This window comes from Euleptes europaea, chromosome 8 (genome assembly GCF_029931775.1).
Source record: "Euleptes europaea isolate rEulEur1 chromosome 8, rEulEur1.hap1, whole genome shotgun sequence".
NCBI lineage: Eukaryota > Metazoa > Chordata > Lepidosauria > Squamata > Sphaerodactylidae > Euleptes > Euleptes europaea.
The window spans coordinates 11371160-11659517 of NC_079319.1; the positions used below are offsets into that span (position 1 = coordinate 11371160).

General features: G+C 44.6%; 2 protein-coding genes across 8 annotated transcripts; both read left to right on the forward strand.

Moving 5' to 3' along the window:
- Window positions 1–2274: 2274 nt before the first annotated feature.
- On the forward strand, window positions 2275–150069 carry ASAP1 (ArfGAP with SH3 domain, ankyrin repeat and PH domain 1). 6 transcript variants are annotated; one of them, XM_056854157.1, is made up of 30 exons: window positions 2275–2332; window positions 30756–30885; window positions 61949–62021; window positions 70121–70266; window positions 74676–74750; window positions 76422–76471; window positions 79173–79302; window positions 81566–81651; window positions 83318–83393; window positions 85024–85110; window positions 98732–98832; window positions 101199–101268; window positions 110351–110395; window positions 113649–113736; window positions 115847–115895; window positions 121522–121685; window positions 122122–122255; window positions 122595–122686; window positions 124914–125100; window positions 125385–125470; window positions 126841–126956; window positions 128061–128128; window positions 130228–130335; window positions 132724–132955; window positions 139310–139480; window positions 142364–142430; window positions 145143–145201; window positions 146656–147158; window positions 149659–149781; window positions 149916–150069. In XM_056854157.1, exons 2-30 carry the CDS (start codon window positions 30760–30762, stop codon window positions 149988–149990), a joined length of 3387 nt encoding a protein of 1128 aa, XP_056710135.1. In that variant the 5' UTR covers window positions 2275–2332; window positions 30756–30759; the 3' UTR covers window positions 149991–150069. The 6 variants fall into 6 exon arrangements, with proteins under 6 accessions (XP_056710135.1, XP_056710134.1, XP_056710138.1 ...); XM_056854156.1 differs by lacking the exon at window positions 2275–2332 and adding an exon at window positions 28658–28712; XM_056854160.1 differs by lacking the exon at window positions 2275–2332 and adding an exon at window positions 28658–28712 and having other exon boundaries at window positions 146656–147014.
- Window positions 150070–188393: 38324 nt separating this feature from the next.
- Window positions 188394–281202, forward strand: CYRIB (CYFIP related Rac1 interactor B). Of its 2 annotated transcripts, XM_056854508.1 has the most exons (12): window positions 188394–188432; window positions 236442–236518; window positions 257506–257588; window positions 264464–264585; window positions 266437–266542; window positions 275092–275228; window positions 275587–275664; window positions 275769–275885; window positions 277471–277550; window positions 278919–279045; window positions 279678–279748; window positions 280983–281202. In XM_056854508.1, the coding sequence occupies exons 3-12, from the start codon at window positions 257516–257518 to the stop codon at window positions 281044–281046; spliced, it is 975 nt and encodes a 324-aa protein (XP_056710486.1). In that variant the 5' UTR covers window positions 188394–188432; window positions 236442–236518; window positions 257506–257515; the 3' UTR covers window positions 281047–281202. The 2 variants fall into 2 exon arrangements, with proteins under 2 accessions (XP_056710486.1, XP_056710485.1); XM_056854507.1 differs by lacking the exons at window positions 188394–188432; window positions 236442–236518 and adding an exon at window positions 245038–245063.
- The last annotated feature ends 7156 nt before the right edge of the window (window positions 281203–288358 follow it).

A 288358-nucleotide genomic window follows, 5' to 3' on the forward strand; every position in this document is an offset into this window, starting at 1 on the left:
GTTAAGAGCGGTGGACGCTAATCTGGTGAACCGGGTTGGTTTCCCCACTCCTGCACATGAAGCCAGCTGGGTGACCTTGGGCTAGTCACAGTTCTCTCTGAACTCTCTCAGCCCCACATACCTCACAGGGTATCTGTTGTGGGGAGGGGAAGGTGATTGTAAGCTGGTTTGATTCTCCCTTAAGTGGTAGAGAAAGTCAGCATATAAAAGCCATCTTCTTCTTCTTCTAAAGGCCATTCAATGAGTTTTATGACTAAGCTGGGATTTGAACTCGGGCTTTAGTGATACAAGTCCAACAAGCTGACAAAACAAGATGAGCTGTATTATGGTCATATTTCTCCAGCAGATCTATATTGGTTTTGAACCTTGCTTAAGCCTCAAAGAATTCTGGAAATTGTAGTTCAGTGAGGGCTGTGCATTCTCTCCTAATTCAGATGTCATGAAAATCAACCTGCCAATCCTCTGTGGTTTGGATTTTGCCCTCCTCTTTTCCTCCCCTCTACTTCTCCCTTGTTTCCTGGCTTGCTCAAGCCATAGTTTGCCGTAACATCCAAACTGGCAAGCTGTGGTTAGCCTCTGTACCATGAGTTGCAACCATTACAAGCTGAGGTTTCAAATCACAGTTTGCAGGTTAATTGCTAGCCACAGTCTGTCAATTCAGAAAACACATCAGACTAGAGTCAGAGATGTCAGCCTTTGTCAGAAATGCCAGCCAGTGCCAGGCCTGATACAACCATACCCACTAGCCGACTGGTGACGATGGCCATAGAAGCCAGTCTGGAGCTTCCACCCAGCCTGGTGACATATCAATCATCTGAGGTGGCAGCAGACTCCAGATACACCTTCTCTCAGCCCCACAACTCCGATCATGCCACAGAGCCACTGGCCAGTCTAGGGTTGCCAGCACCAGGTTGGACAATATCTGGATATTTTGGGGGGCAAATGGCCAAAGCAGCCATTTTCTCCAGGGGAACTGATCTCTGTTGCCTGGAGATCAGTTGTAATAGTGGGAGATCTCCAGCAACCACCTGGAGGTTGGCAACCCTAGGCCAGTCCTGGCAGTCTAAGCTGCTCAATCACCTGGACCAAGTGGAGAATATCTAGCCCCCAGCCTAGAGTTGCCAACTGCCAGGTAGTAGCAGGAGATCTGCTAATACAACTGATCTCCAGCCAATAGAGATCAGATCACCTGGAGAAAAATGGCAGCTTTGGCAATTGAACTCCCTCCCCTCCCCAAACCCCGCCCTCCTCAGGCTCCGCCCCAAAAATCTCCCGCCGGTGGCAAAGAGGCACCTGGTAACCCTACCCCAGCCTCAGTCTCCTGCCCTTGAGAAACTGGGGTGCAGGAGAAAAAAATGACCTCCACAGAGAAGCTCTAAGGATTTCCTTAGTCTCTATGGCCTTTACCACAGCAGTTATAGGACATTCCTAGAACATTACCCAGAAGTGACATCATATCCTCCACAAACTCCACCCATCCTGGACGCCACCTAAGCTCCTGGTATTTGCTGACGCAGTGTTGTGAACCCTAAGGCAGCTCCCTCCACCCTCCATGACTAGGGATGCTAGGTCCCTCTTTGCCACCGGTGGGAGGTTTTTGGGGCAGAGCCTGAGGAGGACAGGGGTTGGGGAGGGGAAGGACTTCAATGCCATAGAGTCCAATTGCCAAAGTCGCCTGGAGATCAGTTGTAATAGCGGGAGATCTCCAGCTAGTACCTGGAGGTTGGCAACCCTAGCTGTCATATAGAGGACGGTGCAGAGCTGTTTTCAGTTGCCCCATAAGGTTGGACAGTTTCAGACAGGGTTGCCAGGTCCCTCTTTGCCACCGGTGGGAGGGTTTGGGGGCAGAGCCCGAGGAGGGTGGGGTTTGGGGAGGGGAGGGACTTCAAGGCCATAGAGTCCAGTTGCCAAAGTGACAATGTGAACTGATCTCGAACGGCTGGAGATCAGCTGTAATAGCAGGAGATATCCAGCTAGTACCTGGAGGTTGGCAATCCTCGCTGCCACACCGTGCTGCGTCTTGCTGGATCAAAACCAGCAGAAGTTCAGCTGTTTACTTCGGAGTAACTTCTGGGACAAATGACCTGGCAGTCATTTCTCATTCCCTTGTATTCCTGTGCCTCGGACACTGTTCCTGCTTGTTCCCTTACGAAATGCGCAAGTTTGCAGCGTTGGGTTTGAATGTGCGCGTTCTTCCCGTTCTCTGCACTCTTTTAAGGAATCTGTTTTCTCTCTTTTCATGCAGGTAACTTTCTTGTGGTGACAGATGAGACATGAGATCGTCGGCTTCCAGGCTCTCCAGCTTCTCCTCAAGGGATTCATTATGGACCCGGTAAGGAAGTAATAAGACGGTATATAGGTCAGGGCTTTGTCGAGTCTTCAGGATTTCTAATTGCATGGTGCTTTGCAGTCCTTACAAACAGCCTGGCATCTAGGGCTGCCAGCCTCCAGGTGGCGGCTGGAGATTTCCTGCTGTAACAACTGATCTCCAGGTGCCAGAGATGAGTTCACCTGGAGAAAATGGCAGTTTTGGAAGGTACACGCTATGGCATTATACCCCATGGAAGTTCCGCTAGGAGAGGGACTGTGGCTCAGCGGTAGAGCATCTGCTTGGCATGCAGAAGGTCCCAGGTTCAATCCCCGGGCATCTTCAGTTAAAGGGACTAGGCAAGTAGGTAGGGTTGCCAGCCTCCAGGTACTAGCTGGAGATCTCCTGCTATTACAACTGATCTCCAGCCAACAGAGATCAGTTCACTTGGAGAAAATGGCCAGTTTGACAATTGGACTCTATGGCACTGGGGGACTCTGCCCCCCAAACCTCCCACCGGTGGTAAAGAGTGACCTGGCAACCCTACAAGTAGGTGATATGAAAGACCTCTGCCTGAGACCGTGGAGAACTGCTGCCAGTCTGAGTAGACAATACTGACTTTAATGGACCGAGGGTCTGATTCAGTATAAGGCAGATTCATGTGTTCATGTGTCACTTCCAGGTTTACCCCGGAAGCAACGGGGATGCTCTAGCACATTTCTTTGAAAATTCTGTGGAAACCATAGAGATTTTGGAGGAGTGTGCTAGAGCATCCATTCTTAGATTTAATCCCTGGGATTGCTGCTAATAATAACAAACTAACATCATGAGTAATAATATAGCTTTTAAGTAACACATTGCAGCGCTCGAAGTACTTTTTATATATTATTTCAGTAATCTTTACAACAACCTGGGATGGTAGGCTGTTATTATTTTCTTAATGTGGGCGAGGGCGGAGGAGGGATAAAAATGGATACTAGTCATGATGCATCCCTATTCTCTCCAGGATCAGAGGAGCAGGCCTATTATATTAGGTGCTGTGGAACACAGGCAGGATGGTGCTGCTGCGGTCGTCTTGTTTGGGGGCTTCCTAGAGGCTACTGATTGGTCACTGTGTGAACAGACTGCTGGACTTGATGGACGTTGGTCTGATCCAGCATGGCTTTTCTTATGTTCTTATGGCTGTAGCAAGAGTCAGGAGAGGGTTCCTTCTTCCCTTCTTTCTTTTCCATGCAACTGTACTCCCTTCGGTCTTCTCCACTCTTCCAGTGGTAGGGTTGCCAACCTCCAGTTACTAGCTGGAGATCTCCTGCTATTACAATGGATCTCCAGCCGACAGAGATCAGTTCACATGGAGAAAATGCCCCCCTTGGCAATTGGACTCTATGGCATTGAAGTCCCTCACCTCCCCAAACCCCGCCCTCCTCAAGCTCCACCCTAAAAATCTCCTGCCGGTAGCCAACCTGGCAACCTTATGCGGGGGGTATACCATGAGAAAAGGAAGAGGAGAAGAAGAAGAGTTGGTTTTTATACGCCGACTTTCTCTACCACTTAAGGAAGACTCAAACCGGCTTACAGTCTCCTTCCCTTCCCCTCTCCACAACAGACACCCTGGGAGGGAGGTGGGGCTGAGAGAGCTCTTAAGAGAACTGTGACTAGCCCAAGGTCACCCAGTTGGCCTCATGTGTAGGAGTGGGGAAACCAACCCGGTTCACCAGATTAGTGTCCGCCACTCACATAGAGGAGTGGGGAATCAAACCCGGTTCTCCAGATCAGAGTCCACCATGCCAAACCACCGCTTTTAACCACTACACCACCCGGTCCCGAAGATATGAGGGTTCCAGTCCATGGAAAAGAACACACCACACTGGGTTCTGATCCCTCCGGGAGATAAGACAGATGGACCATTGGTGTGATCAGGGCCGGTGCTACCATTAGGCGAACTAGGCGCAGAACTGGCCTGAGGGGCACAGTTTTAAACAGATTTGTTTCTTGGGGGGGAAATGCAACTGAGAATTTTTAAAAAAATATTTAAGATAAGTACCACAACAGTGCTATGGAATATAATTAATTATAATGTCCTAAAAAGTTTTGTGCTTTTATTTTTCTATGAGACATCTGTTTTTGGAAATTGGTTAGCAATGGGGGGGGCCACAAGCAGTTAGCCTTGCCTAGGGCACGAAAATGACTGGCACCGGCCCTGGGTGTGATCGAGTAGAGTTGCTGTATCTTACACATCGCCTCTGGCTGAAAACGAGAACCAGATTTCACTCTCTGGTATCAGAATGCGCTGTCGTAAGTGTTCATTCAAACTGTGAAAGAGATACACATCCCTTATCACAATGCGAGTCGTGTGAGACATCGCCGGGAATGTTGCGAGCCTGGAAGGGGGAAGCGGGGGGGGGGGCGGTGGTTTGCAGAGCACATTTTTCGTCCCAGGCAATCATGCAGAATGCGGAACAGCCCACGGTTGCCTCCGTAAACTTTCTGTTTGCTCATCCGGCGAACGGCGGCTGCCCGAGTGCTATTTTAGAGCATGTAGTGTACTTTAGAAAACCACAAAAAGCCACAACTGAGATAACATGGAAATCCTGAGCTGACCTGACCGCAGCTGAAGAACTAAGGGATTGTAGACAGCTAAATCCAAGCGCAAAGTTGAAGATGTAAGGTTATGACCGCTTCAAAAGCCCACCTGCAAAGAAAGGCATAATTCTCTCCTTTGGGGCAAACACAGAAACCTTAAAGAGCCAGTGTGGTGTAGTGGTTAAGAGCGGTGGACTCTAATCTGTATAACCGGGTTCTTCCACATGAGCGGCAGACTCTGATCTGGAGAATAGGGTTCGATTCCTCACTCCTCCACATGAAGCCAGCTGGGTGACCTTGGGCTAGTCACAGTTTTCTCTGGACTCTCTCAGCCTCACCTACTTCACAAGCTGTCTGTTGTGGGGAGGGGAAAGGAAGGCGATTGTAAGCCGGTTTGATTCTCCTTAAAAGGTAGAGAAAATTGGCATATAAAAACCAACTCTTCTTCTTCTTCTAACTCTGTTGCCATATGAAATGGCTAAGGCTTGGTTCAGATGTCATGCAAAACCATGGTTTAGTTCAACAGACAAGTGTGATTGTGTGAATGCAGGCTGTTCTGCTAAGTATGGTTAGCTAGGGACAGGGTTGCCAACTCCGATTTGGGAAATTCCTGGAAGTTTGGGGTGGTGCCTCGGGAAGATGGTGTTTGGGGAAAGGAAGAAGAGCAGGAGGGATGTGATGCCGCTCTAGGACTTTCTCATAGACTCTACTGTATATCACAGAGCCTGCCCTCCGAAGTTGCCTTTTCTTCCAGGGGAACTGATCTCTGTATTCTGGAAATAAGGTATAATTCCAGGAGCGCTCTAGTTTCCACCTGGAGGTTGGCAACTGTAGCTAGGGACCATCAATCCAGGATCCGAAACCATGATTAGAAGCTGGCTTATTAACCGCAGTTAGTCTTATGATTTTGCATGGTGTATACATTTGGACATCCTAGTTTAATCCTAGCTGGTTTCCTGGCATCGGAAAGTAACCCATAGTTAAAATAAACAGTGGTTTTGTGTTATGTCCAACCCAAGCCTAAAGCTGTTTTCAATTCAAATGACACCAACAAGGCTGTTCGTAGCATCTGAATACAGCCTCCGGCTTAAATGAATCTTGTTTATTCCCAGCCTCGCACGCTTCCCCTTCTTCCTCTTGTGCGTGATTGAGGGTTTCCTCATTTGAAAGAAGCCATAGTCTTCATGCGACATCTGAATCCAGTAAGGTTGCGCAATCCCTTAAAGATGCAGTGATGAGGCATTTCTCATCTACACCAGCGTGCTGTAGTGGTTAGGAGCGGTGGACTCTAATCTGGAGAACTGGGTTTGATTCCCCACTCCTCCACACGAGTGGCGAACTCTGATCTGAAGAACCAGGTTCGATGCCCCACCACCACTAAACATGAAGCCTGCTGGGTGAACTTGGGCTAGACCCAGGTCTCGCTGAGCTCTCTCAGCCCCACCTACCTCACAAGGTGTCTGTTATGGGGAAAGGAAGGGAAGGTGATTGTAAACTGGTTTGAGTCTCCTTAAAAGGTAGAGAAAATTGGGGTATAAAAACCAACTCCTTCTTCTCTTAGAGTTCACAAAGTAGTTAAACATTTGGTCTACAATTGACCGTTTCTTGAGACTCTGAGACTCTCTCTTAACCAAATACAGATTGCTTATATTTGGGCTAAACTGAGTTTCCAAACTGCATTCCCGTGTTTCTCAAGGGCAGCTGTCACTTCGATATTCTAGATCAGGGATTGCAAAACTGAGCACCAGAGCAGACCTTGTACTAAAAGGGACGGGAAGATGGGGAAACAAAACAACACCCAATGTCACATCTTTTCTTTCGCAAGGGAAAAGGCAGGGGGAGGGGAAATTTTCCCTGGGAAGGAGAGGGGGGAGAATATCAAGGCAGGGGCCCCTTTCCGTAGGGTTGCCAGCTCCAGGTTGGGAAATACCTGGAGATTTGGGGGGTAGACCCTGAGGAGGGTGGGGTTTGAGGAGGCCAGGGACATCAATGGCGTATAATGTCATAGAGTCCATTTTCCAAAAGGGCCATTTTCTCTATTGTCTGGAGATTACTTGTAATCTCAGGAGCCACCACCTGGAGATTGGCAACTTCAACAGCACAGACTCCCTCCCATCCTCTTCCACCAGAGGTGCAGAGACTGAGGGAGCGTGGTATACCTGGAGGTAATGGGGAATTGCATATGTGTACCTTTCTAAGGGTTCCCCCTGTTTTAATCGGGGAGGGGGGAGACCCCATGCTTCAAATACAACAAGTTTGGGAAATGCAGTTTTAGATTGATAAGAAGATGCCATCTGCTCAGATAGAGCAATGGTCCATCCATACTTAGGGTTACCAACCTCCAGGTAGAGCTCTCTCAGCCCCACCTACCTCACAGGGTGTCTGTTGTGGGGAGGGGAAGGGAAGGTGACTGTAAGCCGGTTTGATTCTTCCTTCAGTGGTAGAGATAGGGCTGCCAACCTCCAGGTAGTTGCAGGAGATCTCCTGCTATTACAACGGATCTCCAGCCGATAGTGACCAGTTCCCCTGGAGAAAATGGCCCGCTTTGGCAACTGGACTCTATGGCATTGAAGCCCCTCCCCAAACCCTGCCCTCCTCAGGTTCCGCCCCAAAAACCTCCCGCCGGTGGTGAAGAGGGACCTGGCAACCCTATCTGTACTGCCTGTTCTCACTGGCAGTGAGAGGACCAGATTAGGGTTCGAAGACCATCTGGGACGCCATGTGAGATTCTTTGCCCTTTTAACTGAAGTGGCACCCCATCAGAGGAGAGAGGACCAGACCAATGTTGGCTCAGATATTGCGCACACAATTGTATTTAAAAACACAGGGCCTACAATACAGGCTTCCTAAAAAGCACAAAGAATAATTGGTCACAAATATTACAAACACATAAACTAGGGTTGCCAACCTCCAGGTACTAGTTGGAGATCTCCAGGTATTACAACTGATCTCCAGCCTATAGAGATCAGTTCCCCTGGAGAAAATGGTTGTTTTGGCAGCTGGACTCTATGGCATTGAAGTCCCTCCCCTCCCCAATCCCCACCCTCAATCTCAAAAACCTCCTGCCCGTGGCAAAGAGGGACCTGGCAATCCTAACATTCACAGTTGATGCTAATACATAACATGAGAAAAATCTGACCAGACACATTTCAGCCTTTTAGAGGCCTTCCTCAGTGGCCATACATACCCAGTTTCACAATACACATCCTGACATATACACAAACATTGTTCAAGATAAGAAAAAATAAAAGCCTTTTATAATGCGTGGCTTTGTGTAAAATATAGTTAGTCCATGTGTCTTATAACATGGCTTTCGGCTCAAACCTTGTACATGATGTCCAGAGTATCAGGATGTATATTACATCAAAATGTTAGTTTTGGATCCAGATGTCACATTAAGACTTTGTCTGGTTTTCTGCAACGTCTGTATCGGATATGGCTGGTTGGTCTCCTGTGGATCAGATATAGCCAGAAGCACCTGGTCGGCCACTGTGAAAAGACCGCTGGAATTGATGGGCCTGGGTCTGAACCACCATGGCTTTCCTTATGTTCTTATGGAGGACATGACTATTGATGGCTACTGGTCAAAATGGATACTAGTCATGATGCATCCCTATTCTCTCTAGTATCAGTGGAGCATGTCTATTATATTAGGTGCTGTGAAACTCAGGCACGATGCTGCTGCAGTCGTCTTGTTTGTGGGCTTCCTAGAAGCACCTGGTTGGCCACTGTGTAAACATGCTGCTGGACTTGATGGGCCTTGGTCTGATCCAGCATGGCTTTTCTTATTTCCTTCTGTCTTCTTTGTGGGCTTCCTAGAGGCACCTGGTTGGCCACTTTTTGAACATGCTGCTGGACTTGATGGGCCTTGGTCTGATCCAGCATGGCTTTTCTTATGTTTTTAAGACTATGGCTTCTAATCTGGTTCTCCAGATTAGAATCCATCGCTCCTAACCACTAAAACCCAGCTGGCTCTTGGTCACCACAGTCTGTAGTTCTGTAGACAGAATTTTTTTAAAAGTCAAACCAAACACACAAACAAACAAGACTGCTAACTGAAGTGCCATAGTTGGTGTGCATCAGTTGGAGATTTTCCTGGATACAGATGGGAGCTTCGGGAGACTGAAAATATTGAAATATTTGCAATATGGCTTGATGAACCATCTCAGTTTTCCTCCCCTGCATAAGCCTCATGCACCAGCTGCCCTTACAGCCTGCCAGTTACTTCAGGATCTTCCACAGTGAACACACACAAACACACACATGAAGCTGCCTTATACTGAATCAGACCCTTGGTCCATCAACATCAGTATTGTCTAAGACTAGCGGCAGCTCTCCAGGGTCTCAGGCAGAGGCCTTTCATGTCACCTAATGACTGGTCAATTTCAACTGAAGATGCTGGGGATAGAACCTGGGACCTTTTGAATGTAGGGTTCCCAGCTCTGGACTGGGAAATACCTGGAGATTTTTGGGGCAGAGCCTGAGGAGGGCAGGATTTGGAGAGGGGAGGGACTTCAATGCCATAGAGTCCAATTGTCAAACTGGCCATTTTCTCCAGGTGAATCTCTATCAGCTAGAGATCAGTTGTAATAGTACCTGGAGGTTGGCAACCCTGTTTGCATGCCAAGAAGATGCTTTACCACTAAGCCATGCCCCCTGCCTATTTAGCTTAGGATGGTGGAACAAGAGGGGGAAAGGCTCCTGCCTTCCCTTCCCCGCATTTTCCCTGAGTCAAAATGCCCCGGGTGGGGACTGATTTGTGTAATGACATAACTTTCCAATCACCTATTGCCTGGTCCATTTTAACTGGCGATGCCGGGGATTGAACCTAGGACATTCTGCATGCCAAGCAAATGCTCCCCCGCTGAGCCACAGCCCTACCCCAGGGTGAACTCCATTTGTGAAGCTGACTAATACTGAGTCAGACTATTGGTCTAAAAAGGTCAGTGTTGTCTACTCAGACTGGCAGCAGCTCTCCAGGGCCTAGAGTTGCCAACTCCAGATCTGGAAAATTCTGGAGATTTGGGAGTGGAGCCTGGGAAGGGAGCTCAGCAGGGGTGTGATGCCATAGAGCCCACCCTCTGAGACAGCCATTTTCTCCAGGGGGACTCATCTCTATACCCTTGAGATCAGTTGTAATTCCAGGAGATCCCCAAGCACCACCTGGAGGTTGGTAACCCTACCAAGGTCTCAGGCAGAAGTCTTTCACATCACCTCCTTCCTGGTCTTTTTCACTGGAGTTTGAGCCTGGGCTGGGACCTTCTGAATGCCTAGCAGAAGGTCTTCCACTAGGGTTGCCAACCTCCAGGTAGTAGCTGGAGATCTCCTGCTATTACAACTGATCTCCAGCTGATAGATATCAGTTCACCTGGAGAAAATGGCCGCTTTGGCCATTGGACTCTATGGCATTGAAGTCCCTCCCCTCCCCAAACCCCGCCCTCCTCAGGCTCCACCCCAAAAACCTCCCACCGGTGGCAAAGAGGGACCTGGCAACCCTATCTTCCACTGCCCCCATAGCTCCTCCCACAATGTCTCGCGTTGCACCGCCAGACAAAACTGTTGCTGTCATTCTTGTAATTAACAAAGGGTGAGCTATCCTGGCTCAAGAGAATGTTAATTAAAATATTCATTAATAAATCTCTCATGTTAACATTGTTGCTACTGGTAGATGTTACTAAATGTTGGTGTTCTTGCATGGATGTGAGGAAAGTGGCCTGGCAACCCCATCTAACACTCTAACCACTACACAACAGTGGCCACACTTCTACACCAAAGTTATCCCCTCCTGAGATTTCCCTTACAACAGGAATGCGGCCATAAGAACATAAGAAAAGCCCTGCTGGATCAGACCAAGGTCCATCAAGTCCAGCAGTCTGTTCACACAGTGGCCAATCAGGTGCCTCTAGGAAGCCCACAAACAAGACGACTGCAGCAGCATCGTCCTACCTGTGTTCCACATAACAGGCATGCTCCTCTGATCCTGGAGAGAATAGGTATGCATCATGGCTAGTATCCATTTTTACTAGTAGCCATGAATAGTCCTCTCTTCCATGAACATGCCCACTCCCCTCTTAAAGCCATACAAGTTGGTAACTATCACCTCCTCCTGGGGCAGGGAGTTCCATAATTTAACTATGTGTTGTGTGAAGAAAGACTTCGTTTTATCTGTTTTGAATCTCTCACCCTCCAGCTTCAGCAGATGACCCCGCGTTATAGTATAGGAGAGAGGGAGAAAAGCTTCTCCCTGCCATAGCATGCATAATTTTATAGACCTCTATCAAGTCTCCCCTGAACCGCCTTCTTTCCAAGCTAAACAGCCCTAAATAGTCCTCTTTATTAGCTACAACTACCCATAGGCCTTTCTCCTCCCACTCTGAGATATTTTCTGCTGTGATTGGAGAACATTCTGAGACAGAACAAGAATAAAATCAAGAGGTTTTTTTAGAGTATCTTTATGGCTACAGTCTAAACAGGTAATAAAACTGGAGCCAGCATGGTGCAGTGGTTAAGAGTGGTGGTTTGGGGTGGTGGACTCTGATCTGGAGAACCGGGTTTGTTTCCCCACTCCTCCACATGAGTGGCAGAGGCTAATTCGGTGAATTGGGTTTGTTTCGAAGCCAGCTGGGTGACCTTGGGCTAGTCACAGCTGCCTTAGAGCTCTCTCATCCCCACCTACCTCACAGGGTATCGGTTGTGGGGAGGGGAAGGGAAGGTGATTACTAGCCGGTTTGATTCTTCCTTAAGTGGTAGAGAAAGTCGGCATATAAAAACCACTTCTTCTCCTCCTCCTCCTTGTCTATTATAAGTTTCTGAACCCTGTTCATAGATCATTTCTCTTTTGCATTGTTCTAACCAAGCAGTTCTATAGAATTCTAAGTTTGGTTGACCTTTCAGAAGAAGCGAATGCACATTGTCATCAATCTGACAGAGGTCTGCCCTGTGTCAAGATATATTCCTTTCCTTCCCCCAAAGTGGACCCTTTTCTCCAAAAATTGAAGATCCCTCCAGAATTTCTTCTTCTGATTGGTCAACAGGCCAGGTGGCTGGGTTGACAGCATCTTCACTTATATAACTGGCTTACGACTTATATCTAACCTACAAAAATCATGTTTACTGCTTAAACGTCTCTTAGCTATAATTCACGCCTCACATACAGGCTGAGGTTTATTGTTTCCAGACCAAATGAATTCATGTTAATTGCATCAACATCCCATAATCCTCTGCAAGGCACCACTGAGCACATAGCAAAGCCAAAATAAATATGCAACTAAAATGTAATGGAATATTATTAAAAACACATTCTCCCATTATTTTTGGCAATCAAGTCAAAGCTGACTTATGCCGACCCCGGGTGGGGTTTTCAAGGCAAGAGAAGTTTGGAGGTGGTTTGCCATCGCCTGCCTCTGCGTTACAACCCTGGTATTCCTTGGAGGTCTTCCACCCAAATACTTGCCAGGGTCGAGGCTGAGAGCAGGTGACCGGCCCAAGGTCACCCAGCAAGTTCCCATGGCAGAATGGGCATTCGAACCCGGGTTTCCCAGATTCTAGTCCAACACCTTAACCACTGCACCATGCTGTCTCTCTCCATATTTATGCCCCCACATTTTTGTGGCTGGGGTTGTTCCTTTGAACTGTTCCTCCTTAGATGCAACATAAAGAAAAAGACAAATATTCAAGAAACCCTTTGCCCTTAGACTCAACCTTCATTATTCCTATCTTTGTAATGTCTTCACCTTAATTTATCCCTTGGGCCTGATCCCTAGACTTTGACTCAGCATTAGGGTTACCAACTCCGGGTTGAGAAATAGCAGGAAATTTGGGGGGTGGAGCTTGAGGAGGGCAGCATTTGGAGAGGGGAGGGACTTCAGTGACATAGAGTCTAATTACCAAAGGAGCCTTTTTCTCCAGATGAACTGGTCTCTGTCGCCTGGAGATCAGTTGTAAGAGCAGGAGATCTCCAGCCACCACCTAGAGGTTGGCAACCCTATCTATAATAAATCCATAAGGTTTCTGGCAATTCCTAGAGGGGCGTGATGCGACTTTTGGGGTTTCCCCCGGAGGTGATGTCAAGTTGTTGTTTCCCTCCACCCCTCCCCCATATTCATGCCCCCTGCCCCCTGGTCACTCGCTGGTTGCCTGGCCCAATGCCACTGGATAGGGTTGTCACGTCCCTCTTCACCACCGGAGGGAGGTTTTTTGGAACAGAGCCTGAGGAGGGTGGGGTTTGGGAAGGGAGGGACTTCAATGCCATAGAGTCCATTTGCCAAAGCAGCCATTTTCTCCATGTGAACTGATCTCTATCGGCTGGAGATTAGTTGTAATAGCAGGAGATCTCCAGCTAGTAACTGGAGGTTGGCAACCCTACCACTGGAAGAGTGGAGAAGACCGAAGGGAGTACAGTTGCATGGAAAAGAAAGAAGGGAAGAAGGAACCCTCTCCTGACTCTTGCTACATCCAGCGTGGTGTGGTGGTTAAGAGCAATGGTTTGGAGTGGTGGACTCTGATCTGGAGAACCGGGTTTGATTCCCCAACTCCTCCACATGAGCGGCGGAGGCTAATTTGGTGAATTGGGTTAGTTTCCCCACTCCTCCACACAAAGCCAGCTGGGTGACCTTGGGCTAGTCACAGTTCTATTAAGAGCTCTCTCAGCCCCACCGACCTCACAGGGTGTCTGTTGTGGGGAGGGGAAGGAGATTGCAAGCCGATTTGAGTCTCCCTTAAGTGGTAGAGCCGGCATATAAAAACCAACTCTTCTTCTTCTTCTACACTTGCGTTCACACAATCTGGTCATAGCAGGGCCACTTTTGCTTTGCATTCTTCAAACTTCCATGGTGGCTGGCACAACATTCCCTTTCCAATCCGTTACCATTTAGAGCAGCTCCCTTCTCCAGCACCCCGTCTCTGCCTCCTGGCCTGGCCCCAGACTCTGATCTGCTGCGCTTTCTCTTTCTTTGCCGGATGCCGGGGTTCCAAAGTCCAGGCCTTATGGCTTATTGTTCTTCCTGCCGGCCGGGAAGGGCAGAATGTGTTTGTCAGCGTGACCGGCTCTCGCATGACAACATCGAAAAACAAAGGCAAAACTGAATCAGCGCATCAGTCAGCTTTATCATGCGCCGCTCGTGCGCGGCTTAGTTGTCCAGGCTGGCTGTTTGTGTGTGTGTGTGTTGCGGCAATTTTTCGAGACAGCTTGTTGTGAGCAGCCCTGGCAACGGGATGACTCTGCTTTTTCAGCAGCCTGCTAGGAACGATGCACTGAGGCTGGAGGTTTTTAAGCCCTTTAAGCAGTACCGCTGAAATCCAGACAATACAGTGCAGTGGATGGGTGACCTTCTAGTATATGGCCACCGTTGGCTGTGGGGGAGGGGGTGTGGCTCAGTGGTAGAGCACCTGCTTGGCATGCAGAAGGTCCAGGTTCAGTCCCCAGCATCTCCAGTTAAAGGGACTGGGCAAGTAGGTGATGTGAAAGACGCCTGCCTGAGACCCTGGAGAGCCGCTGCCGGTCTGAGTGGACAATACTGACTTTGATGGACCAAGGGTCCGATTCAGTAGAAGAAGAAGGAGAAGAAGAGCTGGCTTTTATATGCCAACTTTCTCTACCACTTAAGGCAGAATCAAACCGGCTTACAATCACCATCCCTTCCCCTCCCCACAACAGACACCCTGTGAGGTAGGTGGGGCTGAGAGAGCGTGACTTGTCCAAGGTCACCCAGCTGACTTCGTGGATAGGAGTGGGGAAACAAATCTAGTTCACCAGATTAGCCTCCACCGCTCATGTGGAGTGGGGAATCAAACCCAGCAGCTTTGTGTGTTCATGTGTTTCTCTTTTGACCACAGAGCATGGAACGATAGAAGAAGAAGAGTTGGTTTTTATACCCCGCTTTTCTCTGCTGTGAGGAGTCTCAAAGCAGCATACAATCACCGTCCCCTTCCCTCCCCGCACACACCAGGCACCTTGTGAGGTAGGTGGGGCTGAGAGGGTTCTGAGAGAACTGTGACAGGCCCACGGTCACCCAGAGTGGTGCAGTGGTTAAGAGCGGTGGGCTGGAGAACCGGGTTGGTTTCTCCACTCCAACACAAGCCAGCTGGGTGACATTTGGCTAGTCACAATTATCTTTGAACTCTCTCAGCCCCACCAACCTCACAAGGTGTCTGTTGTGGGGAGGGGAGGGGAAGGGGAGGAAATTGACAGGTAGAAAAAAATCAGCATTAATAAACCAACTCTTCTTCACGTGGAGGAGTGGGGAATCAAACTGAGTTCTCCAGATTAGAGTCTGCCGTTCTTAACCACTATGTCACTCTGGGCCTCACTGAACTGTGACAATGCAGGAAAAGTCTCCAGCCTTGATCTCTTCCTCCTGAGGAAACTTCCTGTATGAACTCAAGTGCTCAACATGCAACAGGGAAATGTCCCATGTCTGTTCCCATGTGTGCATGGGGAGGAAGGAGTCCAGAACACCACCTCTCAAGGCCAGACAACTACTGACAGGCAGATTTCTAAACCCACCCCTCAGTTACACGGGTCATAATGGAATCAGGGAATTACACGGGGTGGCCCGTGTAGCTCCCGTAAAGCTCTGTTGTGGTCCACCCAATGAACTGGTGTGCTCCTTGGAGCACGTGATCCTGCCAAGAAAGGGGTGCTTGACAGTATGAGGGCTTCTGGTACGATCTCTAGGGTTGCCAACCTGCAGGTGCAAGCTGGAGATCTCCCGCGAGTACAACTGATCTCCAGCCGACAGAGATCAGTCCACTTGGAGAAAAATGGCTGCTTAGGCAATTGGACTCTATGGCACTGAAGTTCCTCCCCTCCCCAAACCCCACCCTCCTCAGGCTCCGCCCCAAAAACCTCCGGCCGGTGGCGAAGAGGGACATGGCAACCCTAAAGAAAGGTTATGTTCTCCCTTAGCCCCGAGACATCTGAGCTCTTTGTTAAGCCTATTCCCCCCCTATTCCTTCCTACTGTGGTGTTAAGACGCGTGGGGAGGACACACTAGGTCGGAGACGGAGTTCAAAAAGCAACCGCGTTTATTGTGAACAGGCACAGAACTGGAGAACATAGTGCAAATGGCCCTGCTTATATGCTCCCTTGGCCGCCCGCAGCCACTCCCCCCCGATCCGTGATAGGGGAGAAACAACCCCGGGTTACCAGTGGCGCATGCCGGCTTGGGACCAATGGCGCGTACCAGTTTGGACCAATGGCGCATGCAGGACTTAGGATCCTTCGTCCAGGACTCAAGCTCCTAAGTTTCCCCTGCATATCGCCTAACTATCTACATACATAACATGTGGTTCCTCTTGAGGGTCCCTTCCTATCCCCTGTTGCTATCTAGCAGAGAGACTACCCCCTTCCCCCGTCGGCATTTATAGTGTTAGCATTAGCAAAATGTCATCTATCATAAGGAAACAAGGGTTTCTTTTTCCAACCCTTCACCACCATACTAGTAGGGGGCGGGGTGTTAAATGGCTCTTTTATTCCTGATGCTAGTTTACAACAAACACTCCCAGTTTACCACTGCAGTTTCCGAAACAGTTTGCCCATGTTTCCGCATCTAATTAAGCCCTGAACCCTCCCTGTTTACCCCCTTCCGCCCCCGGTCCCCTTCAGATCTGAGCTGCTGGTTGCTTTAACTCTGAAATCAGCTGGTGGGTGTATCTAAAATAAGCGCACACTGCAAAACAGAAAGACTTACGTTTCTGCAGCACATGGGTTCAGCGAGATGAACTGCAAGCACTTAAATTGTCCTTATTTGACCTATTTCCTTGTCTTGCTCTTGGATAAATCACAGTCCCTGCCTTGGCCTTTCAGAGATAAAAATGTTGTCAATAGGTGGCCAACTCATATTATGGAGAACATGGGATGGGCCTGGGATCCCCACCCTACATAACAAATAGGTGTGAGCTGCAGGTTATCTTCAATTTCTGTGCACACAGTGCCCAGTTTGGATCATGGACGCAGCACACATGGACAAGGGGTTTCAGCTTTCCCCTCGCACAGATTTTCCAACCTGATGTGTCCTGGGGTGCACTTTTTGGCCCATTAGGGAGACCCACATCTATCCCAGTGGTCATGCACGTTTTTCTAGTGAGCCAAACAGTACCCCCTGGACCATTATTTAGCCCCTGTCCCAATGCTCAGCTGAGCATCAAGAAGACAAAAGTAATGACTACAGGAGAACTACACAACTTTAAGGTTGACAATGAGGAAACTGAAATTGTTGAAGATTTTCTATTCCTTGGCTCCATCATCAACCCAAAGGGAGACTGTAGCCAAGAAATCAGAACGAGATTGAGACTGGGAAGGGCAGCCATGAAGGAGCTAGGAAAGATTTTGAAGTGCAAGGATGTGTCACTGGCAACCAAGATCAGGCTAATTCATGCCATCATATTCCCTGTTACTATGTAAGGGTGTGAGAGCTGGACATTGAAGAAAGCTGATAGGAAGAAAGTAGATTCCTTTGAAATGTGGCGTTGGAGGAGAGTGTTACAGATACCCTGGACTGCCAAAAAAAACAAAAAAACAAATCAGTGGGTTATAGATCAATTCAAACATGAACTGACCCTAGAAGCTAAAATGACTAAACTGAAGCTATCGTATTTTGGTCACATTATGAGAAGACAAGAGTCACTAGAAAAGACAGTCATGCTAGGAAAGGTTGAGGGCAGCAGGAAAAGAGGAAGACCCAACAAGAGATGGATTGACTCAATAAAGGAAGCCACAGCCCTCAATTTGAAAGATTTGAGCAAGGCTGTCAAATATAGGAGGACATTGATTCATAGGGTCGCCATGAGTCGAAAGCGACTCGACAGCACTTAACACACACACAATGCTCAAATTTTCTCCCTTATAAATAAAGGGTGCTGCAAATTTCCTGGCAAGCAAATTCAGCGGATGAACTTACTGTGTTCAGCTGTGGTGATCAGACATGAGCCGATCTCCAAATCTACCAGGTTTGTGTTGAGTTTGTGTCGGCGTTTTGCAAAACGGTGCATGCGCAAAAGCACCACCAATCCAAACAGATTGGCTGCTATTAAGGTCACTAAGGACTACTTAGATGAACACCGAATGGTAATTAAACCAACAACAACACACAACAATTCTTTATGACTGAATGATAGGAAGTGTTAACCATTTAAACAACAACCTGCAGAGAAAAGCAGTGGCACAATGGAGGGGGGAGTAGAACTGCATTGGGCTAGGAAACAACTCACCACCCCAAAAAGCCAATTGTTATGTTCTGCACTGATAAGATGGAATGGCAAACAGCCACGAATGGGTTGACAGACAGCAACCATGTATGCAGGGTCAATTTTGATGCTCGCTCAAAGCTCTTTTTAAAAATGCGACCTTTAAAATGCCTATTCACCGTCCCGATGCAAAAGGAGAAATTCCACCCCCACTCTCCTGCTCTTTCGTTCCTTCATTTGCTTAGCCATTAGCAACTGCCATTGGCATAGCTAACTCACGGCTGTGATTTTGCATGCCTCCTTGAGGGGATTCTTCGAGGCGGGGGTGGAGCAAATGCAAAAGGTCATGTTAAAGAGGCTCTTAAGAAATGGGAAGTAGGTATGTGCCGGCTTCGCGGTCACTTCCTGAATGACGGCTCAGCGTGAAAAACTAAAAAAGATATATTTATATGCAGGGCACTTCAGCCTGGAACACGCTGCTAATTACAAAGCATAAATGACCAATGTGCTGCAAAATCAGCTCCCTGAGAAATCAGCTACCCACTGGACACAGACAGACACACTCTCACTGCTACGTCTTAAGTGTTCTGTGCTAGGCAAGGGCATTTTGAATCATGATAGAGGTCTCCTTAGTAATATAGCACTGAGGACAACATCTGAGTCAACAACTGAGTCCACCACTCCAAACCACTGCTCTTAACCACTACACCACGCTAGCACGTTGGTTAACTGGATGTGGCATGAGCTAGAACCCACTTAATCATAAGTAAGAAGAGTGTGTTTGGTTGACGTTATGGGTGTGTGTGCACATAATGGGATCAATGCAAAGCTCAAATGTATTCAAGATCAACACAAGGACTATTCACAACAGCAGCAGACAATGATTGTACCAACTTCCTAGCTTGGCTAAACTAATTTAACCTCATCAGTGAGTGAGAAAACCTTCATCTGGATCCATGTCTAGATGAATGCAATCAAACTTCCTGAGAAATCCTGATCTGGCAATTTTGTAATCTCTCTTTGAAGTTGTTGGCATTGATGATGAATGGTTACAGGTTGGCAGCAGAAGACCAAAAATGTTCTCCCACCTCTTTCCATGTGTGTGTTAAGTGCCGTCAAGTCACTTCCGATTCATGGCGACTATGAATCAATGTCCTCCAAAACGTCCTATCCTTAGCAACCTTGCTCAGGTCTTGTAATTTGAGGGCTGTGGCTTCCTTTATAGAGTCAATCCATCTCTTGTTGGGCCTTCCTCTTTTCCTGCTGCCCTCAACTTTTCCTAGCATGACGGTCTGTTCCATAATGTGACCAAAATACGATAGCTTCAGTTTAGTCATTTGAGCTTCTAGGGTCAGTTCAGGCTTGATTTGATCTATAACCCACTGATTTGGGTTTTTTTTTGGGGGGGGGGGTCAGTCCAGGGTATCCGTAACACTCTCCTCCAACACCACATTTCAAAGGAATCTCTTTCCTTATCATATACATAAAACGAGACTTGTATCCATTTCTTGTTGTGGACAAACGTCGGCAAGCTCGTACATTAAATATTTATCCCCGTCTGACAACAAACCAGTGGTTTTCTCAGCGTCGTTTAAGAATGAAACGTCCCTGATCACTCCTGGGGGAGGAGTAGAAAGAGCAATATATCATACAGAGTGTGAAATATCCTTCTGAGAATGAAAGAGGTTGTGCAACGGCAGCCCTTTTTCTAGGCACTCGTCAGGCTACCAAGATTTCCCACCCACCCCCTTTCAATTGTCGGAGGCTTTATGTGATGAACTTTGAGAAGCTCTGATTTAAGTGATGTGTCTGGATGGAAGAAGCAGGCCATTATCCAGAGTTTGTGTGTTATCTAGTAATGGCAACCTGCGACTGACCTGTGGGGCTATTGACTGGCTCGTATGAGATAAAATGGATGGTCCCAGCTGGGTCCAAATGGACAAACAAATTATAAGACCTTCCCATCTGCCTAGGATTGACATTAATGAATATTACCACCGATTTCTCTGTTTTTTGCTCTCAGCACAGGGTTACCCGACACAATGGGGTCAAAGGGACTTTTCCAGCAGAGACTACTAAATGGATACCTCCCCTCACACACACGCACACACATACACACAACCCCTCAATTGTCTGTTCTATTTCCCTTGCATACTTATATCCTACACAACATCAGCACAACCTGTGAGCAAAAAGAAGACGAGTTGGTTTCTATGCCCGCTTTTCTCTACCTTTAAGGAGTCTCAAAGCAGCTTGCAATCACCTTCCCCTCCCATCCCCACAGCAGTCATCCTGTGAAATAGGTGGGGCTGAGAGGGTTCGGAGAGAACTGTGACAGGCCCACTGTCACCCAGCAGGCTTCACGTGGAGAAGTGGGAAATCGAACCCGGTTCTCCAGATTAGAGTTGCTGCTCATGTGGAGGAGTGGGGAATCAAACTTGGTTCTCCAGATTAGAGTCTGCCACTCTTAACCACTACACCATACTGGTGAAGTAAAGATACATGAACACATGAAGCTGCCTTAAACTGAATCAGACCCTTGGTCCGTCAGTCAGTATCATCTATTCTGACCGGCAGTGGCTCTCCAGGGTCTCAGGCAGAGGTCTTTCACATCACCTACTTGCCTAGTCCCTTTAACTGGAGATGCCGGGGATTAAACCTGGGACCTTCTGCGTGCCAAGCAGATGCTCTACCACTGAGCCACGGCCCCTCCCCAACACAAGATAATCTTCCCATAGCCTTTGTATGGAACTTGCATAGTGTCAGCTGTTAAGAGAATTGTCTGTAGCATGGAAATCCCCCATTCAAGTGTCAGCTCAGCCACAAACTTGCTGGATGGCCACAAATGAAGGGCATTATGGGAGGTGAGAGTGCACTTTGTAATGTGGCTGTAAAACCTGCCATGTACAACTGAATTACCGCCAGCCTTTTCTTCCACATTAACCTCATTCACCTGTGACGTAAACTGCTCAAAGAGCCTCATTAGAAAACACCCTCAGTGTCAATACTGTACACTGGAGTACACGTCCTTGTTGGATCAGACCGGTGCCAAATCAAAGTAGGAGGGAAAGTCCCACTATAGGAACCGAATGGGATCTTGTTGTGAGGTCTTGCTTTACTGGTCCCCTCAAAAGCAACAAGGGAATGCGGCTTCCCTAAGAGGGTGCAGAGATTGCAATTCACACATTACCAAGTCCTCCTCAGGTCCACTGTGGGTCCCACAGATCAAATATACTCACGGGTGTGCTCTCAGAGTCCCATGCTTGGAATTTAAATTCCCAGGCATGTGTAGACTCAGTTTGGATTGGATTGTGGGGCATTGGGGGCAGGGCTGGTGCCAGTCTTTTTTGCACCCTGGGCAAGGCTAACTACTTGTGCCCCCCACATTGCTAACCAAAAACTGTGCCCCTCAGGCCAATTCTATGCCCCTCTGAGGTCTGTGCCCTAGGCGATCGCCTAGTTCGCCTAATGGTAGCACCGACCCTGACTGGGGGGAGGGAGGAGTTCAAGCCTTCCTGCTGTGCTACTTTCCTGACCTGAGAGCCAGCGTAGTGTAGTGGTTAAGAGCGGTGGTTTGGAGCAGTGGACTGTGATCTGGAGAAGCGAGTTTGATTCCCCACTCCTCCACATGAGCGGTGGACTCTAATCTGGCGAACTGGGTTCGTTTTCCCACTCCTACACACGAAGCCAGCTGGGTGACCTTGGGCTAGTCACAGTTCTCTTAGAGCTCTCTCAGCCTCACCTACCTCACAGGGTGTCTGTTGTGGGGAGGGAGAGGGAAACCTCTAAATTACCTCCCACTCCCTTCCTCTCCGACCTCCCAAGGAAGCCTGTTCCACTAAGGAACCGCTCGAACTGTTAGAAAATTCTTTCTGTTTAGCCGGAAACTCTTTTGATTTAATTTCAACCCGTTGGTTCTGGTATCTTTCTATCTAGTACATTCGTATCCTGCGCTTAGTTATTTATTTAGTACCTTTTTACCCTGCCCTGCAGCATGCAAGATTTTCCCTTTTTCATTTCATCCTCACCACAACCCTGTGAGGTAGGTTAAGTGGAGAGTGCCTAGCCCAAGATCACCCAGGAAGCCGAGCAAAAATTTGAACTTGGGTTAACCAGAGATTACTCCAACCATTATACCATGGTGGCCAAGAACAATGTAAACAGAGAGCAGTCCTAAGCAGGTCGACTGAAAAGTAAGCCCCGTTTTATTCAGTGAGGCTTACTCCTAGGAAAATGTTTGTAGGACTGCAGCCAAAAAAAGAGAGGGGTATTTGAATTCACTGGTGTGTAGGGTTGTCAACCTCCAGGTGGTGGCTGGAGATCTCCTGCTATTACAACTGATCTCCAGCCGACAGAGATCAGTTTCACCTGGAGAAAAGGGCTGCTTTGACAATTGGACTTTATGGCATTAAAGTGCCTCCCCTCCCCAATCCCACCAGGCTCTGCCCAAAAAACTTCCTGCCAATGGTGAAGGGGGACCTGGCAACCCTACTGGTGTGAGATTTGTGACTCAGATCTAGACCACAACTTTGAAACAGATAATGTAGCTGCTGCTCATAGTTTCAGATTGAATGGGTAGGGTGTTGTTGTGCTGATTTCTCTCCTCTTGAAGGAAGCGGGTGCCAGATGCAATGGAAATCACTGCACTGTCTTAACCTGGTATCAGCTTTAAATGGCAAGTGTTGCTTTCCATTTCATGATGGAAAGTTCACAAACAGGGCAGTTGTGCCTCGGATTGCCAAACTCCAGGTGGTGGCTGGAGGTCTCCTGGGATTACAACTGATCTCCAGCCAACAGAGATCAGTTCACCTGGAGAAAACTGGGCCAGTCACAGTTTCTCTGAACGCTCTCAGCCCCGCCTACCTCACAAGGTGTCTGTTGTGGGGAGAGGAATGGAAGGAGATTGCAAGCAGGTTTGATTCTCCTTAAAAGGTAGAGGAAGTCAGCATATAAAAGAAGAAGAAGAGGCAGAAGAGCTGGTTTTTATATGCCAACTTTCTCTACCACTTAAGGAAGAATCAAACCGGCTCACAATCACCTTCCCCTCCCCACAACAGACACCCTGTGAGGTAGGTGGGGCTGAAAAAGTGTGACTAGCCCAAGGTCACACAGCTGGCTTCACGGGTAGGAGTGGGGAAACAAATTCAGTTCACCAGATTAACCTCCGCCCATCTTCTTCTTCTTCTTGGCAGGCAATTTTTTTTTTTAAATTAAATTCAAAATTATTATTTTTCCAAAACGCATCTTAAGGGCTTACTGGGGCAATTAAGGCACCAGATTAAAATGAGCAGCTGAGGGTGCCCATAGCCAACCATGCTACATTAGCTCTCAAGAAATTCTTTATGTAACTGCTTTTTTGGCAAATGCATTTGGGTTACAACAGCATCACTGCTATGCAGCCTCTGTTCATTTTAGCAGAGCCTGTTGGGCAATTTCTCATCCTTCCTGACTGACTCCCATCTGGCGAACATCTGTGGCCCTGGCAATGCCCGTGTAATCTCTCTTGTTCTCTGATGGCCAAAACAATGAGTGGTTCCCGGGCTTAAACCTTTACTCCACTGCCAGGAGAGTAACTTTTGTGTTGCGTCGTAAAATAGATAGGCGGCAATCAAAAGGGTGGTGGGTAAATACGTACATTTTAAAATACATATGTTTTGAAACATACGCAAGCAGACTCAGATTAAATAAACAGAGATGCCTTTGGCATGTTAAAGATTGACACGTTTGTTGTGGCATCTCCGTTTGTCAATGGATGCATGGCAGATGTCATGGGATGCATGGCAGATGACGGTTTCAGAGAGTATCTAGGCTGGTCTGCAGTGGAACAACAGGATTCCTTCCTTCGCCAGAGCTTTGACAATTGAAAGTTTATACTCCGAAAATCTTATTGGTCTCTGAGGTGCTACTGTAACAGCCCCGTGGCGCAGAGTGTTAAGCTGCAGTACTGCAGTCCAAGCTCTGCTCACGAAAGTGCTCGATCCCAACAGAAGTCGGTTTCAGGTAGCCGGCTCAAGGTTGACTCATCCTTCCAAGGTCAGTAAAATGAGTACCCAGCTTGCTGGGGGTAAAGTGTAGACGACCGGGGAAGGCAATGGCAAACCGCCCCGGAAACATATTCTGCCTTGTAAACGTCGGGATGTGACGTCACTCCATGGGCCAGTAATGACCCGGTGCTTGCACAAGGGACTACCTTTACCTTTTTAAGGTGCTGCTGGACTCGAATACATGGCAGATGACATACTTCATGCATCTGACAAAGTGAGCTCCAGCTGACAAAAAAAGCTTATTGACAAAAGTTTTTTGCCACAAGGCTCTTCGGTTGGTGCAGACTAACATGGCTTCCATTTTGAAATGGAGTCTGACCGCCAATGCGGTATAATAGTTTGCATTTAGGACTAGGATCTGGGAGACCCAGGTTCAAACCCCCGCTCTGCCATGGAAACTCGCTGTGCCATAGGGTTGCCAGGTCCCTCTTTGTCACCGGCGGGAGGTATTTTGGGCCGAGCCTGAGGAGGGCGGGGTTTGGGGAGGGATTTCAATGCCATAGAGTCCAATTGCCAAAGCGGCCATTTTCTCCAGTGGAACTGATCTCCATTGGCTGGAAATCAGTTGTAGTAGATCTCAAGCTAGTACCTGGAGGTTGGCAACCCTACTGTGCAACCTTGGGCCAGTCACACTCAACTTAACCTACCTGACAGGGCTGTTGTGAAGATAAAATGGAGGAGCAGAGAATGTCAGCCCCTCATTGTCCCCATTGGGGAGAAAAGTGGGGTATAAATAACATAAGTACATAAACTCCTCTTTTCAAACGGGTACCATCCATAGGAAAGTCGTGCTGCACCTAGTTTTATTCCCATACGTTTTCGGTGCAGATTGCATGGGTTGGGGGTGTGGCAATGTAAACAACTTTCAAATCAAGACTGTAAAAAGCTGCTGTAGGCGAAGCTAAGATCGACTTGACTTTTACCCAGATTCTTTAAATCCTGGTAGTTCAGCATGAATAAAGGAAGCCACAGCCCTCAATTTGCAAGACCTGAGCAAGACTGTCAAAGATAGGACATTTTGGAGGACATTGATTCATAGGGTCGCCATGAGTCCGAAGCGACTTGACAGCACTTAACACACACACAGTTCAGCATGAAGAAGCTAGAAAAGATTCTGAAGTGTAAGGATGTGTCACTGGCAACCAAGATCAAGTTAATTCATGCCATCCTGTTCTCTATTACTATGTATGGGTGTGAAAGCTGGACAATGAAGAAAGATGATAGGAAGAAAGTAGAATCCTTTGAAATGCGGTGTTGGAGAAAAGCGTGACGGATACTGTGGACTGCCAAAAAAACAAATCAGTGGGTTATTGATCAGATCAAGCCTGAACTGACCCTAGAAGCTCAAATGACTAAAATGAAGCTGTCGTACTTTGGTCACAGTGGGTAGCCGTGTTAGTCTGTCTGCAGTAGTAGAAAAGAGCAAGAGTCCAGTAGCACCTTAAAGACTAACAAAAATATTTTCTGGCAGGGTATGAGCTTTCTGAAGAAGTGAGCTGTGGCTCACGAAAGCTCATACCCTGCCAGAAAATATTTTTGTTAGTCTTTAAGGTGCTACTGGACTCTTGTACTTTGGTCACATTATGAGAAGACAAGAGTCACTGGAAAAAGATAATCAAAGAGGAAGACCCAACAAGAGATGGATTGACTCCATACAGGAAGCCACAGCCCTCAATTTGCAAGACCTGAGCAAGGCTGTTAAGGATAGGACGTTTTTGGAGGACATTGATTCATAGAGTCGCCACGAGTCGGAAGGGACTTGACGGCACATAACACACACACACACACACACAGCGTAGGGAGGTTGTAGATCTGATTGAATGACTGAGGTTGGTTTGTAAAAACTGTTTTTTGGGGAGGGGGGGTTTACACCCAGTAATTCAACAATAAAGGATAGGGACAAATCTGCAAAGTAAATGTGGGTAAGGTTCCTTTAAAAAAGAAAGAAAGAAAATGTGGCGTGACGGGGGGGGGGGGGAACAGAAAAACAATCTCTTGGTCTTTTTCTTCTGAAAGAATGTACCAGCAGGCTGCCTTCCCTAAGAACTGACCCTGGGCCAATATGTTTTTCTCTCTCACTGGGAGTACGGATGTGGTTCCCTGCCCTCCCCTAGCATGAGCCTTTTTATTAAAAAAAACAAAACGGAACAAAGGGATCTAATTGTTCACAATAAAAAGGGAAAGCCAGTACCTTCTCCTGCTTTCTCCTGGCATTAATGGAAGGATATCTATTGCCTCACTCCCCGGGCAAATTAAACCAAACTCTGACATTTCCACAATGCTTTCCTTTTCCTAATAGCATGAGAGAAGGCAATAATTGTATTCTGGGCCTTGTACTCATGCTAGTCCCAAATCCAGCACAAGAATGACAATATCTCACTTCTACATAGGGTGGCCAACCTCCAGGATGGGCCTGGAGATGTCCCAAAATTACAACTGATCTCCAGACTACAGAGATCACTTCCCTTGGAGGAAATAGCAGCTTTGGAGGGTGGACATGACTCCTCTGTTGTCCCTCCTCTCCCCAGACCCCATCTTTCTAGCAGCTCGGGGGGGGGGGGTCTTTGCTAACACCCATGATCATTTAACTGGAGATGCCAAGCACACCCGGCTCGGTGGTAGAGGATCTGCTTGGCATGCAGAGGGTCCTAGGTCCAATCTCCAGATTGAGTAGTAGAGAGCCGGCTAAGGCTGTCTTAACAGAAAGCCAGCGTGGTGTAGTGGTTAAGAGTGGTGATTTGGAGTGATGGACTCTAATCTGAAAAACCGGGTTTGATTCCCCGCTCCTCTGTGTGAGTGGTGGACACTAATCTGGTGAACCGGGTTGGTTTCCCCCACTCCTACACATGAGGCCCACTGGGTGACCTTGGGCTAGTCACAGCTCTCTTCGAGCTCTCTCAGCCCCACCGACCTCACAGGGTGTCTGTTGTGGGGAGGGGAAGGGGACTGTAAGCCAGTTTGATTCTTCCTTAAGTGGTAGAGAAAGTCGGCATATAAAAACCAACTCTTCTTCTTCATTATTGGCCCCCAGGCAAAGCAGTGCCCTGGGGCCCTTACCTACACAACCACTCACAGGCATAAAAATGTAAATAGTCCATAAAATTAAAGATATATTTATTGGTGCTTCCATAATGAACAAGCCCTTTCTTACATTATACGTCAGTACTGATTCTTAATCCAAACCCAAATTAACATTAATATTGTTCATTATCTTTAGTAAAACACATGCTAAATATACATTTTCCATTACAAATATTTATAGTTTAGTATAGTATTTATTCATTGACAGCAAGTCACAACATAGATTAGGATGGGGCCCCTATGCTTGTGGGGGCCCCCTGAGCATGCCCATGCGCTAAAACGGCCCTGGATCCAGCATGGTGTAGTGGTTAGGAGCAGTGGACTCTAATCTGGAGAACCCAGTTTGATTCCTCCCTTCTCCACGAGTGGCAGACTGTAATATGGAGAACCAGGTTGGTTTCCCCACTCCTACACAAGAAGCCAGCTGGGTGATCTTGGGCCATTCACAGTTCTCTCTGAACACCAGGGTCATCTAGTCCAACCCCCCTGCACAATGCAGGAAATTCGCAACTACCTCCCCCCCCCAACCCGTGACCCCTACTCCATGCCCAGATGTAGCATACTAATGTAAAGTGCATGGCTTTATTCTAAACTATTTCACGGAGTTGTTGTGAGGATAGCAAGTTCACAATAGCCCTAATCCGAAAGCACTGATTTTTTTTTTTTTAAAGTATAAGTAATAAAGACACCATAAAGCTTTCCCACTGGTGTGCATGGATCCTGGAGAGGAAGGGGAGAAAAGATAAAAACCCTGACTGTTAGCTAGCCAATGATAATGCCGGTGACTGGGAAGAAGGGGGGGAAAGAGAGACAGAACCGCTCCTCCTATTGGCTGCGGCCGCCGACCAGACCCCGCGGGGGGGGGGAATGAGGAAAGAGCGGCGCGAGAGGCTCGCGTGGAACCTTCACGGCTGCGGCAGCGACCGCAGCCGGCGCAGGCGCAGTGGGCGCGAAGGGGAAAGCTGGAGGGAGATGCGAAAGAAGGGAAAAAAGGGGGAAGTGTGTACGCGCACAGCGCCTGCGCAGAGCCGCTTCCTTGTTTTCCTCACGTGACACAGCGGGGGGGGGAGAGAGAGAGAGAGGGAGGCGGTGCGTCGGTTTGTGTCGGAGCGAGCGCGTGCCGCCTCGCGCCGGTGGGAAACTGTCAGCGCGCGAAAGGGGGCGCGCGCTCTCTCTCTCTCTCTCTCTCTCTCGCTCTCCCTCCGCCGCGTGCACGCGCCTCGCCCGCCTTGCCTGTGGGTGGCGGAGGAGGAGGAGGCGGCTGCAGGAGGCCGCGCGGGAGCGCGCCGAGCTCGAGCGGAGGGGGGGGGGGTGGAGCGCGCGCGCGTCCCAGCGGGCAGGCAGGCAGGCAGGCAAGAGGAGCGGCGGGGAGACTCTCGCTGTCCCCGGCGCCTGGGATCGCCGCCGCCCGCTTCTCCTCCTCCTTTCTTCCTCCTCCTCCGCCCTCCCTCCGTCCCCCCCTAACTCCGGCTTGGGGGGCGCAGCTGAGGGGGGGGGGCCCGCCTGCGCAAGTTAGTACTACGCCAAGGGGGGCGGGCGGGAGAGGTGGTTTAAAGAAAAAATTGGAGGAGGGAAAGAGTGAGTTGTCTGAGGAGAATTTCGCCTTGGGGGGGGGGGGGTGTCTTTTTTTCCTTTCCAATTTTCACGAGAATTTCCCCTCTCTTTTTTTGCTCTTTTTTGCTTTCCAATTTTCAGGAGAATTTCTCCCCTTTTTTGCTCATTTTTTTGCTTTCCAATTTTCAGGAGAATTTTCCCCTTTTTGCTCATTTTTTTGCTTTCCAATTTTCAGGAGAATTTCTCCTCTTTTTTTGCTCATTTTTTTGCTCTTTTTTTTTGCTTTCCAATTTTCAGGAGAATTTTCCCCTTTTTGCTCATTTTTTTGCTTTCCAATTTTCAGGAGAATTTCTCCCTTTTTTGCTCATTTTTTTGCTCTTTTTTTTTGCTTTCCAATTTTCACGAGAATTTCTCCTCTTTTTTTGCTCTTTTTTGCTTTCCAATTTTCAGGAGAATTTCTCCCCTTTTTTTGCTCTTTTTTTTTGCTCTTTTTTGCTTTCCAATTTTCAGGAGAATTTCTCCTCTTTTTTGCTCTTTTTTGCTTTCCAATTTTCAGGAGAATTTCTCCCTTTTTTGCTCATTTTTTTGCTTTCCAATTTTCAGGAGAATTTTCCCCTTTTTGCTCATTTTTTTGCTCTTTTTTTGCTTTCCAATTTTCAGGAGAATTTTTCCTCTTTTTTTGCTCTTTTTTGCTTTCCAAATTTCAGGAGAATTTCTCCCTTTTTTTGCTCATTTTTTTGCTTTCCAATTTTCGGGAGAATTTTCCCCTTTGCTTATTTTTTTGCTCTTTTTTTGCTTTCCCATTTTCAATAGAATTTCTCCCTTTTTTGTTCATTTTTTTGCTTTCCCATTTTCAGGAGAATTTCCCCCTTTTTTGGCTCTTTTTGGCTCTTTTTTCCTTTCAAGTTTTCAGGGTTTTTTTTGGGGGGGGGTGAGAAAGGGATGACAGGAAGATAAGAAGTGAGGACGGGATCTCCTTTTCTAGCTGTTTCTGGGGGGGGAGATTTCCTGTGGGGGGCTGTGAGGACACTCACCTCTTGCCCCCCACCCCCTTAGCCATGGGGAGGGGTCAGGAAAGTCCAGGTTGGGGGCACCTTTCTGTCCCCCCATCCAGGTGTGTGTGTTTGTTGTCAGCTTGTGTGGGATGGGGGTGAGAGTTGATGGAACCTCCCCCACCTGAGAAATTAATTTTTATTCTTCCCCCACACGCACGTTTTTCGGCCAAGGAGGCGCAAGAACTAATTAGAAATTTGCTTTGGAACGGGGGGAAACCCTGGGAGGGGGCTGGTGGTGGAAAAGCAAGGTATTCCGCAGTTCAGGAGCGGATGGGTTTAAGGTACTGGAGACACACCCTCTTATAAGGGGGTGTTTTTTGGGGGGGATCTGAAGATCGTCCTTAATCTGGTTTGGGGGAAAGAGTGATCTAGATACCCCCCCCCCCAAAAAAAAATTCCTTAACCGAGAAGGAACGTTATCACCCAAGATGATGTATGGCTGGACAATAAGAAGAAAATTATTATTTTCTTGGGGGTGGGGCACCTGGGATGAAGTCTCGGATGGGCAGTGGCGGACCAAGAGGATGTCCTCTTTTATTTAAGGAAGGGGTTCAGGGAGGGGCAAGGACAGAGCCCAGGAGAGACTTTCCTGTCCCCCCTTCAAGGAAAACCAACTCCAGCTCCTAGGCTTTGTGGTGGGGAGGGTCACGCACCCCACACAGCCTTCTGCACAAGGAAGAGCCGGGCAGCCTAGTGCTGGTGGGGGTTGAACCAGCCCAGCAAAGACATCCGCCTGCTCCCTTCCGCAGGAGCTGAAGGGCATCTCCGTTCTCCTTCCATTCCCAGCCAGGGTGCTGGTGCGGTTAGAAGACAAAACTGGGTGCAGAAAGAAGGATTATCTTCTCATGACACTCCTTCCCCTAAAGCGTCTGGGTGTCATGCCTCATATTTAATACTCCGTTTCTCCTCTTCTTTCTCCGCGAACATCTTACCTCCGCTGGGCAGGATCATGCCGGACCAGATCACTGTGTCGGAGTTTATTTCTGAGACCACAGAGGATTACAACTCTCCAACGACGTCCAGCTTTACTACCCGGCTGCAGAACTGCAGGAATACAGTCACGTTGCTAGAAGAGGTAAATAAACACTTATCACCTCTGTTGTTTGTGTGTTGGTGGGGACAATTGATGGAATGGCCCACCATTTTCAGATATGTAGTGTGCGTGCTCTTGGATAATTAGTGTATATAATTCTCACTCTTATGCCTCTGAACTCGTAAGGGGTTTGATTGTTAAGTGTGTGTTTGCCCTTTTACCCATGTTGTCTTTGTGGTGATAGCAGATGCGGTAGAGACACAAGTGTTTGGTGATGTATTTATATAAGGGAAATGGTTATACAGAGTAAACAGCTTGGCACGTTGGATATGATGACGCAATAGAGAATTAAACTGCAAAGCCTTGGAGATCGCTTTCAAATAGTATGCTGTGGTAAAGGAACGGAGCAGTGGCTGGAGGATGTTATTGAGTAAGTGAGGAAGGCGATTTCATGGTGATGCAGTGACACTGGCTATTTCTAGAGCTGATCAAGTTAGCCCAATTACTTTCTTCTTTCTGAATGTTAGCAGCTGTGTCCTTTTTAATCCGAATCAGGAACAAACATACAGTTTCTTAATTCTGTATGTATATGATGTGGAATGGACTGTGATCAAAGAAACTGGTGTGTTCAGCTTTGTATTTATTATGAACGCAAGGCTTGTATAAAGAAGTGATTACAGTGATACTAAAAGAAACTGAAGAATTATGTGTATTGTTACGCATACCATCTCTACATGGATCCTTATATGAAGCTGTATCTCTGGTGTTCATTTTGTAGTCTTTACTTGAAGTTCATAATACATTTGTGTCCTTTGCAGATTATACCAGAGAGGGTATTTTCTGAGAGTTTTTTTTTTATTTTCATGCACAATGAAATTTTAGATGGCCTCTTTTTATATAGGGGAAGCATAAAACGACATTCTAAAAGATTAGTTTAATTATCTTCCCATTAAAGGTTGTTCCTGTATATTGACAACTTTAGTACTTCTGAGTAATTAGATAATAGAATAGGAGGATTAGACCAGTTGTGTGTGGAAAATCTTGTTTGGTTTTGGAGTACCACTAATTCAGACTTTCAATTTGCCGCTCTCCTGAGGCGAAGAGTCTTTGTCCCTACACGAGTGCCCCTGATGTGCAAATGTCTCTGGCTGCACTTGCAGTCAACCCAGCACTGCTGCGAGTTGTCACCTGGCTCAAGAATACAGCCAAGCCCTGCATCCTGCTCTGACTTCCTTTTGCCTGAAGGGCGACTGGCGACTGGCTCTTTAACTCCAGGGCGCTCTTTAAAGAAGTCAGAAGGGCACGTGTGCAACCTGACAGGCCAGCGTCCAGTCTCAGCCATTCTTTCGTCTTTCAGACTTGGTTTTGCCTAAACATCTATTATCTCTTTAAAGAAGAAGGAAATCAGAGCCACCCTTGCAGCCTGATGTGGAAGCAGTTGCTGCTGCCACCACATTTTGATTTTCAGGTCAGGGAGGGAGGGAATCCTGTCCTGTGAAGCTGGAGGACGAGCACACGGAATGACCCGCCCTTGCCACTTCCCCATGGGCTCCAGCAGGCAGTTGGATTACTTAGCACATCAGGGGTCAGACATGTAATGGTGCTTTCATATAGCCCCACGCAGGCTGTCACTTTGTTGGCAATTATATTTTAAGCGTAGTTTTGATGTATTAGTACTGAAGATTCTGAATATAAAATATCTTGGTAAAACGTTTTCAGAAGGTGCTCTGTATTTTTAAAGGGTTTCTTGAATCAGCATTCTACTTTTCAGTAAGACTAAGAAAAAAATTAGAAAAATTTTCATATTTCTTTTTCATGCTCAAAAAAATTGGAGAAAAGTGAATTTCTTGTTTTTATGTCGTAACTAATGCAATGAATTCTTAGCGGGGAAAAGAGGCAATAAACTATAAGGTTTATTGATTATGGTTCCCTTCTCTCTTTTTTCCCCAAGAAGTATGCCAGATTGCCTGATTTCGTACTCAGACATCCTTGTGACTTTATATAATGTTAACTACTGCATCTTACTTTGCTGGAGGAAAGAGACTCCTTGGGATGGCTTTTTAGAGATTGTGTTTAGTGAAAAGGTTATAGTAAATATTTGTAATGAGTGGCTGAAGCAGATAAATTGTCCCCCTGTGGCAAGCTTTTAAAAGAGGTTCTAATAAAGAGTACCAGTATCTTCTTTAGAAAGGAAACATTAGAAACAAGTGAGAGCCTGAAGTGCTCTTAAATTGCAAACTGAAATTGTTCTTGAGAAAATTAAATGCAGTGTTAGTTCTTCTCTCTTTATATGTGATCAAGTAACACAGTCAGATCAGCAAAAGGTCACTTTTTTAATGAATTAAGAACATAAGAAAGGCCCTGCTGGATCAGACCAAGGCCCATCAACTCCAGCAGTCTGTTCACACAGTGGCCCAACCAGGTGCCTCTTAGATCCCCCCCCCCATGTTCCTCTTCCCACTCTATGGAGTACGTTAATTCAGGGCATGACAAATCCCAGGTGCCAGGTCACCGTGGCTCCTAGTATTTTCAGCAGTGATTTTATTATAGTGACTCTCAGCAGTTCTCAGTGGAAGTACAAATGGTTGGATCCAACCAGTTTCTCCCCTACTAAAAATAGGATGAAGGAGTCTGACTTGACAACCAAAACAGCTGTTTGGAATAATGGGATTTGCATGGACAAAAACTGTGTGGAATGGGGGTTGCAACTAGGACGAGCATTAGCCAAGACTCAGCGCAAAAGTTGGCTCAGTCCAACCGGAGGCTTGTTTATCATTTCATATCAGAATGTTTTGTTGTATGACATAAAAAATAAAGTTCTTGTCATTGCTTTTTTATGTGTTAGCTTATCTTCACACCATTCAGCAGTGCTGGATGGATTCATTACTTAACCAGTTTCTTTCTTTACTGGCTCCAATATGCTATTAAATTGAGTTTTTTAAAGCAATAACAGAATTATGAGAAATAGGAGAGAAGTTAGGCTAGAGTTAGAGGTTAGCCTTTTGTTGTGGTGATGGCAACCAGGGTTACCACTGCATTAATTATATGCTACCACGCTTTTGTTATAGTTTGAATAAAATCACAAGAACTATGACTAGGTGTTTTTTGTGGTAGCAATATTTAGAAAATTTGATTACTGACGCACAAAACTGAAGGCTGAACAATAAGATTGGCTTCTGAGTTTTTGCGTCAGCTTCTAAAACCAAAGAAAATGCATCAAGTCCTGTGATAGTTGGTAGGGAAAACTTATGGACATCGTTTAAAGTAAATATGAAAAAATTAAAAGCAGACTTAAACAAGTGCTTCACCAAGGTATCGGGTTTTGTTGGATACTAGATAACAGGGAAAATCCGACAAAACCTGCTTTTTTTTTCATATTTACTTTAAACTGACTATGTCCATAAGCTTTCCCTACCATCTAACACAGGACTTGATGAATGTTCCTTTGTGCATTGATTGTCAGCTGCCTTTTAGAGTTTGCTTTAATGAAGGTAGTAACTCTGAATGGCACAGGAAAATTGCTGAAGTTATGCATTATCCTGAAATAGTTACCATAATGTTTGAACATATAGCCAATCTACCTGTCCTAGGTGGAGGGGCTGTGGCTCAGTGGTAGAGCATCTGTTTGGCTTGCAGAAGGTTCAGTCCCCAGCATTCCAGCATCTCCAATTAAAAGGATCAGGTGATGTGAAAGACCTCTCTGCCTGAGACTCTGGAGAGCTGCTGAATGTTTATGTAGACATTACTGACCTTGATAGACAAATGGTTTAATTCAGTATATGGCAGGGGCCTGATATGAGTATCTGTAGTTCTCAACACATACATTTTTCAAAAGGGAGTTTATGATACCCCAAGTTATATCCTTAATCACATGGCATTATTTGCTATTCAAAAGATTTCTTTGCTTCTATGGATATGTAATGAATTGCCACTCATGATGTACTGAATTGTCTTGCCTAAAGACTGCCACTGATACAGGCTTTCCGAGGTGTTTCTGCTGCAACCTAATTTTTCCTCTTGATAATCAAGCCCAGTGACCTCTGCCCATTTGAATACTGGTGGCTACGTTGGAAGGTTCAGGGAGTACTAGAATATAGATAACAAGAAATCTCTGATGGGGTGTCTACTAAGTTTTGGAGCTTCTGGTGTTTTTGGGACAGAAGTCAGAATCATGTGGAATGAAATGTATGTGTATGTGAGAGAATGTGTGTGATTGTTTTAGAAGTAATAGAAGGAACTACTGTTCTAAAGTTTGATACTCAGAACAGAAACATATTTCATTAAATTGGCAGGAACACCAGTGAAATCTGGATTCTAAGCATTTGACTGAGTTTGTCATGGTAAGGATGGCTTCAAACTGATTTTATAGGGATGACAGTGGAGCATGGGGTCTAAAAGTCAGCCAGTGCAGTTGAGCCAAGATTGGAAAAATACACATCCTATCATTAAATCGAGTCAAGAGGTAAGCACCTATATTCTGCAGTTTCTGAACTGCCTTCGAGGGCTGCCACACAGAGAACTTATTAGAGAAATCTAGTTTGTAGGCTACTTGAGCATGGATAGAATCATAGAGTTGGAAGGGACCACCAGGGTCATCTAGTCCAACCCCCTGCACAATGCAGGAAATTAACAACTACCTCCCTCCCACATCCCCAGTGAACCCAACCCTCCCCCCGCCATGCAGGATCTCACAATCAAAGCACTCCCGACAGATGGCTATCCAGCCTCTGCTTAAAGACCTCCAAAGACGGGGACTCCACCACCCTCCGAGGCAGTGCATTCCACCATCGAACAGCCCTCACCGTCAGGAAGTTCTTCCTAATGTTTAGGTGGAATCACTTTTCTCTTAGAACAGAAACATATTTCATGGTGGCAGCTGTTACTTGAGCATGGATAGAATCATAGAGTTGGAAGGAACCACAAGGGTCATCTAGTCCAACCCCCTGCACAGTGCAGGAAATTAACAACTACCTCCCCCCACATCCCCAGTGACCCCAACCCTCCCCACACCATGCAGGATCCCACAATCAAAGCACTCTCGACAGATGGCCATCCAGACTCTGCTTAAAGACCTCCAAAGACAGGGACTCCACCACCCTCCGAGGCAGTGCATTCCACCATCGAACAGCCCTCACCGTCAGGAAGTTCTTCCTAATGTTTAGGTGGAATCGCTTTTCTCTTAGAACAGAAACATATTTCGTGGTGGCAGCTGTATTCTGGTCATTGAGAAGAGATCCCAAATAGCTTATTGGATGTGCATGGTTATTGTTATTATTTTTTAAAGGCTGTTGCTTTTGCAGCTTCATTTCCAGGGGCAGAAGTAGAATCAAGGAACTGCTCACCTGATCTATGAGGGAGAGTGTAATTCTGTCAGGTATAGATTATTTTGTTCCTCTATCCTTCCATCCCCAAATTGGCCCTTTTTCTTTCTTCCTTTTTGTTCCTGACTGCTGAATAAACCTTCCTTCAATTGATCTGCACCAATGACAACGAAGAGCATTTAAAAAATCCCAAAAACCTTGTATGGTATCCTCAAGAATCTAATGAGTCTTTGGGCTGTGAACACTGTTGAAGGGGAGATGCGTACCGTTTTCATGCAATATTTTCCCTGCTGTGTTCTTAAACTATTATTTTAAAGAAAACGTTGCACAATGATTCTTACAAACTGAAATAACTAGAATGTTTCTGTATTTTGTGCCCTTACTGGTACATTGTAAGATATCTGGCAGAAACTTTGTTGATCCTTTGATGTCCCAACTCATTCTTTTCAACTTAAAATTATTTTGGAACTTGATGTGGGCCTCACTGTTGTGGTGGTCGTATTGGACTGGCAAGTATGGGTGGCATTTCTGAAAGCTTAGAAAATTTTATTTTTAATTGAGTTCTAAATTGACCCTCATTTATTTATTTATTCGTTTTGGGGTATTATTGCACATTGGCTTGGAAACTGGTGGGAGAAGATACCACATTTCCCAGATCAGGGGCTCCCAATCTTTTTGAGCCTGCGGGCACATTTGGAATTTTGAGGGGATGGTGGGCACAACCCCAAAATGGCTTCCGCAGGAGGCAGAGTCGACCCTAAAATAGCTGCCACAGGAGGCGGAGCCGAATGGAATACCCCCTACTAGTGTGGTGTAGTGGTTAAGAGTGGTAGTTTGGAGCAGTGGACTCTAATCTGGAGAACCGGGATTGATTCCCCACTCCTCTACATGAGCGGTGGATGCTAATCTACCTACCTCACAGGTTGTCTGTTGTGGGGAGGGGAAGAGAAGGTGATTCTAAGCCAGTTTGATTCTTCCTTAAGTGGTAGAGAAAGTTGGCATATAAAATCCAACTCATCTTCTTCTTCTTACACCTCCTGGGAAGAAGGAAAACTTGAAGGAGGAATGGAACTATACACTGAGGAAGGATAGCCCAAGTGCTTCCCAGACTCCAGTCCTCCTGATCCTCTGGTGGAAAATGCTTTCATTTGAGCAGGCCCTGCCTAACAATGGCCCCACCCACTTTCTATCTGAACGGGCATGAATTTCTGGCAATGGCGGCAGGGTCCGAGTCCGACGTTATGCAACTCACCCAGGCAGATGAAGCAAAGGGTGTGCTAGTCCATTTGAGGTGTCTTGGTACCACATTGGAGACATTTTGTGAACAAAACCTTTTGACCTCTGTCTAAGGCGGAAAAAAACTCTCAGGAGAAAGAAACAAAGGATCAATAAAATGAGGAGCGAGGCTAGATTGAACTCCTCAGCTCAGCAGCAAGAGAAGAAGTGAGGTGAAAGGGGGCGCCTTCCCTGTAGGCGCACTCCGATTTGACGCTGGGGTGAGGCGCCCCCTCCTATTCCTAGAGGCTAGAAAATTCCATCAGCAGGCCTGTGCATGTGCAGTCCCAATGTGTGCCTGCACAGAAGACAACTTGACAAACAGCAGTGACAGATTAAGTGCAACACTGACATATGTTGCAATCCCAGGCAAAGTTGACTTGGGTGTAGCTTTGCTCAGGTTTGCATTTAGTGAACTTCTGAGTATGTATCAGTACTCGTTGATGGCCTTGGCTACCTGGTCTGATGAATGACAATTGTGCGGACTCTAAAGAGCCACATACATTTGAAATGCATCAATTTTTAAATTTCATATATGGCATTAAGTTGAAGACAAGGGGATCAACTCATAATTTTAAAAAGTATTGCAAGCAGAGAAAATAGAAATTATGGGTCCATTGTTTTCAAGCTTCATGACCTTACTAGATTATATTTACAGTTATTTTAGTTTTGTTAACTTGTTAGTTCCAATGTTTTGCAAGAGAGATGTATACCTGATCTAAAATATAATGGAGAGAGGTTCTCTTGCAAGTTAGTGTTCACTTGTCACTAAATATGCATAGGTACTACTCCCAGAGTTGAGTGAAAGACACCACTGAAATCTCGAAAGTAGACTAATTGAGTTCAAGTGCCTATTCAAGTGTATGATAATTCTTGATACATTTATTCAAACTGATTAGATTTGTGAATAGTTATTCACATAACTTTAAATATATAATGTGTATATGTCAAAGGTGTTATTACCTTTCACAGCTGCCTCAGGCAGATTCTATAGTGGTAGGGATAGAAATATTTAAAATCAATTACATATTAAAGAGAGAGTATTTTTAGTCCTTGGGAATTTACTGAACCAATATTAACACTGGAAATAAAGGGTTAAATATCCCCCCTGTATTGGAGAAAAGGCAGCTATCAACTCAAGAGAGCACAGTGCTGGAGGTCATGAGGCAGATGCTGAAATGAAATCCTAGTGCACCGTTTTCTTCAATACTACAGTTATGTTATTCATAATTACAGGTGAATTTATAAAATACTTTATATCCAAGTTCAAAATACATTTATAACAGTATTCAGCTGTATCAGTGGAGCTTCATATGGAAAAAAAATATATACTTGAGTGGTTTATTTTTCAAATTGCTTTAAAATTATGTTCCTATCAGTGTTACAATGGTAGGCACAATAAAGTTCTTCTGAGGCTGAAATAAATATTTAAAATTGTCACCATGCATTTGACATCACTTTCCAAATATGCTTCATGTTATTCTATTTCCAGTAAATTATTTTCTTTGTTGTTTTAGAGTTTCTCCCTTTGCTAAGTGATACACGCTTAAGGCAGAAAGTTAAACTGCATGTGAGGGGCTCAAATTTATAATGATTTAAAACACTGAATGCCTCATAGCAAAAGGTGCTGAAGGTAGTTTTAAAAATCAAACATGAAACAATAATGCAATACAGTATAGCTAAAACAGAAGACTGAAACAGTTCTATAAATCAGCCATGCATAAAGGGAAGGGGCTCCTTTTTGGCTGATCCCATCTCGGTGGAAGGAGTTTTTACACCTGGGCTCCTGCTGGCTGCCATTGCCACGTGGAGGGCTCCAGGCCTTAACAAAGACTCCAAGCTAATGGGAAGCTTTGAAAACACTGTAACTTCTAAGTTAAAGAGCCTGTCTTAGAATAAGGTCAGCTAGGGCATGTACAGAGTGAGACAAAGGGATTACGTATTTACACTTTTCTTTTGGATCCCTTGCTCAATCAGTGGACTTCTTTCTTTTTAATAGGAATTTTATAATGTTTAAAGCTGGTAGCTGTTTTCTGTACCACACAGATGTCCACTTATTGAAAACTGAACACCAGGCAGGACGGGGAGCAGTCAGTCCATTGGCAATGTGCTATTCCCCCAGTGGCGCGCAAGTGCAGTAAGCTGTCCCTGTGGTAACCAGATGCTGGGTAGAGGGAGGTGTCGGCATGAGGTGGGGCCTTAAAACAGTAACACAGAGGAGGGAGGCTGGGAACCTGGGTCCTCTTAGTGGGTAATTTCTACAAAGGCCAGGTGGTGGCAGTGGATGTACCGAAAGGAGAGGAAAAACCCTCTGAGGGTCAGGAAAGTCGGGAGGGTGGCACATTGCCAGGAAGAGACTTGGTGCTCAGATGCCTCGGAGGGCAAGATGCAGGGTCCGTGGGGCATTTCCGCCACACCATCTATAGGGGATAACTACATGTCTGTCATAAAGTGAGGACAACCCTTATGGAATGATGGTTTTAATGTTGGCTAGTGTGTTGAATGCTAGTCATCAGTGGGAAACAGCAAGGACTGTTGGTTAGTTTTCCAGGATATTGGGTTTTTGTCTTGTCCCTAACCTTACCTTCCTGTGTTTGAAGGTACAGCACAGGATTGTTTTCATCACTTAGATGTGCCTTTTAGTATTACTGAGTATTGACTGTAACTTGTTATATTAAGTTGATGGATTTTTCTGATTTTAACTTTACAAGTTCCTTTTTGGAAGGTCTGTCAGAGGTAAAAGGTTTTGTTTTTTCCCCAGTATGTTTCCTCATGTAAATTATATTTATAATCTCTCCCACACCCCATTTAAAATGCTGACATGCTGTGTCAGTCTGTGAAATGGAGGTTTTGTGTTTTTCTGCAAATTCAAAACAGGACAGGTCTTTTAAAAATATAGTTATCCATCCATAACAGCTTCTGTTTTCAAATGTTTATTCCTATTTTTTCCACTGGCAAACGCAAAGAGATATTTAAGTACCTCAGTGCACAGCAGCTGAAAGTTCTGTCTTTAACATGGTTATCTTTGTAATTACTGTTTTTATGAAACAAAGGCATTTGTACTTTGAAGAATTACATATATACCAAACAGTGTGTGTGGGGCGGGGGGAGGGTCCAACTGCAGCAGGAACAAGGAGTTTTGGATCATGACTTCTTTGGCTACTTTCCTTCTGCAGCAGCCCAGAATGGCCCCTGGAATTGGAGGGGGGGCATTTTGTGCTTTCGCGGAAGCAAAGAGCCAAAAACCTTGTGCTGTGTGGGCAGAGGTCCTTGTGCCCACTGAAATGTGGCCTTAGCATATGATCTTTTGCACGTGAGGGACTGGTGTGGGAAGAAGACAGTTAAACATTTAGTTAAACATTTTCGTTAATAAAAAGAAAAATTAAACCCTCTTTGTCAGCCAGTTCAACACGAGAAACTTAAAATGCTGGCTAATGAAGTTATCTCATAATCCCCTTCACTTTCATGTGTGTTCGTTCATACTCTGGTAAAGAAAAAACTAACTTTCCTGCTTTTTCATGTCCCAAACAATTTTTCAGTTTTTAAGAATGAAGCCCGGAAAAAAATATTCCTTATGCACCAGCAGAAGAATCTACTTCCGTTAAGTGAGATTATCACTTCAACAATCTTTGGACTTCCGGTGCTGACGCTGGGCTGAGTGCCACGTCCTCCCAGGGGCTCCTGGGGGGAATCCAAGTTTGCGTCTAATTTGGGGTGTTTACCGCACCCCAATCCAGCCCTTGCAAGTGGGCTGGGAAGCAGGAATTCCCTGCAGCCATATATGCGGTTTGATCTCCTGAATACTCCGAGGGAGCTTTATTAAGTCCCCCGGAGTTTCAGACGTTTGATCCCGTGGGCACGAAGGGATTGAAATCGCCAGCGCGCAACTTCGGCATTAGACTCTACCCTCCAGCACCTTATAAACACCATAAGGACTACATCAAGATTAAAACCTCACCTCCCAAGTGAGTAGATAAGAATCCTTCGCTTTTCACTGGCGTTATCGAATAACAGGGGGTTGAAGAAAACATTCCTGGTAACCGTTTTCCTCCCTTAATTGAACTGGATGATGTTGCTGCATGAGATCCATCAGACAAAGCAGCAGGAGCCTTATCAAACTGATCAACTTAAACTAAAACAACGAGCTTGAATGATTGACGTAAGATCTGCCAATCCGACGCGTTCTTAAAGGAAGGGGAGGGAGAAACCTTTGAGAATTTGCTCAGGAAAAAAAAGGTCCTCCAGCCACGTTTTACAACAAAGAGGATTTCTTGACCGGAAGACTCTGTGCTTCATTCAATATCCCTCTCTATTGTTCTACAAGCAAATCAACAGGAAGAAGGTCGTAGGACCGGAAATTCGTCTTACTCGTGTTACACCAAAACCATTCCTGAAGGTAACAACCATAGAGAAGAGACGATAGAAGGTCCGCGATGAGGCAACTCCTGGAATACTTCCTGGTTCTGCCGATCTAGAGCGTCTGGTAAAACTCGTTGGTATTTTCAACTTTAAAAAGTTATTTTAAGCCTAAATATTCATTTCTTCAACCCGAAAAAGATATTAAGCTGGTCAATGAAATATTCTCTGTCAACTACATGTAATGGACTCCTGCTAGATGACCATCAATTTCTTAACTAAGTTACATATGTAAATGTCTGGAACCTCTCCCTGATCTGGCTAAATTCATAGCCCTGCCTTTATGAAATTAAAGGAAACTTTACAGAATTTAACCATGGAAAAAAAAGTACAGGACATGCTTGCTAAACATTCTGAAGCGACAATTAAAACAGATATCAACACAGATGGCTCAACTGATTTCAATGATGATGACTCTTGACCAATCATCACAGGTATGTAATCAGAAGTTGGATCTGGTTACAGAAGACATAAAAGTCATGAAAATTCAAATGATGGCCACAAATACAGACATACAAGTAATGGATTCTTCTGTCCAAAAAGTCATGGAAGAATACAAGGATACAAAGAAGAAGACAGAAGTCCAAGAAGGTAACCAGCTGGTGACAAAGAGATCAGACATACAAGAAATTGACTTTTCATCTAAAAAAGTCATGGAAGGACGTGTGGATATAAGGAAGAAGAGAGCAGGTCAAGGAAAACAGATTGAAGCCATGATGGAGATGAAGCCCAGAAAGAATTATTTTTGGATACGCAGCCTGCCTGAGGAAATGAGAGAGAATGAAGAAATCCTGTTCCCATACCTGACTGACTTATTTCAGTTGCAGAAGGAAGTATTAGACCATGGTTAAAGGACTGATTTAAATATGATTGCTGGATTGGAAGGCTTTGACAGTGTGGATGGGTGGCATGGCTATTAACGATGTAGTAGAATTAAGATTTAGACATCATTTTGGGATTATGTAAACAAGTCCTCCTTATATAGACTATCAATGTGATATAAAGGTATACTGGAATTTTATAAGGGGTGGACTTGTGATATGGATTTGGGATATGATTTACAATGAAATAAGATCGATTAAACAGGAAATATCCCTAAAATATTGGAGAGGATGTTGTTTAGTATGATTAAATTTATGTTATAATGGCTGCAAGATTATTTTATGCAGCCAAATGGAAAGGGACAAAGGTTTCAGAATAAAGGGATTAAATCATTTAAATGTTAGAACTGGTGGAGTTGGAGAGATTAGGGAAAAGGGGAGAATTGAAGGAATTATTGTGATAATATATAAGATCTGGGAAAAATGGAAGGTCACTTTTTACTCTGATCCAGAATGTAAAATTTTATATAACATGAAACTTTAGAATGAGATTAATACTAGGATCAGAATATGTTAACGAAGGGTAATAACATTTCATTAAGAGGTAGATGGAGGTGATGGGGAAGTCGATTTATTTTTTTATGTTTAATGGTAATCAAGGCAACAATTAATGTAATTGTGATTTTGATATTATTTTTACATTGTTGTTAAAATTATGAAAAATTTATAGTTTTAAAAAACCAATAAAAATTTATAAAAAAACAAAACAGTCTTTGAAGCCAGTTTCTTAAGTGATGTCCACCAGTTCACTGGTGTGTTTCTTTAACATCACCACAAACATATAGTTCTTGAATGGGTCACCTTTAGTTCTGAAGTCTATTATAGTTGACATTATGGAGGGATGATTGATGAATGGCCATGTCGCAACCAATTCTTCCTCCTTCAGCAATTAAGGTTTGCTTCTGGTACCAAGCTTTGAGAATATTTGCAAGTAAATGAGCTGGAGAAAGTTTTTTGTGCCATTTATTTTTAAAATGCTTGTAATTTAACTCATTGAATATTTCTTTTTTAAAGATCTCTCTCAGTTCCTTCAAAATTTTAGTACCATCAGCAATAAAACAGCCATTACTCTGCATTTTGTTCAAGGCTACAGTAATAGGCTTCATGGATACTCAGCATGTGTCCAGCACTTCACTTAAAAGCAATGTTGACAACTTTCTATGAAGCGGTAACCATCTATTTTTTCTTCTTCTTCATGGTTTTGTTCACAGACAGTCATCAGATTAGGGCAGTTCTTGATACAGTTCTCAGAACATTCCAGTACTGGGCTCCATTGCATGTCTTGTGGGAGACTTGTCTTGATTCCTTGTCCTTTTTTTGCAGAAGCAGCAAAGTCAACAACATTAGTCTTTTATTTTTTGGAACACTGCAGTCTTTGACTAGGAAGCGCATCAAAAAATCAGTGCATCCATATGCTTTGCGCTCTTCTAAATTGCTTCTCATCTTGGATACATTTGCAATATTGTCTGTGACCCAGCTGTGTATTTGAATTTGTTTTCACTGTTGGTTATTGTTATGGATTTAATGCTAATTCTTGTAAGTATTCTGATGAGTGTGCATTTCCTGCTGTATCAATTGTTTCTTTAAGGAAAACATTGCTGCCTTCTGCCTGCCACGCAAGCACACACAAAAGCATCATTGTGGACTTTGCTGTACCCTGTGAGACCCGGGTTAACCATTTTACCATCTAGGCTGTTAGCATATTGCTCAGTTTCTTTTTTATACACTTTAGCCTGCAGTGGTTACAACAGTGTATCCAGCAGGAAGACAAGCAATCCTTTAAAGTATGAAATCGAGATGATAGTTCCAGAACAAACCAAATGTCTCTAACCAGCAGGCTATTGGCCAAGGCTGTAGAGTGTAGAAGCAAGTAGAGATGTTTGTTTTTAGTTCTTCTGCTAACTAAAATATTCTAAGTACTCTTGATTGATTTGTTGCTGAAAGGCATTTCCTTAACTATCTACTCCAAATGAGCCAGTTTGTAGAGGCAAGACTTGGGAGTCTATCCTGTTATTGTAATCCAGATTCCCCACCTTCTCCTTGTACCTTGTGTAGGTCAATCTGGGCTTTTACATACATGCAGAATTTAGTGTAGTGGTTAAAGTGTTGGACTAGGATCTGGGAAACCCAGGTTCAAATCCCCACTTTTTCATGGAAACTTGCTGGATGACCTTGGGCCCGTCACACACTCAGCCTCGACCCTGGCAAATATTTGGATGGATGGAAGTCCTCCAAGGAATACCAGGGGCATGACACAGTGGCAGGCAATGGCAAACCACCTCTGAACGTCTCTTGCCTTGAAAACCTTAGGGGGACACCATAAATCTGTTAAGATTTGATGCCAAAAAAGGCTGATAAAGACGATGTATTGACTATACTTGAAATTAACACCATTAATTACAGAAAGAAAAAATTTATATTAAGTGAGATTGTCTTAAATGCTGGGCTAAAGTGGGGGGGGGAGATGAAATAAATGCAGCCTTATTTCCCTAGGTCTAAAATTTTCCCCTCTTTGACAGTGAATAAAGAGATTGGCGGAATAATCTTAAAGCTGCCCAATCTCATTTTCCTCCTTTTTTGTGCTAGTTTTCTCTGTCACATGCTTGAAACCATCTTTCCTTTTGTTAGGTCACATTTTGGCTTCTGTAAGAATCTCTCTGCAAATTGTTGGAATATTTCACATTCCAAGTCAGGTTTCCCCGCCCACCACCAAAAAGACCCTGTTCCCTCATTTAAGGACCATTAGGCCCACTGCTTGGTGGAAGGCTCTGGTTTCCTCACTCTGGAAGGTTCCTAGGAAATTAATTGCTCTTTTTTTGCCTGTGTTTAGGAGATTCTTTTTGGTTACTCCCATTCTCAGCACCCATCCCTTTGGAAGTTGCACCCCCCTTGTGCTGCAGATGGTTCCTTATTTAAAGGCTGCCCAATGTCAGTTGCATACTTTAAAAAATATATCTATTCTGGAAGGCCTTTTTGTGCCCAGTGTGTGGGAGTTTTGATGGCTGCTATTACCTATTTTTAACAGTGGTGTATGGATTTTATTGTAAGCCATCTTCAGTATTTTTAAATAAAAAGGAAGGACATAAATCTTCTAATAAACAAGTGAATTGTCACCCTCATGACTCAATCTGAAGACTAGATTTTAAAGACGAAAAACCCTTGATCCTACAGTCTTTTCCTTGCCTAAAAAGGCTGTTTTCAGTTAAAATTCCGAACATAAGTTGCATGTATATTTAACTTATCCAAATCTATAGATTTTACATTAGTTTCCTGTTAGGGTGAGCATACTTCATCATAGCACGTTTTAAATATAGATAAATGTGTGTGCTGGTAACACAAAATTCATGAAAAGTGAATATTGTAGTTATGATTCCCCCCCACCCTGTAAATTGTTTTGCCAAATTTAAAAATCTTCAGAAATGCTATAGGGAGTATAGGCCGAACAAAGGAGACTGGTGGTAAAATAGTTTCTAGGAAAGCTACTTAAATGATCTTTCTGTATTCTGAAGTGATGCACTGTTTAAATATTTGTCTTGAATAAAAATAAGTACATGTGGTACACTAGTATGGCCTTTCAGAACTAGAGAAGCCTTTGATATTGAGCAGACTGTGGTTGCTGGGTTGGCATCCTTGGACAGAAGATTATACAGTAATTTGGCGTAAGAGCATTCGAGTCTCTGTATTTATTCAACCACTGATCTGGTTAAAAAAAAAAGATACAGCAAATGCTTTTAAATTAATAAGACGTCTCAAATGTTATTTTGTTCATTAGAGACTTATGCCGTATGAAATGCCACACCCAGTGATAAGCTTCTGCTGCCTTTTTTCTTCATGACTAACTTTATCTTTGAAATAGTCTGCTCTTGTAGTTTGAGTAACTGACAAAGTTAATTCATAGAGTGCCTATTGCACAGAAACTGCCAGTGATGTTTTCTGATGTCCTCTGACAATCTTATAGATGTGCTCAGTGGGTGTTATGACTAGGGCTTCTGCTGCTAAATTATATAGGAGTGGGGAAAAATGCTCTAATTGCTGGCATCTTTATTTGTTAAGCAGAAACTTAATTCAACCACTGAATTATTTACAATTACATATAGTTAAAAAGATCACTATTCTTGTTTGATGAATGTTTTTATTTCAGCGGACACTGGCTGCTCTCCTCTGTTTCCTGCCTGTGCCAGGCAGCCACTTCTTACTGGGGCCTTTTAACCTCCTTTTCCTGGCCACTCCCAATTCCTGGCTCCCTTAACTGACTCTTGAGGAGACCCTATCTCCCAGAGGCTATTTATGCAGGGTGGGCTCAGAGCTATTTTTTAAAATCCGACCTTTAAAATGACTATTCACAGTCCCAATGCAAGAGGAGAAAGTCAAACAAATTCCACCACCCCACACTTGCCTGCTCCTTCGTTTGCATAGCCATTAGCAATCGTCCTGTGATTATTCATGCTTCCTTCAGTAAATGCTTCGATGTGGGGGCGGAGCAAATACAAAGGGGGTTTTAAGAAATGTGAAGCAGATATGACCCGGCTTCGCAGTGATGTCTGGAATGACAGTTCAGTGTGAAGAAATTAAAAAAAAATGTGGGGCACTTCAGCCTGGAATGTGTTGTTAATTACCAAGCATAAACAGCCAAAGGTAGCTCTCCAGCAGAAGTGGCTTTTCCTCCACAGGGAACTAGCCAGGGGCTCTTCTTTAGCTACCACAACGGCCCCTCCTTGTTCTTCCCTCTGCATTGCAGCCGTCCTGCTGCCTCCCTTAAGACTGGATTCCTGCTCTGCCTCTTCTTCCCCTGGGTGTTCTGGGCAGGTAGCAAGGCTTCCTTATACACGACATTGATTATAGTACTATGAGGCACTACACTAATTTCCTTCTGTCTCCTGCTCTTGAGCATCATACTTAATGTTGCCCATGTGCAAAGTAAGGGTTTTGCAAATCAAGACAGATACATCCTTTTATTATTATAGATTTAATTCATTTATACCCTGCCTTTTCCCCCAGTGTAGACCCCAGATGGTGTACATCACTCTCCTGTTCGCCATCTTACCCTCACACCAACAACCCTGTTAGGTAGGTTAGGCTGAGTGGGTGTGACTGGCCCAGGTTCACCCAGCAAAGGATGATCTGGGCCAGGATGTTCCAATACCCTTCATTTTTGGCAGTGCAGCTGCCATGATCATCCTGGAGTTGGTGGCCACTTTTGAGGCTTCTAAAATTGTTTTCTGTTAAATTATGTGTGTCGTGAATGGATATGTTTGGATCTTTTTATTATTATAGATTGATTGTCAAACTTATGCTTTTGTTGTTGTTGTTGTGAAGCTTGCCATTATTATAGATTGATAGTCTTAGCAATGTTTATGAGCTGATGGAGATGTTGCCTGGAACAGTCTCTCACCTGGTGAAGAGTCCTGAACTCTTGGATTTATAGATGAAGTGTCTGAGATATGGGATTCCCACCTGGGAGACACTGTAGAAGATTGATAGTCAAACTTCTGTTTTGTTGTTGTTGTTGTTGTTGTGAAGCTAGACATTTTTGAAGTGGAATGCATAGTTATCAGAACCTACTAGTTAAGCCCTTGCCTGAACGCTCTGTATGTCAGTCAGTCAGTTGTGGGAGGTGACCCCAATGGAACTCACAGAAATCAATAAAGCATAGTGGATGTCATTGATCACAATACCAGCTGAAAGAACACCTAGGAGAAAATTAGGAAAATATAATGTTGTCACCTTCACTGGATGCACTCTTCTCATTTTCCTCAGCCACTGACTCCAGGAAATCACCCTGCATATTGCTATGTAAAAGACCCTTAAAATTAAACTGGGGCAAGGTAAACCTGTTAAGTATTATGTACTGAGGAATACATGGACTATGGCACTGTAGAAGATGAGGGGGCGACAACTTCATAATGTCTCTTGGTCAGTTTGGTTGTACTTTTTGGACTAGTGGATGTGGAGGAGAGGAGCAGAAACATCTGTAGATTTTACAAGTCTAAAATTAGTGGGAGGGGCTGTGGGTCAGTTTGTAGAACATCTGCTTGGCATGCAGAAGGTCCCAGGTTCAACCCCGGCATCTCCTGTTGAAGGGTCTAGGCAAGTAGGTGATGTGGAAGACCTCAACCTGAGACCCTGGAGAGCCGCTGCCGGTCTGAGTAGACAATACTGACGTTGATGGACCAAGGGTCTGATTCAGTATAAGGCAGCTTCATGTGAAGTGGTTTTCAATATAACTTGAGCTGTTCATTACCCTCGCTGTGAGGTCATCTGAAAAGGGTGTTTTGTTTTGTTTTTTTGCGATTTAAAGTAAATCACCTTGAAGCAGAGTTGGCTTCCATGGACATGGGACCCTCCACTGTGCATACAGAAGTCAACATACATTCTTTCAAACTGCATGCTAAACTTTACCAGATGTTGAGGAGAATGTGGTCATTCTTACTTGCCTAAAGACCAGCAGAGCTTTGGATTGTGGCTATCGCTTCTGTGACACTTTAAAAAAAATGTCTGGTTTAAGACTCAGCCTTGGCATTTTGCTTTGTAGTAATGAAGTAAGATCAATATTGATGGTAACAAATCTTGATCAGAAATTATTTTAAATGTTCTTTTCTTCTGCTAATTTCTTAACACTTGGAGTTTAAATCAATGTTGGTGGTTATGATTTCCCAACCCAGTTATTTTTCAGGAATCACAGAGCAGTGGGCCCTCTTGCCAGCTGAATGGATTCAGTGTGTCTGTGCTTTTACTTCTGTGATCCTAATTTAACATGCAGTGCAGTTTTTTATTATGTTTATTATGTAACATCAATGTGAATCATTAACATTTTTTGAGAACTGTTTAAATTCCCAAGCTTTACCCCTTCAGTGCCTCTGGTATTCTTCTGTGGTTGGCTCCCACATTGCATCTGTGATATCTGAGACTATTCCTAGTATGAAGAAGACAAGTTGGTTTTTATATGCCGACTTTCTCTACCACTTAAGGGAGACTCAAACTGGCTTACAATCACCTTCCCCTCCCCACACAGACACCCTGTGAGGTTGGTGGGGCTGAGAGAGTATGACTAGCCCAAGGTTACCCAGCTGGGGTACAGTACCATAGAGTCCACCCTCCAAAGCATCTATTTTTTCCGTTTCATCCATTTTCTCCATCTCTGTCGTCTGGAGATGAGCTGTAATCCTGGGGGATCCCCAGGTCCCATCTGGAGGCTGGCATCCCTACTAGCTATGACAGTGAAAGAGAAGAAGAGTTGGTTTTGATATGCTGACTTTCTCTACCACTTAAGGATGAATCAAACTGGCTTACAATCACCTTCCCTTCCCCTCCCCACAACAGCCACCCTGTGAGGTAGGTAGGGCTGAGAGAGCTGTGAGTAGCCCAAGGTCACCCAGCTGGCTTCATGTATAGGAGTGGGGAAACAAATCCAGTTCACCAGATTAGCCTCCGCGGCTCATGTGGAGGAGTGGGGAATCAAACCCGGTTCTCCAGATCAGAGTCCACTGCTCCAAACCACCACTCTTAACCACTATACCACGCTGGCTTGATACGGAGGTTAGTAACAATAAGTGAACTCATGCCCATGTTGCTAACAGGGCCAAGGGAACCAGCCTCCCTCCCAATAGGAGTGCAATGGGTGTCAAGAAAACACTTTTCCCCTTGCAAGACTGGCACTTGTCTCCACACTTGGATGAAGCAGTACATCCTACTGCTTGCATTACAAATGCAGCGGTTTTGCCCCTTCTCCTTCCTGCTGCAGCCTTCCAGCACATGTGGCTACACAGGTCCTGCAACCCCAGGAATGAGATCCATATTCCAGGAACCTTTGAGCCACAGCTTTTGTCAGGAAACATACTGGTGCTACTCTCTGCCCAAGTGAAATTGACATAACAGTGTTAGCAGAAGTGAAATTGACATGTGTTATGAAAAAGAAAGAGGGTTACAATACTGGGCATTTTAAATAAAAGGGGAAGAAGTGTGGTAAGGAATACATAGAGCTGCACCTCTGTTAGCCTGTCCTGCTTGGGAGTAGATATTCTGGAGATCAGCTATTCTTATGTTCCTCAGTAATCTATACAATCCTTAAAGATAAGGTAAAGGTCCCCTGTGCAAGCACCGGGTCATTCCTGACCCATGGGGTGACGTCACAACCCGATGTTTACTAGGCAGACTTTGTTTACGGGGTGGTTTGCCAGTGCTGGTGACGCTTGTGGTGTTAACTCGCAGACAAGGAATCCAGGTAACTCTTACCTGGATGACATCCTGATCTGTTCCCCTTCCTGGGAAAAAGCCATTAAAAACACCACCTGGACTATACAGATCTTGGAGTTCCACAGCTATCTCCTGAACAGAAGGAAAGAGCAGTTTCAATCCTTCTCAGAGACTAACACACTTGAAGGTCATCAAAGACATACAAACGAACATGTTGTTCCTTCCAGAGGACAAGGTGAACAAGGTATCTTTTATGGCCAAGACAGTAGCCAAGGCCAAATCAACCCAGCTAATGGCGTTGGCAAGTCTCCAGGGCCTGATGATAGCATGCAGTGCATCATTTTCATGGGCAATCAACTATAAAATCAGAAAGTGTATCTGCCAGGCCTACAAAGCCAGCAACACTCTTGATTCCACCAGGCATCACAGCACACTCAGTTTGAAGCACAGCTACCAATGCAGCATTCGACCATCAAGCCTTGGTGGAAGAAATATGTAAGGCGGCCACATGGTCCTCCATATCAACATTTGTCAGGCACTACAAACGAAACTCCTTCTCTTGATGCTGCCTTCAAGTGCAGGGTGCTACAGTAACTGATGCCCACCCAAATTGAGGGACACTGCTATTGGAAGTCCCAGATTCAAGATGCCCTCCTCAGAGCGAGAATGGAACCTTGGATACTCACTGATACCTTCTGATCTGAAGTAAGGAGGGCATCTTGCCCGCTCTATAAAAAAAAATACAACAATCGCAATAACAAAGAACAGATATGACATCAAGCTGACTGCAGGAACAGAGAAAATGCTGAAGCCTTTTCCGGTCAGTAAACAACTTGTGCAATAAAGTGACAAGGGAAGAAAGATGATGTATCTATCTATCCATTCCATAACATATTTTTTCTTCCCTGTTACCTAACACTTTCCTATGTCATAACAGTTTTCCGCCTCTTCTTGTTAATGTTCTATATGTGTTATATTCTTCCTGTCATTGATCTAGCTCGAAAGTACTCAAACTGAGCTCTAGGGTTTCCTGCGCGGGAGACAGGAAATGATGAAGTTAGCCCTGCCTCCCGGAGCAACCGGTGTGAGTAACCTAGATTTGAGATGCTCTCCTTACCTCAGAGCAGAACCCAGAACTCTGCAGGAAGAACAAAATGGTACCTGGCAAAATGCTGCTGGGCTTCGCTGTTCGTGGAGCGTTATCTGTGTTTGGGTTGCATGGAGTTCTTAACAATGCCTGGTAGCTTATGCTTGCATTGTCAAGATTAATGTAGATTCATGTCTGTCTAATTTCATTGAGAAAAACCTACTTATAGATTCTCAAGTTAGTATTTAAAAAGATTAAGAAACACACCGTTGCCACTCTGTAATAGATTATTCCTCTCTTTACGAATAACAGGAAATCCTCCCCCACTTTTCCTTTCCTCTAATGACAATGAAAAAGAATTATTTCATCCCATGATTATTAAAAGATCAAAAATCCATAGGCAACATGGGGCTGGAGGAAGCACTTTCACATATGGGGCAGTCCCAGCAAACACCCCTTATCGTGGTTGTCTTCCATATGTTCCTTCTGGAAACACACACTTTTTTTGTTCTACGTATCTAACAATGAAGCCTGGTTCAGTATACTATACAAGGTATTTTAATATGAAAATTCAACAATTCATAGTAATTCTGAAAGTAAATAATACTATGATTCCTATAATTTTGTCCACAATTGATGTCATAATGTGTATGATTATACACTACAGAGCATTCACATTATAAACTGTATTTTTAAGCTTATTAACCAGAACTGCATCTTTTCCCCAGCCCCATCTTTGTGGTTCAATGCCTTAATAGCTGAAGGATAATTTTGGTATTCATCAGCAGTACAGTATAAAATGCTGAACATGGGAATGAAACGGGTGTGTGATTATATTAAACAAAAATTGTACATCATGCCATGAAGAATTAGCAGTGGGACAGTCTCCAGCTTTTCTGCATTCTGTAATGAAGACGTTCTTTTCACATACCTCTTTTACTAGAACTTGGGTTTAATTGCTCAGGAAAAAAATCACACAAGGAATTGGTAGAGCCAACCCTTTTTCCCATTCATCTTCATCCAGCAGCCTGCTACTTATCCTGAAAATTCTGAGTGAGTGACGGTTGGTACATCAGCTGTGATGCCTCCTGAAAAAGGGTAATCTTGCCACAGTTATCCATGCTTTAGTAAAAAATGTAGGCTAAACTCTTATAATGCATTATCGGCTGGGCTTGCCTAGAATACAGTAGCAGGTTGTAAACAGGGACTCATTTCAGTATGTGTATTCCATTAATAATAATAATTGTGCGATGTCAAGTTGCAACTGACTCATGGTTGACACTGGGACCATTAGAGCTTAAAGATCTTCAGTAGCTTCCAGCTTGTTTCCAGGCACAATTCAAGGTCCTGCTATTGACCTTTACATCAATTTCACCTAGTTCCTAGTTCCATAATCGAGTACCATAGTGTACTTTGTTAATGAGGATTTCCTGGCCCTCAGGATTTTTCCGAACATGAAACAGGCTCCTGGGGAAAAGTGGCACAGCTTCCACAAATCTTTCCCTGATCTTTTCCACTGGATCTAAATGTGCATTGAAATGTGCATTGAAAATTAGAGTATTAATTGGTTTTAAAGCAATTTATTAATCACTCTTTAGTAACTCTTGATCCTGGATCAAGTGGGAGGAGTGGGATCTGTTCCTCTTGCCATGCCTATCTTTCCTTAGTAGCTCTACCCTAGCCTCTATTTTGAATCCATATTGTCTTCTATAAATAACCTAAAGGATGTACACGATACATCTAGGCTAACATGTAACTATTATCCTCTTGTTCTCCACTATACATCACAAGTTACCCATAATTGTGCATTGAAGGCACCGGAGTAATTAGTACAAAATTAGGGTTAAACGTGTATTACAAGGTGACTGATCTGTGTCAGATGAGCATGGGCCTCCTTGCAAGGCATGCAGGCAAGATACTTGGCTTAAGGCAGTTTGCTGAACTGGGAGCATGTTGGTGAGAGGATACAGGCTGTAAAGACAAAGTTACTGAGACTTAGCAATTCAGTATCGACTGTTAATTCTGCCAGACCTTTGACCAGGTTTTGATACCATCAGCAGTAGTAACCTTATGGAATGGCTGGCCAAGTAGGTAGTTGGTTTCATGGTTCTGCCCCTGATTGGCCAACCGTGTCTAGGACTATGGCTCTGCCACTTTCACTACTATGCTCCTCAGGGTCCTATTCTCTTTCCTATCTTGGTTACTATCTATATGAAACCACTGGTAGAGGTTTTAGTTGATGAGATTAGGTGTTGCCGGTATGCTGATATGGTACACAACTCTATTTCTCATTCCCAGCTGGGTGAGAAGAGGCGCTGGATTTTCTGGACCCTAGTTCCAGAATGTGATAATGGGCTGGATGAAATCCAGGAAACTAATACTCAATCCAGACAATATTGGAGGTGCTTATGTGTTGGTGTAGGTAGTGATTGGGGATTGGGACCCCACACACACTGAATTGGGTAGCACGCCCTTTTGAATTAGCAAGTTCACAGCTTTAGGATACAGGTAGATTCAGACTGACTGCTGGAGAGCCACATTTCCACCATAGTCTGTAGCATTGTTTTCCAGCTTCAGGTGATTCTCCAGTTGTGGCTCTCCCTTAAGAAGTGGGATCTAGCCCCAGTAATTCACGCACAAATCACTTCCAGATTAGAGTAGTGTAAAGAACTCTACATGACAGGTTTTGTTTGAAAACTGTTCAGAAGCGTCAACTGATTCAGAACACAGCCGTCTGATTATTTTCTGGGAGATAGCTTTTGTCATCATTATCATTATGTTTTGATGGCCTTTTATATTGATAACTTATTTAAGTTGTAAGCTGCCTGGAGCATGACTCTGATGGGAGGGACCGTGGCTCAGTGGTAGAGCATCTGCTTAGCGTGCAGAATGTCCCAGGTTCAATCCCCGGCATCTCCAGTTAATCCAGGGGTGGGGAACCTTTTTCCTGCCAAGGGCCATTTGCACATTTATAACATTATTCGGGGGCCATAACCAGGTGTAGATCTCCCGGGGGGGGGGGAGACTACGGTTTCCAGGTCTCCAGCCACCACCTGGAGGTTGGCAACCCCAGGGGAGACCACACAGAGAAGGCCTGGAGGGCGCCCCCGCTCCCTCGTCCTCCCCCCCCCCAGACGGGACGGCAACCAGCGGTAGGCCTGAGCAAATGAGGCGCCAGGAGGCAGCCGATCCACAGGGAAGGAAGGGAGGAAGGAAAGAAAACAGAGAAAGAGGAAAAGGGAGGGAGGGGAAAAGAGAGAGAAAGGGAGAAAGAAATGGAGGGAGGGAGAGAAAGAAAGAAAAGGGCGGAGGGAGACAGACAAAGAGACAGAAAAAGAGGGCGAGAGGGAGAGAAAGGAGAGTGACAGAAAAAGAAGAAAAGAAAGAAAAGCCTTTCCCCCCACACACACACCTGTGCACGCCGTCCCCACGCGACCAGGCCCCAACCTCCACGCCTCCCCCCCCCACACCCCCGGCCCCGGAGCTCCCGAGGGCCGCAGAAAATGTCCTCAGGGGCCGCATACGGCCCCCAGGCCTGAGGTTCCCCATCCCTGAGTTAAACAGACTAGGCAAGTAGGTGATGTGAAAGACCTCTGCCTGAGACCCTGGAGAGCCGCAGCAGGACTGAGTAGAAAATGCTGATTTTGATGGACCAAGGGTCTGATTGAGTATAAGGCAGCTTTATGTGTTCACATGAAATAGAAATCTCTTACATAAATTAATCTTTAAAAGATTTAAGTTGGTTACTAGTTTGTTTTCAGCCCCAAATCAAAGTGCTGGTTTTGACTGGCAAAACCCAGCATGGTCTACCACCTGGCTGCCCATATACAGAGATCTGTTGTTGTTGTTGTTTACTTCAACTTACTTCATTTATACTCCACCTTTCTCCTCAATGAGGACTCAGAATGGCTTGCATCATTCTCCTCTCTATCATCATTGCAGGCTGTCCACCGTGTCTTTTTTTACGAGACAGAGATGTAAAGTGTGATTTCCTATGAAAGAATAAACCTTTTCTGCTGATCCCCCCCCCCCGATTTTCTCCCTTTGTCTATCAGTATGTCCTCCTCCCTGGCCTTCTTCATGTTAGTTGAATTTGGGCAATAATTTGGCTAGTATTCTGATTCTCCTTTAAATGTTTATTGCATTAGCTGGTTTATGCTGAACTTTTTTTATTAGGGTTGCCCACAAGCCTGGAGAAAAAAATGTTCTGTCCCTTAACTAGAGGCTTAATGTAAGGAAATAAGCAGGTGACACTTTTTATGGCATGGAAGCAAATAATTCTGGCTGGTAAAAAAGATCCCATTAAGTCTCTACTAAAGGGACAGACATTTGTTTTTCTCCAGGCAGTTGTTAACCCTATTATTAATGGTATTTTTTTCTAAGCTGCCTTGAGCACATTTTTTGAGAGGTGGGTTAAAAATATTTTATATAAATAAATGTACAGCTCCTCAGAGGGAGAGAGAAAATACCTACTTGCATGGCCAACTAGCCAGTTAAAATTAACTACTTTCAGAAGGCAATGTCTAATTTGAATAGAAAATCATAGCAATTTAAGGAAGTTACTTGGATAGGAACTAGGTGTGTTGGGAGACACATGGCAGCCTCTGAAAATAGCAGCTCTGAGTCTCCTCCTCTTCCTTTCTAGTAATGCCTGTTATTAAAGCAAAATACATGAGCTCATTACAGTCCGCATTTCCTTAACACCGCAAGCTGCAATAAAATAAACGAGGTAGAGATAGGAAAACTTGCAGCATGATTAGGTCAAGTTGCATGTATTGGTTTAGCATATGTTACTGTAAAAGAGAGAAGGACACATCTCCACAACAATCAAATTCCAAAGTGTTTGGCTACTTTAGTACATAAGATCATAAGAAGTGCCCTGCTGGATTATTGTTCCCTCATGTTCAAACTCCTGTTTCACATATTGGCTAATCAGTTGCCCTGGATGGCCAGCAAACAGGGCTTTTCCTGAATTTTTCTTCATAGCACTGGTATTCAAAGGTTTACTGCATCTGGATGTGGAAGATCCCTTTAGTCAGCATGGCTAATAACCACAGATGGTTGTAATCCTCCACAAATAGGGTCACTAATCTCCAAAGGGCCTAGAGATCTCCCAGAATTAAACTGTTCTCCAGAGTACAGAGATCAGTTCCCTTGGAGAAAATGGTTAATGTAGAGGCTGAACTCTACGGCATTATACCCTGCTGAGGTCCCTAGACTCCAATCCCAAATCCAGGAATTTCCCAACCCAGAGTTGGCAACCCTATCCATGAATCTTCATGATCATTTTTATCCTATTTATGTCCAAGGTATTATTGTTAATGGCTTGTTTTTATATTATTTTATATTGTTATGCTTTTTAATTGAAAGTTACCTCAAGCCAGACTCTAAAGAGGCAGCATAGAAATATCCTAAATAAATTAACAATCTGATTTACTTTTAACTCCATTTATGCTCATAGCCGTCACTACATCCACTGGTAGTGAATTCCATATTATAATTATTCATGGAGTAAAGAAGTCCTTCCTTTTTTCTGTTTGATTTTGTTGCCCGTTAACTTCATTGGGTGCCCTGAGTTGTTGTATTGTGGGTGTATGTGTGGGGAGTTCTTTCTACTTTCTTTACTGCATGTATAATTTTATAAGCCTGTATTGTCCCTCCCTCCCGCTGTCTTTTTTCTGATCTAGTTTTTCGCAACACGAACATTAAAATACTTTTAAATACAGTGCATAGTTAACATTACAGATGTATTATTTTCGCTTTCAGCATCTTTAACTTCTAGCTGCTTTTTAAAGTGTTGGTTAAAAGCCTTACATACCACTTTTTTGGCAGATTTCTGTTCAAGAGATTTGCTTTTCCCATTTTGCTGAATGAATGGTATGCCATTCTACAGTATGATTGTTTGCTTTTTGAAATTTTGCAGATTTCCAGTAAGGCTTAAGTAGCTTTTGTTTTGGTAGTAAATCCCAGTATTTAATTCAGGATCGGCAATGTATCCACTAGGGAATGATTTTTACTGCCCTACAAAAAACTAGGCCAAATTTAAGGGATTGTCACTTCCAGATTAAAATTTTATATCAGTACATATGACATAGCAATGGATTACAGGTTCTTTTCCCCTGGCAGAAAAGAGAATGACAGAGGAACGTGATTTTATGCATGCACGTTTGATATAATATTTATTTTACAAAATCTGTATCCTGCCTTGCTTGTCCTCTCAGTAGCAACCAAGGCAGCAAACAATTTAAAACATGCATGATAAAATCACATTTTAAAACCATTAAAATCAACCCCTTCTCTTCAAGCTTACTTCTCTTACATTATTACAAGCATTCAATTTCAATATCTTTATTGGCATATACTTATGACAAGATAAACAAGCTGTTAACTAATTCAGAAGGTAATTCTCAATGTCCAGAGGGGTAAGTGGCAATATTATATGATTATTATTATTATGGCCAACCAAACTATCTCAAAACAGTTTGTTTTGGATCCCTCCTCTGTTTCTTTTTTGTACTGAACATTCAGTCTGATGAACAGTTCTGGGGAACTTGCAAGTTTACTTATATTGAAAATTTTTGGTCGATCCTAATTTAAAAAATGGTCAGTTTTTAGGATATTTTTCTGTGGATCAACACTGCAAGTTACTTGCCATTTTTGTCTAGAGGCGGCAAACTCTGGTGGTCGGTTGCTGCAAAAACAGTGAAGAGCCTATGACATTTTACAGACATTTAAAACTGAGGCACTTCTCAAACATTTAATTTAAAATAATTGAACCATCTGACTATAGACTACTACCATATTGCAAAATATTATGGTAATTCTTTTCAGTATATTTCTGGGAAAGAATCACCAAGCATCCCATTCAAAACCTGGGAAAATGCCAGACAGTTTCTAGTGACTGAGGGCATCATAGTATTGCAATTTGTTTGAGCAGTGATGTTTTAGCCTCTGCTGAGCATCCACAAAGAGGCCTCAGTTGAAACGAACTGAAAGTGTTAAAGTCATTTTATCCCTGACACTAGACACCAGACGCCCAACAGATGGTAACATTTGCAAATAGTTGTTGACCTGAACCAGATTAGTTTAGTGACCTAGAGGTGAAAGGCTGTCTGTCCCATTAATATATCCCATAAGATGCCAACTGAACAATCAGTGAGAATCAAAACTGTGTTTGCTTATACTTGGGTTCACATTGTGTGTTCTGTTTGGGGTTTGTATAAATATTTGCAGTTTTGTTTTCTGGCACATGCTGCTAAAACTTCAAAAGTATCAGTTGGAGTTTTTAAAATGTGTATACTTTATAGAGAATTTATTGAAACAATGGTCAGCGTTTATTTACTGCTTAATGAAAGTATGTGTTGACATTGCAGGAATTCATAATATGTTAATTTGGAAAATATATCCAGTTCTTAATTGTCTGTGTCAAGGTTTAAGTGACTTTTGCTCACAGTCTATGTATCGTTGTTTCAAACTAGTGAAATCTATTGTTGCCATAAATTAAGTCTTTAGTAACAGTGCCTTTGCATTTTAAAGATACTGGAATCCGATCAATGTAGCTTAAAACAAAGGACGTCCATTTTTTGAGTTCCTGAAAAATCTGTTCAGAGATGTAGCTTTTCAACTTTTTGATAAAATCAGCCAAAAATTGTGTTATTTATTTAGAAATGATAAGCCAGATTATGCTGAAAGGGAAATGGCCGTTTTAGAAAAAGATAGCTAAATTAAATTCACTTGCCTCACTATATGAGTCCGTGGTCTTATCCAGCAAGGTGATTGCTTTGTAAAAGATCACTCTAGACAAAGCACAGGAATGTTTTATGCATGGTTAGTAAACCCTCCTTGTTAGTGCATTGAGAAATCTCAAGTAATCGATTTCTTGATTTTAGAAGGCTTACCATGAAGGTAACCGGAGACCATTGTTCTGTTATACTGTCTCCAAGTAAAGCATGTATATAGTAAGCAGTCTGTTTTCCCTATTTTTGAAACTTACGTGTTTCTAATTATTGCTAGGTGATCAGCTCTTCAACGTTTCTCATAATTTTGTTAAAGCTATGACAAGAAAGCAGCAAAGAAATCTGAAGGAGACTGGGAAGGGCAGCCATGAAGGAGCTAGAAAAGATTCTGAAGTGTAAGGGTGTGTCACTGGCAACCGAGATCAAGTTAATTCATGCCATTGTATTCCCTATTACTATGTATGGGTGTGAAAGCTGGACATTGAAAAAAGCTGATAGGAAGAAAGTAGATTTCTTTGAAATGTGGTGTTACGGGTACCGGGGAATGCCAAAACAACAAATCAGTGGGTTATAGATCAAATCAAGCCTGAACTGACCCTAGAAGCTAAAATGACTAAACTGAGGCTATCGTATTTTGGTCGCATATGAGAAGACAAGAGTCACTGAAAAAGACAGTCATGCTAGGAAAAGTTGACGACAGCAGGAAAAGAGGAAGATCCAACAAGAGATGGATTGACTCTGTAAAGGAAGCCACAGCCCTCAATTTGCAAGATCTGAGCAAGGCTGTCAAAGATAGGACATTTTGGAGGACATTGATTCATAGGGTCGCCATGAGTTGGAAGTGACTTGACGGCACTTAACACACACACACACACACACACACAAACACACACACACACATGAAAACAGTGTTGTAGTATATAAATATGGGATAGCCCTGATTATCATCACCACAACAAAAGGTTAACCTCTAACCCTAACCCAACTCCTCTCTGATTTATCATAACTTCATTAATGCTTTAATTGATCTGGCTGTGAATGAGTTGATTCTGAGTGTGTTTAAGCTGTATGCCTTGAGTGCTTTTAAATTTGTAACTTGTGTAGTTTAATTTGTTTTAATTTTTCTAATTGGGCTATTATAATTTATGTCCTTGCAACTTCTTGCTGGGGGTAAAGGGGAGATGACTGGGGAAGGCACTGGCAAACCACCCCGCAAACAAAGTCTGCCTTGGAAACGTCGGGATGTGACGTCACCCCATGGGTCAGGAATGACCCGGTGCTTGCACAGGGGACCTTTACCTTTAACCTTTAGTTGAATTGTTTGTTGCTTTGATTCCATGGAGATAAGGCAGGATAGAAATGTTTTAAATAAATGAATTAAGAAAGTAGCTCCTTTTAATTAAAAGTTGGAGCCAATATAGAAAGCAGCACTAAGAAATAAATTCATCTACCCCCATTGAATGGTGTATAGTTAACATACAAAGAAGCAATGACAAGAAGTTCAGGAGAGTGTGTTTATGTGTCATGCAACATAACATATTCTGATTTGAAATGATAAATAAACTTTGTACTTCTACTGATGATCACCAAGAAACAATACAATAAGACCATTGCTGAAAATATTAGGTTCCACAATGATGTCATGCTTGGAGTCTGGGATTTATGAATACCTGTTGTAATGGTTTTCAAACCAACCTTTTTCCTTGGTGGATTTTTTCTGTAGAGGAAAGATGGTCTTTGTAAAGTGGCCCTTATGTCTATATTGCCTTTCCCCTGCTTTTATAGGTCTGTCTTTCTACTAAGTGAATATAAAAACAGTTCTCTCTATTAAAAAAACAACAACATGTCTTGTAAACCAGGTCAGTTTCAGCAAGGATAATGTGAAACTGTTACTAACTTGTATTTATCAGATTTCAAGTTGAACTTAGCACATTCCTCTAGTTCTGTCAAAACCATTTCCCAGCATCTGCCTTGAGAGCTCTTCAGTTCAGAGTTCTTTAATTGATTTGAAGGGGCTGAGTGACTGAAGACCTACCCAGAGGATAATACCCAGAGTGGTTCTTCAGTGCTTTCCACTCCTGAAAGTGTTCGGTATTTGCTTACAAGAGTCTCATATTTGGTGTTCAAGCATTGAATTGAAAATAGAACTTGGCGTGACCTTGACAATTTCTCTCTCCCCCATTTTTTTTTAAACAGGCATTAGATCAGGACAGAACAGCACTACAGAAAGTGAAAAAATCTGTAAAAGCGATATATAATTCTGGGCAAGGTAAGCATTATTTCTCTAAATCACAACAGAGCTATTTATCTGTGTTTGTGTTGGTCTTTGCTGTAGTCAAACATTTAAATAATGTTATTTATTCTGTTTAAAACTTTTATATTCCATACTCTTTACCAAAGGGCTTGAAGTAACTTACCGTAGGAAAATTAATAACAGTATGGCAATTATCATAAAATATGCTAGACTCCAGCATACAGCTCAGACAAGACAGGGCTATAAAACATTACTTATGAACCTACTTGACGACTACAGTCATCTTTGGGGGCCCTTCTTCTGGTGCCCTCACCAGCTGAGATTAGGGAGGTGACAACCTGAGAGAGGGTCTTCTCAGTCATGGCACCTAACCTCTGGAACTCTTTTCCCTGGGAGATTTGTCTATCCCCTTCTGTTGCAATCTTCTGCCAGCAGGTGAAGACTTTTTTGTTTCATCTGGCATTTCCTCAGTGATTACTCCTTCCTGTCCAATGTTCGAATTGTTGTTTTATGTCTTTGTATGTATTTTAGTTCTCAGTTTAGTTGTTTTAATGTTGTTCCTTGCAGTTGGTTTTAAAATGGGTTTTAACTATACATGTCTTGATTTATTAGTAGCCTTGTCCCTTGTGAGGGCAGAAAGGCGGGATATTTTTTTTTTGTTTACAATAAAGATAAAATTAAAAATACCCGGATAAAATCAGATAGGTGGAAGCCTTTGGAGAATCGAAAAAAAAAGGGTTCCTCTGGCATCTAAAAGGTCATAAGTCCAGTCCCAGATGAGCCTTGGGAAGGGAACTCGGAAGTGTGGGCACTGCAATAAAAAGGCCCTGTCCTTGGTGCTAATCTACTGTGCCTTAGGCTGCAGTGGCACACAGAACAGGTTTTCTCATGAGGATCTCAGTTGGAAAGGGGGCTTGAAAGGGAGAAGATTGTCCTTCAGGACCCTGATGCCAGAAGCACGCCAGTAGGCAGTGAAGGTCTCCTAAAAGTGATGGTATGTAGTCCTGGTAACTTAGACCCGCCCGCTGCCTAGCCAGTCACACTCTAGACCAGGGGTGTCAAACATAAGGCCCAAGGGCCAGATCTGGCTCCTTGAGAGCTTTTATCCGGCCCACGAGCCTGGCAAGGCAGCCACCCACCCCCTACGCTCGATCTGGACTGTTGGGGTGTGGCTGGCCCGACCAAGTCACATTTGTGTCATATCCAGCCCTTGCAACAATTTTGTTCGACACCCCTGTTCTAGACAGTTTTCAAAAGTCCCTTTAGTTTTTAACTGTCTGCAAGGAATGAATTCATTTGGAAGGCATTAGGTTGAATCAGTACCCAAAAAAAGGGGAGGGGGACTTAACCCTAAAAAACAGAATTAAGTACCCAAAAGGTCAAGAAAAAAGAAAGAAACTTTCAAGGCCAAAAGTTATACAATTAAAAGTAAAACAATTAAAAAGTTATGTCAGTGCACAATGTCTATATAAGTTTATTACAGCTTGAAATCTAATTACACATATAACACATATATGGCCTTGCAAAAGCCTACGAAATAAATATACTCATATAACACAATTAGACATTGATTGTATGAGTCTATCTCAGACCATACGCGTTTCGGCCATACTGCCTTCTTCAGTGGTCTAAACAATCACCACTCCAGGCCACAAAATATCAAATTACTAAAATTCTTTGTGGCTATATGTGCATTGTGTTTGCAGAATCACAATGAATATATAAAACTGTTAAACCTCTTCCTCTGTTTAAGGCTTCCTTACGAATGAAAATTACAGCCAGAAATAAAACGTCAGCATCTCACAGTCACAATGTAGTCTTAAAGTCTGTAGTAGTTATCCAGTACTTGGGTTGAATCAAGCCAACTTTTCACTCAACCCAGTTTCCACCCCTCTTACTACAGCCCCTGTCCCACATGGCTTTTGTACATGCAAGTTGCTTAATCCCCATTTTAGCCTTTTTCACTAGTTCTTTCTCACCGGCAGAAAAGGTGGTTGGATCCAGCCCACTGAACTAACTAGTCTTCAGTGCTGCTTTTGTCAGTTCACAGCTACTAAATTTCCTTTGTATAGGAGAATCATAATTGAATGGAAAGGTTATGGCAACAACACACAAGGTAAATCTAAATTTTGTGGCAGGTTTCAAAAATTACTTGGCAACTTTCTGGATGGATTCTTTTCCTCCTTCACGGAATGTATAATCAATTGCTAAGAGGACATTTACTTAACAAAATGTTAAATTCATATGCATAAGGCCTAGAGAAGGTAAAATAGTACAATGAGCATTAGTCTGTGGGTATATTCTGTGCTTTAGCTCGGGATCCTGTCTATTAACAATGGCCAGGCAGAACTCTCAGGGAAGTTTATAAACCAGAATATGATGGTGATAATCACCTCCTATAATCTCTCTTGCTGTCAGGGATATGTTGACTCAGAAAATGGAAGTATCGCATCTGGCTGTCAAGAGGGTCAGTATCCCAATAGGGATAAAACCTGGTTTGTCAAAGTGAGCTTAGAAACATGCTTGGTTTCATACTGAGTAACATTCAAGAATATGTATTTTAAACTGTGGTTCCAATGTTGAGTCCAAATCAGACCTTTGAAAAACACTGTATAAAAATATGTATCCATTAGGACTATCCTGTGTTTATTAATGATTTTTGTATATTACTTTTATCCCTTTTGTAATTAATGTTTCCTTTATTTATATACTGGTCATGGACTGTAATAATAAAGAAAAACTTGAAACTATATATATAACTATATATATAATATATATAACTCTATATATAACTCTCTCTCTCTCTCTCTCTCTCTCACTCTCTCTCTCAAACTCTCTCTATATAACTCTCTTTCTCTCTCTCTCTCTCTCTCTATATATATATATATAGAGAGAGAGAGTTCTCTCTCTCTCTCTCTCTCTCTCTCAAACTCTCTCTATATAACTCTCTCTCTTTCTCTCTCTCTCAAACTATATAACTCTCTCGAGAGAGACAGACAGACAGACAGACAAGGAGCCACTGACAGATCTGTTCCCATGGATTTATTTTTGCTAAAAGTTACTTGTGCTACTGCTATGTTCTTATGTGGCAATGAGTTTATGGGTTGATTTTGTATTGTGCGAAGTTCCTTGGGTAGTACTGTTCTTTGTATTTGTCATTTTCAGTGAATGAACATGAGTTTTGCGTTTTGTAAATGACATTTCCTTCCCCCCAGTACATTTTCCTATGCTAAGAAGTGCCTGGATACTATACAAAAATTTATCTATGAAATGTTGTAGTTGCCCTTTTTTATTTGAAAAGAGCATTGTGTGACATCAGACTTTGGACAACAGAGGACATTCCAAGAATTTATTTCATAAAATGTGAATTCCTCCAAAGAAAATAACTGTTTTCTAGTGTGTACTTAAATTAAAGGGGCTCTTTTTAAAAGCTTAGAATAGTTTGTGTCTGAACCATCTTCACATACTTTTGTGGTCTAGTAGTTAAGAGCAGCGAACTCTGATCTCGAGAACCAGGTTTGATTCCCCACTCCTCCATATGAGTGGTGAACCAGGTTTGTTTCCCCAGTCCTACTAATGAAGCCTGCTGGGTGACCTTGGGCTAGTCACAGTTCTCTCCGAACTCTCTCAGCCCCATCTACCTCACAAGGTGTCTGTTGTGGGGAAGGGAAGGCGATTGTAAGCCCCTTTGAGACTTCTTAAAGCAGGGGTGGGGAACCTTTTTTCTGCCAAGGGCCAATTGAATATTTAGAACATCATTTGCGGGCCGCACATTCTGGCCCTGCCCCCTTTAACCCCTCCATTGTCGCCACTTCTGCCCCCAACCACTTGTAGTGCAGAGGAAATACGTTTGTCCACAGCCCAGGTGGGAAAGGGTTAACATAGTTTCTTGGGCGGTCCTAGCAGCTTCATAGCTAATGACTCTTCTGCAAGGGGGAAAGAAGGTTCCTTTTCTCGGCAAAACAAACTCCCATCTGCCTTGAATAGAGGCCGCGGGAGGGGGCGGATCGCCAGTCTTAGATCCTTCTGAGCTAGAGATCTGCCAGGACCCATGAAGGGCCAGACCAAATGATTTTACGGGCCTTATACGGCCCCCGGGCCTGACGTTCCCCACCTTCCTTAAAGGTAGAGAAAAAGCAGGGTATAAAAAACCAACTCTTCTTTCTTTTTCTTCTTTCTGTTTCTTCTGTTTCTTCTTATTTTTTGTCTTCTTTTTTCTTCTTTGAGGAGATGGTGAGAGAGTGAGTAGTAAGACTCTCTAGTTCTCCCCTCAGGGCCACATAAGCAATGCACCCAGAGAGTAGGAGCCCCGTGGCGCAGCGTGGTAAACTGCAGTACTGCAGTCAAATCTCTGCTCACAACCTGAGTTTGATCCCGACGGAAGTTGGTTTCAGGCAGCTGGCTCAAGGTTGATTCAACCTTCCAACCTTTTGAGGTCGGTAAAATGAGTACCCTGCTTGCTGGCAGTAAAGTGTAGATGACTCAGGAAGGCAATGGCAAATCACCTCGTAAACATAGTCTACCGTGGGTCAGTAATGACCCAGTGCTTGCACAGGGCACTATGCCTTTTACAGAAAGTGAAATTGCCAGTAGTATGTGGATATGCTAATTCCATTTACAGAAGACATTGTTCAGTAAATCCAAACTAAATGTTTGTTTTTTTGGCACAAGTTAAATCAGAGGCCATGTGACCATTGCATGCATGTTAAACACAGTGGTTGCTCTGCCCTTGCATTTATTGTTTGGTCTACACATTAAAAAAACGTGTCATTTTGCAGAACTTTTCTCCACTGTTAACAATGAAGAAATCTGATGCTGTGCGAGAAATCTGACCAGTTGTGCAAGAATCTAGCAAGTTTAGCTATCATATAAAGAAAAGGGTTTTTTTTTTTTGTTTCCCATTTTTATTCAGCGCAGTATGATAAGAGATCCTGCTAAACACTAAGTGTTTGATGCAAGGAACTGCAAGAAAAGCACAGAGGTAGAGGATGAAGTAGCTGATGCAGCTATCTCCTGGATGGCCTGTTTCAATGCTGCTTTTATTCCTTTCTGCTAGAAGGTTTTTTTTTTTTTTAAGTTGTCTCACCCATTCATTTTGTTCATGTGTTACAGTGCTGTTAGTTCAATAGCTGCTGGTTGGCACGATGGTTCCAAAGAATAGGTGATACGTAGCAGGTACAATGATACCTGATCCAGCAAAAGATAATTTTACTTCCTTTCTATTTCTTACTCTGCCACTATCGGTTTGTCCTAGTTCTGTTATTTGCTTTCTGGCAGCTAAAATTCCAGCAGCCAGATCTGTGCATTTTTTACTCGGAAATAAATTCCACTGATTGCACCCTTAGTTTGCCAAACATGCCATTAATGAAGGATAGGTCCATCAATTGCTATTAATCATTATAATCCACATGATCAGAGGCAGTGTATCTGACTACTAGCTGCTAGGAGCGGGCAACGGGGGACTTTGACTTCCAAGCTCCGCTTTCTTTGCAAGCATGTGTTGGATTGTGTTTGCTTGTATTCGGTATGAGTTTTCCTCTATTTGTATTCTAGATTTCTACGAATCCATTTCATTGTCCTGAACTCATCCATACACTGAGGGGGCACAGGGGTATAGTAGGAAGCCAGAGGATATCTGGAAGTAATTGTGTCAATCACTTTAATCTTTTCCACAAATTGACCAGTTCATGCTATAGAGCCACATGACCCTGCTTTTCTACTTTAGTCTGTCAGACCCTTTATCTGTCTTCAGTACTCAACTGGGAAGGCTTAAACAGCATGTGTTCCCTCCTCCCTTTTGCTTATGGAAGGCGTCAGTAAGAGTTTAAGATTCCCAGCACTTGTTTCCTGAGTATCAACTGGTGAGATGAGGTGTATTATATTTCCCCCCCTCAGTGCAGTTCAAAAATGGTGCTTGTTAATTCAGGGTTAAAATCAATGAGATGTATCGAGCTCTGAAAAGTAATCTGGCATTTTAATAGTTAACTACTTTAATGGCTTAATAGTTTCTGTGACAAAATTAGCTAGTCCTAAGGTAACCTTCAGCTGCAAAAAGACAAAATTTGCCATGGCAAACTCTGCTGCTCTTCTTCACAAGTTGATTTTTTATTCTATGAGGATGCACAAGCAAATACAGTGTTGTATGAAACGAAAGCAAAAGAAAAAATCAGGTCCATCATTGAGAATTAAAGAACCCAGAAACTTCGAATCATAAAAGGAAAAAGCATTCATTTAGGAAGAGATTCATGTTCAGTTCATTGGTGGTGGAAAGTGCCATCAAGTCACAGCTTATTTCATAGCGACCCAGTAGGGTTTTCAAGGCAAAAGACGAACAGAGACGGTTTGCTATTACCTGCCTCTGTGTACAGACCCTGGACTTCCTTGGTAGTCTCCCATCCGAGTACTAACCAGGGCTGACCCTGCTTTGCTTCCAAGATCTGATGAGAGTGGGCTAGCCTGGATGATCAAGGTGAGGGCTATGTCACATTATCCTGAGATAAAGCTTTAGTTAGTGATTCCAACTTATGGGAGAGCTGACACATGCTCTTAAGGTAGCAGGGAACATACAGTAGATGAATGTGCGAAATTGCCTTGGCTACTATAAATGAATAAAAGGGATCTTGTGCTCATGCAATATCCTTACAGGTCAGTCAAGGCTGGGAAGCATGGTAGTGCTACTGCCAGTTGAATGAATCAGTGAGAGCCAGCATGGTGTAGTGGTTCAGAGCGGTGTTTTGGAGCGGTGGACTCTGATCTGGAGAACCGGGTTTGATTCCCCACTCCTCCACATGAGCGGCGGAAGCTAATCTGGTGAACTGGATTTGTTTCCCCACTCCTTCACATGAAGCCAGCTGGGTGACCTAGGGCTAGTCACTCTCTCTCAGCCCCACCTACCTCACAGGGTGTCTGTTGTGGGGAAGGGAAGGTGATTGTAAGCCGGTTTGATTCTCCCCTTAAGTGGTAGAGAACATCAGCATATAAAAAAAAAAAACTTTTCTTCTTCTTTACTAGGGAACATCATATGTTTGCATGAACTTGTATGTACAAATTGAAATACTATGGTATTTGGCAAATATATGACCAAAAATTTGCAGGAAGTATATTTGTTTCTAAAAGAAAATAAGCACTAACAAGTATCATCTTAAGCGGAGTTACCTCCTTCTAAGCCTTGTCCTCAGTGGACTTACAAGGATGTAACTCTGCTTAGGATTTTTCTGTTAGTTTTCTAAAGTTTAAAGGAAAAAATCAATTCATCATGTCTGCTAGGTTACTTGAGAACTACAGCTTGTTCCATTTGATCATATGAGTTGTAGCATAATTAAGGGCTTTAAAGTGCTGTAGAGAGGGCATGGGGGGGAGTTGAAAGCCAAAAACCACACTTGTGACAGAATGCTTGTGTCAGTTAAGTTACTTCTTACCATGGTAGTCAAAACATGGATGTGGTGTTGGTGACCTTTTTTTTTTTTTTTTTTTTTTGCACTTTGTAGTTTTAAGGACATGCCCTCAGGTGTTCAAACACGCCCAAGGACCTCACTTCTCTTATAGGTAACCACCTGTCGCTACAAATAGAAATTTTTAGCCATTTTCTTATATAAAGCCATTTAGCCAAAGAGGGTTGGATCACATTTGTTCTTGTCACAGCAAAACATGCAGGATTTTCTTAGCATCCTGATTGGATAAATAGGCAGTGACATTTGGTTTGTTTGGATGAAACTACCATATCGTTACAAGAGATTCTTGTGAAGACATGTCACTTTTGCATTACATTCTTATTTGCAAGCCATTGCTCAGATTCCTGCTCTGAAATTAACTTGGTGAATGTCAGTTCTCATTTCCAGGCCAAAAGGCTCTCTGGAACTGTGATAATCTCCAGGATACTTAGAAGAATGTGTGGGTGTGTGAGAAGTGCCATCAAGTCGCAGCCGACTTATGGAGACCCCTTTTCATGGCAAGAGACTAACAGAGGTGGTTACAGAACCCTTAATAACAGTGTTCTTACCTTGAAACACCCAAAGCTCTTTCAAAATATTTGCTCTTTTGGATAAATGCTTCTGTTCATTGTTGTGAATGCTTTCGATCACTGAAACATTTATTTTATACCTCTTCTTCCACAGAGCATGTTCAGAATGAAGAGAACTATGCACAAGTACTAGATAAATTTGGAAGTAATTTCTTAAGTAGGGATAATCCAGATCTGGGAACAGCTTTTGTAAAATTTTCCACTCTAACTAAAGAATTGTCGACGCTGCTGAAAAATCTGGTAAGGAGCTTCTGATGTTCTGTTTCTCAAAATATTTTAAACCGGTACTGTTTTCTTTGATGGGCTATTACAGAAGAATTGATCTGTGAGTTCATATATATTGACCCCCACCTAGAAAAAATATAATCTGAATTTCCAGGAGCCAACATTAAAAGTTTTGATACCAGCTGTGTTCAAGAATGTGGAGAAAATGTCACATTTCTTGAGTAGTAACACCACATTTTGGGGTGCTAGAGATTTTTCCAGTCCTTTGAATCTATATTTGAAAATACTCGAGTTACAACAGTAATTCTCTGCAGTGGCATTTGAACAGGCTATACCTAAGGATGTATATGACTTAAATGAGTGAAAAATGCTAGTGGACACTTGACAGAGGGCTGGCAACAGTACATTTTGAAACTATATGCAGAGGGACGATGGGGCCTTGCTCCCTTCACAGACATTTTTTTCAAATCAGCTTCAAATATTCTCAGTGCTTGAATAATGAGTGTTCTGTGGCATCAGAAAGCAAAGGTAACAAAGCTACATGTTTTCTGTAGTGGTTAAGCTTACATGAACTGCAGGTGGAATGGGCAGTCACAGGTAGTTCAAGCACACGTATTCCAGTTGATAGCTACTATGTGTGGTAAGAATTCTTCACATGTTAAAAAAATCAGCTCAGAATTTGCTGCAGCAGGTAGAAGGTGACTTCTGGGTTGTAAATGAGTAGAGTTGCCAACCTCCAGGTACTAGCTGGAGATCTCCTGCTATTACAACTGATCTCCAGCTGACAAGAGATCAGTTCCCCTGGAGAAAATGGCCACTTTGGCCCTTGGACTCTATGGCATTGAAGTCCCTCCCCTCCCCAAACCCCACCCGCCTCAGGCTCCACCCCATAAACCTGCCGGTGGCGAAGAGGGACCTGGCAACCCTATAAATGAGCATTTTTGAGAATGATAAGACCCTAAGAGGCCCTGCTGGATCTGACTGGTGGTCTGTCTAGCTCAGTGTCCTTTTTCAAAGTAGCCAGCCAGTTGCCCTGGAGGACCAACAAACAAGTCCTAGAGGCCGAGGTCTCCTTGCCCTGATCTCAGTTATCATGTCCTTTTACATATTTTATCTCCTTCATATTTTATGAGTTTTGAATATTCCAGTTGGACTCAACTGACACCATCTTCATGTGTATTTCGATCTTCTGTGTGCTACTCAGAAGGAAGGCCAACTAAGATCATTAGGGTTTATTTCCAAGTAAGTGTGCATCAGTTTGAGGTCTTAGATGCTTCTGATATTAAGTTATAAAACAGAATTCTGAACATGATACATCTTACTGCAGTGGATTTCATTCTGTTCAGTTGTCGCTTATATTTGTAATTTCAATGTTACGTGACTATTTTATGTGGGATAATGAAAGACCAGTTAAATAAATCACTCTTGGTAAATACAGCTGTGTGCTAGTTTTAACCATAATAGTTTTCATTAAAACTGAAGTTGTTTAAAGCCTGACTCTAAAATAGATATGCCAAGTAATGTGGGGGGATGGGACGGGGGAGCCCAGCCTTTCTGTTAACCCCTGAGCCAGCTGCCTGAATTTTTGTCTGGTTGCCAGCACTTATGAGGGAAAGTCAGCACCATCATTTTGAACTTGGCAGGCATGCTTGACCCGTGAAGCCCATGAACTATGAAGTACAGTTGCAGAATTGAGTGCCAGTGCGCCATTTCATGGCATTTGTGGGATGTATGTGTATGTGTGGTTCCTTATGTTGAGCTGAGGGGGTCAGGGTGGGTGGTTAATGCATCTGTTTGGCAATAGCAGCTCTTAACATTTTTCTGTGCAGGTCTTTCACCGTGCACTAAAGCCAAAGCCCACCTATACCCAAAGAACAAGCAGAAAGCTTTTGGCTAAGATCCTAAGCTCCCTTTCTATTCCTGCCAGGAAAATTACAATTGCCAGGTCCCTCCTGGCAACCTGCGGGGGTGGGGGGGGGGGAAGCGGCCTAGGCCTTGTCACTGGCGACGCAGCAGCAACACTTCCAGCATGCACCGGAAGTGACATCAACACGTTGCTGGTGTCACGGTGATGCTGTGGTATTTGGGCAAAAACGGCTTCTACCATAGAGGTTTTTTGCCCAAACACCAAAGTGCCACTGCAATGTGATAATGTCACTGCCTTTCCTTTCCTTTCTCTCGTAGAAGTGCCTTGATCCATTGATCTTGAGCAGTGTAATTTTTTTTAAATCTAATGTTTAAGGGATATAAGAACTGAAATAAATCTTGCCACTGACAATGTAGCCTTGAGATCCCTGTCACTTAATAAAAAAGGCATTATGTCAGACACAGAGGCATTAGATGTAAATATTAAAAGGGAAGATATAACGTGAGCTAATGAATCAATGGAGCCAGAAGAGCAAGGACAGGTCCTTTCTGGGTACAATATGTTCAAAATTCTGTTTTGCATAACCATAGAGGGGTTAGCATTCAGTATAGCTAGACAGAAGGCTCTAGAAAGACGAGGAGTTGTCAAATAATGAGTATAAACGGGCAAACCGTGTGGTGGTGGTATTCTGAAAAACTGAGATGAACAAACGCACACTCCGGAAGTGACATCACTCCTGCTTCCCCTGCCAGTAACTCCCCCTGCTGGTCTGCTGATTGGTGGTGGGAGGGGGCCCACATCAGAACCCCCACGGTTTACCTGCACAGTTTTGGAAGTCCTAGTTGATGGTGGGTGGAGCAGTTGATGCTTCTGCCGTGCACCTTCGCTGAAGCTGCATAGGCTCCAAGCCACTTGTTAGCTGTTCTGCCCTGTTTTGGATCTGTTCCGGACTCCCTCTGTAGGCACACTGTTAGAATTTTTGCAACCAAAATTGACAGCCGTAATATAAGGGAAGTTGCCAACTCCAGTCTGGGGAATTTCTGGAGATTCGGTGCCGGTGCCTGTGGTGGGTGGAGTTTGGGAGGGAGCTCAGTGAGGACGTGATGCCTTGTAGTCTACGCTTCAAAGCTGCCATTTCCTTCAGGGGAACTGATATCTGTAGTGTACATATCATTTGTAATTCAAAGAGAACTCCAGGCCCCACCTGGGGGTTGGTAACCCAAATCATGGAGGTTAGATTAAAGTAGATTGTATTGTAGCTAAATGCATGCACTGTTAGTTGGAAGTGTTTGATTCTCCTTTCCCTTGTTCAACAGAAATGGATTAAATAAGAAATGAATTGTTGAATTAAAGCTTTTTTTTTTTTTTTTTTTTTAAAGACAGATTCTTCTAACTAATTACTGTATACATCTGGGGAAAAGCTGCTTTGTGCCACCAAATAAATACCCTATTCCTTTGAATATTCCTAATCATTTTTAGTAGTGTTGTTATTAATTATAAAAATAGTGGTCAGGATTATACTTTTTGCACTCATGCAGATGTCTGAACTCCTCAATAATACCTCTTACAGATCAATTTATTGCACCCATTTCAACATATGATGAATCCTAGGGTTGCCAGCTCAGGATTGTGAAATTCATGGAGAGTTTGGGGTGGAGTCTGGGATGGAGGGGTTTGGGGAGAGAAGGGAACTCAGAAGGGTATAATGCCCTAAGAGTCTACCCTCCAAAGCAACAATTTTCTCCAGGGGAACTGATCTTGGTTGTCTGGAGATCCGTTGTAATAGCGGGAGATCTCCAGGTGTTACCTGGAGGTTGGCAACCTTAATGAATCCCTTTTTCCTTTCTCTGCCTATCATCGCACTGGGTTACAGTTGGATAAAATACCTCAACAGAAAGAAGAAGAAAATATCAAATTTTTGTTTTGGAGGTTTAGTTTAGTCTTGAAAATCTCCAACTTGTTTCAACCCTTAAAGGTATTTTTTTTCCAAAGCTCTTCTTTTTCAGCACTTTCATCGGGGGACTAGATTTTTTCTTTTTCTATTTGTAAATGAGTAGGAGCAGAAAGCAAGTGAAAAAGGAAAATGTGCTCTCCTTTTAAAAGGTTGAAAATGGAAAAAAAACCTATTCAAAACAAACTGCAAGGCTCAAAATGCTTCAGGCCATTTTAAGAATAAAAATAGCCTTCTACAGCAGTTGGAAAAAAATTATCTCCCTCTCTTTTTTCTTTTGGTCATGAATCTGTGCAGCTTACTTGGTTCTTGACAAAGTACCTGGCTGAGTGTTTGCCTGTGGCCTTCGTTCAAGTTGTTAACCACTTCTGCTGCTGCCAACCCAAGCTTTAATTAAAAAAAAAAAATCGACTAGAATTTCATCTCCCATTTTAGTGCTCTTTTTATTACATTCTAAGCAAAAATTGAAGATAATGAGAAGTATGGTAAGCTGCTAACTGGGGAATTATTTTAATTATTGCTTTCAGTGACGCTGTCTGAGTAGAAACAAAATGCCAATGGATATCTGTAGTACAAATTCATAATTTAGACTTTTTTTCTTCTTAGCTCCAAGGTTTGAGCCACAATGTCATCTTCACGTTAGATTCCCTTTTAAAGGGAGATTTGAAAGGAGTGAAAGGGGTAAGTGTTAAGTTATTAACTACTATAGCATTGTTTAGATCAGTGGTTCCATAAGTGGGCAGTACCACTCCCTGAGGGGCAGTGGGATTACCAAAGGAGCACTAAGAGGCAAGAGGGCAGCCGGGGGGTGTGTGTGCTAGAGGCGGGCCCCTTCAACTGTGTTCTTCACTAATTTACAATAGATCAAGCTATGGCTCCATGCTGGCAAATTTGGTGGAAACTATCAGCATTCAGAATTTTTTTTCAGATTTTGAAGAGCTGATACCACTGGATCAAGTTCAACGGTTTTGTTGAATAAATTTCAACTAAAAAGTTTTAATTTGATTTTGAATAGATGTGCAATTAATTGTCGAAGGCTTTCACGGTCAGAGTTCATTGGTTCTTGTAGGTTATCTGGGCTGTGTAACCGTGGTCTTGGAATTTTCTTTCCTGACGTTTCGCCAGCAACTGTGGCAGCCATCTTCAGAGTAGTAACACTGAAGGACAGTGTCTCTCAGTGTCAAGTGTGTAGGAAGAGTAATATATAGTCAGAAAGGGGTTGGGTTTGAGCTGAGTACTGTCCTGCAAAAGTAATGTGCTAATCATTGTCCTGTAAGTATCAAGATAATTATCAAGATAATCATTGTCCTGTAAGTATCAAGATAATCATTGTCCTGTAAGTATCAAGCAGTGGCTGAACATGGACTGACACAAACAGGACACAGGGTCTTATTCCAAGACACTGAAAGACTGGACAATTCTACCAACTATTTTGTCAGATTGCACAGAGAAGCCATTGAAATTCATAAACATCAGCACAACTTTAACAGAAAAGAGGAGAGTTTAAGAATGAATAAGGCTTGGCTTCCTGTTCTGAAAACCTCCAGACTAACAAAGGCAACAGTCAACAATAGCCATGCAGATTAGCTTTGGATTACACACATTAACAGATCACTTCAGGATACAATGGTTCAATATTAACATACCATACCCTCATTAGCACATTATCTTGATACTTACAGGACAATGATTAGCACATTACTTTTGCAGGACAGTACTCAGCTCAAACCCAACCCCTTTCTGACTATATATTACTCTTCCTACACACTTGACACTGAGAGACACTGTCCTTCAGTGTTACTCCTCTGAAGATGCCTGCCACAGTTGCTGGCGAAACGTCAGGAAAGAAAATTCCAAGACCACGGTTACACAGCCCGGATAACCTACAAGAACCAGTGCAATTAATTGTTACTGTTTTGAAATTTTATTGTTCTTCTTTAGTGAGTCATGCAAACCCCTATTTTGAATAATGCTTTTTATAGACTAGGGTCTGGGGCGCTGGGGTTGAGTTTGTGAAACCAAGGGGGCGGTGGCCCAAAAAAATTTGGGAACCGCTGGTTTAGGTGGACTACAGCTGTTTTCAGTATTCCTGTGGGGGGTACCAGCTTATTTGCATGAGGATTCCATAAAATTTAACCATCGTTGAACATTTTATATGTCATATTCCTTGAAAGCTTGAGATAGGGGCCTTAAGATCCATGGGAAAGAAATACTTAGTTTTTAAAAAGTATGCTTTTCTTTCTTTCTTTTTTTCTTTGAAAAGGTCATAATCTTGGACTGGTATCTTAAGCATATACATTTTAACACAGCATTGTCATAAACCTATTTTAAGCATGTTTTCTCTTCCCTAAGGATCTTAAAAAGCCTTTTGACAAAGCCTGGAAGGATTATGAGACCAAATTGTAAGTATTGTTCATCTTGTTGGGTAAACATTTATGCAGCATTAAAACATGTGACCTTTTGCCTTTCCAGCCTTGAGAATTCAGTTGTCCTGAGGTTGCCTGTGGCTTATTTCATCTTCAGTAGATGATTTGTAATTATTTACCAGGAAAATAATGTGAAATAATAATCTGATAATGTTTTAGGCTCGCTCAGGAATTTATTTGTGTAGATAGATATAAACATTGTTGCTTCTTAAGGCTTGTTCGTCATTTACTGAACATGCATGTGACATAAACAGCTTCTAATAATTGTATCCAAACTGCTACAGATGTATTAGAATGTACTGAAATGTAATCTTACTGCATGAAATGAGAAAGACTGAATTGCTGGTTATGAACTGAGCGTGACCCTAGTTTGGTTAGGATTGATTTCAGTTAGCAAATACATTTTATAGTACAGATGCTAAGTGTAATCTATAAATTTTAGGCTAAGGACACAGTCTTTTGTGGGTAGGTGAAATCTCTGGGCCTGAATGTGTAAATAATTAAGGCATTCTGTTATTTTACATCTTACTGTATAAGTTACATCTTATACATTTACAATTTATGCAAAAACTGTACTACTCTGAAATTTATAGTTTCGAGCAGTGTTTCACAAATCTGCAGAAGTTACATCATTTGCTTTTGCCTTCCTTCAAGTGTAGTATATTAGTATTAAAGGAAGTTTCAAAGCTAGGATTTGTTCAGTCATTGACTAATCATGAAACATTGGTATGAGAAACTAGAGAGTCAAATGGACCAAGACTAAATGATATGTTGAAATTTCTGCTCCATTCTTCATGCTGTCTGTTGCATACTTTGACCTATTCTGTGAGTCACATCTAACAAAATAATGAGGTAAATTAGCATTTATTATGATGCTAAAAAACAGGAAGTAGGGTGTTGTCATGAATTGCAAGGCATATTTCCCCAACGGATTGAGATCACCTTCTCTACATTCAGAATGCCAGTGACTTATACTAAACTGTGTATTGCCTCAAGCAGGTCTCTGGAGAAGAGGCGCACAAAATTTTCCTAAAAAATAATAATTTGGCCCCTCTAAAGTTTGGCATGTTCTTTTAATGAATGGACAATTTATTCCTTACCCTGTCTTTTTTTTTTTTTCTCACTGTTATAATCAAGAATGCCATGAATTTCTTAGCGAACCTGTTTGTCAGAGAGCCAGCATGGTGTAAGTGGTTAAGCTTCTGATCACTGCATTGCAAAAGGGAGAGGAGAAAGAGTTTGTTTCTCTCCTTTTCTTTGAAACCCACACCAATACCTTGGTGCGGTGGTAAAAGAAGGGAAATGACCTGGTTTTCTAAACACATATCCCCCCACCCCCGCTGAATTTGCTGCATCTCAGCAAGAGGCCATAGTCCACATGATCAGCTGGGGGTTGGCTCCTGATCCTCTCCCAGCATGATGTAGTGGTTAAGAGTGGCGGTTTCCAATCTTGAGAACCGGGTTTGATTTCCCACTCCTCCACGTGAGTTGGGGACTCTAATCTGGTAAACTGGATTCAATTCACCACTCCTCGTGAAGCCTGCTGGGTGACCTTGGGCTAGTCACAGTTCTCTCTGAACTCTCTCAGCCCCACCTACCTCACAAAGTGTTTGTGGTGAGGAGGGGAAGGGAAGGCGATTGTAAGCCGCTTTGAGACTCCTTAAAAGGTAGAGAAAAAGCGGGGCATAAAAACCAACCCTTCTTTTTCTTCTCCCAGGTTGGAAGGTACAGAACAAAATGTTCTGAGCAGATCAGAATCTGATTCCCTCCCAGCTGATTTCTCATCAGCTAGGAGTTGGCTTCTGATGGCTGCAAGTAGCTGCCTAGTCACAAACAAATTGTGACTAGCCATCAATTAATTAGCTGCCTGATCATCACTGATGAACGGGAAGTGAGCTGAACTAGCAGCTGTTTGAACATCCCTAGCTATATCACTTGTGACTACAGTAATACAACAATTGGCTGGCTTTCATATACCTTCAAGACAACCAGAGACCCTAAGAGATAGATTAGTTGACACTATTACCCATATCACAGGATGGTTTTTGTGGGGGGTTTTGTTTTTGTTTTCCCAATAGATTACTGCAGGTCACTCCCATGACAGTAAGGATGGCATGGGAATGGGTGTATCCATATATAAATTAAGTTAGGCTGGGGTTGACACATCATTGGCCAACCTTTGACTTATACATAGTCGCATATATATCCTCTGATTTGCTTTTAAATCTCTGAATCAATTTTCAAGATCATTCTAAAAGAGAAACCATGTTTTAACTTGATTTCTCTGTTGCGGAAACATGTGGTAAAATTGGTTCTTGTACGTTATCCGGGCTGTGTGACCGTGGTCTGGGTATTTTCTTTCCTGACGTTTCGCCAGCAGCTGTGGCAGGCATCTTCAGAGGAGTAACACTGAAGGACAGTGTTACTCCTATGAAGATGCCTGCCACAGCTGCTGGCGAAACGTCAGGAAAGAAAATACCAAGACCACGGTCACACAGCCCGGATAACCTACAAGAACCAATGAACTCTGACCGTGAAAGCCTTCGACAATAGTGTGGTAAAATATTTACAGTTTGTGAAACAGGGTCATTCCTCTGTGTTACTAGAATGACTGTTTTCTTAGGCTCATTAAAAAATCACATCCACGTTTCTAGAATGTACGTTCTTTCCATTACAGTACGAAAATTGAAAAGGAAAAAAGAGAACATGCAAAACAGCATGGGATGATTCGAACAGAGATTACGGGGGCAGAGATTGCAGAAGAAATGGAAAAAGAAAGGCGACTATTTCAGCTCCAGATGTGTGAAGTAAGTAATCGCTATCGCTTTTTAGTGGTTTTAACCCTGCTTATAGTGAAGTGCTCCGTCAGTCCTGGTGGAGAAATCTCTTTGGAAGGAAATAGTGTATTGATTGCTAAGCGATATTTGACAATCATTGCTTCTGTTCTGAGTAAAGCTCTAGTTATTTATCTCATTTGGGTCCTATGTTCCTCTTGGGGCTGATGCTCATATGCTGAAAGATATGCTGAATATGCTCATATGCTGAGTTTGGGTGATAAAGTGATTGTGCAATTGCTTTAATGTGTAAGCAAACCTTAATTTTTCCAAGGAGGCTGCTTCTACTGCTGATCCCCTTCTAGCGATCTTATAATGGTGCGCTGAAATGCAACATGTCTGTTTACCCAGGTATAGGCCACATTTGTTCATGCCACCTTTTTGGCCTGCTTTCTGACCCATGCCAGTCGGCACCTGGTCTTTGGTGCCTTCGACTTTGTCCATTGTCTAGCATGTTTCACCCGCCCCCTCCGTCCGAGGAACCCGGTACCTTCCCTCTTACCTTTGCCCTCAAAACAACCTTATGAGGTAGGTTAGGTTGAGTGAGCAGCATGGGACAGTGGCAATGCGATCTGGGGGGGGGGTTCTTCCTAGTCTTTAATAGGGTTGCCAACCTCCAGGTGGAACCTGGAGATCTCCTGCTATTACAATTGATCTCCAGACGATCAAGATGACTTCCCCTGGAGAAAATGGCTGCTGGACTCTATGGCATTGTACCCTGCTGAGGTCCCTCCCCTCCCTAAACCCCACCCTCCCTAGGCTCCACCCCCAAAATCTCCAGGTATTTGCCAACCCAGAGCTGACAAACCTAGACTGTGACCACTACATCATGGAGGGTTTATAAGTTGATAAAATGTTTCTTGAAGATGTCAGTTACTGTTTCAAGTGGGTGGGAGGTAGAAGTGTTAAAAATAATACTAAAATTTACAAAATAAAATTAGGAGGATGGACCAATCCTAAGACTATTGTAGAATGAATTGTATAAATGAAGAAAGCTGATGATTGTAAGATATTTGGGATCAAAGGTAAGATATTCATTTTTCATAGTATTTTATGTATGAAGAGGAAACATTTGAATAAGACCCTTATGTCTGTGGAAATATCAGTCAGTGATTCATCATTGCTGTGCTTCTCATAAATCAGTTCAAAGTAGGGTTGCCAGCTCCAGATTGGGAAATACCTGGAGATTTTGGGGGTGGGGCCTGAGGAGGGAGGGGTTTGGGGAGGGGAGGGACTTCAGTGCGGTATAACTCCATAGAGTCCACCTTCCAAAGCAGCCATTTTCTCCAGGTGAACAGATCTCTCTCGCCTGGAGATCAGTTGTAATAGTGGGAGATCTCCAGCCACCAACTGGAAGTTGGATCAACCCTGTAGCAATGACAAATATGAGTACCCTAATAGGTGATGTCTCATCAGGACCGCAAGAAGTTTGTATGTAGGTCTCCAAAGGACAGAATGAGAATCTGGTAGCTGATGAAGCCATAAGCGAAACGTGGTCCCGATCTAGATGACACGTCCGGTCATCTTCCCTTTGTGGCTTTGCTCCAAATGCATTATATTCAGCCTTCTGGAACCTGAAAACAAAAACTTTGAAATTGCTTAAGACTTCACTTCAAAAATATATATACCTGTGGATTATAAAAATTACTTACCTGCTTATTAGGATCTGAGATATCCTTCCATTGATCGATTTCAGCTGGATTGCATATTGTAAATATTGTATCTTGTTGTACTTCTATTTTGTACTACTCTCGTATATTTTGTATATAACGTTTCTTATCTGTACTTCTTCACTTTTATAAAATTCACTTAGTTTTCGTATTTGTATTTGAATTCATTGTGGTGCTGTTTTGGGTTGATCCAGTTATCCTTACAGCACTGAGCCTATATTGTTGTGGTTTACCAACTGGAAGTTGGCAACCCTAATTCAAAGGATGGGTTATTAATTGTTGTTGGGGGGAAATATAGTTGAAACAATTTAGAGGAAGAACATTCCCTGTTTTCCTTGTTTTAAATACTTCCAAATAAATGCAAGTTTACTGGGAAATGCTTATCTATACTGTACACAAAAAAATTTAATCATTGTATTGGTAGAGTGCTTTAGATGTCAGTTGCAAGCCAACCTCTGAGATAATTGCCGAATTTGTTAAACAGATCTGAAATAGAACCTGTATTTGAACACAGCTGAGCCACCAATATATAATTATCTACTGAGCTTTGCTTTTTCTTTCTACAGTATCTCATTAAGGTTAATGAAATTAAAACAAAAAAAGGGGTGGACCTTCTACAGAACCTTATTAAGTATTATCATGCACAGTGCAAGTAAGTATGATTATTTACTAATTTATTTAAAATATTTGAATGCCACTTTTCCACACAGTCAGGGTCCACGAGGTGGCAAATATAAAAATATTAAAACTTTTAAACAATTACAAATATGGTTAGAATTATGAAATTCGATTAAAGACACTTGAACACACACGTAATTATCAGTGGACTCTGCTCTGGAGAACTGGGTACGATTCGCCACTCCTCCACATGAAGCCAGCTGGGTGACCCTGGCCTAGTCACACTCTCTCAGCCCCACCTACCTCACAGGGTGTCTGTTGTGGGGAGGGGAAGGGAAGGTGATTGCAAGCCGGTTTGATTCTTCCTTAAGTGGGAGAGAAAGTCGGTGTATAAAAACTAACTCTTTATCTTTTGCTATTTAGATAAGATATATAAATTAAAGTGTAACGTTCCTTTTATTCTTTGATGTGATAGTGTCCCCTCCATGTATTGTGGGTTGGATCTTATTATTTTGGTCCATCAGTACCTTTATGTTCCTCTGGTGCACTGTGCCTGCTGGTGAACCAGTTTAATATGAGGCCGTCTTGTGTCAGTGGAAGGCAGTTTGTCTCAGAAGAATACATGAGCTCTGATGGACCAAAATGTTAGGATGTAACTCAGTATGTATGCAAGTTTTAGATATTCAAACTAAAAAGATATCTTTAGTAACCTATCTAATTTTTCCATCGTTCTTTTCTCCTTCTAGTGAATCCTTGCTTAATCTTTCTTTCTTTTACCTCAAAGCAAAGGTAGTGCTCAGTTCTTCATGTTCAAGGACAAGTTTAACTTTTTCCTATGGACTATAGTTTTTAACAAACACACATTAATACATAAAACTGCCTTATACTGAATGAGACCATTGGTCCATCAAGGTCAGTATTTTCTACTCAGACAGGCAGTGGCTCTCCAGTACTTCAGGTAGAGTCTTTCACATTAACTGCTAATTGATCCTCTTAACTGGAGGTGCTGGAGACTGAACCAGGGACATTCTGCATGCCAAGTAGAGCCACAGATTTGGTTTGCAAGAGTACCATCAATATCAGCCGAATTTTTGTACAGGATAATGGGAACCATTCTGCAAAGACAAATAGGGGAGGTGGGAAATGTATCCTGCCGCTGAAGCAGTTTAGATTTTGTCTTATGGTCTCTTGGGGGTTCTCACTTCCTGTTTCAGGAAGTGAGTGAGCATACAAGCTCAATTTAGTACTGATTTTAAAAGTGCAAAAAAGTTGGAGATGATACAAACCAATTCCTCAAGATTGTAGTGTGATATTCTAGGGGATTTATACAGGTATGTGTTTTTACGGGTCACATACATTTGTCATGCTGCTTCTGTGAATACTTCGCACAGTCATAAACACTGAATCAATGTTGAAGGTCAAAATCAGTGCATCTCTGAGCTAAGTACCTGTTAAATAATACTTATGAGGAAAATGTATGAGTGAATAAAGATTAAAATGTAAGCTTAACGTGTCTGAAGTAATGACTGTGATTTGCAAATGATACGCAATTATTTATTGTACCTTGTATATTCATGGGAGAGGGTGGTAATTCTTTAGTTTTTTATTTAGATATTCAGGGTTTTTTTCTGAATTACTGGTGATTTTTAAAAACATGAACTCATATATTGCTGATAAATCACAGGTATTTTCCGTTATAGTTTCTTCCAAGATGGCTTGAAAACAGCTGATAAACTAAAACAGTATATTGAAAAACTGGCTGCTGATTTATACAATGTAAGTGATTTATAATCTGGGTATGTAGCCTATTTTTCTGAGGATTCTTGCTAAAGGGTAAAAGAAATATTTAGCTGCTTAACTCTCAAAAAACTATTTTTGTTGGACAATGCAACCTTCATACCATTTAAACAAAGCAGAACAACCCAGTTGGATTAGTTTGAAGGGAATGGTTTGAAGATTGTGGCTTGGAAGCCCAGTGATTCTGCTTTCTATTATCCTCTTATGAGCTGCATGTGATATTTATTTGGAAAATAAAACATACTCTCTGTGTAGAGATTAGAAAAAGCAGCCTCTTCCAGGGTCTTAATAAGACTTGGCAAATTATGAAAATTACTAACCTTTCTATAAACAAATAGGCAAGGGCAATTCATTGATATGTTTATATGGATTTATATATCTGGGAACAGATCACTGAATTTCATTAACATTTAAAATGAAGTATGGCATCCTAGCCTGTCTATGATTTCTGCTTTTAAAAAGGCCTATTTATGTTTTAGCAATAGGTTTGTTGATATTAGTACTTTGTATTTGTGACTTAACGGCACACTATGAATATTATTATTATTATGGATATTTGTATTCCTAGTTTATGAAAACCTTTTTGTATTTTTACAATAAGAATTAAATGAAGACTTTATATCAAATTAGAAAATAATTTATGATCATTGAGTGCTGTTTTCTTCTCTTAAAAAAGATTTTTCTCATTTCTGATTGTGGGTGCAATAGTAGTAAGCATGTTCAGACAACTTTTTAACACTGGAAATAAGGCCGTCCTTGTATCAGCATCTACCCATGGTTCTTCTGTTTTATGCTTGTTAATCCAGACCAAGAACTCTGCATTAACACTAGCCTCCTGAGGATGTGCATTTCTAACATGAATTTATTTCTCTCCCCCTTCTCCTTCCCACTTTTTGCCCCTATAGCTATATAGTTTCCCAAATTTTCCCAGCACTCATTCAGCTGTGCCCACATGCTTTTTTAGAGCCCCGATACTTACAGCATAACTTAATTCGTGTCCCAGAAGAGGTATTGTTATGAAGGAGAAAGGTTGTTCCCAATGGCAACATGAGCACAAAGCCCAAGTTTCTTCTTTTGTGAACATAATTCGATCCTTCCTCCCCTTTTCCAACCACCTTGAGAGTCCCAGGTGCAGGCCCTGAATTTAGAAGTGGGTGGTTAGGGAATATTTTGTTTCACAGCTTAGGGGATTTTTGTAATGTGTAGCCAAGTGATAGGGTCATCCAGCTTCATGAAGCTGGTATTGATTGGCTGCTCCAGGGAGGGAGCTAAAGGAGAAAAGTTGTCAGGCCAGCCTGCTTTGAGCATGTCCTGAAAAAGGCAAAAAAAAATGCTGTTTTCTCAGAAGACTCTCAGAGGGCCACATTGGAATCTCGTCCCTGGGACAATAAGACAGTTGCTACGGAGTGAACAGGGACTCATCTGTGCCCTGCAGTTCATACTAAATGCTGATGCCAGACATTTGCTGATTGTCTCACCCTCTTCTGGTGGTCTTAAATTCCTGTATCTCAGTGTAGAATAAAAACATACATAACGGTCAACTGATACTGCATTTTAACTTCATGATGGGTTTATGGACTAATAAATAGGTATGGTTTTGCTTCTCTAGATAAAGCAGACACAAGATGAAGAAAAGAAACAGCTCACTGCACTCAGAGACTTGATAAAATCCTCACTACAGCTTGATCAGAAGGAGGTAAGAATCTAAAGCAGAAAGTATATGTGCCACTTTTCACATTTTAAAGGTATACACCTAAAATGTTTTACATGTATGTCAAAGTATGAACATAAGAAAAGCCCTGCTGGATCAGACCAAGGCCCATCAAGTCCAGCAGTTTGTTCACGCAGTGGCCAACGGGGTGCCTCTAGGAAGCCCCCAAACAAGACGACTGCAGCAGCAGCATCCTGCCTGTGTTTCACAGCACCTAAGATAATAGGCATGCTCCTAACCCTGGCAAGTATTTGGATGGGAGACCTCTAAGGAATACCAGGGTCATTGGCATGGAGGCAGTTAATGGCACCCCACCTCTGAACGTCTCTTGCCTTGAAAACCCTACAGGGTTGCCATAGTCAGGTGTGACTTAATGGCCAAAAAATAGTGTTTCATTTTCCGTAGTGCCACTAATGTACATGCTTAAAATTGGACCCTTTTGGTGAAATTATTCAAATTTAGTAGCTAAGGATTTTAAAAGAAAATAATGATAATATAAAATTAAAAAGAAAACAGGACTGTTTCGCCTGGCCTACATATGAGGGCAGCTGCAAGCCTTTCTCCATTTTCATCATTTGCTGGCCTCCTCATCCTCCCCCAAACAGATTTGGGGGTCCACTGTTCTCCAGGCCTGTTTAGGGTCTAGTAGCTGCAAACGAAAGAGAATGCCCTCTTTTTCTATTGTTTTAATGTATAATGAAGAATGATTTTACAGTATGTTTTAATATATGTTTTAACCTATGTTTTATCTTGTTGTGACCCGCTCTGAGCCCAGCTTGCCAGGAATGAGGGTGGGATAGAAATGAAATAAATAAATAATTTGAATTTAGAAGGGCTGTTTCATACACTAGCCCCTGTGACAATGACATTTGCCAACAACCATGTTAGTAAGAAAAGTGTATTGTTGCTTAAGAAAACACTGTTAGAGGTGGTGCTTCTCCTGAGTCCTACCACGGTCTCTCTGCTGACTCTTGATTATTACATCTAGACCTCAAGGGAATATTGCTACAGAATATCCTGGGAGTTCTACCAGACATTTTTATGTGAACTGAGTTTTGGTGGCCAGGGTTAGGTTTAAGTTTCCGAGACTTTATTGGCAATTGGCTTTTCATTTTATCTGGATATGTGTTATAACCTAGTTAATCCCTAAAGATGGGCAAGATAGAAATTGAAATACATTAACTGATTGCAAATGAGGGAAGACAAGTTTGTCATCTCTTGAACTAATGCAGCTGTGTACAGGCAGGCCTGAACATTTGCGTCTCACCAAGCCAAATACAGCTGTCAGCTGCACCAAGGATGCAGCTCACCAGGGACTGAATAAATCTCGTTTTATTGTCTGACACTAAAAACGGGAAGAGGGAGCTGTCGAGAAATTCACAGATTAGCCAGTGGACTGTGTTTAGGGTAAAGACCTAATTCAGGTGTTATGATCATCATATCCTTCTTTTGTGTGTTCTAACCAGTTGCCAACATCATTATATCTAATTCTGAACATGGCCCTAGATGTGAATTGTTAAATCCACACATTAGGGCCATGTACAGAAAGCAAGGATTTGTGAGAGATCCCCCTCTCTGAGTTTGCTTCTCCAAATCAGTTGCTCAGACGTTGATACAGAAACAATAGATTTATTGAAGCCTTCAGGAGATGAGACAGGCACAGGTAGAAAGTTGCAAGTGAGGGGCTATACGGGTTTACAGAATATATTGACTCCAGGGCACTGGGGCACTGGGGTTCACACTTATTGTTATGGGAAGTTACAAGCTTGGCATAATACAAAACATCAGACGGATCCCAGGAAGTCTGGTGCGGCTATCACACTTCCAAGGCCGCACCGGCCTGAGGGAGTACTGGCAGGAAGAACAGCGGGGGGGAAGATACATGGCGCCTGAGACCAGAAGGTGTGAACTGCTTTTACGAGTTCACTGATAACACCGCAGGTGATGGAAAGCAGAGACACAAAGACAGAGACCCTCACATTCTGCCCCCCTTAAGGCCCCCCTCCGAGAGGACGAGGCTTATCGGGATAAGCGAGGTGGAATTCTCGGACCAAGCGAGGAGCTGCCATGTGGGGTGCGGCCACCCATTCGTCATGTGCGGAGCCAAGGTTTTTCCAGCGAACAAAGTAAAACAGTTTCCCTTTCTTCCATTTGGAATCTAAAACCTTGGATATTTCCAAATGGGTATCCCCTCCTACTACGGTAGGAATCTCATGAGCGGGAGGGGGGTGGAACTGGGGAGCTGCTACATAAGGTTTGAGGAGGCTTATATGGAAGACTGGATGAACTCCCTTGAGAGTCTTAGGGAGACTCAGTTCCACGGTAACCTCGTTGATTACTCTGGTAATGGGGAAAGGTCCTACATAACGGTCGCTCAGTTTTTTGCAGGGGCGAAGAGAGCGGAGGTTTTTGGTGGACAGATAGACTTGCTCCCCCACCTTGAGTTCCCATCCCGGAGACCGGTGTTTGTCTGCTTGTTCCTTGTACTTGCTTTTTGCCCTTTCCAGATTTTTGAGCAACCATGGCCAGGTGGATTTAACCACCTGAATCCACTCCTGAAGATCAGGGGTAGACTGGAGCTCTGGCGAGACGGGGGCAGAACCGAAAGGGCCAAAATCCGTCCCGTATATAACTTGGAAGGGACTAAAGCCGGTAGAGGAATGAGGCGCATTGTTGTACGCATATTCGGCAAATGGCAGCAGGTCGACCCAGTCGTCCTGGTGGAAATTTACATAGCAACGCAAATAACATTCTACTACCGCATTTACTCGTTCCGTTTGACCATCCGTTTGGGGGTGATAGGCGGAAGAAAGGCCCTGTTCCTCCACTCCCATTAACTTTAAGAAAGCCCGCCAGAATTTGGCAACAAACTGGACCCCCCGGTCGGAGAGGACCTTCCTCGGGATCGAGTGTAGCCTGAGGACGTGCGTAATGAACAGTTTAGCTAAGCCCTGGGCTGAAGGAAGACCTGCACATGGAACGAAATGAACCTGTTTGGAAAAGAGGTCTGTGATAACCCAGAGAACCGTTTTCCCCCGACTTGGAGGTAGGTCGGTGATAAAATCCATGGCGATGACTTCCCAGGGACGGGAGGGGTTCTCAAGCGGTTTGAGAAGCCCCGGGGGTTTTCCCATCCGTTTCTTGGCTGTGGCGCAGGTGGGGCAGCTGCGCACATACAACTCTACATCGGATCTCATACCGGGCCACCAGAATTGCCTTCGAACCAGGTGAAGCGTTTTTATGAAACCAAAATGACCCGCTAGCCTGGCCCCATGTACAAGTCCCAATACTTCTTTGCGAAGGGAAGATGGGACATATAGTTTTCCCCCTTGCACCCACCAAGTGTTGGTTCGTTCCAAGCCAGTGGGGAGGAGGTGGTGCTCCTCCTCCTGTAAGGAGGCGTCCCGGAGTCGCTGTTGGAATGCTTCCGGGATACCTTTGAGCGTAGGGGGGGTCTCCGGTTGGCGGGCTTGGGATCGGGTGGTGACGGCCAAGCCAGGGACTTCCCCTCGCTGTTCGGGAGTGAACAGGGAGTCGACGGGGCGATCGAAATCGTTGCGATACTGGGGAAGTCGTGACAAAGCATCAGCTAGGGCATTTTCTTTGCCAGGGACATGTTTGAGGGTGAACCGGAATTTTGCAAAAAATTGGGCCCACCGAATTTGTTTGGCATTGAGTTTTCTAGCTCCCTTGAGAGCCTCAAGATTCTTGTGATCTGTGCACACTTCGAACGGCAGCTCGGCCCCCTCCAAGAAGTGTCTCCATATGGTAAGGGCATGTTTGACCGCTGCTGCCTCCTTCTCCCAAATGGCCCAGTTGATTTCGGACTGGGAAAACTTCTTGGAGAAGTAGGCGCATGGTCTCAACCGTCCCCCCTCATCCCTCTGCAATAGGGCCCCGCCCATGGCTACATCCGAGGCATCCACCTGCACCACGAAGGGCTTGGTGCAATCCGGGTGAGCCAAAACGGGTTCGGATGAAAAAAGTAGCTTTAAACTTTCAAAAGCTTGCTGGCACTGGGGAGACCATTGCAGACGGGCTGAGGGGAGTGCGGCGCTAGCCCCCCTGTCCTTGGTACGTAACAGGGCAGTGAGGGGAAGCGCAACTTGGGCAAAATTGGGAATGAAATTCCGGTAAAAGTTGGCAAACCCCAAAAACTGTTGAAGTTGGCGGCGGGTAGTGGGGGTTTCCCAGTCCCGCACCGCCTGGACCTTGGCGGGGTCCATTTCCAACCCTTGGTGGGAAATCACATACCCCAGAAATGTAATAGAAGGTTGGTGGAATTCACACTTGGACACCTTAGCATACAGTTTGTGCTCCCGCAGCCGCTGGAGCACTTCTCGCACTAGGCGCACATGTTCTTCCATGGTCTCAGAGTAAATAAGAATGTCATCGAGAAATACCACCACCCCCCGAAACAGTAAATCATGCAAAACTTCATTAATTAATTGCATAAAGACACTCGGAGCCCCCGAAAGTCCGAACGGCATGACCAGGTACTCAAACATCCCAAAACAACTGGAAAAGGCCGTTTTGGGTTCGTCTCCTTCTTTGATGCGAATGCGGTGGTAGGCTTCTACCAAGTCCAGTTTGGTGAAGATTCGGCCCTCCTTTAATTGTGCTAGAAGGTCAGGAATAAGAGGGAGGGGGTAAGCATTAGACTGGGTGACTGCGTTCAGTCTGCGAAAGTCAATACACAGTCTTAAATCTCCCGTCTTTTTCTTTACAAAGAAAGCTGGGGCTGAATAAGGAGCCTTGGAGGGGCGTATGAAACCCCTCGCCAGATTGACATCCAGATAGTCTCGCAATACAGTCTTTTCACTAGGGCTCATGGGGTAAACCTTTCCCTTAGACAGTTTGCCTTCCCCTACAATCTCGATGGCACAGTCCGTTTCTCTGTGGGGAGGCAGTTCGTCGCACTCTCTAACATCGAAAACATCAGTAAACTGCGAGTACTCAGAGGGTAATTGAGGAGAGACTGGGGTGGGGGACCCTACCAGTGCGGCGGCTGGAGTTCTGAGTACCCGTTCCTTGTCATGCAACCCACAGGGGTTTTCGGGGAAGGAAAGCACCCGTTTAACCCAATCAATGGAGGGATTGTGTCCCCTTAACCAGTTCATCCCTAACACCACAGGGGTTACAATAGGGGCGATGGTGAAATACAACCGTTCCCAATGTTCCCCCACGGACATAATCACGGCTGCAGTTCTGTGGGTCACAGGGCCCCGTTTAAAGTCACTCCCGTCCATTTGGGAAAAACGGAGAGGTCCCGGAAGCCGCTTGCGCCGGACACCCAACTTCTTGGCAGTTTCCTCATTTATCATGGTGCGGGCACACCCCGAGTCGACCAACGCGGGGACCTCTAACGGGGGACCCCCTTTGGGTAGGGACAGATGAACACGCACAAATACATTGTCCTCTTGGGCGCTTACCATCGGTGGAGCTCCTTGCACAACGATAGGGACGGTCTGCTGCGGAGCCCCCTCTACAGCAGACCGACGGCGTTTTTTGCCGGCTGTTCCCACTCTTCCTCCTCGCTGGAAGAGGGGGACGGGGTGGTGGCTTCCGGGGAGCCGTCCGAATCAAAGACGGTATTTGTAATCCGGGACCCCGATGGGACCGTAGAGTCGGATGCCCCATCCTGGGGGCGCGCGTGGAGAGCGGAGGGTGCGCCGGAGCGCCGGCTCAGTGGTCCACTTCTGCGGCGAGGCTGGCTGTCGGCGGCCGGTTTCGTCGGCTCGGCCTGGGTTTGGCGGGGGAGGGTCGGACGGCCTGAGCGAGAGGGGCATTGCGATGCAAAGTGACCCTTTCCCCCGCAGATCAGGCAGACGCCGGCCTCGAACCGCTTGCGGCGTTCCGCGGCCGAGAGACCCCCGCCACCCCCTTGCCGGAGTTCCCGGCCACGGTCACCTCGGGGCCTGGGGTCTCGCCCAAGCCGTTGCTTGGACAAGTTCAGGAGTTGTTTGCGATTCTCGATGTCAGCAGCATGGCGAACCCAACCTTCCACATCCGGGGGGTTCCCTTGCATGAAGGCCCAATGTTGGAGGTCTGGGTTGAGACCCTCCCGGAAACATTGTACCAAGGTAGCTTCACTCCAGTCCAGAATTCGGCTAGCCAGTGACTGGAACTCACTTGCATACTGCGCCACCGACTTAGTCCCTTGGCGCAGTTGCATCAGGGAGGCTTTAGCCCGCTCACCCAGAGTCGGGTCCTCAAAACGGTTTCGGAGTGCTACCATGAACTCGTCCAGGGTTCGCAGCACCGGCGAGCGGAGTTCATACTGCAACACCATCCAGGCAGCCGCCTCCCCTTGCAGTAAGGAAGCCACGTACTGCACCCGGGACTCCTCAGAAACGAAGGTCCGGCCTTGTTCCCGCATAAAAATGTCTACTTGGACCATAAAAAAGGTCAACTGGTCTCCCGACCCGTTATACGTGACTTTCAGGTCCCGACGGGCCGGGGGGGCAGGGGTTGCGGGCGGAACTACCGGCGCCCCGTCTGGGGGAGCACCGGCTGGAGGTTGCAACTTCAGCGCATCTAGGGCCGTGGCCATCTCACCCATTACGCGTTGCATGGTCTCCATCTGCTCCTGCATAGCCCGGCGGTCTTCCTGCCACTGCTTTCGTTCTTCCTCCATGAGGGCCTCTTTGCGGGCCGGGTCCCCTTCGAGTCCCGTGCTGGGGAAGGCCAACCGGCGATCCTTCGCCGCAGTCCGCGAGAGCGACCAGCCCTTGGGAGAGTCCAGCCAATAAGTAAGCCCCCGGGGACGTTCGTCCCGATCTTGGTCGGGGGCGCGACCCTTCGGTTTCTTTGGCTTGGCTCCCTCCTCCTTCGGGTCCGGCTTCTCCGGCTCGTCCGGTTCCTTGGGGGCATCGGGGTTAGGGGTGGTGTCCTCGTCGGCTGACATTCTGTCCAAGGCGGTACAGCTGCAGTCCGAGAGGCAAAGACTTGCAACTTAATGTGAGAGATCCCCCTCTCTGAGTTTGCTTCTCCAAATCAGTTGCTCAGACGTTGATACAGAAACAATAGATTTATTGAAGCCTTCAGGAGATGAGACAGGCACAGGTAGAAAGTTGCAAGTGAGGGGCTATACGGGTTTACAGAATATATTGACTCCAGGGCACTGGGGCACTGGGGTTCACACTTATTGTTATGGGAAGTTACAAGCTTGGCATAATACAAAACATCAGACGGATCCCAGGAAGTCTGGTGCGGCTATCACACTTCCAAGGCCGCACCGGCCTGAGGGAGTACTGGCAGGAAGAACAGCGGGGGGGAAGATACATGGGCCATCAGGCCTGGCGCCTGAGACCAGAAGGTGTGAACTGCTTTTACGAGTTCACTGATAACACCGCAGGTGATGGAAAGCAGAGACACAAAGACAGAGACCCTCACAGGATTTTTCAGGAAACCCCAGGAAACACCCCAGGATTGCAGAGAATTCTAAGGGGGGAAAAAAGGTGGGAAAGATGTAAAAGTTTTTAAAAGACCTGCAACATAACATTTCAAGATCTCAGCCATCATTATTGGGTTGCCTAGCAACCCCAGTGAGAAATGCTACAGTGTGGAAACAGAGAGAGAGACCATGCCAGAGAGAGAGAGAGTGTGGGGGCAAGTAGGGGGACGGAGGGAGAGATGGCCCTGCTGGGAAAAGGGAATGGGTAATAGGTGGGGGGGGGGAGAGATGTACCGTGGCTCCAAGGGGGAGGGAAAAGGCTCTCTGCCCCCATCTCATTGCTTCATGAACATTATCTGCCCCTCATCTCCCAGCCTCTTCATGCACCCAATTGATGGGGTCCCCCTCCATCCCACCCAGAGTGCACAGGATACACTTTCCACTCTGCATCCTTGCATGCCCTCTGCCCCAAGCCTCTGGCTGCTGAGAGAACACCAAAGGAGAAAAAGCTGCAATGGGAAGGTGGGGAACAAGAGGAGAGGATGCAAAAGCTGAAGCAGAGTGGAATGCCCCTCCTCATAAATTCTTGCAGATCTCCATTTTGTTCCTTCATAATCTCATGATTGCTAAGTTCCCCCCCCCCCCGAAAATTCTTGGCCAAGGGCTTTGTTGAAAGCCTTTTTGAAAGTCTTAAGTATACAATATCCGATTGATTGCCCTTCTCTACGTGAAAGATTAGGAGGCAAGGTTTTCTCTTGCTGCTACCATGTCGATTTCTCTCAGGAAGTTCTGTTTCTTTTGCATAATTAATAATTCTAGCCTTAATAATTCTTTCCACCAGTTTACTTGTGGCAGAATTTCATGGGACTGCAATTTTTTTGTTTTCTTCACACCCACCTGCAAGATTCTAAGAACTGCTGCTGCACTGGGTACCTTCCCATTCTGTTAAGGAAGCCTGTTTTAGAGGTGTAGCAGTTTCACATTTAAGTTAATCCTGGTAGAACTCCATCTAGTTCCTAGTACTCTTTTCTAATCTGCCCACTGATTTTTAAAGCCTCATCATTTGTAATTTTTGTTTGCCTGACTACCCCGGCTGCATCCCCCCATTAAGAATAATTTCAGGTCTAGTGTGGGTATTGTTGTGTACTGAAACATCTTGTGTACTGAAAATTGAAGCAAATTATTCAGTTTGGTTTTCTTGCGCATCTCTGGCTTTTACTCCAAATGCCCCCATGCCTCCTAGGCCACTTTCCTGCTTCAGAATGCATTTAATCTTTTTTTAATTGTACGTATATATTGTAAAGAATTTTTCTCAAATCCTTTTTTCCATTGTATTATTTCACTGCCTTAGTCTTTGTGAAGAGGAGAAACAGGTTACATAAGCAAATTTTACTGAATTCTCAACCCTGGTGGCATCCTGCACCCCCTCCCCCTACGCGAGTAAGGGGAGACATGAGAGAGGTCTATAAAATTATGCATGGTGTGGAGAGAGTGGAAAGGGAGAAGCTATTCTCTGTCTCTCATAAAACTAGAATGCAGAGTCATCTTATGAAGTTGAAGGGCGAAATATTCAAAACAGACAAAACAAAGTATTTCTTCACACAATGCATAGTTAAATTGTGGAACTCCCTGCCCCAGGATGTGGTGATGGCTGCCAACTTGGAAGGCTTGAAGAGGGGAGTGGACGTGTTCATGGAGGAGAGAGATATCCATGGCTACTAGTAAAAATGGATAGTAGTCATGATGCATGCCTATTCTCTCCAGTATCAGAGGAGCATGCCTATTATATTAGGTGAATTTGGAACACAGGCAGGATAATGCTATTGCAGTCAGCCTGTTTGCGGGATTCCTAGAAGTACCTGGTTGGCCCCTGTGTGAACAGACTGCTGGATTTGGTGGGCCTTGGTCTGATCCAGCATGGCGTTTCTTATGTTCTGAGGTTGGATGATACTACAAAACAGTATTCCATGTGGCCTAGAGGTCTGTAGCAAGATCTAGGATTGGTCAGGAATTCCAGTCCCTCATTCTGTGTGGGCTTGAGTGTGTAGACTTCCACTAGATCCATCCCAACTGGAAAAATTAATAGTTGCACCAGTGTCAAGAAGTTGAGGTCCCTCAATTTCTTGGATTTCATGATTTTCTTGGTTCAGGCCTAGAGGCCTATGAATTTTGTGCTGTTGGCATTTTAGACCTGCAAAATAGTTGCATTTTGAAAGCTGCTTCTGGGGAGGGAACAAGATAGGCAACCAGCTGCTTCTCTTTAAACCTTTCTCTCCCCTTTTTGGAATGCAAGGCCGTGCATTGCCACGGTAACTAATCGGTCAGCCATCATGATGATGTCCAGGTGCAGGGAGTTCTGCAGGCTTCATCACCTGAACCCATCAATTAGTGAGTCAGCATTCTGACCAAGCAATTAATCAACCATTAACTTACTTTCATTTTCTCATTGACCTCTATGAGCTCATGCCATTGAGAAAACGATTATAAGGACAGATCAGTCCTGAGCAAATCATGCACGCTTTGGGGTACAGCAGGAGAGCTGTGCTGGCGGCATCAGAACCCATTTGATTTTGGCCCTTGAGGGGGAAACTGGTCAAGCTGACCTTTTGGAGAAACCTTTGGACAACCTTTTGAAACTCTTGTATGCTGCAAGAACTCTTGAAACTGGTAACTATTGGAAAATTGCTTTTGAGAAGCCTTGCCAAACCTCTTGAATATTAGAAACTGAAATATTGTATGAGTTAGCTATGCTAAATCATTTTGTTATTTTCTTGCTTAAAACTTCATGACTTTTCTTTTCCTGTAACCAGCATAAATCTTATAAAATAAATCATTAGCCTTTTAAATTGGCTGTATCTATGACTCTGGGATTCCAAGCCTGAATCTGTGCCTTGTGTGTGTGATTGTGAAAACCACCTACCAAAAACCTAAGACAGTTTTGGGAACTGTAAACAGTCCTGGCTAGGTCTTAGCCTGGCTGGAAAAGTGTCACACTGAATTTGAAGCTTGGCAGGGGTTACTCTGGACCCTTGCCTGGAGGCTTAACTTTTGGTCCAGAGTTGGTGGCAGCTACTCATTGAACTTGGGGTGAAAGCCTGGAGTTTAATGTTTTGTCTTTTTGGGAAACCTTTGACCAAACCAAAGCAGTCCAACTGGTGGAGGCTGGTTGGAGCACTTTGACAACCAGAAACCGCAAATCACTGACATTTGGCACAGGGTGCTGAGCGTTTTCTCACATCGTACTGATAAGGATAGGCAGGAGTCATCAGTTGAGGCAAGGTAGAGTGTTGGTATGCATTACACATCAGGTCAGTAATGCTGCCGGTCAGAGAGCCAGCATGGTGTACTGGTTAAGAGCTGTGGTTTGGAGCGGTAGAGTCTGATCTGGAGAACTGGGTTGGTTTCCCCACTGCTACACATGAAGCCAGCTGTGTGACCTTGGGCTAGTCACACTCTCTCAGCCCCACCCACCTCACAGGGTGTCTGTTGTTGAGAGGGGAAAGGGAAGGCGATTGTAAGCCGGTTTGATTCTCCCTTAAGTGGTAGAGAAAGTCGGCATATAAAAACCAACTCTTCTTAGTTTTAGTTGTTTGTCTTCCTTTTAACTAATTTTGAATAAATTCACACTATTTGTCAAAACCCTGGTACATGTGCCACCTCGAGGTATTGAAGGAAGAGTGAAATAGTGGAATCTAACAAGAAAAAGCCACCGTTTTTAGAGAGAAAAGAATGTCACTTTTTAAAAATTACATACTGGAATTTATTTTAGCCTCAAAAATAACTTCATTAATTTGCAGCTCTGCCAGTTTTTAAATGCTTTGATACCTTTTTTGAAATTCTTCTTAGTTGATTGATCTATTCATTAAGCCAGTCAAAGTGTGTAGCTCTTAAAAACAGGTTAGGTCGCCCGATATTATTGGGTACGTTGTTACCTTGTAAGTAATCTGGAAGGAAAATGAAAAAATTGCCTCGGGCGAAGGTATTGATGTAAACTACACTTCAGTTCCAAAATGACATTAACTGAAATGTTAACGTAGAAATTAAGACGACAGGTTAAGTTTTGTGTTTGATTCCAACAAAATAGGTGACATGATTTTTTTTTTCTTTAAAAGGCACCTTTTAGAGGATCTAAAAGGCATATTGCTTAGTTCTGTGAAAAAAATTCTAATTATAGTTGTAGCAGATGGCCTGCTTAGTAAACCATAAAAATTGTACCTTGAAGATAAGCTAGCAAATATCTGTTCCCAGTCTTGCATTAAGGATCATAATTATGTACATTTTGCAGTGGGAAGCTGAAGTTTCCCAAGCCTTTATAATTAGCATAATTAAGATGCATCTTAGCTATGGCATGATATTTTAATACTCTTGGAATAATATTATACTCTTATGTACAGTATAAAGTTTTAATATAATTTTGTCTAAAGTAGCCTGCAATGGCTTCAGTCCGCTGGCGTTTACCCCAGATGGGAGGGGATTTCCGTCTGCAGAGCAGGACTTCACCGCTTCCCCCCTCCCCCCGCTGCAGCTCAAAATGCTATTTCTTAGGGAGAGCCCCCCCCCCCCCCATGAATAGCACAGGGTGGGGATCTGGATGACTGGACCTTACATGTTTAAAAAACACCTGGTGGCGGAATAAGGGCTGGCCATATTCTTTAAAACCATTTTAAAAAACTCAGTATTCCAAAATTGAACATTTTAATAAAACAAGCTTTTTAGTAACAAACACATGTATCAGGATCCAAAGGGCCAGGTAGACTGCTGTATGCACAGTGGAGCTTCTGTGGCTTGAAAATGGTTCTGCACATTTGCTAACCTTCATTGCAGGGTTTTAAATGAAGCTCGAACAAAAAAGAGACAAGTCTGGCGTATTTGCATGCACTTTAGAGAGTATCTGGACCCTGCGCATATAAAATAGCAGAGTAGCTAGACTATCGCTCAGCTAACTTGATATTACGTTTTAAAGAGCCCCTTCCTTTAACTGTCAAATAAGATTCAATCACATTATTTAAATTTATAGATGTGCTTGCTTAGCAACACAGACTGAGAGCAGTTTAGAGACTTACATAAAACCCATCACCACAGAGAGAGAGAGAATTCTGGAAACAAGTGGCATGGGGCGAATCCAGCCATTCGCTTTCTGGGCTGGCAGGCAGGTTCCCTTCTCCGGCACCTTTCCAGATCCTGCTGGGGTCGCCATAAGCCAGTTGCGACTTGACAGCACTTACATAGGTAAGGTGGTAACCAGATGCATGTTTAATTTTGCTAAAACAGACTAACATAGCTGCCCCTCTGGAACAATTTGTATTTATGATCCCTGTTCTAATTAACTTGAGAATATTAAAAAATGGGAAGGAGTATGCAGTATAGGTGTTAGGCATTAGTTGGCGGGAGTGGGGAGGGGGAATCCCAGACTCAGAAGCAATGGCAGTTGTGTCAAAACAATTAATGCTGTCAAATGGTTGTCATTCATTATTTGCCATGACTGGCCCTTCTCCGCCCCCCCCCCCCCGCCGTACCCTTTCCAAAAGGAGAGACATTAAATTCAACCCACTACCCAGCCTGCAGTGACTATGGAATATCAATGCATGCCTATTCCTTGCTGCTATTATTACTTGATGTTGCTACAGTGTAAATGATGTAAATGGAGAGGCTGCAAAATGAGCAAGACTATTCCTCTTTTATCAAATAATGCTGTCTTAAAATGTTCTACTTTTTTCTTCCTATGTTGCCTTTGCCTTTCCTGATCGAAGTCTAGGAGAGTAAGTCAATGCTTTAATAAATCATTGCTTTTATAATGAATTTGCAGACCTTTTAGTTGCTGCATTCTTTCATCAGATGTTACTCTGTGTTTCCATCTATCTGTATATACACATGCGCATGCACATAGGCCTGCATACACATGTATCGGATTTCATTCCATTTTTTAAACCATAAACCAAGCCCAGTAAACCAAAATAAATGAGGTAATTATATACATATCATGCTGCATGTATCGTTTACTTGTTTCTGTTGACTATTTTTGCCAAATTCTGTCATGTTATTTTTACTACAGTATTCCATAATTCTCATTTAAAGCCTTCATCATCTTCTGGAAATATGCATTGATTTTTTTACTGCTCAAAACCATCCATATAATGAGCTGGGAGCTTTATGCATTTGGAAAAAGGAAAAAAAGAAAAGAAAAACATTGGATGTTTGTTTGTTTTCTAGGATTCCCAGAGCAGGCAAGGAGGCTATAGCATGCACCAGCTTCAGGGCAATAAGGAATATGGCAGTGAGAAGAAGGGTTACCTTTTAAAGAAGAGTGATGGGTATGTACTCTAGAAAAAGCATAGTAATAAGCGGGAAGCTGCCTATTACTATTAAACGGGTGATTGGTTGATTTCATGTCACAGATCCATCTATCAATGCATTCTAATTTAGCTCATAAGATATTCCATGATTCAGTTATATTTAAAAACTAGTAAAATATCTGTCCAGCGAAGGCATGTTTTTGGCGACTATTTCAGCATTTGAAGTCAACATCTTTATAAAAATTCAACATGTGCATAAATGTAAAATGGGTTATGATAAACTTGCATTGCTTCTCCAGTGGATTTATACCTTGCTTTGATCTAGGTTTTGTATGAGAGTATTTGTGTGTGTGTGAAGTGCGGTCAAGTCACAGCCGACTAATGGAGATCCCATAGGGTTTTCAAGGCAAGTGATTAAGCAGAGGTGGTTTGCCATTGTCTGCCTCTGCAAAGTCTTCCTTGGTGGTCCCCCATCCACATACTGACCCCTGCTTAGCTTCCATGGTCTGATGGGAATATTTACAACTATATAAAGAGGCTAGCTAAACAAATAAAAAACTTATTATTCTGTGGTTGTTGGATGTTGTACAGCCGTATGCGAGTATAAGAACTGAAGGATAAAAGTCTTAATTTCAGCTTAACTGAACATCTTGATTCAAGTCCAGCAGCACCTTAGAGACCAACAAGATTTTCAGGGGATGAGTGTTCATGAATCAAAGCTCGTTTCGTCAGTTACCGCAGTCCAAGCTCTGCTCACAACCTGAGTTCGATCCCGACAGAAGTTGGTTTCAGGTAGCCGGCTCAAGGTTGACTCAGCCTTCCATCCTTCCAAGGTCGGTAAAATGAGTCCCCAGCTTGCTGGGGGTAAAGGGAAGATGACTGGGGAAGGCACTGGCAAACAACCCCATAAACAAAGTCTGCCTAGTAAACGTCGAGATGTGACATCACCCCATGGGTCAGGAATGACCCGGTGCTTGCACAGGGGACCTTTACCTTTATAGAGTTGTAGTGCATGTTGGGTGGCACTGAAACTTTGAAACAGGGTTGATGGATGATGAAAGAATTGCAATGCCCCTTCCCCACCCACCAGTTTAATAAATAACAACTGAGTAATTTCGTTTCTTTACTGTGTATGGGTGTGAAAGCTGGACATTGAAGAAAGCTGATTGGAAGAAAATAGATTCCTTTGAAATGTGGTGTTGGAGGAGAGTGTTACGGATTCCGTGGACTGTCAAAAAAATCTGTGGGTTATAGATCAAATCAAGCCTGAACTGACCCTAGAAGCTAAAATGACTAAACTGAGGCTGTCGTATTTTGGTCATATTATGAGAAGACAAGAGTCACTGGAAAAGACCGTCATGCTAGGAAAAGTTGAGGGCAGCAGGAAAGAGGAAGACCCAACAAGAGATGGATTGACTCTATAAAGGAAGCCACAGCCCTCAATTTGCAAAATCTGAGTGAGGCTGTCAAAGATAGAACATTTTGGAGGACTTTGATTCATAGGGTAGCCATGAGTCGGAAGCGACTTGACGACACTTAACACACACACTATTTCATAGCTTAACTTTTATTTACAGCCAGTAAGGAGATGTATATACAATTACACAGAAAACATACACAACCAAATTAAAAAAAAAACTACCAAAAGGCAAAACAAAGTTCATATGTAATTGAGGGATGTGTATTTTTAGAATTTGTGTTAAGGATGACCTGATTCCCCCAACTTCGTCATAACTCTGATTTGTGTTCTCTCTGTTCCTGCAGTTTCACCAGCTTCTATCTAATTTTGGGGAAATTAGAGCAGCAGAATCTATGGGTAAAGGGGGCTGCTGCTGCTCCCCATTCCCCATGTGTCTGCAACTATCATGGAAACTTTAAATTTAGAAGGCCTTTGGGGTTGTACTTCAGTGAACCTGAGATTTGGGAATTGTAGGGAAATGTAGAAACAACAACAAAAATAATAGCAGTTTTGTTGAAACACTAAAAAGATTTAAAATGCTGTTTAGCAGGCAACAGGCTAGTTTTAAAAGAGGTTTTTTTCTATATTGCAAAGCACAAACATATGTTTCTAGGATTTCTAAATGTTAGGGTTGCAGAGATGCGTGGATTTTATAGGAGGAATGGGGAAAACCCCAAAAGTATAAACTCCCACAGTTCAAGTGTTTTGAAAACATTCAGGGAGATGTATAGATTTGGACACAAAATCCATCCTGGTAGAAATTCATGATTGTCCCTAATTTATACTAAGAAGCATACATGTGCTATGTTTCTTTAGAATGCACCATAGAGCCAGTGTGTTTAATCTATGCAGAGGAAGTTAATAAACATGATTGGTAAGTATCATTTATGAAGTATGGTTTATTGTCTCTTTATTTAATCTTTAGGCTAAGGAAAGTTTGGCAAAGAAGAAAATGCACTGTCAAAAATGGTATTCTGACAATATCACATGCAACCGTGAGTAGTGTTTAACCCCAAATTGAACTTTGCTCCAGTACATTATGATGAACTGAATATACTGCATTGGCATGTTTCTCTTACTGAAATCGGCATTATTTAAAGTGTTGGCTAGCACTGTGGTAACTTCAGATTATCACCACAAGGTAATTGGGCATTGTGTGAAGAGACAGAATTTTTTATTTACTTCATAGTTTGCCTGGTTGAAATCCCTCTACCCCCCATTCATACAGGTATAAAACATGTAAGCTCTCTCACTCTTGCTTAGAATGATAGGTGGCTTTAGTGCACTTGACTAGAATCTGATTGCTAAATCTGCCAAAGGAACAAACTACTCATATTTGGAGGAAAGGGGACTGGATTTTTTAAAAAATAGCATCAGCTACAGCTATGTCTTGTTCGTTTATCCTGTAGTGCAGAAGTTTAAATTGTGTACTCAGTATAAACCTAATCCTTACAACAGCTCCTGTTCTTCACATTCTTTTACTTTTATCTCAAGTTGAGGAGGGCTTTGTTATCTCTTACTACTCTTTCCATTTTTTCCATATAATCAAATAGGTAGAGAGATGACCCAGCATTTTATTTAAAATATTTACAATCCCACTTTTTTTCCTTAATAGAGGGTCATAAGGTGCATGGCAATGGATTAAAACTATATTTCTACAAAGTAAAGAAGAAAAACAACAACAACCCACCAACATATGTTAAAACTCCAAAATATAATGTCAGTGCTGCAAAACTGTGTCCCCAGAAGAAATCAAGTCTGTCGAGGAATCTCAAATATCCTTGAAACTCTCCGTTTTGCAATCTCATCTGAATGCTAACAGAGGGTTGGTTCTTTATCCTTTGGGGCAAGCTTTTCCAAGGAGAGCAGGCTGCAGATGAAAAAGAATGTGTATGTGGCTCCACTCTTCCCACTATTCTCAGATACTGTTCAGGGGAGTGGAGTTGCCAGTAAGGTTTCTATAGCGAACAGAAGTGGAGAGTGCTTTTCCCACACACTGCATTCCAATAAAGGCACTTTTGAACAATCCTAGCTGTCTCCTGCCATTTACCTTTCCCTCCTCAAATATAGAATATAAACTACTAGTAAGTTTTCATAAAAGTCTGAATATGGAGGCCAACTTTAAGTACCTGCTTATATGCAGTCAGCATGTATCCATAACTACAAGGTATTATAACATCTGCTTAATCTGTATTGTTTTAAAATTTAATTGTAATTAGACACAGTTACACATGTCTTTATCTGTGGCCACTTTGGGTGGCTGTTTAATTAGACATGCTGCATTTACTGGGCTGTTTGGCACAATTTGGTAAAACCGAAAAAAAACTTTACATGGAAACTGTATTGTATGCATCTGCTCATTTTCACGTTTATCGCACTTTTATCCCACCCTTTCTCCATGGAGCTCAGGGGCATATCCATGAGTCTCCTCCTTCCCCATTTTATCCTTAAAACAACCCTAACAGGTTTGCAAGGCTAAATGAATGACTGGCCCAGCAGGTTTAATAGCAGAGTCAGGATTTGAACCCAGGTCTGTTAGATACTCGTCCCACAGTATAACTGCCACACTGCACAGGCACAACACAAGTGGTGCAAGCATTTGTTTCACTGTTTTCTATACGTGATTTTTTGGGGTCGGAATTATGGTGGGTTAGATTTAGATGAAGGCGGAATGAACATTGGTGGGAGGGACATTCACAAGTTGAGATATGCGTCTGACACCCCATTGCTGGCAGAAAATAGTGACGAAACAACAATAGTGAAGAAGGTTAAAGCAGAAAGTGCTAAAGCAGAATTACAGCTGAACATCAAGAAAAGAAAAGTAATGGCTACTTGGGAATTAAGGTTGACCATGAAGAAATGGAAATTGTTCAAGATTTTCTGTTCCTTGGCTCCATCATTAACCCAAAGGGAGACAAGCAACCAGGAAATCAGAAGGAGATCAAGGCTGGGAAGAGCAGCCGTGAAGGAGCTAGAAAAGATTCTTAAGTGTAAGGATGTGTCGCTGGCAACCAAGATCCAGTTAATTCATGCCATAGTATTCCCCATTATTATGTATTGGTGTGAAAGATGGACAATGAAGAAAGCCGACAGGAAGAAAACTGATTCTTTTGATGTGGTTTTGAAGGAGAATTTTACAGATATCATGGACCGCAAAAAGACAAATCAGTGGGGTCTAGGTCAAATCAAGCCTCTCCCTAGAAGCTAAAATGATTGAACTGAGGCTATCGTACTTTGGTCACATTATGAGAAGACAAGTCACTGGAAAAGACAATAATGCTAGGAAAAGTTGAAGGCAACAGGAAAAGAAGAAGACCTCACATGAGATAGATTGACTCAATCAAGGAAGGCACAGCCCTCAGTTTGTAAGACCTGAGCAGGGCTGTTAACAATAAGTTTTGGAGGACATGAATTCATAGGGTCACCATAAGTCGGAAATGACTTGACGGCATTTAACACACACACAATTGTTGTAGGATCATTGCTTTTCCTTCTGGGTAACAATTCTGAGGTGGGATAAGAAGATTTGGATCCATATGTGTTCCTTTGTATTATTTACCCACTTTATTTGGCCTCTGGGAAACAGAGTTCTAGAAATAGGCTGCCTTGGTGCTTCCCTCTGTTCTTCTCCACTAGTAATGATGATTATGATAATTCCCATTTATGGAGCACTTTTAATGTTCAAGGCATTTTTGACACAAATCTTACAACAGCCATGTAAAATAAGGCTTTGTCAAAGATGGTACAAATCATCTTAAACTGTTCAAGGAGAAAAGGGATATGGTTTAAAAGGAACAGCCTCTGGGGACATCAAGAAAACCTAGCGAAGAAGAAGAAGAGTTGATTTTTATATGCTGACTTTCTCTACCACTTAAGGCAGACTTAAACCGGCTTACAATCACCTTCCCTTTCCCTCCCCACAACAGACACCCTGAGAGAGAGATGGGCTGAGAGAGCTCTAACAGAGCTGTAACTTGCCCAAGGTCACCCAGCTGGCTTCGTGTGTAGGAGTGGGGAAACAAATCCAGTTCACCAGATTATCGTCCACCGCTCATGTGGAGGAGTGGGGAATCAAACCCGGTTCTCCAGATCAAAGTTCACCGCTCCAAACCACCGCTCTTAACCACTGCACCACGCTGGCCCTCAAAGAAGAAATGGGAAGATACCATGATTGACAGCAGAGAACAAAGACACTGAATGGACAGAAAACCAGATTGGAGGGTATTTGTATAAATATCCAACCGCTTAGATTCACAGGAAATTGATGCATGTGGAACGGGGAACAAGTACAGTGACTTGTGGTTTCACAGGTCTGGCCCTTCACATTCACCTTAAATGTGCAGAAATAGTACTTCGGTCATGGCAAATAAACTGCTCGTTATATGAAAGAAACTGTCATGTGAAAGGTTGAAAATGCCCGCCATGGGGTTCTTGCTCACATGTAACCTTCAAAAGTATCATTGTTTTATCTCCCAGAATCCTTTGCCTGACTGTGCAGCATTTGTTTTCCAATACAACCTGATTCCCCTACAGAGTAGTTTGTTTCTTTTGCTGTCTCTTAAATGGGTCACTGCACCAAAGACATGTCAGATGCAAACATTTGTTGCTAAAACCTGTTTGTGGTTTTAGAAAAGCAAAACTGTCGTGTTGTTGATAAGAAATTTCTTGGTTCTGAAGATCAAGAGCTTGCAAATTTCATAGACTATGGTTTTGGATAGGCTGGTGAATTTGCCAGACTGAAGGGAAAGTGAGCTATGAATATTTTTGAGTTTCAGTCTGTACTTTCTTGATCAATTAAATTTTTTTTTAGGCATCATGCAACTCCAGTATTAATAAAACACTTCTTAATCTCTTAGCCATGCTTTGGAGATTGGAATTACCCCTCAAGCTTGTGTTCTCCTCGGTTTCCTCTCTCCCACTTGCATTCTTCCTCCTCTCCATCTTGAGCATGAACAATGGCTAGTGTTATATCTATGAATGCTAAATCTGGTTAAATCAGGTTATGAAATCACGGTCAGATGCAGTTTTCAGCCTCTGGCTTACAGCTAACTAATGGTTAATGTTCACCTTGGTGCAGAGGTGTAGCCCTGAAAAGAGAAGCGAGGATCTGGTTGGAAGAAATATGCAAGCCTGAGAGGTGGTCCCAGTTTCTTAACCATCCTAAAGAAATCAGGAAATACGATATCTGCTCCGATCCATGATAATCAGCTGTTAAGGATGAGGCATCGGCTCTTCTCCCAGTGTTATCTTTCAGTCATCTTGTATGCCCTGGCTGTTTGGTCATGGGTTTGGGGCCAAAGATCTGCATGTGGTATGAAACTCATTGAATGAGACTTTTTTATCCCCCTTGCCCAACACTGAACTCCCTGAAATTTTGCCCATGGGCATCAGGGGAACCCTCATGCATGGGGACGAAGTGGAGGTTTGCAGTAGGAGGAAGGAAAGGAGCAGAAATAGCCACCTGGTTCTCCTCCCAGAGAAGTGCCAATCCGCTAATTTAAGCGCCAGAAGTCCAGCAGACAACCTGCTTAAATCCAGTGCTCTGTCTTGAAAAGCATTCATGGAGTTCACACCTTGAATTTCGATGCAGAGAGGTTTCATTCCCAGAGTCATCTGTTTGTCTCCTATGGATGCCATGTAAGAACGGAGATTGATCTCTGGACACTGAGGTTACTGTATGAATTATGATACAATGTGGTCAGAAGCATCATGATAGGTTCTGCTTACTTGCATCTACCTTGAACTTGATCTAGTGTTGCTGGAGATGTGTGGAAGTTCAGGTAATGTAATAATGCCTGCTGCAACATTAGAGGGCTTTTGTAAGCAAGGCCCAAATGACCCATGTTACGCATTGACTTCTAATTGCTAATGCCAAGGAGAGAGACTGGTCATTGTAGGTTTACGTTTGCAATACAAGCCTGTTGAAACCAGAGGCGCTTCTAAGACTTCTGTGGAAAAACACCTTTCTGTTGTGATACCTAACAAGAATGCACATCCAAGGCTGTGTGTTTTGCTGTTAGTATCTGCAACTTTTGTGCAGCATTCAGAAAGTAATCATGGTAGATTTTAACAGATCCCTGAAATGAAGGAGAGCTGGGTTTAGAAGATGGATGAGTGGGCCAGAAAGGTGCCTTGATCCTTTTTCAGTAAATAGTGATACATGATCCTTGCTTCTCTTCTCCTCCTTGCGTGCAAAATGTCACTTAGATGCATACCTTGGCCTACTGTTCTCTGTGCTAGCGGTTTGAATGTTAATATCCCTCCAGTATTATGTAACTACTTGACTTTCATGAGTCAAATTCAAATGTAAAAGAAATGCAAAAAAAGAGATGTTAAATCTGATGAAATCTGGCAGGTGTAAAGGCTGGAAGGAGAATTTTTTAAAAAGAAATTATATCAGGGCAGGCTTTTCAGAGGTGTAAAAATAGCAAATGGTCATTTAAATGTCAAATGTAATTCTTTCACCATGCAGAGGTTTTGTTTTCTTTGCCATTTAAGCATTTTAAACCATACTGCGAATACGCTTCTAAGATTATAAACCAAACAAAGCACAATGCACAGTTACTAGTCATTTTAGCTTCTGTCTCATCTCTGCCACCTTGTTTTTTCCAGCACAGCTGAACATTTTTTGACAAGTTTTTAGTGGTCACTCTTTTCTGGAGTACATGACCAGCCGTTGTGGCATTTGGGCAAGTAGTAAATGTTTATGAAATGAATGATGCTGCTCCAATGATGTGGGGACAAAATTGGTCCTGCCCATGCTGGCTGAATCTCGTTTTCAGTTGATAGGATTCTGTGTTCATTTCTGCTTTGCATGGCACTGCAACATACTTTACCACTGAGTCTTGCAATGTTTCATGCATAGGCCTTGGAAAGCCAGCATGGTGTAGTGGTTAGGAGCGGTGGACTCTAATCTGGAGAACCGGGTTCGATTCCCCACTCCTCCACAGGAGCGGCAGAGTCTAATCTGGTGATCCGGGTTGGTTTCCCCACTCCTACACATGAAGCCTGCTGGGTGACCTTGGGCTAGTCACAGTTCTCTTCGAACTCTCTCAGCCCTGCCTACCTCACAAGGTGTCTGTTGTGGGGAGAGGAAGGGAAGGCGGTTGTAAGCTGGTTTGATTCTTCCTTAAAAGGTAGAGAACATCGGCGTATAAAAACCAACTCTTCTTTTTCTTCATTAAAACAAACACCCTTTCTTTCTGGTTTCCATAGTTTCTCAATTTAATTGTAGGTAACCTCATTGGTCCAGGCAACAAATCCAAAAACAGAAGCATAATAACTTTTATTAGGACACCTTCTGGTCTTAAGTTTAGGAAAGCTATACACATTACACCTTGGGCAATGCTGTTTTATCCTTCCCCTCTGTCCATTCTGATGGAGGGTTCCTCGGGAGCCCAAAAGCTAGCCATTTTTTTTCTTTTTTAAAATCTTGGTTAACCAGTATAGTATAGCGGTTAGAATGTCGGACCAAGGTTTGAATCTGCACTCCGCCATGGAAGCTCCCTAAGTGACCTTGATTCAGTCACACATTCTCAGCCTAACCTACCTCACAGGGTTGTTGTGGGGGTAAAATGAAGGCGGGGAGGACGGTGCAGTCCACTTTGTGTCCCCATTGGGGAGAATGATAAAATCTCCTTACTTAAGCCATTGATTTTCTCGTAAGTAACTCTTGTGCATCTGGTGAAGCGGCCAGTAGAAATCTTATATCACAATGAATTTGTGAAGTGTTAATGTATCACAGGATCCTTTCTTAATCAGTCAAGTTTTATTTCGATACAATATCAGCTCTGAATAAAAATCAAAGTTAAGTTAAAATAATAAAATAAAATAATAAAAGTTGATGATTCTGGGAGGGATGATTTGAAGAAGAGGAGGAAAGATCTTCTATGAGGAAAGGTTTTCAGTCAGCCGTTTGCAAATCCCACTGGACCGGAGGCAAAATTTGGCTACTTGAATGGTTATCTCCCGAGAGGAGTCGGCTAAGAGAAGGGAAACTTTAGCTTCTTCTGATCTCCCAGAAAAGGATGACAATATGGGAAGAATGTACTGCGATCTTATGTCGCTGTAGAAGGGACATTGCAGCAGAACATGTTCTAATGATCCTTTCTCATTTTGGGACACACATCTAGATACTTGTAACAACAGTCATTTTCTAATACAAGTGTACTGTTTTGCTGCTTTAAAAAAAAGGAACATTGGAAGTGGCTTGAGCTTTCTGAATATATGAATATGCACATTTTTTTGCCCACAACCCCTAAATAGAGCCTTTGTGTGATCTTAAGTCTTCAGATGGTTGCAGAGCCACTGTGCTTGTAGTGGTTAGAGGGCGGGATTTAGCTTGCTGGGCCAGTCCCCGACTCTTTGGCTTACTGACTTTGCAGGGTGGTTGTGATGATCAAATGAGGGAGAACAAAGAGATGTACGCTATTCTGAGCTCTACAGAGGAAGCATGGGATAAAATTTTATTAGCTAGAAAATTGTAGAGGCTTCTTATTCTGACACCTTCTGTAGTCACCAGAAAGGTCACTGCTGTTTTTAGAGCTCCTGACTTTTTTTTTTAATGGCCCCAGTGCATCCTTAGTGGAAAGATAAAGGAAAGACTATCACTTGCTTTTGCACGTAATGCAACTTTTCACGGTTCCCCCCCAGTCATTTCTGTGCTGAAGACAAAAGTGTTGCAGCTGTTCAAACATGGACATGTTTTGGCCCTTTCACAAATGGAAGGATATCATTTTGTTTCCGTTTTCTTTTGAAAAAACTAAACTAAAGGCTTTATCAGTTTATTCTTTTGAAATGTAACATTTGCGTTCTGGTTTTAGTTCTCTGATACAGTTAAGACTTCTGTCTTGTAGACGATAATAGCCGTCTAGAGGACTGAAAGCTGAAATACCACCATGTTTGACATGTGTGAGGGCATGGGTGCCTGAAGGACTACCCTTTGAAAATGTCTTTTGTCACCCCCTCGCAGCTCTGAACGCTGCAAAGGGGAAGGGGCAAACAGCTCCCGCCTTGGCTGTTTCTCCTGGCGAAAATGACACCGGAGGGAAGATTGAAGCCTGTTATTCCCCCTAGCAGTGTTTGGAGCTGTGTGGGGTGACGAAGATGCTTTTAAAAGGTTAGTCCCTGCTCTAACGCTTAACTACAATTCGAGTCGGGAGCCCGTTATACTATATTCGCTGCTTTTCTTTTACTTTGAAGCTGTGGCCTGGGGTCGCTAATTTAATCAAGAGAAGCTGTGCTGGGAGATCAGGTGCTTAACTCTTTTCTCTCATGACATTTCCCTGATCTAAATTGTTCCCTCAGCTGCTGTTAGCCCCATGGGTCAAGGGGAATACCTGTACGGCTGTCAAGGGGGTTCCCAGGTGTGCTGGGTAATTGAGTTTGAATTGAATAGATGAGCTACTGAGGAAGGCAGCAGTTCAAACTGCAGTCAGCTGTTGTTGATTTTATGGCTTAATATTGTAGTCGCTACTTTTAGAAAAATTTGATAGCCCGCAAGGAGATTGGCGTATTGCATGTTTTTATCATTTTGTAGTGATGAGATTCCTGACACTTCCTGGTTGATGGCTCAGTCCCTTAGCTTCTAAGTCGCACAAACACACAAATTCTGACTAGTGTTGGTCTTCCCTCTACCAACTCCATCTTAGCAAGAAAGCAGGTGGATGGATGACATAGTCACCTCTGTTAAACGGTTACTGACACTAAGAGAGGGAGTGATTCACACGGAAGTGCTATGTGTCGAATGCAAACCAGCAGTTCCTCTCTTCGTAAGAGCATGTGGATTGCATTCTTCATGGTAATGCAGGTGAAGCAAAAAAGCTCACCTCTGCTGGGGAGAGTGGAAGACGGCCCAAATGCCAGGTGTTCTTTTTGCCCCCACCCCTCTCTCCCCCGCCCCTTTTGGCTCTGCTGTACTGTTCATAGATAAAATGGTGAATTAGAAGCCAGCATAGACTTTGTAAGTACTTGATTATGCCACACTGCTCTGATTTCCTCTTTGGCACGGTTTTATGCAGCATAATGTTGTGATGTCATAAGTCAATTTGACCCAGTCTAACACAACCTTTTCTTTAGCCCCCGGATGTACTGGAGAAAAAAAGATTTGTTAAAATACCTCAGGTTAGTTTCGTATGTGATGTTCTAAGTGTGGAAACTCCAGTGTCCTTACTCTCTTGTCAGTGCGCGTCCATTATTTTCATTTTCTTTGGGCTTGTCCGCTAGTTTCAAATACCTGTAGAGAATGTCTTCTAATAACCATACAAAAGAGCATTGGAACCTAAATTGGCTGCAGTCTGGTGAACTGTGAACAAGCCGCGGGCGGGGGGGAAGCTTGCTGCACTTTATTCATGAGGATGCGCCAGACCGGGCACAAACCGTATTCTCAGCTAGCTAAAGTGGGCACACAGCTTGTTCAAGGAGTTGTGCATCCGTGTGCAGAAGGTGGTCTGCAGATGCAGCTTGATTTCCTTCTTTGTTGACGTGAGTAGCTTGCATAAACAGATTGCACAAGGGAAGTTGTCACTCTGCAGTAGGGTTGCCAACCTCCAGGTACTAGCAGGAGACCTCCTGCTATTACAACTGATCTCCAGATGATAGAGATCAGTTCCCCTGGAGAAAATGGCTGCTTTGACTATTTGACTCTGTGGCAATGAAGTCCCTCCCCTCTCCAAACCTTGCCCTCCTCTGGCTGCGCCAAAAAAACCTCCCGCCAGTTGTGAAGAAGGACCTGGCAATCCTACTCTGCAGGGGAAAATCTGTTTCTGTATACAGAAGCAGAACTTTGTGGGGGGGGGGGTTGCCCATTAAGTCAGTTACAACCAATGGTTATGTGTTAAAAGGACGCTACAGTCGTTACCAAACCTGGGAATCACTATAGACAGAATGTGCGAACGTAGTCACATCTTCATTCTAAGCAGTGTGAAGATACATTGTTGAAGTCTGTGGTTACTTCAAGTGAACATATTCAGGATCCAGGTTTCAGGCAAATCTGGCTCAGGGGAGCCAGATTTCCAAACGTCATTCCTAGATGGAGCGCAAATAAATGCTTCCCTCTGCAGTATTAGATGAAGAAACTAGCAATAGCCCTTTATTTGTCAAGAAATATATATTTCCAACAAGTAAATATTCGTGGTAACAGATTTCTACTTGGAAATAGTTGGGAGTGGACAACCCAACCTATAAGGTGAATTTAAAGATGATTGAATTTCCTGGGAAAACAATATCAAATCCAGTCCGTAAATGTAGTTTATGGAAAACTAGTGGATTTAATTGCCTTTCTGTTATATTAAAGCAAAGGAAGAACTCTGCTCTTCTCACCCCATGCATTTTTAAGGTGATACCCAGAAACATTTTTTTAAGCTCCTAAAAGGAACAATTTTAAAAGGTTTACACGTGTCTGCACTTGTTGAGGTTCTGTATTGATTTGGCCCTGGAGGTCCAAAATTCTGGCCTTGACTTCCTCATATGAGACTGTCAACGGGAGCATCAATTATTTTATGTTGTCTTATCAGTGAGTAATTAAAAATGCTTAAATTGTATGAATTTGGGACCGATGCTGCAGAATTCTTTAGGTAAGATTTGGGAGGGCGGGGGAGATAAGAGTAAAGAGTCAGTTGAGTGAGTTCCTTCAAGGGGAAATAGGAAGTCAAAGAAGATTGATGATGCCTGCAATCTGCCTTTGATCTCTGAGCCCTTAGAAGACACTGCCCCCTTGTGGTCAACCTGTCGTTCTCTCCAGCCATGACCATGTTTAGGTGAAAGCGGATTTTCTTGATATTCTGAAAGTGCCACCAAACTATTCAGGGTCTTGCCTATAAACATAGAGTACTGATAGCTATTCTCTTTCAACCCCCCCCTTTTGAGGAAAAGATGCTTGGAAGGGGGCAATTTGGAGCAGAATAGCAATTGGAGAAGGGGTAGTTAAATCTCTTCTCACCCTCTATTCTAGCCTTTATTCTCTATTCTCACCCTCTGTTCATGCTAGGGAAAGTTGAAGGCAGCAGGAAAAGAGGAAGACCCAACAAGAGATGGATTGACTCTATAAAGAAAGCCACAGCCCTCAGTTTGCAAGATCTGAGCAAGGCTGTCAAAGATAGGACGTTTTGGAGGACATTGATTCATAGGGTCGCCACTAGTCGGAAGTGACTTGACGGCACTTAACACACACATTCTAGCCTTGCTGAAGCAGCTTTTCTCGTTAAAGAGAGGCATCAGTGACAGATTGGGTGATTCTTCCCATTGGAGCAGGAAGCAGCCGCAACTTGTGGCTTCTTGTCTCCATTGCTGGGAGGTATCCTCCTCTTCCTTCAATTCATTTCGTGCCTTGGACAAGAGAGCAGGGCTTGTTAGCGAGATCAGCTGAAACTTCCTTTTGTTTTCACTGGAATGAGCACAGAGGAAAAAGCTGTCAGTGCTCGTTTAAAGGCATCTGTGTGTCATGTAGTTAGGCAATCATGGCAAAAACTCACTGAGATGAATACTGGAATATTTCTAAAGAATAACAATGCTCAAAATAACAACCATTAGGATGCTTAGCGCTTTGAATCAAAATAAGCTTTTCTTTTCAAGAAGCTCACCATTCCAAGCATTTTAAAATTTATTAGTGAACAAAAGTGCAATTGTTCTTCATACTAAGGGGTATACATGCAGGGAGACTGTAAGGAATTGTGGGAGGGGAGAAACACTCCACCCCCAAAATAGCCCTCTTCAAGAATTAGAAGCTCTGAAAGTCTAAAGCAGTAATTCCCAAAGTGTGCAATACCACCTCCTGAGGGGCAGTGGGATTACCTAGGGGGGTACTAAGAGGCAAGGGGGCAGCAGGGGGGTGCTAGAGGTGGGCCCCTTCAACTGTGTTGTTGGATAGGGTAGGGCCTCTGGGGTTGAGTTTGTGGAACCAAGGGGGTGGTGGCCCGAAAAGTTTGGGAACCACTGGTCTAAAGCATGTCTGCCCCCCCCCCCCCAATTTTCCTTTAATTGTTTCCTGTTTTCAACGTTCTGTGTTTCCTGGAACTTATTCAGTCCTCCTGAGTTCATATTTTTGTTTAGATTGATAAACTTATAAATTAATGTTTCTTAGGATTCCAGGGGAGTACCCTGAGTATATAGGGCCCCCTGCCTTATCTGTGGGTCACCAGGTTGTGCTGCTTCTATTATTATTATTATTATTATTATTATTATTATTATTATTATTATTATTATTATTAGGAACTGGTCACCTTACTATTAGGAGTAGTGTTCAGTGGTAATTTCAGCTTGGTAGATAAGTTGTTCCATGTAATGGGAACACAAAAATTAAGATAGTGGAAGAAAATGGACATCTGTGATACATTGTGAATCAAGAGCGCTATAAGTGAAATTAATTTTCCTTTTTTAGTCAAACAGGCAGCCTGCTAAACTGAACCTACTAACTTGCCAGGTGAAGCCAAACACCGAAGACAAGAAATCATTTGACCTGATATCACGTATGTTGCATTGTAAAATTAATTAACGTTGTATGGAATGTGCTCATTGGATGGGTCTTTCAAAGATTATGATGAAGTGGGTGTTATCCTTTCTGCTGGTTCCAGTAGCCTAAGCAGAGGGTTAATGTGGAGAAGAGACTCCTCTCAAAGGTGGAGGCAGCATGGCAGTTGCACCATAGTCCATAGCAAGCCACTAGTCATGGAGCAGTGTGCCAGCAATGCCCTGACCTGGGTGGCCCAGGCTAGCCTGATCTCATCAAATCTCAGAAGCTAAGCTGGCCCAGCCCTGGCTAATATTTAGACGGGAGACCACCAAGGGAGTCCAGGGTCATGACGCAGAGGCAAGCAATGGAGAAGCACCTCTGTGGGTCTCACCTTGAAAACCGTACGGGGTCGCCATAAGTCTGCTGCGACTTGATGGCACTTTCCACCATCCTGCCAGTGATGCCTCTGTAACAGGCAGGGAGAAACAGCAAACCAGGACACACTGACATGGCTACATACCCTGCCATTAAGACCATCCCTATACAGAACGCAACAAAGGGAAACAAACAAAGGTTTGATGCGGCATTGGCAATCTTCAGACACTGAGGTGTTAACAACAGCCATATATATACTCAGTCCAGCAGTAGCTCTCCAAGGTCTCAGGCAGAGGCCTTTCACATCACCTACTTGTCTAGTGCCTTTAACTGGAGATGCCGGGGATTGAACCTAGGACCTTCTGCATGCCAAGCAGATGTTCTACCTTTGAGCCACAGCCCTTCCCCTTACTGCAATGGGGAGGAACGTTCACAGCATACCCACAGTCCCTGTTTCAAGCCCTGCATGTGGTTAAGAAGCCCAGGAAACCATCATAGGCACAGATGAGATTTTGCCCAATCCAACACAAGGGTTTGTTCGCTGCCCTACGTGCCCATCACTTTGACTGGCAATCCCCCACGCGCCATCTCCCTTCTAAACTCAGGGCAGGGGTGGCTCCTTACCACCACCCCCTCCCTTTCATCTCACCAACCTTTGCACTCTGTCCGTGCTCCCCCCCCCCCCCGAAATCACGCATAGCTAATCAGATGCAGCAGTGATCCGGGGACGCAACTTGCAAAGGTGCAGGAGCGAGGACAGGAGAGACACATTGGCAACCCTGTGGCAGTGCTGCTGGAAGCACACGCCACTGCAACCATCGGACAGGCAGTCACTCCTGGCCTCTGCCTCTTCCTCTGTTGGATGGCTGCCTGCAAAGAGCCTAAACAAAGACAAGGACTATTAACAATGATCTGCAGTAGCAGCCAAGATCAAGTGAGCTTCAACCATCTGCACATGGTGCTCTTGCAAGCTCTACCACTCCCCCCCCCCTACCACGCAGGTTCCCTCATGGTAGGATGAATCTGTTGGGGAACACAGTGTAGCCACTGCACCAATACTTAACCGTCCTTTGTAGGGAATTGCAGCAGTTAACAGTTTAAGCCAGGGGCTTCCCTTCTCTTGATTTCCTCAGTGGATTTTATGTACCCCCAGTACAAGGAGTGAGCCTGCCTTGCCATCTTTAGATTCCCCATCTTAAATCTGAATGGAGGAGTATTAGTAATATTCTACAACAGTGTCTGTTCTCCTTGCCTTTGTACAAAGCGTTCCCTTTTATGGGTTTCCTACCACCAAAGTCCCATGTGTGTTTTAACTGTGTGTGACAGGAGGCCAGAGAGAGAGAGAGACCATTCTCAGCCCCACTTACCTCACAGGGTGTCTGTTGTGGGGAGGGGAAGGGAAGGAGATTGTAAGCCGGTTTGAGTCTCCCTTGAGTGGTAGAGAAAGTCGGCATATAAAAACCAACTCTTCTTCTTCAGAGGCTTTAGGGGTTTAGGATGATACACATTTTTTTGTAATCATCCTTGCTGGATATTTTTTTATAAGCACCTTTATTATGGGCCATTCTTAATGAGATTGAAATGTTTCCTACTGAAAGTAGATGTTTTGTGGGTTTGCTGACTCATTTCAGCTTATGCTCTCAGTTACTAAACATGTTTTAATAATCAAAGTTCTGAAATCTTTAAAGCGACTAAATATAAAATCCATCATATGTATTCAGTATTTTGAAAATTGTTTATTTGCGTTGCAGATAACAGGACGTACCACTTTCAAGCAGAGGATGAGCAAGACTACATAGCGTAAGAACATTTTTTAAAATGTTATTAATAAAAATGGACAGTCAACAGTAAATTTATACATAAACTAAAAACAAATAGTCACACAGGTCATTTATGCATGGTAGGTTTTAGCCTCCTTCATTCCCTGTTTCAGCCAAGATCAAGTTTTTGAAAATGGACGTTACCTCATTCTTTTTCGGCTCAACCCCTTAAACGAACTCAGCTTTTCCCATTCCTCCTCTTGCCGGAGTCAAACAGTCTTTCCTAGCTGAAACCATCTCCAAAGTGCGTGCATATACTTGCCTCGCGTTGAGCTTTCGCCACCCCCTTTCCAAACCCCTCTTCTGTTCTGTTGTTGATAGCCATACAGGGGAAGCAGCGAAGATTGGCATCTCTCACAGCCAATCGCGAAGAGGCAGGGATTCAATTGCTTCCTGCTTCCTGGGAGCTCTTTCTGAGAGAAAGGCTTTTTTAAAATAAGGCTTGGATTTCGCCCCCCCCCCCCCTTCTTTCAAATGGCTCCATTTTTTATTTTTTTTGTTCTTAAAATGCTTTTTTATGCGGCAGTTGGGTCTGGGGGGAAGGAAATGTTCTCTCACGAGGTGAGCCAATCACAGATCAATTAAAGGGGTAGGACTTGATTTGAACTTGGGAGACTGCTTTTCTGTATGCATGCCTCCGATTTGCACACAGTTTATTCCCTGATCATTCAAGCCAATGCATACAGTTTTCCCCAACCCAGGTTGCTTTGATCCTGGCTGAAACGGGGAATAAAGAAGGGCACAGTGAGCATGCATAATCGGGCATAGTCACATAAAGTCACATAAAGTACTTTACAAACCTGCATCCATAGCCCCTTTCCTCTTAACCAAAACTATATCTAATTATAAAATTGACATTTCCGTTCTTTGACTGGTTCTTGTCCATAACAGGTCTACACTATTAATATCATTATTATTTTTTTGGTAAGCGGTTAGCTTCACTAAAACATACACCTCTTTTATTTTTGACAACCAATCATGTATCTTAGGGGAGGTATTCTGGTTAGCGTAAGAACATTTTAGTACTTGTGCTGCATGTAGAACTAGTTTTTGCGTAGGGCCGCTTCACTTGTTATTACTAGGGATGCTCAAATTCCCATTGTACACAATGAGCAAGGTGTTTGTCATCCATAATACATGACAGTGTCCTTAGATACAGGTTGTAGGCCTTTATTGTTATAATCATTTCTATGGGGACTGGGGAGGTTCGGTATTTCCTGCTATTGGGGACAAGGATCAGTTTTTCCCCTTGATACAACACGCAAATGAGGACTGATAAGGATTGTTCTGCAGATTTTTTTTCTTTCTCAAATGCCATTTGTTTGATATATATTTAATCAGCGTATGTAGTTCTGGCTGTTGTGGGGCAGCAATCATCTGAGGCCAGCGATCACGATAGATTGGATGACATAATTAATTTGACCCTTTAGAATGTAGCGCTGGCTACTCAGATTTTGAAAGAGAAGTATCCTGCTAATCGTACAGCTGACTGTTGACCAAAAAAAACCCTGTTTCTGAGACATACCAAGTGATTCTCCTTACAATATTCAATTAGCAATATCTTATATAAAACATGAATCATAGAGCTCAAACATATTTGCAGTAGATCATTTTGTTTTTTCTAAAATCATGTTCTTTCTTGGCCTAATGTGAAATGAGTCATGCCTCCTCTTGTGACTTGTAGGCATAATTTGATCAGCAATTCAGTTCTGGGAGGAGAATTTCTGCCCACTTTTCAAGGTTTTATTCATGTATTAATTATGCAAAATTTATATCCTCCCTTTCTGCTGTCACAAGGGATGCAAAGGCGGCTAACAAATTAAAAGTTCACATGATAAAATTGCATTTTAAAACCATTAAAGTTAATCTGACTCAAAAAACACTCATCATTGAAACAATTAAAAACAAAGCTAAAATATGTACAACAAAATGAAAACAGCAATTAAAGCATTGGTCAGGAAGGAGGATTGATCACTGAGGGAATAGCAAACAAAACAAAAAAAGTCTTCACCCTCTGGCAGAAGATGACACAGAAGGGGATAGACGACTCTCCCTGGGGAGAGTTCCAGAGCTTTGGTGCCATGACCGAGAAGGCCCTCTCTTGGATTGCCCCCTGCCTAATCTCAGGAGGCGGGGGCACCCATGGCAGGGCCTCCAAAGATGACTCTAGTAGTCAGGCAGGTTCATAAGGGAGAACAAGAAGAAGAGTTGGTTGTTATATGCTGACTTTCTCTACCACTTAAGGAAGAATCAGACCAGCTTACAATCTCCTTCCCTTCCCCTCCCCACAACAGACACCCTGTGAGGTAGGTGGGACTGAGAGAGCTCTAAGAACTGTGACTAGCCCAAGGTCACCCAACTAGCTTCATGTGTAGGAGTAGGGAAACAAATCCAGTTCACCAGATTAGTGTCCACCGCTCATGTGGAGGAGTGGGGAATCAAACCCTGTTCTCCAGATCAGAGTCCACCGCTCGAAACCACCACTCTTAACCTCAATATACCACGCTGGCTCTCTGGAGTAGGCTGGAGAAGTTCCCAAACAATATCAGGCTTGGAAGGTCAACCCCAGCACCCTGAATTGTTCCCTGAAACAAATTGGAAGCCAGTGTAGTTGGCCTCCCTTGGGCCACAGATATTAGGATCCTCAGGAGCAGGAACCTAGAGAATCAGCTGTGTGTTGAAACACCTGGCTTCTGTTCCTTCCCTTGCCTTTACTCTTCTCTCTCTCAGTTCCTCTCCATAATAGGATATCCAGCTTGGTGGTAGTGGTTAAGAGGAGCCAGTGTGATGTAGTGGTTAAGAGCGGTGGTTTGGAGTGGTGGACTCTGATCTGGAGAACCGGGTTTGATTCTCCACTTCTCCACATGAGCGGCGGACGCTAATCTGGTGAACAGGATTTGTTTCCTCACTCCTACACATGAAGCCAGCTGGGTGACCTTGGGCTAGTCACAGCTCTTTTAGAGCTCTCAGACTCACCTTCCTCACAGGGTGTCTGTTGTGGGGGTAAGGGAGGGAAGGAGATTGTAAGCCGGTTTGATTCTTCCTTAAGTGGTAGAGTCTGCATATATAAACCAACTCTTCATCATCATCATCCAAATGGGGCTTCGCAAGGTGGAATGCTCGGGTGGGTTTCTGTTCTTTGCCACCAAGGCGAAAAAAGTCTTGGAAGGTCAGTTTTTCCCGTTCTAGATTTTTCACTAATCATACAGCAAGAGAAAGAGAGAGAAAGGGTGCAATATTTTAACCTGCCCGCAGTAAACCTGTTCATCCTTTGCTCCCAGGCAGGTTTCTGTGTTAGTGGTTTTGCACATTATGACCATGCTAAACTGAAAGCATTTGCTGCTCTTCTACTTCCCCTTGTTCCAGGATACTGTACAAGCAAGGCGAGATGTGGGATCCAACTGAGCACTTGATGTGTTTCTCACACAGCTAGGGAGCAGCACAGTCTTGTGGTAGAAGGAGGGAAATGGTGGTTCCTCTTCCCATTAGCGACAGCAGAACCCAAGAGAACAAAGGAATGCTCTTTGGCTTCAGTGGCTAGGAAATCTGTTTGCTGCTGAGAGCATTGTTTAATACTGTCGATGCTAAATTGGATTTCTTAAGTCTGCAGATAGAACTGGAATTCCTGCTATGAATTAATGAAAACTAATGATGCTTTTCCCGTCGTAGAAATTTAAGCAAGCATTACACATTGTTGTAGTGCTGTTTGTTCCAATGCCTTTTGTTTCAGAGTAATTACTTATAAATTAATCACTTAGCGTCATGTATCTCTGCGAGACATTTGGTAATTTGGTTTGCGATATACTTGATGTATTGATTGGTGATGAATGGCTGCCTGGCAGTTTTAAGCATGTCAGGATCTGCCTCATAAAGTAAGCTAAAATGTAAAGATTAAAATGAAGCATAAATATGCATGTGTTTGCTAAGTGTCTAGTCAGATTCTTAGTAGTAAATCTTAATCACATTTACAAATGCTATTTTAAGGATTAAGTCTCAGTCCTTGGGGTACTAAATGGAAAAATGCTGGCAAACTCCTATCTCAGTCAGATGTTGCTGTACACAGATTGTAGCAGTCCCTTATATTTAGACTTTCTTGCGTTCTTCTGCTTGGTGCTTTCTTTACATATCTTTCTAAGGATATAGTTTAAAATGAAAATCCAGTTATATGACAGCCCTTTGAGTACTTGAAGATGGTTGTCATATAGAAGATGGTGCTGAGTTGTTTTCTGTTGCCCCAGTAGGTTGGACCAGCACCAACAGGTTGAAATTAAATCAAAAGAGTTTCTGTCTAGACATTAGGAAGAATTTTCTAACAGAGTGGTTCCTCAGTGGAACAGGCTTCCTCGGGAGGTGGTGAGCTCTCCTTCCCTGGAGGTTTTTAAGAAGAGGTTTGATGGCCATCTATCAGCAATGCTGATTCTATGACCTTAGGCACATAGTGACAGGGAGGGCATTTTGGCCATCTTCTGGGCATGGAGTAGGGGTCACTGGGGGTGTGGAGGGCGAGGTAGTGAATTTCCTGCATTGTGCAGGGGGTTGGACTAGATGACCCTGGTGGTCCCTTCCAACTCTATGCTTCTATGATTCTTTTTGAACTCAGCTTCAAAATCATATTTTCCTATGAGAGCTATGTTACACCTGTGAAATCTTGTTTACAAGTTTCCCCTTGAAGACTTTCTCTTTCCTAGCACCTAACAAATGTGACCTTGCTACTCTTCTCGCAGTATTACAGTAATGCGGATAGTTTAACCAACTCTTAGAAGAGTATTAAGTGAGATTTGTTTAGTCTTTCCTAGCAGAAATAAATGTTTTCCCTGCTTTACACCTCTCTTCATTTGCTTTCTATGTTTCTTGCCATTCTTACTCATGTGAGATGGGGAGGGGACGGCCTGTGGCTCAGTGATAGAGCATCCACTTGGCATGCAGAAGGTCCCAGGTTCAGTCCCCGGCATCTCCAATTAAAGGGACTAGGTGATTAGCTGATATGAAAGACCTCTCCCTGAGACCCTGGAGAGCCGCTGCCAGTCTTAGTAGACAATACTGCCTTTGATGGACCAAGGGTCTGATTCAGTGGAAGGCAGCTTCATGTGCTCAAAATGAGAACAACATCCTGACTGTTGGGTACTTTTTTCCCCCTTTGGGCTTGGAAGCATGGCAAACTTTCAACTTCCAGCCTCCATCGGTGGGAGCTCTCCTTCAATTCATGTCCAGCCTTGGAAATAAATGGGGAACATGGAGTGTGAAGAGCACTGTGACGACCCAACTTTTCTTTCAGGAAAATCGGTCTATCGCCTTCCACCCAACCATCAGAGTGAAATAGATTTTCAGAAGCAGATAGCTCCAGGAATGCTTAGCTCAGGCCTACCGTGGCCAAAACCACGCAGAGTTCAGCCTGCAACATCGCTGCCATGGTGGCTTTTGTCACCTCTATTGAGGATTCATGTGAAGCTGTAAAATGGGCACCATTTCCGTTCAATGTTCCAAGTCTTTCCCATCAGCAGAAGTCCACTGATCCTGTCGCAGCTCCTTCAGAGGCTTGTCTGTCCTAGATTGTTGTACTAGGAAAAATAACCCTTATTTTTAATACCTTTGTATTTTTATATTAGGTGGATCTCTGTATTGACCAACAGCAAAGAAGAAGCTTTAAATATGGCATTCCGTGGAGAACGAAGCGCTGGCGAAAACAGTTTAGAGGATCTTACAAAAGCCATTATTGATGACATTCAGAGATTACCTGGAAACGATGTCTGCTGTGATTGTGGATCATCAGGTATTTATGGACATTAAATGTGTTTTAGAAGACATAATTGTTAAGAAATTTCACTGAGAATTTCTAAGTACAATTGAGGCATCTGTGGAGTCAGTATGATATAGTTGTTAGAATGTTAGAACTATATCAGTATGATATAGTTGTTAGAATGCTGTACTGGGGAAATGTGGTTTCAAATTTCCATTTTGCTGTGAAGTTCACTGGGAGACCTTGTGTTAGTCGTTCTGTCAACCTATCCTACCTCACCAGGGTTTGGGGGGGGGGGCAAAATGGATGAGTGGCAAACCATATAATCAATGCTTGGTGGGGGAAGGGCTGGATAAAAATAGATCAGTATCAGCAGTTGTCTTGATGCAATGAAATATCCATCAAAACAATTTAAACAAAAGGAAAATAGTACTTTTTAAACATTACATGCTGTTTTCCCCCCGTTCAGATCCAACATGGCTTTCAACTAACCTGGGCATTTTAACCTGTATAGAGTGTTCTGGAATACACAGAGAAATGGGTGTTCATATTTCTCGAATCCAGTCTTTAGAGCTAGACAAATTAGGAACGTCTGAACTCTTGGTAAGCAATATTATACAATGGTTAAATTTAGCTATCTTTAGAACATATACATGCTGGCTGTTACCACTAAAGGTAATAGTGTGTGGAGGGGGTTCTTTTCTTTCAATCAATATGCATACTTTCACTAGGGATCTTGATTCTATAATAGTCTAAATGTGAAGTTATTAATAACATTAAATTGCATTACTTAAGGAAGGGGTGTCTCATACGTCTCCTCTGCAGTTCTGTGGGTTGGCCTATATTATAAGATGTTAAACGTACTAAGTTTCAAAATGTTGCTTTGAAAATCCTATACCAAAATCAAGCTTCTAATAACACCATCTGTTGTACCTTTCACAGCTGGCCAAGAATATAGGAAACAATAGTTTTAATGAAATTATGGAGGGGAATTTACCAAGTCCTTCTCCAAAACCCACGCCATCAAGTGATATGTAAGTAATGAAATAAACATTGTACAGTAAAAGCTTCATTATCCATTAGTTACAGGGAATAGGGCCATAGAATCATAGAGTTGGAAGGGACCAACAAGGTCATCTATTCCAACCCCCTGCACAATGCAGGAAATTCACAACTACATCCCCCCCAGTGACCCCTACTCCTTGCCAGAGGATGGCCAAGATGCCCTCCCACTCATTATCTCCCTAAGGTCATAGAGCTCACCACCTCCCAAGGAAGCCTGTTCCACTGAAGAACCGCTCTAACGTTTAGAAAATTCTTCCTAATGTCTAGACGGAAACTCTTTTGATTTAATTTCAACCCGTTGGTTCTGGTCCAACCTTCTGGGGCAACAGAAAACAACTCGGCACCCTCCTCTGTATGACAGCCCTTCAATTACTTGAAGATGGTCATCATATCTCCTCTCAGTCTTCTCCTCTCCAGGTTAAACATACCCAGCTCCTTCAACCTTTCCTCATAGGACTTGGTCTCCAGACCCCTCACCATCTTTGTTGCTCTCCTCCTTTGTTACCAATTAATCAAACGTTCTGGATACTTGACCTTATTACTCTGCCTCACCTCCTACATGAAGAAAACCACAGCAGTGGGATAAGACTGGAGGAACATTTGTAGAATTCCCTAAGTAGTATTGATAAGATTTTGCAAATAAGTAGCTTAACTATGTAACCTGATCAGGGGGTGTGAGGAGAGATATCTGCTCCTTTTCAGCCCTGAGTGAAGAGGCCTGCTTGGACTATAAAGGTATGACTGGCAAGAAAAAAAATTAAGGCATTCAGAGCCAGTTCTGATATGGCTTTTTGTATGAACCTCATCAGTTCATAGCATGCAGTGTATTCACAGAGCTCAACCTATGTTACTAAACCAGTTGCTTAGAAAGCATTTCCGGTGAATGTATATCATCACCTTTGCTAAGCTACTTTGAATTTGTATCAATATCATTTTTAAATATTCATGCAAAACAAACTAAGTTTACAGTGTTACAAAACTGGAATACCTTTATGCTACAGAATCAGCAAACTGCAAATAAACAGCATAAGCCAAAAAGGTGCAATATATGTATATATCAAAAAGTATCACAACCAATGAAATGGTCTTTAAAAGAGGCAGCCAGGCCATCTTCTCTTTTCTTCTTTGAAGTTTTTCCCTTTGGAAAGATTTTGTCTGCTATATATATTATCTGCAAAGGAAAAAAAATACAAGCTTCAAGCCATATGGACTACTATTTTTCCACTTACCTTTCTTCTGTGAGGTATTCATCGCTCACATCTCCTGCAAGAGATTAAGAAAATTACTATGTGTCAGTCCTAATATTTCTATAGTATGGGATGTATATTTGATTATTGCTCTGTCTGTGAATATGTGTTATTGACGTATACTTTTTGGTTGTGATACTTTCTGATATATACATACATTGCACCTTTTTGGCCTATGCTGTTTATTTGTAATAAACTAAGTTTACAGACGAACATTTTTACTAGCTCACTAAAAAATTCTAGAAGCTTATGCTTTTGGATCATGTCTCATGATGTGAAAATGTTATAGTTATCCATGCATGTCTGTTTATGTGCTGAACCCTGCTTTTGGCTGTAGCACCACTTAAGTTCAAGGAAACACCTTCTGTTTTGAAATCCAAAGAAACGCCATGGTCTTCTCTTGCCTCCAGCTACCACTTAACCTGTTTCTGACTTGTTTATGCCCCTAATGTTTCCAGAGCATGTCTGTCAATGTCTGTCTTCTGTCATCCTTTCACTCATCACTTCTGGCATTTCCATATGATGTGCAGGATATTACAGGCCCGTCGGATAAGGCTGGACCTCTGTGGGCCATCCGCATTTGCTTTATTATTTGAGTATGGGAAATATTGCTCAGGGCACCACGACTCGTCATCTTGTCAGGGCTTTCTTCATTCCTCTTGAGGGTTTGGAGACACACTTTTTAAAAAATGAAAACGCTATAAACACTTATCTTTCTTACCCAGGATAGTACATTAATTTGCCCTCGGTGACTAGACATTTGCATTTCTAAGATTGTACGAAATTGAACATTTTTGTATACCAAACTCTTAGTAAAAGCGGCAAAAAAAAATCTCTGCAGAAAAACACATGGACAAATTCCTGTACTACTAATTTGTTCTCTGGTAAATTATTCAGAACTGCTTGCTCGTGCCTGTGTGACTTCTAATAATATATTTCCCATTTCCAGGACTGCACGTAAAGAATTTATTACCGCTAAGTATGTAGATCATAAGTTCTCCAGAAAGACTTGTGCATCTGCAGCAGCTAAACTGAACGAACTACTTGAGGCAATTAAATCCAGGGATTTACTTGCACTAATACAAGTCTATGCAGAAGGGGTTGAGCTAATGGAACCACTGCTAGAGCCTGGACAGGTAAGTTTTCTAAAATGTACAGCAATTTCGAGAAGATTTAGAAAGATACACCTAAGATACATCAGAACAATGTGACTAACAGTGAAATGAGCTGCTGTCACACTCTGTTTTCTTTTCTCCAAAAAATAATTTATTTTACAGTAGGGATGCCTGTGTGTTGGTTTACTGAATTCATACCGATAATTTTTTTTTAACGAATAGTTCTGTGAACATCTTTAATGTATTCTGTCTGGAACAGGAGTTACTTGCATCATAGCTAATTTCACTCCCTTCCTTGTTTTTAGGAGCCAGGTGAAACTGCCCTTCATGTAGCAGTCCGGTCAGCTGACCAGACCTCACTCCATCTGGTTGACTTTCTTGTACAAAACTGGTAAAGACTGTTTGCTTATATTCTATTTTGAAAGCACTAAATCTGTTCCCTGATTATGAGGCGCACTAATCTAATCTCTGTCTGAATAAATTTAAATATAAGAGGCGCTCTGCTGGTCATATTAAGCAGTGGTCTAGTTTTATTTCCAGCACGCCTCTGAAAAGTAGAGAGGTAAAATTTCCAGAAATCACTTCCGAATTTGGACACAGTAAAGTCGTCCCCCACTTCTCCCATTGCAAGAGTCAACAGGCCCAGGAACCCTATCTGCATTTATGACAGAGTGAGAAATGCATGCATGCTTAGCAAGTATGGGGAACAAGATTTCTGCATAGTATTCTACCTGGTAGAAGGCCAGAATGGCGGGATGAATTCTACTGCAGATAAGGTGGGAGAATAGTGTAGTTACTATTACTTTGTACCTCAAAGTACTCTTAGAGGGTCAGCAAAGCTACTGCCACTGGCTTGTTAGCTGACTCTCTGTGCACAGAGTTTTTCCACATTCCTCTCCATACCTGCAGCCTGCATACCTCCATATCTGCAGCCTGCATACCTGCAGCCCCTTCCAGAACCCAGAATGATAATTCCCAGGATTGCAGGATCTGCACAGGGATGAGTTGCACGGGTCGGGGAGCTAGAGTGAGGAGGTGTGAGGGGACGAAATCATCCCTGTCCCTCCACAGAGCTGTGCTTGTGGAAGAAGGAGGAGCAATTTTTACTTCCTTGTCCTACCTCATTCTTGCCCTCTGACCTGCACAGCGATTCCTCCATGCAAATCCCACAACCTCATGAGTGACATTTCTGGGAGTCGGAAGGAGCTGCAGAAACAGAGAGGAATACAGCAAAAATCCATATTCTGTGCACAGGTGGTTGATCTGAGTCAATGTTTCTTTTTCTTAACTGTTCTTTATATTTTGTGGAATATAATTGTGGAACTCCCTGCCCCTGGATGTGGTGATGGCTGCCAACTTGGAAGGCTTTAAGAGGAGAGTGGACATATTCATGGAGGAGAGGGGTATTCATGGCTACTAGTCAAAATGGATACTAGTCATGATGCATACCTATTTCTCTCCAGGATCAGAGGAGCATGCCTATTATGTTATAGTATATTAGGTGCTGTGGAACACAGGCAGGATAATGCTGCTGCAGTTGTCTTGTTTATGGACTTCCTAGAGGCACCTGGTTGGCCACTATGAAAACAGACTGCTGGACTTGATGGACCTTGGTCTGATCCAGTGTGGCCTTTCTTATGTTCTTATAGAGTAAAAAAAGTCCATGTGTATTTGTGGCCAAGTGTGCTATGTGGAACACACAATGTGAAGATGAATTATCTGTCACCGTGCACTAATACTGTTTTTCCACTTTGATTTTAGTGGTAACCTGGATAAACAGACAGCTTTGGGAAATACAGTCCTGCACTATTGCAGTATATATAATAAGCCTGAATGTTTGAAACTGCTTTTGAAGGGCAAGCCAACTATTGATATAGGTGAGCGAGACTGTTTCTATGCAGTATTTTTTATTTATATATATATATATATATATATGCAATATAGCAAGTTTTTTAAAGAGATATCGGCTTTAAACAGATACTATAGAATTCACTGCTCAAGCGTACAGCTGACTGTGTCATTTATGCGAGGGAAGCTTTTTCAGCTTGGACCCCAAGCTTGAACCACTTAAAAATATTTCACAGGCATTTAAGAAATACCTTCTTCCTTTGGGCAAATCTCTTGGTGATTCTGATCTGGTTTTTTTTTCATATTTAAAGTGCACCTTTGATGATTTAGCTCAGTTATTTTTGTCTTTGATGTTAGCTTGTTAAAAGGATCCCCATTTTGCACCTGCTTTCTCAGATAGCGAAAATTCGGGGCAGCCTCTGCCAGGTCAACTTTATGTGGGATTTTTAAAAAATGCTGTTTTAGAATATTGAGTTTCAAAGTGTCCCCCTGAAATTCATGCATTTGCAGATTTACACATAGAGGGATGATCAGCAGCACCCCAGTAGTATTTATTCCCTAGACGGAATCAGCTCTGTTCCATAATCCATGACGCTCAGAGCATTCCATCTTGTCCTTTTCATCTTTATTCTTCTATATCCCAAGAAAGACAAATCTCATCTTTTATGCTGCTCCAAACCTACTACACACCTACCATCCTTGATTTTCTTTTTCATTCTGTAAACTGGCCAGCCCAAATGGATGTTCCTTGTGTCTTTGAAATCATAATTTTAATTGTGGTAATTTCATAACATTGAATTCTTCTTGCCGATCAGTAGTTTTTGTTCAGAATGATTTGAAGCTGCAAAAGAGTATGATAATACAACCAGATTATTCTTGGTGAACGTAGGGGTATGCTAGCACCGGGTCCATTACTGGCCCATGGGGTGAAGTCACATCACAACATTTACTAGGCAGACTGTGTTTATGGGGTGGTTTGCCATTGCCTTCCCCAAGTGAACGTAGCCCGTGTTAACCGCAGGTTGATCTTCATTTCATCTTATTGCTTTCAGTTAGCTTTTCAGAGTACTGAATTTCCCTGTCATTTTGCAGCACCGTTTCAATAATCATTTAACTTTATTTAAATGTACTAGTAAACCAAACTGGGGATACACCTCTGGATGTGGCAAAGCGATTGAAAGCTACTCAGTGTGAAGACTTGGTAAGAAAAAAAATAAATCTATATAACTTTATTATCTGTGCTGGGCGATTCATCTTTCAGCTCTTGTCTTTTCAGATGTTGAATTTCGTGGCTGGCTTTTATTTCAGTGGCACAGTCCGTTTGATTTGTGACTGGTTTTGACATACTGTAGTGTGTGTCATTTTTATTCTTAATTTTGTATTTATTTTTGTTGATGTGGGAAGCTGCCTTATGAATCCACATGGGTAGAGAGTGCAGGATATAAATTTATGATAGGAATATAAATCAGATACACAGGATGCTACTGGGAAGCTGGGTGCATCTTCCCCCCCCCTTTCCCCACAGCATTGTGGTGCTCTCCTGTGCCCTCTGGGTTTCCCCACCACCACCTTTCTTGCAGCCTTTCACAAATCTCTGCTTTGCTAAATGTTTTAAGAAAGAATGCAGCGAAGTTGGAGTGACTGCTACATGGACAGGGAAGTCTGGATTTTCCCAGTCCTGCTCACATCAGTGCCATTTTCTCTGCCCCTGTCCCTGAGGCAGCCATTTTACATGCACACCCCACCTCCAGAAGTAGGGTTGCCAGGTCCCTCTTCGCCACCAGCGGGAGGTTTTTGGGGCGGAGCCTGATGCATTTCCATGGAGGAGGATGGGGCGACCCCTTCCAGACCCCATAACTCTGGACCCCCTAACCCAATCTTTGCCAAACTGGGGGTTCTTGCAAGGAGATTCCCTTCTAGCTACCCTGAAAATGTGGGACCTCTACCTGCAAAAATGCCCCCCCAGGAGCCGCGAAAAGCTGTGAATGGGTTTAAATGGCCGAATTATTTGGGAAACCCGAATTTAAACCCAAATTCCTACCTTTACTGGTATAGGAAATTCGGCATTCGGGTTTTCCCAAATAAAAAAATGCCCAATAAACCCGAACCTGAATTTTAACAAATTGTTTTTTTCAACAGCCCTAGGCGGTGGCCCAAAAAGTTTGGGAACCACTGGTTTAAACCAAAGGTGAGAGTTCAGAGGACATAGCAAAAAAAAAATCATTAAGTTGATATGTTAGTTGCCAGTTTAAAAGGGAAAAAATTGAGAAAGCCCCCAGTGACATGGAGTGGCTGCCCCAAGGGTCTGAGACAGGAACATATGGGGAAATCAGCCCTGTAGAAGCCCCATTGCTGATGCACCGAATCAACAGCCACAGTGGCAAGAGATCACGACGGGTAGCCGTGTTAGTCTGTCTGTAGCAGTAGAAAAGAGCAAGAGTCCAGTAGCACTTTAAAGACAACAAAATTTCTGGCAGGGTATGAGCTGGCAGGGTATCTGAATTTCTGGCAGGGTATCTGAAGGAGTGAGCTGTGACTCACAGAAGCTCATACCCTGCCAGAAATTTTGTTAGTCTTTAAGGTGCTACTGGACTCTTGCTCTTTTCTACAGTGGAAACAGGGAAATTTTCCAAGCCCATTCCCACGTGGAAAACACTACAAATGCTAGGTTATAGTTGTGGGATGAAGATGATATAGATCTCTGCTCTGCAGGGCAATTCAGGGTATAATCTATGTCCCCTTACTATTCCCAAGGGCTCGTTGACCCACACATACACACATACCACTGAATTTCAAGAAGCAAAGCAGGCTGTAACAGGAAGGGGGAGGTAGGAAAGCTGCATGCCATAAGTGCCTCTCTGCTCCCAGTGCTGAGGACTCAACCCTATATATCTAGCACCAAAACACATAATTCTGAGCTTACATTTGCAAAAGAGCATGAAGACACTTAGGTGGTAGCCACCTGTCCCGTATTAGTAGCACAGCATTTTTGCAACTCATATATTTTCCCCTCCTCCCTCCATGAAACTTTGCTTCACCGCACCAGGCAGCACAGAACTTACCCATTTTCCTGAAACACTAATTTTGCAAGGACAGAAGTTCGCTTCCCATGGTTTTTTTTAGAGGTTGAGTTACGTTTCAATACAAGTTTCCTGATGTATTTGTAGAATTACCTAGATCAACACTCCAGACCTCTTGGGTACAGCCAGACAGCCCCATACTTCAAATGTGGAAACATAAAGTTAAGTGTTTTTTTCCTTTAAGTTGCAAGATTCACATTTCCAAGTTATGTCTTTTCAGCTTTCTCAGGCCAAAGCCGGAAAGCTAAACCCACATGTACATGTAGAGTATGAGTGGAATCTTCGGCAGGAAGAAATTGATGAAAGTGATGATGACTTGGATGACAAGGTAAAGAGGAGCTTTGGGTGACCTTTTTCCATATTGGATTTGTGGTAGCGACTGGCGCCTTCGGTGCCCCCTATCTTTCCCACCTTGATCTCTGAAGCTTAGGAGAGCTGCTGCTTTGTCCTCAAGATGTAGCCCTGTATGCAGTTTTAGAAAAGAGGTCAGGTATTCCTTCTTAGGGCCAAACTAGATGATGCCGTGACTCCGAGTCAGCCATTCTTGAGCCTAGAATCAGCATTGGAAGGTACCACGAGGGTCATCTAGCCCAACCCCCTGTACCATGCAGGAAATTCACAACTACCTCCCCTCCCACACCCCCAGTGATCCCTATTCCGTGCCCAGAAGATGGCCAAGATGCCCTCCCTCTCATCATCTGCCAAAGGCCATAAAATCAGCATTGCTGACAGGTGGCCATCTAGCCTCTTCTTAAAAACCTCCAGGGAAGAGCTTTCCACCTCCCGAGGAAGCCTGTTCCACTGAGGAATCGCTCTGTTAGAAAATTCTTCCTAATGTCTAGATGGAAACTCTTTTGATTTAACTTGTTGTTTAACTTTTAAAATTACAGTGGGAGGAGGGGGGTCCTGGTGGAGACGGCAGTGTGTGGGGGGTGAAGGGCTCCTTCCCCCCCATGCCATTTTTAAGAGCCGAAACATGAAGAAGGTGATTTTAAAAGTTTTTAAAAGGCTCTAAAATGGTGCCATGTGCCTGTGGCAGACTCAGGGCCATGGTATCGTCCAGTTTGGCCCATAGAATGTGATTAATGGTAGATAAGTGCCCCAGTGCACTGATAGTCCTGAATGGCAGTAGACTGCATGCGTGCAGTTTGGCCAAATGTCTCCAAATGCCTGCCCGTAGAACAGATTATTGGTGCTAAATGGCAGGATGGGATGGTGGGGCAAAAGGAGAGAGTTTAGAAGCAGGGCATGAGCTGAAACAATTTAGTGATTGGATTTAACCGAGAAAGTCATTAAAATTGCTAACACGTTCGAAGAGCAAGCACAACAACTGGGGTTAAGCAGCTCTGTTTGCCTAGTCGTGTTAAATGTATTGTTTCTTGGTGTTTACACATTGGTGATTCATGTTAACGTTTTTGTTCTGGAAAGCCTTTGAATGACTGGATGGAAGGATGATTCCTGGTGCTCCTTAAAATGTATGTTTGGTGTTTATGCTATGTCGTTTTATGGTTCTGTGGACTGTAAACCACTTTAAGTGCTGTGTTAAGTAATTAGGTGGTATGTCAATAAACTAAATAAATATTACACAAACACCCATTCAGGGGTTGCACAGAAACGGTGAGAGCAAACAATAAATGGCCTTAACCCACCAGGTGCCTTTTGAAGCCGACAAGGATACTTGAATAAGAATGGGCATCACATAATTTTGCAAGCTGACAAGGATACTTGAATAAGAACGGGCATCACATACATTATTCAGATTTCCCCAACTTCGGTTGTTCAGTGGGTATTTACTCCTTTATAAAACACACAGAGAACAAATTTTGTAATCTTGATCCCTTTGGAAGTCAATCTCTTTCTTTATAATTGTCTTTCTCTAATGTGGTGATACTACTCTGTGCAGCTTTATATCTACACATCCATCGCAAAAAGCTGCTTCCTAAAGGAATCTCTCCAGAATTATGTATAAGGCTAATAGAACAGCATCTGTGTTCTTTCTATAAAGAAAAGCCACTTTGGGGAGCACAGGAGAATTATCTGGGGGAGAGCGGGGAGGTACTTAACCTCCACAGAACTCATAATGCATATTTTGAAACACAAGTGGGGGAAAGCTATTCCCCCCCACCCTCAGCCTTCATTACCAGAAGGTGTCTTGTAGCTGAGTACTGAATAAAATTGTCTCTCCTGCCCTAAGAGCCGTGCAACTGCCAGTATGTTTATGGACCTCCCATATACTTAGGAGTCTGCCCGGTTTATTTTGCCAACATACTGCAAAGCTTCATCTGCCAACAGACAACAAAGCTCTTCAGTACACCAGAGGCACGTGTACATATTTGGTGTGTGTGTGAATACTGTACAGTTTTCCATCTGGAACCTTTTACTCTTTTCTTAATTATAAGAAACTACAGTGGTCGAGGGCGTGGACCTTGCAGAACATTTTCCCTGAGAGAAGGGGTTTCCATCAGTGGAGCATGTCTTCTTCACCTCTCACTGCATCCCAAAATGCCCCCAAAATGTTGCTACCAGGAACAGCAGGAATGGGTAGTTGGAAGTCCATAGCAGGGAGGGGAATCAGCAAAAATCACCCTCCCCTTCCATTCACAGAAGGCCTGTGTAGGATCCATTCCTAAATTGTTAGTTAATGCTTGTTTCTGTTTCACTATTTTTAGCGAGACCCGTGTAGCATGTATTATAACTGCGTTAAATCTTTCTGCAGCCCAGTCCAATAAAGAAAGAACGCTCTCCAAGGCCCCAGAGCTTTTGCCATTCTTCTGGTATTTCTCCCCAAGACAAAATGCCTCTTCCTGGTCTCAGCACTCCAAGAGACAAACAAAGACTCTCCTATGGAGCTTTTCCCAATCAGATTTTTGCCTCTGCAAGCATGGACTCGGCAATTTCCCCCACAGCAGCAGATGGCCCTCCACTTCCTCCCAGAAATGCTGGCAAAGGTACGTTATTAAGTAGTTACAAGCACTTGTTACCTCCCATGAGTCACTGATTTTTTCCCTCCTCATTTCTACAAAAGATCTAAGTGATTTAGCTTGCTGAAATACTGTACTCGACACTACTGAAACTGAAACACTTAGGTTTGTAAGCTTTTGTATTTGTGTGTTTTAAGTGCCGTCAAATCACTTTCGACTCATGGCGACCCTATGAATCAGTGTCCTCTAAAACGTCCTGTCTTTGACAGCCTTGTGCAGGTCTTGCAAACTGAGGGCTGTGACTCCCTCTATAGAGTCAATCCATCTCATGTTGGGTCTTCCTCTTTTCCTGCCGCCTTCAACGTTTCCTAGCATAACTGTCTTTTCCAGTGAGTCTTGTCTTCTCATAATGTGGCCAAAGTATGACAGCCTCAGTTTAGTCATTTTAGCTTCTGTGTAATAATGTAATTACTGATAAGAAAATTCACCTGAAATATTTTTGAGGTAAAACCATGCAGCTCTTCATATTTCTTGGGTTTGTTTTTTTACAGTTTTTCCTTTTAATAATAGAAGTAATCATAAACAACAATCCAGGTTCTGAAAACTACGTTACATACCGTGTTGTGGGTTGTCACTTTGTACTTTACTGTGGAGAAGAGATCAAAGCATACGGAGAAGGCTACAAAATGATTCATATTAGAAAATATGACTGAAAAATACAGTTACAATTTTCGGCCGCCGTAGCAAAATTGTCCTGCAATGTATTTGGCTTCTCTTCATGCTACCAGAATAGCTACCCTGTACTCAAAAAGGATTTGTGAATGTTGGGACAGAGGTGCTTAATTCACTGCCTCGATCGCCTGAAAAAAGGACGCATTTGCCCCAAAATGTATATTTTTATTTATTTATGTGTGCTTCTGGTATCTGACCAAGGGAGCTCTGACTCTTGAAAGTGTGTACCCTGGAAATCTTGGTCTCTAAGGTGCTACTGGGCTCGAACCTTGCTCTTCTACTTCAGACGACACAGCTACCCATGTGAAACTATGGCTAGGTGGACTCTGCCTGCCCGTTGTTCTTCTCCAGCCAGGGTCATCTGCATTTCTATGGTACAGGCTTAGCTCCGATGCAACAAAACTGCCTTGAAATAATATGCCTTTCTGCACAGTCAGGATTTGAGACAACAAATACACATCCCCCCCCCCCCACTTTGCATGCATTCTGTTAGGAGGGTATTCCATTTCGTCAGTACTTGATTTGCCGCTGCTGGGTGATGCCAGCCGCCTGCCCCCCCAATAGCGCATCTATTGCTGTCACCCTTGCTGCATGTAATGTTTTGTACAAAACTCGCAGGCCCTATTAGATAGCATGTTACAATGGGAATTCCTCCACCAGAAGTTCTTCCCATCTCTTATCTTCCCCAACCCAAAGACACGCTTTCACCCTGGCAAGACTAAAGGCATTTCCCACACAGGTTTTAAATGGCTGCTTTCTAAAATCACATTCAGCGACCACCTGTGTGACTGCGGAGTTGGTGAAATTGAAACCCTAAGGCATCTACTTCTCTTTTGCAATAATTGGAACAAGGAGAGAACCAGGTGGATCATACCCATTCCAACAAAGTGTGATCTTCCTTTAGAACTCTGGTTCGTCCCTTTTCTCTTATCACATCTAGAGGTGGATACTGAGAAAATGTATCAGGTGGCAAAAATACTTAAGTAATGGCTTTAAACCAGTCCTGCTAAACGATACAGGTATTTCGCTCCAAGAGGTATTGTTGAACTTGTATAATTTTATTATATGTATTTATGAATTTTAGGTATTTTATAAGTGTATATGTATTTGCTTATGTATTTGCTTACGGCTTTGTTAATGGGCAATAAACCAAACCAAACAAACATTAGATAGCATGACAGTCTCCCCCCACCCTAGTCCTTCACTGTGTGCAGAGCGTTTTGTGATCTTGAAATTTTTATTTTAACCCTTTTTTTTAAGACCGTGAACTCTCGGCTCATTCTGCCTTTTTTTAAAGCAGCGTCTCATGCAGGCTCACTCGCCTAAAGAACCTGTGACTTAAGAAAGGTTTTCACTGCTGTTGCGCTGGCAGCTAAAAGCGTGAAACCTACTGACCATTATCCACGTACATGCATCAGCTCTCGTGAAGATCAACCCAGCAAATCCAGACTGCGATGACTATATTCACACACCCATCGTATTATATGCTGAAATCCTTCTGAGGGGTGGCCTTGCCTGGTTGCCCAGTCAGATCAGTAGACAGTGGAGCGCCATCTTGACTTGTTTGTTTTACTGGAACGTTATTGTTTCTAGTGTTTTAAATGTTGATGACGGAGGTGTATTGATGTGTGTTTTAAATGATGTGATCCGCCCTGGGTCGGGGAGGGCGGGGAAGAAATCGAACAAGTAAAATAAATAATAGAAAATAGTAAGTGAGATCAGGCACACAGGAGAATGGTGCCACTAGAGAATGTAGAAATGACATCAAGACTCAGTAGCTGAACGTTCTCTCCAGAAAATGCAGACAAAATTAGGCCAGAGCTAAGAAGGGGGCGGTAGCATAACAAAGCACACCTACCCCTTTAATTGTGTTTGTGGGGGGGTTCTCCTTCCTAGTGATTGTCTATTCAGGAAGCATTTATCTGTACAATGAATTCGCTTAATTTGCTTTCAGTACCATTGGCAGGTAACCAGATCTGGTTATGTACTATTAGAACACCGTCCAATTCACGATGTGTCCCATTAACTTGGAAGGCTTTAAGAAGGGAATGGACATGTTCATGGCGGAGAGGGCTATTCATGGCTACTAATAAAAATGGATACTAGTCATGATGCATACATATTCTCTCCTGGATCAGAGGAGCATGCCTTTTATATTAGGTGCTGTGAAAGACAGTCAGGACAATGCTGCTGCTGTTGTGTTATTTGTGGGCTTCCTAGAGGCACCTGGTTGGCCACTGTGTGAACAGACTGCTGGACTTGGTGGGCCTGGGTCTGATCCAGCATGGCCTTTCTTATGTTCTTATGATTCACACTTGACTAGGATTGCCCACATGACCCAGCATTTCCTTTGCTCTAATCTGCTTTCAGTGATATTGTTATAAAGTTGCATCTGACTGGATATAAATCATGACATTATCACATTCACTTCATGGTCCCCAGTTGGCTGGGACCACAATCTGACTGTCCAAGGAAGATGATGCAGTAATGAGAAGGGAAAAAAGGCGCCAAAGTATCAGCAAATAGTATAAACAACAGCAGCAAACATTCTCACAGTTTAGGATGTATGTCATTGGGTTGTTTTGTTGTTGTTGTTATTCTTTCGAAATATTTCAGGAACTTTGAAATGCAAGAATCTTCAACACAGCCCCAGATATATTGCTTTGATATCTCAAATGCCCTTAATTCCATTGGGCAAATTTATGATATGAACAAGCTGCATTTAATTACATTTGTTCTGTTGGTAAACAGAAATTGGGTTTCTAACATTAACATGCATAGTTTTGCAATAATTTAACAGAAGTTAAATCTATACAGGTCTTTTTGAAGTATCAATGAGCAACTTATATTTCTTCAAGCTCCGTGAACCCAGAGATGCTATTAAAGTACTATTTTTTGACAAAATCTCTCTTCCTTTTAGAGTTACTATTAACAGGAATTATGGTTCTACTATATATCTCATTTACTGGAATGAATGAATGCAAAAAAAAAAAATTGTATTCCCAACTATCTGAAATCTTTCTGTTGGATTATAAAGGCTCTGCCTAGTATTTGTTGAAGAAGTACACACCAACTTCATTACTTCTGATTCGGCACTACCTATGCTAAAAAACAGTATACTTTAAAGCAGGGGTGGGGAACCTTTTTTCTGCCAAGGGCCATTTGAATATTTATAACATCATTCACGGGCCATACAAAATTATCAACTTAAAAATTAGCCGACCAAGCCCCAAGCAGGCAGCTGCCCCAAATAACAGGCAGGCATCCAACTGGTGGCAAAGGATGGTCTGTTGAACCAGCCGGATGTAGCCATCCACCCACACACCGGAGTTGCTCCTGCTCCGCATGGTCGGGGCCAGATTCTACAGCCGGCTCCTGCTACAGCCGCCTGCAGGGATGAATTGAGGACACACTGGCTAAGAACTCCCCCGCCCCGCATATTCTGGCCCTGCCCCCTTTAACCTCTCCATTGTCGCCACTTCCACCCCCAGCCCTCTTGTAGTACAGAGGGAATACGTTTCTCCATGGCCCGGGTGGGAAAGGGTTAACACAGTTTCTTGGGCGGTCCTAGCAGCTCCACAGCTAACAACTCTTCTGCAAGGGGAGAAAAAGGTTCCTTTTCTCGGCAAAACAAACTCAGATCCGCAGAGGCTATTCCTTTCCGCAGGAGGGGGCGAATCACCAGTCTTGGATCCTTCTGAGCTAGAGATCTGCCAGGGCCCACAAAGGGCCAGACCAAATGACTTCACGGGCCTTAAACTGCCCCCGGGCCTGATGTTCCCCACCCCTGCTTTAAAGGTCTGAAACTAATACACCGTGCTTGGTAGGTGTAATTTATATTAAGACATTAGCATTATCTAGTAGGAATGTTTGTTTTACAATACGGATAGCATTGTGCTTAGCACTGAATATGCAGTCATCTCTGCATAATGTTTTCAGTTATTCTTTTCACACTTTGGATGTGAAAAGAATAACGTTTCACACTTTAGGTCTTTTTCCTGTCCTGATGAATTTATTTCTGTGGTCTAGAATCAAGTAATGCTCAGAACATATTCTCATGCTTTGCTGACATTGTTCTTTGTTTCTTAGAACATTTTTTGTGAATATGTCATTCCCCTATTGGTTTTAATAACAGAGTGTTTGTCAACGCTACTGGACTCGTTCCAACTGTGCCCAGTTAACTAATCTAGGGAAGTACTACCTAGAATCATAGAGTTGGAAATGGTTTCGGAGCAATCCTAGGTAGCCTGGATCATAGCTGGCCTGGAGCTCAAGTTCTACCTGACTCCACCCGCTTCCTTAAAAACACGTGGCAGGTGCCAGGAAAGTTGTCACATGGGTGCCACAAAGGGAACCCCTGGTCTGAGGGATCATTTCCCCCCTTCTTATCCTGATAGCTTCCTACCTCAAAACCCTCATTCTCCATGAGAGCAGAGGTGCTGTCGGCATGGGCGCAGGGCAATTCTAGCCAGTCCCTGAAGGTCTTGCCCTCATAGCTCTCTCTCCCCCTCCCTTCCTCTCTTCCTCTTCAGTTTCAGGTCAGCAACCCTGTCCTATTGTATTCCTGATCATATAAGTGCATTGTCCTTGTGTTAAAAGCTATTTTTTAAAAAATACTTGGACCATATTTGTTTTTCTCATCCGCTTTACATTCACGTAAGTGTATAAAAAGAAATTACAAAGCTATAGTTTATTTCAGTATGAGAATGTTTTGACCACAGGTTATTTAAACCGTATCTAGGCATTCACAATAGTTAAATTTTGACCTAGCACTGAAAACTTTACTTTGCCATAACAAAATCCATCCTCACTGCAAGTCCAGCAGTGTAGATATTTCATATGCCGGTACAGTTAGGCAGTAGATCCAAGTTTACTATATTTTATCAGTGATGATAACACTTAGCATTTATATTGTATGTTCAAACTGCATCACATAGTTATCTTATATTTCTTACAACAATCTTGTAAAGTAGGTTTGCATCTTAAGCCTCATATTTCAGAATGGGGGATGAGGCTGGGAAAGTATGAATCCTCCGTACCCAAGATCTAATTCTAATATGCTACTCTGTCAGTCCTTTACTGTGCCATACTTCAAACTTACTGTGGAATATTTATTACAAATGATTGCAAATTAGAGATATGGGCAGTAGCACTCCTAAAGTTTTTTAAATAAATGAAATCCATAAACATGTAATAAATTAGCAATTATGGAATTTGCTGAATCTGTTATACTGAAAGCCGTCTCAAATAATATTTGATTTCAATTTTGGTGCGTTCTATAGATAGCATCTTCCAAGCCACAGCTGTGCTGTCCTGTTTAATTTTGAATTTGCAAAGATTAACAAGTTTAAGCTTCTTGCTGTGTCTAAATACTAAACTCTAGTGCTTGTTTGCAGTCGCTTCTGTTCTGCATGCGTGTGCATGGTGTTCCGGTCATACCGCTCACATAGCCAGAAAGGCGTACAAGTGTTGTTAATTTCGAGAGCTATGTCAATTTTTTTTTCCTTTACCAAAATTTGGAATGGCTGACTTTTGTTCCTAGCGCTTTGCCATGCTTTACCGTGGTCCGGTTTTTGCATTCCTTCCATGCCGCTGTGGTGTTAACTCGTCCTTGTGTTGGTAAGCAGCTTGTTTGTTTGGTTTTTTCAGGTCCGTCTGGCCCACCTTCAACCCTCCCTTTAGGCACTCAAACCTCTAGCGGCAGCTCCACCCTGTCTAAGAAGAGGCCCCCTCCCCCACCCCCTGGACACAAAAGAACCCTCTCTGACCCTCCAAGCCCACTACCTCACGGACCCCAGAATAAGGGCCAAATTCCTTGGGGTGAGTTTTACAAACACTTCCAAAAGAGAACTCCAAGATGGAGAGGTGTATATATATATATGTGTGTGTGTGTGTGTGTTTGTGTGTATAGATATTTTAGTGGTGTGTGTATATATATGAATATAATGAATAGCCTCCGCTCAGTTCCAATTTCACACCAGAGGCCACTGCAAATTGAGCATAGAGTATTCAGCACGTAGAATCTAAGCAGATCTAAGCCACCGTTTGCCAAAACAGTTGAGGGAAACCAGTGTCTTGACCCTGACCTAGGGTTAGAACGGAAGACGGTTTGGCATTCGTTGAGCCGGTGACTGCTAATTATAAGTTATTAATTCCACCTGACAAACCAAAAGAATTGTAGCTTCATTTGTTTCTGCCAGTGGTAAGACGCAGAAGGAAATCATGTAGCTGTGAAACTGTTCTGCTAGCACAGCTTTGTTCGGTTTACTAAGAATTTTCTCTTTGTGGTAGAGAATGGGAAGTTCACCCAGTCTGTACAGAGCTATAAATATTCGCATGAACCTTCTTGAGGAACTCCTAATGAGTTTTTTGAGGGTGGATGGAGAGGGGGTGTTGGTGTTTTGATGCAGTTGTCCCATCCTTATTACATTATATCTTTCTCATGTCTTCTGAAAATGTCCCAAGCTCCATGGTCTGTGTAGATAGCAAGCTGTTATAGAAGACAACCGAGAAGATTTTTTCTGTGCTTTTCACCAAAGAAATTCCTTAGATCCCTCAGCCCACCATTGGTTAAATTCCTTGGAAACAACATGACATTTTTGTGCACCAAAACTGGCCTTGTAGAACTATTCTTAAACAATTTTACCTCTGCAGGTACACCAAGGGCACGAGGGTGACTTTGACTCCAGTCTTTAGTGAACCAAAAAAGACCTGGTTACTTTGACTCAGTGAAAAGGATCACGGTTCTCTGAGGAATGAAATATAACCCCCTGATTCACTGATACTCAGCATTTTGGAAAAGGGCACAAGGGTTTGCAGTCGCATCTCTGACACTTAGTAGATGTAGATATTATCATAAACCCAGCTGAGGCTTACAGAACAAAATTAGTATTTTAACCTCTGTGTGTCAGCTGATGAGAACTGGTCACACACACCCAAGCAAGCTATATGGTGGGTTAAGTGACGTAGAATCCGACAAAGTGAAATGTAGCAATGGGGAAAATGGAAAATTTTCACTCACCCCTCAATTAAATTAAATATTCCTGGCCAAACAGAGTAACCTTTTACAAAGGTGGCACACAATAATGTTCCTTGGACTTGTCTCAGACATCCAAGGCATCTTGAGCGGAGCTGGCAACACAATTTGAAGCGAGTTCCTGTTCTCTCCTCCTTTCCAGCTATCATGAGCCCAGCCAAATAGCATAATGTGATTTAGTTTTTATGTTTGTAAGTCATCTGCTGTTGCATGACAAATGGAAATACCTGTAGTCTGCTTTTATTCACCATTTTTGATGGACTTTGTTTTTCCTTTTGGTATTTTCACATCTGTGCGCTGCTTCTGATCTGGAAACTTAAGTGGTTTTGTATCTGTTGAGAGTGCTCTGAAGGTTTTTGTTGGCTTTAAAATAAAACTAAAATGGCCATTGCACTAATGTTGTGCTTCTCCGCCCCCCCAAGAGATTGTCCCCACTTAATTTGCTTTTGAACTGTTTTAACATTTGGGTGGGTGGCTAATACTGTTGCTTTCCTTTCCTGAGATCAGAGCTCATCTGGTAACTACTGAACTGAACACTTAAAAAAAAAAAAGTTCTAGTTCACCTTTCCCTTTACCCATGTTTGCCATTAGCATCATCTTTCTAATTTTCATTTGTTCTTTGTGCTAACTAGCATGAGGGAATATACTTTATATATAAACTTAATTTTTCTTAGGATGCCCACTATGTTGGCCAGTATTTGTTACCAAGGACATGTCTTTCATTTATGTCATTGATTTTATTATGTGGGGCCTAGCTCACGCAAACAAGCATCTGTTTGAAATGGAACGGGCACCGAGGATGCGCTGCTGCCCTGCCGTTTTGTTTTGAGCAACTGGCAGCGTCTTGCAGTTTTCATTGCATGGCTACAGACATTTTTGTGTGGTGGTCTTGCATTTTGTGGTGGCATTCTAGGTCATGTTTTTGTTTCTTCTGCATCAGGCCTAAATGTAGTAGCTTCTTCTCTTTGGTTGCTAGGATCTAATTGAATCCCTTCCAGAAAGGTTGGATTTATTGCTAACTGGCTTAGTAATACAAATAAAGGCTTTGTAAATAGTACTTTGTGTGATCTGTAGTGTCCCTGTTTTGTAGCAAAAGGAGATACCAAAAAAAAAACTCACACGCAAAGATGGTGAAAGAGCATTTAGTATTCTCAAAAAGTGAAATCTTTAGCGTAGATCTCGCTCTACTGAAGTAATTCTTCAAACATGTCTCCTGCTATTTTGGCTCAGTTTGGTAAACCAATTAGTGGAGTCTTTTCCAAATGTGGATTAAATTTTAGTATTTGTCCAATCAAGAAGTTTCCCTTTTGTTCAGCTTCCTTCATAGCACCTTGGCCACAAATGCATATATGCTCATGCAAACAGTACTGATCATTATTCCTTTCTGTAGGAACAGTGATGCGCTCAAAATAATTATGTAGATATAGTAAAATCTGTAGTTAATTTGAATTGATATTCATGTCTCTCCCCCATCAGTGGACTGATTTTAATTGTTCAAACAGATGCCCCACATTCCACGTTCATAGATCATAAGTACCCCTTCTGATTTTACTTTGTTATGCATGGAAAAAATAAGAATATATCACTTAAAATTCTACTTCATACTATGTGTGGTGCTGTCTGCTACTTTTAAAATTTCAATTGAAAACTGTTAATTGTTTACTTAGGTAATGATTTGGGTCCACCAGCAACTAAAGCTGCAAACAAGTTTGAGGGCATGTCTCAGCAGTCGGGGTAAGATTTTATATTATCTTTGATATTTGCAATAGCTACTCAAGATTATTAATCTCTATGCAGCTAGACTTTAATGGATCCGCAGAAAATCACTCTGGATATTTGTAATAACACACATTTTCCTGTTTTTAATTGGCTATTTTGTTTCACTCACTTTTATATGCTTTTGCTAGATGCATGTTTAGGGCGTCAGATAATGTAAAGCTCACAGGTTATGTGCACTGCCCTCCTTTTTTCTCCATATGGATTTGTCCTTTGAAAGGTGGGGAAGGAAGTAAGCTTTTCCGTAGCAAGGAGTCTTAGCAGGGCAGACATAGCACTTAGGCTTCACACTGCCCATTCCCATTATATCATCTTGCACATGATTAAAAGTGTCGTTACTGTTTCACAAACCATGATTAAATATAGGGAAGTGAATGAAAGGAACAAGGTTCTTAACAGCGCATTCCTGATCTTTAAGGGAGAAAGCCCTTAGGAGGCCAGGAAGGTGCTGTGCCGGTATTCGGGCCTCCGCGCCGTTGACTGGGCTACTTACGACAGCGTTAGTGGCTCCAGCGCCGGCGTGGAGGCCCGGACACCGTTTACTCTGCAGTGCCACTCTGGAATGCCAGCAGGGCCTTCCGTCAGCGTCACACCAGTGGAAAGGCCTGTGCCGGCATTCCAGGGGGGCGTTCCGGCATTCCCGGGGAGTTTTGGGGGGAGGAGCTGCCATTAGGCAGCCTCCTGTCCCTGTTCCCCCCCACGCTTGCTTTTTAGCAGGCGTAGCCTCGCTTTTCTCTATGGGACGAAAAGCCCCATTTAAAATTTAAAAAGCCTTTAAAAGCCTTTTTTTAATTTTTTTTTTTTTTTAAGTTTTCGGTGCCAGGGAAACGGGTTAGGAGGTACCGCAGTGGCACCTCCTCCCCGCCGTCCCCAAATGCTGAAATCTCAGGAATGCACTGTAAGTTTGCTACAGTTACTGCAAAAATATCTGCAACCAAGCGGTTAAAATTGGTTCTTGTAGGTTATCCGGGCTGTGTAACCGTGGTCTTGGAAGTTTCTCCATGAAAAAACATAACCTACAAACAGTGTTTAAACCCACCAAGAAAATTCAACAAATGCTACGATCAGCAAAAGACAAAAGAGACCCCCTCACCTCTGCAGGAGTATATCGAATACCTTGCAGCTGTGGAGAAGTTTACATCGGGACCACAAAACGCAGCATACAAACAAGGATAAAAGAACATGAAAGATACTGCAGACTTGGCCAACCTGAGAAATCAGCAGTGGCTGAACATGGACTGACACAAACAGGACACAGGGTCTTATTCCAAGACACTGAAAGACTGGACAATTCTACCAACTATTTTGTCAGATTGCACAGAGAAGCCATTGAAATTCATAAACATCAGCACAACTTTAACAGAAAAAAGGAGAGTTTAAGAATGAATAAGGCTTGGCTTCCTGTTCTGAAAACCTCCAGACTAACAAAGGCAACAGTCAACAATAGCCATGCAGATTAGCCTTGGATTACACAAATTAACAGATCACTTCAGGATACAATGGTTCCATATTAACATACCATACCCTCATTAGCACTTATCTTGATATTACAGGACAATGATTAGCACATTACTTCTGCAGGACAGTACTCAGCTCAAACCCAACCCCTTTCTGACTATATATTACTCTTCCTACACACTTGACACTGAGAGACACTGTCCTTCAGTGTTAATCCTCTGAAGATGCCTGCCACAGTTGCTGGCGAAACGTCAGGAAAGAAAATTCCAAGACCACGGTTACACAGCCCGGATAACCTACAAGAACCAATGAACTCTGACCGTGAAAGCCTTCGACAATATTTTCAAGCGGTTAAAAGTTTCGTAGAGCCAGAACAACTTTTATAGAACTGAAATAAGCCACTGTATTACTTGCTTTTATATATATATATCTGAAAGCCAAGTGAGGGCAATAAAGTGGTTTTAATATGCTTAAGTTAACTTAAAGTTTCTTGCTTGATCAGATGTCATATTCTGAAAGAAATAGCCCTAGATATGTATGTAGCGTGAATCTTTCCATATGATTATTTATATTTATTTATTTTTATTTATATCCCACTTTTCTCTCTAGTGGGGGACCTCTTCCTTTTCTTCGTCCTCTTCCCCCACTGCTCTAGATGAAGCCACCTGGGTGACCTTGGGCTAGTCACTGCACTCTTAGAACTCTCTCAGCCTCACCTACCTCACAAGGTGTCTGAAGGGAAGGCAATTGTAAGCCAGTTTGACTCTTCCTTAAGTGGTAGAGAAAGTCGACATATAAAAGCCAACTCTTCTTCCTCTTCCTTTTTTCTCTCCTCTTTCTCTTCTTCTTCTTCTTCCGTTTTCTCTTCCTCTTCTTCCTCCTCTTCCTCTATGCCTGGCGAAATAGCTCTGTCTTGCAGGCCCGGCAGACCTCTTTAAGGACCTGCAGGGCCCTGATGTCACTAGGAAGAGCATTCCACCAGGCTGGAGCCGCACACTCTTAGGGCCAGGGACCACCAGTAAGTTATAGAATAGCATCCTTTGGGGTATACTAGGAGACTTGACGGCCCACAAAGAATGAGGTATCTGATGTGTTCTGTGGGAAATGTTTGCCTTGGGGAAGTTCGTGACTGGTACTTTAAATATAAAAGCACATCTGGGTATTTCAAAATCAGGATTAAGTTGTAATCTTTTTTTCATATCTGTTCATCAGCACCAGTACTGCTAAGACTGCGCTGGGCCCAAGAGTTCTTCCTAAACTACCTCAAAAAGGTAAGGGATATTCAAAATGTCTGTCTGTTGTATATGCTTTACAGCCCATTCCTGAAGGGGGGGGCAAAACCTCTTAGGAGGCGGCGTGACCCTGCCACCAGCGTAAGTGCATGTAAAACCGTGATTACATGCACTTATGCTGGTGGGGAGGCCAGTTCCGCTGGCGGCCGAGTGCCGCAGGACCGCCCCTCCGCTGGTGCAGGGGGGCATTCTGGGGGGAGCAGCCGCTGGTTAGGCGGCTTCCTATCCCAGTTTGGCTGGTTACGCCAGCGCCAGGAACGGCTGTGCTTTCAAGCAGGCGCAACCTCACTGTTTTCAATGGAACTTTTAGCCCCAGTAAAACAAAACAAAAAAGCCATGAAACAGCTTTTTTTGTTTTACGGCGTGCGCAAATCGGCTTAGGAAGAGGCGCCGCTGCGCCTCTTCCCGCCGACTCCGCACGCCGTTATTTCAGGAATGGGCTGTTAGAGTTTTATCTGGAAGAAGTGAAAAGAGGTAAATAAAAATCCAGGCAAAGAAGTGGTAACTTGCAGTAATAGATTTTCCTGATGTGGGTAAGGTCTGTTTTTTTTTAAGCATTGCAGTCTTAGAAGACAGAATCAGCAGTGTAGCTGCTGTAGTGCTGCCTTATATTTATATGAAGGTTGTGTGCATGCTTCTTGAACTTATCCAAAAGAATGAGAGCACCATGAATTTTAGCTTGGAAAGAAGGCGGTTAAGGGGAGACATGCTAGCAGTCTATAAAATTATGCATGGTGTGGAGAGAGAGGACAGGGAGAAGCTTTTCTCCTTCTCTCATAAAACCAGAACGTGGGGTCATCTGCTGAAGCTGGAATGTGAGAGATTCAAAACAGATAAAAGGCAGTATTTCTTCACACAACACATAGTTAAAGTGTGGAACTCCCTGCCCCAGGATGTGGTGATGGCTGCCAACTTGAAAGACTTTAAGAGGGGAGTGGACATGTTCAAGGAGGAGAGGGCTATCCATGGCTACTAGTCAAAATGGATACTAGTCATGATGCATACGTATCCTCTCCAGGATCAGAGGAGCATGCCTATTATATTAGGTGCTGTGAAACACAGGCAGGTCGTCTTGTGTGTGGGCTTCCTAGAGGCACCTGGTTGGCCAGTGTGTGAACAGACTGCTGGACTTCATGGGCCATGCTCTGATCTATCACGGCCTTTCTTATAGTCTTATGAGTACAGTCACTATAGTGCTACCCTGTATTTACATGAGGTGGCTCGTAGGCTAGAAGACACCACAGGAGTGCCACATGCATGCAGCCATTATAACATTGTTTTGCTATAAAACTACTTTAAAGGCTTGTTTCTGCTTCTGGTACTTGGCACTGACAGGTACGTGAGATAGTTCCACAGTGGTGGGTAACTAGTGGCAACAGGATGAGAGCGAGCTTTTTTTTAAGGTTGGTACTGAAATTTGCTTTCTGTTCCAGTGGCACTAAGGAAAATAGAAACCATTCACCTTCCTTCAATCGACAAGTCCACTCATTTGGAAATCTTCCAGAAGTCCGCATCGCTTTCTATGGATCTGCCACAGAAACCCCAACCTGGAGATTTGCCCCCGAAGCCACAGCCTCTGGAGCTCCCCCAGAAACCTCAGATCGGAGATCTGCCCCCCAAACCAGGAGAACTACCCCCGAAACCTCAGCTAGGAGATCTGCCGCCAAAACCACAATTAGCAGACTTACCTCCGAAGCCACAAGTGAAGGACCTTCCTCCAAAGCCCCAGCTGGGAGATGCTTTGGCTAAGACTCAAGGTGGAGATGCATCGCCAAAGCCTCACCCCTTGGAGGTAAATCAAAAATCTCATTCTGTGGATCTTTCTCCAAAGGTACACTCTAGAGAGGCCATCCAAAAGCAAGCATCAGAAGACTCCAATGACGTAGCGCATGCATTGCCAGAGACCCCTGTGCCGCTCCCTAGAAAGATAAACACGGTATGTGGAAAATTTTGTTCTGGTATTGCAGAAGGGCTTTGCTGCTGCTGCTGTCAGCATTTGTCTAGGACTCACGCAATCCGATAATGCTGGATCTCTGGGAAATTTACATTTTAACATGGTATCGCTTTACTGTGCTCTGGTTAGACCTCACCTAGAGTATTATGTTCAGTTTTGGGCACCGCAACTTAAGAAGGATGTAGACAAGTTGGAACGTGTCCAGAGGAGGGCGACAAAGATGGTGAGGGGTCTGGAGACCAAGTCCTATGAGGAAAGGTTGAAGGAGCTGGGTATGCTTGGCCTGAAGAAAACTGAGAGGGGATATGATAACCATCTTCAAGGACTTGAAGGGCTACGGAGTTGTTTTCTGTTGCTCCAGAAGGTCAGACCAGAACCAACAGGTTTAAATTAAATCAAGAGTTTCCGTCTAGACATTAGGAAGAATTTTCTAACAGAGCTGTTCCTCAGTGGAACAGGCTTCCTCAGGAGGTGGTAAGCTCTCCTTCCCTGGAGGTTTTTAAGCAGAGGCTAGACGGCCATCTGTCAGCAATGCTGATTCTATGACTTTAGGCAGATCATAAGAGGGAGGGCATCTTGGCCATCTTCTAGGCATGGAGTAGGGGGCCACTGTGTGTGTGTGGGGGGGGAGGTAGTTGTGAATTTCCTGCATTGTGCAGGGGGTTGGACTAGATGACCCTGGTGGTCCCTTCCAAATCTATGATTCTAATTTCCTCACACACACACACCATTATAGTTTTTAACCAAAGATAAGTACAGAATACAAATCCAAAGGTTATCCAGCACAACACAGTGCTAATTTCTCTGGTTTAAAATTATTAAATACCTTCTGTGTCATAATGTGGCCTGACGTGGATGGTGCAGGCTAACCTGATTTCATCAGACCTCAAAAGGTAAGCAGGGTCAGTACTGGTTAGTCCTGTTGTGGGGAAGCAAAAAAAATCCACTTCCAAACTGCAAGCACCAGGTCATTATTGACCCATGGGGTGACATCACATCCCAGTGTTTACTAGGCAGACGATATTTAAGAAATGGTTTGCCATTGCCTTCTCCAGTCATCTACACTTTACCCCCAGCAAGCTGGGGACTCATTTTACCGACCTCGGAAGGAGGGGAGGCTGAGTCAACCTTCAGCCGGCTACCTGAAACCGACTTCCGTCAGGATCGAACTCCAGTCGTGAGCAGAGCTTTTGCCTGCAGTACTGCAGGTTATCACTCTGCGCCACGGGGCTCTTTTCTGTGGCAAATAACCTGTGCGGAAACACCCAGTGACTGTTCCATAAATTTCAAATGAATGATGTTCAGTTATTAGATAGGATACATAAAACAGAATCCCTGCCTGGAAATGTACAGCATGAACCTTGTTTCAGGAGGTGAGCTGTGTGGCCTGCAGAAGAAGAGCTAAATTTGAGTCCGGTAACACCTCAGAGATCAACAAGATTTTCAGGGGTATAATCTTTCGAGAGTCACAGCTCCCTTTGTCAGATACCTTCTGATGTAATTGCATGGGAGTAGATAATATTCCCCTTTGCACAAATGCATTTAGAAATAGTCCTTTTGTTTATTTGCCATGAGTCTATATTTAGTGTCTGGGACAAAATTAAGTACTGTAGGGTTTAACATTCATTGGTGCCTGAACCATTTTTTATTGACATTCTTATGTGAAAAGTGCTAAGCAAATTCTCTGTTTGGTCCTTCCTGTGGACATGATGGATGGGTCAAAACACTAGTAGCATCTATTACAAGATCACAGTTTTTGGTCTTCGATATGAATGGAGATAACACTCTGTACTTTTGGATATTTGGAACTTCTAATATTTTTCTTTTATCTTCCCAACTTCTTGGGCCGCTTTTTTTTTTTAAAGGGGAGAAAGGCAGAGTATACAAGTTCTAAATAAACCTAATAAATTCTTCTGCAGTTCAGCAGGGGGAAAAAGATTTATATAATATTCAAAGCCTATGCCACATGGTGAGGTTATAGATGCTCTGAAGTAGCAAATCTGATGTGCTACATGCACAAGATTAGGCTAAGGAATTGGGGCGGAAGGACAGAGAGAAGCTTTGTGTGTGTGTGTGTGAGAGAGAGAGAGATCTTGTCCACGTTCTTATATGAACTCCCAGGTTGGGTACTTCGCATCGTGTACCTGTGGATGCAGCCAGATGTACCACGCCTTTTGCCGCTTTTCAGAGCAGCAGTTTTTAATTTGTGTTATAGGTAACATAATTTTTGTTAAAGAAGCTGTACAAACATTGGAATATTTACTTTGTGAACTAAGGTTAAAAGAAGAGTTTTCCTATGAAAAGGCCTTGATTGTTTTTTTAAAGTTTTACCCGGGGGTGGGGGGAGAGAGAGATTCTAAGGAAAGGCACAAACATACTGGTTTGTCACTGGTTTGCTAGTGTGAAACCTTAAGTAAATAACAAATATTCTCCCATTTAAAAAAAAACTTTCTGAACTAAAATAAGATTTATTTTTTTAAAGGGGAAGAACAAAGTTAGGAGAGTGAAGACAATCTATGATTGCCAAGCAGACAATGATGACGAACTGACCTTTGTTGAAGGAGAAATTATAATTGTAACTGGTGAAGAGGACCAAGAGTGGTGGGTATGTATCATTTCGCGTTTTTGCTTTTTGAAAAGAAAGATGAATCTTGCATGAAAGAAAAAAATCCATCACCCAAACAGTTGCTGTCCCAGCATGGCCTTTCTTATGTTCTTATTGTCTTTTCTTCATTGCAGATTGGCCACATTGAAGGGCAGCCGGAGAGAAAAGGGGTCTTCCCGGTATCCTTTGTCCACATTTTGTCCGATTAAGTCGAACTGGAAACTTGAGTGTTTGCACCTCCTTCCTGTAAGACGGGCTTTTTAGCATGAAGCAAACAGCTGCTGCCTCCCTGTAATTCTGTGCACAATTGTGGATATATATGTATATATAACGGCTGTTACAGAACAGGACTCGTTTACGGCTCGCCCCACGAGGCGACTTAACCCTTGTCTTGTAAATAGACGGCGTTACTCTGCCTTTGCCAGTATTAGGGTAGCCTTGGGACCTGGCACCACACCTTCTTGGGTTTGCTCAAGCCATCCTCGGTGTCAAGCACTTAAATCTCCTTGTCAGTCCGTACGGATGAACGACCAGCTCTTTAAACGTGATCGATCTCATTCCGTTCTGTTTAACTGTACAGAAATCACCATTCCGAACAAACCAGTATTCTTAAAAAATAGTCAACTAGTGGAGAGTTTAGATGCAGTTCTCAGACCGAAACTGCTTTGGCTCATTTACAGCCCAGTTTACAGCTACAAACGTACCCAATTTACAGCTTGTGAAATCCACTTCCATGGTATTTGTTCAAAGTATTCAATGTATTGCATCAAGCAAAAGAAATATTCACTGACGCTACAGATAAACTGGTAGTATTTTGTAGTGTGCAAACAGCATTTCATCTTTGTATTATGTAGTTGCAATTCCTCCCTATGATATTTACCTCACTTAACACCATCTGTAATTGTTTAATTAAAACAAAAACAAAAGAACTTGTATCTAATGAAGGTGAGCAGAAAGGAGCTTTTGGCTGGAGATTTCCTCTCACTGAACCGGGGACATGCGAGAAAAAGAGTCTGTCTGTTATTAGATTCAGATCCTTCCTTGTGTTCATGCAGGAACATTACGTTAGCCCATAACATTAGCAGTACAACTTTGGGAGGGTTTGGTTACTGCCTAGATCGACAGACGAGCCAATGAATTTTTGTCTAACTAATTGGTTCCCTCACTTTTCCCAGTAGTCTTTGACTTGTTGGAGGCTATTAAGTTATGATGTTCATTTAGTATAATAGTCTGGGGAAATGGAAACAGTTAAATGGTTTTGGAAGTGAAAGTTAAATATAACCTTTCCTGCAAACTTTCAGCTGTTAATTAGAGAAACCCGAGAGCAGGAGTTAAATTTTCTTTACTGAATCCTAATTATGGTTCAGGGTTGATCTCTAAGCATCCGCCTACAATCATGGAACCACAAAGCTGACATCTTGGGAAGGATGAGTCTTGCCCTGTGGTAGCTTCATGGTTATAATTGCAGCTTCAGCCCTCTCTTTATCCTAATCAAGACTATTAACGTATTAAGGGTATATTCATTTCTGATAGGCTGTTATCACTTATTTATTGTTGTTCAGTCTGATCTTTGATCATAACCCAAGCAGGGTGCTGTCTTTTGGCTTACGATCAACGGAACAGCTTGTTGTGCGACTCCACACGCATCTCGCCAGGTTCACGTGGCTTATAATATTGCTTAAAGTCAATATTATTTTGGCAACAGTACATATTTCTTCTATTTTTTTTAACTTTTGAAACCGATTCTGTCTGTAACTCCACGTCAAAGTGTTTCCTGTCGCCAGAGCAACCAGTTCAAATTAATCTCCCCCAAGGCTTTCGCTTTTCGACGTTTTACAAACCTGTACTCAGTGAATATTTATTTTTTATTTAAATGGTTAACATGCAAAAAAAACATAATCAATTTAAGAAATCGTGCATGAAGAAATAGCAAAATATTTATCGGCTCTTATTGGAAAGTGGTTTTTTAAATGATTGCTTCCTCCATCTCATGACACATTTTGTTGGAAGAGATAAGCGTACAGAACGAGTGAGCTGGCTGGCCTCGCCTCTGCAGTGTTACCAGTGTCAGTGTTTTCAGACTCATGCTGTCGATACGAAAGCCAGGACTCAGATGACTCAGCATTCCACGTTGCTCATTATTGCAGTGTGCTTCAGATGCATTAAAAGAACAAAAACTGATCTACCCTTTTTTTTTGGTCAAGTATATTTTACAGCAATTTAAAAAATCCACCGGTTTAAAAACAAAGGCAAACCATATAAAAGAAGATCGAGATGTGTAAAAAATGATGTAGAGTCAAATGTCTATTATTTTGTATGCTTTTTTGAAGTAGTATAATATGAATTTTTTCTAAAAAATAATAATAATAAAAGAACAAGAGTTGACTATTCTGGGTGATTTGAGAGTCCATAGGAGAATTAAAATGCAATGTATGATATATAGGTCGAGTTTAAGTACACTATTATATTTGAACCTAAAAGAGCCACTATCTGCAATTTTGTACATGGCGTATTTGGGAAGTCTGTTTTGGTTTTTTTGTTTTGTTTTTTCCCCCCCCTCCCACTGGAAGAGGGAAAGTGTGCTCTGCAAACGGTGTGTTGTTTTACTGTTGAACAGCAAATGGCTATTTATTTTTATGACATAGCACATCAACATGTATAGAAAGCAGACCCAGCAGTCCCACTAGTTAGAAACCAAAGTCTCATTTGAATGTTAATAATCACCATTACACCCCCCGTACACTCGTCTCCTCACATGTGTTTAATGTGACAGTTTGAGTACTGTATGTGTTAATTTCTACTTTTTTTTAATATTTAAAATTGCTTTTAAATAAATGTATTCAGTTGATCCCAAACATCTGAATGTCCTTTTATCAGCTGGAGTCTTCTGTCAGAGGGAAGGAGCTGGGTATGTTTAGCCTGAAGAGGAGAAATGATAACCATCTTCAAGGACTTGAAAGGCTATCATATAGAGGATGGTGCCGAGTTGTTTTCTGTTGCCCCAGAAGGTCTGACCAGAACCAACGGGTTGAAATTGAATCAAAAGAGTTTCCATTTAAACATTAGGAAGAATTTTCTAACAGAGCGGTTCCTCAGTGGAACAGGCTTCCTTGGGAGGTGGTAAGCGTTCCTTCCCTGGAGGTTTTTAAGCAGAGGCTAGATGGCCATCTGTCAGCAATGCTGATTCTATGACCTTAAGCAGATGATGAGAGGGAGGGTATCTTCTGGGCATGGAGTATGGGTCACTGAGGAGTGTGTAAGGGAGGTAGTTGTGTGTTTCCTGCGTTGTGCAGGGGGTTGGACTAGATGACCCTGGTGGTACCTCCCAACTCTACGCTTCTATGGAAGAGTAGATCTCGTTGAACTAAAACTATAGATCGTGCATGTTGGGGTTTTTTCCTGGCATCTCTATTTATAAGCCAGGGACCTCCATAATAAAGGATGAGGTCACAAGAGAAGCAGAGCAGTTTAATCCAGTGATCTGATATTCATCTGTTTGTGTGGACCATTTATACCCATCATTTCTTCCAATATGGGCGCCCACTGCAGCTTGCAATGCTATCAGAAGCTTAAAGCGAGAATTACCATTTCTGCGTATACAACTGAGACCCTCATGCTCACTAGATGCCCTCAGTTATATGCACATACACACGTTTCTGGGGCCCTTGGATTGCACTTTGTCCTTCTGTTTATTACAGCGTTCGCTGGTTGTTGAGTACTAGCCGATCGCCTGTGAGGAATCATTTGTGGCGAGATTCATAGTTCAAACAGGATGACGTTTCCTTCCCTTTACCTCCCTTTTAACTCTAAGCAGTTCTCGGTTACTTCCCTTCTGGAGCATATTTAGTCCCCAGTATGCCATGTTTTTAGGTTTTAGTTATTTTAATTAGTTTACAAAGTTGTATTTTTCTGTATGCCTGGAGTTTCCCCCTTAGTACAATCTGGGTCTTCTACAACATGATCAAGGAGGGCTTGCACATGAACACAGCTCTGACTTCCGAACATGAAACTGCCAAATCAAAGTAGGATAATAGGCCTCGTGTTGCATGTGCTACAACAATAGGTTGCAGCTACATTTCTATAGAAGAAGAAGAGTTGGTTTTTCTATGCCGACTTTCTCTACCACTTAAGGAAGAATCAAACCAGCTTACAATCACCTTCCCTTCCCCTACCCACAACAGACACCCTGTGAGGTAGGTGAGGCTGAGAAAGTGTGACTAGCCCAAGGTCACCCAGCTGGCTTCATGTGGAGGAGAAGGGAAACAAATCCAGTTCACCAGATTAGCCTCCGCGGCTCATGTGGAGGAGTGGGGAATCAAACCCAGTTCTCCAGAGTCCACCGCTCCAAACCAATGCTCTTAACCACTACACCACACTGGCTCTCTCCTGTCTCTGGAAGTTGACTGGCAGTTGCTGTTACACAAGTAGGAAATGTTATGTAAGGAATATTGGTAGGCATAGCTTTATAGTAATGAGGTTCTCTTAATTCTAAGGAAGTGGAGTGAAGCAGAGGGATTTAAGATAGGAACCTTAACCCACATGGATTATTTCTATGCCAGTTGTTTTATGGGGACGTGATTGCTCTCTAAATATTTGAAGGGCTGTCACTTAGAGGAGGGCGGGGAGCTGTTCCTGTTGTAGTAGAGGATAGGACTCACAATAATGGGTTTAAATTGAGGGCGGAAAGGTACTGACTAGATAGTTGGAAAAATAATTTTTACAGTAAGAGTTGTTTAACAGTGGAATCTATCTAGGGAGGTGGTGAGCTCCCCTTCACTGGCAGACTTTGAGCAGAGGCTGGACAAACACTTGTCAGGGATGATCTAGGCTGATTCTGCATTGAGCAGGGGGTTGGACTGGATGGCCCCTTCCAACTCTATGGTTCTCGCTCTGAGAGACAAGGGCATCTTCAGCTCGGGTTCTTGTGCTTGCTTGTCTGGGAGGCAGGAACAAAAAAACTTGTGGACCTTCCTGTCTCCTGGAGGAAGTAACCCCTCCCCTCTCCTATTACTCCAGTTTTGTTTCCTGCCTTTGATGGGAGAGCAGTGTTTAGTCACCCTGCTGAAGAGATTTAGAACTTAGACTTAGATTTTAGTACTTATAAGTGTGTGTTTTTGTTCCGTTTTTTGTGTGTCGGTGTCCTTATTGTTCCCTACCCGTCTCCGCCTTAAGCAGAACCTTGTTTGCCACAAGCTTCGGCTAGGCATAGTTTCCCGCCAAAACAGCATGGCGGAGGCCCGAGGAAACGATTACATTTCGTCCCAGGATTTGGTACCGGGCTTACCGCAGCTAATGGTAGCCTGAACGAGCCATCTTGTAGCCGCGTTTTAGATTCCCCCTCAGGGACAAAACGTAAGTCCTCAGACAAATTAGATAAGGGCTCCAAAAAACAAAAGGACACCGCAAGCGCGGCTTCTAGCCTGGCGCAGAAGAAGAAGAAGAAGAAGAGAAAGCAGTGCGAGGCTCCTAGCCTGACGCAGAAGTGGCGCGGCTCCTAACCTCAGTGTTACAGCGCCCTGGGCTATTTCATCGGCTTCAGCCGATCAGCCCGCCCCGCCCCGGCCGGAATCGTTGGACGCCGCTGTATTGGCGGCGGCAGAGCCGCACCAAGAGGCTCTCTCAGCGCGCAGGATGCCGACGGCAGATGCAACCGCCCGCGGGATAAAGCTAATGGCAGGCGCTCTCTCAGCGCACGGAATGCTGACGGCAGACGCAGCAGATCACGGAATGTACAGAACCTCGCGATTGGCAAGGGGGGAGGGGGACTTCTGGCCCTGAGAGCAGAACTGGTGCAGTTAGTAAGGAGCGTCTTTGTGGAAGGGCTACAGGCACTACAAGCCTCTCCTGCACCCTCTATTCAAGGGGACAGGCTTCCTCGGGAGGAAAGCGCTGCGAGCAATGTCCTTGCCGCCCCTGTATCCCAGGTTGGGGCGAGCGCTCCATGGCCAACCAAGGCACCCAGAAAGGCTCCTCCACCCTCCAAAGTGAGTGTCTCCATGTCCCCTGAGTCTTCTGAAGAAGACATGGAAGAAGGCGAGTTTTCTTCAGGAGAAGAGACTCCCCCTCCTGAGGAAAAACAGTTCAGGCTTTTTCCTCAGGAGGATTTTCAATCCCTTCTTTCAAAATCTCTGGCAGCCCTTGACCTGGCAGAGGTTTCCAAACCTCAGGAGCCAGACAAACTCAGAGGTACTAAAGAGTTTTTTCACAGGCATAATACCCCTTCTAGAACTATACCTGTTCCTGATTACTTTTCTACGCTTATTAAGGCTGAGTGAGATAAGCCCTTGGCATCAAAACAATTCCCTGCAGTTTCAACGAAGTTTTACTCTCTTTCCAAGCCCTCTGCAGAACTACTTCAGATTCCTCTTGTAGAGGCTCCTGTTGTGGCACTTCACTCATATGACTTGGTGGCCAGGGACAGCATGGGTCCCATTAAGGATCCCTTGGACAGAAAGGCGGAATTGGCCATTAAAAGAGCCCATGAGGCCTCTACCTTGGCAGTTAGCGCATCAATCACTTTGGCTCTCATTTTCAGGGCTGCTATAGTCTGGACATGGAAGCTTAACCAGCTGATCCCTGAGGACAACAGGAAAGCCCTGGAAGGGGTATCCAGAGTCCTCAAGGTGGTTACCTTCCTCGCAGATTCTACCCTCGACACCCTGTCTTTCTCGGCGCGGGACATAGCCACCCAGGCAGCCACTAGACGGGCCCTTTGGCTTCGGCCCTGGCAGGCAGATACCCATTCCAAAGCAGAACTGATGGGGTTTCCCTATCGGGGACAAACTCTTTGGAGACCAACTAGACTCCAATCTTATAGAAAAAAAAGATAAAAAGAAGGCTCTGCCCAAGAGTTTTTGCAAAGATAACAGAGGCTCCTCTGGATCCTTTTGGTCATCCCATACACTCCAGAGGTTTCGAACCGACCAAAGAAGGGGTCAGTGGTCGCATGCCAGGGATTCCTTTTGGAGAGGGGGCCGGTTCTCACGGTCCAGATTTTCCCACCCCAACTCCGACAAGCAGAATTTCAACTCCCTTCAGGGAGCCAAACAGTGACGCCAACACCCTCCCAGTGGGAGGACGCTTTACTCACTTTGCCGCCCTTTGGTCAAATGCCCAGTCGGATGCATGGGTAATACAAGTCATCAACCAAGGGTATCAAATAGAGTTTGCACATTCTCCCCCAGATCGCATGGTTGCATTTCACTGACCTCTATCCAGGATAAAACGTCTACGCACCATGGAGGCGGTACATCACCTCTTAGACATTCAGGCCATCGAGCCTGTAGAGCCATCAGAACCCTTCTACGGAATTTACTCGATCTTCACAAGAGGAACGGGGACTGGAGGGCCATCCTGGACCTCCAGTTCCTCAACAAATATGTCATCAAGAGACGATTCAGAATGGAAACCCTGAGATCAATCAAAGAGGCTCTGCGCCCTCACTCTTACGTTACCTTGATAGATCTCACTGAGGCCTATCTGCACATCCCTGTGCACCCAACCCATCAAAAACTCTTGAGGTTTTCCTTCCAAGACAGTCATTTCCAATTTTGGACCATGCCCTTCGGGCTTTCCTCCGCCCCCTGGGTCTTTACCAAGATCCTGGTGTCCCTGGTGGCGTTGGTCCGAGCGCAGGGGGTCCAGGTACACCCGTACCTGGATGACATACTCATCTGCGCTCCATCCAGGGAACGGAGCCTAAATCATATGGCCCTTGTTTTACAGACTTTGGAAAAACACGGATTCCTGATCAATCAGAAAAAGAGTCATCTGGATCCACCTCAAAAGTTGCTACACCTGGGGGTGATAATAGACACCACTCAAAACTCTTTTTCTACCCTTGAACAAGGCACTCAAAATCGCAACCTTGACCAAAAAGATCATCAAGTCCCCCTCTGCCAAACTGATGACCCTGGTGACGTTGCAGGGGCTCATGATCTCCTGCATCCCTGCAGTTCCTTGGGCCCGCTTCCACGCCAGGCCGCTCCAGTGGTTTCTGCTGCAGTTCCAACATGACATCATGAGGAAGAGAGACAGAAACCTCATTCTCCCCAAGACAACGTGTCTAGCACTTTCATGGTGGACAGTGACGGACAACCTGTGCAAGGGACTTCCATACATTCATGATCCTCCCAACCAACTATTTACTGACGCCAGTCTGTCGGGATGGGGAGCCACCTTTCAGAATCAGCCGGCTCAGGGGGTTTGGAGCCAATCGGAGAAGAGTCAAAGTATCAACTTTCTCGAAATAAGAGCGGTCTGGATGGCTCTCCTACACTTTGCCCCCCAGGTAGAGAGAAAACACCTTCTAATAAGAACGGACAATGTGGCCGCAAAGGCTCACCTGAACAAACAAGGCGGCTCCCGTTCTTCCACCCTGCACAAACAAGCCGCCCTGATTCTCAGCTGGGCGGAGTCTCATCTACAATCCTTAGCGGCGGAGCACATCCAAGGAGTCCTGAATGTGCAGGCAGATTGGCTCAGCCACCGACAACTGGACGAAGCGGAGTGGGAACTCAATCCAGAGGTCTTCCTTCTAATGACCCAGAGGTTCGGGTCTCCCATACTGGATCTGTTTGCTTCCACTCACAATCACCAACCCCCACGGTTTTTCACCCGCTACAGGCACCCAGACGCAGAAGTAATGGATGCCCTGTTGTCACCGGGCCATCGGGGCTCCTCTATGCCTTTCTCCCTCTACCTCTAATTCCGAGAGTCATACGCTGCGTCCGGCTTCTAAGGGCCACCGTCCTCCTGGTGACTCCGGACTGGCCAAGATGGTCATGGTATCCAGCCCTGCATGAAATGTCATTCAGGGAACCCTGGCGTCTCCCAGCCAAACATGATCTGCTGCTCCAGGGCCCAGTTTGCCACTCGGACCCAGAGTGGTTCAGGATGACCGTCTGGCCGTTGAAAGGAGAAGGCTCCTAGATTTGGGATATACGCCAGATATCATCACTACCATCCTTGCCTCTCGTCGGTCGTCCACTATCCGCATATATAATGCCACTTGGAAGGTATTCCATTCCTGGTGTAGAGACAGGTCCATAGACCCCCTTAATCCAAAGGTGTCAGGTATCCTAGCCTTTCTTGAGGAAGGCCATAAGCTCGGCCTCAAGTGCTCTACCATGAGGAGGCAACTAGCAGCCATCGCTACCCTGGTACCTTTGGTAGCGGGATACCCACTTTTAAACCATCCTCACGTAAAAGCCTTCCTTCAGGGAGTCAGATCCACCTCGCCTCCAGTGACACATAGATTTCCGACATGGAATATACACACAGTCCTTATGGCTCTTACAAAGCCACCATTTGAGCCTCTCAGGACGGTGGACCTGAAGTGGGCTCAGACAAAAAGTTCTCTTCCTGACAGCCATAACTTTGGCCTGAAGGGTTTCTGAACTGGGGGCGCTTTCCATCGCTCCCGGCTTATGCGTATTTCATAAAAATAGGGTAATTCTACAACCAGATCCTTCCTTCATCCCGAAGGTGAACACGCGATTCCACAGGGAACAGGACATTGTCCTCCCAACCTTCCACTCAGATCCATCCTCTCCAAGAGAGAAATTGTGGCATTCCTTAGACCTAAGAAGGGCCTTAAAAATTTACATCAAGTGTACTCAGCCCCTTAGACTTTCGGATGCATTATTTGTTACCTTAACGGCTCCTAACAAGGAAAAGGCAATGTCCAGGGCTACCATAAGCTGCAACATCAAACGCTGCATCGTTCAGGCCTATCAGGCTTCTGGCCTGCCAGTTCCCGTGGCCATCACAGCCCATTCCGTCAGAAGTGCGGCCACCTCAGTGGCCTTTGCCCAGAGGGTTTCGGTGGAAGAGATTTGCAGGGCGGCCACCTGGTCGTCAATCTCTACCTTCGTCCGCCACTATAAGTTAGACCTTCTGCCCTCCACGGACGCTACCTTTGGCAAAAAGATACTGCAGTGCGTGAAGGAATCTTAATGCAAAGGTACCGCAGTGCGTGAAGGAATCTTAATCTGACCCACCCAGGTTGATAAGCTCTTGTACGTCCCGAGCTGAAGATGCCCTTGTCTCTCAGAGCGAGAACAAGCCTTGATTACTTACCGTGAAGGCTCCTTCTGCTCTGGGAGACGAAGGGCATCTTCCCCTCCCAATTAGGAGCACTACTACCTTCCTTCACCACAAATTTACACGGCACAGTACCAGTTGGCTCTCTATTGTTCTGTTATTAGGTCTACAAGTTGTAGTATTCCTCCTCCTGTCTTGCGACAGGAGGTGTTTCCACCTGTTATGTGGTTGACTTTGTGGCCCTGTTTGTTATTCTCTATTTTTTCATAGTTTGGTCTTCCTGTATAAAAATGTTATTATGGTCAAAGCTCTAGGAATACTGGAGTAATAGGAGAGGGGAGGGGTTACTTCCTCCAGGAGACAGGAAGGTCCACAAGTTTTTTGTTCCTGCCTCCCAGACAAGCAAGCACAAGAACCCGAGCTGAAGATGCCCTTCGTCTCCCAGAGCAGAAGGAGCCTTCACGGTAAGTAATCAAGGCTCGTTCTATTATTCAGCCATTTATGCTTGATAATTAGCAGCATGTTTTTTTGAGTTTTTCATGCTGAACCTTCATTCAGGAAGTGACTGCGAAGCCGGCACATACCTGCTTAGCATTTCTTAAGAGACCCTTTAACGCGACCTTTTGTGTTTGCTCCGTCCCACACCGAAGCATTTACTGAAGGAACCATGAAAAATCACAAATCTGGCTTAGCTATGCAAACAACCATTGCCAATGGCTATGCAAACTAAGGAGTGAAGGAGCAGGCAAGTGGGGGTGGAATTTCTGCTTTTGCATCAGGACCGTGAACAGGTATTTTAAAGGTCGCATTAAAAAAAAGTTTTGAGCGAGCATCAAAATTTACCCTGCATAAATGGCCTATGATTCTAAGAGGAATGTCTGACTATAGGAAGAATAGAGAACAGTTACGGCTTACTGCTGAATCACACACCTTGCCTACACAAGATCCGAAGTCCAGTTCTCAGTCTCCCCAAGAGTAAAAGTTGGGCAGCCCCTCTATCAACTTTGAGACTGATGGCCAGTACCAATCAAGGTGAGCCAATGGTCCAACTCAGGTCGAAGCAACGTCATATGTCAGCAGGCCTATTGGGAGGGCATATGGGAGCCCCATAGCTGCACCAAGAAAGTGTAGCATACAGGCCAAGGAAGGGTGGTTGGAGGCAGAGCTGCTACCTCTTTTGCATGTAACTAAAAAACCGATATTTGTTTCAAACTGACAACCCACATCTGTTTCTAAGTGTTCTCTGAAAGTAATGTAGCTTCACTGTGATGACAACCTGCAGGAAATCTTTACCGTGGCGTTTTAAGGCTTATCAACCTATTTTTCACCAAGCCAATCTAGAAAACCACCAAGTGGAATGACCTTGACTGTCCTTGACCAGTGTGGTATAGTGGTTAAGAGCGGCGGATTGGAGCAGCGGACTCTGATCTGGAGAACCGGGTTTGATTGCCCCACTCCTTCACATGAGCGGTGGAGGCTAATCTGGTGAACTGGATTTGTTTCCCCACTGCTACACATGAAGCCAGCTGGGTGACCTTGGGCTAGTCACATTCTCTCAGCCCCACCTACCTCACAGGGTGCCTGTTGTGGGGTGAAGAAAGGGAAAGAAATAGTAAGCCGGATTGATTCTTCTCAAAAGATAGTCAGCATATAAAAACCAACTTCTTCTATTACTACTACTATTACTACTACTAGGCCACTGGTCTTATTCCCAGAGTTCAGTCCAGGCTGCTATTTAAAACAAAAACAAAAAACCACTCTGACTTTTAAACATGGTTTATGGCACATATATACAGACCATCCCAATCCAGAGGTTCCAGCTGTTGTGTTCTTTGCAGCCATCAACCAGAAAGCAGGATGTCTTAAAAGGTGAAAAACAGGAAGGGCTATTTATTCTTGATGCTGAAATGCTGTTCAAGCCCAGGCATGTTCTGAGCAGTCTGCTCGTAACATAAAATGTATTATCCATCTCTGAGTTGTTTTATGCTTGCCTGACCCTAACCACTAGATGCCCTGGTCATAGAGTTGCCAGGTCCCTCTTTGCCACCGGCAAGAGGTTTTTGGGGTGGAGCCTGGGGAGGGGAGGGACTTCCATGCCATAGAGTCCAATTGCCAAAGCGGCCATTTTCTCCAGGGGAACTGATTTCTATCGGCTGGAGATCAGTTGTAATAGCAGGAGATCTGCTAGTACCTGGAGGTTGGCAACCCTACTGCAGAGTAACAACTTCCCTTGTGCAATCTGTTTATGCATCTTGGCCATCTTCTAGGCATGGAGTAGGGGTCACCGGGGGTGTGGGGGGGAGGTAGTTGTGAATTTCCTGCATTGTGCAGGGGGTTGGACTAGATGACCCTGGTGGTCCCTTCCAGCTCTATGATTCTATGATTCTATTCTATGAGGTTTTGGGGTGGAGCCTAAGGAGGGTGAGGTTTGGGGAGGGGAGGGACTTCCATGCCATACAGTCCAATTGCCAAAGCAGCCATTTTCTCCAGGGGAACTAAGCTTTATCAGCTGGAGAGTAGTTGTAATAGCAGAAGAACTCCAGCTAGTACCTGGAGGTTGGCAACCCTACCTGGTTAGCTACCCCTCTGGTTCCAGAAAGTTCAGATATTGCCTAGTCTATTCTCATCAGCTTTAAGGTGAGTTTACTGTGTCTGTTTTTAGTGCAAGCATTGCTGCTCAGGAAACTTAGTACTTAACCAACTTCCACCGAAATATGCCGCTGTGCGCTCCCGTTGAGTAACACTATAGGCAGAGTCCTGGAAATATCAATTCCAGTGCCCCCGCAGGGCTATTTCACTCTCTGAAATATGTTTGATATCTGCTAGGCATGGTTTGGAGTGTATTCGTTTTTGCAAGTGGCTTTATTATTTTTTAAGGAACTGGGAACCGGGAGGCTGCTGAACAGTCTATTTATTCACAGTGTTACTGTGAAAAACGGAACACAAGCACTCTTCAGGAAAAGAGAAATAATGAAACCATAGCTCTGTGGGTTTTGAAAAATCTTTTTAATTTTTTTACTTGCAGGTATTTATATGTTCTCAAACACAGAACTCGGCTTCATTGAGCTGGTAGCATCTTCCCCACGTCTTGGACAAGCTGCCGTGTATCTAATAAATTTGAGGCAGCTTACAGAGAAAACATAAACCGTTAAAAGATCGAGGGGGGTGCATGTTATTTGCTTAAAACTATTGCAAAACAAATTGAGTAGAACCAGTAGACTGTGCTGACAGGACTAAAAATATACAGCAGAGATGTGCATGTCATGGATGATGGTGACGGAAGAGGAAGAAGAAGAAGACTTGGTTTTTATATGCCGACTTTCTCTACCACTTAAGGGAGACTCAAACTGGCTTACAATCACCCTCACTTCCCCTCCCCATAGCAGACACCCTGTGAGGTAGGTGAGGCTGAGAGAGCTCTAACAGAGCTGTAACTTGCCCAAGGTCACCCAGCTGGCTTCGTGTGTAGGAGCGGGGACACAAATCCAGTTCACCAGATTAGCCTCTGCCGCTCATGTGGAGAAGTGAGGAATCTAACCCAGTTCTCCACATCAGAGTCCACTGCTCCAAACCACCGCTCTTAACCACTACACCATGCTGGCTCCCTGACAGAATCCATGATGAAGATTGAAAACCCAATTTCTATCCTGCTCAGGACACGGGAACAGGAGCGTTCAGTTCCCATACACTAGAATCTTTTTGTAAGTGATCTCCCTGGAAAGTACTTTACAGAATGATATAAGGAAGTCACCACTGAATGGTCAATCATCTCCCAACCAAATATTAATCAGGCCCAACCTTGCTTCTAAGATCAGACCATGAACACATGAAGCGGCCTTTTACTGAATCAGACCCTTAGACCAAATCAGACCCATCAAAGTCAGAATTGTCTATTCAGACCAGCAGCGGCTCTCCAGGGTCTCAGGTAGAGGTCTTCCACATCACCTACTTGCCTAGTCCATTTAACTGGAGATGCCGGGGATTGAACCTGATATCTTCTCCATGCCAAGCAGATGCTTTACCATGGAGCCACGGCCCCTCCCCAGACAAGATCAGGCATGTTCAGGGTGATTTGGCCATAGGTTTACTAATCCACACGTCCTCCAGATGCAAAACTGAGACACAAGCTAGGCCAGTCAAAAAGGAAGACATAACCTTGATAGAAGCTGTGCTTGGGGTATGGCTAATATGAAGAACCTGACTCGTGATCAGATTTCAAGGTGGTGGGCAGTACAATTGCAGTTTGACACTGGGAGAGAATTTTTCCTTAGTTTCCCCAGCAAAGATCTCTTATGGAATTGTTTCTTATTTAAGTAGTTTGGTATAATATGTTGGTGTGCAGGTGTACAACTAGGGTTGCCAACCTCCAGGTACTAGCTGGAGATATCCTTCTATTACAACTGATCTCCAGCCGATAGAGATCAGTTCACCTGGAGAAAAGGGCCCACCCTCCTCAGGCTCCGCCCCCAAAAGTTCTCACAGGTGGTGAAGAGGGGCTTGGCAACCCTATGTAAAACCTACCATCTTTACTGTTAAGAATAAAATGGACCTAATGGCATGGACCAAAAAAAAAAATGAGTTATGGGAGACAGTTTTCATTGTGCGCCCCCTTCCTTAATCATGCTTCTCTTCAGGCCCGATTAGTGTTACTGGAGGTAACTTCAGACTTTCATCTGCCCAGATCTAAATGTTCAATCATAGGTCTATTATCCATCAAAGCACAATGAAACCAAGTTGTTACATTTCACATATACACGGAAACACACGTCCAGTCATCCAGTGCGGTAATTAAACTATCCAAATCCTCATCTGTTCTCAGAAAAGGAAAGGTGATAAACTAGAAAAGGGGAACAGCTATTGCAGTTCATGGAAGCAAATAGCTGAGCCGGCTCATGTTCATACAGCAGGGTTATGATACAGTTTTTCCTGGACTCACATGAAGCTGCCTTGTACTGAATCAGACCTTTCGTCCATCAAAGTCAGTATTGTCTACTCAGACTGGCAGCAGCTCTCCAGGTTCTCAGGCAGAGGTCTTTCACATCACCTACTTGCCTGGTCCCTTTAACTGGAGGTCCCGGGGACTGAACCTGGGACTTTCTGCATGCCAAGCAGAGGCTCTACGACTGAGCCACAGCCCCTCCCCCAGTACCACTTCCAACTGCAGATAGGGGAACTCAGGTCTGAAGCATTTCTGTTTTGAGTACTTCCTTCTTGTAGAAAGAGCATGTCAGAGGAAAGGGCTCTAGGTGTGTCTCCTGAATATGAGGAAATTAACTGTGGAGGAAGATGTAAACAAAATCCTCCCCTGCAGTCTGAAATTGCACAGTCTAGAAAAACCTGTACAGTGGTTGTGCCATGTGGGCCAGTCAGCTCCCAGTCGAATTTTAATGGCGCATAGTCAAAGAACTGTTTAACACACAATTTGGATCCAGTGATGGCAGGCCACAGAGTGTGCTAAAGATCACAGTTCTTGTTGGCCTCTAAGGTACTACTGGACTCAAATCTAGCAGATCTTTCTCAGCTTCTCCTCCCTCCAATAGTCCCATCCACCCACAGGGAAAGATGATTTCCAAGGTGACATAGGATTGCCAACCTCCAGGTAGTAGCTGGAGATCTCCTGCTGTTACAACTGGTGTCCAGCCAATGGAGATCAGTTCACCTGGAGAAAATGGCCACTTTGAAAACTGCACTTTATAGCATTGAAGTCCCTCCCCTCCTCAAACCCCACCCTCCTCAGGCTCTGCCCCACAAACCTGCCCTGTGGTGAAGAAGGACCTGGCAACCCTACATGACCTACATACCTTGTTGGGCTGTAGTAAGGAAGGGCAAGGAAGAAAAATCATCTTTGTTTGACTTGGGGAGGATGGAGCAATTTCACTCCCCCCTCACCACAGCTATGGTTCCCAACCTCCAGGTGGGGCCTGGAGATCTCTTAAAATCACAATTAATCTCCAGACAACAGAGATCAGTTCCCCTGAAGAAAATGCTTTGGAGGATGGACTCTACAGCATTATATTCTGCTGAGAAACATCCCAAGGCTCCACCCCCAAATCTCCAGGAATGTCCCAATGTAGAGTTGGCAACCCTAAGATCCACAACTAGGGTTGCCAATCACTGGATCCAACCTGTACGCTTCTATGGTATAAACTTGAAAACTGCATTGGCTCCAGCTTACAAAGCCAGTCCTCTAATTTCTCAATATTCTCAATCAAGCCCTGCAAACTGGCAACTACTGTGAACTGTAATTTATTTATTTTTTTATTTGTTTATTGCATTTATATCCCGCTCTCATTCCCGGCAAGCCGGGCTCAGTATGAGCTACTGTGGCTTGTAAGTTAATCACTGTAGGAATGCTCCAAAGGCCGCAAGAGTCCCCTCCTATCCAGCATACATAGGGTTGGTAGCTCTGGGTTGGGAAATCCCTGAAGATTTTGGGGGTGGAGCCTGAGAAGGGCAGGGGTTGGGAGCGGGGAGGGACTTCAACGCCAATACAATCCAAGTGCTAAAGCGTCCATTTTCTCCAGGGGGACTGATCTCTATCGCCTGGAGATCAGTTGTAATAGCGGGAGATCTCCAGCCACCACCTGGAGGTTGACATCCTTAAGTGTACACTCCCTTTCTACTACCTGCTGACCACAGAGAGACAACACTGCTGTTCTGCCTCAAATGTTGTCCACCGCCCTCTCGTTTTCAAAAGATGGCAGAAACCAGGTTCATTCCGACCAACGGTGGGAATGTCACAAGGTTCATTTCCACCAGCAACAGAAATGATGTTTTTCTGCACCAAGGGTACAAGGATCTTCAGCGACTTCACCTTTAACCCTTCTCCCTTTAGATGTTAGACAGGCACATTCTCAGAATGAAGTCTTTTCTACACAGCCAGTTATGAACCTCCAGGGAAGGAAGGCTCTTTACTTCCTTTTTTCAGGGTCAGGACACGCTAGGCCCCGTGACACAAACCTCACATACCTTTATTAAACCATCTAATTCATTTCCTCTCAAGGTGCGACATGAGACACCTTGGAGCACTGAATAACATTTTCCAACAGAATATTTGTTTCCAACAGTGTCCTGCTGGTTTTGGTCATTTGAAGAATGATGTTCATTCTCAAGGATGGGGCAGCAAGAACATTGCTGAAAAAGGAAGAAATGTGTACATGTTTGCAGATATGAAAACTAAAAACAAATTCCCAAGCCTACTTTGTTCAAGAATCTACACCAATAAAGCCAGAGTCCATGACAAACACATCCCCTAGGTAGCCAGCGTGGCATTGTGGTTAAGAGCAGTGGAGTCTAATCTGGAGAACCGGGTTTGATTCCCCACTCCACATGAGCGGCAGGCGCTAATCTGGTGAACTGGTTTCCCTACTCCTACACATGAAGCCAGCTGGTGACCTTGGGCTAGTCACAGTTCTCTCCGGACTCGTTCAGCCCCACCTACCTCACAGGATGTCTGTTGTGGGGAGGGGAAGGGAAGGTGATCGTAAGCCGGTTTGAGTCTTCCTTAAGTGGTAGAGAAAGTCAGCATATAAAAACCAACTTTTATTTATTATTATTATTATTATTATTATTATTATTATTATTATTATTATTATTATTATTATTATTATTGAACAGTGATTGACAGGGCAACTCTCTGAGGTGACCAGCTCAGTAGGATTGGCTATTAGGACCTCAATAAGTGTCCATAAGGAATAATTCCTATCAGGTGCTGTTTCTTCACCCTAGCACATTGGATAGTGGAGGAAACTACTCCAGCCCAAGTGGTCCTTCTGTTGGAGGAAGTCTCCTTAGATGGGAGGAAGGCATGGAATTTCTCTTGATGGACTGGCAGGATACAGGCCACCCTGACTTGGATAGCCCAGGCTAGCCGGATCTTGTCACATCTTGGAAGCTAAGCAGGATTGGCCCTGGTCGCTATTTGGATAGGACACCACCAAGGAATACCAGGGTTGTGATACAGAGGCAGGCAATGGCAAACTACCTCTGAATGTTTCTTGCCTTGAAAACCCCACACCACCACAAGTCATCTGGACCTTGATGGCAAAGGGAGGGGGAGGGGGGAAATACAGGCAGCCCTGACCTGCGTGGCCCTGGCTAATATGATTTTGTCAGATCTCAGAAGCGAAGCAGGGTGAGCCCTGGCTAGTGCTTGGATGAGAGACTACCAAGGAAGTCCAGAGTTGGTGTGCAGAGGCCAGCGATGGCAAACCACCTCTGTTGGTCTCTTGCCTTGAAGACCATATAAAGGGTCGCCATAAGGTGGCTGCGACTTGACAGCACTTTCCACCACCAGGGTGTAGGCCATCCTCTTGGAGCAGGGTTGCCAGGTCCCTCTTTGCCACTGGCGGGAGGTTTTTGGGGCGGAGCCTGAGGAGGGCGTGGTTTGGGGAGGGACTTCAATGCCATAGAGTCCAATGGCAAAAGTGGCCATTTTCTCCAAGGGAATTAATCTCTATTGGCTGGAGATCAGTTGTAATAGCAGAAGAACTCCAGCTAGTACCTGGAGGTTGGCAACACAATCTTGGAGACACCTGCCCAACCCCCCCCCCCTTTGATGGGCATGGGAATTCTGCCCTCTGTTGCCAACTTAGGTTGGGTTACGTCTCATCACCACCTCTGAACAGCAGAGGGGGTGTTCGGCCTGTGAAGCTGCTCCGAGATTAGCAAGCTGTGTGATCTACAGACAGAGGGTAGGAGGGGAAGGGAGACCAACTCCAAAGCCACCGCGATCAGCCCTCCATCCCAAGCCTATTGCAAGCCAAAGGCTCTTTCCAACCACGAACACCTCATTTCTTATGGGCTGTGGAGTTAAAACACCATGTTTCATGTAGGGATTTCAGTCAGCAAAAGGGGGGGTTAAGTGCAGAACAGGCCAGCTGTAGCCTGCCCTGCTAGCGCCAAGCCGAATGCATCTCACTAGCTGAGTCTGAGACTTGCCAGGATGGAATTGTTTTTGCAGCCTGCCTCCAGTACCTTCATTTCCCTTGAAGAGCTGGCTAAGACTGAGCGAGCGACTGAGTAAATGATCCAGCAATGACACTGGGAGAAAGAATTCAAATACACACCATGAAGGTAATTTCAGAGGGCGGTCTTTAAGCAGAGGCAGGACCAGTACTTGTCAGGGACGCTCTAGGCTGATCCTGCATTAAGCAGGAAGTTGGACGATGGCCTGTATGGCCCCCTTCTAACTCTATGATTCTACACTCTTAAATGTTCTGTGTTAGGCAAGGGCATTTTGAATCATGATTTGTTTCCCCACCCCTACACACGAAGCCAGCTGGGTGACCTTGGGCTAGGCACAGCTCTCTTAGAGCTCTCTCAGCCCCACCTACCTCACAGGGTGTCTGTTGTGGGGAGGGGAAGGGAAGGTGAATGTAAGCAGGTTTGATTCTGCCTTAAGTGGTAGAGAAAGTTGGCGTATAAAAACCAACTCTTATTATTATGGCACAGTGATTGACAGGGCAACTCTCTGAGGTGACCAGCTCAGTTGGACAGGCCATTAGGACCCCAATAAATGTCCATAAAGAATAATTCTTATCTGGTGCTGTTTCTTCATCCTAGTGTATTGGCTAGTGTCCTACCTTAGGCTGGAGAGCCAGCCTGGTGTAGTGGTTAGGAGCGGTGGACTCTAATCCAGAGAACCAGGTTTGATTCCCCACTCCTCCACATGAGCGGCGGACGCTAACCTGGTGAACCGGGTTGGTTTCCCCACTCCTCCACACGAAGCCAGCTGGGTGACCTTGGGCAAGTTACAGCTCTCTCAGCCCCACCTACCTCACAGGGTGTCTGTTGCGGGGATAGGAAGGGAAGGTGATTGTAAGCCGGTTTGATTCTTCCTTAAGTGGTAGAGAAAGCCGGCATATAAAAACCAACTCTTCTTCTTTGCCATTCTCAGATATGGCTGCCTTTCAGGGGCACAAGATCCCTAATCCCTTTCATAGAATTGGAAGGTACCACCAGGGTCATCTAGTCCAACCCCCTGCACAATGCAGGAAATTCACAACTACCTCCCCCACACACCCCCAGTGACCCCTACTCCATGCCCAGAAGATGGCCAAGATGCCGTCCTTCTCATGATCTACCTAAGGTCATAGAATCAGCATCGCTGACAGATGGCCATCTAGCCTCTGCTTAAAAACCTCCAGTGAAGGACAGCTCACCACCTCCCGAGGAAGCCTGTTCCACCGAGGAACCGCTCTGACCACTAGAAAGGTCTTCCTAATGTTTAGATGGAAACCCTTTTGAGTTAATTTCAACCTGTTGGTTCTGGTCCGACCTTCTGGGGCAAAAAAACAACAACTCGGCACCCTCCTCAACATGACAGCCCTCTAGGAGCTTTGGGTGAGCATCAAAATTGATCCTGCAGCACATCAATGACCCAACTCTTCTCCTTCGCAATTCCCAGGTGTGGTTGTCTTTTAGGCGGTTGTCTTATAGGTGTGCGCCCCCCACCCCAGTCCATTTCACCCACCGGCGTGCCTGCCTGCGTTTCTCCCGCCTCTGTGCAAACCTGTAGCAGTGACGTGAAAGGGACCAACCCGGACGGCAGGAGGCTGCTGGAAGCCGCTTCTCTTCCCCTGCGCTTCGCTGCCTGCTTCCCTCCGCCCGGCTCGGGAGCCGCTCCATCAGCACCAGGGGATCTGGTGAGTGACCTGATTCTCATCCTCGTGGTGAGAAAGGGCTACTAGATCGTTGCCTTGCGAGTGGGGGATCTTGTTGTCGTGGTCGTCGAGGGGTGGGTGGGTGGGTGGAGAATTGTTGCAGCGAAAGGGAAGCCCAGATCGTCAGAAGCAACCTGTCTGATGGGGGAAGGAAGTGGGGGGGGGGGGGAAGACGGTGTTACTGAGGCTGCGAGGCGGCTGGCTTCCTTCTACAGCCCCCCTTTGCAAAGGGCGACGCTCATTTCCCTGCTCCCCCACCCAACCGGGCCCCCTTTGCAAACGCATCCACGCCAGAGGTATGCAAGTCAACAGCTCGACCCCCCCGCGCGTGTTTACTCGGATGTAAGTACCACTGGGGCGCAAGGGGAGGGCGGAGGGGCTGGCTCCCAGGTAAGCGTGCCACTGGTTGCAGCTTTCAGCTCCCTTGCCTTGCCTGATTTATTTATCCCCCCCCCCCAAATTGCAAAATTAGATTTATTTGCTGACGAGGAGCTGGCCTGCGGTTGCAGGAGGGGCTGTGGCTCAGTGGTGGGGCATCTGCCTGGTGCAGAAGGTCCCAGGTTCAGTCCCCGGCATCTCCAGTTAAAGGGACTAGGCAAGTAGGTGATGGGAAAGACCCCTGCCTGAGACCCTGGAGAGCCACTCCCGGTCTGACTAGACAATACTTGACTTTGATGGACCAAAGGTCTGATTCAGTATAAGGCAGCTCCATATGTGTTCATGAAATGGGGCAGGAGTCTGTCCCCCCCCCCATGGTGAAGGAAGGGGGGAAGGAAGTTGATCTTCCCTCAACCCAGGTTTGTCTTCTGGCTCTGGACTGGGGAGGATCCGTTTATCCAAGACAGCTTCCATCACTCCTGCCAAATCCAGATGTTGAGAACAAGCACCATATGGGGTAGCCTGGGTTCCAGCGGGCATGTAACTATTGCTGCGGTGTACTGATGTCTCTGTGGTTATGCAAGGTTTTTTTTAAAAAAACAAGAGGATATCAGCTTATCTTTTTTAGTTTTAAAAAATATTTATTTGTGTTTGAAGACGTTCAGCCTGTACCTGACTGTGTGTCCTGGGAATCAAGTCTCGCTGAGTTCCGTGGGCTGATTCTCAAGTCAGGCGTTCCTCACTTGAGGGCACTTTACATACACAGGAGAGAGGCTGACAGTTATCCCCCTGCTACAAGGCCATAATCAGATGAGAGGGGCCGTGGCTCAGTTTGTAGAGCTTCTGCTTGGCCTGCAGAAGGTCCCAGGTTCAATACCCGGCATCTCCAGTTAAAGGGACTAGGCAGGTAGGTGATGTGAAAGACCTCTGCCTGAGACCTTGGAGAGCCACTGCCGGTCTGACTAGACAATACTGACTTTGATGGACCAAAGGTCTGATTCAGTGTGAGGCAACTTAATGTGTTCATGTGTTGCATGATGCATGCCAAGGAAAATGGCTCCTTCAGCAGTGAGATGCAAAGGGTGAGAATTCCTCCAGAGAGGCACCCGAGAACAAGAGTTGTCCTTGTCTGAGCCAGAGGCACTGGCTAATTTGGTAAAGGATAGTTTTCTGGGCAGGATTTGCTTTCCTCTTGTGATCTCGTGGCCATCATTGGGGTCGAGGGAAGTATTTTTGTCCTCCAACCTTGGACCTGCCAAAATGCCTTTCTCTCTTCTTACTGCAAACAGCTCAGCTTAATTTCTTGAGTTTTCTGGAGACATTTGCTCTGCAAACATAGTTGTGTGTGTGTGTGCATTCCTGTTGGGGTTCTGTTTGTTTTTTTTGCCATCAAGACACAGCTGACTTATGGTGACCCTATAGGGCAGTGGTTCCCGAAGTGGGCAGTACCACCCCCTGGAGGGCAGTGGGATTACCTAGGGGGGCACTAAGAGGCAAGGGGGCAGCAGGGGGCGCTAGAGGTGGGCCCCTTCAACTGTGTTGCTCACTAATTTACCATAGATTAATCTATGGCACCATGCTGGCAAATTTGGTGGAAACCATCAGAATTTTTTTCCAGACTTCGAAGAGTTGGTACCGTTGGATCAAGTTCATCAGTTTTGTTGAATAAATTTCAACTAAAAAGCTTTAATTTGATTTTGAATAGATGTACAATTAATTGTTACTGTTTTAAAATTTTATTGTTCTTATCTTCTTTAGTGTGTCATGCAAACCCCTATTTTGAATAATGCTTTTTATAGGCTAGGGTCGGGGGCACTGGGGTTGAGTTTGTGGAACCAAGGGGGGGTGGTCCAAAAAGTTTGGGAACCACTGCTGTAGGGGTTTCAAGGCAAGAGATGAGCAGAGGTGGTTTTCCATTGCTTACTTCTAAGTAGCAACCCTGAGCTTCCTTGGTGGCCTCCCATCTGAGTACTAACCAGGGCTGACCCTGCTTAGCTTCCAAGATCTGATGAGATCTGGCTATCCTGGGCTATCCTGGTCAGGTCACCTGCCTATTGCTGATGGTAAAAATATTCTTTTGGGATGTGAATACATGCAATATTCTGTCAAGTTGAATGGAGAATTCACCTTGGTCCCTTTTTAGTTTTGTCGCTCTGAATACTTGTGCTTCTGAAAACAGCTGATCAGAGGTGTCAGGAAGTCATAATGAAGCTGCACAAAATCTTGGCTTGGCAATTTCCATTTTGCCAATCAAAGAATTTGGTGTCATTCAGAAATGTGTGTCATGCTCCGAGATAGTCCATGTGTTGGCCAGATGGAACACTTGTCTTGGCTGCTGGCCAGGAAGCTCTACTTGAAGAGATAAAGAGAATGAGGTTTTTTTTAATGACTCTATTTTCTCTCCCACTAATTTCTCCTAGTTTTTCTTTTGACTGCTACACAACTGGCAGGAGTTATCTGGACTGAAAACTCTGAATGAGACAGTGGGAATGCAGCCTGTGCTACAGGCAAACAGAAGCAGCAAGTCAAATTCTGGATAGGGCTTCAATTTTATCCACATCAAAATTCAGGCCCAGTAGCACCTTAAACACAAAATGTATCAGGGTATAAGCTTTCATGAGCCATGCTCCCTTCACCAGACACCATGAAGTAACTCAGCCATATAGAAAAAAATTACAGCATTGGGGCTCAGTGTTGAGGATGTGGTGCTTCTCTCTGAGAGAGCTGCATACCCCTTGATTAAGCAAAGGATCATCGATGTTGAGATGCAAGAATTCAGAAGTTTAGCCTCTGGTAGATGTTCACCACTACGTTGGGGGTTATTAAACTTTCTCCCAGAGTACTTCTCCTGTCTTACTGCTCCCCATCTTCGGAGAGCTTATATGCTAGCCCGTTTTAATGTTCTCCCTTCTGCCATTCTGTTTGGGAGATACAAGAAAATTCGATACTCTGCTAGAGTGTGTAACTGTGCTATGGTGGAGATAGAAAGTATTGACCATATTCTTTTGTACTGTCCATTTTATTGCGAAATGTGTGCTGCCCTTTTAGATCCTTTTCTATCAAACTATGCTAATCAAGCCGACGATAGTAAGATTAACTTGCTGTTATCCTCCCGAAGTTCTGAGATTATTGAATCTGAAGCCAAATTTCTTGGTGATGTAATTAAGAGGCGAGGTAAAATGATGTATAGTGGCTAGGTTTACTCTTTTTTATTGTCTTTGGTATGCCAATAAAGGTACTGAAACTGAACTCAGCCATAGTTTAAAAGAGGCGCATCTACATAAAGCCCATGTGCATTCACCCTCCCAACATAATGAAAAAAATGTATCGACATCCCTGTTGCTAGCCAATCGGCGCCCAGCCCACTTCCCTCTGCTTCCACACTGAAAACTTGTCTAATTGGATTCCTCTTTCTCACTCTTCTTTTGGGGAAGGAAGCCACATCTTCGGAGGGCAGCTGAGGTGCTATAAAACCCCCTATCCCCACTTTTAAAAACATCACAGCTATCTTTAGCCCAAATCTTTTGTTTCCCTCATATGGAATGGAGACATAGCTGTAGGGTTGCCAACCTCTAGGAAGTGGCTGGAGATCTCCCATGATTACAACTGCTCTCCCAGCGATAGAGATCAGTTCTCCTGGAGAAAATGGCTGCTTTGGAAGGTGGACTCTATGGCATTATACCCCATGGAAGTCCCTCCTCAAACCCTGCCCTTCCTAGGCTCCATCCCCCAAATCTCCAGGTATTTCCCATCCCAGAGCTGGCAACCCTACATAGCTGCCTGGGACCTCTGCAAGAAGAGTAAATGCACAGAGTTAAAGAGGACCAAAGCTTTGGTGTGCTTAGGGTTGCCAGGTCCCTCTTCACCAACGGCGGGTGGTTTTTGGGGCAGAGCCTGAGGAGGGTGGAGTTTGGGGAGGGGAGGGACTTCGATGCCATAGAGTCCAATTGCCAAAGCGGCCATTTTTTCCAGGTGAACTGATCTCTATTGGCTGGAGATCAGTTGTAACAGCAGAAGATCTCCAGCTAGTACCTGGAGGTTGGCAACCCTATCCATCACTGTGCCTATCTGTGGGATGGTTTTCTGGAAAAGGTTGTGTCTGTGAGTTCCCCCACAAGGCAGCATTTGTGTCACTGGGCATTTTTCTTGAAGGTTTCCTTGAAGATTATAGGCATCCTGCCATGAATTCTGTCTGTCTATCTAATCATTGTCAGCAATGTTTTGCTTGTTTGTTTGTTTTTGATCTGTTGTGGTTTTTGAACCCTTAAAAAAAAATTGGTGGTTTTTAAATTTGCTGATGGTTGGGAGCTGTCGAGAGTGGACTTGGAAGGATGGAATAAAAATCTTTTAATCTTACCAAAAAGCTCAGCACATTGAAGTCTTGATTTCACTGGGGAAAGCTTGATGCTTCCATTGCAATGGATGCTTAATTTTCACTCACTTGTGCCCAGTATTTCCTGGAGAGAGTGACCAAGTTAGACACTGGTATTCAACATGCATAAGGATCAGGCTGCCGGCCTATTCCAAGAGAGGACTTTATACCAGGGGTCATCAGCATTTTCTTTAATGACAGCTGCTTCTGAGTAAGGAAAGATATCCTGAACAACTCCCCCTCCCGCTCCCTCATAGCATATTACCAGGTTTTGTCCTATCCTAGAAACAGAACATGGGCTCGGAAGAAAATCTATCGGCTAAGCAGCACACAGAAAAATCCTATGAAATAAACATTGTTTAAAAAGAAAGATTAGAGCAGATCTTTTTGTCTTCTTGTCCTGGGTCTTCTAGGTGATGTTCAAGCTATTCTGAAGCAACTGCAAATTACCATAGGTTGGAGACCTCTGCTTTACACTTTCCCCCAGATTCCCCCCCCCCTTCAATTCACCACCACACCACGCTGGCAAACACAGTATTGTACGGCAGATGAACCAGCAGAAGGCTAAGTGAAAAGACAGGCACCACTCAAGAGCCTTAAATTCCATACAGCTGATGATGCATTTCATGTTTCCTTGCCTTGCAACAGATTCCACAAATGCTCCTCAACATCTTCCATTCCTAAAGCATCGCTGAGCTATGCTGGAAAAGGAGGAGATGGAAACTGAAGTGGGCTGGGTACCCACCTCACACACACCATTTCCACTGGTGTTTACACGGAACGGAATTTATTTTAACACGTTCAAGGGAATGCCTCGAAGATCACTGGCTGTAATTAACTAACAGAGCGGGAGTATCCCTTGGCATGCTACGCCGCTTAGTGCGGGCTGAGCCTGTTAGATTTCATTTGAATAAAAACCTATTATCTCCTTATGTCCAAGCAGATGCCGGCCCAGGGAATCTCCAGCCTTGCCTAGTTGATACACACTGTGCATCTGGTAGGGGCAGCCCCATCCTGCAGTTAAGGCTCTCCGCTGAACCCAGATCCAGCTGATCTGTGTGTAAAGAAATGTAGGGCATTTGATAGGGGAGGGGCTGTGGCTCAGTCGTAGATCTTCTGCTTGGCATGCAGAAAGTCCCAGGTTCAATCCCCGGCATCTCGTTAAAGGGATTAGGCAAGGAGGTGACGTGAAAGACCTCTGCCTGAGACCCTGGAGAGCTGCTGCCGGTCTGAGTAGACAATACTGACTTTTATGGACCTTGATGGTGTGATTCAGTATAAGGCAGCTTCATGTGTGTGTTCATGTGTGATAATGGGCTTTTATCATAGCTTTGCACAAGCGTTCATACTTTGAAGTCTCTGAAAATACTGGGAAGTTTGCAAAAAAAATTTTTGAATGTGAAACATGTAATATTCAAGCTGAACTCTTGGCTTGTGGAGCAGGGAGCGCTCCTTGCCCCTTAAAGTTGAAAGATTTTAAGCCCTACCTTATAATATAGCTGGTAACCCATTTATTTTACTACGTATGGGTCTAAAAGCTGGACATTAAAGAAAGTTGATAGGAAGAAAGTCGATTCTTTTGAAATGTGTTGGAGGATTGTTTTACGGATACCGTGGATGGCCAAAAAAACAAATCAGTGGATTATAGATCAAATCAAGCCTGAACTGACTTTAGAAGCAAAAATGACTAAACTGAGGCTATCGTATTTTGGTCACATTATGAGAAGACAGGCATCACTGGAAAAGACAATCATGGTAGGAAACGTTGAGGACAGCAGGAAAAGAGGAAGACCCAACATGAGATGGATTGACTCTATAAAGGAAGCCACAGCCTTCAGTTTGCAAGATCTGAGCAAGGCTGTCAAAGATAGGACATTTTGGAGGACATTGATTCATAGGGTTGCCATGAGTCAGAAGCGACTTGACAACACTTAACATATACACAAAACTCCATGGAACACAATGAGGCTTACTTCCAAGTACACGTGCATAGGATTGTGCTTCTAGTGTTTTGTGTGGTTAGGAATGTCCTTATAAGCCTTTGGGGTCCTCAACTTTTTTTAAAGGAGATGAGAAATTGACTGGAATAGCTTGTAACCCCCCCTTCTGTTCTAATCTGCTTCATCCCCTTCCCAGTCCACTCTTCCAATTTTCCCTTTGGCTTTTATGCAGTCATGCTGGATATGCACATATTGCCTCAAGGAATGGATTATATGGTGTTGTGTAAGCTGAGAAGACCCCATTTCGGATCTAGCTTGGACGGCACGCTTAGATAGATGACAGGCTTGTGGGTTCTGCCCCGCGTTTTCAAAGCGGGGGTATGATGTCGGTTTATTTTATAGAGAGAAAAAAATGTGCAAAGCACCAGCGGTTACAAGGCGTTTAATCACTTGTAGCTACTCCAAAGTTTTACAAAATAGTAGTAACAACAATATACAAATAATGAGCAAAAGCCCAAAGCGAAAGTGTTGATAATATAACATAAAACCACAACAGTTACAGGTTTGCCGGCTGATATCCCATTTCGATATCCTTCTTCAGACTGTAACCTTGAAATTCAACAGCGAACCTCTGGTGCTTTGCAAATCTCTCCCCCCCACCCGCCCCGTCTCCTATCAGAGGTTTGGCCCCCTTCTTTTTCCCTGGGTTTATCTTACAGAACCGTTGAAAGATTTGCTGAGATAAGGCGGGCCATCTGGTTTGAACACGTACATTCTCTGTATTACTAATTCCAGAAGCTGGATAAGTCTCGCACCGTGCTGTCCTAAAAAGAAATGACTTAGTGCAGCTAATTGGGCTTTAAACCAGGGTGGAGATGAGGGAGAGAAACAGGCTGGATGCTTTGCTTTTAGATAACAGAGACTGTAAGAGGTTTATCGTAAAGCCAGTTATAAGCTTATTGCATGTCGCTATGAAATGGCCAGAATTGCTAGTGAAAGTTATCTCTGGGAATTTGATCCTGAGCTGTCATCCTCTCCAGGTTGCCCCACTCCACCCTTTCCAATTTCTCATAGCTTGTAGCATGCAAAACAATGCCTTCCAGGTACATGTTAAACCACCTGTTTTTTGCAATCCCAGGCAAGTAGCTAAAACTAGGGATAAGAACATAAGAAAAGCCCTGCTGGATCAGACCAAGGCCCATCAAGGCCAGCAGTCTGTTCCTATAGTGGCCAACCAGGTGCCTCTAGGAAGCCACAAACAAGACTGCAGCAGCATTATTCTGCCTGTGTTCCACAGCACCTAATATAATAGGTGCGCTCCTCTGATCCTGGAGAGAATAGGTGTGCATCATGACTAGTATCATTTTGACTAGTAGCCATGGATAGCCCTCTCCTTCATGAACATGTCCACCCCCCTCTTAAAGCCTTCCAATTTGGCAGCCTGCGCCACATCCTGGGGCAGGGAGTTCCACAATTTAACTAGGTGTTGTGTGAAGAAATACTTCCTTTGATCTGTTTTGAATCTCTCACCCTCCAGCTTCAGCAGATGACCCTGCGTTCTAGTATTATGAGAAAGGGAGAAAAGCTTCTCCTTGCCCACTGTCTCCATACGATGCATAATTTCATAGATCGCTATCAAATCTCCCCTTAACTGCCTTGTTTCATGTGAACCACTTTGGGAGACAAAATAGAAGCTCAGGTTGCTGACTTCGAAACAGCCCTGTGCTTCTGCGGGTGCATTTCTCATAATCAGCTATAGGCTGCAAACTAGGGTTTATTATTTATTTGTTTGCAAAATTTATTCCCTGCTTTTCTGCCTTCGTGTGGGCTATCAAGGCATTTAACAAATTTAAAACATGCATAACAAAATCTGATCTTCAAAACCATTAGCACTATCAAAAAAGTGTCACTAAAACAAATCAAACCTTAAAACCTACAGAGAAAAACATTAAAAAACAATTAATATGTCAGTTCAGTTAAAAGCAAGGGAAAGACACCTATCCAGGTTTCCCAGGTCAGTTGGCAACCACTGGAAGGCAGCCTGCAATTTCAGTTTAAGTGCAGCTGGTGTGAATTGGTTTATAGTCAGCGTTGCCCGGTCCCTCTTCACCACCAGCAGGAGGTTTTTGGGGTGGAGCCTGAGGAGGGCAGAGTTTGGGGAGGGGAGGGACGTCAATGCCATAGAGTCAAATTGCCAAAGCGGCCATTTTCTCCAGGGGAACTGAGCTTTATCAGCCAGAGATAAGTTGTAATAGCAGGAGATCTCCAACTAGTACCTGTAGGTTGGCAACCCTATTTATAGTGCGACCAAACACAGAATTACAGCTGCCTAAATCTATTGAACTCCAATAGGCTTATATAGGAGTAACCCTGCTTAAAATGGCATTGCAAAACACCTTTCCTGCCCTCTTCTTCCTTCTCCACCTCTGGATGACTCAGCTAGACTTTACAAAGTAGCCTTAAATGGCTCTACTTTATTTAAAAAAAAAAAAATCCTAAAGAGGAAGTAGATTATTATTCCAGAGTTCAGAGCAATCTAATAGGAAGTTTCTCTTCTGTGGGTTTGTGATGTTGGTTTCCCAGCTGGCTTTTTAAAAAACTGTATGATGCTTCACTGCTAGTAACTAGGGCAATGACTTCCAGTTTTTATGCACATATATCATTCCCTTTTGCTTTTAGTCAGCAAGGGAGGAGGGAACGAACAGAGAAAGAATATTTGATTTGCCAAGGGTGGATTAATCCTGAGTGGTAAGCATACAATTTCTTAAAGAGCTACCCTCTCTCACTCTCTCTCAGGGCATTACTGAAATAATTTAAATTTTAATGATGTGAACTCATGAAATCTGCACTTCTACACCATCATCAACCTGTCCACTTCTCCAAGTGATTTTTTTTTAAAAAAAACGACAGCCGGGCCTTAAGTTTACCTAACTATGAAAAGTTCTTCTCCATATATCTTGTTGAACTTTCTGTGATTAACTGAAGACCCACCGGCTTTAGGGACATGCAGTGATTTTATAATGATTTCCTGCACTGTGGCTTGGTGAAGAGGGCATGAGGATTCTTGGACAGAGAATTCACGGCATCTCACCCTACTACCATCTCAGGAGTCTTTGGGTAAAACCATATCAGTAACAATGTTAGGACTGCAACCTGATCTGAAGAATGGGTTTCGGGGATATGGGTCAGGTAGGGTTGTCAACCTCCAGGTGGTGGCTGGAGATCTTCTGGAATTACAACGGGTCTCCAGCTGATAGAGATCAGTTCCCCTGGAGAAAATGGACACTTTGGAGATTGGACTCTATGGCACTGAAGTCCCTCCCCTCCCCAAACTCTACCCTCCTCAGGCTCTGCCCCAGAAACCTCCCGCTGGTGGTGAAGAGGGACCTGGCAACCCTAAGCACAACAAAGCTTTGGTCCTCTTTAACTCTGTCCATTTAATCTTCTTGCAGAGGTCCCAGGTATTTCCCAACCCAGAGATGGCAACCCTAGGCTGTGGCCCCTTTCAGAATATCTTTTTTTTGGGGGGGGGAGGAATGTAGCAGGCGCAGCCACAAAACTCACATCTTCACAGTGCCGTCCTGTGCCTGGAAAGGGCTCTGTTGAAATTGGCCTTTAAGGACAAACTCTTTTGCTGACTGCAGCATAACCTGACTCCAAAACAGAACAGCGCGCCTCCTCTGGAAAGCACTGCCCGCAGCACAAGATAACAGATCAGCATGCCTTGGCTTCATGGCCCCCCCGGAGCAAATATCTCTGCCATCCGGTTACCAGATACCTTGTACTTCCCTCTCTGTCTTTCCATCTTTGGGTTGAGCAGATAAACTTGAAAGGAAAGTGTGGAAACCCTGTGAGTCAGGTTGCCAACTTCCAGGTGGAGACTGGAGAACTTCCAGAATTACTGCTGATCTCCAGATGACAGAGATCAGTTCCCCCTGGGGAAAATGGCTGATTTGGAGGGTGGAGTCTATGGCATTGTGCCCTGCTGAAGTCCTTCCCCTCCCCAAACCCCTCCCCCCAGGCCCCACCCTCCAAATCTACAGGTATTTCCCAAACCAGAGCTGGCAAGTCTGTGCTTGGTGGGTAGATCCCCTGGAGAAAAGGGCTGCTTTGGAGGATAGACCCTATAACATTATACCGTGCAGAGGTCCCTCCTCCAAAACCCCTGGCTCCCCAGTCTCTTCACTCCCAAATCTCCAGGGATTTCACAACCTGGAGCTGGCAACCTTATGTGTAGGGTTGCCAACCTCCTGGTATTAGCTGGAGATCTGCTATTACAACTGATCTCCAGCCAATAGAGATCAGCTCACCTGGAGAAAATGGCCGCTTTGGCAATTGGTCTCTATGGCATCGAAGTCCCTCCCCTCCCCAAACCCCACCCTCCTCAGGCCCCACCGCAAAATTCTCCCTCTGGTGGCAAAGAGGGACCTGACAACCCTACTTATGTGGGTCACAAATGGTGCCAGGCCTGATTTCAGGTGGATCTAGAGTTGTCAGCCTCCAGTCATGGCTGGAGAGCTCCTGCTATTACAACTGATCTCCAGGCGACAGAGATCAGTTCACCTGGAGAAAATGGGTGCTTTGGCAATTGGACTCTATGGCATTGAAGTCCCTCCCCTCCCAAACCCCACACTCCGCCCCACAAATTTTCCAGGTATTTCCCAAATGTAGCTGGAAACCCTAGGTGGATACTAAATCTTCTAGGATCCTCCTGCTCCTCCAGACAACACCGTGGTGCCTTGAGGTATTCAGAGTCCCCCAAAGTCAATTAATATATCCTCAGATGGTAGTAAGGATCCAAAACTCATTTGGTTTCCTCCAATGGGGCTGCAGATAAGTGTATCATTCATAAGCCAAATGCAGCTAATAGAGCATTCTTCCGGCAGAGAATAAAGTGCCGAGCCTTCAGATGGCAGTCTCCTCAAGTGCCTACACAAACAGCCAATTATTGAAAGGTAATGGTTAATTTGGCGTCACTGTGGAAAATGCTGATCTGTGCGTGCCTCACTCATCTGCAGGCGGATGCATTCAGATGCTCTTTGGAGCCAGATTAAACTGGAACATGCACCAACCTGGCTTGTAAAAGTCTCCTTTTAGAGTTGGGGAGGGGCCATGGCTCAGTGGTAGAGCATCTCCTTGGCATGCAGAAGGTCCCCGGTTCCATCCCTGGCATCTCCAGTTAAAGGGACTAGGCAGGTAGGTGATGTGAAAGACCTCTGCCTGAGACCCTGGAGAGCCACTGCCGGTCTGAGTAGACAATACTGGCTTTGATGGACCAAGGGTCTGATTCAGTATAAGGCAGCTTTATGTGTTCAAGTCCCAGCTTGTGTGTTTGCGTTAGGGAAGAGCGAAACAAGCACAAGTTAACCCATGCACCTGCATTTGTAAGTCACAGGTAACAGGAGTTAGTTTCCCACAAGGATTCTCTGTGTGAAAGAGGTGGAAGGGGATGCATGAGGTCAGCAGTGTGCCGGGTTTGAGATCGCGCCAGTTAAAAGTGATGCTTGAATGAAGCCGGGGGAGGGGACTTATTCACTCCTCAAATGTGTGCTAAAAGCCTGCTGTATAGACAAAGGTGGTTGATTTTTGGAACATCTCCCAGGCTTGCTTCTGAAGGTGTTAGTTCTATGTTATCCATCTGGGCACTGCTCCAGAGTTTCTGTTTATTTCTTGATTAGCTATTTGCATTTGCAGATGGCTGGTTGGAAGATTAAAACAAACCTGAAATGTATAACAAGTTTGTCCAAACACGTTATTTACTCAGGTGGCTTTTTCTTTTAAAAATTAAATAAAATAGGCTGCTGTACTTGTGTGCATTGCTTCAGTAACCTGGTGGGGGGATCTCCCAAATGATTGACTTTGCTACACTTTAAACGTTACCCTACTCGGGACGTGGAAGTCTTTTACTCCGTTGGAGAGATGCATTAACTTGGCTGCTTGAAATTGTACCCACAATGGGACTTATTTATATATAATTGTACTAGAGAATTTGTGAAGGACTGATGAAGAATTGTTCCATAGAACTTGAAACAATCGTCTCCTCCTTGTCAAGTCTCTTCTCCTTTCAGGATTCCTCACGCTTGGAGGCTATATATAGAGAAAGACATTCTCATGAAAGAATAACCTTATTCCATATTTTGTACATATTGATTGTTATATATAGCCACTATGTTTGTTTTTGTTATGTGTGCTAATTAGGTTTAGACACCTTATGTGTAATAGGAATCTTTGTAGCATATAAAGTTTGCACAAAGTTGTATGTCTCGCTCCATTACCTGGAGGTTGGCAACCCTACTTACTAGAAGGGATAGACAGATAGCTGGCTTTTGGATACTTGCCAACTCCAGTTTGGGAAATACCTGGAGATTTTGGGGGTGGAGCCTGAGGAGAGCAGGGTTTGGAGAGGGGAGGGACTTCAATGCCATAGAGTCCAATTGCCAAAGCGGCCATTTTCTCCAGGGGAACTGACCTCTGTCGCCTGGAGATCAGTTGGTTTTTATATGCTGACTTTCTCTACCTTTTAATGAGAATCAAGCCAACTTACAATGGAGGGCTTAATTGCTCTTTGCAGTGGCCTGACTTTATATAGTAACTGTTCTATTCTTGTTTGGCATCACAGTTATCAGGAAACCTTAGAGACATCCTTGTAGACGAGGTCATTTGACCTCGCTGTATTATTGAGTCTGTCTTTTCCAGTTGTAGTTTACTCCTATTGCCGCAATAATAAAATCATCTACTCCTACAGAGACTGCAAATGAGGATATATATCATTTAAAAATTTTTTTTAACCAAGTTTATTATTAACAACCCAAGTGTTGTACAGAAGGAGATCAAGTTGGCCCATTTCACCTCCCCTGCAACCTCTACCACATTTCCTCCCCCCTCCCTCCACCAAGGTATACAGGGCTCACCAAGCCTACATTATATTCTCACAACAACCCTGTGGGGTAGGCCAGGCTGAGGGAAAGCAAGCAGCCGAAGGGCCGTCTGTGAAGCTTCGTGCCCGAGTATGGGATTTAAACTCAGGCCCCCTGGTTAGGGTTGCTAGGTCCCTCTTCGCCACCAGTGGAAGGTTTTTGGGGCAGAGCCTGAGGAGGGCAGGGTTTGGGGAGGGACTTCAATGCCATAGAGTCCAGTGGCCAAAGCAGCCATTTTCTCCAGATGAACAGATCTCTATTTGCTGGAGATCAGTTGTAATAGCAGGAGATCTCTACCTAATACCTGGAGGTTGGAAACCCTAGCCATATAGGCCATCTATGCAAGATCAGCCTAGAGCATCCCTGACAAGTGCTTATCCAGCCTCTGTTTAAAGTGAGGGGGAGCTCACCACCTCCTTAGGCAGCCGATTCCACTGTCGAACAACTCTTACTGTAAAGGTTTTTTTCCTAATGTCCAGCCGGTACCTCCCCCCGCCCCCCATGGTGGCTGTGGTTGAAGAGCAGAAGATGAGGAAAAGAGGGCCCCTGCCAGAGAGGGCTCCTCGCGAGTCGAGGTGAGATCGGAACCAGGGGACCCGCCAGCAAACGACTCTCCCGCATCACTCTGCTACGCCAGCTCTCATCAAGTTGAGAGCAACCTTGGAGTGGCAGTGCACTCCCACAGGGGGGACTTCTTTTCCTAATGCTGCATATGCCAGGGATGAGATTGGATTTACAGGGATCAAAGAGAAAGAACTAATCATGCCACCGGGGAAATGCCGGGAACCAAAGCGGCAGAGCGCAATTCTCTTTCCGAGCGCCGGGGTCGTTTTGCCTCCGACAATCCTGTCTCGCAAAGCCAGGCCTCTCTTCCTTTTTGTACCAGTTAACAATCCCAACGGCTGATCGATGGCGGGTCAAAAGTTTCATTGGCTCATTTTCAGATCTGTAACCGGCAAAGACGACAGTTGGCAAGAGAAGATACTCCCCACTGTAATAGCTCTGTGCAAAGGGCTGTTTTCCCCCACCCCCATTTTATTTGCAATTTTATTTTTATCATTCTTGGCTATTATCCCTTTGGCTGCCGTTCAGATGAAAAATTTAGAGACCTGTGTCGTAACTACAGTGGGTTTCTGGGCTTCTCCACAGAGACTAACTTTCCTCCAAAATATAACAGTCAAGGTTTTACTAGGTAAAGCCACTGTAGCTGTGATCTGGTTTTTAAACTACATCCTCCTGAGGTTCCTCCCCTACTCAAACTTCACCCTTCCCTAGGAATGAGGGGAATTGCAGGCAAGAAAGGGGATTCACCTAAGGTTGGCAACCTCCGGATGGGGCCTGGAGATCTCTCAGAAGTACAACTGATCTCCAGACCACAGAGGTCAGTTTTCCTGGAGAAAATGGCTTTTTTGTAGAGTAGACTTCATGGTGTTATACCTTGCTAAAGTCCCTCCCCAGGCTCCACCCCCCAAATCTCCAGGAATTTCCCCACCCAGAGTGGCAAACCTAGACTAATCCAAGATGGGAAAGAAAAAACATTAAAAACTGCGGGGGTACATATGAAGGAGAGAGCTGGAGAGAGGGGGAAATGTTCACACACCCCTCCCATCTGCCAAGTTTTTCACAGAGCCCCCATCTGTGAATTTTGCTGCGGAGGAAAACACGGTGTTGTGACCACCAAGTAGGAGTGTTGAGGCCACCGGTGTTCAAAGGGAGGAAGCCGTCAAACTGGGTCTTCACTGCTCTGTGCAAAGGGTGGGGTAGCGTTGCCGGGATTCAGACAATGAAAAACCTGTTGGCTACTAAATGTTACCGGCAAAAGAATTCAATCGAAACTCTCGGTTGGGGAACTAGAGAATTTTTTTCTGCTCTGGCATTTCCCTTCCCGTCTGCAAGGGTAGACTGTAGTCCTGTTCCTCTTTTGTGTGCCAAAGTTCATAAGGTATTGACATGAGAGGGGGAAAAAAATAAAGAACGATCTGTTCTTGCAGCTCGTGGTGGTCAACCTCGACCCGCTCTGTATCTCATTTGCACCTGGGGGCCTTATATGATGGAATGCTCCTCTTAGCTCCCCTGCACATCCTTTTATGGCAGGTTTATCACTTTGGTGGTGTTGGTGTTTCCATCTGAAATGAAGCGGTCTGTGGCTTCCTCATAAGCGATTTCTCCAAGGGGAGGCATTCTCCCTACCTTCAGATCAGGGAGGCCTTAGAAGGTGCAGGTGGTATAGCGCAAAAATGAAAAATGTTGTGGTACTTGAAGGGCTGTCACATAGAGGATGGTGCCGAGTTGTTTTCTGTTGCCCCAGAAGGTCGGGCCAGAACCAACAGGGTGAAATTAAATCAAAAGAGTTTCCGTCTAGACATTAGGAAGAATTTTCTAAAAGTTAGAGCGGTTCCTCAGTGGAACAGGCTTCCTCGGGAGGTGGTGAGCTCTCCTTCCCTGGAGGTTTTTAAGAAGAGGTTAGATGGCCATCTGTCAGCAATGCTGATTCTGTGACCTTAGGCAGATGATGAGAGGGAGGGCATCTTGGCCACCTTGTGAGCGTGGAGTAGGGGTCACTGGGGAGCGGGAGGTAGTTGTGAATTTCCTGCATTGTGCAGGGGGTTGGACTAGATGACCCTGGTGCTCCCTTCCAACTCTATGGTTCTATGGCAAATGTTTTCTGAAATCCCCTTTTCCCTCCTTGCCCTCCCGCCAAGTTAAATGTGGGAAAGGGAAGCCCAGTTTTCCCAACTGATCAAATCCCAGCACTTTTTGCCTCCGATTAAGCAATAACATTTAGGCAATGAGGAGCAGCCAGCAAGGACTGCTGGTCAGACTGAGAACAGCACTTGTTGAGAATTAGTAAGACATCCTGGAAAATGGTGTTTCTGTGAGCTCGTTTAATTTAACCTAGAACATTTTTAATGGGATGAATCTGTCAGTCTGAGGGCCAATGGGGTGTGGTGGGACTGGGATCTGGGAGACCCAGTTTCAAATCCTCACTCTTTCATAGGGTTGCCAGGTCCCTCTTTGCCACCTGCGGGAGGTTTTGGAGGCAGAGCCTGAGGAGGGCAGGGTTTGGGGCGGGGCTTCAATGCCATAGAGTCCAATTGCTAAAGCAGCCATTTTCTCCAGGTGAATTGAATGCTATCAGCTGGAGATCAGTTGTAATAGCAAGAGATCTCCAACTAGTACCTGGAGGTTATGTGAAAGAATAGTATTCAGCTCACACTATTTATGCAAAAGTGCAATATTATTATATACAAGTGCAAGAAGCCAACAATAAGGGAGATACATGCAACAAAATATATATATATATACAAGGATAAAGTGTAGCTAACAAGCTACTCATACAGATGGTCATTTTCAACCTGTATGAGTAGCTTGTTAGCTACACTTTATCCTTGTGTGTGTGTGTGTGTGTATATATATATATATATATATATATATATATAGTTGCATGTATTCTCCATTATTGTTGGCTTCTTGCACTTGTATATAATAATATTGCAATAGTGTGAGCTGAATACTATTCTTTCACATAGCTAGTCTATTTAGTATTAGGTACTTCTTTTTGCTAAGTACCTGGAGGTTGGCAACCCAAGTGGTGTAGTTAGGGTTGTCAGTTCCAGCTTGGGAAATACCTGGAGATGTTGGGGGCTGAGCCTGAGGGTGAGGTTTGGGGTGGGACTTCAATGCCATAGAGTCCGATTGCCCAAGCGGCCATTTTATTCCAGGGCGACTGATCGCTATCAGTTGCAATAGCAGGAGATCCCCAGCTAGCACCTGGAGGTTGGCAACCCTACGGATGACCTTGGTCTAGTCACCCACGCCCAGCCTCACAGGGTTGTTGTGAGGATAAATTGGCAGGAAGGGAGAATGATGTAAGAAGCCTTGTAAAGACAAAATAAAAAAAGTCGGGGAAATGATGGGTTTACGTTCCGGAAAGCGGGTTTAAAATTGCACCCTCGGTCGGAAAACTTCCTTTCCCAAGATAGTCCTTTCTTTGCCCGCCCGCTCCACTTCGGCCCCACCTACAGTCCGAGAAACGGAAGATTTTTTTTCCCCTAAAAACGTTGCGGCGGGGGTTTTTTTGGGGTGCCAAGTGCGCATGCGCACTGCTTGGCCAGCCGCCGCCGCCGCCACAGCAACCGCCCAACAGGCAGGGGCCGCGCTTACCCGGTACATCCGGGTCACTGGCACGCACGCGCCTTACGCACGCACGCCCGGCGGCGGTCGTCGTCGTCGTCTCCCTTGGTGGCGGCGGCGGCGGTTTAACGGCTGCGGGCGGTTCCGGCGTTGCTGCCCCAGGTCGGTCCCTCCCCGCAGCTTCGGGGGAGGGGGCAGCGCGGTGAGTACCACAAAGGGGGCAAATGGGGGGAGGCTTAAAAAAAAGCTAGGACCCCCGCCCGCTTTTCTCCCCCTCTCAATGTCTGGGACCCCCCCCCTCCCGCGTCCTCATGGAAGAGTCTGACTGAGGCGCTCTGTGGAGCTCCCCCCCCACACACACACATGGACTCGCCCTGCCCCCGCGCCTCTCCCTGAGCGTCCCCCGCTCCACGCGCACCTTTCCCGTCTCCATAGAAACCGCCCTCGTCCTCCCCCCTCCCACCGCGCTGCGTCGCCCTCCTGCCCTCCCACGTGGGTCCGCTTTAGGCTTCTTCCCTCTTCTGGCGCTTCTCGTTTTTCCCCCCCTCTCGGCCAAAACGGCTACTTACCCCCCCCCCCCCAGAAAAAAACCGTTTCCTGTTTCGGGCATCTCCACTCGCATCTCATCTCTCCCCCTCCCCCCCCACACACTACCTTTTGGGATTGTCATAGTAAAAGTGTGGAACTCCCTGCCCCAGGATGTGGCGCAGGCTGCCAACTTGGAGGGCTTTAAGAGGGGAGTGGAAATGTTCATGGAGGAAAGGAGTATTCATGGCTACTAGTCAAAATGGATACTAGTCATGATGCCTATCTATTCTCTCCAGGACTACAGCAGCTTGCCTATTATAAGAGGTGCTTTGGAACGCAGGCATGGTTATTGCTGCTGCAGTCGCCCTGTTTGTGGGCTTCCTGGAGGCACCTGGTTGGCCACTGTGGGAACAGACTGCTGGACTTGATGGACCTGGGTCTGATCCAGCATGGTTTTACTTATGTTCCTATTATAATTATATTAGGTTCTGTGGAACACAGGCTGGATGGTGCTGCTGCAGTGGTCTTGTTTGTGGGCTTCCTGGAGGCACCTGGTTGGCCACTGTGGGAACAGACTGCTGGACTTGATGGGCCTTGGTCCGATCCAGCAGGGCTTTTCTTATGTTCTTAACACAGGCAAAATAATGCTGCTGCATTATTTTGTTTGGGGGCTTCATTTTGTTTGGGGGCTTCCTGGACTTGATGGGCCTTGGTCTGATCCAGCAGGGCTTTTCTTATGTTCTTACGGTCTCTCCAGTGTTAGAGGAGCATGCCTAATACATTAGGTGCTTTGGATCACAGGCAGGATGGTGCTGCTGCACTCGTCTTGTTTCTGGGCTTCCTAGAGGCACCTGGTTGGCCACTGTGTGAAAAGATTGCTGGACTTGAGGGGCCTCTTTCTGATCCAGCAGGGCCTTTCTTGTGTTCTTATTTAATCCCGTCCATTCATTTTCTGCCTTTGTGTGTGTGTAAAGGGCAAGAGTCCAGTAGCACCTTAAAGACTAACAAAAATATTTTCTGGTAGGGTATGAGCTTTCGTGAGCCACAGCTCACTTCTTCAGATATCTGTGGCTCACGAAAGCTCACACCCTACCAGAAAATATTTTTGTTAGTCTTTAAGGTGCTACTGGACTCTTGCCCTTTTCTACTACTGCAGACAGACTAACACGGCTACCCATTGTGAATTATCTGTGTGTGTGTGTGTGTGCTTCCTCCCCTCCATTCTTGTCAAGCTCTCCTCATTCCTGCTCCCCCCTCCCAAACATTGCTTTGGGTTTTTTTTTTGTCTGCTTCTGTGTTTTATGATGCTTCCCCCAATATAATCTTCTCTCTTCACTGAAGATAATTTCAAAGGGTATCGTTTGTGGTAGAACAATTAGATTCGAGTCCAGTAGCACTTTAGAGACCAACAAGATTTTTCAGGGTATAAGCAGGTATCATCTGTAGTAGAACAGTTAGATTTGAGTCCAGTAGCGGAGCTTTGGACCCCGAAAATCTTGTTGGTCTCTAAGGTGCTAATGGACTTGAATCTAACTGTTCCCGCTCTGAGGGAAGGCCATCTTGCAGTTTGGGTTATTCTCACCTATTGCTAGGGGAGGCAGGACTAAAAATTCTACTTCCTGTCTCCTGGGCGGGACTAGCCCGAGCTTCCACTTTTCCTCCTGCCTCGCTGGCTCTGCTTCTCTGTACTTTAGGTTAGACTAGGGAAAATCTTCCTCCTTTCCTATTCTGTATTGCCATCTGTATTCTTAGACCTATTCCTATATCACAATAGCTTCCTTTTGGGAACCCCCCCCCCCCAATCTTAATCTCCCTTTCGTTTTGGACAGTTTTTGCACTCCACTCTTTTTTTCAGGTGTTTATTCTCTCCTTGATCCTTTTGATTCTTTCCTACACACGCACACACCACTTCCCCTTCTGTTTGGACCCTGATTATCTTCCTCTTCTTGATCACTACCTGGTCCCCCCCGTCTTTTCCCTTTGCCCTCATGAATTCTTGTCAAGTTCCCCCCTCTACTGTGGCCCTTTCCTGCACTGATTTCCTGCTTGCTAATGAAACTCCTCTGCTCCACATTGCTTTTATACCCATGTGTGAGATGTTAGACTCCGCCTGCATCTTTTCAAGACTCTCCTTTCTTGACTCTTCTCTGTCCGCTTCCCTGTAACTGCTCCTGTCCTCTGTCCTTCCCTCAACATGGATTTGTTTTTGATGTGAATTCTCTACCCTGACCTGGATGGCCCAGGCTAGCCTGATCTTGTCAGATCTCAGAAGCTAAGCAGGGGCAGCCTGGCTAGTACTTGGATGGGAGACCAACAAGGAATACCAGTGTTGCTATGCAGAGGAGGACAATGGCAAACCACCTCTGTTAGTCTCCTGCCTTGAAAATCCTACTAGGTTGTCATAAGTTGGCTGTGATTTGACGGCAGTTTACATACATATCCTCTTCTCCCTTTGTGGCACTGTGTAGATTTTTAACCCTCCCCCCAAATAAATGCTTTTCCCCCTCCCAGTCCTGCCTCTGTTGGCTCCAGAAGATTTATACCCCCCCAAAGTCTCTGTGGCAACTCCCTGTGTGAAATAATTTCCCAGCTAACCATCCCTGTGCAACTTCCACATTATTTTTCTCATGCCCTACACCCTTTTGCCAATGCATCTTAGGAAATGCAGCCCTGTGTCTCCTTACTTCCATTGAATGAAGGATAAATATGCACAGAATCAGACTGCATGTCCCCTACTCGGCTCCAGGTAGATCTGACTCAGCTCTCTTCCTTCATGGTTTTCTCTTCCTCCTTCCCTGTGTTAACTTCCTGTTTTCTGATCTGAAGCAATCTCTCCTTCGCCTCCTCTGCTCCACGTGTGCCCTCACTTTTCTGTCACTCCTGCTGTTTAACTATTCAGTTTTATTTAGTGCCAGCAGTTTACTGGGGGGGGGGGGTGGTCATTCATACTGTAGAGAGCTGTTCAGAATATAGAACTGGCAAGTGGTCTCTGGTCAGATCCTAACCTTGCACCTCCTTCATTTATGTGCAGTGTGATGCGGCTATGACTGCTAGTTAGGAAGAAGAAGAGTTGGGTTTTATATGCCAACTTTCTCTACCACTTAAGGAAGAATCAAACCGGCTTACAATCCGTTCCCCTCCCCACAATATCCCTCCTCACAATAGAGGTAAGTGGGGCTGAGAGAGCTCTAAGAGGGCTGTGACTAGCCCAAGGTCACCTAGCTGGCTTCATGTGTAGTGTCCTCCGCTCATGGGCAGGAGTGGGGAATCAAACCCAGTTCTTCATATTAGAGTCCACCGCTCCAAACCACTGCTCTTAACCACTACACCACGGTGAAAAGCTTTTGAAAAAGGATAAACTTATGGAGGGTAAATCAATCGGTGGCTGTGGGTTACTGAGAGATAATATACTTCTCTCTGTTAGAAGCCTAGAGCACATATTTACTGAATGTCCTGGAAAGGGACTTCCACCTGGCCAGTGTTGGAGACAAATGAAAACATGATCAGATCCAGCAAAGACAATAGTTATAAATTCACTTTTTGGCTTGTGTACCTTTTGCTGAATGCACCATGTATTCATGTTCTTTGATGCTGACTCGTAACTTTTTTCCCCTTCCACCCATTAATGTTGCTCAGCTCCTCTGAAGTTCTTTCTAGAAAACTCCAGCGTGGTGTAGTGGTTAAGAGTGGCAGACTCTAATCTGAAGAACCAGGTTTGATTCCCCACTCCTACACATAAAAGCCTGCTGGGTGACCTTGGGGCAGTCACAGTTCTCTCCAAACTCAGCCCCACCTACCTCACAAGGTGCCTGTTGTGGGGAGAAGAAAGGAAGGTGATTGTAAGCTGCTTTGAGACTCCTTGAAGGCAGAGAAAAGCGGGGTATAAAAACCAACTCTTCTTTTCCAGTTGCATCCCCTTCACCTGTTGGCCCACTTGGTCCTTAAGTTGACACTCCGCCCGTGCCTTCCAAATCTGTCCCTTTGTGTCTGCAACAACTGCCCACTCACATAGTTGACTATACTCACAGCTATCTTCCCATGTGAACTCGAGCTCTTTAATCTTAGCATTGCTTGATCCCTTTGCTGAAACAATTAACTTCCTTGGGAACCTCTCAATCGCTTTTATCTTAGTTCCTCTTGTTAGTCGCTTGTGATATAATCAGCACCCTTCCTCCCTTTCTTCAAGCTCTCTTTCTGTTCCTTCATCTGTGAGCAGCCCAACCCTTCATCTGTCTGCTACGCAGCCTCATAATATCTCCCTGTGCATGCTCACCTTGCAGGATGAGGTTGCGTTAAAAGGGACTACCGCAGGCAGCTGCCGTGTCCCGCCCGCTCTCTAAATATAAACTGATATTTTTGACTCTTTGGTCAAACTGCTAAAGACTACTCTGCATTTGTGGGATCGAATGACTTACGTTGGCTGCTCTTGTCAAGAAATCCTGCAAAAAAGCTGTGAAGAGCTGCTTCAAATATTATTTTTCTCTTTCCTGTAAAGTACAACCGAAAGACAATATTTCCTCTAGTGTAACTGATAACTCTCAGCGGCTGAGTTGTGCTGATTTCAGCCTTTAATTCTGTCCTACAGATTATATTGGCTCTTGTTTATTACTATATTATTATTATATTGAGAAGGTACCTGGATCCACTCCACAGTAACATCTAGACTACTGTAATGCATTATACATTGGTCTCCCCTCAAAAACTACTCATAAACTTCAACCGGTCCAGAATACCGTGGCTTGGCTTTTAAAGGAAGCTAGATGGAACAAACATATTGTTCCCATTCTGCAGATGCTTCATTGGCTGCCCATCTCGCAATAATGGGTTTACATTGTTTGCGGAAAGGTACTGGCTGGAAATTTAGAAAAAGATTTTTACAGTAAGAGTCGTTCAACTATGGAATCAGCTCCCTAGGGAGCTGGTGAGCTCCCCCTCACTGGCAGTCTTTAAGCAGAGGCTGGACAAACACTTGCCAGGGATGCTCTAGGCTGATAGCAGGGGGTTGGACTAGATGGCCTGTATGGCCCCTTCCAACTCTATGTTTCTATCTGTTACAGTTCTCGGTTTAAGGTATTGCTATCATATACAAAGCCCTTCATGGCCTTGGCTCCTCTTAATTGTGGGACCGCCTCCCAGTGCTCCACCACGTTAATTTTGCTCAAGTCAGCAGGGGCTTCAGCGGGTGCCAACCAGCAAAGGGGCAAAATCAACAACTGTCCATACACGTGCTTTCTCCGTTGTGCTCCCCCACCCCGCCCGACTTGTGGAATGGCTTGCCTGAGGAGGTTAGGAAGACTCCCGCTCTCCTGGCTTTCTGAATAACTATGCAAAACTGAACTATTCAAGGGGCCTTTTCTGTGCGGGTAATAGGGTGGCACTGCACAAAACGGTTTTACAAACTTGCTTGGATAAGTGATTAAGGACTGTGGTCTATACTGCTGTGTTTAGCTTATTGTAAGTAGGAGCCTCTTGATGTAATTTCTGTACCGCTTAACGTGTCATGTGAATACTTACGCTATGCTTCATTTCTTTCTGGTGGTTCCTTACTTCTAAAATCCTAATGCATTGGTTATTGAACGTCCCATTTTTTGTGTGATTGTACTGGTTCACTGTGTGTAATCCGCCTTGAGTCCCTGTGTGAAAGGCGGCCTATAAATGTCAGTTTAAAAATATATTATTTGAGGTTATGGCAGGGGTAGAAAAATTCTAGGCTTCAGGCAACTAAAACCTTGTTTATTGCTTCATTAATGACCACTCTTCCTATGTGGGTTTCCAAGCTGACGTCCCCTGTAAGTATTCATCTGCTCCAGACCTGAGATCATTCTCTGGCCACTAACTTCAGTTCAGACCATAACAGTATGCAGTAAGCTTTTGATGCAGTAGGCCCCAAGTTCAGTCTCTGGTATCTCCAGTTAAAAAGGATGTGTAGGAACAGGACCTTTGCCTGAGGCCTTGGAGAGTCGCTGCCAGAATAGATAATCCAGGCCCTGACCTGGATGGCCCAGGCTAGCCTGATCTCTCCTAATCAGGGGAGGGCCCTGGCTCAGTGGTAGAGCATCTGCTTAGCATGCAGAAGGTCCCAGGTTCAATCCCCGGCATCTCCAGTTAAAGGGGACTAGGCAAGTAGGTGATGTGAAAGACCTCTGCCTGAGACCCTGGAGTACTGCTGCCAGTCTGAGTAGGCAGTATTGAGTTTGATGGACCAAGGGTCTGATTCAGTATCAGGCAGCTTCATGTGTTCAAAGCTAGATGGAACAATTGCTTGACTTAATATAGAGCAGATTCATGTGTGCTTACCTGACGTTTGTACTCAGGGATTTGTACTGGGTTGTTCCCTTACATCTTGATGTTGGCTTATATTAACGTTCAATGCTAGCACTCAGAAAGATGGTGGATATTTTTCCAGCCCTGCGTGCTGCTCTTCTCCCACTATGGTGATGGTGTCACACTTATTTTAAAACAAACAGTACATGGGGTCTCTTGCTTTGCTGGCTTCTCTTCCAGATGACACATTGTTTTTTTCCCTAATTACCCTAAGTCCTTTCAGAGGATGAACGCTTATATTGGCTTATGTAGAGTATGTCATTCATTCACTATAGATTTCTGCCTAGTTTTATGGGTAGCGTGAATAATGCCTTTCATCTCAGGCTGTTGTAAACGAAATATTACACAGAGAGAGGAATAAATATCTGGCAACTGTGAATCATCGCACAGCTGTAATTTTCACGTGTGATTTCAGGTGAGTCAATAAACCTTAGAGAGATGCTGCATAATTCAGAATTTCCCTGTTTCATCAACTTTGTGGTTTTGACGACAAGGGTCCATTTGCCACTGGAAGGAAGCTAACAAAATATGGGATGGGAAAGGACCCAAAGGCCATCAAGCTCCATCCCTTGCCCCTGAAAGGATATTCCACACATCTTCCAAAGGGCTGATCCCTCTCATCCAGATTGTAATTTAGCACTAGCAAAGAATTCAGGGCCCTGACCTGGGTGGCCCAGGCTAGCCTGATCACGGAAGCTGAGCAGGGTCGGCCCTGGTTAGTACTTGGATGGGAGACCTCCAGGAAAGTCCAGGGTTGCTACGCAGAGGCAAGCAACCACCTCTGATAGTCAGTTGCCTTGAAAACCACACAAGTTGCCGAAGTTGGCTGGCACTTGGCAGCACTTTCTACCACCAGAGGACATGGGGGGTGGGCATGCACCGAACCAGAGATGCCTAGTTCTGTAATAGGTAGCTTGGTGAAGTCATTCATGTGGCTTAATAAAGCCTATTTATTTATTAATTAACCAAAGTCAAGAAAAAATCAACATTCAAGGCAAAAGATAAAGGTTATACTATGTAAAGGTTATATCAGTACAAAATATGTATATATTTATTACAGATTAAAATCAATAACATATATAAGGCCCTGCAATAGCCTACCAAACCAACATATTAATGTAAACACACAACACAAATGTACAATCACAGAAATGGACTTTGACCAAACGCATTTCGGCCAAATAGCCTTTTTCAGTGGTCAAAACAATCACAATTCCAGACTACAAATGTACATGACTTTCTAAAAATCTTTATGGCTCTTGGTACGTTGTGTTCTGTAACACTTCCTCATCTGTTTTATGCTTCCTTACAAATGGGCAACTAACCCCCGTGTGTGTTTCCCTCTTAAGTGAGGAGAAGTTATATTTCAGCCACAAATGAAGTTGTCAAAATATCTTAGTCATAAAGATGTCTCAAAGTCTGGAGCAATTATAAAGTATTTATTTATTCAACCATTTTCCTTGTGGTTCAAGGCGGCTTGCAATAATAGTTAAAAACATTTTCAGTTAAGAACGCTTAAGCTGTTCTCCCTGGGCAAATGAAAAACACTCAAAGCAGCCTTGCAAACGAATCCTGCAGAAGTTAGTTAGCCCTCAAAGTCCACGAGAGCTCAAGTCGAGCCTGCAGGATCAGACCAGCAGTCCATCCGGCATTCAGCTGGCAAGATGTCCTTCCATTACTCATCTGACACACTGGCTTAACGAATGGCTGATGAGGCATGTTGTTGAATCTGTAGCATTCTGGAAAGCAAGCGTGACCCACTGGAGACTGCTGGGAGGCCCACAGTGAGTTTTCTAGGGGGGGAGTTGGGTTAAAGCCGTGAAAGAATGTAACCACATTTTCTTTCAGTGTACAAAAGCAGGGCTTCATCAGACCAGGCAAGTGGGAAGACAGCTGTTTTAAAGGTTGGCTCGGCGTCATTCTCCTGCGTGGAGAGCCAGCGTGGCGTAGTGGTTAAGAGCGGTGGTTTGGAGCGGTGGACTCTGATCTGGAGAACCAGGTTTGATTCCCCACTCCTCCACATGAGCGGCAGAGGTGAACTGGATTTGTTTCCCCACTCCTACACATGAAGCTGTCTGGGTGACCTTGGGCTAGTCACACTCTCCCGGCCTCACCTACCTCACAGGGTGTCTGTTGTGGGGAGGGGAAAGTAATTGTAAGCCGGTTTGATCCTACCTTAAGTGGTAGAGAAAGCCGCCGTATATCTTCTTCTGATTTGGGGCACATTCCTTCCCAGCACCACGTGAGGAACCCCAAGGCACTAAGCAGGAGAATGAAGTCTTGTTACAAATCTTTCTGTGCAAAATTCACCTGACTTCTCTAGTGGCAGACGTTTGCCCCGCCAGCATCTCATTGTGGAAGTGCCTAATGCTTTGGGGGAAGCCAGTGAGAGCTGAGTGCTGCTATTATTGTTGTTGTATCTTTGATGACAACAGAGGTAGCTTTGTGTTCTGGTCAGGTCCCCGTCCAGAGGCCAGGGGATGATAGGGGTTAAACAGAAGTACTGGAGGAAATGTGGGCGTATGGCCTAGTGAATGAATAGTAAAAAAGGCTTTGCAGAAGCACGTTTCGAACAGTTGCTTGAAGGTAGTGGAAACATAGTGGCAAGTGTGGGACAAGGTGCATTTTTATTTGCTTATTTAATTAAAAACATTTTAAAGCCACCTTTCCACCCAGTCTCAGGTCCCCAAGGTGGCGAATAATGAAAACACTGAAACAAGATTAAAATCTCATGTCAGTATTTTAAAAGCAATTAAAACACATGTCCGGGAAGAAAGGTCAACAAGAAGCAGTGAGGAACTGCCAGACAAAACAGAAAAGTCCTCACCCGCTGGCAGAAGATGATGCTGGGAGGGGTGGGTGGAGAATATGAGAAAGGGAATAAGGGTCAGTTGCAGAGTGAAGGACTAAGAGATCCAAGTTGACAAGGGAAAGTATGGGGAGCCACCATACATGCCCTAAAAGAGAAGTCCTCTGCTTGGGACACCAGATTAAAACAATTCCCGTCTCTGGTTCTGTCAGCTACCATAGATTAGCTCTTGCATTTTTGCTGGGTGGAAAGCTCGACCTGACTTATCTCCAGATCATTCTTTGATAGCTTTCCCTGTAAATGGAAAAGGGCAAGAGTCCAGTAGCACCTTAAAGACTAACAAAAATATTTTCTGGTAGGGTATGAGCTTTCGTGAGAAACAGCTCACTTCTTCAGATATTTTTGTTAGTCTTTAAGGTGCTACTGGACTCTTGCCCTTTTCTACTACTCCAGACAGACTAACACGGCTACCTACTGTGAACTACCTGTAAATGGAGAGTTTGACTGTTTACAAGCCTGTCTTATAGGCTGCATGGAAAAGTTTAATAACCATCGGCTTGGCTTTAATGGGGAGCTGGAGTTCCTGGAGTCTGGCTGAGTATTTCAAGACCATATCTGAACTTCAGCCTTCCTGTCTTTTGTGTAGCCCCTGGCCACATGGAAGTCTCCTCCATCATTGTTCTAGACTACTCCCTGTTTCATTCCTCCTTTCCTAGACCCCTCCCACCTGCAGTACTGCTGTCAAAAGCTCTGCTCATGACCTGAGTTCGATCCCGATGAAAGTCGGTTCCAGGTAGACTCATCCTTCTATCCTTCTGAGGTCGGTAAAATGAGTACCCAGTTTGCTAGGGGCAAAGTGTAGATGACTGGGGAAGGCAATGGCAACCACCCTGTAAACAGGGTCCACCTAGTAAATGTCATGATATGATGTCACCCCATGGGTCAGTAATGACCCGGTGCTTGCACAGAGGACTACCTTTACCTATATATATTTTTTCAGATTCCTCCCTGGCTGCTCCTTTCTTAGGCCCCAACTTGGCACATTTCTCTGCCTGTGGTATGTCTGCCCATATCAGTTATCGATCATTGGGATTGGGCTCCTGGATCAGCTTCCCTGCTGAGTCGTGAACCCAGCGCAGATCTGGCAATGAACTGTGCCCTACCCTTAAATCTCTCCAGGGCTGAAACAGGATTATGATTAGGGAGGAGCAAAGACTTGTGAAGAACTTTGAACACTTGAAAGAGCTAAAACACAAGGTGGTTATAAGCAGCAGAGTCTGAGTAAGCTTTTCACTTATATTGTCTGCCATATATTTTTGTGACTCACAGCCTAGAGGCCACAGTCATAGCTGGGGTGGGTGCTGTATCTCTTCCTCTTTAAGATCAGTTCTGCCTCCGGGAGCTGTGTTACTCTCTTCCGTCTATAAACTGATTGCCACTTATAAATTGTGTCAAGGCTTTGGATGGCCAGTTTAGGCTTAGAAGATGTGTGGATGTTCTCAACAGTTTTATTATACTGCCTTGTCTGGCAGCACGGTTATTGCGTTTTCCATTAATGATGAAAAGGAATCCGACTTCTCCATCTCTCAGCATCTCCCCACATTAGCATGAAAGTTCTAGTTTGTGGATCGTGCTTTAGAATTGAGCTGCTTAGACTTCAGGATCATGGTTTCCCATTAGGCTTTTGGGTATTGCAGTATGACATTGCTTTGTTCCCCCAGAGAAAGGATGGTGCTGACTGCCTGTTGCCATTTTACCAGGCTTGTATATAGTTGATCATCTAGTTGCAAGGTCAGATCCTTTGGGGATGATTAGGTGGGACAGCTCCCAGCTCCTGTAGGCAGTTGGTGAGCTGCAAATGTCTTATGTATGGGCAAGCAGGCCAGTAACGTGTCTGGATTTGTTCTCAAGAAGACAGCATCATGTGGATACTTTGGCCCTGTTTGTATTTATGCTTAACTCCCCAGGGACGATCTCACTGTCCTGAAAAAGGATAATTTGCCAGGGGCTGGATGCTTGGTACTTAAGTAGGGGGTCTTCTAGGGAGTCAGCATCTTGTCCCCCACCCCCAACCTGGTGCCAAGTCGTCTGCTTGACTACGAACATGTCTGAATCTCAAATTCATAAAATAGTAGATAGATCACGATGGGCAGCCTGTGTTAGTGTCTTCAGCAGGAGAAAAGAGCAAGAGTCCAGTAACACCAACAAAAATTCAACACTAACAAAATTTCTGGTAAGGTACGAGCTTTCGTGAGCCACAGCTCACTTCTTCAGAACAGGAGCTGTGGCTCATGAAAGCTCATAAAATAGTGATTACTGTCTGAGCCCTCCCTGAAGCTGGCCCATAAAATATCTCGGTGTCAGAGGGATTTGCCTTACGGTCACTGTGTAATGCAAGCAGAGGTTCCCAGTCTCAGCCGGCAGGTGAAAGCATTCGGGCACTTAACAACCTGTCAGCTAGAAGCTTCATGCCCAGAATGATACCTATGTGTGCAGTGTACTTTAATTTGGACTCTGATAAAAACACCACAGAACGATCCTGTAGTTTCAGAGATGATTGATTCAAAGGTTACCTATATGGCTTTGTGTTCCAACCTTTGTGTTCCAAGCAAGTTCTTCTGAAATTAGTGGAACTTATTCCCAAATAGATGTGTTCAGGGTGAAAATTAAACCATTTGTTAACTGCACCAATTTGAGTTGTTGCTGAGTCGGTCCTTAGGGACACGTGTACTGAAGCAGGTACCTTGCGGCAAAACCATTTCCGCCTCTGAGGCAGGTTAATCAGAGCCTGAACCAAATTTAGGGGGGGAAGCTTCTTGATAATTATGGGTTTTACATTCATCTGTTGTTGCTCTTGGGAAGAAATCAATCCTGGATAATTAGCTCACTCAGTGGAAGCAAAGCACATAGTACTGGGATGTGAGCTTATTATGTTTTTAGTGATTGTATAGAAGGGGCCTCAGTTTCACTTTGATTTCCTTCAGTTGTGTGTATGATTATCAAACTGCTTTGAGGTGCAGTGGCGACCACCAGACTGCTTGGCCATGACCATTTTGGGACACACAGAGGAAGACTATAAACCAGCCTGCAACTGCACTTCAAGCAAAGCAGATCATGTGGCTTGGAACTTTCCCACTTCTGACTTTTTCTCTGCTCAGTTTTCTGCTGATGTGATGTACTTCTGTATCTCGATTTTTCTTTTTTGGATGATAACCACAATCGTTGCCTCCCTTTGCAGTTTCACCCCTCATCTCTTCCTCAGTTCTACAAAATTAGCAACGTGGCTAAACCATGCTTTAACTTTGCCCGAGATTGTTTTAACATAAGAACATAAGAAAGGCCCATGCTGGATCAGACCAAGGTCCATCAAGTCCAGCAGTCTGTTCACACAGTGGCCAACCAGGTGACTCTAGGAAGCCCACAAACAAGACGACTGCATCAGCATTGTCCTGCCTGTGTTCCACAGCACCTACCATAATAGGCACGCTCCTCTGATCCTAGAGAGAATAGGTATGCATCATGACTAGTATACATTTTGACTAGTAACCAAGAATAGCCCTCTCCTCCATGAACATGTCCACTCCCCTGTTAAAGCCTTCCAAGTTATTATTTTTATATTATATAATGCCTAAAAATTCCAGAAATATGGCTAGATATAGCCATTACTGTTTCAGTTCAGAAGGCAGAAAGATCTTTAGCATGTTGTGAGAACCGATGGCCGGCCAATGGTATTTTGGTGCCCTAGGCAATGCCTTGTCTCCATTCATTAGAGAGAAACATGGGACTCTAGAATGTTTTACTTACTGGGCATTCAGAACGACCAATGTCAAAATAAAAATTGATAAACTCTTAAGAAATCCCTCCATGTTCCATCATGGCAGCTATAAAAGACCAAAGTCAACAGATATGATGATTCTAGACACCAGTTAATACCAGTTTTCTCTTCAAGCCAGTAGAGGAGGCTAACCTTGCCTTTTTTGTGCCCCTCAAAATCGGTGACCCTAGGCAGTTGCCTAGGTTTGCCTCATGGTTGGGCCGTACCTGTCAGAATATAGAGTTCCCCAAATAACAGCAGTCTCGTGGCATCTCTAAGATTAATGAATTTATTGAGACATAAGCTTTTGTGTCCCAAAGCCTGCTTCAGAGGTCTGGTGGCTGGCTTCCTCTCGGTTTCTCCATTGCTGCTTTAGGCAATTTACAATATTACCCTTACGTTATTTTAACAGCGGCAAGTGGATTTTGCAATAAAATGTCTGTTTCCCCTATCTGTAAAGTCCTTCTGAAAGCCCACAGAAAATAATGTGATATTCTAAACAGCAGCCTGCCATTTTATAGCCTTCGAGATCTTTGCGGGTTTTTCCAACCAAGTCTTTCCCACCGTAAAAGTGTGAAGCCGGCCTCATGGGACCTCCATTTTCATCACTTATAAACATGGGCCCTGTAAGTTTTATTCCCCACATTGAGCGTTTAAGTACCTTGGGATGTTCTCTTGCAGGCGAGCTCTGTTTAATCTGTTGCGCCCCGCACTCTGAACGCAGTCCCGCTTCCCTCTTGTCCTCCTGGTGCGCGTATGCGGCAGAGCCAAGAGCGCCCCTCCTGCTAGTCTGATTAGTGTCAGTGTGACAGTTGCTGTTTCCTGAGTACTGGCCATCTGGCATGGATGTACCTGCATGCCTGTGCCTCATCAGCGCTGTTGGGTTTGAAGTCTCTGAATTTATGCAGAACCAGCTTCCTTTTCAACATCTACCAAGCCCAGGCACCTCGGTGTATTCTCAGATTCTGGCGGCCATGTGACTCGGATAGAAATGTTGTATTTGATTCTTCAGACTTTTTTTTTTGTAATGATGATTATTTGGGTAATCATTTGTTGCCAGAGCAGCATACACATGAACACATGAAGCTGCCTTATACTGAATCAGACCCTGGGTCCATCAAAGTCAGTATTTACTCAGACCGGCAGTGGCTCTCCAGGGTCTCAGGCACATCACCTACTTGCCTAGTCCCTTTAACTGGAGATGCCAGGATTTGAACCTGGGACCTTTTGCATGCCAAGCAGATGTTCTACCACTGTCACGGCCCCTCCATAGAGGGGCAGAGAGGAGAAGCGACTTAAGCTGTAAATCAGGAAGTCTGTGGTTGAAATCTAGCCTCTGCCATAGGTTTACTAGGCAGCCGTAGGCATTGTGAACTCCCTATCTCAGTCCCTTCTAAACTGCAGTGTAGGGTAATGCAATGTAAACTGCAGTGTAGACAGCGTGTAGTGATTAAGAGCGGTGGTTTGGAACAGTGGACTCAGATCTGGAGAACTGGGTTTGATTCCCAGTTCCTCCTCATGAGTGGTGGAGACTAATCTGGTGAACTGGATTTGTTTCCTCACTCCTACACATGAAGCCAGCTGGGTGACCTTGGGCTAGTCACAGCTCTCTCAGCCTCACCTACCTCACAGGGTGTCCGTTGTAGGGAGGGGAAGGGAAGGTGATTGTAAGCCAGTTCGAGTCTCCCTTAAGTGGTAGAGAAAGTCGGCATATAAAAGCCAACTCTTCTTCTTCTTCTAATAGAACCTTCCCCCCTGCCTGGCAGAATGATTTGTTTATTTATTAAAATATTTATATCCCGCCTTTCCTTGTTCAAGGCAGCTTACAATAATAGTTTTAAAACATTCTCAGTTAAAAATCAAATAGTAAGCCTCAAATCTCTCCTCCACTCCTCCCCTTAAAAGATGCCTACCAAGTCAAACACTTTCAAAAGCCCTGGCAAACAGGCAGGCCTTGCCGCAGCTCCCGAAAATCTCCCAAGAAGGGCCCCCCCTTCGCCTCTTCAGGGGATCTCCTTCCAGACAGCTGGAGCCATGATGGAAAAAGCCTGGCCTCTGGCTGATATGAGACAGTGGTGGGATCGCCAATAGGAGGCTACCTGATGACCGTAGTTGGCACACAGTGACATATGGAAGGAGACAGCTCTTCAAACATGTGGATCCCAGGTCGTGAAGGGTTGTAAGTAATATATGTGAAGTGTCTTAAACACTGTAAAGTGCAGAAGACTGTATCCAGTTGTCATTTTTAAGCATCGGGAAAGCATTTCTGTCAACCACATGGGTGATTTTTTTTGCCAATTCCCCCCTTCCCACTGCAGACCTTTCCCAGAGCACAGAGCTGTTACATAAGAAACATAAGAAAGGCCGTGCTGGATCAGACCAAGGCCTATCAAGTCCAGCAATCTGTTCACACAGTGGCCTAAGGCCTCTAGGAAGCCCCCAAACAAGACGACTGCAGCAGCATTATCCTGCCTGAGTTCCACAGCACCTAGTATAATAGGCATGCTCCTCTGATCCTGGAGAGAATAGGTATGCATCATGACTAGTATCCATTTTGACTAGTAGCTGTGGATAGCCCTCTCCTCCATGAACATGTCCACTCCCCTCTTAAAGCCTTCCAAGTTGGCAGCCATCCCCACATCCTGGGGCATGGAGTTCCACAGTTTATCTATTGTGTGAAGAAATACTTCCTTTTGTCTGTTTTTAATCAAGCCCTGAACCATCCAGGGCTGGTCTGAGTTTCCCTGGGGTGCCCGAGCCAGTTGCTCTGTTCTTTGGGGTCCCCTAAATTCTGAAGGCTGGGTGTTGGGGGGCAGTGTGGGGTAGGAGGAAAGTTCTATTGCACGGTTAAATTGATTGGATACAACCCATATACAAGCTAAATGTTACTATTAGGTGCAGTTTGGTGATTCCTATAGTTGGTTTTCAAGGAGGCAAAAAAAATTCCAGGTAGCTGGGTCACTTACAAATGTGCTTTTTTGGTGCCTTGGGATTAGAAAGTTTTGCTTTTTTGAGCTCTGTATCTAATTCATTTTGCAAGCTTTACTATAGAGCATCAGTGCTGTGATAGTTAAGGCAGCAGCATTTCCTCCCTGGCAAGACACTAGCCAGGGGCCTGTGAAGAGAAAGTATAGCTGAATTGAGAAGTGTTGCTTAATAAGGGAGCAGTTGTGGTTGACGAGAAATTGTATGTTGGGCTATATTTGAGAAGTGCAGTTTCCTTGATGCAAACTAGAGCGGAGAATTTAAGGGGAAGTCCTGAACTGAGCCAAAGAAAAGGCACTCTTGAGCTGTAGGGCTTAGAAATATTCACACCTCTCTTTTTCATTTTTTAAATTAAACATAATAATTTTAATGAACAGGTTGGCCGCCCAGATGCTGTTGTAGCACAGCCCTGGTCTCACTCCTGCATCCGATTGGAGTGATCTATAGCTTCGAGTGACTACTCTTAAATGCTTCAGACTACAAAATGAGCTCAGGAATCATGAGATCTGTAAAAAAAATGCATACAGGGTAGTTATCCACTTGTGTCTTTTTGGCAGCCGGCTGCCCTTTTTATTTTGTGATCTTCAGATGCCAGCCTTTTCTTCTCAGGACAAAAGCAAAGCTACTTGTCATTGGTTTTCCTTTGATCAATCTCTGGTGCTTTCCGTAATCAGTGTTGGGGACAGAGAAGCGGAAGGATTCATTCGGCTATCAACTTTTGGGGATGTGTGCTTTGTCTTGAAGATCAGAAGGCCAGTTCGGAGAACCATAGATTTTTTGATGTACAGACAGAGCTCCTAAGTAAGCAGGGACTGAAGAACATAAAAAATTATTTGCTGGCTCAGATCAGAGATTTACCCAGTGGCCATCCTGATGCATCTGAGCTTTCCCAATTTGGGTTTTCCCCTGCTGTCCATCTCCACCAACTGAAATACAGATGTATATTGCCTGTGGTGTATATTGCCAGATGTATATTGAGAGCCAGTGTGGTATAGTGGTTAAGAGTGGTAAACTCTGATCTGGAGAACTGGGTTTGATTCCCCGCTCCTTTGCATGAAGCCAGCTGGGTGACCTTGAGCTAGTCACAGTTCTCTCTGAACGCTCAGCCTCACCTACCTCACAAGGTGTCCGTTATGGAGAGAGGAAGGGAAGGAGATTGTAAGCTGGGTTGATTCTCCTTAAAAGGTAGGGAAAGTCGGCATATAAAAACCATCTCTTCTTTTGTGTCCATGGAAGTTCAATTTGTCTAATCATTGTTTTAAAGCCTTTTGAGATGAGGGCCATCACTAATCTACACTTTTCTGTGTATTTCATTGCTTGGAGCGGCTTAGTACCCGGAATAGGAAGCGGAGAAAGCACTGCCTGTGTGAAAGCTTCCTGTTCCCAAGGGTCAGAGTGAAAACATTTGTGTTAGGTGGAGATCCTAGGAGTAAATCGTTGAAGAGCTGTTTCTTTAAGTCGCAAAGCCTATTTCCCTCCCCGCTTCTTTTCCAGAGCACTTCTTAAATTCTACAGCAAATTCTGGTGACACACCCCACACAGCGAAAACTTCCCACCCAATGCTTTCGCCAGCAGATTTTATAGCTTCGTCCTCGGCCCTGTCATCTTAGAAGCAATAGCAAAGGAACAGCAGGGACTTGGTTCTGTGAAAGATTTGCCCTCCCTGCTGTGGGTTTTAAGCAGGCGTAGGCAGTTGGTGGTTAGGAAACAGTTCTGAGCACTAAATTTATCCAATAGGAACTGGGTTATGGCATTGCCTTGTCGATGTAATTGGCAGGGCAGGCTTCCTTAAATACTCGGATATTGACATTGAACAAGAGTGGCATTCTACAAGGTTTTAATTACACAATGGGTTACAAGGGGACCCGGTGAATTCTGACATCTTCCGGTCTCCGATACACTCTCTTCTGATTTCGCAGTTGTTAATAGCATTAGTCTTAGTAGCCATGCTTATTGGACACTGCAAAGTCGGAGCAAGTGCCACGCAATCTTTACGAGGCGCAGCTAGCATTTCAAACATGGTACCCAGCTTTTGCCAACAAGATTGTTAGTCTGTTTACCCAGCCACAGTGGCTCCCTTTTTGAGGCGGAGAAGCAGGAAGGCTATTAAAACAGATAGTCTGTTAACTTTTGGCATGGTTCAAGTTGCCAAATCTGGTGCCAGGGATCTAGTAATACGTTTTTCCATTTATGTTCCCTTTTGAATAATAACAACCAAGAAGAAGGCTTATCAGCATCCAGTAGAATGCATATCCCACATGAAGGCACATGAATAAGCTAAATTAGGTGCTCTGTAACAGTGAAGTTTGATGTACATTTTGGAAAGCACACTGGATAACTGTCTCCAGAGTACTAGCTGAAGGTAGTATTTGAACTGGAGATCTAATATGAACTGGAGCTGCCCTGAATCTGTTATAGGAAAAGTGTGGGGTATAAATGAAAAAGACCCAGCCTGAGATGGATTGACTCAGTAAAGGAAGCCACGACCTTCAGTCTGCAAGACGTGAGATAGTATGTTTTGGAGGTAATTAATTCATGTGTGTAAAGTGCCGTCAAGTTGCAGCCGACTTATGGAGACCCCTTTTGGGGTTTTCATGGCAAGAGACTAACAGAGGTTGTTTGCCAGTGCCTTCCTCTGCACAGCAACCCTGGTATTCCTTGGACTAGGCAAGTAGGTGATGTGGAAGACCTCTACCTGAGACTCTGGAGAGCCGCTGCTGGTCAGAGTAGACAATACTGATGTCGATGGACCAAGGGTCTGATTCAGTAGGAGGCAGCTTCATGTGATGACAATGGGCAAGCCATTTTCAACCCCACGCAGGGATGATAATGCTAGTTTACCATACACAGCTGTACCGAAGATTCCTGGGTAATGTACGTGAAGCACTTTGAAAGGTGCTCTAGAAATGCTGTGGATAATAACAAGACTTGTTGAGTCAGGCCAACAACCCTCTGTGCTCAGCTAGATGCACAGTTGAACACCTCTGAACACAGACCTTCGTTTATTTAGTTGTCATGGCTTATTTTTTGTTTAAAGGCACACCCTTCGTGGAAGTGCCAAGTCATTGTTAAAAAGCCATCCATTCTGGTGCCCAGCGCCGCACCTTGGGGTTGGGGATGCCAGAATATTTTGTGTGAGGGAGGCCCTCCTTTTCTGCTTGTGGACTTTTTTGTGGCGATACTTATATTATTTAACTTAGATATTTAGTCTGGAGAAGAGGAGGTTGAGGGGGGCCATGATTGCTCTCTTTAAGGGCTGTCACTTAGAGGAGGGCAGGGAGCTGGTCCTGTTGGCAGCAGAGGTTAGGACACGCAATAATGGGTTTAAATTGCGGGAGGAAAGGTACCAGCTGGATATTAGGAAAAAAAATTCCCGTAAGAGTGGAATCAGCTACCTAGGGAGGTGGTGAGCTTCCCCTCACTGGCAGTGTTTAAGCAAAGGCTGGACAATCACTTGTCAGGGATGCTCTAGGCTGATCCTGCATTGAGCAGGGGGTTGGACTAACTAGCCTGTATGCCCCCTTCCAACTCTATGATTCTATGATTTATAGCTTGCTTTTCTCCTCAATAGGGACCCAGCATGGCTTACACCAATCTCCTCTCCTCCATTTTATCGTCACAACAACCCTCTGAGCTAGGTTAAGCTAGGCTGAGAGTGAATGACTGGCCCAAGATCATCTAGTGCATGGGTGTCAAACGTAAGGCCTGTGGGCCGGATCCGGCCCCCTTGAGGGCTCTTATCTGGCCCCCAAGCAAGCCGAAGCAGCCACTCCCCTCCCCCAGTCCAGAGCTGTCAATGATCAAAGACTGTTAAATAAAAGAAAATACTGAAAAGATGTTATTGTTTTAAGTGTGTTTGTATTTTAAGTCAACAATAAAGTAAAAAATACTATCATTAATTGGCTTTGCCTGTGTTTTCTGTAAAGTTTGTATCTCCGGTACCTGGCTTTAAAGTTTATGGTACAAGTGGCCCGGCTCGACCAAGTGACATTTATATCATATCCGGCCCTCGTAACAAATGGGTTCGACACCCCTGATCTAGTGAGTTTCCCTAGCAGAGTGGGATTTCTGGTTCTAGTCCGATGCTGTAACCACTCTAGCAACACTACAAGGTTGAGTGCCATTCTGTGCATTACCTTATGTAGTTTTCCTAAGCAGATGGTAGTCAGACTACGTAGCCACCTTTTGTGTGCCTCTGCGAGGGAATGGGGGAAATAAACAGAAAGAGGTTCTTTGTAGGCTGGGGATCTCTAAACCGGGTCCCTCTTTGGGTGCTGTGTCCTAAAGGTTGCACTTGTATAGCTTGTGAGTAGACTTTGCTCTTTCTTCTTCAAAACGATATTGGTGTGGTTGGATTTCCAAACACTCCAATAGAAGGAAAGTAGTGTAACTTGTTTTGAGTAGGTGGCGGGGGATTAAAACCAACATGTCACAGTGTTGCACTGAGCATGAGATGGGAGCAGTTAGCATTGGGAGTGTGAAGAGGAACCTGTCATGCTTAAACAAACTTTGTTTCCAGCTGAACTTTGAAGAACTAGGAGCCTTCTGAAACGGGGCCTAGGGGCATATCCTCCATTTTTGCCAGCTTCAGCCCAATCTGGTATTCATTCTCCGGCTAAGTTTTAAGCAGGAAATACAATGAGCACCAAAAGAGTATTTCCATTGTTGTTAGCAATGCCGTTACTTCTAAGATGCTCAACTCGGTGCATGCAAAGTGGAGGCCCAAGGTGGCCTATCAGTAGGGTTGCCAGGTCCCCACTTTCCACTAGCAGGGGCTTCCTGGTTGTGGTGGTGGGGAGCTATTTGTGTGAACAATAATGTCCGTTCCAGGTTTACCCCAGAAGTGACAAGGATGCTCTAACACCATCCCAAAACACTGTGGAAACCATATGGTTTTTGGAGGAATGTGCTAGAGTGTCCTGTCACTTCCGGGGTTTCCATAGAGTTTTTTGAGGGACATACTGGAACGTCCCTGTCACTTCCAGGGTAAACCCGGAAGGGACATTATTTCACTTCACGCTGCAGTGCACTTGGATGGATCACCCCCCCCTTCAGCTGGCCTTCTTCCGCCCACTGGCCAACTGAAGGGCAGTTGCCCGCCATTAACTGGCAAATGGGAACCTTACCGATCAGTGTGAAAATTTAAGCGAGGGAGTGATTGATAAAAGCATTTAAACATACCAGTGGAAGAAGCCATATGGACTCCAGGAGGTGAAGGATTACACTGTGCTGTAGCTTCCCTCTGATTTTTTTTTTTTAATATTATGCAACTAAAATTCATTTGCCATGACCTAGTGAGGACTTGCTGGAGCTCCCCCTTCCTTTCAGGGCCCCCTCTCTTTGCTTCAATAGAGCAGGCCGTTCTACACATACGGAGAAAATGCTTGTGTGGTTCTAACTTTGCACTGAAGAGAATGGAGGCATCCCAGACCCAATTGCTGCTGCTTGTGTGTATTAATAGATTTGCCCTGAACTTCCATGAAAAGAAGATTCTGTATTAGCAAGACTGTGTTTCATATTGATATGTCATACATATACCCATCATGAAGAGTGTAGATTCATTCATAACCTCATAATTCTTATCTGAAGTTTCATTACATTCACAGTTTGACTTGTTTCAGCCTGACATGAGTTGAATTTTGAGCCCATGCTGGGGGTGTTTTTAATTCTACAGTTTCCCCCTAAAGGAAGGGGAAGGGATATAAACCTTATCAAAGTTTGAAGAAACTCAAGCAATGATGTAGTCCAGAGATGGATGGCTTCTGAAGCACTAGGGGCCAACTCCCACAAAACTGTATGCAGGGTTTATTTCCTTCATTGCCACCACCAGTAATCATGATTGGCTTCTAACACTCATATGGGAAGGGTTTTGTGACTGTGGCAGTTTCATGAGAGTACAGAACATGGTATTCACTGGATTTACAAAGCAGGCACCTATCCCTTATGGCTGCAATGATAGACTTGAAACTGCGAAAAGAAGCCAGAGAGGTGTCTAGAATAGATTTCTGGTGGTTGGGAATGCAGCTTTAGTGCCATTAGTCTGTGCCCCTCCCTGTGACTAGCAAAACCAGAATAATTTATGCCATATAAAAGATAACGCACATTTCCTCATGTACACTGGTGTGTGTGTATCTGTGTAAAATCGCTTTCTGTTGGAGCAGATTTTTTTTTTTTAAGCACAGCATATTCAGAACTCTGGCACTAATTTGACTTCTGGTGGAACATGAAAAGCTGAGGGACACGCCTTTTAGTGCTCCCGTTTACCGCCCCCTGCGCTGGGACCCCGATCGGGACCAGGAGAGACTCCCCTTTGGGACTTTCCTCCCTCCTTCGGAGAGCCAGGACTGCCTTCACCCATAATGTCTGGTGCACGGTGTGGCTTTTCAGTGCGGGGGATCACGGAGCATTCCGGCAAGGCTCGCCTCCACCATTTTGTGGCTGCATGTGAGAGAGAGAGGAGGGTGAGTGTGCAAAGAAAAGCGGTGAAATCTTGCGTCTTCCAGGGGAGTTGGTGAAAAGAAAGAACTCTGGCACTAATTTGTGGTTTTAGTGCCTGCCAATTTTGCCTATCCTGCATTTATTCCCAAAGGGCAAGCTTTTCTGCTCTTAAGAAGAGGTAGAACAACTGACTTCCCTAGTATCGGAGGTGAGAACTCCAAGCTGTGTTCCCGAAACTAGAAAAGGGAGTGGAACAGGAGAAACTGTAACTGGATGATGTATATAGTGGGGATTTCTTGTTCTGCTGGGGGACGTCTTCACTCTGCACTGTGGTGCCGAAAAGTACAGAGGAGCACTGGGCTATGCTCTCCTTTCAGAGTGGTACCTCCTTTGGCCTGCGTTCTCTTAAAAGCTGGCCTGAGGTGTCCTCCATCCTGCCCCCTCGTTGGACAGCTGAAATCCCGGCGTAATGCTGGATCAGCAAGATTTCCTCACGCCAGTCAGCCGTAGTGTCTCAGTATGGGGAATCCCATGGTGTCTCTGGTCTCTTCCCAACAGTGACGTTGCGCTGATTTCATGTCCAATACCCTACCGCAGATTAGGACACAACAGAAGATATTTCCAACAGATATCCATATTTGGTTGAACTTGCTAACTTCTAAACAACTGAGAAAATAGCTAACTATTAACATTTGTGCAGTATCCAAATTCCCCACATTTAAAGAAAGAGGAAATACTAAAATTAATATGAGCGTAATGTCCTTCTCCCCCTCAAGCGCTTGTATAAATAAATGTTCAATACAGTGGTGCTAGAATAGTTTCTGAGCATAGCTCTTTTAATTTTTTTTTTTAAACCAACAGCATACAACTCTCACTTCCCCTTTCGAAGTCTGCTAGTAAGAGACCGATGTAGCTTTAGAATTGCTATCATTGCAAATATTTTAAATGGTTTTTTCTTTCTTTGACTAAGTGGGCTTTGGCAACATGGCGGGTGTCACACAATAAGCTGGGTGCTGCAGATCTGTTCGGCGAATGGAAGCATGTTCCTCCTCCGCTGCCGTTAGCCGAAAAGATTTGCAGGATCCAACCTAACGTGGTGGTGGAAGTCATAGCTGCCTTATGGCGACCCTGTAGGGTTTTCAAGGCAAGTGGCCTTCGGAGGTGGTTTGCCATTGCCTGCCTTTGCACGGGCTGAGAGAGTTCTGAGAGAGCTGTGACTGGCCAATGGTCACCCAGCAGGCTTCATGTGGAGGAGTGGGGGAATCGAACCCGGTTCTCCAGATTAGAGTTTTCCGCTCTTAACCGCTATACCATGCTGGCTCAACCTAACATATCTTTGTCTTATTTTGCACTCTGTAACAAAGCTGTATGGTAATGAATGTGTATATTAAAATATTTTTGTAGGTTAGTTTGTATTAAAACATTCATTTAAACTTGTGTTTTCTATGGTGTTGTACATAGAATTAATTATGCTATATTGTATTGAAAGGTGTGACCAGGCTTCTAGTCTTCAAGGTTGTGCAGGATTATTTGTGTGTGTGTAGATGAAGTCTTTTGAGATACAGATTGAATGTTTAGCCTCATCTTGAAAGCTTTCAGTCACGTTCCCGTGTTAATTCAGTTGTGTGTTTTGGGTAGAGGGAGGGTTTGCCCAAAAAGTTTGGGAACCACTGATATACACCATATGTCCGTAGACCAAATCTCCACTGTTAATTCAAATAGCTCTTAGTCCTCGTCTGTAATTTAGGGATGATATGCTGGCAATACACCAAATCAAAAGAGTTTCCGTCTAGACATTAGGGAGAATTTTCTAACAGTTAGAGCGGCTCCTCAGTCGAACAGGCTTCCTCGGGAGGTGGTGAGCTCTTCCCTGGAGGTTTTTAAGCAGAGGCCAGATGGCCATCTGTCAGCAATGCTGATTCTATAACCGTAGGCAGATGATGAGAGGGAGGGCATCTTGGCCATCTTCTGGGCATGGAGTTGGGGTCACTTGGGTGTGTGGGGGGGAGGCAGTTGTGATTTTCCTGCATTGTGCAGGGGGTTGGACTAGATGACCCTGGTGGTCCCTTCCAGCTCTATGACTCTGAATACCTTACAGGCTAGCTGCAGAGAGCTCGCTCTATGCTTGCACTCCCCAGCAGGGCAGGAAGGAAACTGAGTGGTTGATGAATCCCACCCAGTAGAGAGGAAGCAACTTTAGTCCCTGCCTCCCCAAGCAACTATTGGCAATCACCCGTCAATCAAGATGCCTTCCTTCTCAGAGCAGAAGGAACCTTCACGGTAAGTAATCAAGGTTCCTTTATAAGGATTGTTGAGATAATGCGTAAAAAGCATTTAGGAAGCATGTTACTCCCGCATCAAAGTGCCCCAGGTTGCAGCCTCTGGCGTCTTAATGTGTTTTGTTTTTCTTTTTTGAAAGAAACTGAACTTGAGGATGTGACTCAACTCAGTAGAAGGAAGGAAGCCCTAACTGAATGCAGTCAGAGCTTGTGACAAACCTACTGCAAGTGGTTAGCAAACATATTTTGCTGCTTAAATCTTCCTCTTGCCAGCAGTACATAAGATGACTGTTTAGTGCGGCGGTAGGTCCCTTAGCAAGAGCCACATCGAAAATGCCTTATGAGCTGCTCTTGTGTATTTCAGTTGCATGTAATTAACCTAATTTGTCTCTTTCATGAATATAATTGATAGCCCTTCTAGGGTATTCTTTCTGAAATTGCTAGCCTCGATATGAAACACGAGGCAGACCTGGGAGACTTTGAAATGCAAATTTGTGAAGTGTAATGGCTTTGATCTCTTTGAGAAGCGTTGCCTTTCCTCTTTGAATTGTTTCTTTTTTTATTTAAAGCATTATATTATCAAGCTTCTCTGTTCAAATCTGAGGATATCATGGCCTTCCTATCAAACAAATTTGGCTCTTGGTCATATTTTAATTCCTCATTGGTCACTTAGTCACTTTTCACCAGTCTTTACGCTTTGTGATATTTGAAGTAACTGCTGGCCATCTTGGCTGGTTCCCAAACCATGGGTTCCCTTTTCTGTAGACTTTGAGGTGGTCAAACAGTAAGTCTGCACGGCTTCTGCAGTTTAACGAAGCTTGAGCGGGAGAAGTATTCTGCTTTATGATGCCCAAAGGTACTTTCTTGTTCCAAGCAGGTTGATTCTGCCCTAGATAAAGGCACGGCTTTGTGAAAAAGCTATGGGTAGCAGTTGAATGGAAAGGGTGGGCGTACCAGTGAGAGAATGTGGAACAGTCCTTTAACGTTTTTAATCTCAGCTGCGCTTTTCATTAATAGTGGTGTTTCACTATAGATTCCCATCTCTCTCTCCCCCCCCCCCACGCTGTATTTGTAAATTGCTGTTATGGCTTCACACAGGAACTCGGCTTCCGAGACCCGACTATAGCCCCCTGAACTAACCAAAAAGACACGCTGAGAGTTGGGGGACCCTGTGGAACGGCTGCAAGCAGAGACAATAATTTAGAATAATAAATAGCAGAAGCACCTTGATGCATTCAGGGAAATGTTGGGCATATGTGCATTGCTCTGTGCACACGTTTTGCTGAAGCAAAAATATTGTGACATGTTAATGAATATCTTTATGTGAAGGACTGTGTGTCATTGTCATAGAATCATAGAGCTGGAAGGGACCACCAGGGTCATCTAGTCCAATCCCCTGCACAATGCAGGAAATTCACAACTACCTCCCCACACCCACATGCCCAGAAGATGGCCAAGATGCCCTTCGTCTCATCATCTGCATAAGGTCATAGAATCAGCATTGCTGACAGATGGCCATCTAGCCTCTGCTTAAAAACCTCCAGGGGAGGAGAGCTTACCACCTTCCGAGGAAGCCTGTCCCACTGAGGAACCGCTCTAACTGTTAGAAAATCTTTCCTAATGTCTAGACGGAAACTTTTCTGATTTAATTTCAACGCATTGGTTCTGGTCTGACCTTCTGGGGCAACAGAAAATAAATTGTAAATGAAACCCCTCTGTCTTTGCTTTATGTTTAAACGGTTCCCCAGGCCAGGCACGTCTTTGAAACCCCGCATGGAGCATCTTGGCAGTTGAAGCCGATCGCAACAAGCCACACTCTTAAGCATCCTTAGACTGGGGAAAGATTCGCACTGAGCATCGGGAACGCGTTGATGCTTACAGTATATTAAAACGTATTTTGAGACTTCTTGAGTAAACAGGTTATGTTGGGTGCCTGTGGGCCAAATTTCTGATTTGACTCTGTTGTGGAAGTATAGCAGTACAGTTACCTCTATGAGTCAGCCAGTCAGTGACCAAAATACCACTTTGTGTGTGTGTGTGTGTTTTTTATAGTGTAGCTTTTTGTAATTGGGAGAAGAGAAATGGAGAAGTGGGAAAGGCGAAAGGGTGTGTGCAAAAAGAAAAAAAAACTCTGGCAAGTCGCAGATTGCAAAATGGACCATGCCACCTCCTTGTATGGTTCCCCACCTCTTAGCACAGGGGTGGGCAACCTTTTTTCCGCCAAGGGCCATTTGGATATTTATAACGTCATTCGTGGGCCACACAAAATTATCAACTTAAAAATTAGCCTACCAAACTCCAAGCAGGCAGCTGCCCCAGATGACCCCCGCCCGGCACGGCCCTTTTCTTTTCTTTTTAAAAGAATAAAATATGGTTAATGTCTCTTCCATTCAGAATTAGGTTTTGCATTTATTATCAAAATTAAGTTTATCTCAAAGCTACTACTAGGGAGGGAGGGGGAGAGAGAGAGAGAGAGAGAGACTAATGAATCACATTTCAGTGTGATAATATGACCTTTGGCAATTGGCAATCCCACCTGATGGCACAGGACCTCACAAAAATGAGTTTAAAACTAAAAACAAAAACACTTACTGCTGATGGTACAGGATGTTTTGTTGCACCAGGCAGGTATAGCCGTCCAGCAGCATGCTGGAGTTGCTCCAGCTCTGCATGGTCGGGGCCAGATTCTACAGCTGGCTCCTGCTACCTCCACCTGCAGGGATGAAATGAGGACACACTGGCTTCCCCCCCCCCCCCCGCGCATTCTGGCCCTGCCCCCTTCAACCCCGCGCATTCTGGCCCTGCCCACTGTCACCGCTTCCGCCCCCAGCCCTCTTGTAGTACAGAGGGAATATGTTTTTCCATGGCCCGGGTGGGAAAGGGTTAACATAGTTTCTTGGGCTATCCTAGCAGCTCCATAGCTAACGACTCTTCTGCAAGGGGGAAAAAGCTTCCTTTTTTCGGCAGAAGCTCACATCTGCCTTGAATAGAGGCTATTCCTGTCCGCCGGAGGGAGTGGATCACCAGTTTTAGATCCTTCTGAGCTAGAGATCTGCCAGGACCCACGAAGGGCCAGACCAAATGATTTTGTGGGCCTTAAACGGCCCCTGGGCCTGACGTTCTCCTCTGAGGCTCGGGCATCTTGTAGCTGTGGGTTATTGTCCACGCCCCATCTGGAGAGGCAGGACCAAAATGATTTCCTGCTGCCCCCTACCGGGACACTAACCCTCTGTTCCTCAGTCTTTTGTCCTGCCTAGTGGAGAGAGCAGTGATCTTCACAGCTCTGGGATTAGGCTTAGGTTTTAGAGGCTTTTAGTGTATTTTTTCCCTCAATCCTTTCCTCTATTTCTTACCATTTACCTCCCCACCCTATCCTACCTACCCGGTGTCCTTTCCCGACCTCCTGGTGTCGTCCTCAGTCTTGTGTCGGGAGAAGAAGGGGGGGAGAAAATGGCGGACGCCATTTTGAATAGAGAAGACGACCTTCTCTCGGAGAAGGATTACTCTCTGGGGCTGGTCCAATTCGCCCCAGGCAACAGCGCGCAGTCTAAGGACGGCAGGAGCGGTCCCGCGCTGGCAACAGAGGAGAGCGGAGAGCTGCTGGAGACCCGGGAAGTCACCACACAGCCCAGGAATAAGAAGGCGCGAAAAACAGCCCCGACCCTTGCCGGCCTTAAACGCAGGAGGCGCGGCAACGGGAAGTCTTCCGGCGCAGCGAGAGCCAGCGGGAAGGACCCGACTGCCTACTCGCGGAACCAGCCCTCCTCAGTAGCGACCTCGCCCGCGATTCTGGATCCCGTGGCAATGCAAGGTCTCCCGGCGGGAGGTGGTAACGTACCCCCCCCCCCGTGCGGAACAAGCAGAAAGGCAGCCTGCAGTACCTCTTCCCGCCTTTTCCTTAGGCCCTATAGGGGGCCACTTTATGCCTATGCAACAGGCATCGGCCCATCAACCATTTTTTAATCCCTTTCCCACCTCAGAGGCGGCAACAGGGAGGTTTTTAACCGCAGATCAGGCCAACGACATGGTTAATGTAGCATTGCAGAGGCAGTGGCAAGCCTTTCAGGCTTTTCAAATGCGCCTGCCCCAGTTTTCTAGCGGGGTTTCAGGATCCCCTTCCACTGTGGCTTCCCATTCCCGCTCCGTGGGGGAGGAGGGCAGTCCATCCACCTCGGGGGGGATATCCAGAGGAGAGACATCCGCTTCATGGCCCACTAAAGCCGCCAGAAAGTCACAGTCACAGCAGATTTCTCAATTTGGCTCTGAGTCCCCTAGCCATCAGGATATTCCTTCCTCTGACCAGGAGTCAGCAGGAGAAGAACGTGAGGAAGGGGAGTTCGACTCCGAGGACGAGACCCCTCGCCCTGATGACCAACAACCCAGGCTGTTCTCGGGGGAGGACTTCCAAGGGTTACTGGCAAAGGCTATGATTGCCCTGGATCTTAACGAGGAACAACAGTCCTCAGAGGAACCCAAATCTAAATTCAAAGAGGGAGTAAAGGAGTGCTTTCCCAGAAGGAGAACTCAGTCCAATCTGGTTCCTTTCCCAGAGTTTTTCATTAGGGCCCTCACGGATGAGTGGGATAACCCCTCATCCAACAAGCAGGTTCCGGCCTACGTCAAAAAACACTATAGCCTGGCTCCCCATGCCATGCAGATGTTAAAAGTTCATGTAGTAGATGCTCCTGTGGCTGACCTTCAGACCCCTGGGTTGATCCCTGAGGATGGGGTAGGTTCCATCCGTGACCAGTTGGACAGGAAGACTGACCAGCTGGCAAGGAAGGCCCACGAGGCTTCGGCCCTAGCCATCCAGGCTAGCGCCACTACCTCCATTTTTGCGAGGGCTTCTTATTTGTGGGTCAAAAAGCTTCTACAACTGGTTCCAGCCGAGAACCGTAGGGTAGTCGGAGGCCTGGAAAGAGTGCTTAGCGCCATTACTCTCATGGCAGATGCATCCCTGGACACAATGTCTTTTACGGCCAGGGCCATGGCTTCCACCACGTCCATTAGAAGGGCTCTATGGCTCAGGGCTTGGCCGGCCGATTTCAGATCCAAAACCATCCTCATGTCATACCCCATCAAAGGGGGACGACTTTTCGGGGAAAAAATGGATGGGATTTTGATTGAAACTAGGGATAAGAAGCACGTGCTCCCGAGACAACTTCGGAAGGAGAATAGATCCTCTTCCTACCCGTCCTTTCGTTCTTCCAAGGTTCCTACCAGATACTGGGCAGACTATAGAAAGGGCTCCTGGAACCAGAACAGCTCCTGGAATCAGAGCAGGTCCTTTCGGAAAGGGGGGAAGTTCCAGAGACAAGGCCAGACTAGGTCTGACAAAGGGGACAAGTTTCCCAAAAACAACAATTCACAATGACGCCTCACTGCTGGGAGTGGGGGGGAGACTTCAGGCTTTCAGTCACATTTGGGCCAAATCCAAACCGGATTCGTGGGTATCCCAGATAATTTCTCAGGGATATCTCCTGGAGTTTTCTTCCCTGCCTCGGGATCGTTTCCTTTCTTCCCCTTTTCCTCTAAAGAAAGAAAAGAGGGCCAGAACCGCCAGAGCAATTCAACATCTGTTGCTCATAGGAGCTGTGGAGAAGGTCCCCAACCCGGAGAAAGGGATGGGGGTCTACTCCATATTCTTCACGGTTCCGAAGAAAAATGGGGACTGGAGGGCTATCCTCAATTTAAAATACGTGAACAGAAAGATGAGGCGAAAACGTTTCCGGATGGAAACCTTAAAATCCATCATAGAGTCCCTCCAGCCTCAGACCTTTATGACAGCGGTGGATTTGAAGGAGGCCTACCTCCATGTCCTCATCCACCCATCCCACAGAAGGTTCCTTCGCTTCACCCACGACAAGGATCATTATCAGTTCAGGGCACTCCCCTTTGGGTTAGCCTCTGCCCCCCGGGTATTCACGAAAACCCTGGTGACTGTTATGGCCACCCTCAGACAGGAGTCTATCCAGGTACATCCGTACCTGGACGACATCCTGATCTGTGCACAATCCAGGGAGCAATCCCGGGTTCATACCATCAGAGTGGTTCAGGTCCTTCAAGACCACGGGTATTTAGTGAACTTCGAGAAAAGTTCCCTCAACCCCTCACAATCTCTGGTCCACCTGGGAGTCCGTATAGACTCTCGGAAAAACACTGTATCCCTGTCAAGAGAGAGAGTGGAAAAGATTGTCAGTCGGGCTTCCTTGGCCGTCCGCTCCAAATCAGCCAGGTTAATGTCCCTAGCGAAGCTTTTGGGGCACATGATTTCATGCATAACAGTGGTACCCTGGGCCAGGTTCCACTCCAGACAATTACAGTGGCATCTCCGTCCATATCAAGGGGACATTGGGATGAAGCGAGACAGATTAATTCCCTTACCAGTCAGGGTCCGCAACAGCTTGAGTTGGTGGGCGTCCAGAGAGAATCTAACCAAGTCCACACAGTACCTACACGAGGATCCTCTTCAGCTGTTTACGGACGCCAGTTTGGAGGGGTGGGGAGCCACCCTCAACGGGAAAATTGCCCAGGGTCGATGGTCTCCTCAGGAGTCGACCCAACACATCAATGTACTGGAGTTACGAGCAGTGAGACTGGCTCTTCTATCCTTCTCAGCGGACATTTGCAATCATCACGTCCTGGTCAGGACGGACAATACAACTACCAAGGCCCACCTGAACAAACAGGGGGGCACAAGGTCAACGACGTTGCATCAGGAAGCAGTCAGACTGTTCCAGTGGGCCCAGTTCAAGCTCCTGTCAATCCGGGCAGAACACATAAAGGGCACCCTCAACGTGGAAGCCGATTGGTTAAGCAGGCAACAAGTAAACGAAGGAGAGTGGTCCTTAGACCAGGACTCCTTTCGTCTCATCACTCAAAGATTTGGTCTTCCAGAGGTAGATTTGTTCGCCTCGTCAGACAATTCCAAACTTCCAAGATTCTACTCGAGATACTTCCACCCAGACGCAGAGAGAATCGACGCTCTTCTCAATCCTTGGCCAAAGACTCTTCTGTACGCCTTCCCACCTCTGCCAATCATTCCGAAGGTCCTTCGCAAGATTCAGACGGAAAAAGCCAACGTACTTCTCGTGGCACCGTTTTGGCCTCGCCGTCCGTGGTTTGTCACTCTGCGGAAACTGGCAGTTCAAGATCCATGGAGAATTCCAATGCAGTGGGGAGCTCTACGCCAGGGATCTTTAATCCATCCAGACCCCCTGTAAGCTCCTGACCCTTGGAACCAGAAATCACCACAGAGTCATATAGAATCCAAGCAGATGGCTTTTACTGGTCAAAAAGGCAATACAGTGCATACAGGGAACTATGGCAGCTATGAGAGTCTCACTAGCCGAACGATAATATAAGGCAGTAAATGGCGGGAGATTATACAATAACAGCATACACAGACAGAGTCAACTTTCCCAGGAGCAGTATTCCCAGGCCTTGGTATGTGTGGTCGGCCTTGAGGCTGGACAGTACAGTACCGACACAGAAACAATACTGAAACCGAGATAGCAGCCTGACATCCTGCTCCCCTTAGGGCCCCCTCCCAGTCTGTAAGGGGGATGGTCTGTCCGGGTAGGCAGTGTGAAAGGCATCGATTAGCTTGGGGGCGGAGACATCTCGTGCGCGAACCCATTCGTCGTAGGCAGGGGGGAAGTGTTTCCAACGGACCAAATACTGTAGGTTTCCATGGTGAACACGAGAGTCAAGGATTTTGGAGACCTCGAAATGCTCTTCCCCCCCCACCATAATGGGCTGTTCGGGGGGCGGATCGGGATGCCATTGTGGAGAGGCCGTATGGGGCTTCAGGAGGCTAATGTGGAAAACGGGATGCACACGCCTCAGGGTTTTCGGGAGAGCTAGTTCCACTGTGACAGGATTAATGACCCGTGTGATCGGGAACGGGCCAATGAATTTAGCATTGAGTTTAAGGCACGGACGGGTGGAACGTAGGTTTTTGGTGGAAAGATAGACCAATTTACCCACTCGCAGTTCGCCCCCGGGGGAACGATGTTTATCAGCTTGTGCTTTGTATTTGCGCTTGGCTCGGTCGAGATTGCTAACGAGCCAAGGCCAAGTGGTACGGAGGGTGTGTGCCCAGGAAGCAACGTCAGGATCTCCCTCCCCCTCCACATTATTTCTGGGAGTAACAGGACCAAAATCCTGTCCATACACTGCATAGAATGGGCTAAAACCTGTAGATTGATGTACAGCGTTATTGTAGGCATATTCTGCAAAAGGTAACAGTTCTACCCAGTTATCTTGGTGGTAGTTTACATAACAGCGTAAATAACATTCAAGGACAGCATTTACACGTTCAGTTTGACCATCGGTTTGAGGATGGTATGCAGTAGACAATCCTTGTTTAACCCCTACCAACTTGAGAAATGCTTTCCAAAACTTGGAAACAAAGCCACTTCCGCGGTCACAGATTATTTTGCGCGGAAACGAATGTAATTTGAAGATATGTGTCACGAAGAGGCGGGCCATTTTTTGAGCAGAGGGGATCCCTGCGCATGGAACTAAATGGATTTGCTTGGAAAACAAATCAGTAACAACCCATAATACAGTTTTTCCCCCGCTGAGAGGGAGATCAGTCATAAAGTCCATAGCAATCACTTCCCATGGTCTGTTGGGTGTTTCTAGAGGTTGCAGTAGCCCCGGGGGTTTGCCTTGTGATCGTTTCACTGTGGCACAAACAGGGCAGCTGCGAATAAAAGAGTCAACGTCGGAACGCATTCCCCCCCACCAAAATTGTCTGCGCAATAAGTGGAGAGTTTTTAGGAATCCAAAGTGTCCAGCTGTTTTTACTCCATGAGCTAAGTGTAAAACGTCTTTTCGAAGTGCCTTGGGTACATACAATTTAGAGTCTTTGTACCATGAGCCTCCCTGTTCCATTACCCCAGGGGGTAGGGTGTGAGTGGAGCGTTCAGAAAGGCAGTGGTCCCGAAGGGTATTTAAAAAGGATTCGGAGATGGGAACCTTGGCGGGAACCCCCCCCCCCGGCTATAGTAGTCTTAGGACCAGCTATGGGGGTAGTGCTTACGTGCGGTGGCGCGCAGATTGTAGGCGGTAGGGCAGCCGGTGGGGTTGGAGGGGTGCAATCGTCGGTTTGTTGTTGTTGCGAGGGCGGTTGGGTAGCCGCTCGGGTTGGAGGTGCTGGAGAACTGGATCTGGGATGTTGTTACTGAGAGCGAGTTTGCACGGCCAGTACAGGAAGGGCTCCCCTTTGCGTAGGGGTGAACAGAGAGTCAGTTGGTCTCTCGAGTTTTACCGGGTATTGTGGCAACCGGGAGAGGGCATCTGCGAGAACGTTTTGCTTCCCAGGAACATGCTTTAGGACGAAACGAAACTGAGCGAAGAATTCAGCCCAACGTTGTTTTGCTGATAGTTTATGGGACCCCGTGAGGGCAGCTAGATTCTTGTGATCGGTCCAAACCTCGAAGGGGATATGGGACCCTTCTAAGAATTGTCTCCATAGACTCAGGGCATGGTGAACGGCCGCTGCCTCTTTCTCCCAAATGGGCCAGTTTAATTGTGCGTGCGCAAATTTCCTCGAAAAGTAAGCGCACGGGTGAAGAAGGCCATCCGGACCTTTCTGGAGGAGGGCCCCTCCCATAGCTACATCGGAGGCATCGACTTGTACAATAAACATTTGGTTTGGGTCCGGGTGCTGTAGTACGGGTTCGGATGTGAAGAGGCGTTTGAGAGCTACAAACGCGGCTTGGCATTGATCAGTCCACAGGATTTTTGCGGAGGGTAAGGTAGCTGTGTTTGCTTTCCCTTTGGTTTTTAGTAGATCAGTAATGGGTAGGGCCACTTGGGCGAAGTTAGGAATGAACCCTCGATAAAAGTTCGCAAATCCCAAAAACTGTTGCACTTGCTTGCGGTTGGTGGGGGGAATCCAATCGAGAACGGCTTGGACTTTGACAGGGTCCATGCGAAGACCTTGGTGGGAGATTATGTATCCTAAAAATGTGAGCTGGCTTTGATGAAACTCGCATTTAGCCAGTTTTGCAAAGAGTTGGTGGTCGCGCAGGCGCTGCAGAACTTCTCGGACTAGAGTTACATGCTCTTCCATGGTTTTTGAATAAATAAGAATGTCGTCTAAGTAAACCACCACCCCGCGATACAGCAAGTCATGAAGGATTTCGTTGATGAGTTGCATAAAGACCCCCGGGGCCCCTTTTAATCCGAACGGCATCACGAGGAATTCATACATACCGAAACAGCTAGAGAAGGCAGTGAGGTGCTCATCTCCTTCGCGGATGCGGACTCGGTAGTAGGCTTCTACCAAGTCTAACTTGGAGAATACCCGGCCCTCCTGTAACTGTCCCAAAATGTCAGATATTAATGGGATAGGATAGGCGTTGGTTTGGGTAACCGCATTGAGTTTCCTGAAGTCAATGCATAAACGAAGGTCGCCCTCCTTTTTTCGGACAAAAAACGCGGGGGCCGAGTTCGGGGCATTCGATGGGCGAATGAACCCTCTGGCGAGGTTTTTGTCAAGGAAGTCCCGGAGAACAGTGCGCTCGGAAGCGCTCATAGGGTAAATTTTACTTTTGGTTAATGTGCAGTCCTTGACCACCTCAATTGTACAGTCCGAGGCCCGGTGGGGGGGTAAGGTATCACATTCTTTAAGGTCGAAGACATCCGCAAAGTCTCAATATACGTTAGGTAGGACTGGAAGTGCTGGGACATCGGAGGCCAATGCTGGAACGGGCGGATATAACAGCGCAAAGTTCTGTCGGTGCTGATCGCACATGGGGCTGGCGAAGGAGATAGTGTTTGTTTCCCAGTTAATACTGGGACTATGTCCTTTAATCCAGTTAATACCCAAGACTACTTCAAAACGGATAGGGGCTATAGTGAAGTCTATTTGCTCCCAGTGGGAGCCAATTCCCATCGCCACCCCTATGGTGCGGTGATCAACTGGACCCCCCTGGAAATGGCTCCCGTCCATTTGGGCAAATTGGACAGGGACGGGTAAAGCCTCAGATTCGGCTCTGAGTGCAGCAAAAGTGGCTTCGCTTATGAGAGTGCGACAGCAGCCGGAGTCGATTAGTGCTTTGACGGGTAGTTGTGGGCCACCGTTAAGGTGTTGTAAAACTGCATCCACGTAGACGGTGGAGTCCACTTCTTTGATTTTGGTAGGAGCATTCGGTTTAGCAGGAGGATCCTGAGAGGTCTGTGGAGACGCTCCATTCACCACAGACCGGAGCCGTTTTTTGACAAGTCGAGGGGAGATTCCAGGTTTAAGGCTGGAGAATTCCAAGGATTTTCCTCATCCGAAGAGGGAAAGTTGTCCCCCAATGGGGCACTTGTAATCCGAGACCCGGCGGGGTCGTTGGTAGTAGGCAGGGAGGCTGGGTCTCCGGCATGGAGTGCAGAGGGTGTGGGTCTTCCCGGAGCTGCGCTGCGGGTGGCCGCGGTGCCTCTGCGTGGTGGACGACCTCTGGCGCGGGTTGTCGTGCTGGGACGAAATAATTCATGGCGGTGCGGGCAAACAGCTGCAAAGTGGCCCATTTCTCCGCAAGTAAGACAGGCACCTCTCTGAAATCGGGCTTCACGTTCCTGGGGCGGACGTGGAGGATTTCGTGGGATGGGCGGTGGTGCCTTGGATTGAGGTTTTTGGGTGCTTTTTTCCTTGTGCTTTTGACGGACTAGAGAAATAAAGCGACGGCGGCTTTCTACTTCCTCGGCCAATAGAATCCAGTCTTCAAGGGTATCGGGATCGCCCCGCATGTATGACCAGTTCAGAACGTCAGGGTGCAAGGCTTCCCTGAAATGATGAATTAGGGTGGTCTCGGGCCAACCTACAATTTTACTTGCCAGTCGTTGGAATTCATCGGCAAATTCTCGAACTGTAGCAGAGCCTTGTTTTAGTTGTAAGAGTTCCGTTTTGGCTCTTTCCCCCAAGAAGGGGTCTTCAAACCTCCTTCTCAGAGCAGTCATGAAGTTGTTGAGGGAACGAATAGCTTGAGAGCGGGTGTCAAACTGGAGGACCATCCAGTCAGCTGCTTTACCTGTCAGAAGGGAAGCTACGTAACGCACCCGGCTATCTTCCGTGGGGAAAAGTTGTCCTTGTTCTCGCATATAACTGTCCACTTGATGCAAGAAACAAGGCAAAGTCTCGAGAGATCCGTCGTACGTAGTCCTCAATTTAAGTTGCTTCCAAGGGCCGGGCGCAGGTTGGCCCGGTTGCACGGGTGGTCCGGGCGGAGGAACAACGGGAGCTCCGGGAGGCAAGGGTGGAGCAGGTACATTAGCGGGTGGTTGGGGTGGCTGGATGGGCACCCCCGGTATCGGAACGGGCTGTACCTGGGCTATCAGGGTTTGTTGTAATTGCCTGTTATCCTGAAGCATACGTTCCATTAGGTCTTGGAGTTGATCAACACGGTCGGAGAGCTCCCGATTCTGGGCTCGTAAGAGGTGAACCTCCTCACTTGGGCCACCAGTAAGATGAGGTTTACTGGTCCGGAAGCTTGTGGCCCATTGAGAGCTATCTCCATAAAGATCCTCGTCTTCAGACTCTCCTGAGTCTCGACGTCAGTCAGCCAAACGGCGTGCGCGTTGGGTCGCGCGCGACGGGACGAACGCCGGGGAAAAAGACAGACCTGATAGCCCTTGTACAGTGTCCTTGGGGCGCGTATCCATTTTCGCCCGATCCCTAACCCTTGCTCCTGCGTTTTGGCTGCTTCAGCAGCCTCTCTCTCTCTTGCGACCTTAGCCGCTTCGGCGGCAGCCTTATCCGCAAGAACTTTGGCGTTCTCAAGTCTTAGGGCAGCCTCCGCCGTAATGCGCGGTAAAAGTTCTGTTTCCAGGAGTGAGAGTATGGGGTCGGGTTCCCCGCCCAGCAAGGGTTGTATTCGGACCGCCAGTGCGGGTGCATCGGCTCCAAAAGTCGAGGTCAAAGCTTGAGCCAAGGTGGCTACCGGGGTGTCCTTTGTACATTCCACAAGGAGAAGAGCAGTGCGAATAGCGACTCGCTTGGCTTCAGCCTGACAGCTGGCCGCATCCGGGATCAGGGAAAAACCCTCCGGCGGGGCTCCTGCCATGGTAGAACTAGAGGAAAGAGTCTCTCGAGAAATAAGATTATCCAAAAGTCCAGTTAGTACTTGTAAATCCTCAGTTGCCAACCGGGCATCGTCCAGTAATTGATCCAAGTCTTGAAGATCTAAACGAGTATCAGTATCCTCCGACGTCAACATCCAGAAAGTCCCTTTAAGAGATTGCCACTGTTCCTGTACCAGTCCCCTCAAGCAGCAAACCTCTAGGGTGGTTCTGAAGAGTTCAGCGACTATGTCCCGTAACAGGGTGGGATCCTTCCGAGAGGAATCCAGGATAGTAGGTCACTCGGAGAGCTTCTCAGCTCCCAGCCAAGCGACAGGCGAACCCCCCTGGGCTCCAGCCTGACTAGTAGTACAATGAAGAAGGTGAAAGATAGCTGCCATAATGTAAGCTCCTGACCCTTGGAACCAGAAATCACCACAGAGTCATATAGAATCCAAGCAGATGGCTTTTACTGGTCAAAAAGGCAATACAGTGCATACAGGGAACTATGGCAGCTATGAGAGTCTCACTAGCCGAACGATAATATAAGGCAGTAAATGGCGGGAGATTATACAATAACAGCATACACAGACAGAGTCAACTTTCCCAGGAGCAGTATTCCCAGGCCTTGGTATGTGTGGTCGGCCTTGAGGCTAGACAGTACAGTACCGACACAGAAACAATACTGAAACCGAGATAGCAGCCTGACACCCCCACTGGTTCTGTTTGACCGTCTGGCACTTGAAAGGATGAACCTTGTCAATCTGGGCTACTCTACAGAGGTCGTGAACACTATACTTGAGGCACGCAGACCTGCGACCCGGCGCATATATTCCGCATCATGGAAGGCATTTGTCAGATGGGCACGTAGAAGAAAATTCGACCCTCTTCAACCAGGAATTAACAGCATCCTGGGGTTCTTACAGGAGGGAGTGAGATTAAACCTGGCAGTTTCTACTCTTCGCAGACAGGTCGCAGCCATAGCTACAGTTATACCAATGGTGGATGGAGTTTCGTTATCCAAACATCGGCATATTGTCTCTTTTCTAAAGGGAGTATCCCAGACTCGACCTCCTACGGTTCACCGGTTCCCTACTTGGAACCTTAACATCGTTCTCAAGACCCTCACGAAGGAACCCTTCGAACCTCTTCGGACAGTACCTGTAAGATTCCTGAGGATGAAAGTCCTATTCCTCGTGGCCATCACGTCGGCTCGACGAGTGTCGGAACTACGAGCCCTATCCATTCGTCAGGGACTGTGCATTTTTCATAGGGATAAGGTGGTATTGAGACCAGACCCTACCTTCATCCCTAAGGTTAACTCTCCTTTTCATCGCGGTCAGGACATTTCTTTACCATCGTTCTGTCCTAAACCATCTTGTCCAAAGGAACGGTCTTGGCATTCTCTCGACCTGCGTAGAGCCTTGCGCATCTTCATTGACAGAACAGCAGAACTGAGAAAGACGGACTACTTGTTTATTAACATCTCCAATCCTAACAGGGGTCTCAGAATGTCCGCGGCATCCATTAGTTATGCCTTAAAGTCCACAATAGCGGAGGCATATAAAGCTGCGGGTGCTCCTCTTCCACAGGGAATTACAGCTCATTCGCTCCGCAGCGCCTCTACAACGGCGGCGTTTGACAGACAGTCTCCTGTTGATGAAATTTGCCGTGCAGCTGCGTGGTCAAACGTGTCTACGTTTGTCAAGCATTACAAGATCAACACATGGTCATCTGCACAAGCGGCCTTCGGCCGCAGGGTTTTACAGCATGTCGTGGAGGAGTATGCCTGACCCACCCTAATGGGAGCTCTTATAGATCCCACAGCTACAAGATGCCCGAGCCTCAGAGGAGAACGGAGCCTTGACTACTTACCGTGAGGGCTCCTTCTCTTCTGAGGCGGAGGGCATCTTGCCCACCCGGGCGAAAAGTTAAGACGACATGCTATCAACCATACCTTCAGAAGACAGTCAGTTTAGACCGCTCCGGTCACAAGTCCTGTCTATTTCTCATGTTATAGGAATGTTCCATCCTGTTTTTGGTTAAGGTTACGTTTTTTGTTCTGTTATACCTTGTTTGTTCCTGTCTAGAGCTAGGCAAGCCTGTGACTGAGGAACAGAGGGTTAGTGTCCCGGTAGGGGGCAGCAGGAAATCATTTTGGTCCTGCCTCTCCAGATGGGGCGTGGACAATAACCCACAGCTACAAGATGCCCTCCGCCTCAGAAGAGAAGGAGCCCTCACGGTAAGTAGTCAAGGCTCCGTTCCCCACCCCTGCCTTAGCAGATCATATGAAAAGCCTCCAGTCTTGATTTCCATTTAATCATCTTGTCCAAGACCGTTTCTGCAGCTTACAAACGTCACTGGGTTTTCTTTATCAAGAGGCCTTATCACTTTTGCCACCTTCATATTTTTAGATGAGTTGAACAAGATACCAAGTGCCATCCTAAGCAGAGTTAAGTCAGTGGGTGTCAGGCCTGTGTCTCAGTTTCGCTTTTCCACCGACTTGCTCCCAAGGATTGTTTTGCATTCTTGGACTCTTTGAAGTAGACAGTACTCCGTGAGAACGGAGGCATCTCTAGACTGTTTTGAAATAGTAATCTCTTGAGCCTGTCCTGGGCTGTGAATGCTGAATATTTTTTTCTATGCTTTTATATAGTCAAGTGTATCCCAGTGTCCTCCATTGCTGTCTTAGTTCCTATATGCTCTGTTTACCTATGCTACCAGTAAACCATCTTCCTTGGACCAGTGTGTCTCTTGCCGTGGTTATTGGTTCGGGCTTGGGCAAGGGCTGACAGTGGGTTTGGGAGGATGTAACTTTGCTTAGGATGGCATTGGCACAGTGACGGCTGATGTAGAGTTGCTCCTCTTTAAGCCCATAGATCTCCAGTCTCAGCCAGTTGATTTCATTGGGATTAGACTGGAGTAACTCTGCATAGGATTGCAGTGCCAGTTCTACTTGGAAAGCATTGTGCATGCCCACAGAGTTTTGATGCTGACTCAGCATGCAAGGTATAAGAAAGATGCTCACGCGCCACTCATGTGCCAAGAAGCGATTGAACTGGTTTACAGTTTGGAAGCACAGCATGTTCTGCGCTTAATGTATCACAGTGGTTTTGGTAATTTCCCTTCGATATTCCTGGTATTTTATCAGTGAACCTAAAATAGTCTGTGGCAGAGTGCTCACTTTAAAAGAGCTTGTCTTTCCATTCTTTGAAACAGATTTCCTTAATTTATTGTGCTTATTCAGTGTTCCACAAAATGCTGTCATTATTGGAGGCTATGCCTGATAATTGCCTGCCCTGTCTTGGAATACCAGGAGGCACCCCTTATCTTTATCCCATTGTGTATTCCAGAGGACTCAGGGAGGGGGTCTCACTTTTCTGTCATGGGGAAGGTTCAGCCTCCTCTCTTCAAGGGGCTGGCGAGTGTGTGGCTCCTCTCTTCAGGAGGCTGGGGTGGGGCTGTGGCTCAGTGGTAGAGCGACTGCTTGATATGCAGAAGGTCCCAGGTTCAATTCCCGGCATCTCCAGTTAAAGGAACCAGGCAAGTAGGTGATGTGAAAGACTCCTGCCTGAGACTCTGGAGAGCCGCTGCCAGTCTGAGTTAGACAATACTGACTTTGATGGACCAAGGGTCTGATTCAGTATATGGCAGCTTCATGTGACAAGTCATGCTTTTCGGTACCCTGAAGTCACCGAAATCTCTTCTGGTGCTCTGGAGTGCCATCAAAGCATGACACAAATGACTTAGTGACTTTACCTTCCCCCTTGGAAGGCGCTCTTTGTTGGGGTGTCTGCAAAGGCCATTGAAAAGGGCTGATCCCTTCCCAAATCTTCTGTACATGTTGGAGGATTGAGGGCAGAGGGGCAGCTTACCCAAACAGCCAAACTGTGTTGTCTCCCGAAGTTCAGAGCAACTTACTATCCAGGAAGTTTACAGCTGTGAAAAGTTCACGGTGGTTTCTAACTCCTGCCCCTTTTGGCCTCAGGTTAATTTCAGCAACAAAACCTGCATTGTGTGTCTTCAGACCGTTCCTGCGTTTTGCGGAGTGCACACAACAGCTTCCTATATGATTAAGGGACTAGACTCGAGCAACTGTTCTATGGGGAGCGGTTAGGACGCTTAGGGCTGTTTAGCTTGGAAAGAAGGCGGCTAAGGGGAGACATGATAGAGGTCTATAAAATTATGCATGGTTTGGAGAGAGTGGACAGGGAGAAGTTTTTCTCCCTCTCCCATAATACTGGAACACGGGGTCATCTGCTAAAGCTGGAGTGCGAGAGATTCAAAACAGATAAAAGGAAATATTTTTTCACAAAACGCATAGTTAAATTGTGGAACTCCCTGCTCCAGGATGTGGTGATGGCTGCCAGCTTGGAGGGCTTTAAGAGGGGAGTGGACATATTCATGGAGGAGAGGGCTATTCATGGTTATTAGTTAGAATGGATACTGGTCATGCTGCATACCTATTCTCTCTAGTATCAGAGGATCATGCCTATTATTTTGGGTGCGGTGGAACACAGGCAGGATGGTGCTACTGCACTTGTCTTGTTTTTGGCTTCCTAAAGGCACCTGGTTGGCCACTGTGTGAACAGACTACTGGACTTGATGGGCCTTGGTCTGATCCAGCAGGGCCTTTCTTATGTTCTTATGTTCTGATTTGGCGAAGTTCCCTTCTCCATAATGAAAAGGTATAGAAGAAAAATAACTTGTGCGCCTCCGTTTTCATGGTGTTTGATTCTGCCTCTATTTTGAATTCTTGCAAGCTTTGTCATCCTGGGGTATACCAATTTTAAACCCATTATTTCTAGCGTAGCCCTGCTGGAGAAAAAAAAGCAACCTGAAAAATGCAGGGCATGTGCCAAGCGGTCTTCTGAAAACACAGTCAACTTCGTTCAGGTTTTCCTGAACAAAGAGATCACTGAGCCAGATATTTACTATCATTTTTCTTTTTATTTCATCACTTTTGCTTTTGACTTCAGGTTTCTCCCACACAGAGCAGTGTGCTGATGGTATGGTGCTGTGTGGGAGAGTCTTTTTAGGACATGATTACAATACCCAACAATGTACTGTGTTCACACTATGCAGAGGACGTATTTGGGCAGATCCTTTGTTTGCATTCTGGCACAGGCTCGTCACCTGTTATAGTTACTCTCCTGATCTCTGAAGAGAAGCCCGCCTGCTTTTCAGGAGTTGCCTGGCTGGTTCCAGAGAAAGCATAATAATAATAATAGCATAATACCATAATAGCAAAGGGTGATATCTTCTGGGGAATTAGCTTGTTGGCAGAAGACTTTGCAAGCTGCCAGCTTATACAGAGCTCTTCATAATGCAGGGGGAAAGTCAGCAAGCATCAGATCTGAAACTGTTCAGCTTTGCTAGCTGGAGTCACTAAATGGCAGTTCTGTGGTTTAATGAGATGGTGGGTAATGGAAAGAAAGAGTTGTTCAGTTCTTCCTCTCTTTGGCTTCAGACATCTAAAGTAATTCCAGTCTTCATGTTTGTGTGAACAGTCAGGGTTGTGTCTCCCCTCCCCTATTTGCATAATACATTTGAGAAAGGAACAAAGTTGTTGTTCAATTGTGGCTGCAGAATAACCACAAGGAGTGCAGTATAAGGCAGCTTCATGTGTTCATATGTCCCCAGGTCACATGAATACATGAAGCTGCCTTATACTGAATCAGACCCTTGGTCCATCAAAGTCAGTAATGTCTACTCAGACCAGCAGCGGCTCTCCAGGGTCTCAGGTAGAGGTCTTCCACATCACCTACTTGCCTAGTCCCTTTAACTGAAGATGCTGGGGACTGAACCTGGGACCTTCTGCATGCCAAGCAGATGCTCTCCCACTGAACCACAGCCCCTCTCCTTTGGACAGCATTTGAGACAGCGTTTGGACAGCATGTGAGACACATTTGCTCAGAAGGGTCTTGGGCCTTTAAAAAAAAGGCCTTTAAAAAACACATGAATGGGAATGCTGTTGCAGCTTTTTGAATGTTACTAAGCCTTGTTTTAAGATAGCTGGTTTTATTGTTCAGCCAGCCACTCTGAACTATGGATAGGCAAGGAATAAATGCTCTAAATGAATTTGCCTGGCGCTAGCTGTTATCAACTGTGAAAGTTCTTGAGCAAAGGCAAGTTGGATTCAGTGCTTCGAAACAGATTTCAGCCTTGTGGCTATGAGGTGGTGTATGATATGAATGATTTCAATATATTACAGTAATGAACTTCCATCACGCTTCCTCCCCACATTTGGTAGCCGAGCTTACGAGGTAGGTAAGGGACACAATACTCCAGGTGCGGCCTGACCAATGTGGTATACCGCGGAACTGTGACATCTTGGTCCTCCATTTAAAAAGCCCTGCATGCAGAAAGTTAGCACATTGAGCAACGGCATATGTTCAGAACTCTCCTTCCTGCAGTCCAGAATAGCAGAGTCTGCTCCAGCCATAGGTTTGCCATTGAGAACTGGGTCTTGAAAAATGAAACTATGACTCGGTGTATATATATATCACATGACAGCTGCTCCTTCGTTGTGAGTGGCACCCTTCTCCAGTAGTCACTGAAGTGTGCAATTGCATGGGTATGACTCATACTTGTTGACCTCTCAGCTGCACTCTTCTGGTAATTGGGTATAAGGGTGTGGGGTCGCTGGCTTCTGTACTTGGCTTCTCTACTCTCCTGGCGACTGCACTTTTCTATCTGGATCCTAGAGGAAAGACCGTACTTCTTTCCATAGTGCAAAGCTGCACACCAGTTCAGTCTGTGCTTGTGTGTGTGAATGCGACTGCATAATTGTGAGACTAAAATTAATTTTCTTTGCCTCCTGCCCCAGCCGTTGCTGGAAAAGTTTAAAAAACAAGCATGGAGTAGTTTTCTGTCTGACACCAAGTCTCTAATTGCCACTGGATTATTTGCACAGTAGGTAGCCGGCTCAAGGTTGACTCAGCCTTCCATCCTTCCGAGGTCGGTAAAATGAGAACCCAGCTTGCTGGGGGTAAAGTGTAGATTACTGGGGAAGGCAATGGCAAACCACCCCGTGAATATAGTCTGCCTAGTAAACGTCGGGATGTGACGTCACCCCATGGGTCAGGAATGACCCGGTGCTTGCACAGGGGACTACCTTTACCTTTACAGTTCTCTAGTCTTCTTCCTAACAGGAATAAAAATGGAGACATCTAGGTACCACATTGCAAGTGAGGGCAACATAACATAACATAACATAAGCTGAGTTCTCATAAATGCAAAAAATGTTGAATACGTCTATAGGGATTACATAAGAAGGTGTGTCTTTCGTTTGAGATTGAAGGAGGGGTGTATTCAGTGAAGTCATATTAAGTTATTTCGGTCCCCCCCCCCTGTGGCTTTTGAAGAGAGAAGTGTTCCCTTCTTCTGTGGTGGGAAGGGCTGGGCCAGGCCCTGTTGCGCCAGTGTTCACAGGAGTAGGTGTGGGGCATGAAAAGGAGCCTTCCTCCTGTCCCCCATTTTAACTCCGAAGTTAAAGCACTATTGGGGACCGATTCCTTGACTGAAATAATGTTTCATGGGGACTTGGGGTGCACTGCTTGTTGTGGGGCTGACTGCAGTTGGTGGCCCTTAAGCACAAACATGCTTTCTAAAAAAAGACCTTTTAAACATCTCTCCCCTTCCCCAATTTCAGCCAGTGTGGTGTAGTGGCTAAGAGCGGTGGTTTGGATGGCTGGACTCTGATCTGGAGAACCGGGTTTGATTCCCTACTCCTCCACATGAGCTGTGGAGGCTAATCTGATGAACTGGATTTGTTTCCCCACTCCTACATGAAGCCAGCTGGGTGACCTTGGGCTAGTCACACTCTCTCAGCCCCACCTCCCTCACAGGGTGTCTGTTGTGGGGAGGGGAAGGTGATTGTAGCTGGTTTGATTCTTCCTTAAGTGGTAGAGAAAGTTGGCATATAAAAACCAACTCTTCTTTTTGTACATTGGAGGGCACCCAGGTTAGGTTGCATGGAATCTCTGCTGCATATATGGAACTGTCCATCTCTTTGGGATACAGCCATTGGTTTTTGTTGCTCATAGACTGCTCCTAGTAATTTTCGTATTCTGCTCTCGTATGAGAAATGCATTTCCATTGTTGTAGGCCATTCTTGTCTCCAGACTGGAGGGGTAGATGTGAACATGGGTGCACAAAATGCCCTTTCATCGAGGGCCATGCTCTGTAGTAAAATTGGTGCTCTCTCTTAGTAAGAGCAACAAGATGATGTTGCATGCATGCTTAGGCCAGGCCAAGGCATGGTGCACAAAATCCAGAAAGAGAACACTGAAGAGTTGACACTTCTATCCTTCTTGTTACCATTAAACCTGTGTAGAAATTTTTCATTGCAAATTGGATTACAGCTTGGTAAAGCCTTCACAGGCCATATAAAAGTTCTTCAGAGGCCACATTGGCTTACTGACTATCATTTGGCCATCTCTGTCAATGGGGCCATGGTTCAGTGGTAGAGCATCTGCTTGGCATGCAGAAGGTCCCAGGTTCAATCCCCGGCATCTCCAGTTAAAGGGACTAAGTAAGTAGGTGATGTGAAAGACCTCAACCTGAGACCCTGGAGAGCCGCTGCCGGTCTGAGTAGACAGGACTGACTTCAGTGGACCAAGGGTCCGATACAGTATAAGGCAGTTTCATGTGTTCATGTGTTCAATATTGGATAATTGGGTTGGGGGGACTCAACTCTCTGCAGAAGTCAAATGGTGGTTGGCTCTCCTTTTATCCTTCTAGGCCCACACACCTTGCAAAAAGAAACAACACAAGAAAAGGTGATAATGAGTCTATCCCACCTTCTTAGGATAGTTCCAGCCTTCATTAACCCTCACTTTCTGAAACCAGTGAGGAAACACATGTGATCTAACATTCTGCTGTATTTATTATTTTGCCCTTCCTTCAAGAGGCATGTGGTTGAAAATCTGGACATTTGTAGATACGTTTTTGTGAACTTGTGTCTTGCGCTAAAGCAGTCATGTATTTTGGGTCCATCACATGACGTAACCTAAAACATCCAAGACCAGTAGCACCTTAGAGACCAACAATATTTTCAGTCAGAGTTCCCTTTGCCAGATACAAAGCAACTTAAAAGATTCAGAGCCAAACTGTAGACATCATGGCAGCCATGGGTCCAATATGTAGCCGCCAACGCCGTTTTAGAGATGATTTTGCCCATTTACAAAAATGTTGCAAAGGGGCGTCAGGCGATCTTGTTCCCCTTTGCACATTTTCAGGTGCCGAAAAGAGCCCCCCCCCCCAGCTCTTTTGGTACTTGAAAAGGTGTGGGAGGGACAAGATCACCTGGTCCCCTCGTGGCATTTTTTTAAAATGGACAAAATCTTCTCAAAAACGGCATTGGCAGCCACGGGTTGGACCAGCAGCTGCCGCACATCTGGATGGCCCTTGTTACCATGCAAGTGAAAACCTGCACTGTGCTTAACCAGCCTTAGCAATTAAAAGCATCACCCAAATTTACTCAGGTTTATTCTCTAGACCTCTTGTTGAAGAGCGTTCCATCAATGAGGGTTGGGTGGCTACTGATAAGCAATATCCTGCCATGAAGCTTCAATATTAGGGAGATGGTTGGGTGCATAAATGTGGGAATATCCCCCCTCCAGTAAATTACATTAGTAAATCCGAAACTGGTAGTGCTTGAGTGTTTTTCTGTCTTATTCAGATTTTAGTAATCTTTTATTTCAAAACCCAAGGGCTTCCTCTGCGCCATCTCTTAAATCTTGGAAGAGCTGGAGGCAAGGTATAAGAGATGAGCCCGTCTCTAGCACCCACAGGGAAATAATACCTAACTGCGTTTTTATCTAATTGCTCTAGTTTTTGGGATCTCTTCAGCGTTTGATTAGGTGAAGCCATTTGGAATTGGTTGAACTTGTTTATAATACATGACACGTAACAGCGTGCCTGGGGCGATATCATCTCATTTTCTTCTGTGTTTTTGTCCTTTCATCTCTTCAGGTTTCACAGAAAAGCTGCTGCGTTTGCATTGTAAGGTGTCAGCATCTACAAAAGCTGCAAGACGATATTGTCACTTGGTAAGTATTTGTGCCTATAAATAGCTTCATTCCCCCCCTTCCTGGTAAGAGTGATTTCTATTTTAGCTGATCAAAACTGCAGGTTAAATGTACTACCTGAAGTGCAGGCGTTCAGGGTAGAACTACACCTTATGTGGAGTTCCTTTTCTCCAACTTTGTTTTTGACAGAACACAGTCATTGGGGGGTGTTGATTTGAAAGGGGAAGAGATTGGGGCTATTATGTAGAGGTTAAGAGCTGTGGTTTGGAGCGGTGGACTCTGATCTGGAGAACTGGGTTTGATTCCCCACTCCTCCACATGAGTGGTGGATGCTAATCTGGTGAACTAGATTTGTTTTCCCACTCCTAGACACGAAGCCAGCTGGGTGACCTTGGGCTAGTCACAGAGCTCTCTCAGCCTCACCTACCTCACAGGGTGTCTGTTGTGGGGAGGGGAAGGGAAGGTGATTGTAAGCCGGTTTGAGTCTCCCTTAAGTGGTAGAGAAAATTGGCATATAAAAACCAGCTCTTCTTCTTCTTCTTTCCCTTGCTTCTTTTGCATTGAACATGGTGATTGTCCAGCTGCTTTTGACATTTACAAAGCTTAGATGGTCAAACTTTTCCCCAGTGGGAGTTTTTAGCAAAACTAGGTTGTGTTAGGAGGAGGAAAATGGGGTGAAGAAGAAAAAACTCCCCCCCATAACAGTCTCTCTCTTTAAACTGCAGTTTAATACAAAAATGTAACATGTAGTTCTGCCATAAGACTATCAGAGGGCAGGATTACGCTTATTCCCTTTTTCTCCCCCCACCCCCCAGCCGTAGTAGCAGAGGGGTGGAACCCACCCTGCTGTACCCCTCCACTGAGCAGAATTTTAAGCTTTCTTCCAACTTCAGTGGCGTCCAGTAATTCTCAAGGATATACCTTCTGTACAACCTTTTAGCTGTTTTACTGATATAAAACAGTAATGTCATTTCTCAAAGAATTATGAGAATTTTGATCAATTGAAGGAGTTTAAATTTGTTAAATTTAAAGGAGGAGCAGTGGTTAAAATGTTTAGGGCTGTTAAGGTTTGAAAGAAGGTGGTTAAGGGGAGACATAATAGAGGTCTTTAAAATTATGCATGGTTTGGAGAGAGTGGACAGGGAGAAGTTTTCTCCCTCTCTCATAATACTAGAACGCGGGGTCATCTGCTGAAGCTGGAGGGTGAGAGATTCAAAACAGATAAAAGGAAGTCAAAAAGGGCAAGAGTCCAGTAGCACCTTAAAGACTAACAAAAATATTTTCTGGTAGGGTATGAGCTTTCGTGAGCCACAGCTCACTTCTTCAGAACCCTAACCCTAACCCTAATCTGATCTGAAGAAGTGAGCTGTGGCTCACGAAAGCTCATACCCTACCAGAAAATATTTTTGTTAGTCTTTAAGGTGCTACTGGACTCTTGCCCTTTTTGACTACTGCAAACAGACTAACACGGCTACCCACTGTGAATTATCTAGATAAAAGGAAGTATTTTCTTCACACAACGCATAGTTAAAGTGTGGAACTCCCTGCCCCAGGATGTGGTGATGGCTGCCAGCTTGGAGGGTTTTAAGAGGGGAGTGGACATATTCATGGAGGAGAGGGGTATTCATGGCTACTAATAAAAATGGATACTAGTCATAATGCATACCTATTCTCTCCAGGACCAGAGGAGCATGCCGAATATATTAGGTGTTGTGGAACACAGGCAGGAGGGTGCTGCTGCAGTTATCTTGTTTGGGGGCTCCCTAAGAGGCACCTGTTTGGCCACTGTGTGCACAGACTGCTGGACTTGATGGGCCTTGGTCTGATCCAGCATGGCCTTTCTTATGTTCTTATGTTAAATCCATAGCCTTCTAACAGCCATGGTTTTTACAGTTCTTCAAAGGCCGAGAGAGTGACTTAATTTAAGTCTAAGGCATAGATATGTCCTCTATTTAGCTCACTTTCTATTCATTTGTCCATTTCATTAATACAAGCCTTTTCTCCTCAGTGGGTGCTCAAAGCGGCATACAGCCCTTCTCTCCTCCATTTTATCCTCACAACAACCCCGGAAGGTAGGTTAGGCTGAGAGTGTGTTACTTGGCCAAGGTCACCCAGGAAGGTTCCATGGCAGAGCGGGGATTTGAACCTGGGTCTCCCAGATCCTAGTCCAGCACTCTAACCCAGGGATCCCCAGCCTTTTTGAGCCTGTGGGCACCTTTGGCATTCTGACACGGGGGTGGGCGTGGCCGCAAAATGGTCGCTGTGGGAGGCGGAGCCAACCACACATGTAGAGGAAGCCCAAGTAGTAGGGGGCAAGAGTAGTTTTAAAAATCAACAGGGAAAGAGGAGTCAGAGAGAGAACAAAACCAGCTCTGTGGTGGTAGCTGCTGCTGAAACATCTGAACACATGAACACATGAAGCTGCTTTATACTGAACCAGACCCTTGGTCCATCAAAGTCAGTATTGTCTACTCAGACTGGCAGCGGCTCTCCAGGGTCTCAAGTAGAGGTCTTTCGCATCACCTACCTGCCTAGTCCCTTTAACTGGAGATGCCGGGGATTGAACCTGGGACCTTCTGCATGCCAAGCAGATGCTCTACCGCTGACCTATGGCCCTTCCCCTATTATTATTTTAATCTGCACAGCCAATCAGATCTTCAGTGGCCAATCAAGAGCCCTACTGGGCATGAGCCTACCTGACCCCATCCATTTGCTAAAAACACTTGGCAGGCTCCAGGAAAGGTGTTGGCGGGCACCAGGGCGCCCCAGAGCAGCATATTGCCCCCCCCCCCCCGATCTAACCTCTACACCAGTGGTTCCCAAACTTTTTCAGTCATGGGGCACTTTTCAGGAGAGAAATTCATCATGGAGCACCTAGCGCCTGTATACTAAACCGAATGACAGTAGCATTCTTTCCAGTCTCTTGACGGAGCACCAGGAGATGTTTTTGCGGAGCACCAAGTGCTCTGTGGAGCACAATTTGGGAACTGCTGCTCCACACCACACTGGAAACAAATCGGGTGGAGTAAATGTGCCGCGTGGACTGGAGTTTGGCCTGTAACCAAATAATGCCATTCTTATCCAAGGTGGTGGGGAGGCAGTCGGGAAGGGATTAGCTCCTGGGTCTGTTGGTATTAGGGACCTGACTGCTCACGGACCCTGCCGTGGATTATATGCTATTTGGGAGTGCCATCTTATCTATTTTGCTGATGCTTTTATGGATTATGTTTATGGGACAGGTTGCTATTTATAAGTGTTTTTAACATGATTTTATTGTAATTTTAGGGTAATTGGTTGTTGTGGAATCAGTTATGTGTAAGCTGCCCTGAGCCCAGCCCTGCTGGGGAAGGCGGGATATAAGATTAATAAAATAAATAAATAAAATCAGGAGTAGCTTCTGCCTCTAGAAGAAGAAGGAGTTGGTTTTTATATGCCTCTTTCTCTACCACTTAAGGGAGAATCAAACCGGCTTACAATCACCTTCCCCTCCCCACAACAGACACCCTGTGAGGTAGGTGGGGCTGAGAGAGCTCTAAGAGAGCCGTGACTAGCCCAAGGCCACCCAGCTGGCTTTATGTGTAGGAGTTGGGAAACCAACCTGGTTCACCAGATTAGAGTCTGCAGTTCATGTGGAGGAGTGGGGAATCAAATCCGGTCCTCCAAATTGGAGTCCACCTCTCCAAACCACCTCTCTTAACCACTACACCATGCTGGCTGTAGTAATGGACTGGTGAGGCATGGCCCAGCCAGGTGACATTTATGTCATATCCGGCCCTCGTCACAAATGAGTTCGACACCCCTCTCCTAGGAGGACATTCATCTGCACGGACTGCTGTGATTACTAGGCTGTCAAGGCCTCCTGCACAGGGCGGTTTCCAGTTGGTAAAAGATCACTGAAGTGGCCCCTCTGGCACAGGTACAGAGTCTAAGGTGATAGCCCTGTCCTCCATGAATTTGTCTACTTCCCTTTGGAAGCCTTCCAAGTTGGTTCTAGTATTATGGGACAGGGAGAAAAGGTTCTCGGGAGCCAGTGATGACTGGAAGGTGTCTCTTACCAAGAATGTAGATATTTTCTTATGAAACCCCCCCTTCCTTGCTTTCCTCATACTTGTCCTGCTGGCTTTAGGCCTGAGTGAGAAGTTGTGAGAATTAATCACATTGCTGGCACTTCTAGCTCCCAAACAAGCGTGGAAAGGATGGTAATGCTTTTCATTGCCCCCCACTGGCTGAGCCTCTATTGCAAAACAATCTCCCATCCATTTTTTTTAAATCCTCTTAATGTACTAGCACAAGTCTGTTTTGGAGAGCAGAAGAGGTTCTCAAGCCAGCAAGCATTTTCCCCTCCAAGGAGATGGGAGTTCTGAGGAACCCAGGCCGAAATTAGGCGAACGCTGCCAGGGAAGGGAAAGTGCTCATGAAGGCAAGAAAATTAATGTGTGCCTGGTTTGAGTCCACTCCCATTTGGGGAAAATGAGGACACGTCAGCTGAAGATATTAAACTTCTGACAGTCTGCTAGAACAGGAATTTTTTTCCTGCTAGAACAAGATTTCCCTCCCCTTACTCTTGAGACATTTCCCCACCTAATGAAAAAGGCAGCATGTAGAGGAAAGCCAGAGCTTTCAGGGAGGGGCTGTGGTTCAGTTTGTAGAGCATCTGCAGAAAGTCCCAGGTTCAATCCCCAGGTGATGTGAAAGACCTCTGCCTGAGACCCTGGAGAGCAGCTGCCGCCAGTCTGAGTAGACAGTACTAACCTTGACGGACAAAGGGTCTGATTCAGTATAAGGCAGCTTCATGCATTCATGTGTTCAACATTCCCCTACATAATCAGAGTAGAGGAAATGGGACGTTTGTTCCTACATGCCCAGCCCTCCAACTGGTGGCCTTCCTTCCCCAGACCGTAGTTCCCTGAAACAACCAGCAAAAGAACCCCATTTCAGTTCAGAGTCTTCAGACCATCTAGCAAAGTCTTGTGTAGCAATAAAGAAGACTGTCTTCAGGGTCTTTGAGAGTAGGTAGAAAGGATGATGGGTAATGCCAGAACCATGGGGGTGGGGAGCTGTGTCAGCTGCTGGGAATTTCAGGAGCTGTCGTTAGTGCAGGTAAGATTTCCCAAGTTGAGTGCCTGATGTGAGCTCCCCCTTTCTGGCAGTCTTCAAGCAGTGACTGGACAAACACTTGCCAGGAATGGTCTAGGCTGGTCCAGCACTGAGCAGGGGGTTGGACTAGATGGCCTGTATGGCCCCTTCCAACTGTGTGATTCTGTGTCTCTTTTTTCCAAACCCATAGAATTTTGTGAGGATTCTGGTGGCCATGCAGCTTTGGCCAGAAACACAGACCGTAGAGGAAGCTGCAGGGTCTGTAAAGTTCTTCAATGTTCTCCTCTACTTCTACACCATACAATTGGAAAGTAGACTAGAGAGCTGCTCTAGCTTCCTGGCCTGATTGCTTCCAAGGAGATCAATACATGCCACAGGTGACTGACTAGTCAAGTAATTATTAAGGACATCAGAGTGGCTGTATGGAATCAGACCAGTGGTGCATAGGATGTATGCAGAACGCACTTCTGGTCTACATGGTTAGAAACAACTTTTTGGACTGCAACTGGCAAAATTCATTTTCTCTATAGAATCTTGGGAGGTGGGGTTGAACTGGATTAGATAGGTGGGGCCCTCTCTCCCTCTTATTGTGACAAATAGCCAGGGGAGGTGTGGTTTCCGTTGGGCAGTGTTGGAAGGATAAGGAGTTGACCCCCCCCCCTCTCATGCTGAGCCAGATCTAATATTCTCTCAGTGTTGAAGGAAATACTGGGAATTCCAATGCAGATCCTACATATAAGCCCTGTCCTTTGGTCCTTCCTGTTCTCTTTTCTCTGTGCACTGGTCTCTGATGATAAGAATACCTTTAGGGCCGAGTCGACTTTCTTCCTTACTTAAAGATCCAAGAAGCTGAACTCTTGGCTTGGGAAGCAGGGAGCGCTCCTTGCCCCTTAAAGCTGAAAGATTTTAAGCCCTACCTTATAATATAGCTGGTAACCCATTTCTTATGTATGGGTGTGAAAGCTGGACATTAAAGAAAGCTGATAGGAAGAAAGTTGATACCATGGACGGCCAAAAAAACAAATCAGTGGATTATAGATCAAATCAAGCCTGAACTGACCCTAGAAGCTAAAATGCCTAATCTGAGGCTATTGTATTTGGGTCACATTATGAGAAGATTGAGACTGGGAAGGGCAGCCATGAAGGAGCTAAAAAATATTTTGAAGTGTAAGGATGTGTCACTGGCCACCAAGACTACATTAATTCATGCCATAGTATTCCCTATTACTATGTATGGGTGTGAAAGCTGGACAGTGAAGAAAGCTGATAGGAAGAAAATAGATTCCTTTGAAATGTGGTGTTGGAGGAGAGTGTTTCGGATTCTGTGGACTGCCAAAAAAACAAATCAGTGGGTTATAGATCAAATCAAGCCTGAACTGACCCTAGAAGCTAAAATGACTAAACTGAGGCTGTCGTATTTTGGTCATGTCATGAGACGACAAGAGTCACTGGAAAAGACAGTCATGCTAGGAAAAGTTGAGGGCAGCAGGAAAAGAGGAAGACCCAACAAGAGATGGATTAACTCAATAAAGGAAGCCACAGCCTTCAATTTGCAGGATCTGAACAAGGCTGTCAAAGATAGGACATTTTGGAGGACTTTCATTCATAGGGTCGCCATGAGTCGGAAGCGACTTGACGGCACTTAACACACACACACATAAGAAGACAAGAGTCACTGGACAAGACAGTAATGCTAGGAAAAGTTGAGGGCAGCAGGAAAAGAGGAAGACCCAACAAGAGATGGATGGACTCAATAAAGGAAGCCACAGCCCTCAATTTGCAAGACCTGACAAGGCTGTCAAAGATAGGACATTTTGGAGGGCATTGATTCATAGGGTCGCCAAGAGTCGGAAGTGACTTGACGGCACTTAACACACACAACCCATTTCTTCTCTAAACCATTGTTTAGGCGTTCTAATTATTTTATTAGCATAGGGCCATGCTTAGAAGTGGATCCACCTTGAGGAGATTTCCCCCCTGTGACTAGTACAGTAAATACTGCTGTTGTTTTAAATGGTAGCATTATTGGTCTGCAGTAGACCAGCTCGATTTCAGTCCAGTAGCACCTTATAAACCAACAAGATATTCGGGGTATAAACTTTCGAGAGTTAAAGCTCCCTTCGTCAGAACTGACGAAGCTCCTGGACTCGAATCTAGTTTGTCTGATGTTGTTGTATGTGCCAACTCCTCCCCAACCGAAATGACTGCCTTTTGAGTAAAGTTGCTCAATGGATACCTTGAATCCCATTCAGTTCTGTCGATTCAAAAGTCCTTGGCTTTTAGACAATATATGAATAGGTTAGGTACCTAGCTGTCAGTGGTTATCGGGGTCATTAGTAATCGTCACATACAGCCAAGCTTTTATTACAGTGTTCTACCCAAATTGTTCATATGGTTTGAAATAATGAAAATTTAGAAAGAATCTCCCACCTCCTAAAAAGGGGGGGGGTAAGATTAAAATTTGCAAGAAAAAGAGGCTCAGCATTTAAAAATAAAAGGAAAGAAAGAGATACGAATTGTTGAAAGTCACATAGGCCCCGTAAAGACTGCAGGCCAATCACTTTCAGGCTTACTTCTGGATTATTCTGATGCTGACGGAATGGCATTAGCTCGAAGTTTCCGAGCTACTGAAATGCATTTAGCAAAAGCAAGAGTAGTACTATTTTCATCCCCAGATTTGAGATTAAGTCTTTGGTTGTCATCTGAATGGTGGGGAAATATTGAAAGGGGGTATCAGATGCTCTTAAACTGTCGTAGAGTTCACATGAAATGAAAAAAAAAATGTGCCAGGGTGTCAGGCACCTGAGAGCCACAGGGAGACATCCTTTGTGTGAGTAGAATATTGGATAATCTGCCACATAAATCTGCAATCAGTAGTGCATTGCAATGGGCCAAAGAGAATAGATGCTAGAACAAGGGGGGTGCGCATTCATGTCTTGAGCATTTCTTGTCATCCCAAAAGCCCAAAGCTTTCTTTAGATGCTGATGTCTAACAAATATCCTTGTTGCCCACGTGGAATTTACAATTTGCAGATTTCAGCAAGATTTGTATGCCAGTGTGGCGTAGTGGTTAAGAGCAGCGGACTCTAATCTGGTAAACCGGGTTTGTTTCCCCACTCCGTCACATGAAACCTGCTGGGTGACCTTGGACTAGTCACAATTCTCTCTGAACTCTCTCAGCCCCACCTACCTCACAAGGTGTCTGTTGTGGGGAGAGGAAGTGAAGGACATTGTAAGCTGGTTTGAGACTCCTGAAGATGTAGAGAAAATTGGGGTATAAAAAACAACTTCTTCCTCTTCCTCTGCTGCTTCTTCTTGTACTTCTTCAGGCATCTAGATATCTATTTTCATTGTGGGGAGAACAATGTGTGAACTGTTCTTTTAATATCTGGTTGCACGTGGTCTTTTATTGATTTCATCTCTTTTTTGTTTTAGATTGGGAACAAAAACAGAGCTGCACTGGCTGTAGGTGAGAATCTCTTGTTTGTATGTACAAATGTGCCCCATAACCAGAATTTGTGTTTGTCACAAGTCATTGCTGTACACCATCACCATTTGTTTCAAAAGAGGCTATCATGGGGGATGAGACAAGCCCTACTGAAATGAATGGGGCTGGTACAGCTTCAGAGTGGCCCTTAACTGTTGTAAACTGGAACCTGTTTGCACTCTCAGTACTCCACTATTGAAGGGTCATTCCACAAATTATGGTGGACAGGAATTTATTTTTATTTATTTTATTTACTTACGTTATTGTAGTCCGCCTTTCTCACCTGGACTCAAGGCGGATTACACCGTCAAAGTGATAGGCTAGGGCATTCAGTAAACAATGCAATAGGTTTAGGGTTGTAGAACCAATCAATTTAACAAGGATAAGTGCTGAGTTCTACATCTGGGTAACAAAAATAAGGGACATGCATACTGGATGGGGGGGGGTACATATTTCTGGGTAGCAGTGTATGTGAAAAATATCTTGGGATACAGGTCGACCATAAGTTAAATATGAGCAGCCAGTGTGGTGCAGCGACAAAAAAAGCTAATGCGATCTTGGGATGTATCAACAGAGGTATAACATGAAATCACAAGATGTCTGCTGCACACGGCATTGGTCAGGCCGCACCTGGCATATTGTGTGCAGTTCTGGAGGCTTCACTTCACAAAGGATGTGGGCAGAATGGAACGGGTGCAGAGGAGAGCAACAAGGATGATCAGGGGCCTGGAGACCAAGCCCTATGAGGAAAGGCTGAGGGAGCGGGGAAAGTTTAATCTGGAGAAGAGGAAGTTGAGGGGGGGACATGTTTGCTCTCTTGAAGTATCTGAAGGGCAGTCAGAGGAGGGCAGCTGTTCCTGTTGACAGTAGAGAATAGTATACACAATAATGGGTTTAAATTGCAGGCGGAAAGGTACCAGCTGGATATTAGGAAAACATTTTTTACAGTAAGAGTTGTTTAACACTGGAATCGGCTACCTAGGGAGATGGTGAGCTCCCCCTCACTGGCAATCTTCAAGCAGTGGCTGGAAGAACCCTCATTAGGGATGCTCTAGGCTGATCCTCCGTTAAGCAGGAGGTTGGACTGGCTGCCCTGTATGGCCTGCCCTTGATTCTATGATTCTGTGACATTTAAAAGCAGACCTGAAGCAAAGCCTACATATCAACATGACACATTAAGTGATGCAAAAATTACTTAGTAGGATCCTAGTTTCGGCAAGCTAAACACAGTAGTGTAGACCACAGTCCCTAATAATTTATCCAAGTAACTTTGTGAATCATTCAGTATGGTCAACTGTATTGCTTTTGTAGAAAAGCTCTCTTGAATAATTCAGTTTTGCATAGTTTGCAGAAAGCAAGGTGAACGGAAGCCTTCCTGACCTGAATGTGCCGCTGTATTGTGTCTGTTTGTAGGTGACCGGGAGCACAGCCAGTCCTAGATCCCTTGCATACTTACCTATGTAAGATGCATGGCTAAGCACACATTTATGATGTGAATATGTTATCATTCAAGGTGCTGGAACGTTTTGCAAGCTACTCCTGAAAAACATGATGGGTTGTATTCTAAAGTTGTGTTCCGCCACAGTAATGTGGTCGTGTCTGCTGAACTTTCCCCTCTCCCCATTCCTGCTGTCCCCCACAGAGCTCTTGGGGGGACAGGGAGCCTTTTGAGAACTGTGTGGTGGGACAAGTGGTTACCTGCAAGGAGTGTGCACGTGGGGGAATCAGCAGAAGTTTCTCTTTCTCTGGTGGCAAATGGAATTGGCTCTATGCGTACACTGGCTCTGGGTTGGAAATGGGATGCGGAGAAGCTGAGCCTGTCCCTTAGATCGAAGCATTCATGTGAGGGCTGTACCACATAGCAGCCTTGCAGCTTGGCTCCCAGTTGCCGCATCAGCCCAAGTTGGCTCCCAGTTGCCGCATCATGGGTTTAACGGTGCCACCGCAAACACAGAGGATGTGCACGCTCTGCCACGCTGGAGACCCAGTGTGGTCTGGTGGTTAAGAGCAGTGGTTTGGAGCAGTGGACTCTGATCCGGAGAATTCCTCCACATGAGCGGCGGAGGCTAATCTGGTGAACCGGGTGAGCTTCCCCACTCCTACACACGAAGCCAGCTGGGTGACCTTGGGCTAGTCACAGCTCTCTCAGCCCCACCTGTTGTGGGGAGGGGGAGAGAAGGTGATTGTAAGCCGGTTTGAGCCTTCCTTATTGGAAAGAAAGTCGGCATATAAAAACCAACTCTTCTTCAGTATACGTGGCTCTGTGCAAGTCACGTTTTGAACACGCCAACTTGATTGTGTGCTTTGGTCCTTGACTGACCTTGCTCCAAAGACCGTTTGTCTTGGATCAGCGTCTAAATAGTATGTTCCAGTATTCCTAAGCACCTGTTTGGATGTCACCAGAGCATCCAAGGAGCTGCCTCCCTCTAACTTGTCAGGAGAGGCCCGGAGAGGGCTGATGGTGCAGATCCTCCCCCTTTGATGCCCTCTCCTCAGGCCAGCGATTGGATGAGAGGAACCTTCGCAACTGGTCTTGCGGTGAGATCCTAATTTCTAACCGTTGCCATGGAAACGTGAGAAGAAGCTATGGGCAAACAGCTCCTGCTCTGGGGTTTTTAAGCATGTGACGAAACCGCAGCCAATCGAGTAAAGAGAGACTGTTTGCTTCTAGCATGGAAACCCGCTCTTCGGTAACTATCCTTTTGCAAAGCTTATTGTAAATGTATCCTATTTATCCTAAGGAATGATTGGGTGGTGGTGGGGTTTGTGTGTATATTAAACCTGCCTGTATTTAGATGAGTGTAGGACTTTCCCTCCTTAGACTTGTTTATTTTATTTATTTATTTATTCCATTTATACCCCGCCCTTTCCTGGCTCAGGGCGGCTTTCAACATAACACAAAGTCGGCAAATAAATATGTACTATAAGTTTAAAACCTGCAGTTAAAATCATGATCCTAATCTAACACGGTACTGTACAAGATGGGGCTTTAAACTGCAAACCTTTACATTCACCTCAGTGAGAGTCGCCTCCCCACAATCTTTTTCCTCCCTGCGCTTCTCCTGAATTATTTTCATTGTGTAAATCCCACCAAGCAAAATGAGCTGAACCTCTGAATGAACAGCCACCACCAATAAATTGTCCCTGCTGACAGCTTTCCAAAGAGGACTCGCTAACAGGATTTCACTCTGCCTGCATCTCTGGCCAGCATGGCATAGTGGTTAAGAGTGGTGGTTTGGAGCGGTGTACTCTGATCTGGAGAACCGGGTTTGATTCTCCCACTCCTCCACGTGAACGGCGGAGGCTAATCTGGTGAACTGGTTTGGTTTCTCCACTCCTACACATGAAGGCAGCTGGGTTACCTTAGGCTAGTCACTGTTCTCTCAGCCTCACCTACCTCACAGGGTGTCTGTTATGTGGAGGGGAAGGGAAGGTGATTGTAAGCTGGTTTGATTCTCCCTTAAGTGGTAGAGAAAGTCGGCATATAAAAACCAACTCTTATTCTTTTTGCCAGTCGTAAGGTGGCATGTTAAAAATCCACCACTAGATGTCAGCAGTGGAAAAGAGACTGCAAGTTAAGGAGGGATCGTTAAAAGGACTCCAGAAGAATATTTTCAGCGCCTGCGATGCTCCCGTAACCATCCCCCACAAAAAAGCAATGTAATTCTCTTTCATTAAGAAATGAAATAACACAAAATGGGTTGCAAGATTTGGATTTCACTAGAGCTCTTTATCAGGCTGGATGTTTTAAAAAAGGGGGTAGGGGTCAAAAAACAGAAGTCTGAGGCCACGATCTTGTGTATTTATGGCACTTCGGTTCCTTCCAGCCGTAGTCATATGTGGACATTAATCTCCTAAAAGCTGTTTCCTCAGCCTGTTGTCTCCAGTTACGTTGAGCTGAGGAAAAGGAAATCAGTGACTATTACTCAGTCCCTAAACTAAGTATATCTGCATGCCCTGCTTGGGTGTGTTTTCCCTGTTTTTCTTCATGTGGTATGCCCAATATTTACAGGCATGCCTACCAGTTAGCAGAGTGACTGGGTGAGGGAGCTGGGATATCCCCGGTTCAAATCTTAACCTCAGCCGGGAACTCACTCGGCAGCCTCGGGGGAGCCGATATTCTCTCAGGGGGTTGTTTGAAAGGATTACTGTGTGTGCAGTCCTAGGCAGAGTCATGCCAGTCTAATCCCTTTTGATGTGAGGGAGCTTAGACTAGAGTCACTCTGCACAGGATTGCATTGTGAGTTGTGCATAAAGGACTTCAGATATTTGGAATGCACTGTATAAATCGGGCGTCAAGCATAAGAAGAAGAGTTAGTTTTTATATGCTGACTTTCTCTACCGCTTAAGGAAGGATCAAACCGGCTTGCAATAGCCTTCCCCTCCCCACAATAGGTTGGTGGGGCTGAGGGAGCTCTAAGAGAGCTGTGACTAGCCCAAGGTCACCCAGCTGGCTTCATGTGTAGGAGTGGGGAATCAAACCCTGCTCTCCAGATTAGAGTCTGCCGCTCATGTGGAGGAGTGGGGGAATCAAATCCGGTTCTCCAGATTAGAGTCCACTGCTCCAAACCACCGCTCTTAACCACTACACCAGGCTGGCTCTCATCCTGTCCCTTATCCGGCCTGCGAAGCAGCCCCCCCCCCCCCACTCTTGATCTGAGCTGGCGAGGCATGGCCCGGCCTGATCAAGGGACATTTATGTTATACCTGGCCTTCGTAATAACTGAGTTCGACACCCCTTGTATAACTCCTCGCTGGCAGCCTGTAGCTTGGGTGGTGCAGGCAATGGAGCTTGCGGCATAATGCGGACGTGAAATAGGAGTCGGACCCCACAGATCTGTCTCACCGGAAGTGGCGCTTGCCACAGGTACAAGGAGCCTCTTGTTAAGGGGAACGACTCCTTGGACTGCCAGAAAGTGCCTCTTCTGGAAGAACAGCTCCATGGGCTCCAGCCCAGGAGAGCCAGAGGACCTAGTCAGGGGATAGTCAGGACTACCTTCCACCTCGTCTCCCCATGGCCGAATAAACTTGAGCCAAAGTCACAGGAGACGAGATGCAAGCTTGTCCATCTCAATCATTAGTCCTCCTTTAACAATTGGATGCCGGACCCCAATTAGAAGGCTAAAATCACAATGACAAAAAACCTCTTTTCAGTAAGTATGGCCCATTTACCGAACTGCTGCAGTACAGCTGTCAACGCACTTTGGAGCAGCCTTTTCTCTTGCTTCCACTTGACGTTTTTACATCTGTGGAACGTCTGCCCTGGAGGACTCATACCACTACTTATTCGAATGCCCTCTTTATATGTGGATCCAAGGGATAAATTTCTTGCCGGGTTGGTTTCTGGCCTAAACACTTGTCCTAGTGCTGAGAAATTGATAGGTTTGTTTCTTATAGGACCTCCCTGTATGCTCTGGCGGCTAAGAAAATAAGGTCCGATACGGTTGCTAAGAGAGCTGATCCTTTGAGTTGATTTTAAATGGTGGTTAGGTCTCATTGGCCGATTGGGATGCCGCCGCAACTTTTAGTTGTTGTTAGTGCATCAATCTAGCATAGTTTTTATTATGTATATTTATTATTATTCTAACATTTTATTAACCTAGTATTTTCCCTTTAAATGTATTTGTGGCTTTGTTGATATGTTTGTAATGGCCTAAGGCTACATGCAAAGAAAACTATTCGTTCTTGCTTCCTCTTTGACGGGGCACGCTTGCCCGGACAGCTGACCCCCCCGCCCCCCGCCTGTCAGGCGTGCAGTTATTTAACTCTTTTGCAGACGTTAGCTCAACAATAGAGTTCACCAGTCAGCAGCTTCCAATAATGTGAGCACGGAATGGACGTCCTAACATGAGCCAGCGCTTGTAGACATTTATGAGCTGTTGGCTTTTCTCTTTACGGAGTGAAGCACGGTAAAGGATTGGGCCTCCAGCCATCCAAATTATTATTATTTTCTTAAGGCATCCGTCAGTTGCTAAGACAGGAGGACCCCCAGTTGCCGTCTTTGGAAGGCTGCGTAGCTTGTGTTGCTTTCGCAAAGCTGTGTGCTTCGGTATCGAAAGGAGGCATACTGTGATCCGACTGGCTGCTGGGTTTGCAGTGTCATCTGTTGCTAAGAGCCTCATCACCAGGCTAATCTACTCAGCGTTAAGTATCTCTTTTGCCTGCAGTTGTGCTGTGGGAAGATAAAAATATTCAGCCTGCTAAAGAGAGGGTGTCGCCAAGACCTTTCTCCCCCCCCCCCTTCCCCATTCTCGGCAGTTAGTTCCCCCTTATTTCCACATCCAGGTTGCCTTGGCTGTTGGGTATTTGTGGTCTGTGGTCTTTTCTTCTTGTGCAGCCCGGAGGCCTGGAATTGTGTGTGTAAAAAATGCTCTCGTTCCTTGGAATAAGTTATGCAAATCAAGCAGACTTGCACATGTGTGAACTGTGGTTCGGTTTGGGAACTGCGGCTGTCCCCATGTTTTGTTTCAGATAATACCAAACGAAAGCAGTTGGAAAAGCAGTGGTTGTGAGTAGCTTGCCTGTATGCCAGAGTGCTTAAATCTGCTTACCTTTCCCAAGTAGAGGGGAGCCTATATGATGGCCCGATTGAATGCTCTGCCGTCACCTGAGTTGAAGGGCAGATTTAGGTGTTTTATGCATGGTCTCTTTAACCTCCTTTATTCGCCGTTTCAGCCAGGATCAAATTTTTCAGTATGCACGATATCTCATTACTTGGAAGCTCAACGCTGTTTCGACGCAAAATGAACCCGGCTTTTCCCATTCCTTTTCTGGCCCGAATTAAACCATTCATCCTGGCTCATTCCAGAGTCTCAGAGCGTGCATACTCCGTGCTCGGGTTGAGCTTCCCCGCACCATCACCCCCCACCCTTTCCCAACCCCCTCCTCAAAGCAGTATGCCGATGGTTAAACAGGGGAAAACAGAAGATTGGCTTCTCTCACAGCCAATCACAAAGCTCTGTGTAAAGAGGCGCGGGATTCAAGTGCTTCCTGCTACCTCTGAGCTCTTTCTGAGCAAAAGAAAGGCTTTTTAAAAACAAGGCTTGGATTTCTCTTCCCCCCCCCCTTTCTTTCGGGTAGCCCTGGTTTTTTGTTCTTAAAATGCTTCTTTATGCGGCAGTTGGGTTTGGGGGGAAGGAAATCTCTCAGGGGCAGCACTGTGAAGTAAGCCAATTACAGAGCAGCATTTAAAGGGGTAGGACTTGATTTGCGCTTGGAACACTGTTTTTCTGTATTCGTGGTTCGATCAGCACACAGTTTCATCCCTGATCATTCAAGCCAATGCATACAGTTTCCCCCAACCCGGGTTACTTTAATGTGCAATGTTGCCAGGTCCAAGCAGGGAGATCCAACCCATGCATTAAAAGACCTTAGTAAAGTTCCATTCTCCAATAGGGTCTGCCCTTGTGGTTCTGACAGTATAGGTACAATAAGTCACTTGTTTTTTCATTGTCCGTCATTTGAGGCTGATAGACAGAGGCTGGTTGAGTTGTTTGGTAATGGAAAGAAAGGCACTCACCCCTCCTGACATTTTTTAAATAACATAAATTGGAGATGGTAAAGATTGCAAATTTGTATATATATTGGCTGCCTGTTTTACAGGATAAAGGGAATATATTAAATATTTTGGCCATTGTGCTTTAGTGTGGTCCTGCTTAAGACCTATTGGTTATTTGAGCAAAATCATTAAAGTCATAGTAAAGTAAGTAGCTGCCCATCCTTTCACGTTGCTTCCTCATCATTCTGGCTGGCAAAGAGGTCCGTGCAGCTTGCATTTGGGCCCCACATAAACTAGCTAGATGCATTTTTAAAATATGTATATGGGAAACCACCTACCTTCCCCAGGTTTAGGGCTACGTTGGAACTTTCACAGGGTTGTTTCCTACTTCAAAAGTGTTAGCCACCTCCCTAGCTGCATAGGTCTCTGACAGTACTGATCTTTTGCTGAATATGATGTTACGGATCTGCAGATAAGAGAAGATGGAGGGGGAAAATAGTTTTTTTAAAATGACTATTCCTTTTTGAAGTTCCTTCAGTTGAGAAGGAATATGAAATAGGGGTATTTTAAAAGCATTTCTCTAAAAATATTATTTAGATCTAACGTTCTGCTTGTACGTGTCTGGTAGTTCCTTTTTGTCGCTCCCCCGAAAGTAAAACCACAATAATTTTCCACCTCACCCATTTTAGGCTGTAAGGAATTGTTTATCTGCAATCCTCCCCCCATAAATATTGAAAAGGGGGATGGGGGATTGCAGTTTACTGGGCCAAGTCTCTTGTTCACTAGTTCTGGACAAAATAGCTATTAATGTACTCTTCCTCCCCTTGGGAAGCTTATTTCTGGTGGTTGGTTTTACATTGTGTATCTCGGTTTTTCTCTGGATCGAGCTCACCCCCCCTCCCCCAGATGTGTCGGGGATGTTTTCAGCACGAAGGGCATGCGTGCCGGTCTTGTTTTGAAAATATGTCTCGGCTTTCCGCCTGTCTGGTTTTGACATGGCGCTCGGCATCAGACGACCCCACAAGGCTGCTAGCGGGCTGGGTCGCTGTAATGAAATGTGGCGTTCCGTATGTCTTGCTCCGAGAAAAGTAGGTCAAGTTTGGAAACTGTGATTCTCGGCTAGCCATGCCGTTTTCCCACAACCTGGGCCGCTGGTCCCCAAGCGGATGATCCACCGATACCTTAGAAAACGCTGGGTAGGATTACGAGATGCTTAAGCGAAGACAGCCTTCAGAACACAATAATTCAAAACAGAAGCTGGCGAAAGGCATTTAAATTTTATTTTTTTGTTTAAGGTGCCAGAAGGCATCCTTAAAGTAATTGTGTATGACCAGTAGTGTGATCCCCCCCAGACACGCACACACAGCTGTAGCCATTCAGCCCACAATTCATGCATCACATAACATCTGCAGGAAAGGAAGCACATAGATATGGACACATGATTGAAGTAGATAATTTTATTTTCATCATACGGAGGAAAAATAAGCCCCCTTTTCATTATTTATTTTTTATTAATTTTATGTATTTATTTTATTTTTACATATTGAAAAATGTGTTTCTTAAAAGCTGTCTGGGTAAAATTGTTTAGTTTTGGTATGTGACATTAAAATAAATTTTGCCCTTTACCCTTTATTGATGAATAGTTGTAGACAGCTATTCCATCTAATTAAAAACAGACAACTATATCTGTGCTTGTTGATCTCCTGCTTCCCTCTGGTGCCATCAGCTTATTTTGGCTGATTATATAATGGAAGGCAGTTTGAATGTGTTCCGTTTGTGGATTTATCATATTTTGGTATCTGGTGCAAAGTGCAATGTGTTTATGACTTTTAAAAAACACAAACAGCTAAGCACCACGAATGTGTAAAACACAACCCCGAAAACTTGAACACACATGGAAAAAAATACAACACAATTGCTGTAGTTTTGTGGGCAGCGATACTAATGCAAATTCAGTCAGCTGCTATGACAACTGGTATGAATGGCAGCCACTTTAAAATAATCTGTTTATAAGACGGTATGCCAAGAGGTCTATTGTCTGTTGTAAGTCACCTTCCTTCTTCTATTGCAGTCTTACTGTCTGAATCCTTCATGATATAATACAGGTAAATTCTCTGAATTTAAGATGCTATTACTTGTCTATTTTTTTCTAACATATGATCACCTGAAGCTGCCTTATACTGAGTCAGACCCTTGGTCCATCAAAGTTGGTATTGTCTACTCAGACAGGCAGCGGCTCTCCAGGGTCTCAGGCAGAGGTCTTTCACATCATCTATCTGCCTAGTCCCTTTAACTGGAGATGCTGGGGACTGAACCTGGGACCTTCTGCACGCCAGGCAGATGCTCCACTACTGAGCCACAGCCCCTCCCCACAAAGTGTGGATTTTCAAATTTCTGTTTTTTTGTTTGGTTAAACTAGTTATAGCCTGCCTTATCAAAACCACGTGGGTCTTTGAGACAGCTTGCAGCAATTAAACCATACCACAAAATCTAGAATTAATAAAATCCAGTCAATAAAATTCGGAGACCCATAATTCCAGTTAGAGTCTAATGTCATATTAAGTCGCAAGCGCACGAAGTCTCTGCTGAAATCTTCCAGCAGTGTGAGAAGAGATGGGTGGAATGAAACATCTTTGGACAGATGTGACTGGCATAGTTCGGTGGTGGGTGGGGTCATCTCCCTACCCAGCGAATCGTTAGATTAAGGATTTCATTATGTTCACTGAAAATCCAGTAAGCCTTTAATTTTACCTCTAATTATGGGGTAGAAAGTTGACCCAGAAAGCAAATTTTTAAATAAGCCCATTTAAGTCAGTGTCCTTAATATTTTACCATGTGTTGTTCCTGGATAATGCAAATGTCAGGCAGAGAGAACTCTGCTGAAAACTCTGGAATCTGTCGCAGCGTTAAATAACGTGCTGGAAATGCTGTGGTGTGCACAGAGTGTGGTTGTTTGTTATCAGGGCCTTCTGAGACACACAGTTTTCCTGCTAAACCTGCAAGGTAGCTGAGGTATGACACTGACATCATCCTTTACTGGCATAAAATCACCACACATACAGTTTATTTATGTATTTATTTTTCAATTTATAACCCGCCCTCCCCATTCAAAGCCAGGCTCAGGGCGGGTAACATCACTTAAAATATAGCAAAGAGTTAACAGCAAAATTAATGATAATTCTAAAATCAAACAATAAAACCCCAATTAAAAGCCTTAAAAATCCAGATGGTGCCTAAGTTAACCCATAATGCCCGGACTAAGCAGCAGGTCCCCCCACCCCCTGTTAACAAAAATAACGTACAAATGAGGGTGGGGGGAGTAGGGAAGCCAGCAAAAGATGATACCCGCGGCTGCCCTCAACTGTAGACCTGGCGGAAAAGCTTCTGTCTTGCAGGTCCTGCGGAACTCTTTAAGGTCCCACAGGGCCCTGATGTTACCAGACAGTTGCATGTTAAAAGACACTTACATGAGATAGTGTTGTGAGTTAATACGTCCACTTGTTTAACTAATTTGCGACGTGTATAGCAATTTTAAACAATTGTGCCACCTTCTCCAAAACGCCCTGGTGGATGGCCTGCACTGACAAATGAGCAGGTAGAGTGTGACTTTGTCAGTTCTCCTGGACCTGCTAACCGTGGTATCCTTCTGGACCACCTTTCAGGGTCGGAACTGAGAGGAGCTGTTTTGCGGTGTTTTCGGCCCTACCTTGCAAGTAGGTTTCAGAGTGTGCTCCTTGGCCTGTGGGGTACAGCAAGGTTCCGCCTTGTTCCCCTCATGCTTTCTAACATCTATATAAAGCCTCTGGGTGAGGTCTTCTGGGGATTTTGGCCGAGTTGCCACCAGTATGCAGGTGACATTCGGTTCCGTCTTGTGCTTCCAGCAGATCCCAGGGAGGCGGGGGAAACCCCGAACAGGTGCCTGGAGGGAGTGCTGGGGGTGGATGAGGGATCACAAGCTGAAACTTAATCCTGGCAAAGGGCGGGGAAATTGCTGATGGAGCCCCTGCGAATTTGAGCTCCATCAAACCGAAGCGGGGAGAGGTTATATAAAAACTATTAAAGTGAAGAAATGTATAGATATGTGGTCACAGCAGCCAGAGCGGCACTAGCAGCAAAATGGAAACCGAATGAAGGTCCCAGTGTAGAAAAATGGAAGAATAAATTGGCCGAATATGCTGTGATGACAAAACGAACTAAATCTAGTAAATAAAAGACCCAGAGAAGAATTTTTTTTGGGATGCTTTATTATGCTTATGTGAGAACAGCATAAGCTATGAGGAGTCGGATATGGATAATATTAAAAATGTGTTATTAAAATGTATTTTTGTTTAAGCTCAACAGAAACATAGAAATAGAACAGATGTATTATACTCTACTATGTTAGAGATTGAACTGGGACGTAAGGTATATTCACACCCAGGGTAGATATATAATGTTTTATTGTTATTATTTATATAATTGGGCAGGCAATATAAGATTTGATGCATTATTGTAATCCCCCTGCCCCCTTTTTATGTTTACCTATTTATTCTTCTGGAAAAATAAAACTTATTTCTAAAAAAAACCCATCCCTCTTAAAGTGAAATCAATAGGGGATGGGATTTGGGAATAAACCTCTCTGCCCCACGACCGAAGTTTTGAAATACCAGTTTGTTGAGCAGTGAGCAATGTGGGAATCTGGTGGAGAAATGAATAGCTTATAAGCAATGTTGGAGAAGTTTAAGTTGTATGGCTTTCTTAGCAGCTCTCTGAAGGAAGTTCCATTCTATGGGAGAATCCTTTTTCATTTGCAGGAAGTTGGGGGATAATACTTCAGTTTTGAAGAACTTAGCACAGGTACCTGAAACTGTCCAGATAACTCCTTCTTTGCTTTCTTCTACTTGTGGCTGCTTAAACAGGCCGTCTTTTCTCTCCTTGTTTCCGCAGGTGTCTTAACATGGGGAACCTTCTTAAAGTTTTGACGTGCACAGACCTTGAGCAGGGACCAAACTTTTTCCTTGATTTTGAAAGTAAGGACTTGTATCTTGAATGCATGTGTGTTTTCTCTCATCCATCACTTTTCATGATATGCTAACGGCACATCTCTTTACACAGCTGAGCTGTAGTCTCAGGAGAGCCATACTGGCAACTTAAGCCGCTTTACAGGTAACCTTGGCTTGCTGCCGCCTCCTTGCTTCCTGCGTAAACGGTTTCCAGGCAGACTGTGTGGAGAGCGGCACTAGCATCCATTGTAAAGGGGGCTTGGAGACTGAACTACACAAAATACTGAGCCATGAATGAGGCCCCCTAAGTTTTTTTTTTTTAAAGGTACATGTCCTCTTTCGTTTCAGGTGGGAGTTGGAAAGAGAAACTTACTCCTTGTGTCGTTTTCCTGTCTCGAAATGGCCCCGTAAAGCTGCTGTGTCAGCCACTGGGGCAAACTTCCATGTCCTGATCAGGACTTCTAACACGACCCATATAACTACGCAGGGACATTGCAGGGAAAGATTAAGCTCCCCTTCCCACGCCCCAAGAACAACTACTCTGAAAAACAATTTGGGAACTCGTACATGGCGGCGTCTTGTGTTGTCTTCCTGCAGTTGTCTTCAACAATGACAATACATAAAGGTGCGGTTTGGAGCTGTGAAGGAGACATGATAGAGGTGTATACAATTATGCAGAGTATGGAGAGAGTGGACAGGGAGAAGCTTTTCTCCCTCTCTCATAATGCTAGAACACGGGGTCATCTGCTGAAGCTGGAAGGTGAGAGATTCAAAACAGATCAAAGGAAGTATTTATTCACACAACACATATTTAAATTGTGGAACTCCCTGCCCCAGGATGTGGTAATGGCTGCCAATCTGGAAAGCTTTAAAAGTGGAGTGGACATGTTCCCAGAGGAGAGGGCCACCTATGGCTACTAGTAAAAATGAATACTAGTCATGATGCATATCTGTTCTCTCCATTATCAGAAGAGCATGCCTATTTTATTAGGTGCTGTGGAAGACAGGCAGGATAATGCTGCTGCAGTCGTCTTGTTTGGGGGCTTCCTAGAGGCCCCTGGTTGGCCACTGTGTAAACAGATTGCTGGGCTTGATGGGCCTTCATCTGATCCAGCATGGCCTTTCATATGTTCTTTTGAAGGAGACATCAGAGACTCGCTTGATCTTAGTTTCAGATCCGGATTGAAGGGCTCAGAAATCTCCATTCTTCCTCGTATCTGATGAAGGGAGCTTTGACGAAAGCTGATACCCTGGGAACCATGCTGGTTTTCAAGGTGCTCCTGGACTCGAATCCTGCTCCTCCCTGGAGCTTCTGATTCTCCTTCATTTGAAACAGGAGTGAATCTGCTGAGAATCCATCACTGACTCCTCCCTTTAGAAAAGGACTCTGTTCCATAGTAGTCAATATAACAGTTTCAGAAGGTTTGTTAAAACAAGCATGTGAACTCCAGATGTTCGGCCAGGGCTGCAGATGTCATTACCACAACAGCTGGTGTGCCAAAGCAGACTGGAACAGCTTCAGAAAAATCTCACCTGGCTAGCCTAAGGGTTAAAGACATGAGAACTTTTATCCAGCTGGATGCTTTTGCTTTCTTATTCTATCAGAGGCACCAGAGAAGCCAAAAAGGTCTCTTCAACCAAGATTGATCTGCTCTGGGTGCAGAAATGCAGTATGGCCTATTTGAATTAATTCTTAGGAGAAAATGAGGCTCCATGCTGTAGTGGTTAGGAGCGGCGGACTATTCTATTCTGGAGAACCCGGGTTTGATTCCTCATTCCTCCACGTGAGCGGCGGACTCTGATCTAGAGAACTGGGTTCGATTCCCCACTCCTCCACATGAAGCCAGCTGGGTGACCTTGGGCCAGTCACAATTCTCTCCGAACTCTCAGCCCCACCTACCTCGCAAGGTGTCTGTTGTGGAGAGGGGGAAGGGAAGGTGATTGTAAGCCACTTTGAGACTCCTGAAGGTAGACAAAAAGCAGGGTATAAAAACCAACTCTTCCTCTTCTGCCTCATATGGAGTGACACCAGTGGTCTGTTTAACCCAGTACTGTCTCCTGTTTGGCAGTAACTCTCCATCTACCTGAGATCTTTTTTACTGTAGGATGACAGGCATTGATCCTGGATATTGTGTTTGCGAAGTAGGTGCTTTTTTTTTTTTGGCCCTTCTGCCTCATTTATTTAATGTTCCATGACAGTTGGATTGAAAACATAGGGGCATATTGAAGGCTACATGCAAGGGTTAAAAAAAAAGTTGAATCCAACCTGCTTTTTCTTCTAATTCCCCTTCTCACTGTAGCCTCCATCCCACATTGGTTTTGTCCATGCAGGTCCCTCGTGGGAAATACTGCTCAGCCATGCTGGCTTCTGCACTATTTCCAGGCATCATTCCTATACCCAATCTGCGCAGCCTTTAAGGACAGAAAGATTGTGTTTAAGAAAAAAAAAAGAGTAATATCCAGTTCCGCGGTTACTACATTGTGCACCTGGTGTTAGTTTCTGCACTTGTGCCGTAAAGTAAAAGACAAAGTCTGAATGGGTTTCTCAGGTTAATTTTATTCCATATAAAGATTATGTACTACTTCAGATGAGTTCAGCAAATGAGCATCACCTCTTTAAAACAAACAAACAAACAAACAAAAAACCCTCAGTGATAGAAATATACCGCAGCTTAACTACTACTTGTGACTGCTGTAACAAAAACAGAGAGCTGCTCTCGGGTGGTGTGCTTGTTGGCTTGGTCCTCAATCCATGGAGCACACAAACGGAACACATCTTACTACAGGTACTAGTTTACACATGGCCATATTCATGGAGTAAGGAGCACCTCTGCCTAACTTTGTAAAGCAAGAATCTTCTCTGTTACTGTACCCGACTTTTCACGGTACGGATTGTGAAATGCAGCATCCCTCTTCAGACGACATGACATGGGCTAAAGTCAGTATGCGTAATAGAGGGGGTGCAAGGCGCAAGGCCCGTGACTGTGGACTTCCAAAAAAGCAGTGCTCTTGATCATGGGAACAGAGCCTACACGTGAATGTGCTGTGCTCACGAGCTGCCCCTTGTGTATATAGGCATCGGAGGGGCAATTTTGCCAGTGTGGTACAGTGGTTAAGAGCGGTGGTTTGAAGTGGTGGACTCTAATCTGGAGAACCAGGTTTGATTCCCCACTCCTCCATGTGAGCGGAGGAGGCTGATCTGGTGAACTAGATTTGTTTCCCCACTCCTACACATGAAGCCAGTTGGGTGACCTTGGGCCAGTCACACACTCTCAGCCCCACCTACCTCACAGGGTGTCTGCTGTGGGGAGGGGAAGGGAAGGGGATTGTAAGCCAGTTTGATTCTTCCTTAAGTGGTAGAGAAAGTTGGCATTTAAAAACCAACTCTTCTTTTTCTTCTTCTTCTCCTTCTCTGTCACGGCTCGTGTCGTTAAGGGGTCTACACTCTTAGAATGTATCACTAAGAAGTGAAGTTATCTTATTCAGCGAGACCTCACAGACAGGAGTCAATGATAATTCCTACTACTGTAGGCTTTCTATTGAAGTGTGCCAGAAAATTTATAAGCAATGGACTTCCTTTAAATAACATTTATTTCACATAAAATATATATATGCATGTGAATATTTACACACTCTCAAAACATGTCATAAAATACATTATGATATATGCAAGCAGTTTCAAACAATCTTTATAAGCAATTTCTATGTTTCATAATATTTCTCTCTATGAGAGTTTAAACCTTTCAACTTGTATCTCTATTTCATTTAGTATACCACAGTTACAGAATCTTGTAAAAACATGGTTAGTGTATAATCATTACAGAATTCCTATCAAAACATGATTAATATAATGGGAGGGAAGATATAATTAGTAAAAACATCTTAAAATCATTCCAGGTATCATAGCAATATTTCAGGACAAAAGACATGCTTTTATCTTGCCATGTCATCTGTAAATCATCTTAACTTCATGGGAACTGAATTTATGTTCACGATATTTATATGTTTCAATATGTGTTATCTTTACCCAATGCTGTGTGTAGAGGATAGAATTCCATAAGCTTCGTATTTAATCTATTCCATGTTTATGGACTTCTGATCATTGTTGAGATCAGGAATGCTACATACATGCTGAAAGTATGTGTGTATTTTCACAGTCAGCAATGCAGACCTTATGTGTTATGTATAATTCATTATGTGTAAGCTTAAGGCTGTATTAATGTTCTATGGAAGACTCAGTTATTCTCTGGCTTTGCCAATTTCAGAGAATATGTTTACTTGGTTAAGAGTCTCCATAAATAAGCCTAATAGGTTCTGTATATGTTTTATGTAAGCACTGCATTATATGTGCCTTGTGCATTACCACAGAAAACAGAGATCTTCCTTTCTTTTCAGGAATATCTCTGACCTCTTACCCTGAGAAAGTTCTGAAGCCCTTCTATTATTTAGAAAAGACTTCTGAACAGATCCAGGGAATTATCTATATAGGATCTATATAGGATATACAATCCTCATGCCTGCCAGCATTTGGAAAGCCAGAACAGGATCAGACAGATCTTCTTTGAGGTTCCATTAATCCTTGCTAGGATCAATTGAGGCTCAATATACCAAATATGATGAAGACCCAATACACTTAGACTCCCATCTCCAAGAGTGCTAGGAGTTCTAAGGTCTCCATCTTTGTCATGGAGCAGCCTGACAGCATTTCACTTCAGATTCTAGCCTTTATGAGAACTAGAATTGCTGAACTGAATTCCCTTTCAAAAGGGATTTCTAGCTTTAGGCAAGAAGACTGTAAATCTGTTCCATTGTTTGCAAGAGATGGTAAGAGAGTGAGGCCTGACAACCAGAGTTGTCCTCCGTCAATCTTGTTAGGTTTTACATCTTTCAAGATATAGAGAGCAAGGCCAGGCAGCTGAAGCTGTCCTCCAGTTACTCTCTGCCTTCTGGCAGTTTGGTTCTGGCTTTTATTCTCTCAGACCAGCTGTCACCTGAGCTGAGAGACCAGAAGCTTCTGCCCTGGTGTCAGATAGGGCTTCTGGCAGCTCCGTTCCCAAACAAGATGGTTTCCCCGCGAACAAGATGGAGTTCTTCGTGCACTCCTCCCCGCCCCCGTTTTGCACACGAGCTCCGGCCAGGGATTTACAATTGTATTGGGTCCCGCCCGTGTAAATCTCCGATCTAATATCGGGTCCCGCGCACAAAGCCGAGAGCTCGGCCATCTCCTCCACTGATTGCTCATAATTGTTTCTGTTTCAGTTTTACGTAAGTCGTTACCGGCAGGAAACGACTACATTGTCTCTTTGTTCCTGTAACCCTATTGTATCAGCCCTATATATGTATCCTCTCTCCCCCAGTCTTGTATTCCAGCCTTGTTTGTCTCCTTACTGAAATCACTACTTTCGGAATAAATCTTTGAATCGCTGCTCTGCCTGGATTTGAGTTCTATTGCCTGAAACGCCGTGCATTTGCTGAAGCCTGACTCCTGGGTTGCTACTCTAATACCTATATCCCTTCAATTGGCCACACATGGTGGTGTGCCATTGTCACTTGGTCTGTGAAGAAAGCATTACCATGTTCTTGGCATTGAGTCATAAAGTTCACAAGTGCAAGGTTACCATCTGTTATACTGTTTGAAGACTAGGTCTGAATCATTGGATTAGCATTATTGGTAGCACTATTCCCTCCTCGCACGGCAGCTATCAGAGGGGCTAAACTCCCAGGCAGAAATGACCTTCTTGTTAGTGTCAAGAAGAGGCGAAGCACCTCGGATAAGTGATGCTGATATTCTTCCAGACACAACCATCAAGCGGGCAACATTGCATATCATAACCTTGTAGTCTTGTAGTTTATTTATCTCAGAATACTGAGAATAGTCTTAGCCAGCAACTCAATAACATCATGATCTTTGGTTCTTGTAGGTTATCCGGGCTGTGTAACCGTGGTCTTGGTATTTTCTTTCCTGACGTTTCGCCAGCAGCTGTGGCAGGCATCTTCAGAGGAGTAACGCTGAAGGACAGTGTCTCTCAGTGTCAAGTGTGTAGGAAGAGTAATATATAGTCAGAAAGGGGTTCCATATTAACATACCACACCCTCATTAGCACATTATCTTGATACTTACAGGACAATGGTTAGCTCATTACCTTTGTTACTTTTTGCAGGACAATGACTCAGCTCAAACCCAACCCCTTTCTGACTATATATTACTCTTCCTACACACTTGACACTGAGAGACACTGTCCTTCAGCGTTACTCCTCTGAAGATGCCTGCCACAGCTGCTGGCGAAACGTCAGGAAAGAAAATACCAAGACCACGGTTACACAGCCCGGATAACCTACAAGAACCAATGAACTCTGACCGTGAAAGCCTTTGACAATGTCATGACCTTTATTCTACTTTATTTACTACATCAACAATTCTGTTCAGAGAAATAAGTCTCTATAAACCTTTTTGTAAACCTTTACTTTTATGCTTTACTCATGAGATTCATAGGGAAACCACAGGTACAGGCTCCCTATCACTCAGGCCGGCAACATCTCCTCCTCCTCCTCTTCCTCCTCCTCTTCCTTCTCCTCTTCCTTCTCCTCCTCCTCCATGCCAGTGCGCATAATGTCATTGCTGGAGGGCTAGTGACATGCTTATTATTATTGGCAGTGGCAAATTAATTGGTAGAGTTATAATCTAGTTGTATATATTCAGAGTGTGTGGCGATTTCATCTGTCAGTTGCAAGTATGGTGCTGTGCAAAAATCTTAGGCTTGTAGACTAATCTTAGGTTTTGTAGAGTAACAGTGGAGTGCACAGGTATATAAAGCACCCCAGTAAGGAGCGTGTTAATGGTGTGTAAATTTGAAACAGAGGTTAACTGCCAAAATGACGCTGTTTGCTCTTCTGTTGTTTAGATGCTCAGCCTACAGAATCAGAAAAAGAGATTTATAATCAGGTAAATGTAGTGTTAAAGGATGCAGAAGGAATCCTGGAAGACTTGCAGTCCTACAGAGGAGCTGGCCACGAAATACGAGAGGTAAAGCATTATGGGAACTGGGGTGGGTTTTTTTTTTTTAAGCCGATTTTGGATGATTCTGCACGATGCATCTCACTGATGCTTGTGATTTTTTGTACTGATCAGTAAAAGTCAGCTTTTGGCCACAGGCACTATAACTTTTAAATAACGAATTAGTTCCAGTCAAACAGCATATTCAGTGTCCATTCCTTATTGGCTTGTTGTCTCAGCAGCCCTGTGAAGAAGGTCACTGGTTTTCTGTGCGATCAGTTAGCATCGTATCTGTTTCTTGTTTATTGCGCATCATCCACACGTTCCCCCTCAGAGTTGCACCTTTCCCTCGAGATATTGCACTTTCTTAACATTCAGATATCTGTATAGGCCCCTAAATCCCACTGTTGCATGGAATATATGAGCAATTTGGGGGAGGATGGCAGGAGAAATCAGTCGGTGGAAGAGCATGTGCCAGCGTGGTATAGTGGTTAAGAGTGGTGGTTTGGAGCGGTGGACTCTGATCTGGAGAACCAGGTTTGATTCCCCACTCCTCCATATGAGCGGTGAAGGCTAATCTGGTGAACTGGATTTGTTTCCCCCCTCCTACACAAGAAGCCAGCTGGGTGACCTTGGGCTAGTCACAGTTCTGTTAAGAGCTCTCTCTAACCCCCACCTACCTCATAAGGTATCAGTTGTGGGGAGGGGAAGGGAAGGTGATTGTAAGCCCGTTTGAGTCTCCCTTAAGTGGTAGAGAAAGTCGGCATATAAAAACCAACTCCTCTTCTTAATTCATTTACTGACTTACTTCATCGATACCCAAAGCAGCTTACAACGTTTTCCCCCTTCTCTATTTTGTCCTCACAGCAACCCTGTGAGGTGCATTGGCTGAGAGGGCGAGTCTAGCCCAAGGTCACCCTGCAAGCTTCCACAGCCTAGTAGGGGATTGGAACCCAGGTCCTAGTCTGGCACTCTAACCCAGGCCTTGACAAGTTGTCTTTGGCTATAGGAGCCAGCCCAAAAATTTAGGTGCCAGGCTCTTAACTGTATTTTCTAATGATTGCTACCTCAAAACCCACTGCTGATCACTTTATGAGAGACTGGAAAAGACAATCGTGCTAGGAAAAGTTGAAGGCAGCAGAAAAAGAGGAAAACCCAACAAGAGATGGATTGACTCTATAAAGGAAGCCACGGCCCTCAATTTGTAAGACCTGAGGAAGGCTGTTAAAGATAGGACATTTTGGAGGACGATTCATAGGGTCGCCATGAGTCGGAAAGCGACTTGACGGCACTTGACACACACACAAGCAGAATTTTATTCAAGCTAAAATATGATAAAATGTGTTGTAGTATATAAATGAATGTGGTGATAACCCTGCCTGTCATCATCATCATAATCAAATCTCTGCTCAAAATAGGAGTCCCCACAATGAAATTTTTAAGCTTTGGGGAGACCTGGCAGCTGGGCTTTGTCGAGCCCTGCTGTAGCCACTACGCCACGCTGCCCATCATGCAAAAGGTCCCAAGTTCAATCATGCTGCCCTGAGCCAGGTGGACCAGTGGTCTGAATCCATATCAGGAGTCTTTGCCATCCTTCCAGCCCTATTGGTTAGCATTGCCAGTCCCCTTCCTCCGCCACTGTTTCTCCCCACAGGAACTACTGAGGTGGGCAAATGGGGGGTTGTTCAATGAAGGCCTGGTGTAGGCACCCCTCTCTCTTCCTGACCTCCTCCAGGTCCACTACCTTAGCCTTCAGGGATGTACAAACAGTGTCTCTATTTTGTGTCCTGACGGTTCGGCCATCCCGTACTAGGCGTGTCTAGAATGAAGGCTGCATCCTGCATTTTGAAGCGACGTCCTCACATGTGTTCAATTTTGCAGGCAATACAGCATCCCAGCGATGAGCGGCTCCAGGAGAAAGCGTGGGGCGCCGTGGTTCCTCTAGTGGGCAAACTAAAGAAATTCTATGAATTTTCTCAAAGATTAGGTATGTATTAGTAGCAGCCAGTGAGTTGAGCTTCTCCGTAATATTACGGGACATATGATGTGAAGAATCAGAAGGAGATTGAGACTGGGAAGGGCAGCCATGAAGGAGCTAGAAAAGATTCTTAAGTGTAAGGATGTGTCACTGGCAACCAAGATCAAGTTAAGTCAACCATCGTATTCCCTATTACTATGTATGGGTGTGAGAGCTGGACAATGAAGAAAGCGGATAGGAAGAAAGTAGATTCCTTTCAAATGTGGTGTTGGAAGAGAGTGTTACGGATACCCTGGACCGCCAAAAAAACCAAGCAAATTAGGGGTTTTAGATCAAATCAAGCCTGAACTGACCCTAGAAGCTAAAATGACTAAAATGAGGCTGTCGTACTTTGGTCCCATTATGAGAAGACAAGAGTCACTGGTCAAGGCAATCATTCTAGGAAAAGTGGAAGGCAGCAGGAAAAGAGGAAGACCCAACAAGCGATGGATTGGCTCTATAAAGGAAGCCACAGCCCTCAATTTGCAAGATGTGAGCAGGACTATTAAGGATAGTACGTTTTGGAGGATGTTGATTCATGGGGTCACCATGAGTCGGAAGTGACTTGACGGCACTTAACACACATGTGATGTGGTAGTTCAGTCAGGCATCCCATGATGTTGAATAACTGTAATATGGTAGAGCTGGGTGAAATTAGTGTTTGAGTCTCACAGAGCTGTATCCCCTTTGCAGAAATATTGCTGTTTGCTGTTCTGTCCCGTAATTTCCAATCCTCCCATGATCTCATTACCATCATCAGTAGTGTTTTGATGAAGATTCTTTTTTCTGGCAGCCTACCATCCTATCTAAATTTGCAATATCCCATACATACTGGTGTCCTGGAGGTTTTTTTGTAGCCGTTTAGTGCACCAGGGCCCTGACCTGGATAGCCCCAGGCTAGCCTGATCTCATCAGATCTCAGAAGCTAAGCAGGGTCGGCCCTGGCTAGTATTTGGATGGGAGACCTCCAAGGAGTTCCAGGGCCATGATGTGGAGGCAGGCAATGGTAAACCACCTCTGAACTTCTCTTGCCTTGAAAACCCTATGGGATCACCATAAGCCCTTGGATGGGAGCCTACCTAGGAAGCGCGGGATTGTTATGCAGAGGCAAGCAATGGCAAACCATTTCTGTTCATCTCTTGCCTTGAAAACCTATGGGGTCACCATAAGCCTTTGGATGGGAGACTACCAAGGAAGTCCAGGGTTGTTAACGCAGAGGCAGGCAATGGCAAACTACCTCTGAATCTCTCTTGCCTTGAAAACCCTACAGGGTCACCATAAGCCCTTGGATGGGAGTCTAGCATGGAAGTTCAGGATGGTTTTGCAGGGGGCCAGCAATGGCAAACCACCTCTGTTCATCTCTCTCCTTTTTTAAAAATATATTTTATTAACATTTTCAAAAGAAAAGATAACAAACAAACATATACTTACACTTCCATTCATACATTTTGCACTTACTTCAGGAATCAGTTTACATAAACATTGTTCTATTGTTATGATATTTACTTAAGCATTACTGATGTCTACGTTGATGTTCTTAATTTATCTTTGTCTATAAGTTATTCAAGATATATGGCTATTATTTTCTATCTCTATTAAATTTTTATTTTGCACTTTCCAGTATATTCAAAATAACATTCCCATTTCTTCTGTGAATCATCAATCGTTCTTTCTTTCAGGATGTTGGTTAGTCTGGCCATCACCGCAAATTCTTCCATTTTTTGTTGCCACTTTTCTAAGTCCAGAATAGTCTCTTGTTTCCATGATGCTGCCAATACTATCCTTGCTGCCGTCGTGAGATATCCAAAAAGTTCTCTATAATTATTTTCTAAATTCTCTGGTTCTATCCCCAGTAACATAATTTCCGGATTCATTGGAAATTTAATCTTAAGAATCTTTTGCATTTCTTGATGAATCTGTATACAGTATTTTGTCACCTTTTTACAAGTCCACCACAAATGAAAATAGGTTCCGTCTTTGTCTTTGCATTTCCAGCAGCGGAAATCATATGTTTTGTCTATCTTTTAAATATCCATTAGTGTAATATACCATCTGAAGAATTTCTTGTACCAGTTTTCTCGCAGATTATTACTGGCAGTAAATTTAATTGACTTAGTCCATAGTCTTTCCCATTGCTGCATTGTTATCTCTGTCTTAAAATTTTCCATCCATTTAATCATGCATACTTTGACTTGCTCTTCTTCTGTTTCAAATTTAAGCAGTAATTTGTTGATTTTTCCCAAAATATGTTCTGTCATCAGCATAGCACTTTAATTTGTACTCCTCGCCAAAGGTTTTCAGACCAGCAATTTTTTCATCTTGTCTTAATCTAGTAGCTAGTACTTCCAAAGCCTTCGACAATATTATGTTCTGTCTCTTTACTGACTACATTTTCAGATTCTGTATTCTGTATTGACTTCCGGTGCTGACGCTGGGCTGATTGCCACGTCCTCCCAGGGGCTCCTGGGGAGAATCCAAGTTTGCGTGTAATTTGGGGTGTTTTACCGCACCCCAATCCAGCCCTTGCAAGTGGGCTGAGAAGCAGGAATTCCCTGCAGCCATATAAGCGGTTTGATCTCCTGAATACTCCGAGGAAGCTTTATTAAGTCCCCCGGAGTTTCTGACGTTTGATCCCGTGGGCACGAAGGGATTGAAATCGCCAGCGCGCAACTTCGGCTTTAGAATCTACCCTCCAGCACCTTATAAACATCATAAGGACTACATCAAGATTAAAACCTCACCTCCAGACGCCCAAGTGAGTAGATAAGAATCCTTCGCTTTTCACTGGTGTTATCGAATAACAGGGGGTTGAAGAAAGCATTCCTGGTAACCGTTTCCCTCCCTTAATTGAACTGGATGATTTTGCTGCATGAGATCCATCAGACAAAGCAGCAGGAGCCTTATCAAACTGATCAACTTAAACTAAAACAACGAGCTTGAATGATTGACGTAAGATCTGCCAATCCGACGCGTTCTTAAAGGAAGGGGAGGGAGAAACCTTTGAGAATTTGCTTGGGGTAAAAAAGGTCCTCCAGCCACGTTTTACAACAAAGAGGATTTCTTGACCGGAAGACTCTGTGCTTCATTCAATATCCCTCTCTATTGTTCTACAAGCAAATCAACAGGAAGAAGGTCGTAGGACTGGAAATTCGTCTTACTCGTGTTACACCAAAACCATTCCTGAAGGTAACAACCATAGAGAAGAGACGATAGAAGGTCCGCGATGAGGCAACTCCTGGAATACTTCCTGGTTCTGCCGATCTAGAGCGTCTGGTAAAACTCGTTGATATTTTCAACTTTAAAAAGTTATTTTAAGCTTAAATACTCACTTCTTCAACCCGAAAAAGATATTAAGCTGGTCAATGAAATATTCTCTATCAACTACATGTAATGGACTCCTGCTAGATGACCATCAATTTTTTAACTAAGTTACATATGTAAATGTCTGGAACCTCTCCCTGATCTGGCTAAATTCATAGCCCTGTCCTTATGAAATTAAAGGAAACTTTACAGAATTTAACCATGGAAAAAAAAGTACAGGACATGCTTGCTAAACATTCTGAGGCGACAATTAAACAAATAAAACAGATATCAACACAGATGGCTCAACTGATTTCAATGATGATGACTCTTGACCAATCATCACAGGTATGTAATCAGAAGTTGGATCTGGTTACAGAAGATATAAAAGTCATGAAAATTCAAATGATGGCCACAAATACAGACATACAAGTAATGGATTCTTCTGTCCAAAAAGTCATGGAAGAATACAAGGATATAAAGAAGAAGACAGAAGTCCAAGAAGGTAACCAGCTGGTGACAAAGAGATCAGACATACAAGAAATGGACTTTTCATCTAAAAAAGTCATGGAAGGACGTGTGGATATAAGGAAGAAGAGAGCAGGTCAAGGAACACAGATTGAAGCCATGATGGAAATGAAGCCCAGAAAGAATTATTTTTGGACACGCACCCTGTCTGAGGAAATGAGAGAGCATAAAGAAATCCTGTTCCCATACCTGACTGACTTATTTCAGTTGCAGAAGGAAGTATTAGACCATGGTTAAAGGACTGATTTAAATATGATTGCTGGATTGGAAGGCTTTGACAGTGTGGATGGGTGGCATGGCTATTAACGATGTAGTGGAATTAAGATTTAGACATCATTTTGGGATTATGTAAACAAGTCCTCCTTATATAGACTATCAATTGATATAAAAGTATACTGGAATATGTGATTATTACTTTAAGGAAAATGTTGGAATGTACTAAGGATATTGGTTTTTTCTCCTTTTTTTTAATAAGGGGTGGACTTGTGATATGGATCTGGGATATGATTTACACTGAAATAAGATCGATTAAACAGGAAATATCCCTAAAATATTGGAGAGGATGTTGTTTAATATGATTAAATTTATGTTATACTGGCTGCAATCTTATGCAGCCAAATGGAAAGGGACAAAGGTTTCAGAATAAAGGGATTAAATCATTTAAATGTTAGAACTGGTGGAGTTGGAGAAACTAGGGAAAAGGGGAGAATTGAAGGAATCATTGTGATAATGTATAAGATCTGGGAAAAATGGAAGGTTACTTTTTACTCTGATCCAGAATGTAAAATTTTATATAACATGAAACTTTAGAATGAGATTAATACTAGGATCAGAATATGTTAACGAAGGATAATAACACTTTATTAAGAGGTAGATGGAGGTGATGGGGAAGTCGATTTATTTTTTATGTTTAATGGTAATCAAGACAACAATTAATGTAATTGTGATTGTGATATTATTTTTACATTGTTGTTAAAATTATGAAGAATTTATAGTTTTAAAAAACCAATAAAAATTTATAAAAAATATATATTCTGTATTCTGTATTCTCTTTTGGTTTAGCCTGTTGGTAACAGTCTTGTCGTAATTTCATAATCATTTGATTGTAGGTTAGCCAATCTACTTTTTTGCTCTGCTTCATCTCATCCCAAGATTTTATTTCCTCTTGTCCATTTAACATGTCCTGGTATCTTATAAAATCTGTACGTTTTCTCTCTCCCCTTACTTAAGTATGTATCTGTAGGAGACATCATTAGAGGTGGTAAAGGACTTAATCTATTTTTGTTCCTGATCCATGTCTTCATCAGTCCATCTTTAATAATGTGCTTCTGTGCAAATATCTCTGATCTTTTTGCTTTCCATAGATAACAATGAAGACCATGATCCCATGTTCCCTTTTCTATCTTCAACATTTTTTGATTTGGGTCTCTGATCCAGTCAGCAATCCAAGATAATCCTGCCACTTGATATAACTTGATATTTGGTAATGCCAGTCCTCCTCTTTTCTTCTCATCTTGCATGACTTTAAAATTAATCCTTGTTTTTTTGCCCGCCCACACAAATTTATTAATTTGTCTTTGCGTTCAGCCAGTGTTTTTTCTTCTTCTATTTGTATTGGAAGCATTTGGAAGAGAACAGTCAATCTCAGTAACAAATTCATCTTTATTACTGCTATTCTGCCTGTCCATGACAGATTCAACTTAGTCCATCTTTCTAAGTCATTCTGTATTGTCAGCCACGTTTTTTGATAATTGTCTTTTAGCAATGTTTGATTTTTCCCAGTAAGATAGATTCCAAATACCTTACAGGTTCTCCTGTGACTTTGCATCCCGTCAACTGTTGGATATTTTGCTTCTCAAAATTGTGCATGTTTTCTAAAATAATCTTCGTCTTATTTTTATTTATTTTATATCCAGATAGTTGACCATATTTTTCAATTTATTTCATGAGATGTTCTATTGATTCTGCCGGATCTTCCAAAGTTAAGACCACGTCATCTGCTTAGCACTTTAATTTGTACTCCTCGCCAGAGATTTTCAGACCAGCAATTTTTTCATCTTGTCTTAATCTAGTAGCTAGTACTTCCAAAGCCATGTTAAACAAAAGTGGAGATAATGGACATCCTTGTCTAGTGCCTTTATTAATTTCAAATTTTTTAGATTGCTTCCCATTAATCACTAATCTTGCTGATTGTCTTCGGTATATGCTCTGGATACATTGTATATATTTATTGCCACAGTTCAAACTTTCGATAGTCTTTAGTAAAAAGTCCCATTGGATGTTATCAAATGCTTTTTCTGCATCTAGAAAAATAAAAGCCGCTTTGCATTTCCTCTGTTTTACATGTTCTATGGCATTAATGATGAAACGCACATTGTCCCGCATAAGTCTTTTTGGAACAAAACCAGTTTGATCAGGGTGTATAATTTGACCTATTCTCTTTTTTAATCTTTCAGCCAAGATAGAAGCAAATATTTTGTAATCCACGTTTAGTAAAGATATCGGTCTATACGAAGCAGGCAATTGTGGATCATTTCCTTCTTTGTGAATTAATGTGATATGCGCTTCTTGCCACGATTCTGGAATCTTTCCACTTTCTGGTATATCATTCAACAGCTTTTGCAGATGTAAGGCTACTTCTTCAAAGCATTTGTAATATCTCGCGGTTAAGCCGTCTGGGCCTGGAGCTTTGTTCGTTTTCTGTTTGGCAATTGCTGAAGTAATCTCTTGTATGGTAATATTTTGGTTCCACCATAAGTCATCTTTTCCAAAAGTTTTCATCTTAGAGTCAGTGATATATTTGTCTTTTTCATCTTGCTTATTCTTATGTACCTGAGTTCACTGTAGATTTTCAAAATATTTTAAAAATTGTTCTTTTACGTCTCTTTCTTTAAAACTGATTTTGTCCATTATCTTAACGCCCATTATTGTCTTTTTTTCCGCTTGTCTTCTAAGTGAATATGCTAGGAATTTTCCTGGCTTGTTCACATGTTCACATGTAAAACTTTTGTTTTACAAATAGAATTTTCTTTTGCATCTCCTCTATCAATCATGTCAATTTCTGATTTTTTTTCTCCTTATCATTCAAAATGCTTCTTTTGCTTTTGATTGCATGCTGCTCTTCCAATTTTTGCATTTCTTCTATCAATTGATCTTTTCGCTGTCTTTTTTGTTTTTTGAGTTTAGAATGAATGGCAATCAATCTTCCTCTCATAAAGGCTTTGCTTGCATCCCAGACCGTTGCAATTGGAACCTCCGGTGACAGATTCAATTAAAAAAATACTTTCAATTCTTTTTTGCATTGGAGTAGCACTACTTTTTTGAGCAATAAGTTATCATCCAGTCTCCATCTTCTGAATCCTGGGCTGTAATATCTCCAGGTCAATTCTATTGGATTATGGTCCGATAATAATTTTGGTAATAGTTCGACATCTTCTAAGTTATTCAACATTGTCTTGGAAATCCAGCACATATCGATCCTTGAATATGAATCATGTCTTTGTGAGTAGTGTGTGTACCCTCTTTTGGCATTGTTTTTAATTCTCCACGCATCTTGTAGTTGTAGTAAGTCTATGTATTGTTTAACTGTCTTTGGAAGGCGACCTCCTTTATGATTCTTTGATCTGTCAATTTTAGGATTTATAACACCGTTCATGTCTCCAATCATCATTATTTCTCCCGCTTGCTCTTCTAATAATATTTGGAATATTTTCTCAAAAAATTGTTGTCTTCCATTACTTTGTGCGTAGCTTAACCAGAAGATATCTCCCTTCCGGATCTTTAATCTCAGTGATTATTTGGAGATGTGGGTTTCTTAAATAGACCACCACTCCTTTTTTCTTCTCTTTTGCCGATGCAATGATTGCATGTCCTAATCTTTTATTCTTTAATAAGTGTTCGTGAGCTTGTTTAAAATGTGTTTCCTGAATGCAAATTATATCTGTTTTTTGTTTGGTCAATTGATGGAATGCTGTATTTCTTTTGGATGGTGAATTAAGTCCATTAATATTCATGGAGATTATCTGAAGTTTCTCCATCTTCTAGATGTTTTAAAAAGCCGTTGCTTCACTCAGTTTGAATGCCTCTTCTATTTCTGCCTTCTCCTTCTCTTGCTGCTCAGTATTAGCTTTTCCTCCTTGTTTCTCTTGTCCTCTGTTAGGGCTAGTTCTTGGGGAATCTTTTTTGTTCTCTTGTGATCTCTCTTTATTGTTTTTGCCTGGAGTCTGCAGATCTTTTATGAGCCTATTCGCTTGTTGTTGGTTGAGAACTGTTTTCTTTCCGGTAGAGAGAAATATTTCCAGCCCTGCTGGGATAATCCACCGATATCTAATTCCTTTACTTAGTAAGATTTGCCTAAGTTGGTTGAATTCCTTTCTTTTTTCCACTACTGAACTCGGTAGGTCTTGAAAGATCTGAATTCTTTTGCCTTTGTATTCCAATGGTTTGTCACTTTGTAGTCTTAGTATCGAATATTTTGTTGTTTTCTGCGTAAATCTCCCAAGGATGTCTCTTGGAAGATTATTACTACTGCGTATCTTGAGTTAATTCTGTAAATATTGTAAATTAAGCAAGGTTCTTCTTCCAGCTGTAAGTAATCTTGAATCAGCAAAAAAATAATAATAATGCGCCAGGACGTTTGAGGTTTTGATGCTGTTCTCGATACATTTTTCCTTCCCTTGTGTTTCCCGTAGAAGCCGCGTTACGAGGTCTTCTCGGGGCCCTGACGAGCACCCCGTACTCTCCCACGCAGCACCTGGAGCGAGAGCAGGCTCTTGCCAAGCAGTTTGCAGAAATCCTTCATTTCACACTCCGGTTTGACGAGCTGAAGGTAAATGCAGGGAACGTTTATCGCCTTTGTGATCCTCCATCTTATCTCAGTTGACCCAGCTATATAAAACTTAGCCCCAGCATAGTGCTGTATAAGGCCAGGTCCTAGACTCCTCCTCTCCTGGTGCAACCCCTTTGACATGTGTTCTTTGCCGCTCACTCTGATATCAGGGTCACCCATACCATCAAAGTAGGGTTTGTTTGTATGAAGTTTTTTTGAAGGGCTCAAACAAGGCTTGACTTTCCCCACTATTTCAGACCCACGGGATCTTTGACCCCCTATCTGGACAAGGTGGGATATCTAAATTGAAATCATATGTTGATTAGAACATTCTTACCTTCCTACTTTCCATTCCTAGATGACAAATCCTGCGATACAGAATGATTTCAGCTATTACAGAAGAACCTTGAGTCGTATGAGAATCAATAACGTTCCAGTAGGTACCTCCTTGTTCAAGTGAAGAAAGTGCTTTTTTGTGATCCTTTCCCCGCTCATCCATTTATTCAAAACCAGTGAAGATTATCTTCTCTATTTTGGTAGGCAGAAGGAGAAAATGAAGTGAACAACGAGTTGGCCAACAGAATGTCTTTATTTTATGCGGAAGCAACGCCGATGCTGAAAACCTTAAGCGATGCCACAACAAAATTTGTTTCAGAGGTAGGTGCACCACCAGTCTCTCCTAGGGATGGGAACTGTTCTGATATGGCCCGTTTACTTTGCAGAGGTAATGCGTGCATTGCCACAGAGTAGAGAATTGTATGTGTATGTTATGATTGACTTTCTGTGAAGTATACCAATCAGAACTAGGAAATGTTGCAAAATGTGGAGCTCTGAGGGTTATAGGGATAGTGTCTGAGGAATTTTGTCAAGTGGTCATAACCTTCAGGATCACTGTAATTTAGGGAAGAGCTGCAGTTCCATTTTCCATGCAGAAGTTTCCTGGTTCAGTCTTCACTTTTAAAGATTTTAGCAGATTTTGAGAAATACCAGATGGACCACTGGTCTGATCCAGCAGGGCTCTTCTTATGTTCTTAAGAGAGCCAGCATGGTGTACTGGTTATGAGCGGTGGACTCTAATCTGGAGAACTGGGTTTGATTCCCCACTCTTTCATATGAGCGGCGGACTCTAATCAGGTGAACCGGGTTTGTTTCCCCACTCCTACACTTGAAGCCAGCTGGGTGAGCCTAGTCACAGTTCTCTGAGAACTCTCTGAGCCTCACCTATCTCACAAGGAGTCTGTTGTGGGGAGAGGAAGGGAAGGTGATTGTAAGCTGTTTGAGTCTCCTTAAAAAGGTAAGGAAATCGGGGTATAAAAACCAACTCTTCTTCTTTGCCCAAGACCCTAAAGAGCCATTGCCAATAATAGTAGATGATACTGAGCTAAATGAGCCAGTGGACTGACAGTACAAAGCAAATTAAGATATGTTTTTATTTCTTTTTATTTATGTTGTTTATAGCCCACCCTTCTCACTTGGACTCTGTGCGGGTTACACAGAGCAAGTCAATACAATTAACAGGATAGGACATTCAATAAACAATGAAATAGGATTAGGATCGTCGCTCTGCCCCCTTTAGTAATTGACCCCAGCAAAGAGGGGAGGGCATCATTTAATAGCCAGTGTGCCGACAAGGACATTGTATGACCAAGTCTGTAAGAACCATTTCAGCTGAGTATTCAAAGCTGTGTATATATCAGAATCACAGAGTTGGAAGGGGCCATACAGGCAATCTAGTCCAACCCCCTGCTCAATGCAGGATCAGCCTAGGGCACCCCTGGCAAGTGATTGTCCAGCCTCTGCTTAAAGACTGCCAGTGAGGGGGAGCTCACCACCTTCCTAGGTAGCCGATTCCACTGTCAAACAACTCTTACTGTAAAAAATGTTTTCCTAATAGCCAGCCGGTACCTTTCCGCCCGCAATTTAAACCCATTATTATGAGTCCTATCCTATGCTGCCAACAGGACCAGCTCCCTTTCCTCCTCAAAGTGACAGCCCTTCAAATACTTCAAGAGAGCAATCATGTCTCCCCTCAATCTCCTCTTCTCCAGAATGAACATTCCCAACTCCCTCAGCCTTTCTTCGCAGGGCTTGGTCTTGTATAGGTCAATTTAGCTATTTCTCAGCCTCAATTCCTGACACAATAGAAGTAATAATGATCTTGGTCTCGCTCTTAGGACAAGCCAGGAAAATGCTGTGGAATCTGCTGCACTTCAGTAACCACTTTCCCCCCTTGTGTTTACAGAACAAAAATTTACCCATCGAAAATACCACAGACTGCTTAAGCACCATGGCCAGCGTTTGCCGAGTCATGCTGGAAACCCCGTAAGTAGAAAGGCTGCTTCAAAGGTCCCTTCTTACCTTTTGCGTGGGCCCAAAGCCGAGTGGGGAGAAGGGGGGGGATTGTTTTTTTTTAACCCATTAAATGCTTCAATCCTTATATACAATAATCAAGCTCTCAGAGTGAGTGTGGCGCAGTCTGTGAATAGAAACAAGATTTATTTTTTGATCAATCTGTAAACTTATTTGTGGAAAACCAAGAAGAAACCTCAAGGAAACATAAGAGTTTGGTGATGCGTACCCCAAAGCAGATTGCAGCTGGAATTAGGTTTAATGGTCAGAGGCACATCAAGCCTGACAGGCAGAGGGGGAGTCCCAGTCATTCTTCTCAGTCAAAGTCCCAGTCATTCTCCCCCCCCCCCATCTGCGCTACATAGATGTAACAAACAGAAATATGTTATTATTGCAGAGCTCTCTCTGTTGCAAATTCTACATTGGTAACAGCCCCATGTACTCGTTCAAAGGTGTTCTGGATATGTCTAATTAAGCTGGGCACGCCTCACGCCGCTGGTCCTCATGGGAAGATGGTTTAATGGACTTAAACTGAGGGCAGAAAGATACCGGCTGGATATTAGGAATGTTTTTTTTTTTACAGTAAGAGTTGTTTGACAGTGGAAATTCACTCCCTAGGGAGGTGGTGAGCTCCCCCTCCCTGGCAGTCTTTAAGCAGAGGCTGGACAATCATGTCAGGGATCCTCTAGGCTGGTCCTGCATTGAGCAGGGGGTTGGTCTAGATGGCCTGCATGGCCCCTTCCAACTCTGTGATTCCAACTCTGATTACTATTTTAAAAGCGGGATTTATCAGAAGATTGGAAGTTTTTGTAAATGGGGTTTTTTCTCATGCATAATTCAGCAAAACGGGAGAACGGTGCATTTTTGTCCACTGCTCAAGCAGTACCTCACTCTTCTCACGCTGGCAGCTCTCCTCTTCGTTTTATGGCAGGATCCGGAAGCTGCCGTCTGAGTGGGTCAGGGCTGTGGCAACCTTTGCTGTGCGCTGTGGACCAGAACCCATGACGTTGTTTGCGGCTCAAGAAACCTGCAGCCGTGAACCTGCTCTAACCTGTTATCGTGCAGTTAATTAATCACGATGGTTTAGCAAGCCGTGTCCTGCTGTGCGGCACTGTAAACAGAAATTTCCAGGAACCAGCCTTTATGACCCTAGGTTGTGTGTGTGTGTGGGGGGGTTTGTGTGTCTGTATTTCTGTCTCTTACAGAGGAGGGAGAAAGCTATTATCTTTGGGAAGGGGGCACCGCTGGAGCTGTGAATGTGTTGTTACTAGAAGCTTGCTTAAGAGTTCCACTTCTGGCAACCAGTTTTTTTTGTTTTTGCGTGTGCATGAAAATTTGCAGGGAATACAGAAGCCGGTTCACAAACGAGGAAACTGTCTCGTTTTGTCTGAGGGTAATGGTTGGTGTCATCATTCTCTACGACCACGTGCATCCAGTCGGCGCCTTTGCGAAAACTTCAAAAATTGACGTAAGTAATTATACCAATACCATTTTCCCCTTGCCAACATACGCTTGTGCTCCCCAGGAACAGAGATGGACTGAATATGTAAAGATGCCTTCAGGGGTGCTTCTGAGAGTTACCGCATGCGCAGCTGATCAGCAGCGCATGCTTTGTGTGCAGAAGGTCCCGGGTTCAGCTCCTGGCACCTCCGTTAAAAAGACTCTCAGGCAGACAAAGGCCTTTGAGCTTCTGGAGAATTGCCTCAGAAGGTCAGACCAGAACAAACGGGTTGAAATTAAATCAAAAGAGTTTTTGTCTAGACATTAGAAAGAATTTTCTGACAGTGTGATTCCTCAGTGGAACAGGTTTCCTCGGGAGGTGGTAGGCTCTCCTTCCCTGGAGGTGTTTCAAAAGAGGTTAGATGGCCATCTGCCAGCATGCTGCAGACTCAGGGCTTGCCGGGGAAGTTGTTCATGCAAACCAGCATCTCCCCGTCAAACGGCCACTGTGGGAACAGACTGCTGGACTCAATGGGTCTTGGTCTGATCCAGCATGGCTTTTCTTATGTTCTTATGTGGAACTGGCAGGCTGTGGGATGGTTTCACCCACCCAGACCAGTTCTGAAGCGTTGTTTTTCCTCCCCATCTTTTGATTTCCAGATGAAAGGGTGCATCAAGGTTCTCAAAGACCAGCCTCCCAACAGCGTCGAAGGCCTTCTAAATGCTCTCAGGTACTTGTCTCTTTCTATGTGAAATTGCTCCAAGATCCGTTTCCCTTCTGCGGCAGGGTGACAGGGAGCCGGGTGAGCGGCCCCGATTGGCACAGCGGGCGGCGTCTCAGTGCGGCGCTTTGTCGGCCTCCCTGGCTGTATCCTGGCATGGCGGAAGTGTCACGGTCGGTGACTTGAGGGCTGATTCCTGCGCTTCTGGTTCGTTGGCCGAGGCTGCCAGCGAGGAGCTGCTTGTTAATCGTGGTTCTGGTTGTTGTGGGGAGATAGATTTTGAGGAAAACTGCCTTTGACAAGCACGGCAGCTGAGAGAGTTAATACGAACAAATTAGACCCTTGACTCAAATGGATTCAGAAGGGTGCGACTCTGCTTTGGGTTGCACTTCAACCCAAGAGAGTCAGCGTGGTGTCGTGGTTAAGAGCGGTGGTTTGGAGCGGTGGACTCTGATCTGGAGAACCGGGTTTGATTCCCCACTCCTCCACATGAGCGGCGGAGGCTAATCTGGTGAACTAGATTTGTTTCCCCACTCCTCCACATGAAGCCAGCTGGGCTACCTTGGACTAGTCACAGCTCTCTTAGGAAGACTATTTCAACACTCAGGGATCAGACACACTGATAATCAGCCCCGCCTACCTTTTCTCCAGCCCCACTGGAGAAAAGGACTGATTTGGAGAGTGAACTCTATGGCACTGTACCCCACTGAGTTCCCTCCCCTCCCCAAACCCTGCTATCCCCAAGCTGCACCCCCCAAATCTCCAGGAATTTCTCAACCCACAGTTGGCAAGCCAGCGTGGTGTGGCAGTTAAGAGAAGTGGTTTGGAGCGGTGGACTCTGATCTGGAGAACCGAGTTTGATTCCCCACTCCTCCACATGAGCGGCGGACACTAATCTGGTAAACTGGATTTGTTTCCCCTCTCCTATACATGAAGCCAGCTGGGTGACCTTGGAGTAGTCACAGCTCTTAGAGCTCTCTCAGCCTCACCTGCCTCACAGGGTGTCTGTTGTGGGGAGGGGGAGGGAAGGCGACAGTAAGCCGGTTTGATTCTTCCTTAAGTGGTAGAGGAAGTCGGCATATAAAAACCAACTTTTCTTCTTCTATTCCTTGGCGGTCTCCCATCCAGGTACTAACCATGGCCGACCCCGCTTTTCTTCTGAGGTCTGACGAGATCAGACTAGTTAGAGAAACACAAGAAATCAATTTCTGCACTAGTAACTTCTTTTTCCCTCTCTTTGTAGGTACACAACAAAACATTTGAATGACGAGACTACCTCCAAGCAAATCAAATCTATGTTGCAATAACGGTTACCTGGAAATTGTGCCCTGCTGTATACAGAAGACAGTATTCTGCAATGACTGAGATGCACAGATTTTTTTTTTAATTTTAAGTGATTGCAACTACTATCTTGTTCGGTCTGGCTTTCGATTGTTTTCCTTCTCATCTTCTCTTCCCTTTTTTTTTTAAAAAAAAAAATCACATTCTCATTCTTGAGTAAGCTGATAACTTCTTTTTCTGTGCCAAAATCAAAAGTATCAAGTCTGGAAGGTAAATTTTTTACTTTTCAGAATGGCCATTTTACGTGGCAGCTAATTTTTCGTTGCATTTTGGATTTCTCTGAACTGGGGAAAGTTCTGTGACTTGAACTAAATATTTTTAAACGTGGTTTTTTTTCCTTTTTGTTGTTGTTTTTGGGAAAAACTAATATTTAATATTGCTTCTTGTGCATGGCAAAACTGCCTATTTCTGCTATTTAAAAAGAAAGGAAAAGAAACTTCAGTGACTTCATTTTCTATTGCAGCTTTTTTTATGTGCAACGGGGGAAACTTTAAGAGCAGGTTTGTTTAAATTAACTGTGTTTGTACAAATGGTACCCAACACAAACTTTTTTTTAAGGAAAAAAAAAGAATTGAGTAAAAACTGTTTGTTTTAAAAAAAAGTTAAGTTTGCATTTTGACTCATTTTTTTGTAAGGATGTATGTTGTACGTTTAATAACTAACGTTTAAAAAAAAGTGGTGTGTGCGTAGCCAAATTACGTATGCATGTTCGTGTCAAATAATTGGCTGTGGAGACAACAATAAAAATCAGCTTTCGTTTTTCTAAAGTGTGGTTTGTTTCACCCATATTTCTTGATCGAGGAGCCTGATCAGATACTGGTTTTTCTGTTGGGCCTAACAAAAAAGGTAAGACGCTCAGTGCAGTTCTGTGTTATACTTCAGTCTAAGCGTATTGATTTCAGTGGGTTTAGGCTGGAGTAATTCTGAATAAGATTGCAACAAGCACCCATGGCTGTTAACTTCTGTACCTTCCACTATGGAGAGTCAGTGTGACGGACTCTAATCTAGTGATCCGGGTTGATTTCCCCACTTCTCCAGATGAAGCCAGCTAGGTGACCTTGAGTTAGACAGTTCTCTTATAGCTCTCTCAGCCTCACCTATCTCACAAGGTCTCTGTTGTGGGGAGAGGAAGGGAATTGATTCTCCTTAAAAAGTAGAGAAAATCAGCAAAAACCATAGAATCATAGAGTTGGAAGGGACCACCAGAGTCGTCTAGTCCAACCCCCTGCACAATGCAGGAAATTCATAACTATCTCCCCTCCCCCACAACCCCAGTGGCCCAGAAGATGGCCAAGGTGCCCGCCCTCTCATGATCTGCCTAAGGTCATAGAATCAGCTTTGCTGACAGGTGGCCATCCAGCCTCTGCTTAAAATCCTCCAGGGAAGGAGAGCTTACCATCTCCTGAGGAAGCCTGTTCCACTGAGGAACTGCTCTGTTAGAAAATTCTTTCTAATGTCTAGACAGCTCTTCCTCCTCCTCTTGCGCTTCCTCTTCTTCCTCCTCCTCCCATGTAAGCATGCAGAGGATTGCACTCTTGATGTTCTTGGCTCTGATTCAGGTAATCTTAGTGATGACTTAAGTACCTCTGAAACTAAAGGTACAGTGAAGTCATGCCTAACTTGACTTGTTCTGTCAAGTTAGATGCTCAATAGGGTCGGCCCTGGTTAGTACTTGGATGGGAGACCACCAGGGAAGTCCAGGGTAGCTATGCAGAGGCAGGCAATGACAAACCACCTCTGAACATCTCTTGCTTTGAAAACCCTAAAGGGTCTCCATAAGTCGGCTGTGACTTGACAGCACTCTCCACCACTGTGTAACACTTTGTTATAGGATAGTTCAACTTGCTGCTGGAAAAAGGCAAAATTCTCCCGCTCTTGGTGATATGGTAGGAATGAAACCGCAATACATATAATCATGTTTCGGGGTAAGTTGGATCTTCAGGTGTATTCTTGCCTTACAATTCAGTCAAGGGTGTTTTGGCCGATGGAAGGTGGAGGAAACAAACCCTGTTGTACAGTTAACTATAATTCTGCACATGCGCAGGAAAAGCACATCTTTTTTGGGGGCACAGGATTCAGGTCCCTGATTATTTCACATTTAAATTTGTATTTAGGATTTTTTTAAAAAAAACGTTTTTAGCCCTCAGTAGCACAGAGATGCTTCACAATGTTTGTATCTACGATTGGGACCGGCCCTTTTTGTCGGGGGACAGATGGAAGCTGTTAAAAGGAGGGTGTGCCGCTTCCAGGAGGGCGCTGAGGGCTGGTTTCCTGTAACTCCGGTCCCCCCTCCCGGCCTGCCCTCCCCTTGAACTCTGCTTAACTGCCCAGTGCTTGGAATTGTCTTTCCGCAGCCCCATTGTGTTGGTGGGAGATACTCTCCCAATAGGGGCATGGCTGCTTGGAAGCTGGGTAATCTTTCTTAGCCAGAAGGGCTGGTTCCTTTGTGTTAGAAAAAGGTTGTTCCCCGTGAGGTTGCAGCCTCTGGTTTGGTTCTTTCGTGGAAAGGTGGGGGCACTTCATAGGGTGGCCAGCCTCCAGTTGGGGCCTGGAGATCTGGAATTAAAACTGATCTCCAGATGACAGGGATCTAGGGTTGCCAACCTGCAGGTGGTGACTGGAGATCTCTCACTATTATAGGGTTGCCAGGTCCCTCTTCGCCACCGGCGGGAGATTTTTGGGCTGAGCCTGAGGAGGGTGGTGTTTGGGGAGGGGAGGGACTTCAATGCCATAGAGTTCAATTGCCAAAGCTGCCATTTTTCTCCAGGTGATCTGATCTCTATTGGCTGGAGATCAGTTCAATTAGCAGGAGATCTCCTGCTACTACCTGGCAGTTGGCAACCCTAATTATGACTGATCTCCAGGCAACAGATCAGTTCCCCTGGAGAAAATGGCCGCTTTGGCAATTGGACTCTATGGCATTGAAGTCCCTCCCCTCTCCAAACCCCACCCCCCAAATCCCCAGGTATTTCCCAACCTGGAGCTGGCAACCCTATAGAGATCTGTTCCTCTGGAGAAAATGGCTGCTCTGGAGGGTGGAGTCAAGGGCATTATACCCTGCTGAGGTTGTTTCCCTCCCCAAAACCCCGCCTTCCTCAGGCTCCACCCCAAATCTCCAGGAATTTCCCAACCTGGAGCTGGCAACCCTATGGGGAATTGATCTCTGTAGTTGGGAGATCCGTTGTGATTCTGGGAGAGCCGCTGCTGCCAATGCTGCTGCATGGCATTATATTCTGCTGATGTCCATCCCCTGCCCAAACCCTGTTCTCCCTACAACCTACCCTTAAAAGCTCCAGGGATTTCCCATCCCGGAGTTGGCAAGGCCTTCATTCTATGCTTTGAGGGATTCCAGAAGGTATCTGGTTGGCTGCTGCAAGAAACAGGATGCTAGACTAGATAGTGGGTTTCATCCAGAAGGGGTCAATGTCTTGTGTGCGCATTTTGTTCCCTGAGACGACAAATAAATTTTGCAGCCCCACCCCCACCCTCTGCACCTTGTACCTAAAGGGAGGAGGGGGTAAAACTGAGTTTCCTCCTCTAGAGTTCTCGTGATCGGATCATCTTAATGGTAGCCTTTGTGTCCCGCTTGAGGCCAATGATCACTAACGGACATCTTCATTCCAACAGTGATTGATTTGTGGAACTCCCTTCCACAGGATACAGTGATGGTCGCAAATCCTTTCGGCTTTAAAAGAGGATTTGAGAAACTCAGGAAGGTGAGGGACTGTCAGTGGTTTTAAACGTGCGGATTAAATGGAACCTCCATGTTCAGAGACAATAACCCTCTGAACAACTGCTGGGGCAGGAACAGAAGATTGGGCTGTTTATTCATAGGCCTTCTAGGGATACCTGGTTGGTTACTACATGAATCAGGATGCTGGACTAGATACACTCTTGGTCAAATTGATCCCATTTTACATTGTGAGATGGACATGATCAGGGGTCCCAACCTGGTCCTTTTTCCTGGTGCCCTCCAAATGTTTTAGCAAGTGGGTGGGGCTGGACGGAGCTTTTGCCCAGCAGGGCTTCTGATTGGCCACAGGAAATCCCATTGGCTGCGCAGATCTTTAAAAATGTTGCTTTGGCAGCTCCCGCCTCCACAGCACAAGACTCTTCACTGTGTGACTCCAGGAAAACTCTGTGTGCACGTGTGCAAAAACATGCTTTTAAACAATATTTTCATTTAAAAGGCGCAGAGTGGTAAGCTGCAGGACTGCAGTCAAAAGCTCTGCTCGTGACCTGAGTTCGATCACGACGAAAGTCGGTTTCGGGTAGCCGGCTCAAGGTTGACTCAGCCTTCCATCCTTCCGAGGTCGGTAAAATTTTACCCCACCTTGCTGGGGGTAAAGTGTAAACGACTGGGGAAGGCAATGGAAAACCACCCTGTGAACACAGTCTGCCTAGTAAACGTCGGGATGTGATGTCACCCCATGGGTCAGGAATGACCCGGTGCTTGCACAGGGGACTTCCTTTACCTTTTTTTAAACCTATGAAACAAAGCTTCTGCCTGATACACTGAAGAGTTACGCATAACCTCGCTCCCTTCCAAAGATGTCCACAGGCTCAAAAAGGTTGGGGACCCCGGATGAGAGGGAAAATGGAATGGGAGAACCATGCATTTCACCTTGAGCTCCTCGGAGAAAATGTAGCAGAACTCCATGGAGCTTTGGACTAATCCACTGTCAGCCCCAGCCAGGGACCCTCTGGGCCAAAAGAGATAAATGAATGAAGTGGTGAATTCACAGAACGGCTGCTGGGAAAGAAGGCGTGTCCTACGCAGGCATACTGTGTAAGAGTGTTCAAAGAAGGAAGGAAAGGGCTACTGATGGGAATTTGCAGCTGTGATAAACAGGCCTGTGATAAAATTGTGATAACTGGAATCAGTTTCCTGGGGAGGTGGTGAGCTCCCCCTCACTTGAAGACTTTAAGCAAAGAAGAAGAAAAAGAAGGGTTGGTTTTTATACTCCACTTTTCTCTACCTTTTATGGAGTCTCAAGACGGCTTACCACCGCCTTCCTCTCCCCACAACAAACACCTTGAGAAGTAGGTGAGGTGAGTATTGTAAGACCTATAAGGTTCAGCTGAGTTTTGAAGCTTAGGGAGAATATTCCCAGGATAGGTGAATTGAAGTGTTAATTTGAAGACCTTTTACTTGGTTTTGCTGGGGTGGGTGACTTGCATTTGTGAATGTTAGGGGTGGAGGTGGGATAAAACTAGGACTATGACCATGGGGAATCAAGAGGCAAAGGTGGAGAATATGATGAACTCACATGAAGCTGCCTTATGCCAGATCAGACCATTGGTCCATCAACGTCAGTACTGGAGGGTGAGAGATTCAAAACAGATAAAAGGAAGTATTTCTTCACACAATGCAGAGTTAAACTGTGGGACTCCCTGCCCCAGGATATGGTGATGGCTGCCAACTGGGAAGGCTTTAAGAGGAGAGTGGACATGTTCATGGAGGAGAGGGCTATCCATGGCTACTAGTAAAAATGGATCCTGGTCATGATGCATACCTATTCGCTCCAGGATCAAAGGAGAATGCCTATTATATTAGGTGCTGTGAAACACAGGCAGGACAATGCTGCTGCAGTCGTCTTGTTTGTGGGCTTCCTAGAGGCACCTGGTTGGCCACTGTGTGAACAGACTGCTGGACTTGATGGACCTTGGTCTGATCCAGCATGGCCTTTCTTATGTACTGTTAACTCAGACTGGCAGCAGCTCTCCAAGGTCTTAGGCAGAGGTCTTTCTTATCACCTGCTGGTTGTTCCTTTTAGCTTGAGATGCCGGGGACTTGAACTGGGACCTTCCGCATGCAAAGCAGGGGCTCTTCCATTAAGCCACGCCCATTCATCCACATTTCCACCACCCACAGACATCAAAGCCTTCATTTCTCCCACGCTTTCCAATAGAGACCAAGCAGCAGGGTTTTTTTGTTTTTGCAAATCTTTCATCTGCTTTGAAATGCGTTTGCATTTTGAAGCGCATATCGCCAGGTTTCTCTCTCCTGGAATACTGTCGTTTTTTCTCCCTCCTGAGATGTGTTGCTTCATTTCTGATTATCCACAGACATTCTCGCTTGCAAAGTCGTCTGAGAGGCACTCGTGGGAGCCCGGAATCCGAAATCTGCTGGGAGATGGTGGCCGCTTTTATGACGGATGCCGTGCCGGCGTTGCAACTCTGTGACTAATTCTGTAATTCCGCAGTGGGCTTCGCTAGCCCGGAGAGTGTCAAGTTCTTGAATTCTATACCACACAGGGCTAATTCTCATGACCCTGGAAAATGGATGAAACATGGGTAGTTTTTCGGAGCTCTGGTCTATATGTCCCACAGACCGAGGTGGAAATGATGTGTTAGGGCATTGAGGAGAGGGGCTGTGGCTCGGTGGTAGGGCATCTGCTTATCATGCTTAGAACATCAGCTTAGCACTGTTAGCATACAGAAGGTCCCAAGTTCAATGCCAGGCACCTCCAGCTAAAAGGATCGGTAGGAGGCCATGTGAAAGACATAAGAACACAAGAAAAGCCCTGCTGGATCAGACCAAGGCCCATCAAGTCCAGCAGTCTGTTCACACAGTGGCTAACCAGGGGCCTCCAGGAAGCCCACAAACAAGACAACTGCAGCAGCACCATCCTGCCTGTGTTCGAAAGCACCTAATGTAATGGGCATGCTCCTCTGATCCTGGAGAGAATAGGTGTGCATCATGACTAGTATTTATTTTTACTGGTAGCCATGGATAGCCCTCTCCTCCACGAACATGTCCACTCCTCTCTTAAAGCCGCCCAAGTTGACAGCCATCACCACATGCAGGGAGTTCCACAGTTTAACTATGTATTGTATGAAGAAAAACTCCCTTTTATCTGTTTCGAATCTCTCGCCCTCCAGCTTCAACAGATTACCCCACATTCTAGTATTAGGAGAGAGGGACCTCTCCCCGAGACCCTGGAGAGCCGCTGCTAGTCTGAATGGACAATACTGACCTTGATGGACCAATGCTCCGATTGACTTTGAGGCAGGTTCGTGTGTGTTCAGCCCTGACTTGTCTGTATCTTCAGGTGGAGAGCCGTTGCCTGGAGAGTTGGATGAGGGCAGGAGAAACCCAGGTTCAAATCTCCCTTTGCCATTAAAAAAACTAATTGGGTCCAGTTGTTTTCTTTCAGCCTAACCTACAGTAACAGATAAAATGGAGGAGAAGAGAACCACATGATAAACAGACTGTGTGTAGGATAACATTTTTGAACACTTGCCTACATTTTAAAAAATCCCTCTGAAAGTAGA

What these genes read in the sequence shown, in the direction of transcription:
- ASAP1 (XM_056854157.1), top strand. Translation starts at nt 30,760, where the DNA reads ATGCCGGACCAGATCACTGTGTCGGAGTTTATTTCTGAGACCACAGAG. An exon ending in CAAGCCAACTATTGATATAG is followed by an intron (nt 126,957 to 128,060) that starts GTGAGCGAGACT and finishes TAAATGTACTAG; the next exon opens with TAAACCAAACTGGGGATACA. An exon ending in TCCCTAGAAAGATAAACACG is followed by an intron (nt 147,159 to 149,658) that starts GTATGTGGAAAA and finishes ATTTTTTTAAAG; the next exon opens with GGGAAGAACAAAGTTAGGAG.
- CYRIB (XM_056854508.1), top strand. Translation starts at nt 257,516, where the DNA reads ATGGGGAACCTTCTTAAAGTTTTGACGTGCACAGACCTTGAGCAGGGA. An exon ending in CGAAAACTTCAAAAATTGAC is followed by an intron (nt 279,046 to 279,677) that starts GTAAGTAATTAT and finishes TTTGATTTCCAG; the next exon opens with ATGAAAGGGTGCATCAAGGT. An exon ending in GGCCTTCTAAATGCTCTCAG is followed by an intron (nt 279,749 to 280,982) that starts GTACTTGTCTCT and finishes CTCTCTTTGTAG; the next exon opens with GTACACAACAAAACATTTGA.